We start from the raw sequence: 245,071 nt of genomic DNA, 5'->3' as shown, positions 1-245,071 counted from the left end.
CTCTAAGTTTCCTTATTTATAAATTGGACAGTGATAATATCAACCATTCAAGGTTGTTGTGAGGATTAAATAGGTTTGTAATGCACCCAACTCAGTTCCTAGCACACAGCAGAGCCGAGATAAGTGTTTCTTCTTCCTAACAATTTAAATTTGTTTATAATTAATGTGGTCATGATAATATTTCATAGTGGTCTTTGGCAAATAATTTGTCTGGATTCATCTCTTCTAGACCTGGAGAAGGGGCTTATAATTAATTGTCCTGTTGTGGGACAAATGTTCGAAGTAATATTAATCTGTACTTTTAAAAGTCTGTATTTATAAAACTCAAATATTTGTTTTCCTTTAAAATGTATCAATCTTTAAATGTTTTTCACCACATCGGTATTGCATGAATGCATTTGTGTTGTAAAAATGCAAACATTACAGATGAAGTCAGTCTCCCCTGACCTTTCTCCAGCAGTCACTGTCACTTCTTAGGAGTAAGCAGTGTTGTCAGTTTAATGTCTATCTTTTGACACGTTTATTTTCACTTACACACATATAATCGTTAACATTGTTTCCCAAAGTGAATTACTGTGCTTCCCCGAAAATAAGACCTAACCAGAAAATAAGCCCTAGCATGATTTTTCAGGATGACATCCCCTGAACATAAGCCCTAATGCGTCTTTTGGAGCAAACCTTATTATGAGACTTGATCTTATTTTCGGGGAAACACGGTATTTTCCAATGATTAGAGCTTTAAGCTACTTCAGGAAACTTACAAACTTGCCAAAAATATCAAGGAAAGGTTTTATTTTTATAATGTATGTGTTTTCAGTAAAACACTATAACGCAGTTTGTTTTACTCAGCTGTTAGTCTTAGATCTTTCCATGACAGTGCATGTAAATGTCTTATTCTTTAACTGCTGCATAGATATTCATATAGCACAGAATACATTCATTTTGAAAGACATTTATTGAGAGCTGCCTCGTGGCCCAGATATTGGTGCTGGGGCTGAAACTGCACATGACAGATACAGGCCAGATTCTCATATTGCTTAAATTCTGGTGGAGGGACCTAAAAGAAAATATGAGGTGCCCCCAAGAAGGCTGATAAAAACAAAGATTCACTTTATATTGACTGGTCATGGAAAGGCTCCCTGAGGAGAGGGCCTTTTAAGTAGAGAATAGAATTAAAAGTTGTTTTTGCAAAGTAGGGGTGAAGGTTCTTAATAGAGGGAGCAAGTTTACAGAGGCCCTTGAGGTGGGAACCAGCATAGTATGTCGGGAAGACCAGGAGGAAGTCAAGGGTGGCAGAAGGTTAGAAAGCCAGGGTAGGAGGAGGAATTGGAGTCATGAGCCAGGGCCAGACTCATTGTTCTTTATAGGATGGAGTGACACATTTGGATTGTTCTGAATGCCCTGGGAAGTGAATGAAGGGTGTTAAGCTGGAGAAGTATTATGGTTGTGACTGATGCAGCAGATGAACTAGCTGTTCTCCATTTTTGAAGTTGCAAACAGTGCTGCATTGGGCCTGTTTGAACATCATTGAACATCATTGGGCCTGCCTCTTTGTTCTTGTGAGAACGTTTCTCTAGAAGAGGAACAGAGTGATGGCATCACTAGCTTCCAGGATATGCACACTTAAAATTTTTAATAGAGACTGATAAATTGCTCTTCCAAGTGGCTGTACCTTTTTGCCCTAATACAGTGGCGTATGAAAATACCCCCTTTTCTGAACCTAGCGAACACATTTTAACCTTTGCCAATCTGGATGGAATGACATCTCACTTTTAATTTAGATTTTATATTGTATTTTTATGTTTATTCTTTTAAAGGTGCCTTATCTTGTTCATTCTTGTTTTCCCCGAAATGAAGTAGTTTTCAATGATCACAGCCATAGTTTAACCTGCACGTTTAGAGGACACTGGAACTTGCCTTAGATATCCTCAAGAGAAGACTTTACGTCTGTAGTACAAATCACTAAAATAAATAATGTGGGTCATTATTCTGCTTACTGTAGAAGTTTTGCAGGATATTCATGACGATGATGATGATGATAAAGTTTAGGCATAGTTCATCTAAAAATTTAGCTAACTGAGTCATACAGGATAAATTACAAAATCACTCTTTGCCTCCTTATTCATAAAATGGAGATAATGATGCAGATCTCTGTATCGTTCCAGGGATTAAATTTAAAGTACCCTGGATACAAAGTCTCAATGAAGGTGAATTCCCATTTTCCAGTAAGACCTGATTTAAAAATTTAAGCTTCTGCACACCTTCTTTCCTAGGCTTTTCCAGGCTTGTAGTGAAAGTGGGAAGAACATTGGTACTGAGTCTAAGAGCTGTAGGAAGGGTCAGCCCAGGGTATGGATGAGGGAAGGCCAGGTGATTGAAAGGGTCTATAATTCCTAGGTCCTCAAGTCTGAAGGGAATTATCGACAAAATAAAGCTACAAGGCTTTAAACATTGATGGGCTTGGTTTCTTGCTATACAAATTGAATTGTTTCCTTTGAATTACTAGAGTAGGTCCGAAAATTAGTTTTAGATTGCTTTGAAATGACTCACCCAATTCTAGAAATGCCATATATTGCAGCTCAACCTGCTTTGATGAGAAAGAGACACTAAATTTTTCTCCATAGCTTTAATATTGGAATCAACTTTACCTTTTAACTGTTGACCAAACTGCCTGTAATTTTCAGAGTGAAATGGAGAGAAATCATACATCATACATTCATTGTTCCTGTAGCTTAACAAGGTTTGTTTTTCAAAGTAGGACAGCGTCTTGTGAGCCCATTTGGGGAAAAAAAACCTATTCAGTGTTAGAAAAGAAGTAATCAGCAAATATTACTGAGTGCCCACTATGCACTAGGCCCCATGTTAAATGTTGTAGGAGCTACAAAGTAAGGCTTTTGATTCTTAAGGCATTTGATTCTTTTGATGGGATGAGACAGTAAGAGTTCCTTTTTAAAAATTTTTTTTAAGAGCGAGACATTATATAATGGAGTCTTTCCAAAGCATTCAACTTGTTTTTTATTGATACGGCAATGTGTTTTTACATTGATATATTTTGTATAACAACTTTTATTTAGATATTAATATACTATAAAATTTACCCCTTTTCAGTGTACAATTCATGGCGTTAGTATATGCACAGGTAGTTGCAACCCCTACCATTATCTAATTCCAGGACATTTTCATCACTTCTAAAAGAAACCCTGTATCCATTAGCAGTTATTCCCCATTTCCCGCACCCCAACCCCCAGCAACCACTTACCTACTTTCTGTCGCTATAGATTTGCCTATTTGTACTCCTTTCACTTACCATCAGATTTTCAAGGTTCACCATGTTGTTGCATGTATCAGCACTTTGTTCCTTTTTATTGCTAAATAATTATGTACCACATTTTGTTACCCACTCACCAGTTGACGGACACTTGAGTTTCTACTTTTTGGCTATTAGGTCCTTTTTTCTATATATTTATTTTGTAATTAATGTATTTTTCAGAACAGTTTTAGATTTACAGAAAAATTGAGGTGACAGTGTAAGTTTCCATGTCTCCCCCTCCACTACCACACACACACACACACACACACACAGTTAACATGTAATATTATGGTACATTTGTTACAATTAGTGAACCAATATTGATACATTATTAACTAAAGGCCATAGTGTATTCAGATAGCCTTAGTTTTTCCCTAATGTCCTTTTTCTTTTCCAGGATCCCATCCAGGTTTCCACATTACCTTTAGTAATCATGTCTCCTTAGACTTTTGTTGGCTGTGACAGTTTCTTAGGCTCTGCTTGTTTTGGTGACTTTGATAGTTTTGAGTAGTACTGGTCAGGTATATAGGAGGCTCTCTACTAGAATTTGTCTGTTTTTCTCATGATTAGATTGGGATTCCGGGGGAGAAAGATCACAGAGTGCCATTTTCATCACATCATATCAAGGGGATATACCATCAACATGATTTATATCTGTTGATGTTGACATTGATCACCTGATCATCTGGCTGAAGTTGTGTTTGTCAGGTTTCCCCAGTTATAGTTAAATTACCCCCGCCCCCATATGTACTTCCCGGAAGGAAGTCACTATGTGCTGCATACAATAAACAAGTGGGGAGTTATACTATACCTCAAGGGTGGAGTATCTACATAATGTATTTGGAATTCTTCTGCAAGGGAGATTTGCCTCTTGCCCCCCACCCCCATTTATTAATTTATTAATTTATCAGTATGGCTACATGGATATCTATTTTATACTTCGGGTTATAATCCAATATACCTTTATTTTGTTGCTCACATTGTCCCAGCTTTGGCCACTGGGAGCTTTCAGTTTCCTCTGTGTCCTTTGACATACCACCGTGTGTGTGTGTGTGTGTGTGTGTGTGTGTGTGTGTGTTTCTGAGTGTGTCCCTACTTTTTTCCTTTCATTTTTAAATAACCCAAATCCCCATAGAAGTTGACTCTAGGAAAATTAATAACACCCCCTTTCCCAGGTAATCGGATTCCTATGCTGATAGGGGAACTATGCCTTACCTGCAGGGAGTTGGGAAAGCATCTGGGACTCCAAGTTTGAATAAGACCCCTGTTCTGCCCTCCTGAGCTTAAGTTAGTGGATCACACAAGTGGTAATTGGTAAATTTGGGATTCAAACACAAATCTATTAGGCTCAAAACCTCCTGTTATTTGTCCTACTTCAAGCTACAAATAAATGGGAAGTCTCAGGGTAAACACCTCAGGAGTGGAGGATAAGACTTTAAAAGGCTTGCAGGAAAGCATTTTTCAAAATTTCATCCTGAAGGCATTAGCTATTTTAAGCTACTTTTTATTTTAAAGGTACTAACCTCGTTTTTAATTATATTTTGACCTTTTAGTTGGCTTCTGACGCTACTGAAAATTCATTATCATTTTACAAACAGTAATGGAAGATTTATTATGTGACAATGGCCTAATGCAATATTCTTTTATGCTGTATTTCTCTTAGATGTCACCCCAAATTCTTTTCACAAGTAGGTGGGTTTAAAATTATGAACATATATTATGACTTAGTGTTTTACCATAAAATTCCTATTTCTATAACACACATTGTAATATTCCAGCATACTGCTACTTTTAGTCTCTGAGATGGTTTAGATGAAGCCAATTTAAAAATCTTGTTATCTCAAGGATGTCAAGTGAGTGAGTTAGAGTTCCTGTGTCATATCACTCCTCTCCCATGTGAGTGATGAATGACAATCCAGTGACTTAAAGACACTGAAACTACAGCCTCTCCTTGCCTCACTTAAGTTTTGAGTTTTACTTATTATAATAAAAGTGCTAAATATTGTTTTTGCTGAAAGAAGGAAAGGGGATAGGGAGGGGGGAGATAGATAGAAATAGAGACAGAGAGCTAGACAGCCCTTACAGACTGGGTGCGTCCCTGGGAGTTGTGAGGCAATTTTGTGAAAACAAGTTTTCAAACTAGGTCCGTACTGGTTAGTATATGGCAAAATCAATGTAGTTGGTCGTGGCCATTTAAAAAAAGAAAAATATCAGTGATCACTCTAGTGTAAGTACATTGCTGCACAAAACCATTGTAGTTATGTAACTGTATATGCAAGATTGTGTTAAAAAATGTATTTCATACTGTAGTTAAATGTTCAAAGAAGTTGGAGAACCACTGCTGTAAGGAGACTCCTCTCTAGCTCTCCTGCTTTCTCCTACCCTGAACATTCACAACTTAATGTCAGGACATTCCAGCCTTTTCAGAAAACTGGAGTCAGGGGGCACTTTTGGAGAGATGGGTGGGGGGGGAGTAGGAGGGACAACGCAACAGTCCTTCACCCCCCCCCCCCCCCCCCCCCGAGCTTGGGGATATAGTTAGAACATTAAAAATATTTGAGATCATTCTGGATCAGGACAGAATCCACCAATGACAATGTGGGATTAACCAGCTTTGAAACACGAAAACATACTTTAACTGTTACACATTCTTTTACAAACACCGTGTACATGTCAGTGCCCCCTCCCCCCATTTCTATCTTCCAGGAGAGGCCTGAATATCGAGGTGGCCATAGATTTGGGGGTATCATTTTCCTACCCCCTTTTTATTTGCGCGGTTTTAAAAGCTTGTGAACACGGCCTGTGCAAATCCGAGCGCGATTGGGTGGCTAACCTGAGGAGTGGAGCATCTTTGGTGGCGGGTGGGTGTAAGGAGGAGGCGGCTGGAGGCTCTTACCCTGTCGGGTAATGCACAGCGGACCCTCATCATTGGACTGAGAGGAAGTAGGAGCGCTGTGAGGTAGGACAAGAAGGGATATAAAGGGTTGAGGGGAGTCCACCACACAGGGACTCGATGAGGCTTAATAAAGGGCAAAGCTCACCTTTGCTGGACGGTGTTGTAAAGCAAGAGAAACCAGAAGTCAAGAAGAACACCTAAAAGGGTCACCACGAGGGTTCCCACTTTTGGGAACACCCTGAACCCAGGCTTCCAGCCCAGCCCACCGCGAGCCAGGTGAGCGGCCTCCACCTCCCCTGCCGCTGCAGGCCCTGCTCTTCCATGAACTTGCCCAGAGCTGAACTCCTTCGCCCCACACCGCCGCGAAGCCTCCGGGGCTCCGACGGGGAAGACGGTGAGATCGATATCCTGGGAGAGGAGGAAGATGAAGACTACGAGCAGGAAGAGGAAGACGAGGAGGCCGGGGGGAGCCAGCAGTTCCTGGAGCAGCCGGAGCAGCAGGGGGCGCGGCGGGGCGCGAGCGCGCTTCCGGGCGAGCTCACCGTGAGCGGCGACCGCCGGAGCGACTCCCCTGAGTTTGGCACCAAGTTCAGGGCCCCGACGGGGTCTGCGGAGGCCTCCGGGGACGCCGCACCGCCGGCGAAGCCCCCCTACTCCTACATCGCACTCATCACCATGGCCATCCTGCAGAGTCCGCACAAGCGCCTCACTCTCAGCGGCATCTGCGCCTTCATCAGCGGCCGCTTCCCCTACTACCGCCGCAAGTTCCCCGCCTGGCAGAACAGCATCCGGCACAACCTCTCGCTCAACGACTGCTTCGTCAAGATCCCCCGCGAGCCCGGCCACCCGGGCAAGGGCAACTACTGGAGCCTGGACCCTGCCTCCCAGGACATGTTCGACAACGGCAGCTTCCTCCGGCGCAGGAAACGCTTCAAGCGCCACCACGCGCCCCCAGGAGCCCACCTGCACCACCCCTGCGCCCTGCCCGCGGCACCAGCCGCCCTGCACGGCCCCTTCCCAGGCCTGCTGCTCGGGCCGCCAGCCCCGTCGCAGCCTGTCCCGGGGGCCTACCCCACCGCCGTCCCCGGGAGTCGCCAGTTCGCGCTGCTGCACCCTCACCCCCTTCGCTACCTGCTCCTGTCGGCCCCGGCCTACGGTGAGGCGCCGAGTAAAGCGCAGGGCGCGGACCTGGGGACCCCCGGCGCCCTTCCGGCGTTTCAGTCCTCAAGGGGCTCCCAGCCGTGGGAGGAGGGCAAGGGGCCCGCGTCGCGGCCGGGAAGCGGATGCATTTCCTTCAGCATCGAGAGTATCATGCAAGGAGTCCGAGGAGGGAGTACAGGGGACGCGCAGAGTCAGCCCACGATTCCATGGGGCTACTGCCACCTCTTGCAGCGCCCGTCTGGCCTGTTGAGCCCCCAGGCCGCTGCCCCCTTGCTCCACGTGTCCGCCGCAAAGGCTGCCCGGACGATGTTGCAACAGCAACAGCAGCACCAGCAGCAGCAAGACTGTGCCAACAAAGGCTCGCTGCTAAGCAGGCACCTGTCGGCCGCCGCGGCGCTGCAGGGGTGTCAACCGGGAGCAGAGGACTCTAGGCTGAAGTCGGGCGGAGAGGGGACCTCGCCGGCCTTTTGAGGAGCACCCACACCCTGCCCTGGCACCAACTCCGCAGGGCGGACCTGGAGCCAAGCTGGAGAGCTGAGCGAGCGGGATCCCGCTCTCCCCGCCCCACCTCGCGCACGCTGGAGTGCGGCGGGCGTGTGCATCGCCATCCGGCAGCAGAGCAACAACCAATTTCGGTTCGCTGCGCAATGTTTACAAAGGAAAAGTTAGATTCTGCTCCCTTAAGACAACCTGAAAATAAACTACCGATGACGTCACGTCTCACCTTTTCCAGTCTCCAGTGTGGCTTCCAGGGCTTGCCCGATTTGTCCATTTCCACAGGAACTATGAACGTGAGTGGGGCATAATGGTAGTAAAATAAATAAATAAATAAAAGATACAGTGTCCGACGCACATGGTTCCCCTTCTTCACTCCCTAGGAACTGCAAGTATTATTCCCAAATCCAGTGCAAAATGCTCATGCTCTTTATGTCTTCCTGAAAGCGATGTGTAACATAAGAATTTTAATTTCAGAGCATTTATTTCTGGTCTGTGTGTCTGATGTGCCAACTTCCATGGAGAGGTGTTAAAATTAAATCTAACTATATAGACTAAATAAAGTGCTAAATCACCACACGATATCGTTTATTTTGTATTACGTCTCATTTATTCGCTTTCTAAATAAAACTTTTAAAACTTAGTTCTTTCCTCCCAATTTAACAATATTTATTACAGACACCAAACAACCCACTTTCGAAATGGCTTTTAAAACTTTCATATATTTCAAGTTGAAAAAGTCCTGTCTTTTGAAATATGGAATTTAGTATGTAGGAAACCTGTAGAATGAAAGAATTGGAGGACAAATAAATATATTCTCCATTTATTTTCTATCTTACTAAAGACGTTGATTTTTCTCCTGAATAAGTTTGGAAGACTATTTGAGATCAATTTGGAATGTAGTCGCCAGTGTTTATTGGTGGAGGGAAGGGGCAATTTAAAAAAAGCATTAGAACTTTCAAAACCCGGGCCTGAAGAAAAGGGGTATGTCAAAGAAAGCATTCATGTCCCGGACATTTGCAATTTTAAAAATTCTCTCTCCAGGCAGATGTCTTCTAGGGGTTGCTATTCTCTCTTGAGAACAGAAAGAAACTTGTTTGTTTCAAAAAGAATTAATTTCTAAAAGGATTTTACAGCCCGGAAGGTTTCAGGTGACTGGGTGGGAGGGAAACAAGAGCAAGATGCCCATCACCAAATACTCCAACCAGAAAAAGCAAATTTGTAGAGACTCTGCCGCTCTCCATGCCCTGAGCAGGCATATGTTTTAAAAGAATTGCTTTCCGAGCAGCTTTGTACGAAGTGACTACGGGTGTGAAAAGGTCGTTCCTCGTCAGCTACTCCCCAGCTCCAGCTCTGAATTCCTTATTACAAGACGGAGGGAAGACAGAGAGACACGTTTTTACAGCCATTCAATTCGTCCATTTTTACGCCAGCTTATCTCCACCCCATAATTCAGAACTTTCTGGGCACGGCCTGCCTGCAATCCCCGCTTCCTCCGGGTTTGAGGTAGTGCGGTTCCGGGACTGTTCTGGGAAGTTCCCAAGCCTAACCCTTGGTAGCCTCCAGGACGCAGAGCTTCCGTTTTTCCCCTCCGCTATGCACCTGCAGCCTCAGCCCGTGTGGTACTCACCACCAGTCCCCTACACAGGCCCTATTCTCGGGATGCGGACGACCCGCAAAACCCTCTACTTCCCCTTCGTCCGGCTCTCCCTTCTTGGGCTTTGCCCTTTCGTGAACTCTGTCTGACTCTCAGCACCTCAGCTTTAAGATCCTTTAGCAAATTCTGCAGGTCTGTGCCAACCGACGAGTTTGGAAACAAGCCGAGAATAAAGGTAGCCTAATTTCGTGTCGAGAACTCTCCGGTTCACATTCCAACCCCTCTTAGCCCTTTGTGCGGGAAACGTCTCCAGGCCTACATTCGTTCATTTATCCGGTCAACAAATGTCGGAGCGCGAGGTGCAGCCGGCCGCCGAACCCACAGCGGACCCTCGGGTCTCTCCAGGCGCGCCCTGCGCTCCGCAGGAGACTCGGAGTTTTCTTCCCTCCCTTTGCCCCAGGCCAGGTCAGCACGGCCCCCAACATGGGTGACTGCGGGTCAGAACCCGGCTCAAGCCGGCCCTCAAGCTCCCAATTTTTACCTAATGAAACTAAATCGAACGATGAATTTTCAAGAAAAACATCGATTCAGTGGAAGAGTAAGTGAAATGTTTTCCAACCGAAAGTGGCGCTTCGGGTCCAAGTGGCCCGAAGCGCTGCGACCGCGTGGAGCGGTCCGGCCTTAAGTGGGGCCCGCGCGAACCCACCGATAACTACCAGCACTTGCCAAGCCCCCACTGCTGGCCCGGCTGGCGCGTCCCTGGTGTTGAGGTGGCGCCGGAATGTGTAGAGGGCGCGTCGTGGTCGGTGCGGTGACCAGCCTGGCCGCCTTCCCGACCTCTCAAAGCGCGAGGCCGATGCTCTGGATCCCAGGCCGCGTCTGGGTGATTCCGCGCGGGGCGTCCGGGCGCCTTTCGAGTCTCGGGCTTCTCTTCACCCCGGTGCTGGCCTCCGGCCGCAGCCTTGAGCAATAACGCGGGGTCCATTTTAAACCCGAGTGCGTGCAGGGTACGTCCCTTCCCAGTTGAGCAACGCGATCAGGGTCGAAGTCGTCTTGGACCGTCGGGCTCGTCTTCTTGAGGCCGGACTGACTGGATGCATCTAGAGCTGCCGGGGGAGCGGAGCCGAAGGGATGCAGCTGAGTGCGAGTGCTTGGGGGGCTCAGAAAGGCTAGGGCGAAGGCAGGAAGGCAACCGGAGGATACTTTCTCTCTAATCCTGCCAGCTAATAATAACAATAATAATAGCGGCTAACGGTTAATTCCTGCTCTCTGTGCCAGGCACTGGCCTCCCCCTTTAACTCTCCCAGCACCCAATGTCGAAGACACTATAGAATCCTGTGCGGACAGAGTCCCAGAGAGCAGGTTCCAGGCTCTCTACCTCACCTGGAAAGGTGCTGGCTTGGGTGGTAGGTGGCCATCGGCTGTGACTAACTGGCCATCAGCTGCAACCATTTAGCTAATTAGCCACTAATATAACTGCCCTGGCTACGCTAGGGGGTGGGTTGATTGGCAGAGAAGCGGTTAGTGGATTGCACATGGTGTGGATGCCGGTTCCTGTGTCTCCAACCCAGCTGCCAGCAAGAATATAGTGGTATGACTCCCCTATCGATGGCTCCGTGGGTGTTCCTTTTTGGCCTCACCATGTCCTGCCTTCTTGTGCGGGGAGCAGGACCAGAGACGCTACATGACAAGTCCCCATTATTACAGGTAAGAAATTTGCGATTTAGAGAAATTAAGAAACTCGCCTGAGGACCTTTAGACCGACACACACCAGGCCCTGACTGGTTTTTGAACCTATAACCCCATGGGCGCCCGCAACCTTCTCTGGCCTTCAGGTCGCAGTGGCTGAGGCCTGAAGGGGGTTGGGGAACCTGGCACTACACCAGGAAGCACACTGGCTTCCTAAGATGTGGAGGTGGAAGGACGCACGCTCTCTCCGTCCTCTCCATCTCCCCACCACCCCCCAGACACATACTTCCCTAGAAAGTGCTTCTTGGCGCGGTGGGATCCCCGCAGGGACAAGACCCTGCCATGCCCCGGCCCACGACAAACTGGAGGACTCCACTTAACACAAGACGGTCAAAAGAGAGTCTGGAGAGTTGCGTTTTGCCTCTCCAGCAGGATATTCTTTCTTTCCCCTCATGATCCCTACGAAACCAAGCACCCCTGGATGTAGATATCCGAGGTACAGCAAACCCGGGTCTGCCAGTCAGCAGGAGCCGCAGCTTCCTCCCTGCGGCCCTCCCTTAGCGGTGGTGGTCGGCAGTGCCCTGCCTCGCCCTGTCCCGAAATTCCTCTTGGGAATCTTTTTTTTTTTTTTTTCATTAGTTTCAGGTGCACAAAAGAAAGTAATACTTAGATGTTTATCATTTATATCATTACATTTCCACTGTCTCTTACTAATGCTGTACTCCGCTTCTTGTAAATATATATATATATATATATATATATATATATATATATATATATATATATATATATATATACTTGCAGTCGACATTCATTACTGTTCAGCTTCAGCTTCAGGTGTACAATGCAGTGATCAGGCATCTACATCATCCCTGAGGTGGTCTCCCTAATGGGAATCGTGACCCTGCGCTCCACTTCGCGCCAAGCGCAGGGCACTGAATCCTGACAACGTGCAAGGGTCGTACTGTGCCCAGCTTGTTGGGTGGCACTGGCCTGGGGTAAGCAAGGGAGCCATGGAGGAGGCTGGGCCCGGGAAGGACCAGCCCTCAGTTCACCCTCAGGTCAGAATGTGGGATGGGAGTGGACGTGGGGGCCGCTACAAAGAAGGAGAGAGGGTGTTTGGGGATCTGACGAACTGGACGGAGCCTAACTGCAGGTGGGTGCCAGCGCGCCCTACGCAGGTGCGGTAATGTTCTAGGCGCCCTCTCGGATCCTACGTACTTGCAGTGTCCAAAACGTTTGGTACTTGCTTATTCATAGGAGTGTAGCTAGTGGTTCAGGAACATTTCTCTTTTCCCGTCTGCCTAAATCGGACGCCCTGCTCCTTTCGTTTGACTGGAATGAAATAACAGACGGTAGAAAATCCAGAGAAACAGCAGAAACTATGAGAAAAAGAATAGAATAAAAACGGCGATAAGAACTAACAAGGATGAGAGCCAGATAAAGCAAATTTCATCTTCTAAGATTTTGCACCCGTCCCTCACCACATTTAATTGGAAGTGTGGGGGACTCATAGCTTAATTCTCCCCAGTATTTAGGAAGAATGTTCAGAAATGTCTTCCCACATTAACATCTGATTCTGCTCCAAATTGTAATCTCACTCTAATGTCATCTTCCTGTAATTGCTACAAAAATAATTTAGTCTTAATGGCTGTTTTTTCATATCAGCACTGAAATTATTTTCATATGTTTTAAGCATTCATTGATTCCAGATATACCACTAGGTTCAAAGAACTTAAATAGGTGATAGCTAATACTATCAAAATTTGCTACCATCTCCCCCCCCCCCCCCGCAAAACCCCTAGAAAATTAGATACAGGAAAAGAAGATTTGAGAATCCAGTCTGAAATTCAGTTCAACACCAGTTCCCTGTTGCTCAACTACGTACCTTAACATAATCAAGGTGTATATGTTAAAATGAATGCTTATAAAAGAAATAATTGGATATAAACTTCATTCTCTTATTTGTTCTTAGAGTGCAGGAATATATTTACTGAAATCAGTAATAAAGAATATTTTGGGGTAGTTATGATTTATCCATCTTGTGAAGTAGTTTCTATTCCCAAATCCAGGCAAAGAGAACAATGCGATTAAATTAAATATAAGAGATTTCCTTTTTTTTTAGATATTATAATTTTGCCATCTATAGCTATATCTAAATTTAAAGCCATATGTATGATAAATAGTTCTTAAAATTAAGGTGACTATTATTGTGTTATCCAAGGATGTATCTGTTGTATAAGAGATTGTGGCATATTTCAAGCAGTGCTTTGCCCCCTTAAATTTGAATTCCTTTTTTTAATACAATGGAAACTTCCAAACAGATACAAAGGTAGAGAAATTAGTATAATTAACCTCTATGTACCTCTAGGCTAGATCAACCTTTTTTCAGCTTTACCCTCTGACAGCCCACTCCCCACTGGATTATTTTGAATTAAATCTCAGGTATTTTATCTGTTCATCCACAAATATTTTGGACATTTCTCTAAAAGATAAGAATTCCATTAATGTAACCACAGTACCACTGTCACACCTAAATAATTCAAAACTGTTTTTATTTAGTTGGTTGTTTTGAATTAGAATGCAAATAAGGTTCACACGTTATGTTTGGTTAATATGGCTAATACTGGATTTTTATGGTAAATTATTCCCAAGGTTAAGTTTATTTATTTAGACTTTTGAATATTAGCAAACAATAATACTGTTTGTAGAGGGGCAGGGAATAGTCAAGATACCTTGAAGCATCCATTGTTGAGAAAATAAATTTTTATTAGAGCAAAGGTGAGTCTGGAACTCTTCTGTGAAATTTTCCTGAATGTAAACATAATTTTCTTACAACTTTTAAGACTAGATTGCTGTTTTCCATGTATTTAAAGAAATATAGAATTACCAATAAAATATTTCATTTAAAGATTTGAATCTAGTCTTATGTTGGCAAGAATGAAACACTTTCTACTTTAAAAATAAAAAAAGTTTTTTTTGCTGAAGTTTCAAAGACATTTTATGTTTCAAAATTTTAGATTTTATATTGTTTTGTCTTTTAAAATGAAAACGCTGAAATGTAGTAACAGTCAGTGAGGGTCAGGGGTAGGGTAATAGCATAAATTCTGGGCTCACAAGAAGACAAATCATTTTAGGATAACCCCAAATAAAAAGGGACTCAGGATATGAAAGAAGTTAGACTGGGCAGAAAAAATTTCATTTGAATGTAAGAAATATAGTAAAAACTTAAAGTAGCCAACTTTTGGAGGCTCCTTATTATTTTAATATTAATAAGTAGGCTCACTAAGTAAAGTTTTAATTTCTATTTTTTTAATTGTACTCGTACATTGGGCTTTTATTTGTCTCATTCTGCAGTTATTTGCCGAGGTTTCTGGGTCCTCCACTCTCTGGAGTTCCTGTGAAGGTAGAGGCCACGTCTTATTTATCTTTATATCTTAAATAATTCCCAGCACATTGTCAAAAATACCTGGGAAATTGATTTGAATCTATTGTATCTGTAATACTGATAAGTGTGTAAAAGTGTGGTACACATATTGAGCTTTGATTTAAGGTTAGATGGATCTAAACTTATTCAAATTACCAAAATTGTTTAAAAAGTATTATTCACCTAGAATAGAAATTGTAGGTAAGGCTGGATTTGTATAATGTAATACCTTAATAGATCACATTCCTTAACCATTTAATGCCTGTTTGATAAGCAGATGATGTCTTATATAATGCTATTAGTTTTTTGTTTTTGTTTTTGTTTTTTTTGGCTTGAATTTCCTGATTCACTGCATTCAGCACTTAATCAATATGATATCATATAGTGTATCTGTATATAATATATACAAATATATCTATAATGTTTGACATGCAATAGCTTTGAAACTTTAATCCTGGAATAGATTTCCAGTGTTTACTAAAACTATTTAAATACCTACTGTAAGGAAACAGCTTTTGTTCCTTAAAATAAAACCAAGAGTCATGTTTTCTCAGAGACTAGCCCAGTTTCCAAGGATAGATAGCAGTGAGGAGTTGGGTTTCTGGATGAAATGTGTTTTGGTTTGCATTACAGTTCTGCCTCATACTAGTCTGCGATCTTTCACAAGCAACTTAACCTCTCAAAGCTTTAATTTCCCCATCTATACAGTGGTCATAAATATAGATTTCATTGTGGGGATGACCTGAAATAATGCATGTGACATGCTTAGCACAGTGCATGGCATGGGCTAAATGCTCTATAAATATCAGCTGTGATTTAGTGATGATAATAACAATGGTGTGTCTCAAAATGGAATCTTGCCTGACATCCACTTTCTTGTATCCTGGTCAGTATTCACATGGTGGGTATCCGTTATATCCTGCCACACACAGGTGCTGGACCGGGCATGCTGTATCTTTCTTGTCAGAGGGTTCCCAATGCTGGTCTTCTGCTGTTTTAGTGCAGCCTTCTGGTGTGAGGGGCAAGTGCATGCATATGTCCCAGGGACCGGCATAGTGAAGGACATACCCTTTGGGTGTGCTCTCCCTGTTTACATAGAGAACTGCTGTTGTTTACCACTGAAACCCGACAGATAACATGAAGTAACCACAACCCCTCTAACATCAGAATTAGCACATGTATTAGAAACAATAAATGAATACAGTCAAGTTGCTGTCTATAAGATCAACGTGCAAAAGTCCATTGCATTCCTATACACTAACAAAGAAATCTCAGAAAAAGAAATAAGAAGAACAATTTGTTTTGCAATTGTAACAAAAATAATAAAATACCTAGGAATAAACTTAACCAAAGGTGTGAAAGACCTATATACTGAAAACTATAAGACATTTTAAAAAGAAATTGAAGAAGACACAAAGAAATGGAAAGACATTCCATGTTCATGGATTGGAAGAATCAACATAGTTAAAATGGCCATATTACTCAAAGCAATATACAGATTCAATGCAATCCCCATCAAAATCGCAATGGCATTTTTAAAAGAAATAAAACAAAAAATCAGATTTGTATGGAACCACAAAAGACCCCGAATAGCCAAAGCAATCTTAAGAAAAAAGAGTAATACTGGAGGTATCACACTCCCTTACTGCAGCTTATACTACAGGGCTACAATAATCAAAACAGCATGGTATTGGCAGAAAAACAGACACACAGACCAATGGAATAGAATTGAGGACCCAGAAATAAATCCACATAAATATGGACAGATAATTTTTGACAAAGAAGCCAAAAACATACAATGGAGAAAAGACAGCCTCTTCAATAAATTATGCTGGGAGAATTGGAAAGCCACGTGCAAAAGAATGAAACTAGACTGCTATTTGTCACCATGTACCAAAATTAATTAGAAATGGATCAAAATAAAGAAGCAACAAATAAAATGGGAGAAGATTTTTGCAAACAACGCCTGTGATAAGGGGCTAATATCCAAACTATATAAGGAACTCATACAACTCAACAACAAAAAAAACAAACAATCGAATTAAAAAATGGGCAGAGGACCTGAAGGGACATTTCACCAAAGAGGACATACAAATGGCAAATAGACATGAAAAAATGCTCAACATCACTAATCGTCAGAGAAATGCAAAAATAAAAACCACAATGAGATATCACCTCACCCTAGTCAGAATGGCTATCACCAACAAGACAAATAGTAACAAGTGTTGGAGAGGCTGTGGAGCAAAGAGAACCCTCATGCACTGTTGGTGGGAATGCAGACTGGTGCAACCGCTATGGAAGGCAGTGTGGAGGTTCCTCAAAAAATTAAGAATGGAATTACCATATGAACCAGCAACCCTTCTCCTGGGTATATACCAAAAAAATCTGAAAACATTTATCCATAAAGACATATGTGCTCCAATGTTCATTGCAGCTTTATTTACAGTGGCCAAGACATGGAAACAAACAAAGTGTCCTTTGATAGATGAATGGATAAAGAAGATGTGATTATATATATATATATATATATATATATATATATATATATATATATATATATATATATATATATAATGGAATACTATTCGGCCATAGGAAAGGATGAAATAGTACCATTTGCTACAACATGGGTGGATCTTGAGATTATAATGCTAAGCGAAATAAGTCAGAACAGAAAAGTAGAGAACCCTATGATTTCACTGATATATGGTATATAAAACTGAAAACAACAAAAGAACAAGACAAACAAATGAAGAAACAAAAACTCATAGACATAGACAATAGTTTAGTGGTTACCAGAGGGTAAAGGGGGTTGGGAGTTCTAGAAGATGGTAAACGGGGTCAAATATATGGTGATGGAAGGAGAACTGACTCTGGATGGTGAACACATAATGTGAGATGTAGATGATGTAATACAGAATTGTACACCTGAAATCTATGTAACTTTACTAACAATGGTCATCCCAATAAACTTCAATTACAAAAAAAAAAGAATCAGCACATGTAGAATAACAGGAGCATCCTTCTCTGGAATGAATCACCTGCTTCATTTCTGCCCAGCTTAATTTTCACTTGATATATAGATGTATTCTGTACTCATTCATCCAGAAAATAGTGAGTAATTGCTCTGTGTTAAGTGCTGTGCTAGGAGCAAGGGATCCAATGACAAACAAGACAAATGCAGCCCTCATGGCCAGGGCTTGGAGTCCAGCCAAGGACACAGATAGGGAATCAGGTGCAGTGCGGGGTAAACCCATGGTGTGTGAGAGCAGGTAGAAGGGACGGAACATGTGGCAGAGAGCGCCAGCTTCTTCAGGTCATTTTCATCAATGAGACTGGAGATGGTGAGAGACAGACATAGCCTCTAGTTTGTTTTCATGGGTTCTAGTAGGTTCTGGGGGGTTTCAGTTTGTCCTTGCTTTTGCCCACTTCATGTGTACCTTTTCTTTCTGACTGATGGTCCTATCAACCTGCTGTGACTTCCAGCCACCACCAGACACAAAGGCATCAACCTGGTTTAGACTTCTTCACCAGCTCTCACATTTGCGTGGTCTAATCCCTATAATATATCCCTTATTGCATGTTACTCATAGTGGTTCTGCTTCTCTAATTGAATCCTAACAGATACATTCCCCATTAGGTTATAAATTCCTTGTGGGATTGGACCATGTGATTTCCCTTTTTCTCTGGAGTCTATACCAGGGGTCAGCAAAATCTTATTTTAGGCATTGTGGGCCGCATATAATCTGTCACTTCTGCCTTTCTCCTTCTTCTGATCCAACTTCTTGTTTTGTTCTTGATTTTTATGTTCTTGCTCTTCTCCTCCTCCTCTTCCTCTTTCTTTTCTCCTCTCCCTCTTCTCCCTCCTCTTTCCTCTCCTCCTCCTCTTCACAACCTTTTAAAAATGTAAACCCATTCTTAGCTCACAGGCCACATAAATGCAGCCCAGGGGCAGGCCACAGTTCCTGGTCGATTCTAAACCAATGGTTCTCAAAGTAGTGGCACCGCCCTCGAGGGACTGCCTTTGGGTTTTGGGCACGATGATTGGGAGGCATTACTGACATTTACTGGGTGACGTTTAGGGTTGATGAGCAACCGGAAATATACCAGCAATCCCACTCAAGAAGGAAAACCATATGCTACAGTATTCAGTTTCAATCACCAGTATAATACCATCTGCAATGGTTGGCATTTGTAGATGTCTCTTTCATGGTGATTTACATGTTTAAAATGTAAGCATCTAATTAGTTCACTGTCTTCTAGGTTAGTCTTACCTGAGCATTTGGAAACATTTCAAACTTTATTGCCTTAAGTATTTTTTCTGTCCCTTTTCCCCTCATGGACTCCAAATACACATATGTCGTGCTTTTAAAGTTGCCCCACAACTCACTGATGCTCTTTTTCTGTATTTTTGTGTTTCATTTTTATCATTTCTATTGCTGTTTTTAAATTTACTTATCTTTGTTCTGCAATATCTAATCTGCTATTAATCCCATCCAGTATATTTTTCATCTCTAGTTAAATGCCCAGTCTTTTCTATAGCACCTGGAACATATGGAATATAGTTACATAACTGTTCAAATAGCGGGTATACTAATTGTATCATTTGGGTCATTTCTGGATTGGTTTTGATTGATTTTTATTCTAATTATTTGTCACATTTTCTTGCCTTTTCACATCCCTGATAATTTCTGATTGGATGGCAGACATTGTGAATTTTACTTTGTTGGGTATTTGATAGTTTTGTATTCCTATAAATATTCTTGCGTTTTGTTCTGTCACAGCGTAGGCTACTTGGAAAGGGTTTGATCCTTTTAGACCTTGCTTTATTGGGTAAGAACAGTATTTGGTCTAGAGCTGTTTTGCCTCACTACTGGACAAAATCCATCTGACAACATCCATTCAATGCCTCATGCATTGAGGTGTCCCAATCCGGCTGACGGTAACAGGCGCTTTCCCTGGCTCCATGCCATCACCTGGTGCTGCTCCCTTCACTCCTTGGGCCTGGTTCTTTCTCTGGTCCCAGGTGACTTTCTCATACACATGCTCAGATCAGTGTTCTGCCAGTAACTGAGGGGGATGAGGACTCCAGCTTTGCATGGCGCTCTCCTCTCCACTTCTCTGCTCTATTCTGTTCTCTCCACCTTGGCCTTCACAGGCTCCTATAGCTCCTATAGCTCTGTCTTCTCAACTCAGGGAGACCACTGGGCTCTGTCTGCAGTCCCCTCCCTGTGCTGTGGCTTGGAAACCCTCACAAGGCAGGAAGCTGAGACACCTCCTTTGTTTCCCATTTCTGGAGGAATCACTGTTCTTTGTTGCTTAGTTCCAGTGTTTTGGAGACCACTGTTTCATATAGTTAATATAAAGACTGGTCTTTTAGTTGTTTCAGGTGGGAGGGTGCTTTTGGTCTCTGTTGCTCCATTTTGGCCAGAAGTATAAGTCATTTGCCCCAGCATTTATACATCAGAATACATCTAATTTTATTTTAGACTGCTTTCATTTTAAATCTCCTGTACCTACTCTCTAGAATTTGGAAATCCTATCCTATTCTATTCAAATTCTATTACAAGAATTTTATTTAAGGATAGTACATAGGGCATTCCAAAATAGTTGTTAAACAAAGGGGGCATTGAGTCTGATAGAACCACAGTCTACTACCTAGAGTGATTTTATAACGTATTATGACTATGGAGACACTTTTGAGAGTGAAAGGGTGTGCTGTTAATAATTATATCAGGACCATGGCATAAACCAGACTGTCCCAGGCAACGTGGGACATATTTGTACTCCACCTCTCCTCTATGTCCTTATACAACTCATGACTTAATTCCACAGTCTTTATTGAGCCTGCCTTGTGCCAGGTGCTGGCACTGACAAGATCAATGAGGCAAAGGCCTTGCCTGAAGGAATTGACAGAAAGACAGTTGTTATAAGCCAGTGTGATCTGTGCTCCAATAGAGGAGAGCACGAGTTACTGATGAAGCCCCAATGAAGAGCATGTGGAACTCCAGGAGGGGTGGTTAGGGCAGCTTCACGGAGGAGAGGAATCTTGAAGTATGTTCATTGGGTACTTGGGACAAGAGGTAGGAGGGAAAAGATATTCCAACGAGTGTGTTGAGGCCACGAGCCAGGGGAACACAGAGTGTGATTAGAGAGTGATTCTGATTGGCTGGAGAGCGATGTACTTGCGGAGCTGGGAGGGAAGGAGGGAAGTACTTACAGCAGTAGCAGTTAATGTTTAGTGCTCACCACATGCTAGATGCAGTTCTTGGCACTGTACACATAGGATCTCATTTAATCTTTACAATAACCCAAGGAGGTAGGTGCTATTATTATCCCCATTGTACAGATGAGGAATCTAATATGAGGCACAGAGAGGTTAGTATCTTGTCTAAGGCCACACAGCAAGTATGGGGTGGATCCTGGCATTGAATCCAGTGTCCCTTCATTCTAAACTCCTGAGAGCCAGATGCTAAGAAGCCTTATTGTTTAAAGCCAAGTTGTGCTACAGACATTATCCTGCAGGCAACCAGGAAGCTCTGAAGCATTTGAAACAGGGATGTGACTTATCTTAAGGTATAGAAAACTCTCCTCAATGCAACATTTAAGTGGAATTTGGGAAGGATTTCTATTGTTCACAAGAGGTGGTGACATTCTAAGAGCTAAAGCTACAGCAGCAGCAGGGGTGGAAAGGAGGGGTGGATTCCCCAAACCCTGATGGGGAGAGTCCTTTGGCCTTGGTGACCACAGTGAAGGGTACAGGAGGAGTCCAGGGTGATGCCAAGTGGCCGACTTGTGCCCCTGTGTGGACACGCAGGTTATAGGAGGAGAAGCAGGTTCGTTTGAGAAGGGGGGTTCTAGATGACTCCCATCTTAGCCAGGTAGTATTTAAGATGCTTGTACCAGCACCAGGTGGACATGTCTAGGAGGCAGCAGGAAATTCAAAACTAGAACTCGGGGTTTCGTAGGGCTTCCATAACGAAGTACATCAAGCTGGGTGGCTTAAAACAACAGAAATGTATTGTCTCCTTGTTCTGGAGGCTGGATGTCCAAAATCAAGATGTCGGAGGGCCATGCGCTCTCTGAAGGCTCTAGGAAAGGGTCTGTTCCATGCCTTTCTTTTAGCTTCTGGTGCTATCAGCAATCCTTGGCATTCCCCGGCTTATAGACACGTCACCCCAATCTGTGCCTCCATTGTCACTTGGTGTTTTCCCTGGGTGCTATCTGTGGTTTTTCTCTTCTTATGAGGACACTGGTCATTTTGGATCCTTCTCTTAACTAATTACACCTGCAACATTCTATTTCCAAATAAGATCACATTCTGAACTTCCTGGAAAGGACATGAATTTTGGGGGGTCACTGATCAACCCAGTACAGGGATAAATAAGTAGCAATGGAGATTATAGACTTTGCTTTACAAAGCTGGAGAGGGAAACAAGGATAAAGGGAGGATTCTTTTTTCCAGGATGGGAGAGGCTTAAACATGTTACTCTGTTGAATAAATGAAGGAGCCCTAGGGATGAGAAGGTTAAAGATTCCTATTGAGAGCAAGTAATTGATGGTGCAAGCGCCTAAGGGGCTAGGGCAGGAGCACAGGTGGATAGATCAACAGTGGGCTGAATGGGGGGCGGGGGTGGGGAACAGGTGTGTGCAGATGCAGACGTGTTTGAGGGTGGATGCGGCAACAAACTGAGCAGGATGAAGTGTGACAACTCAGTGCCGCACGTGTTGGAGATGTTCAGTAAGCGAATCAAGAGCAGATGTTGAAGTGAGCAGCTGAAGTGACAGCTTGTGAAACTAGCCCTACTTTGTGGGTAGAGGATTAGTTAAGGATCCTGGCCATGGGAACCGAGAAGAGGAGGGTAATCTGTCTGTGCCTATTACAGAGCTGTGGGGGAACAGTTTCAGTGTCCACTTGGAGAATGTCCGTGAGGGCCAGAGAGAGAAGCCCTGCAATCAAGGGCACCAGCCCCTGGCTTGCAGATTAAGTCTGCACCCAGCACTATGGTTGTCCTCTATGTAATGGTCCTAGACGGGCAATCTGGAGGAGTCATGATAGAAAAGGACTGAGGGGTAAGAATGTAGCTCCAGAGCTGAGACATAAAGAGGATTCTCCGAGATAACTCAGGCAGGGTGGTGGCGGTAGAGGTGGATGTAAGAAGCCCTCTGTTGCTTCAATGTCAGCGTGGAATTCAGTTCATGGAGAACAGAGCCAATTACCACTTAGACCCCTGTGTTGGCCTTAATTTATCTCTTAGGCTTGAGAAATACGTCTCAAGATGAACTCAAGAAGGGAAAACCATGAACACTTGTCAAATGACAGAATCACAAACCTGTTGGGTAGCCCCTCTCGTCTCCCTTTTCCTTCCACGTGGCTTTGCCCCTTACCCTTAGGGTCTGTGAGGAACCATGAGGTTTTCAGAATAATTATTCCAAATGAAATCCCTACTGTACACTATTTATCAAATGGAGGGAAAGCTTTATATAGTTTAAAATTTTTCACAGGCCTTATTTCTATCACATCAGTTTTGGGTCCACTGGGAGGAGCCTCTTCTGGATCAAACTGTTTAAATTCAGAATAGATAAAAAAAACATCTTAGGAGAGTTGAAATTCTAACCTTTAATGATATAAAACAGGACAGAGCCCTAGCCCTATGTTTTTATATATACATTTCAATGAGTTGTCACTATAGCTTGAATGGTGGTTTTCAACCAGGAGCAATTTGCCCCCCAGTGGATATTTGGCAATGTCTGGAGACATTTTTCCCCCCCTCCATTTAAAAAAAATTGTGGCAAAACACACAGAACATAAAATTTACCATGTTGACCATTGTTAAGTGTACTGTTCAGTGGCATTAAATACATTTACACTGTTGTGCTTCTGTCACCAGCATCCATTTACAGAACTGTTTTCATGTTGTAAAACTGAAACTCTGTACCCATTAAACAATAATTCCCCATTCCTCTCCCTCTAGCCCTTGGCAACCACCATTCTACTTTCTGTCTATGAATTTGACTACTCTAGGTACCTCACATATGTGGAATCATGCTGTCTGGAGGCATTTTTGGTTGTCACAATTGGGGAGGGGTGCTGCCAGCATCTAGTAGGTAGAGACCAGCGATGCTGCTCAACATCCCACAATGCACAGAATAACCCCACAGCACAGCATTATTCAATCATACTAAGGTTGAGAAACCCTAGAAGAGTTTTGTTCATTCATAATCTCAAGCCATAGCATATTAATCAGTAGACATTAGTTAATGCTGCAGTAATAACCTCCAAATCTCTGAGATTTAACACAAAAAGTTTAATTTTTGCTCTAACATGAGGCACCCTTAGTCAGTGGGCCAGCCATGCTGACGTGTGCGATAGCTATTAAAGCGTCCATGGGAAATGCCCACATCACTTTCATTCACATTTTATCGACAGATCAAATCACACTTACTTCTAAGAGAGTAAGGAAGTACATTTTTACTCTGTGCTTGTTAGAAAGACAACCACCACACATAGCAATTGAAAAGAAACTTCATGGGTTACCACCTGCTTGTTATGCTGGTATTCAGAGCAAGCCTCCCAGGAGGAGTGCTCAGCAAGGGAAGGTGTGGCTGTATGTGCTGTCCCCAGAGTCATTCGATGACTGCCTTACTCTGCAACTTCATGTCTTCCTGCCAAATTGGCCTCTGCTCCTTCCAGATTTTCTGTTGCCTTTGTTCTATCTCCTTTTTGGAGCCTTAGCTTACCTGCTTCTTCAACCACAGACGCATCTCTTTTTTTAGCTTGGAATTGTCTCTTCCTTCGGCCTCAGCATACTCAAGTAATCTGAGGCAACCATGCTCACTGTATTCTGATGCTTCATCTTCATGACTTTGACCTAAAGACTTTGATATTAGACTGTTGATTGCTTTTTTAAAAAATAGACTTTTATATAGCAGGATACAAAATTAATATTCAGAAATCAGTTGCATTTGTATACACCAATAATAAACTATCAGAAGGAGAAATCAAGAAAACAATCCCATTTACAATTGCTTGAAAAACAATAAAATACTTAGGAATAAATTTAACCAAAGAAGTAAAAGGCCTGTACTCAGAAAATTATAAAGCACTGAAGAGAGAAATCAAAGAAGATACAAATAAACGGAAACACATACCATGTTCATGGATAGCAAGAATTAATATAGTTAAAATGTCAATACTACCTAAGGCAATATATAGATTCAACACAATTCCTCAAACTACCAATGACATTTTTCTCAGAAATAGAACATATAATCCTAAAATGTATATGGAACCATAAGATATCCTGAATAGCCACAGCAATCCTGAGAAATAAGAGCAAAGTGGGAGGTATCGCACTACCCGACATCAAATCATACAAATTGGCTATAGTAATCCAAACAGCATAGTATTGGCATAAAAACAGAAAGATAGATCAATGGAACAGAATAGTGAGCCCAGAAATCCATTTTTATATGGTCATTTAATCTATAACAATGGAAGCAAGAATTTACATTGGGGTAAAGACAGTCTGTTTAATAAATAATGCTGGGAAAACTGGACTGACACATGCAAAAAAAAAAAAAAAATGAAATTGGACCACCTCCTTATGCCAAATATGAGAACAAATTCAAAATGGATTAAAGACTTGAATGTAAGACATGAAACCATAAAACTCCTAGAAGAAAATATAGGGAGCAAATTTGCAGAAGTTACCCTGAGAAATATTTTTATTGCTATATCCCCTCGGGCAGGAAAGTAAAAGAAAAAATAAACATATGGGATTACATCAAATTAAAAAGTTTTTCACAGCAAAGGAAACCACCAATAAAACAAAAAGGCAGCCTACTGAATGGGAGAAAATGTTTGTCAATAATACACCTGATAAGGGGTTAATATGCAAAATTTAGAAAACACTCATTCAACTTAACATAAAAAAAAAAAAACAACAAAAACAATCCAATTAAAAAATGAGCAGAGGACATGAAGAGACATTTCTCTGAAGAGGATATACAGGTGGCCAACAGACATATGAAAAAATGCTCAACCTCACTAACCATTAGAGAAATGCAAATATAAACCACAATGAGATACCACCTCACTCTGGTCAGAATGGCTATCATCAATAAATCAACAAACAAGTGCTGGTGAGGATGTGGAGAAAAGGGATCCTTCAGGAACTATCGGTGGGATTGCAGATTGGTGCAGCCACTGTGGAAATCAGTATGGAGGTATCTCAAAAAGCTGGAAATGGAACTACCTTATGACCTAGCAATTCCACTCCTAGGTATCTATACAGAGAAATCCAAAATGCTAATTTGAAAAAAATTATGCAATGTTTATTGCAGTGCTGTTCACAATAGCCAGGACATGGAAACAACCAAAATGCCCATCTGTAGATGACTGGATTAAGAAACTGTGGTACATTTGTACAATGGAATATTACTCAGTTATAAAGAAGAATGAAATCTTATCATTTGCAACGATGTGGATGGACATATGCTAAGTGAATATGTGCTGGAGAACATTATGCTAAGTGAAATGAGTCAGTCAGAGAAAGACAGATATGATCTCACTTATATGTGGAACCTAAATAACTGAATAAATGAGCAAAGTAATCAGAAATAGTCTCAGAGATATAGAGGAAAAAATGATGGTTGCTAGATGCAGAGGGTTGGGGATTAGGGAGAAGGGGAAGGGATTAGAAAGCACAGATTGGTAGCCACGATATTGCCATGGGGATACGAAAGACAGTTTGGGGAATACAATCAATAATGTAAAGATTTTGTAGGATGTCAGATGGGCTCATGTCTTATTAGGGAGACCACTTCATGGACGTACAGATGCCTGACCACTGCGCTGTACACCTGAAGCTGAAGCTGAATGATATTGTATGTCAACTATAATTTTATATATATATATATATATATATATATGGTCATGGGCTATAGAGTTCAGCATAGGGAATAGATCAATGGAATTGTAATAGATATGTACGATGTCGGGGCAGTAGATTGGGGGAGGGGGATTATCACTTTGTGAGGGGTGAAATGTCTAACTATTACACTGTTTTGTATACCTGAAACTAATTAAAAAAAGTTAAATGATAAACATTTTAAAAAATAGACTTTCATGGTCACAGTGAAATTGAGCAGGAGGTGCAGAGATTTCTCACAGGTTCCCCCCTCCGCCTCCCTTCATGCACAGCCTCCCACATTCTCAATCTCCCACCAGAGAGTACATTTGTTACAGTTGGCGAACCTACACTGACACATCATCACCCAAAAATCCATAGTTTACATTAGGGTTCACTCTTAGTGGTATACATTCTATGTGTTTGGATGAATGTATAATTACATGTATCCATCATTATGGTATCATGGTTTCACTGCCCGGAAAATCCTCTGTGCTCTGCTTGTTCATTGTCTTTCCCTGCAGCCTCTGGTAGCCACTCATCTTTTTTTCTGTCTCCATAGTTTTGCCTTTTCCAGAATGCTATGTAGTTAGAACCATACAGCACCGTGTTTCCTCCAAAATAAGACCTAGCCGGAAAATCAGCTCTAAAGCATCTTTTGGAGCAAAAATTAATATAAGAACTGGTATTATATTATATTATATTATATTATATTATATTATATTATATTATATTATATTATATCATATCATATTATGTTATGTTAGACCAGGTCTTATAATAAAATAAGACTGGGTCTTATATTAATTTTTGCTCCAAAAGATGCATTAGGGCTGATTGTCCGGCTAAGTCTTATTTTCAGGGAAACACGGTATGTAGCCTTTTCAGATTGGCTTCTTTCACTTAGTAATAGGCTTTCTAAGGTTCCTCCATGTCTTTTCATGGCTTCATGGCTCATTTGGTTTTAGTCCTGAGTAATATTCCAATATCAGGGTGTACCACAGTTTGTTTATCCGTCCACCTACTGAAGGACATCTTGGTTGCTTTCAGGTTATTAGGCACTTTTCAGAAAGTGATTTAGCAGCAAGTAGGCTGAGACCCGTGATTTGGAAGCAGTTTCAAATATTTACATTAATAAATCATACTCTATCTAATAGGTCATTTTTAAAAAAGCCTGTTTTTTTTTCATTCTGGCTGCACACTGGAGTCACTGGGGAGCTCTTAAAAATACTGATGCTGGGTCCCATTTCAAGCAATTCTAAATTAATTATCTGTATTGTTTATGTGCAGCCAGGATTGGAGCACATTTTTCATGGAACTCATCCTGGTTCCACTAAGCTTTGGGCCATAGGGTGATCTCTATTTGCCTGGTACCTGGCTCTGGGGTGATTAAGGCAAAGGATTATTGTTTCCTGGAGTGAAAGGGCCAGCTAGAGGAAAGATGGCTCTGGATTGGTTAGTTTGCACATCAAAGACATGGTTGGGCTGGGCCTTTTGCTATATTTAAGAATTGGCTGACCCCAGGGGTGCAGTCTCCCTTCAGTTAGAAAGGCTTTTGGAGATGTCACAACATCATAGTATACAAAAAATGAAAAGTACAGTAGTTCTCTCTTCTCTGCAGTTTCCCTTTAGGAGGGTTCAGGTACCTTTGATCAATTGCTGTCTGAAAATATTACATGGAAAATTCCAGAAGCAAACAATTCCTAAGTTTTAAATTGGGCACCATTTTGAGGAATGTGAAGAAATCTTGTGATGTCCCACTCTGCGCTGCCTAGGGTGAGAATCATGCTCTTGTCCAGAGTCTCCACGCTGCATATGCTCCCTGCCCACACATTAGTCACACAGCAGTTGTCGTCTTGGTTATTAGGTAGACTGTGGCAATAGCACAGTGCTTGTGTTCACAAAGAGAAGCCGTAAAAGTGCTTGTTACGTATAGTCAGAAGGTCAGTAATAGCCTAATGCTGTTTCAACGTGTATGACATTCAACTCACTTCATGTCATTGCGTCGCCGTATCATCTCACATCATCACAAGGAGAATGAGTACAGCACAACATTTTGGAAGAGAGGGAGCATATTCACAGAACTTTTATTATATTAATTGTATTATTTGTTATTGGTGTTAATCTTGTGTTGTGCCTTACTTATAAATTAAACTTTATTATAGATATGTATGTATAGGAAAAAACATAGTATATATACAGTTTGGTACTACCTGAGGTATCAGGCATCCGCTGGGGGTCTTGGACCATATCCCCATGCATAAGGGGAGAATATTATATGTATAATAAAAGCCCAAACTGTCTGGCTCCAGATCTGGAGACTAATCTGCTTTCACTTACCTTGCCCTGCCACCATGTAGACCATCACAAGTGCTATGATGGAGCTGTCAAGGGCAGTGACCCTGTTGAAGAGTTTTGAGTTCTGTTTGTGGAGAGGAACTAAGCAAGAATGGCAGACCTTGAAAGGGTGCTAGAGCTAGAGTTCATGCTCCTTATTTTATACAGGAGGAAACTGAGGCCCAGGTTCACAGGTTAATAAATGGGTGACATTGGGAAATATGTAGTAGGCAGAGTTTGCAGAATGGGCAGGTAGTTGGGATAACCACTAGTGGCAGGAGCTAAGGATCCGTGGGTGGAAGGATCCATAGGCTCCATTCTGGAGGCATGGGGTTGGGGTGGGCTCATGGGACACCAGTTAGAATTGAGGAAAGAGTCTGAGGTAGGAGCTGTGCTTTGCCTGGAGGTATCAGGGTAGCAAAGAAGAGGAATTGGCAGGAAAACATGAAGTAACAGAAGAGATTGAGAGCATCTAGTGCTAGAGAAATCAAGGTAGCAGAGGATTTAAAGGAGGAGTAAGAGCAGCCAAGGTTTCAAGGCTATTTCAAGTTTGAGTTGGTTATGGAACAAGGAAATGGCTGTTTGTGTCACTGCAGTGAGAGGCACCCAGACTGCAAGGAGTTGAGGAGAGAAGGGAAAGAACATGGAGGAGGGTCGGCACAGACAGAGAATTCCAGATGTTGGCTGAAGTCAGGAGAATGGGCTCTTGGTGGAGAAACAAAGAGTGTTTCTTGAGGAGAAGGGAAATAAAAGCATATTTGTTGGCGCGGGGAATGAGCTAATCTTGCATAATGGGATTAAAGTTTTCCTTTTATTTTATCTCTGAGTCTTAGGTCTCATCTTTTAAAAAAGATTTTTATTAAAATATAGCTAACATACAATATTATATTAGTTTCAGGTGTACATCATAGTTATTCAACATTTATATACCTAAAGAAATGATCACCACAATTAGTCCAGCAACCATCTGACACTATCACTCTATTACACTATTATTGACTATATGCCCCATGCTATATGTTACATCCCCAAGATTTATTTGTTTTCTACTTGGAAATTTGAACCTCTTATTCCCCTTAAACACCCTCCCCCACTTTTTTAAACTGTTATTTATTTTAAGTGTGTTTTTCCAGGACCCATCAGCTCCAAGTCAAGTAGTTGTTTCAATCTAGTTGTGGAGGGTGCAGCTCACAGGGGCCCATGCGGGGATCAAACCAGAAACCTTGGAGTTATTAGCACCACGCTTTAACCAACTGAGCTAACCGGCCACTCCCCCCTTTTTAATGTAACAATTATAGTTGACATTCAATATTATTTTATACTAATTTCAGGTGTACAGCATAGTGATTAGACATTTATATAATTTAAGAAGTGATCCCCCAACTAGTCTAGTACCCACCTGGCACTATACATAGCTATTACCATATTACTGACTATATTCTCTATGCTTCACTTTACATCCCCATGACTATTTTGTAACTACCCATTTTACTTCTTAATCCTTTCACCTTTATCACCCTGCCCCCCAACCCCTCCCATCTATCATTCCAATACATCTAGTACCCACCTGACACCATACATAGTTATTATAATATTGATGAGTATATTCCACATGCTATACCCTACATTCCCATGACCACTGTGTAACAACCAATGTGTGCTTCTTAATCCCTTCTTTTTTACCCATCCCCAAACCCCCTCCATCTAACAACCATTGGGCTGATTGGTTGTGAGGACTGGCTGTGACTACAGTGGAGGAACTGTGGTGCAGGGGCTGACCCTACAGAACAGGACTCACTTTAGCAGGGCTCAGGTGCCTGCCCAGTCTGCTCTTTAGGTGTGTCATCCTTGGAGGCAGACGGATGATGCGCTGTCTTGGTCTCAAGCTGGTCACTGGGTGCGCAAACATTTGAGCCTCTTGGGAGGGGCCTGGCCATAGGCCAAATTTAGCTGCAGCTTGTGCCCTGTGAGGGGACCCTTGGTTTGAGCCACAAAGCAATCCACAGATGCCTGCCATGCTGTGCTTGGAAGTACTTTGAGAGGCTGTGGGGACAGAGTCCCAGAGAGCAGTTTCCAGGCTCTCGGCCTCACATAGAAAGGTGCTGGCTCGGTTATTAGATGGCCATCGGTTGTAATCAGATGGCCAGCTGCTGTGGCTGGGTGGCCATCAGCTGTTACCAGTCAGACATTAGCCACTAATATAACTGCTGTGGCTACAGTAGGGGATCAGTTGGTTGGTTGGTTGTCAGAGAAGTGGACGACAGATTGTGGCTCCTGCTTTCTGTATCTCCAACCCAGCTGCCAGTGAGAGTATAGTGGTATGAACCCTCTATCCATGGCTCTGTTGGTGTTCCTTTTTGGCCTCACCATATCCTGCGTTCTTGTGTGGGGAGTGGGAGCTGAGTCCACACATGACAAAGGCCAAGCTGCAAACCACAGCTGGCTCTCAGTAATGTTGGGCTTAGGGTTGCTCAGCCGCAAGTATGGGAAATACCATAGCCAGATGCTGCTTGTTAGGGTTTTGTGAACCTTTGAGAGATTTTATGAAAATCTGCAGCATGAGCCAAGGCAAGCCGTTTGTATGGAAAAGCCACTGGAAGCAACTTGGGTGTTTTGAAAGTTGGATGGGGCAAGGTCTCAGGGAATCACCAGGGCAGGGTGAACAAACAGTGTTAGCCAGGTTGATGGAGACTCAAATATGGTGGCCTCCTGCATCTGCATGCCAGGATTGGGGAACGCTTAACAAAGAAACAATGGCTTCTGCCAGCTCCTCCATCCAGAGAAAGCTGCTACGTTAGCCCTTGCCCTGGAGCCAGACAACTTAGTTCCTCCCTTCGAGCTGCTGACCCAGCCCTGGAGTTCAGAGCGAGTGAGTCCATCAATGAGTAAGTATATGTGTGGGCCCTTTAAGAGGATCTCCTGGGTCTGCAGCTGCCCTTGTTTCACTCAGCAACAATCTGCACTGGTTTTCACAGCCAGAAGTTATGGGGACTTCTCTCCCCAGCACTGGAACCCTGGGCTAGGGAACCCGGTGTGGGGCTGGAACTCCTTGCTCCTCTGGAGGGGACCTCTGCAGCTGATATCTCTCTCCCTATTTTTAATGGTTACACGTGGGACCAGCCCATTCTGCATCTTTGCCTCTTCTACCAGTCTCAATGTGGCTTCTTCGGTATGTCCTTAGTTGTAGGGCTTTGGTTCAGTTAGACTTCAGGTGATTCTCAATGGTTGTTGTTCTGTAGTTTACTTGTAATTTTGATGTGGTCGTGAGAGGAAGTAAGCACATTGTTAACCTACTCCATCGTCTTGACCAGAATCCTAGGTCTTTCATCTTTGAAACACGGATTTAAAAAAAAAAAAAAAAAAAAAAAGTGTGTCTTAGGCTTATGAGGATTAAATGGAAAACCACAGAAATAATGCTTAGTATAGAGCCTGGCACATTATAAGCATGTAAAATTCAGTAATTATTTTAAATATTTTATTACTACAAATTTGTGAAGGGCTCATCCCAGAATCTTGAGACTTAGGAAAGTATTACATACATTTTAAATCTTAGTAACTTATGTTTATCACTTTATTGGGTACAGTTGATTAAGAAATATGGTTTCACATATTTTGAAAGATTGGACTGGAAACAGGCCCAAAGAAACATTCTTTTTATTGCTCATGTACATGTGGAAATTGTACATTTTAGTTAAGTGTTATTATATGAGCTAATTCCCTCCTCATGGGTGTTGATGGGAGTTCACCCCTAGGGAGAGAATTTGGTTTTGGGTTTATTACTTATATCTGTAAAAGGGGTAAGAAAGAGTAGGAACAGGACATACTCTGATAAGCAATTTGACTATTTTTTTTCACTTTGATCTGAAAAATGTAATCTAAGATTGAGATAACTTTTCTTATTAAAAAAAAAGCAACAACAAACTTTTGCCTACGCTGGAATGATCTTACTTAAGCAAGGATAAATTGTAGATAATAGAGAGACTTTTCTTTTGGAGGAGTCCATCTCTGTACTTTTTGGTGTGAACTTCATGAAAAAAAGCAAGAAAAAAATCATAAAAACAAAGATGAGGGACTTCTAGGAAAAAATCTTTCTTTGCAAGGGACAAAACTCTTTATTTTTTCTTTTTTTCTTTTAAAGGAGACACCTGTGATGCTAGCTAGTAAGTGCAGTCACATTGAATGGAAAGGAATTAGTTACAGTCCTAAAAGAGAGATAAATGCGCCTGGTGTCAGATTAACTCCAGCAAACAGCTTTGCTTAGTCTGAAATACTCTGACTTTTCAAAAGCATGCTGATTTCAGTGTGAGAAACAAATGTGTAAAGACGACTTCTCAATAAGCAGAATGTGGTGGGTGCATCGTAGGTGGACAAGAAGCAACATGGGTAGGTCTTAAAAACATAATGTTGAGGGCAACAGTAAGTAAAGGATTTATAATGTGCCATTGTGTAATTTAAAACCACAGATGCACCCAAAACAACCATGCCCATTTCTATAGAAATAGGACATATATATAACGTACTAGAGAGGTTGCCTAAGAGATAGAAGGGATGAGTGGGGGGATCAGAGATAAAAGGGGGAAAAATAAATTAAAGCAGGAGACCGGCTTTGCACAGACTCATGATGATGTGCTATGAGATGAGTATGATTTTAAAAAAGAGAGCAGTCTTTTAGTTGTTGGTCTTTTCTTTGTTGCCATATAATCAATCTGATGCAAAGGCAAAGAAGTTTCAGGCAAACATGCTGTCCTAGTGGTAACATGGGCCTCAGAGCAGGTTGGGGTAGCTTCCTAAAGGGAAAACAGAGGAACTGTAGTTTCAGCCAAATGTCAGAACCTGGGCTCCACCTGCACCGGAACACCAGGGGGCGCCCTTCACACAGTGTTGGCTATAACCTACCCATCTGGGCTGGAATCCTGAGCCTGACTCCCTCAGTACTTTTCCAGGGCTGTATCCCAGGATATTTTTACAACTTATGTTTAGATCTCGTTCTGGTGGAAAAGTTATTTTATGAGGATGAAAAACAAGCAATCTGGGAACTGTCTAATAACATTTTTACCCTGAGAGAAATATTACTATACGAGAGCACAGATGAAGTACCTTATTTATCTTTTTTTAAATTGGATTTAAAATGGCAGGGTAGGAAGAACTTGAATTCACCTCCTCCCATGGATTTAACAAATCTACAACTATATATGGGATAGTTCACTCTGGAAGGGACCTGAAAATTGGATGATCAGAACTTGCAAAACAAAAGATAAAAGGATAACATGGAGATGGGAAGGAGAGGCAGAGACACCATCTTGCCAGGAAAAAAATAAAACCAACAAAACACACCCCAGCAGCCTTGATCCACAAACAGGAGGGATCTCAAAGGTATGGAGGCATTTCCTGAGGAGAGAGGGATTCGAATACCGCACCAGGCACCCTAACTCTTAGATTCTATATGAGAAAGACAAGTCCACAAAACACCTGGCTTTATCTATCTTAATATTTTATCATTGAACTTTTTTTACCCTTAAGATGCTTGCTTCAACTACAGCTTGTATATTGGGCTAGAAAAGTCCTTGGAATGAGTTTGAGCATTGATCTTGTATGGTTCACCTAGCTAACAGGGGTTCTCAAAATATAGTCTGGAAGCAGCATCATGAAAGGTGGAACCTGTTAGAAATGCAAATTCTTGGGCTCCACCAGGACATTCTGAACCAGAAACTCCGGGGGTGAGGCCAGACCATCCGTGGTTTGATGGGCCCTCCAGGTGGTTCTGTGGCAGTTAACTGATCTAGATCTCTGTTTCTTAAACTTGGCTGTACAGACTTTCCTCTCTTGTAACCTGCCATCTTTTTACAAGCTGAGGAGTTTTTTAAAAAAATACCCAGGCCCAGGCTAAACCCCAGACGCTTTCATTGGAATCTCTAGCAGGTAGAGAGGAGGCATCAGTATTTCTTATGTCCTCCCAAATGATTCTCATGTGCTGCCATGTTAGAGAACCTTTGATCCAAACCAGGACGTCTCGAACTAATGTGTACCTATATCAGCTGGGATCTTGTTAAAATGCAGATTCTGAGTGAGTAGGTTTGGAGTGGGGCCTGAGCTTCCGCATTTTTTACAAGCCTCCAGGGCAGACTGATGCTTCTGGATTGCCAACCATTCTTGGAGAAACAAGGATCTGAAGAGCAGAGGAAAGATCATTAGCTGAAGGATCAATAGACCCGGCTTCCAGGTCCCCGTTGCCTTTATCTGGCTGCCACCTTCTCTTGCCTGGGCTGCCACCTCAATTCTTTGGGCCCAAGGTTTGTTCTTTTCAAGAACCTCACAGGGTTGTTGAAAAAACCGAATGAGTAATGCAGAGTTGTTTCCCACAGCGTGTACACATACCCCATGAATTTAGACAGTATGTGGATAAACATTTAAAAATTTTAATAGCTGTGAATTTATTGTTAGGAGTACTTTACTTGGACCAAATGTTGGCTGGTCTTCAATATATAATAGTGATAAATTCCTTTTAAGAGTGAGGTCGTTTAAATAACTACTGATAGAAGTAATTGACGGAAAAATTATGAAGATAGGATGAGAATGATTCAAGTTTGGGAAAGCTGAGAAGGCAGATGCAAAAAGGGCTACGAGAGCTGAATAAAAAAGAGGGAGCTCTTGATTTTGATTGGCTGGGTAAGACTATGTATTTGATGGTTTATGGGATAGGCATTCTGTAACACTCATGTACTGGGTTGTTGGAATCATTATTAAAAAATATTTATTGAGTGCTTGCTCTGCACAAGATACTCTTGGTCACTGGGCTGAGAGACAAAAACAAATCATTTATACCCATCAGAACATTACAGGAGGATAAGACGTCATGAAATAAGTAAGTCTGTACTTTTAATATTTCACTCTAAAATATGAAAAAAGAAAGTCGCTCTCACTCACAGCTAGGAAAGCTGTCTTACATGCACTAATCAAAATCAGGGGGGATCACAAGTCTCAGTTCTGACCACTTCTAAGGGGAAAGACCCTGCTTACTACACACGGGGAAAGGAGCTGGGCTCCTCTGCCTGGGTTCATTTCTTGAACTAGCTAAATGGCCTTTGTGGCATCTGGTATCAGGATATCTTGTGGCAGCCCATAAGGACAGAACTCAAGAAGCCTGAAAAAGAACTCACTGCCTGTGATTCAAAATAAGAGTTTTCTGAGATTCCTCAATGAGAAGGCAAAATTCAATGATACCTTGTGACCCTGGACCTCTGTCCTTGCATGTGAGTGGGAATTGACAACTGTTCCTTTTCCCTTTTATTTATTTAAGATATTGCAAACAAATGACAACCTTCGCAGGGCCTCATTGCTCTCACCATCAAATTATAGGATTGGGCAGTTGCTAGGACCTCCTTCGGCATAACATTTTGGTATCTGTGATTCTCAAGTTGAGAGGGGTGTCATGCAGAGTTCATGGGGAAGTGGAGAGGGCTTAGTCAAAGTGTAGTTAGACACTGACTTGTTAGAGTTGCATTTTCTAATAATACCTTTGCCAAATCAGGGTTTACGGAAGAATAGGGACATTAAAAATAAAATGAGATAAAATGAGACTTTTTTTGAACTTGTTAATAATACTGATTCTGCTCTTTGATTTGAAGAGGTTATGACTTGAAAATATGTCCAGCATGGGGGCTACCCAGGCAAAGTGAAAGTGGAGTCAATGTCTGATGAATTTAAACAACGTCGCCAATAAAAAGTGTAACTTAAACTCCCACTTTTTCACCAACACACGTGTATGAATGGACAAACAAAAATTTTCTATTCTTAATTGTGAGGTTTATGGAATTGAAATGCATAATTTCTTGCATGAAATCCCTAATTGCTGGCTTGCTTGAATACAGAGGCACACTTGGAAAGGAACTTTTGAGGCAAGTTTTCCTAGCCAAGCCCCCGTCACCTGTAACCCACCATCTGGAGACAGAGGTCTAAGATTTGTCTTACTTTAACCAAGAGGGAGCCAAAGAAAGATTGGGGGTCTGATGGCTTTCTTGCTCCATGTGGAAAAGAAACAGATGGAATGAATTTGTGTATAACCTCTAGAGAGAAAGTGTCTTTGACCCGGAGACCCCGAAAACAAGTTAGTTAGAAGTTGGAAGAGGCAGTTCCTGAAGTCTGGATTTGTTTGAGTTTTGGGGAGAGCCTTGATTACAAAGGAAGAAACACTTTATTTATATACACCAGATGCAATGCAGGATTTCCTGGTCTGTCTTTTCAGGCACCAGGAGCCTTGATGAAAATCAGTTGTCACAGCGGGGAGTCTGTCCTTATCATTTAGCAGAGCCTGATATTAACATTTCCTCCAGAGGACTTGCTGGAATCTGTGCGTTCCCTTCAAGTGATGACAAATTGATTGCCCTGGTTTCCTGTCACCCGCTCAGTCTTTCTGCAGAGACTGGGGGAGGTCAATCCTGATGAGCCAGGTCGTCCCCAGCTTGCTTTTCTTTGCTGGTACACTGGCTCCATTGCACTTAACAGCTCTTCCTGTAAGTGGTGCTGTTGGACCATTTTTCCTCATGTGCACTTCCAAACTACCATACGTGCTTTCAGAGGATGATTTAATATCAAAAGGATGGTTCCTTTTGACTAGTAGAATAAACTTTCTTCATATGATACTGTCTTCCTACTGAGATATGTGGAAGTAGTTTGCAATCCCGAGAGTTCTCTTAGATGAGATAAGAAAATTAAATAAAGCAGCGTGGATGATGTAGTGATGCCTACTGGACAATAGCTGTTTGTTCACACCTCAGAGAAACTGGGGAGTTTGAGGATGCCCGGCAGCTGTCGTAAAATGTAAATAGAGAGTACAGGAGAAATGGGGGGAAGGGACCACAAATTACAGAAAGTGAGTTGATCATTCACATATAAAAGAATTAAAAAAAAAAAAAGAAAACAAAAGATCCCAGAATGGTGCAAGCAAAGGAGAAAAGATTGCCTTGATGATTACCCAGGAGAGGCCATTATGGGCTAATTACATGTGTGAAAGTGTGAAAGCCATACTTGAAATATGTTATATGCATGTGTGTGTGTGTGTGTATATATATATATATATATATATATATATATATATATATATATATATATTATTTTTATAATCAGCAAATGGATTTATTTCCTTTTCTGTCACGGGCTCCTTCCCTAAGTCACTGTCCCCTAGCAGGCCTATTTACCTTCTCCCTAGTCCCGAATGCGGCTCTGGGAGGGTTGTGCAATATAAACACTGCATCTCTAAGGTTTACTGCTTAGAGAAAGTGTCACATTTTTAAACTGTGACTCCTTTGTATTTTGCAGTTTTTGTTTCATAAGGATAAGAGACATTAGGCTTGTTATTATTATTTTTATTGGAGGAGTGAACTTAGTGGCTGATGTAATTAATAAACTTGGTTTTCCTCCAGTGCCATCAGCCAAGTTTCTGTGGCACTAGTAGAAGGATGACACTGGACTGGTACCCCCTGCATAGAATACTGGTGCCAGTTTTTACAGATTGCAAATGCAAGAACTTTGGTCTGGGGAAATCTGGCAGGAGAGGGTAGTATACTTAGTGTCCTTCTGTCACACTTTTGGTGAAATGAATTAGACTTTTAAATCAGGAAATTCAGTGAGATGAGTAAGATCTTTGCACAAAAACAGTGGAAGATTTCCAGCTGGTTGGGGGTATGATATGGAAATGTCTTGCTAAATCAGGGTCTGGTGGAATGTTGTTCTCTTGGCAGGCTCCATTTTTCCTCTAGCAATCTGTGGATTGCATGTAGAATGGAGCAAGAAGGAAGCGTCAGCATCACTTGCTTGTGGGAAGACCTGGTGGTTCAGATGTTTTTCATTAGGAACTGGGTGTGGGCTTTTCTCAAGTTAAACTAAAGCAGCAGTTCTAGTAGGAAGAGTCTCCCCGATCTGTGTCTCCTGTTTCTGGATGCTCTCCCTTGGAGAACCAGATTTCAGCAGAAAAGGTTGTTAATGGTGGACTTTGTGCAACTGAAACCCTATGGGAGGAATGGGAAAGATGGAGAAACAGTGGTTATGTCACGGACTTCAACACTTTATTTAGAGGCCACTGATTTTAGAATAACAAGCCAAGATAAGCAAAGGCACTACTTGGGATGAAAACATTGCCTTCCCTTGCAATTATAGATAGCTGAATCCTAAGACTCACACAACACATTTACCTAACTGATGACTGATTTTTCTTGTTGTGCAAACAATATCCAAATTATCAGGCAAATATTTGGCTCAGGACCAAAACATTTTATACCATATTGGGCCAATCATCCATGCTTTCCAAGGTAAGGCCTGACCTCTCCTTTCTCTCCATCTTGTAACTTCCATTTTTGGGGAATGTTTCCCGTGGGTTCTGTTGATTGGGTCTATTGTAACCTGAATGAAGCTCTAAACATCCTTTTCAGACAGAAACACAATTTGGCTTATTGTTCCCGAGTTCACTTTTTTTTTTCTTTCTTTTTTGCCTCTGGATACCTGGGACTTTCCTGTGGGAGAGCTGGATGTTGCTGTGTTAAAGGCTTTGCTGTATCAAGAACTTGAGATGTGGGGAGAGAGGGAGTGCTGCTCAGGAGTAGGGATACAAACTGGCAGGGATTTAGGTGGGTAATCTTGGTTAACTCAGAACCTTCAGAATTCCTTGGGGGAGAATTGAACACCCGTACTCTGCCTGGCAATGTGTGTCCTTGGTTGAAATAAGAGCCAGATTGGAATGTTGGATGAAGAGACCAAATCAATATTCATCATCATTTTGAAAACAACTTAGATTGGTTGAGAAAAAGTCCATCATAGATCTGACGGCAGATCATTGGCTGAACCTAATGGAACAAAGTTAGGACAGGTTCAAGGGAAACCCAGGAGGTAGGTTTTCTTTGTCACGTCCTAGCTTACCTTTCAGTTAGTTGTTCCCACTCCTTAAGGATGCCCCCTGACCACCCGTCTGATCCCCTCCTTCAGTGCCTTGGGAAGGAGAGCCAACAAGTTTCCCAGTGTTGGCATATATTTAGCCTTCCAGAATTTCTATTTCTGTTTTAATTAGGGGGCTCTAGGATAAGAGCAGATCACTCTAAGCTCCTAAGAAAAAAATCTGAAATGGTGGAATTACATATGAAAAGGGGAGATATTTTTGAGCAGTGAACTTTCCAAATCAGCCTGGCATGTGAGTGCCTGCTTCTTTGATGCCCAAAATATGCCTCCAATTTAGTAAGTTAATTCTTCTTTCTCTTTAATTTGGACAATACATGTAATGGGAGATTTGAATCTGAATTTTGCTACTTACTAGCTATGTGACCTTGGACAAGTAACTTCATCTCTCCAAGCCTCAATTTCATCATGTAAAATGGAAGAAATAATGATAGCTTTTCAGAGTCTTTGTGAGCTTCAAATGAGGAAACACACACACACACACATACACAAACACACACACACACAATTTTCTTGTTTTTACAAACATTTAGTTGCATCTAGGGAGATAAACAGGGCCAGAGGTGGAATACTTTTTACTGTATATTCTTTTGTATTTTTTGAATTTCGAATCATATAAATGTATAACACACATAAAAATTAAAATTAAAATATCCCTAAAGAACTTACCAGGAATTTGTTAATATAAAGAAATGTCACCTTATGAGGGGATTAGAAAGCACAATTGGTAACCACAAGATTGCCACGGGGATACGAAAGTCAGTTTGGGGAATATAATCTATAATGTTGTAAAGATTTTGTAGATATCTTCTGATGGGCACTTGTCTCATTAGGGAGACCACCTCAGGGATGATGTAGATGCCTGATCACCGCACTGTACACCTGAAGCTGAATAATAATGAATGTCAACAAAAAGTGTATATATATATATATATATATATATATATATATATATATATACATACATACATACATATATACACACACTTACAAGAAGCGGAGTACAGCATTAGGAATAGAGACAGTGGAACTGTAACGGCTGTGTGTGACGTCAGAGGGGTAGTAGATTGGGGGAGAGGGGTTGTCACTTTGTGAGGGATATAAATGATAAATGTCTAACTGTTACATTGTTTTGTACACCTGAAACTAATAAAAAAAAGAAAAAGGAAAAAAAAAGGAAATGTCACCTTAATGGCTGACTTTTCAGTGCACGTCACTGGTGAGCGCTTCATAGAGCTGATCTCATATAATCCTCACAAGTGTCGTGTGAAGAAGGTGCTCTAGAGGGTTCGTGGTTAGCATATCAAAGTAAGGGCTTTACCAGCTGTATTCTGTATATGTAATAACTTTAAAAATATTTTAATTATAAAATATTTCAAATATAAGGAAAATATAAAGAAGTGTTTTTCTATAATTACTTAGAATGTTCTTAAAAGGTAGTCATAGAACTTATCCAAACTGGAATACTTTTGAGAGAGAAGGGGCTACTGTTGATAATTATTCTGTGATAACAAATGTAAGCTCAACAGCTCTGGGCAAACTCAGTGGTGTGATCACTTAGAAATCAAACATTACCATAATTGTTGAAGTCCCCCCCTTGTGCCTCTTCCTGGCCCATGTCCCCACCCGCCCCCAGCCTAGGGAACCATGACCTTGATATGGATGTGCACACTTCACAATTTATGTCCACACTACATCTATGTATCAATAACTGTACAGAGTATTCCTTTGTGTGTTTCTAAATGTTACATAGATGCTATCATATATTCCTACTTTTTTAAACCAGCAAGACATTTTTCCTTCTTTTCTTGAACAATTAAAGGAGATAGGGCCAGGGAATAATGATGCATTAATTAAGATTCTTTTGCTTGAAAACAGCAGAAACGAATTCTGTCTAGCTTAAACCATGGAGGGATTTAATGAAGAATATTGGGGCATCTTAAGTATTTCATGACTGAGAAAGAGGAGCTTCAGAGCAGTTGCTGGGATATGAGCAACAGGTAGCTATAGATTTAACCCTTCATGCACCCATCATCAACATGGCCAAACCACAATGGCCCTAGTCTCTGTATGTCTGAATTCCAGTGGTCAAATTCAAGAGACAGTGAAAGAATCCAATCAGGCCAGGCATTCTTTGCCTAGTCAACTTTTTGTATGTGGCCGGGAATGCAAGATTATGTAGTAAGAACAATCCCACAGGATAAATGCTATTCCCAGAGAAGGGGAAATTGTGAGTTGGGCATCTAAAGAGGTGACAACCATAAGTGAGCAGAGAAAATTTGGAGATGGGAAGGAAAGCTCCATGTTTATGGTTTCTTCTGAAAAGCAACAAAAGGAAAGTGTTTCCATTTGGGAATTTCTTCTTGGCATTTCTTGGGAAATTTACATGGACTCCTGAATTCTGAGAAAAATCAGTTGAGAAATCAGGAAAATTGGAAGAAGTATTATAATTCTGTGAGAGTAAAAGCTAATAGTCTATATAGAGATCTTGCTGGTTGGAAGAAATCCACTGACTTCAACTTGAAACCAAGAGTAGCAAACATTGATACATGGAGTTGAAGGTCAAGGTCGACATTTCTGGGAACGGGACAGTAGCAGTAGAAGAGAAGCATCAGTCAGTCTTTCTTGCATCTGTTGCGCTAAGGGGTATTCATGGCTCTGTCCGCTGCTGACAGCAAGTCATTTTTGTGACTAAATGTTAATCAGTTGACAGGCATAGACTACTTTTTATAAGTCCTGTGAATGGTGCTCTAATAAATACCAGGTTTTGGAAGCAAAATGTGTCTTAAAACTGGCTGTTCTGACACTTGCTTCTGTGTGGTGCTCTTAAGCTTGCCAGGAGACACCAGGTATTACATTTTTGAATTCTGTTGGCAAGAACAATTAATGTTTTGTGGGGTTAAATGTTTCATTTAAAGAATGATAACCTTTAAATATTTATTGGTATTATTTTCCAATTTTTATTTAGCATTTATTTTATGTTAATGTTCATTTATTTTAAAAAATTTTTCTATTATCCTGTTTCTGTGTCAGGTTGAGACCATTTTTACACGTTACTGGATTTTATAATCTCGTCACAATATGTTGATTCATAATAATAACAAACCATCTGTGGGGACAGAGTCCCAGAGAGCAGTTTCCAGGCTCTTGGCCTCATGTGGAAAGGTGCTGCCTCGGGTGGTAGATGGCCATCAACTGTGACTAGTTGGCCATCATCTGTAACCAGTTAGCCATTAGCCACTAATATAACTGCCGTGGCTAAGCTAGCAAGCGCGGATTGTGGCTAGCAAGTAGGATTGGTTGGTTGGTTGGCAGAGAAGCAGATGGCAGATTGCGGATCATGTGGACCGTACTTCCTGTGTCTCGCTTGGCCACCAGCGAGACTGGGGTGCAGGAGGACCCCTTGTTGGGGTACTGGCAGATGGTTGCTTTTGTGTCTCAACCAGCTACCATTGAGAATATAGTGGTGTGACTCCCCTATCTATGGCTCCATTGCTGTTCCTTTTTGGCCTCACCGTATCCTGTATTCTGTGCGGGGAGCGGGAACTAAGACCCTGCATTACACTATCCACTTATTATATCTTTTCTTTTTTTAAACAGAAGACCATGGAAACTTTTCACATAATCTTATTACAGAAAAATGATTCTGTCTTTATTATTATGATCTCTTATTATTTTTCAAAAACATGTAAGTAAAGTATTATAAAAATTGCAGAATAGCAGAAATTTGGGAATTCCCGAGAATTCTCGGGAATTCCATTACCTTGTTGAATTCCAATGATTAATATTGGTCAGAAGTTTGGACGTAGTGAAAGGTAATAACATCCTCTGTTGGATACCTGGTGAGGTTAATGATAAAATGTTATGGTTGAGCTCTGAGCTACTGTCACTAATGATGCCCCTGAGTAAGTCGTACTTGTTGGGGAATCTCAGATCCACAAAGAGAACTGCTGGTGGAGAAAAACCTCCTGGTTGTTTTCAGCTCCTGCTGAAAATTAGAAAAATCAGTTCCATGAGAAATGAAAAGTGACTACTTCCTGACATTCAAGGAAATATTAAAAATGGGAAGAAAAATGGCAAAACAATGATGGTACCCATGGTGTATCCTTTGAGGTTGATAGCCATATTTTAATCATGAAACCCAACCATTGACACCACTTTTGGGTTAAAATAGTATGTGTGGAAAACCCTAGGTTAAAATGCAGTTGTTATGTGCATTGTTTCTCTGTTTGCTTGAGTTAATTTTCACATTAGTGTGTCCTCTGTAGCTGTGTTCTGAGGGAATGAACAAAAGACTGGAAGAATCTCATGGAAAAAATTAGTCAGGCAGAGCACATGGAATTGTTGGGGACAGTGGTTCTTGATAGATGGGTGAGTACAACCTGAACCAGGCCTGGGCTGGGCTAGAGGGACTTGAGGATGGCATGTGCTCACAACCCCAAAACTGACTGGTCCTGATAATGCAGTATTTCACTACCAGTCATGAAAATTTACCCAGACTTCATGGCTGAAAAAAAATCCATTCATAAGGCAGGAGTGCTGGCTTGTACAGCATACTTGTTGTTTAGCTCCATGACATAGATGGATATACAATAGCTTTTAAGAAATGACTTTGCATAGGAATGTTAAAATATTTATTTAGAGATTAGCAATATATTGGGGGTCCCCCTCCTAAAACCCAAACATAAAAACCACCAAAGAAAAATTCCATGATTGCAAATGACTAATGGAATATAATTTAAATAAAACATGGAAAATACATTTCCTTTTTAATGAAGATCTAAACTGTGTTCCTCTAACAAAATTCAACTATTAAAGTGTAGAGATTCCTTTAGAAATGGAAACGTTTTGCCTTTTATCACATAAAGAACTTTGATAAGACTTTTTAAAGTTTTTAATCATCTGCTACTGTATATCATTTATGGTTCTAGATACTTTAGGGGACACCTGGAAATTGAATCTTCATTTTTGGCCGATCTGTTCTTATTTTCAGGTAATGCTGAATTAAAATGAAACCTTTTTCCTTCCCAAAACACAATTTAATCAATTAACATTAAATGTTTTTCAAAGATGGCACCAGTGCATGCAGAAGTCAGGAAAACACACCTGCATTAGTTTGCCCATCAATTTCTTGTGCTGGCCTTGAGTGCTGTGGCTCTTCCAAAAACAAACTCCAGAAGAGTTGGGATTTCCATGTGTTAGGCTGATGGCTCCTTTTGCATTGTTACTTATAAAGTATTTCAGGGTTAACAAAAATAATTTTTTCATCCTTAACACTAGTTCACTAACTTGCATATGATGTCATGCTAGATATTGTGCTGAAAATGTTAATCAGATACAGTCCGTTACTGCTGTCAAAGACAATACTATCTGATACAAAGATTAAGAATCATTACTATTATAGTAATAATAATTATATTAACGTTTATTATGGTAATACTATTTTAGTAATTATAACAGCAATAATAATTATTTGTAGTGATATTACTACTACTAATATATAATAATTGCAGCAAGCCCTTATTATGTTTCAGGCACTGTGCTAAGCAATTTTCACATATTAGCTCTTTGAGTATCATCATCAACCCTAGGACCTAGGTGGCATTATGTCCATTTTACAGGCGCAGAAACTGAGGTTTAGAGAGGGTAAGCAACTTATCCAAGGCCACACAAGTAGTCACTGATAAAGGTGGGAAACAAATATTTGAAGCCTGAGATGTAGGAACACAGGGACAAGTGCACAAACATTTACAAGACACACAAGTGACAAGCACACATGCGACAGTCACTTGAACATTCATTTAGTGGCCTTATACTGAAGGAAGTAGAGAAGCAGCAAGTTCTGTTGGAATTACTTTATATTATTTCATTTGCTAGGGAACAGAAGGCTTGATGGAAGATGGTATTTTGGGAGAAATATATAGTTGGCTTTTCCCACCACCAGAAGGTATTTGGGCAGATGAAAAAGGCAACTAGTGCTTCCTGTAGAGGACTGCCCCATAACGTTTTCCACCTGCTGCTTTCCTGACTCTTGTCCTGTACTTTTGGCATTTCTTCTGCTCTTAGGGTCAATGAGTCAACAGCATGTTTTTAGCTCTCCCTGTGTGCACTGAAGTAAACTCCAGCTCAATAGGAATACATAACTATCATGGACCAAATATGTGTGCCAGCCTCCCCTGCCAGCCGGGGGATCAGGGTTGGGGGGGAGGGTGGAAGAACAGAACATATAAATTAAAATTATATATAAATGCATGTAATTTATTTTAAGTCTCAAAATCACTCAAGGATTTTTTTTAATTGGGTGATTTTATCTGCTCCCCTTTGCAAATTCTGATGTTTCTTAATGGAAGCCTGATAGAAATTAATCTTTTAATGCCTCATAATTAAAAAAGGGAATCATAGAATGAAGTAGCTGGAAGGGACCCCAGAGATCTAAAGTGTTTCGCGGAATATTAATGTCCTTGATTTGTTAATAGGTATTTTGGTAAAGGGCCCTATGGTCAAATAAACTTTGGAAATGCAGGTTAAAGTTAAATAGGTTTCTTTCCTGAGGATCTTCAGAATCTTTAATATGCTAATGTGCTTTGTGACTCTATAAGAGGAGGGATAAAGTATGAAGTGTTTCAACACTTATTTTCCCCAAATTCTCTTTTTGGGAAATGCTGGTCTAGCTGAGCCAGCGAGTGTATTCTCTGCATGAAGACACTGGCTGACACCTTTTTGAGAGCCAGGAAGTCCCAAGGGGAAGGAGGGATGTATCAGTTGCTCCTGTTTCCTGCCAAGAATTCTCAGTGAGATGCCTTTCCCTGGAGGCTCAGAGAGGGCTGGAAGGCATCACTACACAAACAGAGCTGCCCTTCATCGTGACTCACGCTGCAGAGAAGCTCTGAACTCAGCACAAAGGGGTGACCAGCCCTTCCAATCAAGAAAGTGTACTTCTCCCTGACCTAGCCCACTGAGGGCATACAAAGGGGAAAGGGGGTGTCACCACTGTAGTCACAAAGCTAGTCTGAGTCTCTTTTCGTCAGTAAACTGGTTGGTCTGGTCCTGTGAATTTAGGTTGGAAAGCACCAGTTTTTAGAGAAAGTTAAACTGATGTCTTTTCTACAGGACCACTCAGAGTTTTAATGTGAAAATGTGCGTTGTGAAACTCCAAGAATGGGTAGCATGCACAGGATTTTAAAAAGTTACTTGAGCTGGAAACTCTTGCTTTGCATGTGTAGCATTTGGGAGGCACTCTGTGTTCTGGGGGAACCCTTTGAGAAACACTGATCGAATCTGACCTTCTCTCTTTACCAGTGAGTAACTATGGGTGAGGCATTTCTTATCTGTGGGGCCCTCCTGGGTTCCTTTTTCCATCACATTTATTGAAATTAACTTGATCAAATTTGGGGGCAGCTTTGAAGAGATTTCTTTAGTTCGTAAACCCTTTTTTGTATGTTTCAAGGACAAATTATATATCTTGAGTTTCTATAGTCAAAAAGCACAGATTAATTCAGTCAACCTTTATAGAAGATCACCTATGCCTAAAGACCCCTTTACATACAATGGCGGTCTATAAACTGCAGTTCTTGTTATAGCTTAATAATAATGATTACTACAATATTGATGGCAGTCGTATGAATATCTAACATTTATCAAATGCCTTTTTGTTTGTCAGGCACTGGACTAAGTACTTTAATTTATGAGGTAGGGATTATAATAATGCCCATTTCACAGTGAAGACACCGAGGTGAGGAGGGGTTAAGGAATGAATCCAAGGTCACATACAGCTGGAGAAGAAAAGGCATGTATAGGAAGGTGTAACAGCATATGAAACGTTCCTTATGAGGGATACAGCTACATCGTGCTATGTGAATTCAGAGAAAGAAATCATTTGCAAAGACTTGATCAGTAAAAGTGTGAAGTATGTGGTGGACCGTTGTGATTGGGTCACCATTTCTCATCCCTCTGGGGAACAGTACCTCCTTACATCGGAGGAACTGTTTCCCTTTCACTGTGAGATTCTGGTGATGTAGTCGGCCCATTGCCTGGTGCTGCACCATTCAGAGTCTTAGGGAATTTGGAGGTCAGAACCAAGGGAAGCGGCTTTCCTGTTGGCTGGTAACACTGTAAAATCTTGTCTGAGATGTGCATAGCTTGTCTTCAGTCCTGTGGAAGGATCTGGGCTGTGGTAGGAGAGGATGGTGGTGATGTCCAGAGAGTAGCAGGTGCTGGAAGTGGGGAGATGGAGTCCTGGAGGTCTTTTGGGGCATCGCTGAGGCTTGGGGACTGTGTTCTTACTGGGGTAAACGACTTCCCACCCTCTCTTCCTCTGGGAATGATACTGTCCTTCTTTGCAAAGTGAAATGTGACTAGAAATTGATTTAAAAAAACACCACACTATAGAAATATGCACACATTCTTAGAAGTGTTGAGGTTCTATTTGGAACTAAGCCAAGGCTCTCTCAACTACAAAATGGGGAACTTTACAGGGGGAATGGGCTTTTGGGGGCCCAAAAAGAGAGTAGGGAAAAAACACAAAACAACCTTTGTTGTGTAAGAGTCCCAACAGGTTTCCTTTGATGGCTTCAGTGATTTCCCCATTACACTTCAATGAATAAAAGGGGAGGGGCCATGCAAGAATTTGGCCTGATTGCACTTGCCATCTTGCCCACTTCCTTGACCTCATAGAAAGCCTCCTTTTTCTTATCTGTAAAATGGGAATGATATGAATGCTAATCCTACCTTTTCTAGTTGTTTTGAGCATCAAAAGAGAAAACAGATACAAAGCCTTTTATCAACTGCAAAACAGCATGTAAGTCTGAGGCTATTATTCACAGTCCTCTTACTATGATGAAACACTTTATAACCCTGCAACAAGTCAAGTTGAGTCACAGAAAACGGACAATATTTGGGGGAGGAGAAAAAGCAGGAGATTTCAGGATAGTAGCCTCACTAGGTGCAAAACTGCTTTGAGGGGTAAAGGAGATAGAAGCAAAAATAGAAATTGTTTCTTCCCTCTTTGGGTTTTGTCCTTTTAGTCTGTTCTCGCTTCACTCCTATTTTCTGTGGGGTAATTTCTTGGTTTTGGATTTTAGGTGGGCTTTATGGAGACAGAATACCGCTAGCCCCTGCAGAATGAGAGGGTGTGTGGAAAGGACCCCACACAGTTCCTGGTACTCTGTTCTTGTTTAATTTGAGTTTGTTTACTCACTCGTGGTAGGATTGTTCAAAAGGGCTTTTACCCTCCTATTGCAAGCGATTAATTCCTGTCAAAGGTCAGCAGCATAGGCACATACAGTATGGGACAAGACTGTTTCTCAGCATGAGCTGGGCTGGGGAGGGTGAGAAGGGCAAGAATAAGGAAATGTGTGTCTGTGTTGCTGCTGTCACAAGCCCCACAAGAAAATAAGTTTCCACACCAAAAAGTGGGCTGCTTTGCGAGTGCCTGTGGAAAAGTGTGGATGGCTGCGTGGGTCCTGCTGGATTGAAGGGCCTGACTCTATGTGATTCCCTGCAACAAATGGTAGTGGTGGGGGGTGTGTATACACACAGACACACGCAGCAGCCAGCCTCCAATTTCAGCTCTGGCAGAAGATAACAATTCTCAGCTCGCCTTTCCAGGGTTATTTTTGGCTGGGGCTGTTCGCTGATGGCAAAAGGTTCAGCCCCCTCCCAACTCCCTCCCTTGTCCTTGTTCAAAAGAGAAACTTGTGCGTGTAAACTGCTCACTCCCAAGGAGACCAGGAGACTAGGCTGCGGGTGAAAGGGGAGAGGGTCCGGGGTTGCGGGAGAGGATCCCAAATCCTGCTCCAGCTCTCATCCCCCCTCCTCCCCCCAGGCCATTTTCTAGCGGAGGGTGGTCCCCGGAGACAAACTATCGCTGGGGACAGCTTGGGCCAGGCACACAAGGAGGAGTCGCCAGGGGTCTGGGTAGCTGGCCCTGGGAACGGGCTTTTGGGACGACACCCCGAAAGTGAGTCCAACTGGGGAAAGAAATTGCGGGCCCCTGGGGCGATCTGGCTGTAGAGGTGGTGGGTCGGGAGAAAACTTTTCTTGGAAGGTAGAGGCCAGACTTTGCTGGGGCAGCGAGGGGCCGCGCTGAGAAGGAAGATCGACTGGTCGGTGCCGCGGGAGGGCGCAGGGCGCAGGCCGGCTGGGGAGGGGGCCGGGGCGCGAGGCGGAGTCGGGCCTGCCGTCAGGCTGGTGGGGGCCCCCCCACGGGCTGCAGATTCCCTCCGACTCCCAGGAGCCGCGGCACTACCGGCCAGGAGGCGCCATGGAGGGGAGTCCCATCCCGGTGCTGACGGTGCCCACGGCGCCCTACGAGGACCAGCGGCCAACCGGCGGCGGGGGGCTGAGGCGGCCCACGGGTCTCTTCGAGGGCCAGCGCAACTACCTGCCCAACTTCATCCAGAGCGTGCTGTCATCCATCGACCTGCGCGATCGCCAGGGCTGCACCATGGTGGTGGGCAGCGACGGCAGGTACTTCAGCAGGACGGCCACCGAGATCGTGGTGCAGATGGCCGCGGCCAACGGGGTGAGTTGCCTGGTAGTCCCGCGCTGCCCGCTGTGCCGCTACCATTCCGCCTTCTCTCTCCTGCCGCCTCCTACCTGCTGGCCCCGGTAGACCCGGGGCCCCACCCAGGCTCTGCTGCTCTCCCCTGTCCTCTCCTTCAATGTCCCACCACCGCGGCTCTCCACAACCTCCCTGATGCACCCCGGACATTGTTGCAACCGAATAGTTGCAATCATCTTCCACCCTAAATTTTGGCTCTGCCAGATTTAACAATAGTGTCTCAGAATACACACACACACACACACACACACACACACACACACACGTGGATCACTGACATATTTGGCAAGAGCAAACCTTGAAGGCTTTTAATATCGTTGGTTCATGAACCCAGTAGAATTATTTCGTGATTAATTTCATGTAGATAGGGATGGGGTGGGCATCAATTTGATGCTATACAGCCTGGGCTCTCAGTTCCCCAGAGACATCTCTAAATGGTCTGAAATGAGATTTGCAAGGCCTTTCTTCAAGCAATTCCCGGCTTCTCTCCAAGATGCCCTTTGGCATTTGACAACATTTCATGCCTCTTCTCCCTTTCAGTTTTCATCCTCATTTCCTCTCCATTCTCCCACGACCTCTGCAGCCTTCTTTTGCAATTGGAATTCTCAGACGTTGGGTTCTGCCCCCCCCCCCCCCCCCCCCCCCCCCCCCCGTTTTTCTTCTTTCTTCCTATCCTACAACTAGAAGCACCTTTGGCATATCCTCATACCTTGATTTCCTCCTTCCCAAATCTGGCAGCATCTCAAGGACTTCTACGTGAGGGATGCCTAACTTCAGCGGCCTCTGAATTCTATGTGGGAAACACTGTCTAAAAGAGTAATTTCAACCTGGTTAATGCAGTTAGACCCATAAACATAGACCTTTTCTTTAAGTGAAATCTCTGCAGATTATATAAATGAGAGTGAGCATTTTAAAAAGTGAAAGTAAACAATTAATTATCTGACATTTGGATTCCCTCCTTCTTCTTCCCAACACTGTTCTCTTTATTCCCTTCCTTCCTTCCTTCCTTCCTTCCTTCCTTCCTTCCTTCCTTCCTCCCTCCCTCCCTCCCTCCCTCCCTCCCTCCCTCCCTCCCTCCCTCCCTTTCTTTCTTTCTTTTTTTCTCTTTCTGCTATAATTCCCACTTCTCAGGATTTTTTTTTTTTTTTTTTTTTTTTTTTTTTTTTTTAATATCCAAAAGCAGTTGGGAGAAACAGGGCCAAAGGATAAGTTGGGTGGCGGAACTGTGATTTCCAGTGCCAGCAGATGATGCTGGAGATACAAGACTTGTGTTTGTCTCCATCTCTCACTTGGGGTTGGTGAAAGTTGGCTTGAATCGGGGATTTGGAGAGAGGCTGACAAATGGTCTTTTCTCTTGTCTGAGAAAGCTCTTTCCATGGACTGATGGAGAATAACGAGCCATCGGAGAGCTATAGCAGCTTTCAAATGCCTTCCTGGGCCAATTTTTCCAGGGAGTGAAAAAAACATAGCTTGTCCAATATTTATTGTGGGTCAGGTTATTTTTGAAGCTACAGTTGTTGATTTGAGTGGGGAAATGATTATTATGTTTTATTATTTCTTGGCATACTTTACCGTAAGGACTCTTCAACCTCTTACTTCAATGGGTCTCCTCTGATAAACACATTTTATTAACTTTGAGGAGAGTTTATTTTAGGAGATGGTTAGCATATGTTAATATATGCTTAAAATAGAGTCAATTTAACCTAGCAGTTGTTATGAAGGGCAGAATGACAAATTAAAATCCACATAGAAGCACCATCTCTAAAATAATCTGAAAGTACTACTTTTAAGATAGGTGCGCATGGGTGAAAAAATGCTGGGCACTTATCAAAATTTCAAACAGCCAATTTTAACCAATCTTTTCCTCAGTTTGTTCACCTTGGGGGCTTTTGCGAAAAGCAAAGTGAATAATCAGAAAGCTGTCTTTGGGAGAAAGGTGTTTGGATAACTGTAAGCAAAATTAGTGTTGAGTAATTGTAAATTGATGGGAATGCACTTGTGTCCTAACTTGGACTGTTGAGTTATATTCAGGAATGATGAACTTTAATTCCAAATGCTGTGGCCTTTTTAAATTTCCTATTGAATATTCATAAACAGGCTAGAAAAATAGTAGAAAAAGAATTTCTTTCTTTGAACTGATTGGACGTAATTTGACTAGGTGGGCTGCGTTCTCTCTACTTGACAAATCTTTTTTTTTTGGTTGAACAAGTTAATTTACAAAGCAAGTTTCTATTAAAAAACAAAACAAAACAAAAACCACCACCACCAACAACAAAAAAGTTGCTCTTTGGTTATGTAATTGCTGGAGGAGAACAGAAGTTTGAAATTTATAAAATGATAAACTACACTACCAATGTTTTAATATCTCATAAAGTTTGAAATAGATTCCCAGACATATACCTATACAATCTTGGATTTATAAATTTTTTGTTTTAAAATTATGAAACTTTCAAACGTTTGGAAAAGTGGAAAGAATAAATTAATGACATTTTATTTGCCCATACCCTACATTGTTAACATTTTTCCATACCTGTTTCATCTTATTTGAGACCTAAAGTATTTTAAAGTATATTAAAGAAAATGACATTTTACCTCTAAATTCTTCAGTGTGGATCTCTAAAAATTAAGAATATTTTTCTTTGACAATTACTCTGAAATGTTTTTTTTATAGCTGGTTTGTTGAAACTGGTTTCTTCTAATCAACGAACACACATTGCATTTGGTGCAACCTAGAAAGTACCTCCCTCTTTATTTTGTTAATGAAATATACTTGTTGAAGACACTAGGCCAGTCAATTGTCCTGTAGAACGTACCCCCACCCCACCTTTTGTAGAATTTTCTGATTATTTCTTGGTGTCATTTAACATTTTACTCTATTCATTTTTTGTTTGTTTTTGATGAACTGAAAATTAGTTGTAAATACTGAATTAGATTCAGGGTGAACATTTTTTTTTTACAAGAATATTTTATAGGCGATGATATACATTCATGTTGTATCACATTAGGAAACACGTCTCTGGTTGTCCCATCATTCGTGATGTTGAGACGATTACAGGGCTATGGTGGTGATTACCTGTGTCTTCCATTATCTTCTCTCTTAGGACTAGCAAGTAGCCTGTTGGGTAAACTTTGTACCATGTGAATATTCATTTCCATGTCAACCTTTACCCAGTTATTTTAGCATCCATTCATGATCTTGGCTTGAGCAGAATATATCATTAGGGGTTTCAAAACGATGATTTTCCAATTCTCTAAATCCATTTACATGTTTTAGCTGGCATTTTTCTATAAGCTGGGCATTTCCCTCACAACTGGGCTTTTGGGTTATTCTGTAATAGAATTTCCTCTGGAAAGCAGGGTATATGTTTATTTCTCTCCCTTTCTTAATTACCAATTTTCATAGTAAGGATTTAGTGAAACTGCCACTTTTGTTGGTGATGCCTGAATTTTGCTTTGCTGTAGCTTTTTTGAGTATCACTGTGGACTCTTGGATATATATATAATCAATTTGAATGGATTAGTGAATAATGAAAAGACGCTTTTTACCCATTTTTGTAGATTTTATGTGGCTATGTGAATTTGCCTAAAAAATCCCCAGAAGATTCTCCTTTAAAAATACAAACTGTCATGCTATATAGAGTGAAAGAAAAATAACTACTAAGTACAAAGAGTAAAATTGTGTCATTTAAATGAATTATGATTAAGCTTAGTTTGTAACTAATTGACTTTTTATCCTATTTCTCTTTCCATCTGCTTCAGATCCTCTTCAGGGATTTAGATCCTCTATATATCAATTTATTCTAATCTCTTAAAGAGTTCAAGAGCTAGATACAACATAATGGCTGCAAAAGAATGCTTTTGCTGGTCTTTGGGTGGATCCATCTGTGGCTAGGAGCATTCTCTCTCTCTCTCCTTTGTTCTAATCTTTTTTAGTCTTAAACTACCTTTAGTATTGAACGATGACAGCACTGTGTCTGCCTCAAGATGTTTCTGACTTCTTCTACAGTGTTTTCTCTCTGGAGATGACATTGTGTATCAATACTATCCAATAGAACTTCCTGTGATGATGGAAATAGTCTGTAATCTGCATTACCACTAGGCACGTCTGACTATTGAACACTTGAAATGCAGCTAATGCTAATGAAGAACTGAATTTTACATTTTATTTAATTTTAATGAATAATAGGCGCAAGTGGTTAGCAACTACCATGCTGAACAGCATAGCTCTATAACTTAGCATTTAAAGTGTGTGTGTGTGTATGTGTGTGTGTGTGTGTGTGTGTTTAACTGAACCAGACTGTTACAATCAAAAGCAACTGTGGGTTAAATAAAGGGAGGTCACCAAATACTACAAATACATATTTGGCAAACCCAACCCAGTCTTTAGCCTAGGAGACAATAAGATGAGGTAGAAAAAGCACCGTATCAACAGCTGGAAGGCTCACCTTCTTTTCCTAGCTCTGCCTTACACGTTGTAGGGCAAATGCTTTAACCTTTTGAAAAACCTAGAAACCACTTGTTCCGTCATCTATAAATTGGAAATGACAGCCTCACTGAATTATCCTGGGAATTAGATAAAGCACTTCATATAAATGCGTTCTGTTACATCCACAGCTCTAAGAAATAGAAGGGAGTATTATTATGATCCACGGAATACATCTCAGACAATAATCATTTGAATGCATGTATTGAATAAAACATGCAATGGGCTTCTTTACAAGTAACTTATGTCACTGTTGCACATTTTAGCCAAAAGAAAATCCATTTGTTGACTAGCTATGTACCGTGTCGGCCATGCGATGATCATCAACAGCAATTATGATTGAATTGCAGAATTCAAGAGCTTCTCCATGCCTTGTAAAACGTTTTGGAAGCCAAAGCTGAAGTGCAATGGCATGAGGAAGCTGGGTCAGCAAGGGACTGGGTGTGCCCTCCAGTTAAAATGCACAGGTTGTATTTGATTCCAACAGGCCATGAAAAGGTGGTTGCTCCAAAGAATGAGAACACACTTGCCTTGACATTTACTAGTCTATCTAGGGGACAATTTGGTGTGGCCCCAAATACAAGGAACACAGGTTTGGAAGGGAATCCGAGTGAGATGTGGTGGTGGGTGGGAGGAAGGGAGGGAACAACAAGGAAGCAAGAGAGAGAAACCTGTGGTTCAACACAGAAGGCTTCTTTCTGGGAATGGCTCTGGGAATCTGGGGTTGGCTGGCTACACGTCTTCTCTCTTGAAGGGAAGAAGAACTGGGTGGTGATTACTTCCTATTTGTTACTGGATTTCACTACAAAATAGGTGACTAGAATGAGCTACTATGGCCCAGACATTAGGAATGCTTGTAATACATTAGAAAACCCGAAAGAATCTTCCTAACTCTATCTTGCTTCCCTTCCCTGATCCCCAGCCCTGATTTGGGGAATTGGGGAATCTATTATATGAGCAGCAGCAAATTTTAGAGAGCCTTTGGTTCCATCTATCTCCTGTTTGGGCCAGGTCATTCTTGAATCTTTTAGTCTCAAATTTTCATTCACATTTTTTGTGGAGAAGTAAAAGGAGAGGGAGAGGTTTTGAGAACAGCTGGGCCCTTCCAGTTGCTGGGGTGGGTTATTTTAAGCTTTGTTTAATGTGTCCCGAGACCCAGATGGCATTTTTAACTAAGCTGCTTTATTAAACTTTCTGACAAAGCATAATGATGTTTATTGAAAAGACAGGCACACATCAGCAACGTTATGTGTGAAACTTGCCCTAAGAATGTTCTATGAAACATCTGTTCTCTTTGAGCCCTTTGTGGACTCTGGAAATTTGCTAGTTTCTGTACAGACTTGAGGAATAGAAGTTGGAACCGATTTTTGGGGAATCTCAGCATAGGTATTAGCTTCACCAACTTTAACCCTCCTCTTTTGGGCCTTGCCACTCTTGTTTTAGATAATAGTAATATGAACAAACACTGTAATAGATTTTGAACAGGATTGTTTGGGAATAATAGGCAGGAAAAAAAAGGTCTAAATTTCCTAGGGATTTTTAAATTGAAGGTGGAATGTTCTTTGTTAGCCTACAGCCTTCACAGTTAATTGCAAACACTCAAGATTTGGACAATATGCCCTTACTGTTTATTCTTGCATAGCCAAAGGGAAAGTTTTAGGTTCTTTCATCTGACTTGACTCTCATTAGTTATGAATAAGATGATATTTAGAATATACACAAGACTTGTTAAAAACCCACATTTTCTGCATCCTTAAATAGCTTTCATCTCTTACATTTTTAGTGACATCAAATTTTGGACTAAAGTCTGTATTTGTATGAAGAGAAAATTTTCAGGAACATTCAATCCCTAAAGAAATTCTTTTTCTTGGCATAAAATCACAGAAAGTTTTCTTTTCCTTTCCAAGTCTCTACTAATAGTTGCTTTGTACAAATATAATATTAAGTTCTTGCCTTTACATTGTTTTCCTCTAATACAAGTTCTATTTTATAGCTAGGGTTATCTCAGTTTGCATTTAGGAATTTCTAATGGAAAGAGAAAAGAATTTGAAATCATTCTGTTTGACAAAAGGTCCCACAAAATCTTAGTAGCGTTTTACAAAAATTGGTTAATATCTATATTATATGAAAAGCTTTTCCGAATCAATAAGAAAATTTGAACAATTCAAAAGAAATATTGTTAACCGCAAACACATGAAAAGGTGGTCAACCTCATAATTACCAAAGAAATATAAATAAAAGAATTCCATCAATTTGAAAAAAATAGAAAATGCCCACAGTTGATGTAGGTGTTGGAAAATTGTCATGTTTGTACACTGTTGGTGGAAGTTAAATTGATACAACTTTTTGCTCAGGTAATTTGGCAGTGTATATCTAAATGAATAGAGTTCTTGTCCAATAATCCAGGAATCCCTTAATATAAGACTCTATCCTGTAGATTTTTTTTTAACTTGTTAAAAAGATTTTTGTTAATACATAGCTAACATATAATATTACCCTGTTTCCCGGAAAATGAGACCTAGCTGGACAATCAGCTCTAATGCATCTTTTGGAACAAAAATTAATATAAGACTCAGATATAACATAATATAATATAATATAATATAATATAATATAATATAATATAATATAATATAATATAATATAATATAATATAATATAATATAATATAATATAATATAATATATAATATAATGTAATACCAAGTCTTATATTAATTTTTGCTCCAAAAGACACATTATAGCTGAATGGTCCAGCTAGGTCATATTTTCGGGGAAACACGGTATGTTAGTTTCAGGCATACAACATAGTTATTCAACATTTATACACCTAAAGAAGTGATCACCATGGTAAGTCTAGCAATCAACTGACACCGTACTATGCTATCACAATATTACTGACTATATTCCCTATGCTGTACATTACATCCCCATGACTTATTTGTTTTGTAGCTGGAAATTTGAACTTCTTGTTCCCCTTCACATCCCCTCCTTTTTAAATTTATCAATTACAGTTGATATTCAATATTATTTTATTATTAATTTCAGGTGTACAGCATAGTAATTAGACATTTATATAATTTAAGAAGTGATTCCCCTGACTAGTCTAGTACCCACCTGTCACTACCATGTTTCCCCGAAAATAAGACCTAGCTGGACCATCAGCTCTGATGTATCTTTTGGAGCAAAAATTAATATAAGACCCGGTATTATATTGTATTATATTATATTATATTATATTATATTATATTATATTATATTATATTATATTATAGAAGACCCGATCTTATATTATATTAAAATAAGACTGGGTCTTATATTAATTTTCGTTCCAAAAGACGCATTAGAGCTGATGATCTGGCTAGGTCTTATTTTGGGGGAAACACGGTATGCATAGCTATTACCATACTATTGACTATATTCCCTGTGCTTTACTTTATATCCCATGACTATTTTGTAGCTACTAATTTGTACTTCTTAATCCCATTACCTTTTTCACCCTGCCCCTCAACCCCCTCCCATCTCTCACCCTGATAAATCTTGTACCCATCTGACACCATGCGTAATTATTACAGTATTATTGACCATGTTTCCTATGCTATACCCTACATCCCATGACTACTTTGCAACAACCAATTTGTACTTCTTAATCCCTTCACCTTTTTCATCCCCCACCAACCTTTTTCCATCTGGCAGCCATCAAAATGTTCTCTATCTATGAGTTTATTTCTGTTTTGTTTGCTTGTGTATTTTGTTCTTTAGATTCCATCTATAAGTGAAATCACATTACATCTATCTTTCTCTGTCTTACATACTCCACTCAGCACAATACTCTCTAGGTCCATCCATATTGTTGCAGATGGCAAGATTTCATTCTTTTTTATGGCTGAGTAATATTCCATTGTGTAAATATACCACCTCTTCTTTAGCCAATCATCCATTCAGGGACACCCAATTACCTTCATTTCCTGGCTATTGTAAATAATGCTGCAATGAACAGATGGATGCACATGCCCCTTTCACGTAGTGTTTTGGATTTCTTTGCATAAATACCCAGAAGTGGGATTACTGGGTCCTTCTTTGTCTCTTTGTTATAGCCTTTGCTTTAAAGTCTATTTTGTCTGGTGTAAGTATTACTACCCCAGCTTCTTCTTCTTTTTTTTTTTTATCTCCATTTTCATGAAATATCTTTTTCCGTCCTTTTATTTTGAGCCTGTATGTGTCTTTCAATCTGAAGTGAGGCTTTTACAGGCAGCTTATATAAGGGTCTTGTTTTTTATCCATTTATCCACCCTATCTTTTGATTGTAGCATTTAATCCATTTACATTTAAAGTAATTGTTGATAGGTATGCAGTTATTGCCATTTTATTATTCATAATTTTTAATCTCCCTTTCCCCTCTCCTTAAAGAAGTCCCTTTAACATCCCTGTGATACTGGTTTGGTGATGATGAAGTCCTTTAGCTTTTTTTGTCTGGGAAGCTCTTTATCTGTTCTTTGATTCTAAATGATAGCTTTGCTGGATAAAGTAATCTTGGTTGTAGGTCCTTGCTTTTCATCACTTTGAATATTTCATTCCAATTCCTTCTGGTCTGCAAAGTTTCTGTTGAGAAACCAGCTGATCGTCTTATGGAAGCTCCCTTATAGGCAGCTAACTGCTTTTCTCTTGCTGCTTTTAAGAGTCTTTCTTTGTCTTTAGTTTTTGGCATTTTAATTATGACGTGTCTTGGTTTGGGCCTCTTTAGGTTCACCTTGTTTGGGACTCTGCACTTCCTGGGTTTGTATGTCTATTTCCTTTGTCAGACTAGGGAAGTTTTCCATCATCATTTTTTGAAATTGGTTTTCAATTCCTTGCTCTCTCTTTTCTCTTTCTGGTGCCCCTATGATGTGAATGCTTCTATGCTTGATGTTGTCCCAGAGGCCCCTTAAATTGTCTTCACCTTTTTGGATTCTCTTCTCTTCTTGCTGTTCTTATTGGGTGTTTTCTGCTACCTTATCTTCTAAATCACTGATTCGATCTTCTGCTTTATCTAATCTACTGTTGATTCCCTCTAATGTATTCTTCATTTCTGACTGGTTCTTTTTTATATTTTCTATCTCCATTTTTATGTTTCCTATGTCTTTTTCGAAGTTCTCCTTGATACCGTTGGGCATACTTATAACCAGTGTTTTGAACTCTGTATCTGGAGGACGGCTTGTCTCCATTTTTTTTTTTTTTTTTTTTTTTAGAGCTTTGTTTTGTTCTTTCATTTGGGACATGTTCATTCATCTCCCCATTTTTGCTGCCTCCTGTGTTTGTTTCTATGTATTATGTAGGGCTGCTATGCCTCCCAGTCTTAGTAAAATGGCCTTATGTAGTAGGTGTTCTGTGGGACCTAGTGGCATAGGCTCACCTGGGCTGGGTGCTCCAGGTGTGTCCCTGTGTGTGTTGTGTGTGCCCTCCTATTGTAGCTGAGCCTTGGTTGCTGTTGGCTTATCAGTGGGAGGGATTGACACTTGGGCTGATTGGTTATGAGGACTGGCTGTGACTACAGTGGAGGAACTGTAGTGCAGGGGCTGACTTTCCAGAGCAGGATTTGCGTTAGCAGAGCTCTAGTGCCTGTCCAGTCTGCCCTTTGGGTGTGTCATCCTTAGAGGTGGGTGGGTGATGCTCTGGCTCATTCTGAAGCAGGCCACTGGGTGTGCTGGTTCCCAGGGCCTCCTGGGAGGGGTCTCGCTGCAGGCCAAGTTCAGCTGCAGCCTGTGCCCTTCCCAAGGCCACCTGGCATGAACCCCAAAGCAATCCATAGATGGTTGTCTCCCACACTGGACTTGGAGGTGCCTTGAGAGGCCAAGCCATAAACCAAGGCTGGCTGTCACTAGTGCTGGCTTGGGGCTGCTCAGCAAGAGGTACAGGACATGCCAAAGCCAGATGCTGCTTATGTATTTGGAAGATTTTAGGAAACTGAGCCAAGGCAGGTTGTTTGTATGGAAAAGCTGCTGGAAGCATCTTGAGTGTGCCTGAAAGTTGGGTGGGGTGTTGTGTCAGGGACTCACCAGGGCTGGGCCAGTGAAGGTTGTTAGCCAAGTGGATGAAGACTAAGCTATAGCAGCTGCCTGCATCTGCATGCTGGAACATGGGGAGGGCTCAACAAAGAAACAGCGGCCTCTGCCAGCACTTCTGTCTGGGAGAAAGCTGCCTTTCTAGCCCTCACCGTGAAGCCAGACGATTCAGTTCCTTCCTGTGTGTCCCTAGCACCTTTTTGAGCTGTTGCCCCAGCACTGGAGCTCAGAGTGAGTAAAGCCGTTAGCGAGGAAGTCCATGTGTGGGCCTTTAAGGAGCACCCAGGACTCCAGCAGGCCCCCATCCACCCAGCCGCAATCTTTGCTAGTTTTTACAGCCAGATATTGTAGGGACTTCTCTACCTGGCACCGGAACCCTGGGCTGGGGTGCCTGGTGTGGGGCTGGGACGCCTCGCTCCTTTGGAGGGGACCTCTGTAGCCAAGATATCCCTCCCAATTTTTGATGATCACACATGGGTATGGGACCAGCCCGTTCTCCATCTCTGCCCCTCCTACCAATCTCAAGGTGGCGTCTTCTATATATCCAGTTGTAGTGCTTTAGTTCAGTTAGACTTCAGGTGATTCTCAATGATGGTTGTTCTGTAGTTTAGTTGTAATTTGATGTGGTGATGAGAGGAGGCAAGTACAGCATTTACCTACTTATCCATCTTGACCAGAAATCTATCCTGTAGATTTTCTAGTACAAATGTGCAAATATCTGTGTACAAGAATATTCACTGCAGCATTTTGCTAAAGAAAAACTTGGAAGCAATCTATATGTTCAGCAGTAGAGAATAGGCACATAATTTATGACACAACCACACTATGGCTATATTAAAATCCATAAACAAAGGAGGTGGATCCATACGTGACATGAGAAAGATGTGAATGATAGTTTGTTAAGTGAAATAAAGCAATTAGTGGAGTATCATGTGTAGTACTTTTGTGAATCTAATATAGGCATAGAAAATAGGGTTTGAAGAACACACTCCAAACAGTTAACAGTGAATATATCTGGGGTCTGTGTGTGTACATGGTGGAGGAGGTAGAATCCTTTCCATTCTACTTCATATGCTTTTCATTATCAAATAATCATACATGTATACACATTGCTTTTATAACTAAACACATCAGTAAAAAATAATGAAGAAAAAAAAAGAAGCTTTACATTTGAATCACCGTAATATCATTTGCAACTTGTATGATCACGGGGAAGTCATATAGCCTTTTTGGGTTTATTCCCTCATTTATAAAAATAGGGAAAGTAATAATACTTACCCCTGCCATCTTTCTGTGTTATCGGAAGGACTGCATGGGGTAATGGATTATTATCAATTATTTAATTTATTTATTTATATAACACAATTACTACCAAATTATTTCCTTCTGATAGAAACACAAGAAAGACATGTGCACATGTTCTTATTGGTCTTAGTAGATTTACTGATCAGAAGGTGCCTGTTGATCTGGTGATCACAGTTGCTTTGGTAAGGCTTCCTCTTGACTTTTGGCATTCCTCCCTGCTGCTGGCTAAGGCTTGGTGACGACTGCTGAAGTCATGAAGCCCTTCCCTTCCCAGTGTGCACACGTGCACACACACACACACACACGTACACACTCACTTACTCACTCATGCACACACACACACTCATGCATATGCAGCCTGCTATGATATTTGTGGCAGCAGCTGCTCTGGCATAAACTTTAACTCAGCGTAAAGGAGGTTGTTGTTTTTTTGCATGATCTGTGCATTATTTCCTGTTATGCATTAGCTGTGTCAATGCCATGCTTTTGCACCTTAAACCCTTCTGAGGCTCAGGCTGTATTAAGAGCAGAACAACCCCTCCCCGCCCCCACACACACCCCATTGCCCCCTCCTGAGACCACATCTTAATCTGCTCATTTTATGAGGATTTTCAAGTCTAACGGACTGGGCCATGTGAGAGATCACTGAGAGGAACAGACCAAGCAGCGGCTAAGAGACTCCACGCTAATCTGCTGAGTAGTCTGCAAATGCACAGCTGCAGGAGCGAGTGATTCTTTAAAGTACTTTGTCAGGCTGTTTGTCAGGGTGCCTGTTCCTACAGCCCTGCCGAATGTTTGGTTAGGAGGCATAATCTTTTTTTGGACAGGATCTCCCAAATGTAAAGTGACAGATGCTAATGTGGAATACAATACAGACAATCCAGCTTGCTGTCATAAATAACAGTAAATTGTTTAATCTTGCTGAGTTGTAAATCTATGATTGCCAGAGGTCTTTAGTTCCCTGGAACATACGATAGGGGGTGGAGGCATTTAGCAAATGGGCAGCTATTGTTTCCCAACCAGACAGAAAGTGACCTGGTGGAATTTATTTAAAGAGCCATATAAATATATTTTAATTGACATAACAACTAGTCACAGAAACACACATACCTATAAAGAGAGACTGATTTTTTTTGCTGTTTTGTAATATATATATATATGGTCTATCTACAGAGGTGTCAAAAATACTGAGCTTTTTGTTTTGGGAATATATATATATACACACACACACATACACACACACACATATATTTATATATATATATATATATATATATATATATATATATATATATATATACCTGCCGTATATATAATATTTTATCTACCTATAAAGGTGCCAACTGTAAATTATTCTTAAGCATTTAGGTAGTTTATCAAGTAGCATATGTGCGTGCACATGTGTACAGGACACATACCCCTCGCCCTCCAAAGAGATATCTCTTTCCCTGGATATATTCAAGAGGAAGACAGAACAGAGTCCCAGATGTAAGAAATGTTTGCAAACTGCATAAAATTGAGGGAGGTAACTAAATGCTCCCAAATGACCTACATTTCTATGATAATAAATAGAACTTGTGCTAGAGTTGGATGGACCAATACTAAGAAATATAAGCAGCATAAATCCTACTATTCTAGGCAGGAATCTGTGTTGCAAAGACAGATTTCTGCAGTGAGCTCCACACCATGGGCAAGTTAGCAGGCCAGCATAGTACATGCCAGTGGACAGTGCAAGTCAGAGGCATAAATGGGGGCAATGACAGAAGAAAATCCACGTCAAGATAATACAGACATGGTCCTGTCACTCCTTACCATGGACTTCAGCCATTTCTTAGTGAGCAGATTTGGTGATTAAAGAAGAAAGAAGACATAATAGTCATGCAGGCATGTTACAACTAATTTTTCTGTTTAATTATTGGCAAACTATATTCCATTTCATTTATTCCACAGTGTGGGTTTAGTCTTCAAACATTTTTTCATTTTACATATAAAAACTTTAGATGAAAGAACAGGGCACTCAACTCTGCCTTCTAGACCCAGGTAGATCCAGTGGTTTTTATTCTGGTACCCAGTTGGGTTGATCACCTCATAAAATGGCAGCAAAAGGCCCTTTCTTGTTTGAATGAGCCATGCCTGATACCTTAAGGTAAAGATTTCAGCATTTTCCAAGCACACTGAATTACCCAAGTTCCAATTCCACTCCCCTCATTTTGCACCAGGGGAAAGCGAGATTGCTGGATCCTTTCAGTGAGACCTTGAGAACTGGTAGGCTGATTGCGGACCAGTCAGCTTGGGCCAAACCTGGGCCAAACTTCTAAATGCCAGTGACTTTTCTGAGCTTGTTGAGATGATAGGAATCGAATGTGAAATCCATCTTGGTTGGGTTCTAATGGACTGTCATCTCTTCCTTCCAGCCCCGGAGTGTGTGTATAAAGGCTTCCTGATGGACAGGAAGCTGAGGATGAGCTCGGTTGCTCCCATCTGGTCTCCGTGTAACAAAGCATATAACTGCACAATTATCCATGAGCAACTGGAGAAATCCCTTGGTGTTTGGATAACCACATCTACATCTTGCGTTTGTTATATCTTGAAATTCCACTCCGCCATCTCTTGCTTACTCATGTGCAGCAGTGCTTGAGGCTTGGCACTCCTCTCTGACAGCTGGGACGAAAAGACTGAAGCCTGCCATCCATGGCAGCTTGCTTTGGGCTTCCCTTGTGCGTTCCGTATTTTGTTTAACTGAGAAGACAGGAAACAGGCATCTTTGTGTACATGGCTTACACGCACTTCATAGATGGACGGGGTTGTGTCTGTGTGGTCCTACACAACACTCTGTCTGCGTACCATGAAGGAAGTTTCTGTTTATTGCTCTCTTCACTCTCTCAGATTCACTTTGGGAATTGCAGGGATATGACACAGTAAACGGAAGATTTTGAGGAATGTCATGCTTACGTTTTCTCTTCTCTCTTTGGGACTCTTTTTAAAAAATGACTTATTTAAAGTTAAAAGGAAATCCTAAAGGGGAAGTCTTATTTAAGGGAGTTCACACAGGAAAACAATCCTGCTTTCGTTAGTGTTATATTACTGGGGAAATCTCATTTGGAATCAAAATTCTTCATCTACTCTGAGATTCTAGCCTGCAGGTTTAAATTGTACATCGCTGCTCTCTAGGACTTTAATTTGAGCTAATTAGAAACTAAACTTAATCTAATTTAGAAAAGTTGTTAGCATTCTGAAAAGAGGGAGCCATCAGAAATAAAATCATTAAAAAAATTAGTTATGTATGACACCGGGTGTAATGAAATGGAAGTGCTGGGAGAAAGTTTTATGTAATAAAAGGTTCTCTTTCTCAGAACACTGGGCTGTGGCATGTGGAGGGTCATATTGATTCCCTCGGCACCTGCTATGCCCTCTCATGGGCGGAACAAATAATGGTACAATCTAGGTGAGGTTTAAGGGTTGATGGAAGGCACTGGCAGCAAGTTGGAAGGAGAGCCACAGAGATCGTAAGTAACGGGATCATCGGAACGATGGCAAATGCACACTTCTCCCTGCTATGTCCTCCCTTCCCCAAGCATTTAGAAGTTGTGAATGAGTAGGAATCAATTCATGCTGTGTCTGTCTATGTATCTGTGTGTCTGGGAAAGTGGGCACTTCGTACGAGTATGTGTCTGTAGGCATCTGTGCAACAGTGTTCACATGGCCCCCTATGGATCCTGGGATCTGCATCTGTGTGGCTTCTATATGTGTGTGTCACAGTGGACCAGGGTCCACCTTGCCTCTCTCTCCTAGTGGGAGCTGAGGGACATGTTCCTCAGGGGCAGTAAAGCCCACTCAAGTTAGTGTACTTTCTGCAGGGCTGGGTGGGATTCCCCTTTCTCCAGCCAAAGACACACCGTGTGTTGGGGGAGTGGTGATTCCTCCAGTGCCCCTTTTGGGAGGGTCAGTGAGAGAGAGCAGCAGAAAGCCATGGCTTGGATTGGGCTGTGGTTTGGGCTTCACTCAGGAATAAAAGCCAGATGTTGCCTGCTCCAGGACTGTAAGCAAAACCAAAGCCAATTATGTCAGTAGACCATCTTTTCCTGCAAGATTGCAGTCGGCTACATGGGCGGAGGGTAGTATTTCTAAGACTTATTCAGAAAGTGAAGTGGCAGTTTGAGAGAGAATCTGCTGTTTAAAAACGAATTTTAAATGTTGGGGGAGGGTGATTGGATTTGGGAAAGGCAATAACATAATTTTTGTCATGTTTAACTTCACAGAGAGTTTCCCTTTATGTAATCTCATCTTAAGTGACTTTCCACAACCTGTACCCTCTTGGCTTTGAAGAAAACAACAAGCCTCAGAGAAGTGAAGTGATTTACTTTAGGTCAGAGGTGGAGCCAAAACTCTTACTCATATCTAGATCTTCTTACTTTCCTTATATAACAGGGCTTCCAAAGGTTATATTTCTTTAGTCAATTCCTAGGTCTTGAAAGCCATACCTTTTCTGATGGCATTTGTCTTGGGCTCATGTGGAGAGGGAGAGTTAACAGAAGAGAGAAAACAGACACACAGGAGAAGGTGATGTGAAGACAGAGGCAGAGATTGGAGTGACGCGGCCATAAGCCCAGGACAGCCACCATAGCCTAACAAAGGCGGGGACCAGATTCTTCCCTGGAGTCCTCAGAGGAGGAGCAGCCCTGTGTGGGATTTCAGACGCCTCACTTCTGGAACTGTGAGAAAATACATTTCTGTTGGTTTTAGCCACCAAGTTTATGACAATTTGCTACAATAGCCACTGGAAACTAATATAGGTTTTGTATTACTTTATAGATTTTGTTTTAGTTTCCTAAGGCTACTGTAACAAATTGCAATCAATTTGGTAGCTTAAAATAACAGAAATGTATTTTAAGTTCTGGAGGCCATAAGTTGTCAGCAGGGCCAGACTCCCTCCAGAGGCTCTAGGGAAGAATCATTCCATGGCTCCTTGAGCTTCTGGTGGCTGACATATTCCTTGGTGTTCCTTAGCTTGTGACGGCATAACTCCAATTTCTGCCTCTGTCTTCACACCATGTCCTTCCCTGTGTGTTTCTTCTCTTTTGTGTCTATTTCGGTAAGAACAGTATGCTATTGCTTCCGTGATGGAAGTGGTCAAAATGTAATCAACCTGCTACCAGGTAGCTGGCTTATTACCCTGGAAATAGTGCCGTATTAGGGACTCAGTGTTGGTCTCCGCAGCTGGCAGATCGGACGCTCAGTGGTGGCTATAGCAGGTCGGCCTTGGTGAGTGGAAGCCCATGTTGCTGAGCCCATGCATCACCTCCCTCTCCGCCACTATGGCCACTTTGTTCCTGAGTCCATGGGACAATGACAGGAGTGGCTGCAAAAAGAAGCTGACTGGTATTCACAGAGCAGATAATTCTATCCACTGGATTATTGAAATCCTCCTCTGCTGAGGTTACCTTTTGGTGAGCATTCATGTGGAACACACATATCTTCTTAACTTTCCATGTCTTTCCTTAGAAGCTCGATCACTCATTCTTTCGTATCTCCTCCAGCATGTATTGCCCCTCAGTGCCCCTCCATGTCCAGCACTACCACATTTTTCTGCTTTTCGTAGTGTAGTGAATAGGTCTATATGGGTAAAATTTCCAGATAACTAGAATTTAATCTTCTGTTAACCCTCCAATTACAACTAAACTGTTTCAGGTTGAAATTTTATTCAATTGTATTTTTCCACTTTAACCTTCTTAAACAGAGTATATATTACCCTTTCAAAAAAGAAATAATTACAGTTTAATAAAATAAACATTTATCTATAATCTTCTCTACTGAACTAATACACCCTACATACTTATTTCTGTATTTTCTACGTCCTAGCCCCACAGAGTACATAATTTTACAGTGCTATAATAGCATAAAAGTAATTTTTTATTCTGCATTTTAAAAAGATTTTTATTAAAAATATAGCTAACATATAATATTATGTGAGTTTCAGGGTTACACCATAGTTGTTCAGCACTTATATAGCTAAAGAAGTGATCACCATGATAAGTGCAGCAACCATCTGACACTGTACTATACTATCACAATATTATTGACTGTATTCCCAATGCTGTACATCCCCATTACTAATTTGTTTTATAGCTGGAAATTTGACCCTTTTATTGCCCTTCACCTTTCCCCCCTCCCTTTTTCATTTTTCAATTACAGTTGACATTCAGTATTATTTTATATTAATTTCAGTGGTATAGCTTAGTGGTTAGACATTTACATAATTTAAGAAGTGATTCCCCTGACTAGTCTAGTACCCACGTAGCACTATAAGAGGTCTGATGACAATTTAAGTTTGCAAACTTGTTGCAACGATGTTCCTAATCTTTTTTTATATCAGAGGGATTATGAATTTATACCAACTAGACAAACAGTTAACCATGTTTACTATTTGGAAGTGCTGAAAAGGCTGCATGAAAAAGACAAAAACAACCTGAACTTTTTGCCATCAATTCATGGCTCTTGCATCACGACAATGCACCAGCTCACATGGCACTGTCTGTGAGGGAGTTTTCAGCCAGTAAACAAATAACTGTGTTGGAACACCCTCTCTACTCACCTGATCTGGCCCCCAATGACTTCTTTCTTTACGTGAAGATAAAGGAAATATTGAAAGGAAGACATTTTGATGACATTCAAGACATTGAGGGTAATACGATGACAGTTCTGATAGCCATTCCAGAAAAAGAGTTCCAAAATTGCTTTGAAGGGTGGACTAGGTGCTGGCATCGGTGCATAGTTTCCCAAGGGGAATATTTCAAAGGTGACCATAGTGATATTCAGCAATGAGGTATGTAACACTCTTTCTAGGATGAGTTCACGAACTTAAGTGTCAGACCTCTTACATAGTTATTGCCTTATCATTGACTATATTCCCTATGCTTTACTTTACATCCCTGTGACTATTTTGCAACTATGAATTTGTACTTCTTAATCCCTTCACCTTTTTAATCCTACCTCCCCAACCCCTCCCATCTATCACCCCAACAAACTGTAGTACCGATCTGATACCATACGTAGTTATTACAATATTATTGACTATATTCCTTATGCTATAACCTACATCCCCATGACTGCTTTGTAACAACCAATTTGTACTTCTTAATCCCTTTCCCTTTTTTCACCCACTCTCCCAAACCCCCTCCCATCTGGCAACCATCAAAATGTTTTCTGTATCTGTGAATTTGTTTCTGTTTTGTTTGTTTATTCTGTTCTTTAGATTCCACATACAAGTGAAATCACATTGCATCTGTCTATCTCTGTCTGACATACACCACTTTAGCACAGTACCCTCCAGGTCCATCCATGCCGCTGCAGATGGCAAGAACCCATTCCCTTCTGTGGCCAAGCAATATTCTGTTGTATATATGTACCACCTCCTCTTTATCCATTCATCCATTGACAGACACCCAGGCTGCCTTCACATCATGGCCTTTGTAAACAGTGCTGCAATGAACCTATGGATGCACATGTCCCCTCGAAGTAGTGTTTTGAAACCCAAAACGTTTCTTTGGATGAATACGCAGAAGTGGGATTACAGGGTCCTTCTTTGTCTCTTGTTATAGCCTTTGTTTTAAAGTCGATTTTGTCTGGTATAAGTATTGCTACCCCAGCTTTCTGTTTGTTGTTTTCCATTCTCATGACATATCTTTTTCCATCTCTTTACATCTGTGTGTGTGTCTTTCAATATGAAGTAATTCTCTTGTAGGCAGCATATGTAACGTTTTTGTTTTCTTGTGCATCCAGCCCTCCTGTGTCTTTTGATTGGAGCATTTAATCCATTTCCATCGAAACTAATTGTTGATAGATATGTAGCTATTGCCATTTTATTATTCATAATTTTGATCTATTTTTTTTTTCCATCTTAAAGAAGTCCCTCTAACATTCCTTGTAATACTGGTTTGGCGGTGATGAACTCCTTTAGCCTTTTCTTGTTTGGGAAGCACTTTATCTGTTATTCAATTTTAAATGATAACCTTGCTGGGTAGAGTAATCTTGGTTGTAGCTCCTTGCCTTTCGTCACATTGAATATTTTCTGCCAGTCCCTTCTTGCCTGCAAAGTTTCTGCTGAGAAATCAGCTGACAATTTTATGGGAGCTCCCTTATAAATTACAAGTTGCCTTTCTCTTGCTGCTTTTAGGATTCTCTCTTTGTCCTTAACCTTTGCCATTTTAATAATAATGTGTCTCTGTGTGGGCTTGTTTGGGTTCATCTTGTTTGGGACCCTTTGTGCCCTCCTGTTATAGTTGAGCCTTGATTGCTATTGGCATGTCAGTTTTGGGATTAGCCCTCAGGCTGATTGGCTGTGGGGTTTGGCCACATCCACAGCTTACAGACTGCTGTGTGGGGAGCTTACCCCACTGAGTGGGATTCGCCCCAGTGGACTCTGGTACTTGAGACTGCCCTTTGTTTGTGCCACCTATGGGGCTAATTGGGCTGTGCTCTGCCGTGGTCTGAAGCCAACCCCTACGTATGTTGCTTCTGGAGCCTCTTGAGAGGGGCTCTGGTGCAGGTCCAGGTCACCCATTGCTTGTGACCATCCGGGGACTACCTGATTTTTTGCTGCCTATGCTAAACCTTGAGGCATGTGGGAGAGACCAAGCTGTGAACTGAGGATGTCTGCTACCAGTACCAGGCCTGGGATAGCTCCACAAAAAGCCAGGACACCCCGAGTCCAGCTGCCACCTGCCAGCTCCCACCTGCCAGCTCCCTTAAAGTTCAGCCTCTGATAAAGACTCGTGTGGCATGCAAATTCGATGAGGCAGGATTTCAGGGAGTCACTATAGTAGGAAGTACTGTGGTCAGAAGGTTAATGTGAACTCTGGTTTGGTTCCAGTGCTGAGCCTGGAGCTACTCAGCAAAAGTCTCAGAGCACACAGAGGCCAGTTGTCACCCTCCTGGGGCAATGGACTCTGATAGTTTTTCAAGAAAGAGTGCAGTGTGGGTGGGGCTGGCCGCTGGTGGAGAAAGTGCTTCAGGCATTGGGGGAGTTAGATGGGGTGGGGTCCCAGTGAGTCGGCAGGGTGGAGCCGCAGAGCTCACCAGACCATCAGATTCAGATTTGGCTGTAATCGTAGGGGGAGTGCTCAACATATTAAAGATGGTGGCTGCCTGCCAGCTGCACAGGAGAAGGACCTCCTACAGGGAAAATGGGACTGTCCTCCAGTCCTTGCCTCAAAGCCACACACCTCAGTCTGCTCCTCATATGTCTCTGATGCCTCCTGAGTCACCATCCCTCTGTCAGAGCCCAAGGTGGGTGCCTGTGAGCAAATGAGTCTGTGCATGGGCCCTTTAAAAGGACATCTGGGTTTCCGGCAACCCTTGGTCCCATCTGGATGGTTAGAATTCCCACTGGTTTTCACATTCTGATATTGTGAGGGCTCCTCTTCCCAGCACCGGTACTCTGGGCTGGGGAGCCTGGAGTGAGGCTGGGGTCCTTCTCCAGGGGGAACCTCCTCGTCCTGGCTATCCCTCCCAATTTTCATCTGCCACACAGAGGTTTGGGACAAGCCTGTTTTGCGTCTCTATCCTTCCTACCAGTTTCGACACGGCATCTTTCTTATGTCCTTAGTTGTAAAACTTCTGTTCAGCCAGACTTCAAATGGTTTTCCATGTTGATTGTTTTATAATTTAGCTGTAAGTTCAATGTGTTCACAGAAGGAAGTAGGCACAGTGTTCATCTACTCCTCCATCTTGGATCTCCTTCCCTATTCTGCATTTTTGATTTAGCATTAAAACATTGTCTGTTCCTTCTCTAACTCTTAAGAAAATGTGTTAGGTTGGTGCAAAAGTAAATGCGGTTTTTGCAATTATTTTTGAACTTTTAAACCGCAATTACTTTTGCACCAACCTAATAAGTGTTACCACAAATAAACCTGAAATGTAGGCAATTTTTATTGTCTTAAAAATAAGGGAGTTATTTCTCATTCACATAATAATCCACTGTGGATGTTTCTGGTGGGCAGACTCTTGTCTATTCAGTGAGACAGGGAATTCCATCTTGTGGCTCCAGGTTCCTTCCATCTTGTGACTCTGGCATTTCCTAAAGCCACACAGTCACCTGTATTGAGTTTGTGGAAGGGGAAATAAGCAGTGTTGAGAAGGCATATCTGCTTCTTAACATCCTTATCCCAGAAGAAACACACATTACTTCTGTTCTCATTCTCACCCTAGTTTATCACTCATTGTGAAAACTAGTCATGCGGTCACATGTAGACACCAACAACTGTTGCCCCGGCTGGGTGGCTGCTCCTCAGCAACAGCTCTGTACCGTGGAAGGGGATTATAACTTTTTGTGGACTACGAATCAAATCTGTCACAGCTGCATGAGCTTCATAATTACCGTTTAAATGGCTGAAGAATATTCTTTAAGTTGATACATCATACTTTATTTAACAGGTTCTTCATTTTAGACGTTTATAAAGATTGTTTAAAATTTTTCCTTTCTAATGAATACCACTATAGGAAATACTATACATACATACCTCTTCCTCCATTTAAAGATTATTTATTTAAGAATAATTCTAAAAAAAAAATGGGAGAGAAAATTATGAGCAAAATTTACAATAATTTTTCAGATTCCTGAAGTTACATACTTATTCCTCAGGATCAGTAACAACTGTATCTATCTGCAGGGTCTTCTGCACTGCCTGTTCCATGGTGATACTCAATGAGATGAGTTGAGTGACCAGATAAACTTTAGTAAGAGCAGTCTTTAACTTAAAAGGTTAATGCCGTTTAGCTTCTTAATGATTTTATAGTATTGATAAGGATCATTTTTCTCAAATGTTTTTTGAACATTATTCATAATTAGGTGGAACATAATTTATCATGGCTCTGGCTAATAATATGAGTGTAATTATGCTCTGAGTCTTTCCTATCTTGATAAATGGCAACAGCATTCACCAAGTTTTAAAGGTAGAAAGCTGTGCAAAAAATTACTGCAAAATTTGGTGGCCTAAAACAATAGCAAATATTTATTGTGTCTTACAGTTTCTGTGGGACAGGAGATGGGTTGTTCTGTCTTGAGGACTCCATGACATCACAGTCATATATTGGTGTGGGCTTTGTCATATGAAGGGTTGACTGAGGCTAGAGGACACATTGCAAGCTGGCTTACCTATGTGGCTAGCAAGTTGGTGGTGGCTGTTGGTGGGAGGCCTCAGTTCCTTTCCATAAAGGTGCCTGCATAGGGCTCCTCGAGTGTCTTCATGATATGGTAACTGGTGTCTTCCCAGGGTGAACAAGAGAGCAAGGCAGAAGTGGCAATGTCATTTATGGTCTCACCTCAGAAATCATACACTATCACTTCTGCATTATTCTGCTAATCACCTAGATCTACCTTATTCACAGTGGGAAGGCACTGCACAGAGGCATGAGGCCAGAAAGCACGGATCACTGGGAGCCATCTTGAAAGCTGGCGGCTGTGGCTCCTCTCTTCCATATTTCATTCCACCTCCATGTTCTGTTGATTCTCCTTCCAAAAATATATTTCAAATATAATCACTTCTCTTCATTTCTACTGCCTCTAGCCTAATCCAAGACACTATCCACACTTAGCTCTGCTGTAATAGCCTTCCATCTGACCTTCCTTCTGCTCTTGTCGCTCTCTAATGCATTTTTCACATAGCAATCACTCATTCACTTTTTTTCCAATTAATTAATGCAACGTATATTTATTGTTTACTTACTACATGCTAGGTTTGTTTTAGATTCTTGGGACATAGCAGTTAAAAAAAACAAACTCTTTAAAGCTTATATATAGTGGGGAAATAAATAATATGGAAAAATATTGTATTATGTGGAAACGTATAATACAGAAGATTAAAACAGGGTAAAGGAAAGAGAGGACAATAGGGAAATTAGGGACTTATGGGTACTGTATTATACAGGGCTGTCAAAGGTGCTATCTGTGATTAGTTGATATTGGAACAGAAACCCAAAGTGACAGGAGGGGGCAGGCATATGAATACCTGGGTAAGGGTGCTCTAATCAGAGGGAAAATCAAATGCAAAAGGCTTGATTATGTTTGATGTGTTTGAGGAACAGCAAACCAGCCAGTGTGGCTGAAGCAGAGGGAGGGCATGAAGTGGAGAATGGCATGTGGTGGGGGTCATTCAGATCACATAGGGTCTTGTCGTCTATGAGGAAGACTTTGGTTTTATCTTGGGTTGGTGTGGGACAAAAAATGTCATTGGAATGTTTTACTGACATAATATGACTTGCTTTTCAGTAAGAACATTTGGACTGCTCAGTCTGTGATCTTTTAAAATGTAAATGATACCAGATCATTTCCACTGCTCAAAACCCTTCAATGGATTCCCATTGTACTTAGAATAAAATCCAAGCTCACTTAGCTATCATTCCTATTATTGTTATTATTAAAATTGACACACCATTATTCTCCATCATAGAACTGTGGGGACAGAGCCAGGAGAGCAGTTTCCAGGCTCTCGGCCTCACGCGGAAAGGTGCTGGCCTGGGTAGTAGATGGCCATCAGCTGTTACTGGTTAGCCATTAGCCACTGATATAACTTCCATGGCTAAGCTAGCAAGTGCGGAGTGTGGATTGTGGTTGCAGAGAGGCGGATTGCAGTTAGCAAGTGAGGTGGGTTGGCAGAGAAGTGGATGGTGGGTTGCGGATCATGTGTCTCCTGCTCCCTGTATCTCCAACCCAGCCGCCAGCGAGAATATAGTGGTATGACTCCCCTATCTGTGGCTCCATGGCTGTTTTTTTTTGGCTTCACCAGGCCCTGTGTTCTTATGTGGGGAGCGGGACCAGAGACCCTGCATGACAGAACTCTGCTGATTTCCTTCCTAATATGTATCCAATTAATAATAATAATAATAATAATAATAATAATAAGACTTATTTGTTTATAATCTGCCTTATCCATTCGAAACTATGTACTCTGGGGATATTGTGGTCCATGGATCTTTCCACACTAAATTATCCCAAGACTGATTTCTTTTTGGAGATCTTTTGTTTGCTCTCTATACTATATTTTTTCTGTATTTCCCTCATTGTCACATTTGGTCAGTGGCCTACCTCTAGCAATGTTGTCATTGGTGCCAGTGTCACTTTGCTATTGAGCTGGATGCTAGAGCTTGCCTTGGTTTGTGGGCTACATCAGGATTTCTCAAACTTTAGTGAACAAATGTATTATCTGAAAGGAGGGGAGGGATCTTGTTAAGATACTGATCCTTATTCAGTAGGTCTTGGGTGAGCCTTGAGATTCTGCATTTTTCCCCAGCTCTCAGGTGATGGTTTTCCCCAAGCTCTCAGGCTGGTCCTTTGAGCGGCAAGGGGGTTTATCATCAAACTTGGCTAAACATTGGAATCACCTGTGGAGCCTTAAAAAGTACAAATGCCTGGATCCCTCTCCCAGAAATTCCAATATAATTAGCCTTGGATGCAGTCTGATTATTGGGAATTTTCTAGGCTTCATTAGTGACTCATATGAGGGATACAAAACTGAAAGGAACAAAGGAACAAGACAAACAGAGAAACAAAAACTTGTAGACACAGACAACAGTTTAGTGGTTACCAGAGGATGGGGGCTGTTGGTAGGAGAGGGTAAAGGGAGTCAAGTATATGGTGATGGAAGGAGAACTGACTCTGGGTGGTGAACACATAATGCAATATATAGATGATGTATTATAGAGGTGTATACTTGAAACCTGTATAATTTTCCTAACCAGTACCGCCCCAAAAAAGTTTTTAAAAGTTTGTAGCAACATTTGAGAACCACTAGATGGGATGACATTGGGCCTTGTTTTAAAACAAAGCATACCAAGTAGTTCTGTTTTCAAAACTCAGTTTTACAGCTATAGAAAGAGTCTGGTCACACCAGTGGATGGCTTCCAGATCTCTGCCTAGTATGAATAAGTAGTTTCTCCAATGTGTCCAGCATAAGCTGTCACTTAGTGGTAGAAATAGAATTCCTGCCTTCAGGAGAGTGGTCATTCCGAGTGCATTTAAAATATGCCCCCTGACAACGAGGCTGTAATAAGTCAGATCCCCTCCTGTGTGCTCTCATGCTGAGGCAGAGGAAGGGGTGAAGCATAGAATTACTCCATTTCTTTTTTCTTGTAATTTCTCGCACGTTTATGTGCAGTTTCTGAGCCAGTAACAAACTAAGAACTTCTTGTGTGGTTCAAGCTAACCCTTTGGTCATCCAAAGCAGATGTTTCAAACTACTGACAACCAATGAGGCAGTTCCAATTTGTAGGTTAATAATTGACTGCTAGATGTGGGTGTCCCAAATGGTCTTGGAGACATTGGGCAGAGGAGACAATGCCCAAACTCCCCCTGCCCTCCACCTCCTCTAACCTAAAGCCCACTCAGTTCTTTCTGCCAAGTGATTTACTATGTGTTGACAGAGTGTGGGGCACTTTTCCTTTGAAATGTACTTCAATCCCATGTAACTGGATCAATTTTTTCCCCCTGTCTGGTCTAGATTGGACGACTGATTATTGGACAGAATGGCATCTTGTCGACACCTGCTGTTTCCTGCATTATCAGAAAGATCAAGGCAGCTGGTGGCATCATCCTGACAGCCAGCCATTGTCCTGGAGGACCAGGGGGAGAGTTTGGAGTGAAGTTTAATGTTGCCAATGGAGGTATGTGGTTCAGAACATGCCTTACTTGTCATGATTTCTTTCCTCTTTTTAAAAAAATCTTACCATGTTGCTCCCCCTGCCCCACCTCCCCCGATGGTTGACAAGGGAGGTGGAGAGGAAATGGCTCAGAAAAATCTAGTGAGATGCCTGTATGAGGGTTCTCCAGAGAAACAGAACCAATAGGCTATAAAGGGAGTTGTTGTAAGGTATTGGCTCACATGATTATGGAGGCTGAGAAGTCCCGAGATCTGCGGTCAGCAAGCTGGAGACTCAGGAGGGCCCATGGAATAGTTCCAACCTGAGTCCAAAGGCCTGAGAAGCAGCAGAGCTGATGGTGTAAATTCCAGTGTGAGTCCGGGTCTGAAGGCAGGAGAGGACCGAAGTGTCCACTGAAAGGCAGTCAGGCAGAGAGAGGGAATTCTCCTTTACTCAGACTTTTTGCACTGTCCAGCCCTTCAGTGGGTTTTGGATGAGTCCCACCCACCTTGTGGAGGGCAGTCTGCTTTACTTGTCTACTGATTCACATGTTAGTCCCTTCCAGAAATACCCCAAATAATGTTTAATTAAATATCTGGTCTCTCTGTGGCCCAAATCGACACATCAATTACCCATCGCAGTGCCCAAGGTGACAGGACAAGGAAGTTACACAATGGGATCCTGAAACCATTTGTCCCTTGGTCCTCTGCACTCCTCAGCACAGTAAAAGACTTGACTATTGAGGCTTATCTGACATGGAAGAACTCTGGATTTTAAAGTTGGGACATACCCTCAAAGTCATTTAGACCATATTGTCATTCTATAGATGAACAAATCAAAGTCCTGAGAGGCTGTTATTTGCTCAAGGTCACATGGCTGCTCAGGGTCAGACAAATGACTTTTTAGCTTAAGTCCTGAACACTCTCTTTCCTATAATGTTGACTTTCTTTCATGGAAATGCTTAGACTTACTTAATTTTTTTCTTTTAGTTACAGAAATTTATAGTTTGGAGGTCCTAGTGAGGTGAGATATGTGCATAGGGGTGAATTAAAAATTTTTTTGAACGTATACAAAGGTAGAGAGAATAATAAATGGACACCATGTGTCCATTAGAACCCTCCCCCATATTGCCAATCTTTTTTACCCTTGAAGAATTTTAAGGTAAATTATAGCATGAAGGCATTTCACACTAAATATTTCTGAATGTATTTCTTAAAAAGAAAGACATACCCTTATATAAATAACTACATTATCACACCTAACCAAAATACCATGAATTCTCTAAATATCGTCAAAAAATTAATCTATATTCAGAACTTCCCAATTGTCCCCAAAATGTCACTTGCAGCTATTTTGTTCAAAACAGAATTTATCTCAGAACCATGCATTGCATTTGGTTGTCAAGTCTCTTAAATCTCTTCTAATCTGGAACACTGAGTCTGAGTGTTGACATGGGTGGGAGCTGAATTTTAAGCAACAACAGTTACCATTATGAATTATTCCTCGCCCCAGGCAAAACAGCACATCCTGAAGGGAAGGTGCACTATCTTCCCCTCCTGCAGCCATTTTGGACATTATCCAAACAAGGAACTTCATTCATGCCAGGTATTAAAAAAAGACGTCTTATGAAGTGCCTTGTCTTTGAAGGAATGTTTAGAGAAGCTCTGCTTCACTAAAAAGCACACGTAGGACCTATAGCCAGTCTTACAGCAGCTCCTGAATGTTTCAGGAAAAACTATACAATGTGCAGATGTTCTATACGCCAATAACACAGGAAATTGAATGGACTCAGAAAATGGCAACTTGTAGAGAAATGCAATACATAAGTTACCAAACTGAACAATGGATTTCAAGTAAGCATTTGAAATTAATATCTGACTTTATACCTTGCAAGAGCATCTTAGTCATTTCCATGATATCCTGTGAGCCATAACAGAAGAAGGTATTATTTAAATACCCATTTTATACACTAAATTACAGGAGATTATGAAACCCATTCCACCATACCTTGAATAGGGGGAGGGGGTTGAATTTATCTTTTAGCCTTTAACATGTTGAAATTCCTTCCTTTTGCATTTAATTCCTCATGTTTGCATGTCTTCGCATCGTTAATAAAATTCCTGATGGCATAGAGAGATTCAGCTGGTTTCTTCCTGTTCTAAGTATAATAAGTTTTACTATGACATCCTTTACCTGCAGTTGTAGGCATTCATCTCTCTTCTATTGTGTGTCACACAGATACATCTTATGACATGAGTTAAAAGGCTAAGCGTATAGAATTAGTAGGCACATCCAGGGAAATGGGACACATCTGGAGCTATGTTGCTTTTAAAATACACTTAGCGAACAGGACTATTCTGAGCATGTTTTTAAGTAAAGGGGAAGATGCTAGAGCACAAATGGAATCAATAATAAAAATACTGATTTTTTTTTTTTTTGGATATTTACAATATGCCAGGCTCCATACTCAAAACTTTACATATGTTATTTCATTTAATCCTCACAACTTCCTGATGAAATTACCAAGGAATAAAATGGTTAAAAAAAAAAAAGATCAGTGTCACAGAATTAGTAAGCTGTGGAGCTCATTCAGAACCTAGATTCTAAGATGGGGGCAGAACTTCTGAGTAAGAAGGCAAAGAGAGGGAAATAAGCCACTGTGAGGGGTGCAGAATGGAAGTTTTGGGAATTGTTGCCTATATCTGTTCAAAAGAAAGTAAGAAGAAAGGTCACCTGCTAAAATAACGAGGCAAGAATGGAGAAGGGACTTGGGATAAATTGAGATATTGTGTAAAAGGTATTCTGGGAAATTCATTGAGAATTCCTGAGAAGTTGTGAGGACCAGGGTGCAGTTAAACCCTCATTATTAGGGGAAGGCAGTTTGTATAATTTCATGACTACCTTCAGCAGTGCATGGAAGTCTGGGAATGGCGCAGTGGGAGCAGATGATGATGAAGTCCTGGGTTTGGGGAATGGCTGGGCGGGCATAGCAGAGCATCAGGAGGGCTGGTGGTTGTTAAAATTGTCTGAACTGACATCACACTGCTAGAATTCCAATTCAGCCTCTGCCAATGACCAGTGATGTGTCCTTAGTGAAGGTCACCTCTTCCAATTTCAGTTTCCCCATTTGGAAAAAGAGAGTAATAATAATGCTTACTTCATGCATTTTTTTTATGAGTGCCAAATTCCATATAAAGTGTGAGATGTGGTATATGTAAGTTTCAATAAATATTGGCTTGTTGTTATTATGCTAACAAAGGCATAGCTCAAATGATGGAGCGTAGGGTCCTGCCTGGGATGAGACCAGTGACACTAGAATGGACTGATAGCCTAGGAGTAACCAAGTACTGACAGGCTTTTTAGTACAGCAGTGAGAAGCAGATTCAGCTGATGTACAGAGTAGGGTAGATGGGTTAAGGGCACTGATATTTGATATTTTTGAAAGAAGGATTTCAAGAGACTGTAATACTGAGGGTATGACTGTACCAGGCATTGCCTAAAATGAAGAAGAAAGCCATTGGAGTGGAAGATGCCAGGGAAGATGTCAAGGAATGCAGAAGCAGTTGATGAGCTCTGAGGTTATCAACGTGGGCAGTTGAGTAGCATCCTAGAAAATTATCTAGTGTGTTGGAACTTGTTTTACTTTTGAAAATCAGTATGTGTTGTCATAAAACTTAGATAGAGACTTTAGAAAACTGATGGAGACAGCCCTGGCGCATAGTGTGGCGTTGGGGGGCAGGGAGACATATTTATGCATTCTCCAATCTGGTAAGCATTAGTTTTGCTAAAAATGCAAAAACTAAATAAGGCTATTTACTTTTTTTTGCTTGAAATCCTGTCTTGTTTATTAACTTATAATGTTTGATTTTTTTGAGTGATCAAGAATCAAACATACACATTACATTAGCCCAAAAAGGAATGCAGTGTCAAAAATGATAAACATAAATATACAACCAAACCAAAATTGAGTTTTACTGAATCTTAAATATTTACTAAATTGCTGAATAAGCCCTTTAAAAACCTGGACGAGAATCCCTTTTCTATTAGTAAGGACCTAGAAAGAAGAGAAAGTCTTATGTTTTGCAAAAGGGTCAAAAATGGTGAGTGAAGTTGAGAAGGGCTGTTTATTTCTTTGTGGTCCTCACTTTTCCTACAGGGCAAGAAAATGTCAGTACAATCTACTAGGCTCTTTTCCACCTACTGGAATGGTGCTATTGCTATTCCTTCCCCCCACCTCTCCCCAGCTTTACTAAGGCGTAATTGATACACAAAAACTTGCACATATATAATGTATGCAATTTAATGTGTTTGTGCACTATTCCTTTTTGTATGTTCAATGAGTATTTATTGGGAGGCAGTAACAGTGTTATGCTCTGAAGCAATACTGTCTAATAGAAATAAATTGTGAGTTACATACGTAATTTAAAACTTTCTGGTAGCAACATAAAAAATGTGAAAAGAAACAGGTAAAATGAATAACATATTTTATTTAACTTAATATATCCAAATTACTATTATTTTTTAAAATTATTTTTATTTCAACATTTTACTATAAAATTATTAATGCTATCTATCATATTTTTCTACTAACTCTTCAAAATTTGGTGTGTGTTTTACAATTACAGCACATCTCAGTTTGACTAGTCACATTTCAAGTGCTCAATAGCCACGTGTGACTAGTAGCTATTGTATTAGACAATGCAGCGCTAGGGATTGGGGTATAAAGGAAATCAAGAAATAATTTGTGTTCAGTAGAAAATTAAAATGTAGTTGGTGAGTGAAATTAATACCCAAAGCTATCTATCTATCTATCTATCTATCTATCTATCTATCTATCTATCTATCTATGTATGTATCTATCTACTATCTTTTTATATTTTAGATTTTTCTATCTACTGATTTATTTGATTCCCAAACTTGTCACAACAAATTTAAAGTGGCTCGCATTAAGATATAATATATAATTTTATTATTCAATGTTGCCCCAATGAATTTGATTTAAAAAAAATTTAAAATAATATGTAAAAGTTAAAAAGACAAGAAAAGTTAAAGGAGGACAACTATTGATTTTATGTTCAATTCATTTAAAGTCTGTTACAAGTTAATTGTCAACCTGAACTTGTGAGGAAATACATCATACATTTTTAGTTAAACCTCATTTTAAAAACTTGGGAGTTACTAGAGAGTGTGAGTTTGGGGAAAATAATTTACCCTGGTAAACTCACGCACCAAGGCCACCGACCTGGGAGTAGAAATCATATTTGCTTCCTCTAGGTGCACTTGGTAAGCTGCAGTTTAAATCTGGAATCCCTCACTTCTGTCAAATGCATATCCTGTTTGTGTCTCATATCCTGAATAAAGCTGATTACATAACCGGGCCTCCCTGGCAGGTGTGAAACTATTTTTAGGGGAGACATATCATTGCTTAGAAATGGATTCAAACAAACAAACATGTAGGTTATTAGCCTTCATAGAACAGGTGAGGCTGACCAAATTTCCCCTATAGTAGATATGTACAGCATAAGAAATATCAAGGATAATTGAACTGTGAACTGTTGCCCATTGGTTAGAGAACATACAAATCTTTCTTCTGTTCGGTGGAGAAGGAGGTAACATTTCTCTGATGGAACTTTTACAAAAAATTATTTTTGGTGGTACATTATTTTCAAATTTTAGGTCCTGCGCCAGATGTTGTCTCAGACAAAATCTATCAGATCAGCAAAACAATTGAGGAATATGCCATATGTCCTGATCTTCGAATTGACCTATCTCGACTAGGAAGACAAGAATTTGACCTGGAGAACAAATTCAAACCATTTAGAGGTAATCGAGAAATTGTATTTTGAAGAACTCCGATTAACTCTGTGGGTGGGGGTGACTGCTATCTGCAGGGGTGCACACACACGAAAGCAATAGAATTACCAGTCTTGGGGGTGACACTTGATAAATAAATGTAATCTGAATGTGGTACAGAGGGAAACGAGAGCCGCTAAGATAGTCAAAACTGGCAACTTTTAAAAACCACTTTTCAAACCCTTTATCATTTTTGACATAGGGAAGATTTCGCGGCTGACTCTTTTACAGTGTTCCAAGAATAGGCTGCGAATTGCCGGAACACGTCTTTGCGTTTCTAAGCAATGAAGGTGAAAATGCCAGGATAGTTTAGATAATTAAGAGGAGACGCAGCACAGTGGTGGGGTTGTTAAAATTTCCTATGGAAAGTGGGCATTTCTTTTCCAAGCCAAAACCATGCAGTTCATCTTGCTTCAATGCACAATTACTGATTGTCTGCTCTGTACCAAACGTTGTGTTAGGAAATTTTACCAAGGAATTCAGTAAGTACCAAATGGATTTAGGCAAATGGTTCAAGAATTAGAGAACTAGGATGAAATTGCCAAAAATAGTATCCTATATTGCAGAGGAAATAAAACTTCTGAAGTACTCAGATTATAATCTTTTGATTTATAGATTAATATTGAATCATGTAACAACATGAATTCCGTGTGTGTGCATATCATTTCCCCTCTATTTTATCCTATTGTTTTTTTTCCTAGAAGACATACAAGGAGCAATAAAATGAACATCTTTTTTTTTACTCCTTTGGTGCCCCTATAAGCTTAAATACAGTTTGTGTTAAGACGGTATTCAAGTAATTTAACTAAGCTAAAAGGATGAAATACCTGGCTCATGGCCACATGGTACTGTAAAGACAGAGAAGAGCTTGAAATGGACTGGTCAGGGGTCACAGTGTTGGGCAAACTATTTTTCTTGGAAGATTCTGAGTCAATTGCTTACTTAGCTAGCCAGCAGAAATTAATTCAAAGGCATGTGATACTTACAGGAAGCAATGTAAGCCTGCTTCTATTAATCTAGTTGAAAGTGTGCGTGTGTGCGTGCACGCACACACACACACACACTCACACACAATGATTTGATAGCTCAAAGCAAGGGATCTGTTATATTAAACAAAATGATTAAATGTACTTGCTTACATATGTTTGGAAGGACAGGACAATAAGGTGACTGAGAAAAATCAGGTGTTACCATCGGGAAGAAGTTATATTTATTTATTTTTGCTATCTTCACAATTTTATTTAGTTGCTCAAGAGACCCAGATCTTTGGTGAGCTCAGATCCAGGCCCATTGCTGCAGCCACTTCACTAGTTTGATGAATTTTTTAAAATGGTACGCATACCAGGAGGTGGGCAGGGAGAATCCCTGGCTCCCCAAAAGAATTTGCAGACAGTTGTTTGGGATAATTTTCGTGCTGTGTTCTTGAGGTTTTAAATGTTGAGTAGGGCTTGATTTCACTGGAGATAAATCAGTCCTCGGCATTTCACCTTAAAGAGTCAAGAGCATGAACTACGAGTATGTGATGTGAACTTTCAAATTTCAATGAATTTTATTTGCTTCCTTGCTTTTTACATTTCTGTTTGGTATTATGTGTTATCTGCTATAAATACCAAATCTATTTAGGCAAGTAGTTCAAGAATTTAACAACCAAAATGAAATTGCCAACAACATTATCTTATACTGTAGAATGAATAAAACTTTAAATGTATTCAAGATATAACCATGTATTTTATAGATTAATTTTTTTTCCTGTGGTTAAATATACATAACATAAAGTTTACCATTTTAACCATTTTTAGGTGGATAGTTCATATAGGTTAATTTTTAATTAATTTTATAGATTAATAGCCTCTTCACATCAAAAGATGATTAAAAACTATCTGTGTTCCTTAAAAAGTAATTGCATTATATTTGAATGGACACATATACTACATTGATTTAAGTGCAAGGAAAAATACTTTTAGATGTATATTTGACCAGGTGAAGAGATAATTTCATATTACATATTAAAATCTCATCCATTAAATATTATACCTGGATTTACTGGAAATTATTAAAAGTGGATTGGTAATATCTTCAGTATAGGTTTAAGTATTTCAGAATTCAAAAGTACTACGTATTTGAAACATTTGAAAAACAATACACATAAGTTTTACAATTTACAAATTAAAAAAGCCAGGCTCATGGACAAGTTTTAGTGTCTAAAAGTCAAGTAGAAACTTTTCTAGGAAAAGTACTTTCTGAGTGTTATTATGCACTGAATGCCAAGTTTGAAAAACATAATCTATTCTGGGTTTTATATATTTGTCAGATAAATGGAAAAGAAAGAATTGTTTTGGATTCCTGGTCGTTGGTTGGTACTGGACACTAGAGAACATTTGTATTTAATAAGGATTTTGAAATATCTGGCATCACCTTGAAATTGTTACTAAATTGGACACCCAACAGACTTCACACAAACTCAGGAATATATCCTTCATTGCTAGTTCAAAACCTGGATCTGGTTGGCAAAGTGGCATTAGGAAAATAGGAGTCACTGCTGAGGTCACTCCTTGATTTGTTTCATGCCAGCTGAGTCATTCTTTGGCCAATCCCCATAGAAGAGGTAACTGGCTGTGCCAGGATGCCTCTTAGCATTGAGGTGGGTGCATTTTTTGGCAGGGAGGTGGCAGAAAGAAGGTGTGAGTAGGGATACTGGCACAGTTTTATCTTAACAACTGTATTATTTTGGTTGATTTTTCACTTGCAAAGAAGAATTTATAACTTGATACTATTTACACCCATTGATAACCTGAAAAGTTTGTAGCATCTTGATTGTGCCTTAATTTGTGATTTTGTCTATAAATGGACACTTTGCTTCCCAATAATGTGTGGGGTTGTGATGGGATTGTGATCAGAATTCCATGTATTAGGGTAGTGATTCTTTGCTACACTTCCAAGTACTCTTCATGGGTATGGTCATTGATGTTCCCCTTTGCTTTCCTATCCTTAGTGGAGATAGTTGACCCAGTGGATATCTATCTCAATCTCCTTCGGACCATCTTTGACTTTAACGCCATAAAGAGTTTGCTGACTGGGCCTGGTCAACTGAAGATCCGAGTTGACGCAATGCATGGAGGTAAGTTCCTGATCTTCTGCTTTGGGGAGCAAGAAATGTTAAGGAGACCTCGACACATGTTGGGTTTCTGGCATTATGAGGAAGGTTAGATTCATAGATATTCACACAACACATGTATGTTCAGATATTTGCAATACTCTGGAAAACTTGAGGGCTCTAATTTCTCTCTTTTGATGCAAATTAAAACAAAGCTTGAACAAATAAGTTTGAGTTGTTAGAGTGTGGCGTGGATAGAGTACAACTGTAGTCATGCAAAAACCTTTTTTTTTGTTCGCAGTATATGCACATAGTTTAAATAGTCAAATAGTTTAAAGTTCATTATGAAAAAAATCTATCCCCAACTTCTTTCCCCAATTTCCTGCTTTCTAGAGGCAAATATTTAAAAAACTTAGTTGTTTTTAAAGTACTTATCTCACTATTACTAAATATTGTGAATACACTGCCTCTTGTTGATTTTTTAATTTTGGGCGTTACCGATTTCATGCTATGGAAAATGAGGTTGTAGCTCCTCACCCCCTCCACTCACTCAATCCAAGCACATTTCCCTAAACGAATTATGGAAAGATATGACTAATATCTTTGACTATATTAGTCATAGCTATATGACTAATTTGGAAAGATCAGTATCCAGTGTCTACATTATCATAACACTGCTGAACCCTGCAAAATACTGTAATTATATTTTCTTTACAGCAAAACTTTTAAAAAAATTTCCTAGGAATTAGTAATTGTCTTTTCTCATTGCTTCATTTTTGTTAAGTGTACTTATTGCTATTCACCCCCATACTTTCCCAGTATCTAAATCTTCTCTCACTTCATTGTCCTGGAGATGTCTGATCTACTTCAGACTGCACTGGTTGCTCTCTGAGCTGCTGTTGTCATGGACTCTTTCCTTGTCATCATTCTAATAATTCCCTTTACCTTTCTCTTATGTTAACTCTCCTACTTTTGGATCCTTTGTCATCCGTTTTCTTGCTTTACTCCTAAGTTTTGGAGGGACACATTCTCCAGGAACTCTGTGTGAGAAAGCTCATGGGAAGTAAATATTTTGAGTCATTGCATACCTGAAAACGCCTTTTTTCTATGCTCACTCTTAATTGATATTTGTCTGGATATAGTGGATATAAAAATCTTGGTTGGTTATTGTTTTTCTTCAGAAGTTTTGAGGGCATTGCTTCATTTTCTTACAGCCATTCATATTGAACTGGAGAAATCTGATGGTGTTCTGATTTTTAATTCATTGTATGAAATCTTTATTTTTTTCTTCTCTGGAGGCTTTTAGGGCCTTTGACTTGTCTTCAGTGTTTCTACCTTTCACAATGATGAGCCTTAGTGTGGGGTTATTTTCCTTTGTTATGCCACGAACTTGGAGGATTCTTTTAATCTGGAAACTTGTGCCCTTTAATTCTGGGAAATTTTCTTGAATTACTTCTTGGATGATTTCCTCCATTATTTTCTCTTTCCTTCTTTTCCAGAATGGCATTTGTTTAGATATTGGCCCTACTAGACTGATGCTTTAATTATCCTATTCTCCCCCACCACCCATTTTTTGTCTCTTTGTTTTGTGCTACTTTCTGGGAGATTCCCTCAACTTTATCTCTAATTCCTTCCATTAAGTTTTTCAGTTCCACTACATATTTGTAATTTCTTCCATTTTTTTTTCTAAATAGTCTCTTTTTAGAAATAGCTTCCAGTTCATGTTTCATGAATGCCATATTGTTTTTTAATAAGTCAGTTTTACTGAGGTATAATGTGTTTACTGAGGTATAACAGTGAAATTCATACCTTGTAGGTAAACAGTTTGATGAGGTTTGACAAACATATGTAGTTATGTAACTACTATGATAATCAAGATATAGACTATTTCCATCACTTGAAAAAGTTCCCTTGTGAAGCCCTATGTAGTTAAACCTGTCCTTCTATACTTGGCTCCTGGCAATCACTCATTAGCTCTCTGTCCCCATAGTTTTACCTTTTCCAGAAAGCCATATAAATGGAAACATATAATATGTAGCCTTTTTCTTCAGTCTTCTTTCACTCAGCATAATGTTTTAGAGATACATTCACGGTGTTGTATTTATCAGTACTTATTATTATTACTGAGTAGTAGTCCATTGCATAGATGTTCATTTATCCCTTTGCCAGTTGTTAAAATGAGGGCTATTTCAAGGTTTTGGCCACTACAAACAAAGCTGCTATAAACGTTTGTGAACAAATCTTTATGGGAATACATTATTTCATTTCTCTTGGATAAACACCTACAAGTGGGATTGCTGGGTAGTATGATAAGTATGTTTAACTTTATAAGAAACTGCCAAACTGTTTTCCAAAGTGGCTGTACCATTTATACTGCCAGGAATGTATGAGGGCTCCAGTTTCTCTGTGTCCTCACCAATATTTGGTATTGTCAATCTTTTCAATTTTAGCCATTCCACCATATCTTGTTGATCTCTATTAGGATATTACGGATTCATACTTTAAAAGTTTCTGTTTTCTCCAGGTTGCTCTTTACTCTGTTTGTTTTGGTCTCATGTTAAATGTATTCTTCAAAACTTTGGTGATCCTTGGCTGTCTGACATGTTTAAGAGTGAGGGCACTACCTCCATCCAACGTGAACTTCACTCTAAAGTTTTCTGTCTGGGCTGTTTTGTTCTTTATTTTCGGGCTGGTTATATTCCTTAGAAAAATATCTTTCGGGTTCTTTCCTTAGCATTATCTAGCCTAGTGGGAAGAAAGCTTCTCTTTCTAAATAGTTTGAACAATATTTCTGGGTTTGAGCCTCATTGTCTAGAGTGTACTATATGTTCAACTCTGAACCAATGACTCTGGCTGAGGAATGTAGACCAAGGTCACCTCCCGAGCCTTGAGAGAAGTGGGATTTAGTCATACCCAGATCACATGGAACTGAGATGGGAAGGGGTTGGTTCTCCCAAAGAAACCCCAAATGCTGCTACTAGATGAAGGGGAAATGAGTGCTGACCAGGCAAAAGGAAGAGATGCTCACTAGCTGCGGTTGGTGTTATATTAGTGGAAAATAAATATCAAGTAATCCTTTATATATATTTCAGCCAACAGGATTACATGCTGGTCCCCAAACGTGCTGTATATTCTATCTCAGGCTCTGTTCCCTTGCTCATCATGTTCTTTCCATTTGGGTAGCATCCCCACTCCCCACCCCTGTCAAATTTATATTTTTCCTTCAAGTCCTCCCAGAAATGCTACCTTGTTTTTGAAGCCTTGCCTGTGGTCATTCCTTCTCTTAAGCCATTGGACCTAACTATTTCATAAATATACATTGAGTAGCACGAGTCTTACCATTGCAGCCACTCATCTGTAGAGTTGACTCATTCCACTGCTAGATTAAGAGCCCAGAAATGTAAGAACTGTGTGCTTTGGATTCCTTGAATAAGATTCCCTCTGTTCCTAACATAGGAGTTCCATGTTAGGCACTCTATAAATGCGTGTTGAACTGGAGAACACTATTCCTTAGCATTTATTTTGCAAAATATGCTTAGTTTTATATGCTTCAGTGGTTTACAGTGTTTAATTATACACTTGGCAAAGTTACAACCATTACAGAGACAAAGAACATTGCTAGAGCCTTTTAGTGCTTTTGCATATATTTTGCTAATGCTTTTAATACATAAGAAAGCAACAGGCAATAAATCATCATTAAGTGGTTGATTTCTTTCTGGCAATTTAGAAGTTTGGGGGAAATTTTCATGTAACTGGATTATTGAATACATCTTTTATATGCCTAACACAGTAACAGGTACATAGTAGGTGCTCAATGAATAGTAGTTGAAATAAATATTATTCTGTGTTGTGTCTTGAAAAAGCCTGGAGAATTTATCTTTCTTTTCTGTTCTATTAAATAGCCTTTCTTGCTTTAACTGGAACAAAACACGCTGGGGGGGGGGGGGAGGTTCTACAAAGATTTCATGTTGCTGTGTATCTTTTTTTAGTTATGGGACCCTATGTGAGAAAGGTCCTGTGTGATGAGGTGGGAGCCCCAGCCAATTCTGCAATAAACTGTGTTCCCCTGGAAGATTTTGGAGGGCAGCATCCTGACCCAAACCTGACATATGCAACGACCCTTCTAGAAGCTATGAAAGGAGGGGAGTATGGATTTGGAGCTGCATTTGATGCTGACGGGGTAAGTAGGAATATTTTTTGCCTGCTGACCTTTTACCATATAATGAGCCAAGCACTGGAAACCAGAGAATTAATGAACACATCTGGGGCTGACATGTATGGGGCACATGGCCCCTAACTGGCACTGCATCTGCTCTTCTGTTTTATGGATAAGTATTGCAACTTAATAGCTGTTACTGTTCTTTTTTCCTGGTAAATGTTATGTTATAAGCAGTTTATTTCTTTTTAAAAAGTATTCATGCACTAAATCCTTATTTATGGCTGGTTTTGTTGAAAGCATATGTCAAGGAGCCAGCTGTTTTAGCAGTTACCCCTGTTCTCCATTATGTTTGGGGGACACAGTGAATTAAGACTATGGAGGCTGCTGAAGCCTGAGGTAGTCATCCACGTGTCAGTAGGTAGGACACAGCCTTAGATGCATCAAGATCCAGGGGCCTACCATATTCAGGGATTTAAAAGAAGGTTTCCCAGGCCCTGTTGGGTCCTGTTCAAGTTGTTTTAGGTTGTTTAAATGTGGGATGGCAGTAAAGTGGCTTGTGATGATTATGGGGATGGGCTGCTGGGAGTGTCTGATCACTGTCACACATTCTTTCCCGCAGGACCGTTATATGATCCTAGGCCAAAATGGCTTCTTTGTGAGCCCCTCCGACTCCCTGGCCATCATTGCCGCCAACCTCTCTTGCATTCCGTATTTCCGTCAGATGGGGGTCCGAGGGTTTGGGAGGAGTATGCCCACCAGCATGGCCCTGGACAGGTAAGCAAGGATGTCACCGAGAAGAATTTCATGGGAGGCCCTGATGTCAGCGTTCCCTTTGCAGGCAACTGTCACTCAGTCTCTCCTACTTCACGGAACTTGTTGAAAGCATGGGAACCTAGAGACGTGGATAATGTGCTGGGTAGGAGCACGGAGAATCAGGTGGCCTGAACTTGATTGTTGGTTCTGCCACTTCTCAGCTATGGGAACTTGAAGACTTCTTTGATCTCTGTGCCTCAGTTTGCTTATCTTTAAAATGAGGATAATAATAGTATCATCCTTACATGGATTATTAAGAGGTAGGAGTGAGGTGATTCATGTAAAACACTTAACAGAGTGCCTGGTGCATACCTAGTACATACTTCATAAATGTTTAATAATAGAACTGAAAGTGAGGTGGAAAGAATGTGGGTTTTGAGATCAGATTATATTATATAAAAATGCTAGCTTGTATCCTCACTAGCTCTGCAAAAATAGGGATGATTCTGTATGGATTTTTGTGAGAATGAAATGAGATATGCATGGCAAGTGCCCAACAGGATATTCCCTTGGTATATCAGTGTTAGGTTTCTTTCCCCTTGCCTTACACATTCCTGCCCTCTGTTACCATGTCTTATAAAACAGTGAATTACAGAATCGAATATTTTCAAGTAACATATATTACAGAAGCAGTACTTGTGCATGGTGGAAAGTTAGAAAACACAAAAAAATAAGTAAATGTAAACATCATACCTCTCTCCCTGAGTTACCTTTGTTAATAGATAAATGTATATTCCCTATGGATCTCTTTCTATACACATGTAATATACATATATAATTATAAATCGTGTAATATACATATAATATATAATATATAATATGTATAATACATAATTTCCTTTTTTAATACCAAAAGGAGGTGTGACAGTACAGACTGCTTTTAACTTGTTTTTTCTTTTCCATCCACAATCTCTAGCTTTGTATGAATGCATTTTTATGTCATCTAATCCAAGATTATATTCAAATTTTCCCAAGTGTTCCCAAAATGTCTTTAATTGACTGTTGGCCCAAAGCATCAGCCCCTCTAAGACCATACATTGCATCTGGATATGTCCCGTAAGTCTCCTATGACCTAGTGCAGTCCTTTTCTCTTGTACTTACTGACCATGCTTTCGGAGGAGACCTGACCAGTTGTCCTGCAGAGTCCCCCCTTCTGGATTTGTGTGGTTATTTCATCCTGGTATTATTCATGCATTCATGAGATAACATTTACATATAGTGAAGTGAGTAGTCTTAAGGGTACAATTTAATGAATTTTGGAAAATGTATCCATCTGTGTAACAACCACCCTGATTAAGATATAGAACATTCCCATCATCCCAAAAGCTCCCCTGTGCCTCCTTCCAATCCCCCATTGGGAACCATGGTCTAGTCTCTATTGCCGTATTTAGGTTTTGCCTGTTCTTGAATTTCACATAAATAGAATCATATCTTGTGTACTCGTTTGTTACTCGTTTTTTTATTTAATATACATTTTTTGATTCATCTATATACATTGTATGTATATAATAGTTCATTCCCTTTTGTTGCCGTGTAGTATACCAATGCACGAATATGTCATGATATATTTTTCCAATCTCATGTTGATGGACATTTGGGTTGTTTCCAGTTATTAGTTATTGTGAATCATGCTCCTATGAACATTTTTATACAAGTGTTTTTGTGTACATATCTTCATTTCTCCTGGGTAAATATCTAAGAGTAGAATGGTGATTATAGGGTTGATGTATGTTTAATTTTACAAGAAACTGCCAAACTGTTTTCCATTTTACACTCTTACTTGCAGTGTATGAGCATTCTAGTTGCTTCCTATCACCATCATCATTTGGTGTTGTCAGTCTTTTTTATTTTAGCCATTGTAGTGAGTGCAAAATATGTTTCATTTTGGTTTAGATTTGTATCGTCCGAATCAATAGTGATGTTGAGCTCATTTTTATATACTTATTGTCCATTTGTGTAACTTCTTTGTTATCTATTTGCTAAATTTAAAAAATTAAGTTGGCTTTTTGTTATTAATTTATAGAAGTTCTTTATATTTTATAGATAATAAGTCTTTTGTGAGGTATATCTATTACAAGTATTTTCTTCCTGCCTGGTGCTTGCCTTTTCATATAATTAATGGTGTCTCTTGATGTGCATAAGTTTTAAATTTTTATGCAGTCCAATTTATTATTTTTTCTTATATGGTTAGTATACAGCTTTTTTGTCTTCTACAAGAAATCTTTGCTTACCCCAAGGTCTGAAAGATAATTTCCCTATTTTTTTCTTCTAGAATAATGGTTTTAATTTTCACATTTAAATCTATGATCATTTTTTAATTAAATTTTGTGGTCTAAGGCAGGGGTCAAGTTTCGTTTAGCCCCATAACCAGTTGTTCTAACACTATTTATTGAAAGGAATTTTCTTTGCCCTTGGTGCCTTTGTTAAAAATCAATTGACCATATATACGTGGGTCTATTTGAGGATTGTCTTTTCTGTTCCATTGATCTATTTGTCTTTCCTTATGCCAATATTACATTGTCTTGGTTTCTGAAGCTTTAAAGGAAATACTGAAATCAGGTGACTCCTGATTTCCTGTTAGCCAAATTAGAAAAAAAAAAAAATGTATTCTAGGTCGTTTGCATTTCTATATACATTTTAGAATCAACTTGTCAATTTTTACCGAAGCGTATTGGGATTGTGTTGAATCCATAGAGCAATTTGGGAAGAATTGCATTTTTAATAATATTGACATTTACAGTTCAGGAATGTGGTATATCTCTCAGTTCATTTAGTTTTCTTTAATTTCTCATGCATACTTTGTAATTTAATATCTCATACTTATGTTTCACAGTTTATTGTAGAGGTCTTACCCAATTTTTGTTAAATTTGTTCCTGAGTATTTTTATATAGTTTGGTGTTATTGTAGATGGAATAGTTTTATAGATTTAATTTTACAGTTATTTGCTGCTGGTAATTAGAAATACAACTAATTTTTGTAAATTGATCTTGTATTCTTCTACCAAAGACGAGAAGAATCACATACATTTTGGATATCCCCCAACTTCTTTCCCTCAGGTGATACTGATATCAAGTTCATGCTGATGAATCAGCTCAGTTAAAATTTTTTGCCTAGCAGCACCAAAGGGTGGGGTGTGTGATTCCATGTTTCTTTTCCCCCCATTTGTCTTTACTTATATCTTTCCTTAAAAAAAAAAAAAAAAGATTCAGTAAAACTGTAGAGAGTAGGTAAAAAGGAGACCATCTTTAGACATTGAGAACTAAGAGTAATATAGGATCCTGAATGCTAGATATAGGTTATTTAATATTGTAGGAGTGATTTAATAATAACACCTTCTACTTATACAGAACCTTCTAAGTTAGAAAGAACTTTTGTATATTTGATCTCACTTGATCTTTGCAATAATAGTGCGTTATTGGGTAGACATTTCCTCTCAACATATTTAAGATGTTGAATCAAATATCAAACAGGTTACGTGACTTGCACAAGTTTATACAGCTAATGAGAAAATGACCCAGGATTTGAAACTAGGTCTTCTGATTTAGGTTGCTATTGCATCTGCCCAGTAACTGCAACTTGATTAGGATGGTCCCTGAGAAACCAGTTGAGAATATTGCCCAATTTTTCTGTTGGGTAGCCAGCAACTCTCCAAACCCTGGCCAGTAGAGGCTGGTTTCATTCTGATAACAAAAACCATTTGTCCTCTTTTCTCGTGGAAATTTCCCAGTGGTTCTTGATTTCACTTTATCCCCCCTTCCCAATAAATCTTTGTTTCAGTCAGAAACCAGAGGCTTTGCCTAGAGATTTCACAAAGGACCTGTTCTGATATGTAAGTGACCATTTAAAAGGATTATTCATGCTTGCTGGTTGGGATTCAGAATACTGTGGGGCTTTGACGTGGTGATTTGTTTTGGGTATTTGATCTGGTATGTAGCTCCCAGGTGGATTCTCATGATGGACACTTTATAATCTTCCTTCTTAGGTAAAATAAGTGCAGCTTCAAAATCTTACGTTAACAGTGGTTTCCCATGTAGGTTATTGTTTAAACATTAATAAAATCATCAGAATGTGCCCATAAATGCCAGGCCCTAGGAGAAAGACAGCTGATCAGTTGAGAAACATTAAATGATGCACTTGCCTGAACTCCTGGGATTCCAGAATAAGGGGGGCCTGCACCCTTGAAACTGATGAATTATTCAGACAAGCTTTTATTGTTCACAGATAATTGTTGCTCCCTGAGGGAAGACTTTCAGTGTCTTTCATTTCTACCCTTACAGTGTCACTACAACAAGGATTCCATTTATCCTGGAATAATACAGTTTCAGCCTTGAAAATGGCATTCTTTTGGGGCTTTGTCATTCTGAATGTGCCTGATTTGTGATTACAGATGAGTCTGTGTTGCTGTAATCATTTTGGTTCAAATGATTTGAGAAGTAAAGCACATTCAAAGTATATTTGTGGCCCAAGGTCTGTCTCTACCCCACAGGTATTTGTGGAGGTATTAAATAATCCTCTGTTACCCTTCAGTAATATTTATGAAGAGCCCATCTGTGCTTTGGGCTATGCGAATGCTGTGTGAAACAAGGCAAATGCATGCAGACTTGAGCCCTCCTCATTAGTGATATTTACAACTTCAAACAAGCTACCACCTTTGGATACACTGCAAGGGAGCCAGATCTAAACTGTAGGTTTTGACTACAAGGGAGGTCATATAAAGTCCATCACCCATAAATATGGTGGTGAAAGGAATCAATGCTGTTCTACCCTCCTTTTTGCTCTGTGTGCCATCCCTGTCCACCATTTTCTCACTCAAGAATTATTTGTGAAGGGCCTAGATATGGTCCCTTGCCCTGATGGAGCTTACAGTCTAATGGAGAAGACAGACAATAACAAGTTAAAAAGAATAAAAGAATATATATATATATATATATATATATATATATATATATATGTATATATACACACACACACGTATATATGTGTATAAATTGTGTGTGTATACATATACACACATATTTATACACATAAATAAATAAATAAATAAATATATATATATATATATATATATATATATATATATATAGTAACACATGCTCATGGGAAATGAACTTGGTGCAGTAATAATTGGTGGGTATGAAACATCCTGCTTAGATAGGGTAGCTAGGAGAGGACTCTCTCAGGAGGCTATGGGTAGGAATCAAAGATCAGAAAGATGCAGCTGGGCTTGGCTATTACTCTAGGATCAGAAATGGCCCATAAGGCATGTGTAAATACTTATTTTTCAGAATGTAGTCTACAGCTATTTGTTGCCATTCTGCAGTCTGAAATATATACTGTAGCTTTATCTTGAACATATTCAGCTGGTCTTTGGAATCCAGACAGTGTTAATCCTGCAAGTATGCAAGCATCTACTGATCTGTGATGACCTTGATCCTTACTGCATCCTTTAGATCTGTGCTGTTTTGTCTCTAAGATCAATCACGATAGACTACAGTAATGGGAGAGAGCTTGATACAAGCTAATACCTAATTACTTAGTCTTTCCATACATTGCTTTTGCTACAGAATGATGGGAATTATTGTGCCTCAGCAGATAAAAATGTTCAAGTGTATTTATATTAAAAGAAAAGAAAAAAAGAAAAGAAAGCCTTTCATTATACGAGTTACTGCTCTGAAATTATCCATAGCCGATTTAGTCAGAGTCAAAGCAGAAAAGAGATGGCACTCTTCCTACAGATAATTTAATAATAACTTAATAACCTGGTCCACAGAAGTGCGGGTAAAGTTAAAGACACCCCCCAAAATCAAGAATAGATGGAGAGGTACCACAGGACTCCCAATAACAGAAGCTGTTAATTCTCCTAGGACAGAAGGTTCACGGGGAAGTATCAGGGTAACCAGGGGCAAGGTAGCTTGAGCTCTGAAGTTGTGAAAGATGGGCTGTCAGAGAGGAACGGAACTTGTCAGGGAGGTGTAAATACCCTTCCTTCTCTGTTTCCCCACCCTTCAATCTTCTGCTAATGCTTCCTATTGGCCAAAGCAGCTGGAAGCTGGAGGGCAACCTGTGGAACTCAGCCTCCTAGGGAAGAGAGTAGAGCAGAGATGGGCATTGACTGAAATGGAACTTCCACTGGACAAATTATGAGAAGATTGTTCAATGATGACTATGATTAACTTAATTCTCTATGCCTGATATCCAAAACAAGGGAGGGAGAAGATGAGACTGGGAGATAAGGCAGGAAAGATTACCAAAAAGATTGGCTATTGTGCTGGTTGTGCTGGTTATTCTTTATTTGCCCCCTTTAACACTTTGGTCCAGTTTTCCACTGCTATTTTAATTTTTCATTTCTCGTATTACTAATGAATTTGAGATCTCTTCATATACTTGTTAAATTTGGGGGGTTTCCTTTTCTATTAATTGCTTGTTCCTGTCCTTTGTCCATTTTCCTATTTAGCATTTTTTAAATTGATTTGCAGGAATTCACTATATATTTTAGATATTAAACCCTTGTCATTTAGGCACCTCTAATATTCATCTTTTTTTTTTTTCAGATAAAAATTTACCCCTGAGTTCTATATCCACATTTCTGTCAATAGATAGCTCTGTTATAGATAATTCAAATTTAATATGTATAAATAGCAACTTTTCTGATTTTCCTGAAAAATTGCTCTTCTTTTTTGTGTTTGCTACCTGGGTGAATAATATGAGGTGTGATCAAACAATACGGTGAATATTTAAATAAAAAAACTATTACATTAAAAGACACATTGCCATTAATCCCCCTCATAATACTCCTCCTCACTCTGAACACATTCATACTATCATTCTTGCCCATTTCTGAAGCAGTTCTGGAAGTCCTCTTTCGTGAGTGTCTTTAGTTGTGCTGTTGTGGCTGCCTCAATGTCCTGAATCATTTTGACTTTGGGGAAGAGCCAGAAGTTGCATGGTGCCAGATCCAGTGAATAAGGTGGATGAAGACACACCATAATTGTTTTTATTTGACAGAAATTGCCATATACCAGAATTGATATGTGACATGGAGCATTATCGTGATAGAGGATGATTTATGGCACACTTTAAAACTCACCTTCTCTTAACCATAGCTCACACCCGACTGACTGCACCGAACTAGTTGAAACTTGTCACACACTGTTACTAAGGTTTGGTGCACCACTTCCTGTATTGAAGATCCCTGCCTTTCAGTTGGATGGCACTCAGCAGCACCATTCACTGTATTTTGTGATCACAATGGAAAGGAAAGACTCCATGTCACACATGGCTTCTGGTGTATGGCGATTTCTGTCAAATAAAAACAATGTGTCCTCATTGACCTTGTTCACTGGATCTGGCACTGTGCAACTTCTGGCTCTTCCCCAAAGTCAAAATGACTATGAAAGAAAAATATTTTGAATCACTTCGTGCCATAGAGGCAGCCATGACAGCGCGACTAAAGACACTCACAAAAGAGGAACTAGTTCAGGAAGTGGCAAGAATGATGGCATAAGTGTGTTCAAAGCAAGGGGGAGGGGGTATTTTGAGGGAAATTAATGGCAATGTATCTTTTACTGTAATACATTATTTTGTAATTTAAGCATTCACCGTATTGTCTTACCACATCTCGCATATACCTAAATCATAAGCCTTGGAATCATCCAAGACTTCTGCTTCTCCCTCATTCCCAATGTACCATAGTCATCGAGTCCTATTAGAAAACTTGCTTAAATGTTTCTGAATCATTTTTTTTCTTTATCCCTACTTTTACTTTTTTAGTTCAAGTTCTCATAATTTTTTGCTTGAACTATTACAATAGGCGATCTGGTCTCCCTGCCCTCAGACCTCCCCGTCAGTCCATATTCTGGACCACTCCCAAGGTCAATTGTTCTAAAGCAGAGAGGCACGCATCTTCCTTCCTTGCTAAAAATCTGTTGAGGGCCTCAAATGCCTGAAGAATGAGTCCCCATCTCTGGGTTCTAAAACATGCATAATCTCCTGGTTATGATTATGTCACTCCTGCCTACATTTCTTCCCTGCACTCTACATGTGTTGTGCTGCTTACACGTCACCAAATTTTGTGACTTTAAACACTGTTGTGTCTTTGCACACGTTGCTCTCTTTCCCTGAAATGTGTCCACTTTGCCCCACCCCATCCCATTTTATTCTTCCTTACCTTTTAAGGCTTGAGTCAAGTATCACCTTCTTGTAAGTCCTCCTTTGGTATTGTGTTTCCTCCACCCCAAAGCAGCATATGGAACTTGCTCTTCATAGATCACTTTATCACAGTTGTCACAGGCATTGAAAACATGGATCTGTTTTCTCATGTCCTGTGAGGCCCCTGAAGGCAAAGGTTTTACCCAGTGCCTGGCACAGAATTGATTCTCAATAAACATTTATTAAGTGAATTAGATTTCTTCCCTTTTTTTGATACCTTTTACTTGGGAGAAAAAGCAACTAGAACTCCACAGATCTAATCACATAATTCTAAAAGTTAACTATTATGAACTACCAATACACTTCTTTTGACTCTTGCACAAAATAAATTGTCAGTGTCATCACCTGGTTGTACATGAAAGTGTGCCTGAATGATAAGAAGAAAATGAATGATGCATAATTGCACAATCATCTATGGATATAATAAAACTGTGCCTGATTTATGGTTTTCATTTACATTTAGTTAAGTTTTATAGTGAGTCAGATTTAAAGTGTGGAGATATGTGTATTGATTACAACTTCATCAAGGTTAGATAAAAGGAAGCAACCACATAGCAGTTGTTTTCTAGTCAATAATTAAAAACTCACCACAGCCTGAACTTACGCTAAGGATTTTTTATTTCATGTGTTGGTGAGTAGGATGAAAAATGGATTTCTTACTAGAACATTTAGAGGATACCTTGTATTACCTTCCTCTATGACATTGGTGTTTACCTATTGGAAAGGATGCTGACACTGATTCAAGTCTGTTATTTGGTGTTTCTAAGAGTTGATGTCTGATAAGCAAGTGATTTCATACCTACATTTAGTAGAGGGCATTTATGAATTAATTGGCTAAAGTGAGAAGAACAAATTGTTAACATTTAAGACTAGAAGCTGCAGGAGCTCTGGAGATGTTGGATAAACCATCTTTTATTCAGTTGTTCTAAGCCATCTTGGGTTTCTGCTGAGTTAGTTAGAAAAACAATTTTAGATAAGCATTAAGTGACCTGAGTTCCAAAATATGTAGTCATCATCACCCTCCCATGTGAACTAAAAGACTAACCATTTTTAGAAGTCAGTTCTCTCTTGCCTGCTCCACTTGCAAGGACTCTTTACCACTTGTTGGTTCTGTTTCTAGAAAAGGATAGTCATTGTTAAAGCTGTTCAGTATCCTATTCTCAGCCATTCCACCAACCCAGCCCTCCTTGGCCTTTGTCAAATCACTTTGACCATGGGTAGAATCAGCTAGTACTGAAAGAAGCCCCTAATACCACCCTGGGCAATTGGGGATTAAAGACCATTTAAAGCAGGGATTCCAATGGCATCCAGTCATTGGACATAGAACATATAACTCAGTGCAAGCAGTTCCTCGCTCTCCAGTGGGAACATTGACTTTATGGCCCGCCTTTATTTATAATCTCAGCTTTGTTTTCTGGAGGGTCCATTTGGTTAAATAACCTTCTTCCTTTTTTTTTTTTTAACTTATGACAAAATATTTATACAATTTAAAAATCAATTTCATTCATTGCTGCAAAGAGGCATGAGGTAATTTTTTGGGCTGATAAAAATGTTCTATATCTTGATTGTGGTGCTAGTTACACAGCATAGTTATACAACTATATATATAGTTATATATGTAGTGTTGACATATACTCGTATGTATACATATGTGTGTGAGTACATATATGTGGATGTCAGGATTCATGGGCTATATACTTAAAATTGACAAATTTTATTTTATGGAAATTATACCTTGATAAAATTGATAAAAATAATCAAAACCTATTTGTTTAAAAACAAAACAAAGTACCACTTTTGGGCTTTCCTTTATGATTGGGGTCAGGTATCAACACCCGCTATGAATGACTTTAGCTCCCAGCGTGCAGGGTTGTATTTACTAGACTGTCAGTAGACATTGTCCAGGTGCAGGTAAGTTGAGTGGCCTTTGGAATTGCTGTCCACTCTCTATGGTGAGTTAGAATATTAACATACTACCTGCAATCTTGTCTTCTTTAGAAAAGACTTTATTTATGTTTAGAGTCAGAGGTTCTAAGATTTCCAGGTCATTAGTCAAATTTATTGGTGGCGTAAAAAATACAAGGAAGATAGGATAGTCTAGTGTAAGTCTGAAACATATGCGTTGTCAAGCCGCCAGAAAAGCTTGGCACTTGACAGTGCTTTTAAATGAAGGAGGATGATGATAAATCACCCTAGGCCTGAAGATCCTTCTGGAGTAAAAGAGCATATACTTTTCATGTGTGCTTTGTATTTTAAAATGAATTTTGTAACTCTAGCAAAAAAAGTTTTAAAACGCATTTTAAACCCCAACCTCACAGGGTAGTGTTAAGTTGGAACAGTGCTTAAGTGATCACTAAATATCATCGATTTCACTTTACCCGTCAGTGTGAAGGAAGAACAGTATGTAAGGGTGGATCAAGAAGCTGCCCCAAAGTTTTGCCTTCTCTGCAAAGAGTAAGAGGGTAAATGTATTTTTATTCACAGTGAAATCTATTACAATATTCTGTTAGATTTTCACACAAACCCTCAGAAGTATTTGAGTCCGGCACTATTATCGACATATTATTTATAGGAAAAATATGTTGAGAGGTGATGTAACTTATCCAAGGTCACACAGAAAGAAAGAAGCAGTCAAAACTGATGCTGAATTGTCTGATTCCAAGCCTCATAATTTCTTTACTGTTCCTTATTGTTAAGAGCAGGAAAATGTTCTAATTGTACCTTGAGTGAATCATTTATGTGTGTGTGTGTGTGTGTGTGTGTGTGTGTGTGTGTGTGTGTGTGAACCTATATTGCCCACAGGGTGGTGTATGACATTAAGACAAGCAAAATTAATTTCAATCCCAAGGTGTTGTGTTATTTTGATCTTGAACATCACTACTGTTCAGTAAAACTCTGGAAGAAGCAGTTTCCTGGCTTTAACTCAAAACTTCCAGGAAAATGTTGACTGGAGTTCAAGCTAAGGTTTGAATCTTACACCCTTGCCTCAGAATCGGCTTGAAGTACTAAGATCACCAGCATTGGCTGCACAAAAAAAACATTTATCAGGTTTCAGCAGCTTTTCTCTGTTACAGTCTATGTAAGTGGGTTAAGCAGATATGATTCCTTCTCTCTAAGAGTTTTCAATCTCAGACAGACTACACTGATGACCAGAAACATAAAAGATACTGATTAAGTATCTTGAACTCTTTTAGTAAATAATGTGTTAGCAGTTGGGTACAAGATGTCCATGCTTGGGGAAAAAAAAGAAAATAAATCTTGTCTGCCCCTGTCAACCTGCCTTGCACAGACCTGGGGATCAGACCTGGGGACCCATTTGTCTCGTCTCCGATCAGGTTTCTACCTGAGGTTTAAATTTATCGTTTGAAATTCCAAGTTCTTTTAGAGTGCCCGATTGCATCAGTGGTTTATCTTCTAGCATGGAGGGAAACTCTTTGGTGAGTTCGTGCCTGTATTTAAGAATGCAAGATCTTTATCCAAGACTCACAGAGAGATCAGTCAGAATCTTTGCGCTGGACTGAGAGAAAACCGGCTGAAATGGGCCTAAATAATAAAGGGAATGTGTTGCCCAGATAACTGAAGTAGAGTTGGCCTCAGGTAAACCTAGCTTCAGCAGCTCAAGTGATATTACTATTTGACCTGGAAATTCCCACTCTGTTCTGCCTTAGAAGACGTTACTGGAATCCTCAGGCTCCCTGCCTTTGGCTCGTCAGCTTCTCCTTTTGGGGGAAGCAAACATCTGTGGGATTTCCTGGCCTCACACTTTTGAATTACATTGTCTATGAGCATGAGAGACAAAGATTTTTTAGAAAGAAGCCACTGAAAACATCTCCTTAAGTCTTGAATTTGGTCACGGTTTGTACCATCTCTGACCCATAGACTCACTGAGACCGTAAGGGATGGGATAGATCGAAAATCTTAAGCCCCTTTCCCTTTTTGGGTAGAGCAGGGAGGAGGGTCATTCCTTCTCAAACCAGATAACTGAGTATGGATGCAGTTGTTCTACCCAGCAAGGTCTGTCTTTACTCCTTCCAGGAGTAACTGCAACAACTCGGGGCTCAACAGGGGGCACAGGGATGTGAGCTAGGGGAGGGCATTGGGGTGCAGTTCTGGAGGGAGAATTCGGGGCCATTGAAGAACTCAAGATGCCCTTCTCGTTACCTCCTCATCTCCCTGCACATCCACTGCTGCTTAGAATACCAACAACTGACCAGGGTGTTAGGCTTTGAATGGTGGTGCCAGCCTGTGAGCCCGGCATATGCTCATGGGGTCACCTGTCCTACTGTCCCATCCTCACCTCTCTACTCCTTCCTTTCTTCCTCCTTGTTTGCCTCCCTCCCTCTTTCCTTCCTTGCTTCCTTCCTTGTTTTTCCTTCCTGCATTCCCTCTCTCTCTCTTTACGGACCTTCTACTTTATGATTTTCCAAAAAAAACGTTTTTTAGCGCCTACTGTGTGCGAGGCACATTGCTGGTTCTGGACCTCGCTGCTGAGGTTCGTCTTCTTTTCCACATCCCTTCTTCCTCTATCAAACTTCACTGTCAACCAAGTTTGTTTTCTATCTATAAGGTGTTCTGCTAGCCTTATAGGGGCCCATGACTTCAACCTGTATGTCGAGTTATCAAATCATGATGCCTTTTTGTCCTACAGATGCCTTGTACAGATTCTCCTACCTATGTTTAGGAGGGGAGTTCACTAGTGAAGCCATCTGGTCCTGGACTTTTGCTCTTGGGGAGGTTTTCGATGATTGTTTCAATTTCCTTACTGTCGATAGGAGTGGGAGTGAGAGACTGTGTGTGTGTTTGAGAGAACATAGGTTAAGGAGTGCGAACATGTTTGCTGACCAATGTCCTCAGATTAGCTCATGCATGAAATGGGACTTCCATTGGCCTCTGCATCCAGACTACCTAGGTTTGAATTTTGACTCCTGCTCTTTGGCCTTGTGACCTTGGGCTGGTTCCCTAACAGGGGCTCTGCTGCTAGAGGAGGATAATGACAGCACCCCTGTCATTGGGGATTAAATGAGGTAATATGTAGGCAGTGCTTAGATCAGTGCCAGCCCACAATAAGAACTCAATGAAGGTTTGCTATTGTCATGATGACAGAGTTTTATAGATAACAAAACAAAGGACAGGCGGTGGATTCTAAGGAGTAGTCTCCAGTTTTTCCACCTTAAGGAACTGTGACTAAACTTTAAGCAGTGACTACGCTTAGATCCTGTATTCCCTATGTACAAAATAGTGATTGGATGGTATTCCTTGTTGTGGGTCCCCCACATTTCACCGTATAACAAAGTTTTTCGATGACTACTCTGTGACCCTCAAATATCTCATTTCACTAGTTTTTCAGATTATCTTGTAAATAATGATCGTTCATTTTCTTTAGCTCTTTAATGTGTATGTCAAACCTTTCAATTAGGGACTCCGGATTAGACCCATTGCCTTTTTATTAGTATCCTTTAAAGTTGTTACACATTAGAAGCTCTTTATTAACTAACTCTATCTAAAGTGCTTCCCTAGAAAACATATTGCACCCTGGAAGCCCTATCTCTTTAGAAAAAGTGTCTTTGTGGGAAAACAGAGGGTTTCTCTCCTTCTTCCTTTTTTTTTCTTTTTTTGAGCACACCTGTGTCTGTCTGTATGCTGGCTAACACCATGAAACCTCCGTATGGAGCTCAAGGTTTTCCCCTACCACTAATTCTGATGATAGGATTTTAACTTTGTGTTGTATACACATCCCATTAACACATGTAATATGATTTGTTTGCATAATGTAAGTTCTTGCCCATTTCATTGTAGTTCATAGTTCAGTAGTTTAGCCCAAAGCTAAAAAGGTAAAATAAGAAAAACATACTCTGTGATTTACCAGTATGTGGGGATGAGAGGGGAGATTCCTGAAAGTGGCTTTTTGTTATTAATGTAACACTAACTACTTCCTTTCTTAACATTAGCATCTTAGTCCCAATTTATTGCTGTAGTGGTTGTTTCCTGCTTTGATAATGACTTTTTAAAAATTCATGAGTTCCTCTTTAGTTCCTTTATCTATAGATCCATTAGCCAGTTCCTCTAGCGTACACTAGGGAGGTGGAAGGGTGGCCATTCCTGCCCAAATGGGGTTTATTTACTTGACTGTTAACAAAGCAGGTGGGTGCCAGGAGCGTGAGCAATTTGAGAATGAGAGCTAATTTGCACGAGGCCGTTTGGATTTGTAGAAGAAGCTTCCATTTGGAGGCCAACTTCCGCAGTAGGTCATAGACCAGAGGTTGGGTTGTGGCCCTGGGGGGGCGTGGCACTGAGCCCGGTGGGGCTGCTTAGAGGGCGATCTCATGTGTGATGTGAGTGTGTGACTGTTGGCACATCCGACTTCACTGCTGAGTACCATCCCTTCTCAAAGCCTGGCTCACACCTGCTGAAAGGGAAGGAGTCAGGGCTGGTGTAGTGGCTCTTCTCCGCAGAGCTCCCAGGGACCCACATTCCTTCTCCCTCATTGCTCTGCCTCCCTTGGGTGTAGCCTTTGCCATCCTGTTTCAAGACAGCAGGAGCTCCAATACCATGTCTGCCTTTTAGGCAGCTGCTGGAGCAAAGGATACTAAGAAGGGTAAAGAAAATAAATATACTATCTGTCTTTCAAAGGGGTTCACAGAAGTGGAGAGTTAACACTTTTGATTATATTCTATTGGCCAGAACCTACTGATTATGGCTACATCTGGCTACAAAGGAAGCTGGGAAATGGAGTCTTCATTCTGAATGGCTGTGTGCACAGCTCAAAATCAGGGGTTTTCCTATCAAGAAAGAAAGGGAGACAGGTTATAGAGGGACAGCTAGCGGTCTCTGCCATAGGTTTAAATGATGTCCTAAACCTTTGTGTAGAATATTGTAGTCTATGAAGATACAGAACATTGTTTTCTTTAATCTTTGACCTACTGAAATCTTCTTTGTTTCTTTAGACTAAAGAATTTAAGATGATAGCATAAACTATGACGATGATGATATTAATGATGATGAGGGGGAAGAGGAGGGTTATTTATATTTAAAAGACAGAAGACATAGCAACTCGCAACCTAATGAGAAAAGTATTATTTCCCCCATATTATAAATAATATGATGCTCAGAGTGGGAGAAACCCACTAAGGTGGCACCAGTCCTTACCTATGGAGTTATGATATGGCAACAGAGATTGGGACGCATAGTTTTGGGGAGGCAAGCAAGGTGGTTTTTAGTTGCAAGTAACAGAAAACTGAACTCCAAGTGACTTAAACAGTAAAGGAAAGGTGTTTCTCACATATAAAACATCTAGAAAGAGCTAGCTCCAGGGTGGTTAGGGTGGGGAGTTATTTCATGGCCTCAGCATTGTCATCAAGGAGCCAGATTCTGTCATCCTCAGGATGTGGTCTTTGTCTTTGGTGAGCTTTCCTCATGGCACGGTTCCAGCAATTCTAGCAATTTCCCCCACATATCACATGGTCTTATGGAAGAAAAAGGACTGCCTTTTATTTATGTGTCTTTTTAAAGTCAAGAAAACTTTCCCCAAAGCCATCATCTAGTCCACTATTTGTCCTGTTCTATAGTATGTTCACCTTTGCTGAGGATAAGTTAAAAAGTCATGGTTCTGTTCGTGAGGAAGTCAGCAAAAGTGGTTTTGGGTGGGCAACTGTCAGCACCTGCTCATTCATTTAAATTATTTGCCCACTATTAAAAGACATTCTAGAATGATGCATGTTTCCCTGAAAATGTCATTGCCCTTGACGTCACTTGGTTATTACAGTTTGTTCACTTACTCATCGATAAACATTTATTAAATGCCTTCTCTGGATTAGATAGTGTTATAAGAGAATACCATTCATGCTTTCCCTCAAAATAATTTATGATTTAGTGAGAGAGAGAGAGAGAGAGAGAGAGAGAGAGAGAGAGAGAGAGAGACAGCTCTCCTGAGCAACACTTACCGTACCATGTGAAGAATGCCATAAACAGGGGCCATGAGAACACATGCAGAGGGGAAACTCCACTTTCGTTGGCCTGGATCAGAATCAGGACTTGTGGCTATAATGGAACTTTTTTCTCTCAGGTTATGACTGTGTCTCATGGGAAGCCCTTGAACGAGCTCGTTGGGAACAGGGGCCACACTTCATGTTTTACCTTTGTTTTTAATCACAGTATAGTGCTTTGACCTCTGTAGCTGCTCAGTGCAGTAAGCAGGGGTGAGTCAGGTCAAGAAAAAACATTCTGGAGAAAACTATTCACTGTGAGTGAAAAAGAGCTACAGGGTGATAAAGGGTATGAACTTTAAAAGCATAATGGCCAGAGTTCAAGTGTGATCTCTACCATTACTTAGCTGTATAAATGTAGGGAAGTTACCTAACCTCTCTGTGCCTATTTTCTTTTCTGTCAAATGAAATTAGAGCACATAACCTTATTAGGTTGTCATGCAACTTGAATGGAATAATCTATGTAAAGTGATCAGCACAGAATAAGCATTTAATGAATATTAGCTGTTATTACGGCTTAATAACATTCTGCCTTATTGTTTCCTCCCTCATAGAAGTGAGCGTCCTGGGATTAACAGACATTTATAATCTGATTCAGATAATATCACATGCTAATATTTCCTACATTCTGTCTGCTCAGTGTTCTCTAATTCCTAAAATAGGAAAGAGTGCATTGTTGAAGAGTTGCCAATTTTTTTTCCACAGCAGGCTGGGTCTTCCTTAATTGACGAAATCACCCTTTGTTGATGGGACCCATTTCCACAGGAATTTTTAGATCTTCTCAGGGCTCCTGCTCTGGATGCCACCCTCCCAAGCCCAGAGGTATTAGGTATTTTTAAGCCAAGAGTGTCAACTGGTCATAGCAGCCACATGTCAGAGACTGTGTTTCCTCTAATTGGCTTCAGAGGCCATTTACTGAATAGTGCCTTCCTTTTATAAAACTATGTGTCATGTTCCATTTATGAGAAGGGTACAGTATTAAGTTATTTAGGGCTAACAGACCTACCAACTGGAGCAATTCTGTGAAGAAGAAATCAGTTTCATGGAGGCCCTTGGTCTTGTGTGTGGCTTGAGGAGATTGAGGACGCTGATGTGCTCTTTGGGGAGCGATTCACAGTTTGACAGGAAACATCTGTTTTAATCTGCTCTAGTATCAAAACAATCGATATGGTGGGAAACCTGTCATTACTGTGTGGGTTCCATTTCTCAAGCCAGGACTTGGCCTGAGTTCGGGGCTGTTTGGACAGGCAGTACTATGTGATCCCATTTGTCAAAATACGGACATAGTAAGCAACATTATTTTGAGAGTGTCCTGGGGCTATTTCTTTTAAAGGAAACTTTCCTTCTAAACCTGTGTGACTTTCTCTTCATTTCTCTCTCTTTTCATTTATATTTTCTCTCAGCACAGTTTCGTCTGGGTTTTAATTATGAGTGAACCCTTCTCAACTTTAATTCTATCACCGCATCCTCTCTCATGAGTAAGAATCGCTCCCTGTGGAGGAGGGTATCAAAATATCTGGGAAACAAGTGTGCAAACACTCAATCTCACATATACTCACACTCGCAAAATTTTAGAGATTATCATCTACCCCTTAATGTATATCTGCCTCCTCTCCCCATCTTCAGAATCACTGCCTAGAATTAATTAAAGATGCTGTTTCTTTAGCATTATGGAATTGGTGTGCAGGGAAAACTGTCTCATTTTTCATTATTTGAAAGAGTAAAACTGGTATCTGATACTTAAAATTGGCCTCTGGAGAATTCAAGGCATTCAAAGGAATCTTATTATATCAGTGCATTTATGATACTAATCAGTTAAAAGTTATTACACTGCTAATAAAATGTGAAGTGTAGATTCATAGTACTGAGTTCCCATTAGCTCCACAGTCAGGTTTTAAATTCTAGTGCCCATAATATCCTAGGAATTGTGAACAACTAATGATGGGTCACAGGAGCTGATGTTCTTGACAGAAAAACACAGTCACATCCAGATAAAATCAAGGCCTCTTTTCACCCATTCTGGTATAGGGTAGACTGATTAATCAAATGACATTGGAATGGCCATGAATTGTATCATGGGCGTCCCCTCACACCACCACTTGAGATAAATCAAGGCGCTTCCAAGTTCTTTTTTGTTGACTTTGGCAATAGGTCCAAATGAAAGACAACAGAAAGATCTTTAACTGATTACTTTCTCCTTTCTTCCTACCTAATGGCTTGAATGCATATGTATTCCAGATGTTAGTCTCATCCCATGCAGACAAATTCATTTCTTTTCTCTTTACCAACATCCTCTACCCTGGTCAGGCTGGTGTCTGCACTGCTCTGGGCCAGGTTCTGTGCACAGTTTGGAGGGCAGGCCTGCAAGGAAATGATAAGACACACTCTCTGCCAAAGATAACCTCAAAGCCCTGAAGGAGGTACAGATGAGTAAACCAATAGTTACATAAATAATGGTTACAAGGTACATCGGTGACATGAATGAGTGAGAAATCAACTTTGCTTAAGATTGGAGGGGTGCAGGGCAGAGAAGACTTAAAAGAGGAGGGGGTATTGGGAGAGTGTATTGAATAGAAGGTTTGGAGAATAGGAGTTTGTCTGCTGGACGGGAAAGAGAATTAGAAGAACATGACAGGCAGTAGACAGCAATCAATAAAAGGGCGTGAGGCATAATTTATTAAGGCTCATGAGGAGACTGACAGGCATGATTTTGCTGGAGCCTTTGTTGCAGGACTCATGGAGGCACACACCTAATAAAACAATGGGAAGGAATGATGCTAGAAGAGTAGCCAAGGGAAGGCCACAATGGTATCTGCTGAGACCTGATCCTTCGTGTAATGGGGAAGCCAATTCTCTGGACCTTCCCACATTCCCAGCAAAGTCTGTCTGGCTTCCTGTCCCCTTATTCACTGGTCATTCAAGACCTAGCGCTGTCTAGTGTCCAGTTTCTCCTCACATGCAGATGGAAAACCTGGGCCAGACTGAAGTCTGAAGACCTAGAGAACCCAGCTGAGCTCTGAGCAATGTGGGATGTGCCTATAGCCCTGAGGGAGAGGAACTGAAGTGCATGTTCTGGGAAGCAGGGTTCAGGGAGACCCCGAAGCTAAAGACTGGCAGGTGGGCGTCCTACAGGGCAAAGACCTGCAAGGGAATTCAGGTGAGAGCTTCAGGATGGGAAGTGGGGACACCTGACCGCAGTTTAAGGTATTCAGAGCAAGCCTGGAACCTAGAGGAATTCCCTGAGATACAGGAATGTGGACAGCTGAAGATATATGGCCTTGACCATGGGGAGAGAGGTTGCTCTTAGGGGCAGGCACAGATTTGGCTTACACACAACTCGGATTCATTTCACCATAATACTTCTTTCATTTTCACCCAGTTGGAATTTATTGAACCCCCTTGGTACTATGGAGTATACTGTTTATGCTTTTAGTAATTATAGTTTACCTTGTTTCATAGTATTTTTCTATATATCTGCTTCAACTCTTGATTATAAATTTGTTAAGGCGGGGAATGTGGTTTATTTCAGACATCTACCTAACTATCATGCTTTAAATAGTATTTTAGACAAAGCATATATAAATATACAGATACATTTTTGTTAATTGAATGAATTCCATCCTCTTTCAGAATAGAAATTGTGTTTTCCAGGACTTGGAAATTATTCCAGGAGAAGTCAGTATTTTTGAGATTTTGAAATGACTGGCTATCTTAGTCTGCTCTGGCTGCTATAACATATCACAGATAGGGTGGCTTATAAACAACAGAAATTGACTTCTCACAATCCTGGAGGCTGGAAGTCTGAGGTCAGTGTACCAGCCTGGTCAGGTAAGGGTCCTCTTCCAGGTTGCAGACTTCTCATGGTGTCCCCACATGGTGAAAGGGGCTAGGAAGCATCCTGGGGTCATCTTCTTATAAAAAGAACACTAATTCCATTTATGAGAGCTCTACCCTCATGACCTAAGCACCTCCTAAAGATCTCTCTCCCCCGTCCTAATACCATCACACTGGGCATTGGGATTTCAGCATATGAATTTGATGGTGGGGAGAGAGAAACATTGAGACCTTATTGTGCATACTTATGGAGAGATGTAGGATCTGAGAATTCCTTTCACAAATGCTCAGCCTGTCTGATTATTGGTTAGCCAATGACTTCCTGCAATCCACATATAAAAGAGAAAATTCAGTATTAGGTGTAATGCTTTGAGTGCAATGGAGTCCACACAAGGAGTTATGGATTGCTCTTCTGGGATTCCTACATGAGTGCCTCATGAGAGTTGGTGTGTAAATACCCTAGCTCCCGTACCCCTCCGTGCAATCCTGAGGCATGTTTTCACAGGCTCCCAGGGTGTCTGGGCAGGAGTAGGTTTTAATCATCTGCTGCCATAACTGGCTTGAGAACCCGACATTTATTAACTTTCTTCCTTTCCCCCTCTTGCTTACCTTCTCCCCTACCTGTGTTCTTTCCATTCCCCTCCACTCCCCACTTGAATCCTTGTTTAAAAATTCAGGTCTGCTCCCAGGCAACCCAAACTAAGACATCAGGTGTATTGATTCTTTTTCTCCTCATTTGGTGTCCATATATTTTAAAGCCCCAACAATTTCCCCTAAATATTCAGATCCAATTATTTGTACGTGGCATAGGAAAAGTAGGTGAGAAAATTAAGGCATGCAGAGAAATTTTGCACAGTTGCAGTGGGATAACTCAGACATGTACCCAGCTCTAGGGGGTTATCTCAGGTCCCTCTAAGCAGGAAATCTCAAAGGGAGTGTTTCTAGTTTTCATGATTATGTGTGATTTTGTTATTTTGTGAAATACACTGCTATGCGACTCTGTTGAGGAAAGACACTTGATAAAGCTAAGCATACATCTGCTGCAAAGGGAATTTTATCTCAAAAATGCTACTTCCTTCTCAGCTCTGAATGTTGACAGATTTTCTTTCCTCATGGTGTTCAACAGGTTGGCTGGAAAGCCAGGATCAAATACCAGTGGGAGGTGTGAAGGCTGGGCAAGCTCAGGTCCAATGAGTACACCCTTCTTTTGCTCAGTTTTCCACCCCGATAAAATAACCACCCTCTTAGGGGATACAGGCCTGCTGAGTGTCTTTATACTGTCTGCAGCAAAGCTGGATGAAGTAGATACAGCTTTTAAATTATGTTTAGCAAAAGGTCCCATGCAATAGGGTTTCCTTGGCAATAAAATAAAATAAAATAATGGTGAGACATAACAATAGAACTGTATTTGGAGGTCCCTTCGTTGAGAGTGGCTAATACTTTTAGCTTTCAGGCTAATCCTGCTGAGAAGCACATGTGCTAAGTCCCCATGAAGCTTTTTACGCATTATATACCAGGGGGACCTTTGGGTAGGATCCGTGAGAGTCAGAGAACAAAGGAGTGTGCTTGCTGTCTTGGGCCCTGGGGAAGAGTGAAATGCTTGTGCCGTATCTCCATTCGTGGAAAAATCTTACCAAGTACATTGAAGGACCTATTTCATGGGACACTGAGTTGTACATCCATTCATTGCTATCATTCACAACAATACCCAAAATATGGGATTGGCATTTTTGAACACAAAGTTGCGTTAAGAAGTGACATTGATGCTAGAAAGGGTACATTACATACCTATTCAGGCAGGAAGAGGCTGTAGAGTATAGAAACATTGCTAAATTCTGGGACAACACCTGTCTTCAAAGCCTATTGACTTCAACCTGTTTCCTTGAGGCCTTACTCCTTTTCCTGGCTGTCATGAAAGATTTGTCTTCAGTGTTGTTTCTGGGGTTTGATGGCACGTGCCAGAACTTGGAAGAAGCTGGGAAAAGCCTCTCAGCTCTGCCTCAGTTGGACCATGTCTTTCTTCTGCTGCTGGCTTCTTGGGTTACTTTCACTTCACTTTCTGTGTTATGGAAACCTCTGGCAGGAACTGTTCCCCGCCTGGCTTATACTTCTCTTGAGACACACAGTTGCCAAAACCCTCTCTGATACCACAAGGGAGCAGGGAACTTAATTCTCCTACCTTTGATCTCTCCTTTTTGCTCTGTTTTTGTCTCGACAAGAGCCAGAGCCTTTCTTCTTGGGGTCACGGAGGGCCTTTCTCCCTATCACATCCCTGGATCACAGGCTTTTTATTCTCACTTGTTTGCGGGAGCCCATGTTTTGTTTGCTGGCCCTGACCAAAGGTACCACAAGTGTATTGGAACTACAGAGGTCACGTCTGCCTGCCAAAATCAAGTGCCCCATTTCACTGGGCAAATCAGCTGGAATCCTTTCTTGTTTACCTCTGTGAACTCAGAGGAAGGAGTCCCCTGAGAATTTGCCCCATGGGGTTTCTGCCACCTCCCACTCTGTTTTGGCTTAGACAAAGGCATCCTGGGCTCTGAATCTGACCCTGCCTCTTTGCTCAGCTTTACAAAGAAGTGGTATTATTTTTAGCTCAGGGACCTTTTAGTTAACATCCTGTAGTGTGGAGGGTGTGAGAGAAAAGTGCTTTGGAAATCAGACACTGTCACTGATAGCTTGTCCTAAACTGAAAGGGTGATAGGAAAAAAGATGCTTTGTATTTGGGAAAGAAGAAAACTCAGCCCAGCAGTTGCCACGGCGGGCTGCTTCTGTTTTTCTCACCTTGCCTCTGCTCTTTGTCAAGAGGATGTGCTACTCTTAACAGCCTCCTCTGTGAGGTGCTGTGCCTTTAGTGGCACCTCACTTAATCCCGTCTGAGCCCAGGGGAGTGGTTTTATCAGCTGGCTGCAGCGGGGGTGGGGGCACGACCGGCACCTTTGTCAGGTTCCTCTCCCCCTTCCCTTCAGGACCCCTCCCGCCAGGGTGCCTGCCTGAACCCCCGCTTGTCAGCCCATAGCCTGTTGGTTTGGGCGTCAGAGTCAGAGGGAGGAAGGAGGTGTTGAGAGACAAAGTTCAGAGGAAAAATGATACTGTGTGAGGAACCAGGCTTATGTGAGCTTTAGCGTCGATTGGAAAAAGAGAATGTGGTAAGGATCAGGTGGCCTGCTTTACAATGGTTATAACTTTTACTTACTACTTTACCAGATGCCCTGTTCCCCAATGTATATGTAAAAATAAACTGCTTTGGAATTTTGACAGAAAAATCAGATTAAAGAAATCTTAATGAAATCAGTTTGATTTAATATAACACAATTGCTCTCAATTCCATAGATTATTATTTTTTTAAATTTGGTGGGACATGTAGGCACTGTATTGTGTCTGAGAGAGATAAACAGAAGGTAATACATCTTCAGGTTCGGGTTTTTTTTTTTTTTCTGTTTTTTTTTTCTTTTCAGTTTTAAAGCTCCTTGGCTGCTGGCAATTTTCAGGAAGTATATGGAGTATACATCACTGGACATCTTATGGGTAAAACAGCAAAACACAAATAGATTTAATGATTAGCTCCCAGACCTAAATTAGCGTTTCCTCCATTTGCACCACCTGCCAGGCCATTGGAAGGAGAGGGACACCCTGGTTGGGAAGAGTTGGTTGTGGGCGGGCAGACATACTCCTGGGGAGATTGGGCCTCAGCCTGTTTCCTTGAGGCCTTACTCCTTTTCTTGGCTGTCATGAAAGATTTGTCTTCTGTGTTGTTTCTGCGGTTTGATAGCATGTGCCAGAACTTTGAAGAAGCCGGGAGAAGCCTCTTAGCTCTTCCTCAGTTGGACCATGTCTTTCCTCTGCTGCTGGCTTCTTGGGTTACTTTCATTTCACTTTCTGTGTTATGGAAACTTCTGACCGTTCCAAGCTGGCATTTGGAAGCTGAGGTGGAAGAAGCCATATTGAGGGGTGCTGGGAGAGGAAGTAGGACCCATGGGGGTGGAGTGGAGTCTCCCACAGATCTTCTGCAAATCACCTCCTCTCTCCTACACTGAGCTTTGCTTAGAAGCATTTTGTAGAAAACAGTATCTATTGCTCTTTTTACGTAGCAATTACATGCTCCCAGGCTGGACATACCAGTTGCCATATGAAACCTTACCCTCTGTGTATTCTCAGAGCCAAAACGGAATATTTTCATGGTGGAAATGAGAGCATTTTCAGTGTCACAAATAGGGCAAGCTTTCTGTCTTTTGAGACGGCCCTTTCCCCTCCCATGAGAATTCTGACAGGGCCTAACATTGTTGAGAAATCCTCCCTGTTTTGCTGAGTGCTGGTGCTTCTGGAAGACTGTTATAGTCAGATTCCAGTCAGGCTGTGACGCTCCATACTGAGTGGTGTAGCTGCCTCTGATCTGTAGTTCCCCTTAAGGACACAGGCCAAATGCATGGAAAGGGCCTTGACCCCAGTGTTTGGAGCTGTCACTACACACAGACTAAATCAAGTTGCCATCAAGCACTTTATGCAAATGTACACCAAGAGGAATCCTAGCTATTTAATGGGATCAACCATTCCTGCTGTACATTCCTGAGTCTGGGGCTCTAAAGCACCTGGAGTTGTGGTACTTCCAGTGGCAAACCTCTGAGGGTTGGTGTGTTCCAAATACAGTCACAGCTGCCTTGTTGTTTGTGACTTTGTGGGTCAAGGAAATAGTCAGAAATAAGTCACAGCTAAAGAAAACTCTAATTGTTGTCTTGAGTACAAATGAAGGAAACGGATCCCTTTGAATTCATGCAGTGGGCCACAAGATTCATATTATCTACGAGGAGTTAAAAAATGGCCAAATTTAAAAAAATGGCCATTGAGCTTATTCGTTCACAATGCATGCAAGTTAGATAAGAGGTAGTTATCATGATGTATTTCAAGAATATTATTAGAATAAGTGGGGATACAGGGAGGCACTTTGTAAGCTGTCATGCACTATACAAATTATTACTGTGAATTTTTCTTAAAATGAGTAACTTGAAGCATCAAGTTGATTAAGAGAGGTTGACTATCGCCTGTGAATAATTTAGTATAGCCTCGTTTATTAGTCCAGATGTGGTGACTTGGGGCCTAGAGACTTAGTCTGCACACCGTGACCTTCAGACATTCATCACAACATTCAAGAGTCTGGCCTTGGTGCTTGAATAATCCAGGACTTCGGACCTGACTCTGTGATACATTAGATACTTAATCTCTGATTTGTTTTGTTTGTAAAATGAGGATAGTATTTCGTAAATTGCCTCTTGTTGGTTGTGAAAACTAAAATAAAAATGTGTGTCAATTATACCTCCATAAAAAAATGCATGGATGGTTTTGAAAATGCTTTGAACTAGTGAAGTGCTATAGAAGTATAAGGTATGAAGATGACCATAGGAGCTTTGAACGAAGTAATACTAACTCGAGATTCATGCTTTGCCTATGGATGATTTCTCCTCTGGAAGGCAAGGCTAAAGAAAGATAGATAAATGACTGATGTGATGTGATGAGTGCACATGTGGGTGCCTGTGTGCAGGCTGGGGTACATAGTGTGACAAGTACGAGAGTAGATGTGTTCTGGCCATTTTCATTTTTGCCTCAGATCCATTTCCTACCCTTCCCCTGCTGTACCCTATATCTCGGGGAGCTACATTCCCGAGGCGCTTCCTACTGCCAGCTTCCTCTCCCATCCCAGCAGGGGAGCTAATTCCTCTCGGATGGCTGCCCCATCTGGGCTCCCCTTGTTGTCCCTGCAGCCCTGGAGGTTGAGGCCGCTTCCTGAGGTTGCTAACCTCTGGGTGGTCTCACTTTCTTCTGTTTGGCTGCTTACTCCTCCATCTCCTGGGTAATTGATTCTCCATATTAAATTCCTTCTGTTTGAAATGCTTAGAGTTGATTTTGCTTTCCTAACCGTACCCGGTCAGATACAAGATGTGTATTTCATAGATAGGTATTAGATTAAGACATGGGTACCAGCAATTTGTAGAGAAGAAAGAGGATGTAAAATTTTAAATGAATGTTTAGCAAACTTATAGGTCTGTAAATTTAGTCACCCTATTTTATTTTATTGTTTTAATTTTTCAATTACAGTTGACATTCAGTATTATTTTATATTAGTTTCAGTTGAATGTCATAGTGGTTAGACATTTATATAATTAACATGGTTACACAATTTTAAAACAGGATAACTATATTTTGAGTGTACCCTGAATTTGCTTGAAGACTTAATTAAAATAAACAGGTTAGCAGTTTCTGAAGCAGATTTTTTTACAAGTTTAGTTAACAAAAGTTTTTCTCCCTGAAACCTTTTTTTCAAGATTTGGAGCAACTAAGCGCATGTTTTATAGGGCCTGAGTTTGCCAGCTCCCTGCTTGGGTAAATGGGGTAAGATCATTAACATCATGCAATAAATATGAATGAAATAGAAACTCAAGCTTGCTTTTACAGAAACAATACTGAGACTGTAGTCTAAATCTGAGTTCATTAAGACTGCATTTACATGTGATTAATTCTGAGTTTTACTTATGTGTTACCTTACGTGAGTCATTGTTTGTCTTTATAAAATTAAGGCTAGGACGAACTTTCCCAATTTCTTAATCATGGGAGGATCAGGGATTTTACATGACTGTGTCATGCTAGGTGGTTGATGGGCTTTCCAATTCCAAAAGGCAGCTGACATACCATGTTAAAAATTCTTTGGATCTTAAGATCAACAGTTCTACATTTGCCTTTTTGTCCCTTAGATCTTAACCTTTCAGTTACATCTGTGGAAAGGCTTAAAAACATCTGTGTTGAGGTTTAGAACAAATATAAGAGTCAAGTGATGAATTATAACTTAGTTGACGTTATCCATATTAAGAATGGAAATGAGAAATAGAAGGCTGTTGATGAAATGATTAAAACCCCAACCTTTAAAAGTATCAATGTGTAAGTAAATTTAACTCCAAATCTTATTTTAAAACATTGCACTCTGATTACAACTTTTTTTGACGTGTAAAGCAGATTTGTCTAGTACCTGTATATTTAAGTAATCAACAAATACATGCTGAGTGAATAAACTACAAATAGAATTAAGAATGGGATGTACTCCTGCCAAATCACTAAAGAAAATAAAAGCAATAAAATTGAGTTCTTATAGTTGTAGAAATAATTTGTGAGGAAGTATAAAGTATAAAAAGTACAGAGCAAGATGATAGACGGAAATCCCTGATTTGTGTCCATGTTTAGATTACATATGTAAATGAATTAAAATATTATGGAAAAGATAAAGCCTCTCAGAATGGAGTTTAATGGTTAAAATTAAAAAGTTAGTAAAGATATATTAAAAATTATGAGCAAAAAAAGAAAGCAAAAATCAAGGTCAGAAAATGTGAAATAAAGCAATGAGGATAATTTGTACTGATTTTTTATAATCATTAATATGTATCAACAGCATCAAAATATATAAAGAAATGGACTTTAACGTGCAATAATTTTGTTTTTAGAACCTCTATAGTAGTAGTGAGAACTTACTTCAATTCTCCTAACTTTTGACAGAGCAAGGAGGAAAGCTTATCAAGAACAACAAAATAATGATTTGATGTCTTGACAAGATATTTAATAATATTAGTTGACTCTAAAATGTCTGTATGGGGATTTGAGGCACCATAATCTTTTCAGAAGGGGTCCAGAAGAATTGTCTTAAAATTCTATTTGACTAGCAAGGACTTAGCTTTTGTTTGTATTTACTTAAGTTATTGGGAGGGATGGAAGGAGTTTTGGGGATAGGGCTGAAGTTCCCCCCACCTCCTGCCTGTACTCAGCACAACTGATCGGCAAGGTTTTCTCCATGCTTGGTGCTCCCTGTTACCATTTAGGAGAGGAAAAAAGGGAAACATATAGATGAAATAAGTAAATGAAAGAAAATTAGCACACTAATAGGAAAATAAGTAATAGGATAAAAGTGTTCTGCGAAGGCAAAAATATGAATGAACACACAATAATCTAAATTTAAAAGGGTAAGTGTCCTACAGTAATGAATTTTTTCAGGGATGATATGGGGAATGATAACAGTTTTAGGCAGGCCATTACTCTCTCTCTCTCTCTCTCTCTCTCTCTCTCTCTCTCTCTCTCTCTCTCTCCATATATATATGGCACAAAAAACAAAAACAAAACAAAAACGAGGGGTGCCAAAAAATGTATACAAGTGGACACTTTGGTCAACGTTGCTCAAGCAGTAGTTCGCCGTAATCAGAAGTGTCTGGATGCTGATGGTAACCACTTTGAGCACCTCCTGAAATTGCAGAAGTCAAATGTGACTTGTATTCATCTTTTGTTACTGGTATATATTGAGTATTACAATTTTACTACAGTTTTCCTTCCTTAAAATGTATATACATTTTTTGGCACCCTCTCTGTGTGTGTGTGTGTGTGTGTGTGTGTGTGTGTGTGTGTGTGTGTGTATATATATATATATATATATATATATATATATATATATATATATATTTATATATATATATATATCTCCTCTTTGAAGGCTGAGCTCCTTAACCCCTTAGCATTCCATGAATAGTAACAGACAGCCCTCAAATGCTACACCACAATTTGAGTGGAAAAAGTGTGGAGTGCTGTCATGTGGGAGACCCTGCTTGCTGCACCATTTGTCCTGCAATATGGCCTGTGGGGTCTCAGCTCCTGCTCCCCACATAAGAACACAGGATATGGCTAGGCCAAAAAGGAACACCCACAGAGCCATAAGTAGGGGAGTCATACCACTATATTCTCGCTGGTGGATGGGTTGGAGACACAGGAGGCATGAGCCACACCATCCGCAACCTGCCATCTACTTCTCTCTGCCAACCAACCTCACTTGCTAGCTGCAACCCGCCGTGCTAACTGCAATCCGCTCTTGCTAGCTCAGTCACCATCTTCTTGCTAGCCCCCATTTTCTGCTAGCATAGTCACGGCAGTTATATTAGTGGCCAATGACTCACTGGTTACAGCTGACGTCCAACTAGCCACAGCTGATGGCTAGCCAATCACAGTTGATGGCCATTTACTACCCGAGTGAAGGCCTTTCCATGTGAGGCCGAGAGCCTGGAAACTGCACTCCTGGCTCTGTCCCCACAAGTGCACACATACAACTCTCCCTTCTTCTCTTTCTTCTCTCCTTGCCTTGGAGGAGCATGGAGTAGATAGGGAATCAGGCCACCATTAAAGAGACAGAATTAACCTAGATGGGGAAGACTAGGCTGAATTTGAGGAGGATGAATTTTACTTTCAAACCCAGCCAGATGTCACTGTCACCATGTCCCTTGACAAAATAAGTGGATGCAGTTTGTGGCCATTTCTCTTTTAACTTCATTTCAGAACTCCTTTTCTCACTCCTCCCTTCCCACAGGGGCACCCTTGACCTCACGATGAACGAAGATGGTGAAATGTCTGAAAATCTTTTCTGTGTGGAGCTGTTGACAAAACCCGAGATGTTTATAGCATAGAAAAGACTCAGCTGTGCATTTCCAGGAAAGTGTTTCTCAGAACAAACATTTCTCATGAGAAATGTTAAGGGGTATTCTAATATAAGGCAAGGGGTTCCACAGATAATATAAGTTTGAGAAAGGATGATATAAAGGTAGAATAGTTTCTAGAAAACTTTTCACAACCCGTAACAGGTTGCTGTGATTCTCCAGTAGAGGACTACAGAATGCAGTCTTTCTCAAACTTATTTGAGCAAAAAACCCCCTCCCCAGGTGCATCTCTTTGAGCACCAGAGTTCCTTGGGAACCACTTGAGGGAAATGGCTTAACCTAAGCCATCAAGTGGAAAAGCAACGGGTTTATTGTCTATTTAATCAGAAGGCAGTTGCTGGTAGAAGTTTTAGGAAGAAACAAAATTTAACTCAATATAAGAGAAACTATAACTATTATTTTTTTTAAATTAAATTTATTGGGGTGACAATTGTTAGTAAAATTACATAGATTTCAGGTGTACAATTCTGTATTACATCATCTATAAATCCCATTGTGTGTTCACCACCCAGAGTCAGTTCTCCTTCCATCACCATATATTCGATCCCCCTTACCCTCATCTCCCACCCCCCACCCCCACCCCCCTTACCATGTGATTTCACTGATATGTGGTATATAAACCAAGAAACTATAACTATTAATGCTGCTCTGCAGTGGAATTAAGTGGCTTTCATTGAAAAGGGAGCTCTGAAACCTGCAGAAGCTAGTTAGGTCCATTGTCACAGATTTTACAGGAGTCATTTTATATCAGGAGGGAGGTTAAACTATTTGAGTTCAAAGGTCTCTTCCAAAATCTGACACTATGATTTCAAGTAGTCCTCCCCACTCAGACTTGTCTCCTGATGTCCAAAATGACCTTCTTCCCTCTTTATCTGAAATTAATGTATTTATGTAATTAGATACATTTCTAATGAGGTGAACTCAATATCTCTAGCTATTCATTTGCTGCTCATTCAAAAAATGAAATTTCTTATTCCAAATAAATCCAAGAATTATAATGGGAGATCTTTTTTGAGGATTTTTCTATATGTTCTTCCTAAGTCTAGGTCACCTCATCCTTGTTTTCTGCTCTTTGGCAGTCAAAAGGACAAGTTCAGAAACAAGCCAGAGTTATCAAAACTTCCACAGCAGTGAGATAAAAAGAGAGCAAGAGGAAAGCAAGAGAGGCCACTCCCTTGATAACATGGTAGAAACATCCAAATAGCTGAATTGTTTTCAAAAGATGGCAGGCAAGGCTCAATGTGAAAATGTCCCATCTTGTCGGTGATGTCATAATAATCCATTCCATCATGAGCGGGGGAGAAAGAGATGAGGGCTAGAGTAATGAAGATTCTAAGGTGCTATTGCTGATAACAGGAAATTGTGGAGGCTTTCAATTGTTTATGTATCTTGGAGGAAGTGGACTTTAATTTTGCAAATATATGTTTGATAAAGAATTCCTTATTATATATAGTGGAGTGAAAAAATCAAGATTGTATTCTCAGAGGATGTTGGGGTTGGATCAAATCATATCCCAAGCATTGTCCTTTTCTGGAATTAAGATACCTAAATTCCAGAAATATCTTTAATCCAGAACAACTCAGTGCTAGACATTTGGATTCAATGATATTCTGCTTGGCATGTGGGAGGGAAACCATCTTGAAACAATTATTAGTCAAGCAGTATGATAGAACTTATCAATTTTATTGATTGATAAATTAAAAAAAGGTTTAACTTTTACTGTCAGTAAACCCTAGACCTAAAAGGTGACCAGGGATGTCCAAAGTGGCTTTCTACAGCTGGGATAAAAATGAATTTGAATTGAAAACAGACGAGGATTCACATTTTCCTGATGTTCAGTTTTAGATTAAAAAGAACACCTTCTGATTCTCAGCAAAGTTAATTGTTGTTTTTATTTGGTGTGTGAAACCCCTCTATGCTACTTTAGCTATAGTTTTTCAATTAAACTTACTACTGAAAGTATTTAAAATTATTTAAAGAAGTATATCTGTGATTAAAAACTATTAAAAGTTTCACCTATACTAGCCCAGTAATTGTTTTGACTTTCCAGAAACAGAGTAGTATAATAGAAAGAAAGAATTTGAGATCAGATGTCTTTCTTGTGTTTGAGTGTTCTGTTCAGAGATTGGACAAGTCACTTATCCTTCTGAATCTCCATTCCTCTTGTAGTACTATTATACTACTTATTTCCCAGGGTTGTTCTGAGTATCCAGTAAGAGGATATATAAAAGAAACTTAACCTCAGCTTCCTTACACAAAATATATACAAATATTTTTACCACTTTTCAGATATTTGTTCATATATATATATATATATATATATATATATATATATATATGGTTCCAATCGTGTTTTACTTTTTACCATCTAACATTATGGTTATGCTGTAATTTACTAGCTTTCCCCCATTGATGGATATTTAAATGGTTTACAGTTGTTCCTTATTATAATAATACAGTGAAAACATTTTTGTACATTTAGGCTTTTTTTTTTTGACCAATTTCTCTGGGACTAGTTCCAGAAGAGAGATTATGGAGTCAAATTGAATGAGCATTTTTTTAATCTGTCCTGTCTTTTGAGCTTTTTGCCTCATCCAAAAACCCCTCTCTTTGGTAACTTTCCTAGAATGTCACAGAATACTTAAATGCCCTCTTGAAAGCAGCCAGCAAGATTCAGAATTTACATTTGGAGGCCATATTTCCATCTTCGGGCTCTATCAAAACCACTTAACCATGAGGCCTCCCCTTAGACTGCCGGGTACTCCAGGACAGAACTGTGCCTGAATCATCTTTGCATCCTGGTGTGGCCTGGCCTGTCGTAAGATCTCAGTGAGTGATTGTTTCATGGAAATAAACTGAGCAGATGGCTAATACCGGATAGGCTCCTTACAGTCACCTGACTTGCCAAAACATTCATTCATCAAAGAGTTATTAAAAATGTCAGGCACTGGTGCTGGAAACCGGAGATAGAGAGGCAAATGCAGCACAGGTGGCCTCATCTCACTAAGAGCAGAGTCCCCAGAGGGAGTAGGAGACTTTGGTCTTCAATCTGTGAATTCCTTGAGATGAGGTTAAAGGGTGGAGCTGGCCTGACCCATGTAATGTGATTTCAGGGAAGGCCCTTGCTCTGGTCAAATATTTTAATCATCTACTCTCTGCTACCTGTAATTCTGTAACCAAGATCTTGTTACCGAGGTTGAGATGACAGAAGAAGCCTCTGCTGTGTTGTTTGATAACCATATCCTGTGTCAAAGAACTCCAGACTGACTGTTGTAAGAGCCAGGATGTGAAAACAGAGTTCCATGACACATCAGGGTTAGGGAGGGTTTCCAAATCCCCTCCGGAGCAGAAAATCCCTGTTTGATCCTATCAGAGAATCATAAGGCCACCTGCTGTGGGCTTGGATGCTGGTGGCCTCTGGCCAATTCAGGAAGATGAGAGTTCTGAGGTTTAGACTTGTGTATGAATAAATCCATGTCCAAACATTCTTTGTAGCCCACTTGCTAATTGCTGGAAAACCTTGATAAGGGGAGAAGTTGAGCAAATAGCTCTGAAAAGTTTGTTTTGGCCTTCCTTTCTGGGTTGATTTGCAACCAGTTCCTTGGGAGTCTATGTAATTTATTGAAGGCTGGTTGAAAGCCAATCTTGGGTGTTACTATGAAACCTGTTGTAGTGTTGGCTTAGCTTGAACTCTGAGGGCAGAGATAGGCAAAGAGGACAGCTCTGCTCCAGAATTCTAATTCCTGTTGTTTTCTGCGGAAACCCTGAGAGAACTTGGACAAGTTTTTCAGAACCTAGATTATTTTGCTTTGGGCATTGCACTATTAAGCAATGACTTGGAATTCTCTTTATGAGTTAGAACATTGTGGCTTTCCTTTTACAATGCTCTGTTAACGAGCTCCTAAATTTGGCTAAAAAATTATACACTTTTTTGTATGCATTGCGGTACAATCATCTATACAGTTTAGTAAAAGTGAATGCACTTGAACATACAAACAGATGCAACTCAATTTTGTAATATCTGTTAATTGTTCTAATTTGACCAGAAAGATAATTATCTGCCCAAGATTGCCACTTAACCAATGATCATCTCTGGGACTAAGAAGTTTTTCAGACAGAGTATTAACCATCTGCAAGTTTTAAATGTCAAACGAGAGATGGATCTAGCACAGTTGTATTCCATGGGATATTGGTTTTAATTTCATATGTGCACATATAGTTAGAGGTCTGGTAGGTGTTTAATTTACTTTTGGCCAGCCAAAGATGGTTTCATTAGCCTAAATTTATATTGATGAGCAAATTCTTACAAACTTTTTCATTTTAGCTCCTATTTCAAAAGCGTCTATGTGTGTTTTTTCCTTTGTCTCTGTTGACTGGCTTTCAGGCAAGCATGCTAATTCCTGTTTCTGCTGAGCCAAGAGCACATCTTGTGTTTCAGCTGCAAGCTAATAACCTGTCAGGAGTATGGAAATATATATCTTGAGTTTGTGATTCTGCATGGAATCAGGATTTCCAGGAGTGCCTGTTAGAGGAAACTCTGCTCTGTGCTTCTCATTTCTTAATGTTGACTCTTAATGTTAATTCAAAGCAGCTGCAGGAAACCCAGTTTCCCCTGGAAATTGCCACCTCTATCTTTCCCATTCTGCAATCTCATATGCACATACATCTGATGAAACTTAGGGAATTTCTAGGAGTATCTGTTTTTTGGAGAATGCTTTCCATAACTCAGATTTCCTGCATGAAATCTTTGCCACATAACTGGGGAGGTGGGATCAGTGGTGCAGTTCTGGGTTCAAATGCCAACTCTCACTTACTAGTTAGGTGACCTTGGACAAATCTTCTAACCTTTCTGTCCTTTGCTTTCCTCATCTGCAAAACAAAGATGAAAGTTGTCCTGGTTTAGATTTCTTCCAGTGGTCCAAGGTATATGGATGCAATACTTTAGTGTCTGCTCTAATAATTGTATCATTATAAGGATTATACCAGTCTTGCTATGAGTATTGTATAAAGTAATACTCTAAAGCATGTAGAACAATTCCTAGCACATAGTAAAGCTTTCAGTACATATTAGTTACCATTATTATCTTAATAATCTCAAGAAAATAGCAATTCTCTGCCTCTGGTATGGGACAAAGCTCTAACTAAATAAATGCCTGTCTACTGTAGAAAGTTTACTTTTTTCTTCATTTCTAGACCAGTAAATACAATCACAGGTTAAAAATAATCGACTAACCAGCCAACCAACCAATAACCAATCAACCAACAAAAAAAATCAATCCAGATACTAAAGCAGTCGAATGACATTTAACTGTACTTACCACTAACACAAAGTTCATAAAACACAAACTTATATTGGAGAGTTAATACAAACTCTCCCTTCAAGAAGTGTTTGTTGCTCTTATATCCCACAAAAGACAAAACTCAGTGCCTGACAATGGTTTCTGTCAACGTTTTTTGGAAGTTAAATGAAATAAGTATATTTTGGAATGAAATAGTAGACTATGTCGTGAAAAATTTCCCCCATGTACAAATTTGATTGCTTCTTACTGGTTACACTGTTGGGTAAAGAACATTCATTCTATTTGCCCTCACATCTGGAGAAGAACAGGCCATACTTTTTCTCAGGCCTTCACCACAGAGTTGATCAGCTGTCACTGTTCTGAAATCTTGTTTAGAGATGATCTATGTTGTTGCAATTTAACAGTTTCTTTTGACCCCATCTTCCACATTCATCCTTTGAATAATAGCCAGGTGTGGACTTGAGTCTCACAATCCTGTTACATAGGGAAGAATACCAGTGATCTAGAATATAACGGTGTTTGTGTTGCTGGGAGGAGGAACAGTACCTGGGTATCTGAGGTTGATTATTATTTGATTTATTCTCTTGACATCTTTGGGCTTTATTTGCAAGGCAAGGCCAACTGAAAAACTTCTGTTGATATCTTGGATATATTATATGAAATGTAGGAACACCCTGAAAAATAAGCATCCAGTATTGAAATTGCTCTCAAAAATTAATGCTTTTGGAAACACAGTTTCCTTTTGTCTGCTCTACAGTTTGAAAATTTAACCTTGAGATATTTGTCATCCTTCTGGCCTAAGTGACCGAGTCTCAGGGTAGTGTGACATTCAAAGAAATCACCAAAAGCAAATGAAAAGTGGTTCTAAATTGTGCTTGCAGTTCTCAGAATACATTTAAGGGAATACAAGTACAGATCCTAACCATCTTGTCTAAGATTCTCATTATCCTCACTCCTGAATCCTCATTGATGGAGCCCTTCTTCTCCACTTTCTTTTTTTCTACTACTTCCTAATGCTCTCTACTCTTTTTTCTCCTGTTGGATTCTGTCTTTCTATTCCAACCTCTTTCTTCCCCCTCTCCCAATTCTGTATCACAGGAACCCAACAATTAAGTTGACAAGATAAAACATCTCTTTAGAGGGTGAGCAAAGAGGAGACACTAAACAGGCAACATTATCTTTGTTGGGAACCAGATGCCTTAGCGTGTGGCTAGGAATACTCAATAAATTTTGTCTTTGTCTCAAAAGCATTTTATAAAAAGAACACAAGGATTTAATGTAGCTATTAAAGCTCTTGCTTTACTTAACTTAGGTTAAGCTTTCCAAAAGAGGCAACCTGTGCACAGTTCTCAAGCCCATGGCAATGCAATGTGTGCTTGGAGAAACTTCAGATAACATTTGCAATATTTTTCTAGAATTATAATAGATATAGAGGAAAATGCACTATTAAGAGTCTGAGTCTATTAGTTTTAATCCATGAGGAGGGTGGATTTTCCAGGACTCTACTTTAGTTTTTCAGTATTTCCTTCTAGGAATAGCTAAAGGAGGCAGCTGGTTGGAAGGGGAGTGTTGGGGAGAATGAAACTTGGGTTTGAATAGCACTTTATGTAAGATGGAGAGAACATCATCTTCCACATCAAAGAATGGGGTGAGGGTGATGGCTGCTGGAGATCTGTATAGTGCCAAAGCCTCCCCTCTCCAGTCCATCCCTGGGAGCTCCCACTGCTCACATGTGAGCTGTTTGCAGCCCAAGAGCCTTTCTTGCATGCAATATACCTCTGGTTATTGACATACTGTCACATGGGTTATTTTATTATTCTTGTGCAGGTCTTTTTGTCGTGTTTCTTTTTGTTTGAAAAGAATCCCACTTTCTCACATTACACACACACACACACACAGTTTTAATTTGTTTTTGACAAAAAAATGAGGTCACACTTGCTTTTTGATCTGGAAATTGCTTTTTTCACTTTATAGTTTGTCATAAACATCCAAGTCAGAACATTAAAGTATATTGTATTGTTTTTGACAGTTGTTTTATTCTATTGCACAATGATGGATTCTTGTACTCGATAATTCCCCTATTGTTGGACATGTAGGTTGCTTCCAGTTTTTCACTCTACAAACAATGGTACAATGAACATCCTAATATATATTATTTTTGCTCACTTGTACTAGTATTTCTATACTATTGCTTCCTAAAAATGTAATTTCTAGGTCAAAAAGAGTGTGCTTTCAAAATTGTAATTGCTGCTGCAGAATTAACACCCTTCCCCAAGGAAAAAGCTTTTGCCCCAAAGGTGTGGGTTCTAATATCAATCTTCCTGCTTCCTAGTTGTACATCTTGGGTAAGTTGCTTCTTCCCTTCTCTGTATTGGCTTCCTCTCTGTGAAATGAGGAGAGTGGAATAGACAAGGATCTCTGAGTTCCACTGACCAACAAATCTTTACATAACAAGTTGATATTGCCCAAATTCAGAAAAGTATTTAGGACTGTTCCAATCCCATATGAAGATCTGCTCTTTAAAAGACTGGTCAGGGCAAAGCTAATTTAAGTTCCTTCTGATTTAGCTTTGATTAACAAACAAATCCATTAACTCCCTGCAAGATTCTTTTGAGACATTCAAGCTATGAATTTCTCTTTCAGGCCTTTTTGTAAGCTGAGAAACACTACTGAACAAACTTCCATTTAGGCTAGATTTTGTTTACTTTGTCCAGTTCAAATCAGTCTGATGGCTGTGTGTTTATGTGTGCTCTTAAATGTTCTCTAGTACTTGGACAGGTCACATTTGACCTGTTGGTCAATGAACAGATTTGGTTTTCATCAAGTTCCAAGTAAGATATAGCACTCATGTGATAGCAATCTTTCATTTAAGAGCCACGGTTTGATCACTGAATCTTGTAAAAATAAAAAACATAAATAAAATGAAGAGGTTGGGAAGGATGTTGGTTTGGTTTCTTTCAACCTTCTGCTTATTGAGGGCTCAGAGCCAAAAGAAGCAGAAAGGTAGAGTGATGGGGATTTTACTCTTTACATACTCAACTGAGCAAGGCTGCAGATGTCTGAAACCATCCTCTGTAACATAGTAGAATATTCACCAGTTCCTACGAGTCCCTCAAGAAACAATACTGGTTTAACACAGCAAATATCAAAGTGCAGATTTAAAATCTATTCAAACCAATACAGGTATGGTTTAGAATTTGCCATGGTATGATACTTTTAGGGCTACTGTGGAAAATATTATTTGTAAATAATTTGTGTGCTAGATAAAGGTATGAAACTTGGTGTTAGAATTTTGATCCCTCTGTGATGTTGGACCCTAACCAGGGTGAGTGTGCATCCCAAATAAATTATTACTACTTATATGTCAAAGGGTGGTATTGATTTGTTAAATGAATGTGAGTCATCGCAGATTAGGTCAAGGACAGGCTACCAGCTAAAATATGGCCTAATCACAGACCTCCTTTCAAAGGTCAGCATCCTTTGAAATGGAGAAAAAGCTCTTCACAAACAGGGAATTACTAACACTATCAGATTATTTTTAATAAATCTTGAACTTAGTAATTTGAATGTGTAAGAACCAAGTAGAATTCTCCTGAAGCAGGAGCAGAATCTTGTAGATAGAAGGAATCTGGTGCAGTCATGACCACGAGTGAGTGGAAATTATAAATAGGTAAGCCAGAGTAATGAGAAAATAGAACCTAGAAGATAAAGTGAAAAATACAGATAGAATTGAAGATGAGGAAGCCAGTGAGAAGGAGTAGCTGTGTGTGTGGTGACAAGCCATATGATAAGCCATATGCCCTCCTTGGATTCTGAACAACTATGTTCCTAAAGCCTGGTTGTTCAGTGTTTCCTGGATTTCTTTTAAGACCTGGCTTCATGGTCAAAATATCTGTGTTCCCATTCGCAAGTGTATTCTTACAATCGACTTCATCCCACAAAATCCTACCCTATTGTTTGAGGTAACGAGTTGAGACTTTGTTCCTTGCAACCAGAAAAGCTGAGTTAAAAACTTTCATTATTAACTACATTTTGCAGATGAAGAAATCAAGGCTCAAGGTCAAATTCTAGTAATTTAAGGGACTGAAATGCAGATCTAGGTTTATCTGACTCCAAGGCTTTTTACTCCAGGTTGTGCACTCAGATATATATTTCCTGACACACTCAGATGTTTAACATTTTTGTGTTTTGATAGCAACATGCTATGGCCAGTTAAGTGAACCAGCTTGGAACTAAATATAAATTCATCTGTATTAATTTCTTCACTAAAATTAAGTGTCATGTTTATACATAACTAACTCATGATTTTTATTATTGGCAGTAATTAAGAACTGGTTTGTATATGAAAATGTTTGTAGCATACATGTCACTTGATTATCTCTATCAGGTCACATCACTTGAAATTAAAATCCAATGAGACATGTCACATACCCTTTAGGAACTTGCAAATTAAGATTCTTGTAACATAAATTAATTACAATTTTTGTGAGTTTTCTCTCTCTCACTAATTTTTCCCCTTGTTTCATTTCCTCCGGATTCTTGTTGAAAGAAGAGACTTTGATAAAGGATATTATTAGTGGGAAAAAAGAAGCTTGGCAAGTTCCATGAAATAATATGCCTTAAAGAGAAGGGAGTCCATAGTAATACCCCAGGGAACCCAGTTCATGGGCAATAGTCTATAAGCTGGTGAATATCTCTTTCCAGATGGTGTTATATTTTACACATATTGCTACACCACAACATTTTCAAATAGTGAATAGTTTTGCTACATGTAGAGCATCTCCAGATATCTCAAGGGCAGAGATTAATTTTTTTAAAGGGACACACACACACACACACAGGATCATATACTATATATGTACAACCAAATTAATACCAGTTTCTCTAGACCAAAATGCTACCAGTTTCTCTAGACCAAAAATAGCAAACTGATAGCCTGAAGTTTTATTTTTCAGTTATTTTGCTAACATTTAACAATTGAGAGATTTTATGTAAAAATCCAGATTGTCATTGCTTTATTGAAAAACTGCAGTTCTGACACTACTGGGCCTGCATTTCCCCACAGGAATAGTTGTCTGGAGCTTAGTGGAGACTGTCCCTAACAGATATGGACTCTAGTTCACCATCGTCACCATCATTCCCTGATGTCATAGGTCCAACTGGCTGCTTAACCTCCACATTACTATGTGGCATGTGGAGGCATTTGAGTTCTCAATCTCTGATTAAAGACCCAGAATTTTTAAACGTTAGCTCTTATCAGAGTGATCTGAAGTAGAATTTGAGCAGCGGTCGGTAATCTGCAGCTGCTTGACCATATTCTAAGAAATGTCTCTGAACTGCAGATATGCTTCAACATCTGTGGTGCTTTCTAAAACTCTATACTTTGTCTCCCACTTTCCAACTCCCCTTTAAGATCTAGTAGGTCTGGTGTGGAGCCTTGGATCTGAATGTTTAAGAAGCTTTCCTTTTGGTTCCGATTTTGAGTAAGATGGGGTAAGCATACTCTATCCACCCTGTCTTCCACTAAATGCAGCTAGAAAATCTGGACAAGATGCATGGAGCAGCTATTTGAGGAATCTGAAAAAGTAAATAGTAGCAGACAGATTGGAAAAGAAGACCAGAACTTAAAGTACAACCGACGTGGTGATGCGTTTACCTTTTTTAGTGTTTGGTATCCTCTAGCTGGTGCTCAATGCAGCCTGAAACCTGGAAATAGATATCAGCCCAGAGAGAACTCCAGGAGAAGTCTTCTATTTTTGGTTTGATTGGCCTAACAGAGAGAGGGTGTGAGGAAATTCCTCATTTTTCTTTTTTTTCTTTCTTTTCTCCATTCTCTTGTGCCTTAGCACCCAAGCAATCCTGAGGTAGCAGTGGCAGTAATAGTCAGGTGGCCAGGGGGAGCCCAAAACTTGGGGAGAGAGAAACATTCTTCTCACTTGGGGAAGTGGTTCTAAGAGAGTAAGGAAAAATATTGCTTTTTTTTCCTTCTCTGTCTTCCCACAGCTTGACTTTCCCCCCAGAAGCAAGGACAGACATGGGAAGTATGTGGCAGAACAGAGTAAATAAAGCCCCAACGTTCTGGTCAGAATACCAAAAAGAGTCCCAGGGAAGCTGGAAAATATCAGGGAGATAAGAGAGGGTGAAGTCAGAGAAAATGACCCTCAAAGTTATTTATGAACTGGGCCCATCCCTGAGCTGAAGCTTTGATCCTAAGCAGCATACATAGATTTTGAGAACTCAACTGTACTTCAGAGTCTTTGAAAATTGAAATTATGTTGGGTCAGTTTACTAAAAAGATATAGCAATTATAAATGTATACGTTCCTAATAATAGAACTTCAAGGTACTTGAAGCAAATATGGACAGAACAGGAAGGAGAAATAGAGAAATACAGAATTATAGTTGGAGACATTAACAATATTGCCTCAGAAACTGATAGAACAGACAGAAACAGATAGATTAGACAGAAAATCTGGAAGGGTATGGGCCAACACTATTCATCAACAGGCTCTAACTGATGTTTATAGACCATCTAACCATCAGCAGAATATGTATTCTTTTCAAATGCATGGAACATTCACCAAGGTAGACCATATCCTAGGTCATTAAAACAAACAAAAATAACAAAATGTAAAAAAAATTGAAACCATGCAAAGTATGTTACCTGAGCATAAAGGAATTAGACTAAAAAATGAGAACAGAAAGATAAGAAGAAAATCTCTAAACACTTGGAAATTAAATATCTGTGGGTCAAAGAGAAAGTTTCAAGAAGAATTAGAAAATATTTTGTACTAAATGAAAAAGAAAATACAACACATAAAAATTTGTGGGATACAGATAAAGCAGTGTCGGGGGGGGCGGAATTATAGCATCAAATGTTTATATTAAAAAGAAGACAGTTTTCTAATCAATAATCTATGCTCCCATTTTAAGAAACTAGAAAAAAAGAAACAAAAAGAACACAGCAAGAAGGAAGGAAGAAAATAATAAAGATAAGAGAAGAAATCGATATTGAAAATGGTAAAAACAGTTTTAAAAAATCAATAAACCAAAAGCTTTGTTCTTTGAAATGTTAAATAAAATTGATAATCTTGGAAGACTAACAAAGAGAAAAAGAGAAGACACAAATTATAAATAATAAGGGAGCACTGCAAACAACTCTTTGTGAATAAATTCAACAACTTAGAAGATGAAATGGCCAATTCCTCATAAAACACAAATTATCAGTACTTACCCAAGATAAAATAGATAATTCGAACATTTCTATGGCTATTAAATAAATTGAATCCAGTTTAAAACCTTTCAAAAAATAAACTTGCAAGTGCAAATAGCTGCATTGTTGAAGTATTCCAAATATTTTTAAACAATTATATACAGTCTCTTCCAGAAAATAGAAGAGGACTAAACACTTCCCAACTCACTTAAGACGCCAGTATTACTCTGACACTAAAACTAGACAAAGGGGTAAAAAAAGGAAAATACAGACCAATATCCTTTGTAAAGGCTGATGTAAACTTTTTAAACAAAATATTATCATAATAAATCCAACAACATATAAAAAGAAAAATCTGAGGTTTATCCTAAAAATATGAGGTTGGTTTAATATTCAAAAAAAGCAATTGATGTAATACACTTTATTAATAGTTTAAAGAAGGAAAACCACACATGATCATATCAACTGAGACAGAAAATCATTTGACAGAAAGTCAACAACCACTTAAACTAGTACTAAAGAGAACTTCAATCTAATAAAAGCCATCTACGAAAAAGCCTAGAGCTCAAATTATATTTGATGGTGAAAAACTGAATGCTTTCCCCTTAAGATCAGGAACAAGACAAGGTTGTGCACTCTCACCACTATTATTTAACAAGGCACTAGAAATACTAGCTAATGTGAGAAGGCATGAAAAGGAATTTGAAGACATAGTGAGTGGAAAGGAAGAAATAAAGTGGTTCCTATTCACAGATGACATGATTGTTTATATATATAGAAAATCCCAAGGAATCCACAAAAAAGTCCTAGAACTAATAAAGGAAGATAAGTGGATACAAAGTCAACACTCAAAAGTCAATTGTATTTCTATGTACTATCAATGTTCAGCTAGAAACTGAAAAAAACACACAAAACCCCCACCCAATACTATTTACATTTTCTTGTAAAAATTAGATACAGTATTTGGCTATAAATTTAATAAAAAACGAATAGGATTTATATACTGAAAATTACAAAATATTGGTTAAAAAAAACACACAAAAAACGTAAATGGAAGGACATATCATGTCCATGAATTGGAAGACTCAACATAGTAAAGGTGTCATTTATCTTAAAAATTGATCTACAGATTAATGTAATTCCAATAAACATTACCATAGGGCTTTGGTAGATATAGACAGATCAATTTTAAAATTCATATTGAAAGGCAAAGGAATTAGAATAGGTAAAACAATTTTGAAAACGAAGAATAAAACTGGAGGAATCACATTTTCTGATCAGCAGAAAGCAGTGTGCTATTGGCAAAGGGATAGACATATAGATCAAGAAACAGAATAGAGTCCAGAAATAGACTTAAATAACTATGGCCAATTGACTTGACCAAGGTGCTAAAGGAATTCGTAGGAAAAAGTATAATCTTTGCAACATATTGAAAGAGTTGGAACCATCTATCCAATTAAAAATGGGCAAAAGATTTGATTCAAAGAGGATGTATGGATGCCAAATAAGCACATGAAAAGATATTCAACATCATTAGCCTTTAGTAGATGTAAATTAAAACCACAATGAGATACCACTATGCAACAATTAGAATGGCTGAAATAAAAAATACTGCTAATACCAAGTGCTGACAATGATGGACATCACCTGGAGCTCTCATATACTGTTAGTGGGGATGCAAAATGGGACATGCAGCCACTCTGGGAAATAGTTTGTTGATTGCTTATAAAAAACAGATTATTACCACATGACTCTGTCATCCTTCCCCTACATATTAACCCTAGAGAATCAAAACCTTATGTTCACAAAAAACCTAGACACAAATATTTATAGCAGCTTTATTCATAATATCCCCCAAACTGGAGACAACCCCAAAGTCCTTAAACAGGTAAATGGATGAACAAACTATATATAGCCATACAATGGAATACTATTTGACAATACTGTATTTCCCCCAAAATAAGACCTAGCCAGACAATCAGCTCTAATGTGTCTTTTGGAGCAAAAATTAATATAAAACCTGGTCTTATTTTACTATAAGACCCCATCTTATATAATATAATGTAACGTAATGTAATGTAATATAATATAATATAATATTGGGTCTCATATTTTTGCACCAAGACACGCATTAGAGCTGACTGTCCAGCTACGTCATATTTTCAGGGAAACAGGGTAAGATGGAACTACTGATACACACAGTAAGTTGGATGACTCTCAAGTGATTATGCTGAATGAAAGAAGTCTGACTTAAAATGTTGTCTATTGCGTGATTCCATTTTTATGGTACTCAAAAAGGCAAAACTATAGAGATGAAATCAGAGCAGTGCTTACCACGGCCTAGAGTAGGGGACAGGTGTGACTGTATGAAGGTGTTTGTTGGGGATAATGGAAATATTTTGTCTCCTGATTGTGGTGCTAGTTGCATGAATCTGTACATATGCATATATGTCAAAATTCATAGAACAGAACACAGCAAAAGTCCATTTTTACTGTAGGTTCATCTTAAAGTATAAATTCACTATTAAAGTTTCCGTCTGAATGCTATGCTTCTACCCGGAGTGTACAACGCCTCTGGAGCAACTACCTGATGATGAGCAACTTACACAGAGTTTTGGAACTCCCTTTCGAAAAGTTAGAACTTATTTTGGAGAATCACAGTAAACAGGAAATAACCTGCAGCAGGAGACAGGCAGTCATTTCAAAGCAAGAGCAGTAAAGAGTCTAAAATTTTGCCTCGCTGCCAAGTCAAACAGAAAACACAAATATTTGTATAGCTTTGTAACAAAAGAGCCATGTGGGTTTTGGCAGAAAGACCTCTTAATGGCACTTGTGGCTTTACAATAACTGAGCCTTGCTCCTATTATGTGGAAATTGCATGCAGATGTACTACATGTCAGGGACCAGAGTGCTGCCCTGGGGAGAAGACATTAAAGATAAAACCCAGACTGACAAGGACGAGCGTCTGTCTACTTGTGCAGATGTGGTAAGCCCAATAACTTCTTGGCACTGGATCTTGAGATTGTGTGCTCTACTGAGAAGAGTCATTTGGATCACTTTGCAGTTGTGGGTTCATGACTATTTCTATTTTCAGCTGCACAGATAGGATCATAAGCCTTTTAGTTTGGGGATGGGGTGTTTGGCGATCAAAGGCAAAAGACTGGGCTTTTTGGATTGAGTGGAGTGGTGAGTATTGATGAAGACTGGGGTTTCCAGTCCTGCACCCCCTACCCATCCAACAGGAAAATCTCACCTCTCTGTTTCCAAAAAGGAGATGCTTAACCCCAATTTTCTTTCCCATAGGATTGAATCAAATGCTTGCGCATTTATGGTTTGGGGTTAAGAAAGCAGGGGTCAGGGAGGGTTCCTGGCATACGGTTTTGGGGTACTTAAAAGGAATGCAATGGAAGGATAAGGGGTAACTCTCAGAATCAAAGGAAAGGCTGGTCTCAGAAATAACAGGAACCTCGGTGGCCAGAATTATGTATGGGCAATCTCTGCAGAGAATTGCCTTTCAGATCAAGGAAGATACTTTATACCCTTCCCCCATTTTCACTTCCGTCAAAATTCAGTGTACACTCAGTCTAGGTTGGGTAACATGCTTGCCCTTTGGGCAGAGAAGAGGGGATCACTTTGAGTGACATGCAGTGGAGAAGAGAGTAGTTCTACAAAAGTAAACCAAAGTCCTATTTCCTTGATAAGGGGTTGGATATTGTACAGGCAGAAACAACAGTTTTCTGATCACCATGGCGGGTTATTCTACATTTTAAACAAAATGACCCTGGAGAGCATGTAGATGGATGTGGATGCAATGGAGGGAGGGGTGGGGAAGGTGTTGGGTGTTACGGCAAAACAAGCAATAGTCTAGGAACTGGACCTGGCCCAGAACATTCAAAGGACTCTGCCATAAACTGGCAAGTCAGTTACTCTGCCCACACCTCTGCTTTCCTTATTTAAAGGATGAAGGGGTTGGATTAGCTGTACCATAAGATTCCTTTTTGCTACAAATCTTAAGAGAAGTATACTTTGGGTCATGATTGTATTCCTTAGCTCGGTTAAGACTGTTCAATTCAATAGGATTGTTTGATTGCTTATAGTAATGGTGCTTAAATGGTAGCGTGCATAAGAATATTATGAGGGTTGGGTGGGAGGAGATGTCCTTGTTACAATGCAGATTCCAAGGCCCTATCTCCAGCGATTTGGATTTAATCATGCTGAGGGAGGTCCAAGAATCTGCATTTTAAACAAACTGGCCAGGTAATTCTGATGCAGGTGGTCGAGCCTGCAGATTTACATACCTGCTGTTCAGTTCTCAGTCCCTGGAAAGGAACCTCCTCGGATGGAGCTGAAGATATTTTAAAATGTTTAAAGTGCGCAACTGGCACGCCCCTAAAAGCTCCCTTCTAAGCCCGTTAGATCGTGTGAAGGTGCTGGGAAGAGGTGGACACAGGGTAGCCAGGTTCTCCATCGCCTGTGTATTAGCACATGGCAGGCAGCCCAGGGCCTCTGGCTCTCTCCTCGCACCTGCTCACTCTCGCTGCCTCATATGCAGCCATGCAATAAAGCTGCAGGGTGGAGAGTGTGCATGAGTGCCTTGTGGACTTTCCTTATTGTGAGAATTATTTGAGGCTCTTACATAGAATCGTTTCAGGTGAAGACATGTTTGGGATCAGTACAGTCTGATTTCTGGATTTAAGAAGTTGAACCTCCAGGCCACACTTTCACATTAAACACATCTCATTTTGAGAATTACATTGAAGGAAGCGTGGCAAGTTGTTTGCTTGAATGTTGTTATTTGTACTGTGGCCTCTATCTAGGAAATCTCTCAATGCTTTTTAAAGTATTCAGTTTCACATCAAGGGGCTCCTTGCATGTGTGTCATTTGTAAGTGGTGAAGGAATATGTTTTATGTGTATAAAATACCTGACTCTTGGTCTACTAGCTTGTACAATGTGTCATGCAAACCTCGAGTGGTTATCCAATGGTTCCTTGGCTCTTTGAGACAAAGTAGAGGAGTTTGGTCATTTGAACCAGCATGTACTCCAAATAGATTCAGAGTCCTGCCTGAATGAAAGAAAATGATAACAAGGGTGAAAATAGTTTGAATAGTGACATAACTTACACTGGCTATATCCAAGAAACCTACTTGTATAATAAATAAAAAATAATTTAAAAGTAACAATTCTAGGAGAACTTGACCACAGTCTTTGAGTTACCTGTGAATGTCATATGATTTATTATGTACACAGCACTTTCCCATACTTTCTCACTTGATACACCCTCTTATCTTTATTGCTTTCAACCCTAGGACAGAGATTGGATGGGAAAACTTGGTGTATAGCTTCCAACCGCGTGGTTAAAACCCTGTATAGAGCACGACTCTTTGGAGCCGATTGGTCCTCTCTCCTGTTTCTGTGTTATGTTTCAAAATAAATTGTCCTTTCTTTTTAGATGGTTGATTGGTTGTGTATATGCTGTGTGTGTGTGTGTGTGTGTGTGTGTATGTATGTATGTATGTGTGTGTGTGAGCGTGTGTGCTTCATGGGGAAACAGGCTGGAGTGGGAGAGGGTAAATGTATGAAGGATAATTTCTATAAGATTTCATTCTTGCTTTATTTTTCTCTTTCTCTGATACCTGGGGGTTTGGGGGGGGGAGAGCTTTGCCCAGTCTTTGGCTTTAAGAAATGTTGATAGAGAGGAAAAAACGTGTTTATTCTTCAGAGTTAAAAAACAAAAACAAAAACAAAAAACGCTCAGCAAGCATGCATTCTGTTCACTTGGTCTTCTAAGTCCTTTGCCAGAGAGATGAGCTTTCTGTCTTCTCTCTGGTGAAACCTCCCCATATCTCCTGATCAGCATTCCCCCACTCGTGTTCTTCATAAATTAGGAGGGTGCCATTGTAATACTTGCCCATAAAAGGGGAAGAGAAGGCCTGCAGTTATTTGGTTCAGCCTTCATGTCAGAACTGTATATAAACTCGCGGCCTTTTAAGGGAACATGGTGGTGCGTGCAGGGCAAACATCCCCCGGCAGTCCATCCATTTTCTGTGCTACTGCAGCGTCGGTGCCTGCAAGCTCTGTGTCATTTGGAAGCATAAATCACAGAGAGTTGCTGGTGCCAAGCTCCAGGGAGGAAAACCTCAGAGGGCCATGCTGGCTGCCTAGCGCTGTCGGCATCTTAGTTTTCATTAAAAGCCCATCTCACAACTTGGCCCCTGACTCGTAGCGAGAACATCACAACTTACACATCCTGACATTCACTTGGAACCCCCCACCCCTATTATGAATAATTGTGATGGCTGCAGCGAGGTGACCATGGCCTTTTTATGATTTTAGATTAATCTTGTCTGGACTATATAGCATTTGACTTTGTGCCGTGTGAGGTTTCAAGTTCAGAGGGAGCTGGCTTTGAACCACAGAGCTTTCTCTTCGGAGCTCTGAGGGCCGGGACAAGTTACATAACCTCTCTGAGGCCCAAAGTCCTCATCTAAAAGTGGGGAAGATAAATGTGATAAAATTAATTTACAGTGTTTAGCACAGTACTTCACACATAGCAAATGCTTCATAAATAGTAGCTGTTGTTATTATCGCTGCTGCTGCCAGAAGACTGCTGTAGTGTTGCTCTTTGTAGCGAGTATTTCCTGCAATTCCCACTACTCAGATCCAGCACACTTTTCACAGATTTTCTGTATAAGCAAAACACATTCAGAAATACTTGTAGAGGCCCTAAAACATGTCTTGGTACAATTCGGTGTAGAGAATGGGTTCTGGAATCAGGCGGGTCAGGGCCTGAATCCCCGCCCAGCCACTTATCAGTTTACAGCCTTGGACACACCACTGAATCTCTTGGTACCTGGGTTTTGAAGTCTGTAGTCTAGTGATAATGATTGTGAAATCCCGACACTTTGGTTGCCAGGGGCAGAAATGAATCAAGTGAAAGCAAAGGCAAAGAAAGGGTTTATTGTTAACCTATAGAGATTTCATGGAAATACACCGTGCTTCTGAGGTCCCCCCAGTGCCACTAGTAAGTGAGACGGGGACCCTGCTACTCTCTCGGGGCCTGTGTGGCTCCATCTACCCAGTGGACACCGTCGTCCAACTCAGTTCCCAAAGCACAGACCTCCCCACTCTGGGCTGGGGCGCTTTCTCTGCATGGACCACAAGCACCAGAGCAGGAGGAGGGCTGTAATGACACCTAGGTCACATGAGGGCTTGCACACTCCATACCAGGGGGACTTGGTGCATGGTGTGTGCAAGCACCCAGCACAGAGCCTGGAACTAGGAGATGCTCACTAAATGTTAGCTCCATCTGCCTGCATCCCGACTCCCTCCCCCAAGAGCACACAGGCCACTCCTAAAGCTGTCACATCAAAGAGCAGGAGAGGAAAGAGAGCACTGACGCCAACTCTGGGTTACAATGCAAAGGGGAAGAGACAGCTAAGTTGGGGAAGAGGGAAAAGAAAGAGGGCTCTCAAGGGAAGAAGGAGCTTCTACTTGTAGATACATAAATTCTCTCCTCTGTTGAAGCTAATCCTACACTCTCTTCCTTTGAATTCCACCCTCTTGACCTACATTTGCAGGATGGGTCAAAAGAAGAGAAACATAACAGTGTGTGTCCTTTGAATGCCAGCCCCTCTGTTTGGGGCAAGTCCAGCTGCAGCCACACTGCCCCTGAGGCAACCAGGTGGCCGAATAATCCAGGCCAACGGAGTGTTGGGGGGAGACACTTAGGGAAGTCTGCGTGTGCCCTCCCTCCAGACCCCTGGACCCTTATTGCAGAACCCTGGTCCCACCCTGAAGTTTCCATCTAGCACTGCATGCTAATTTCATTAACAAACCTGTGCTGGTTGGGGCCTTTCTTCTCTTCTTGGTTAGATCAGCGGTTCTCAAATTGTTTTTCTGTTTACAGGCATGTACCACTCCCATCTGGAGCACCTGTCTCTGCTCACACTTTCTCTCAAAGCAGGTGGGACTCTGCACATTTGCATCCACCCACTTCTGAGTTTCTGATCACCTGTCCTACCCCCATTAGAATATAGCCCAGAGGTCATTGTTCCATCTATAATAAACATCCCTCAAGTGCCTGTGCAGTACCTGGCCTTATGCTAGGAGTGGATGTTCAGAGAAAGACACAGCCCTTGTCCTGGGGAGCTGCTGGAGGAGGTGGGCAAGGACAGTGATGTGAGAGGGCCACAACGCAGTGCAGCAGGGGAGCTGGGGGGGCACCTGAGGTGGGGTAATCATGTCACCCTCAAGGAGGCTCAGAAGGACCCTTAGCGCCTCCTGGGGCTCTGGAGGTGCTCCCCACACACTGAGACTTGCAGGAGAATTGGGAGTCAGCTAGCTGAAGTGAGGGAAGCAGTGTCACTAAGTCCTGAAGGACAGAACATGGCTTGTCTGGGAACTGCAAGTGATGGAGTCCCTGGAAGGTACAACGAGGGAGTATTTCTTCAAGGGAAGACAGACCCTCCCTTGACACCAAGCTTAGCTATGAGTGCCCTCAGCCGGGGCCCCCAAGATCATAGCCCCCTCAGCTCACAGGTAGCCCCTTGCCAGGAAACAGTCTGTCGTAGTCCATGTAGCTGGTGAGGTATGGAGTGACGGCAAGTCCTGATCCCACACAACCACCTCTCAGCTGAAAATCCCCCATTTCCTTGCAGTCTATCACCAGTGGGTGAGCCACTTTTCTTTGAAGGCCTTCAAAAACCCATTTTCCCCAACCAGGGCAAGGATTTCCACCTGTTAAATTGTGGCTGCCTTTCTGGAACGTTTACTGTGTGTCATGACCACCCCCTATTTCTACCAGCCTGAGGACACAGGCTCATAGAAATGTAGCTACTTACCCGAGGCCACAAAGTTAGTGAAAGGTGGATTCTGGATTCGATCCCAGCTTTGCCAACCCAACAAGCCCACGTTGGTTTCACTCTGCTGTGCAGCCTCCCTAAAGCATTACACGAAGAGTTAGCAAGCAAGAAAACCCAACTCATCTCAGTCACAGGTATTATTATTATTCTAGTTCCATGCATGCAGAAATCAAGTCTGTGGGACGATAAGTGACTGCCCTACGAGGGTCATAGAATTAGAAGTGTAAGGGCTACACTGTGAACCTAAGCTTATCTGATTTCAAAGCCAGTGCGATCCTGACAGGTATGGTGGCGGGCGGGCGGGCATTCGTCCTGCTCATATCTGTGAGAAATGCCATGCTGAGGCAAAGCTGGACCTCAGCCTTCCAGGCTTGGAATGCCATCGTCCTTGTTCTGACACAATCGACTCACATGTATGCTAACCCTGATGTTCAATGTCAGTGGGAGTCTGGACCCCCCATCAGATATCCTTTGGGGACTTTTTAAACATTGTACAATACGTGCATCAAAATTCTGTAATTAATATTTTGAATCTGTATATATGCATACTATATATGTGTAAATATACATACATATATCGCACCATTGCCTAGGTTAACTGATCACTGCCATTTACAGATAGTTTGTCTTAACTCAGTGTTTTTTTATAAACCTCCTTGAAATAAGAATGTCCTAGAAACAAGAAACACCACAAGTTACAAATAGTGTTGTAACACTGTAGGCGCTAATCAAGACCTACTAATATTCTATTGGAGGGGCTAGGAATTTGCATGTTTAGTAAGTACCCCAGGTAATGGATGATATCAAGAAAGTGTGGGAAACATTAGCCTCTTCTGAGAAGCTGAATAATTAAGCACCACCAGCTAGACGAAAGAAGAGGGAAACCTTGCCCAAGCTTATGTGCTAGGTTAGACCTTGAAGGACCCTCTCTGGGGACTCCACAGATGTCATCTTACTGTGAGTTTCTAAAAGTTATTTTATATGAAGTCATTCTGCTCCTTTTATTTGGATTGAATATGCACGTTTGATTTCATGAGAGGGGGGAAAACCCAACTGTCATATTTCATCCAGCTAGAAAATCTGTTATAAATGAATGATCATTTCTTTTTGTGAAACTTGGAACACTGATTTGAGATTTTCGGAGAAAATTAGTCAATAGCCTAGTGCCAGGTTAGTGAGCTGGGATTGCATGTACTCGTATCCGCGCCTGGTATTCCAGATGGGCATAATTAACTGCGTTGGCTCTTGGCAGACAAAATGTGAGCCAGCTGAGAGAATTCTGGGATGGAATGTTCAGAGCTAAAGTCGTAGGATCTTCTGAAAATAAGTATAGTATGTGCAGAATGTTGTGGGGATAGAGTGGAGGAGAAGATGAAACCTTCTCCCTGAAACTTTCTTGTGCAAGATACTACCTAAGGTTCTGAGACGAGTTACACCACCCGCCCTGACCCCCAACCCCCTCCCCCAAATACACACACACTCACGCACACCAGGGTCATTTTATCCCTCATTGGCACTCTCAGCCACTGGCCTAAGGCCTTTGATATTCAAGAACTTAAAATTAGAGACCTGAAAACAATGATTTGCTCTAAAATGAAGAAAACTGTGACATCAATGTGAGTAGCTGCCTAGTTTAATATGTATAAAATGCAGCCTATCGTTACTCTATTACTAAATTTAGTATCCAAGATGTCGTTAGAGCACTGGAAAATAATGTATGGAATATGTTTTTCTCGTTTTGGAAGGATTCCTGAGTACATGATCGATAAGACATCCTTGCTAATAGTTCATTAACTGAGTGATTTGTAATCTCATCATTTCAAAAGCAAAATTATAAAAACACTTTGGAGATTCTTCTGGAGCAAAAATTCTTCTGAGCAAAGATTCTTATGGGAGGTTTGGGTGTATATTAATATGTTTGGTATGATATAGGGTGAGGGTCTCACACACACGCACACTCACAGAGTTACTACTGAATGCTAGAGGGCAGGGCATTTGGTTGGAGAAAAATCAAATGTGCCGCTCAGCGCTGTGTCTTCAACAGTTCAAAGACTGTGGAAGCTTTTGGGTCCCACTCAGTCATCTGACCATTGGAGAGGTTGTGGTGCAACCCCTGCTACACCAGGAATGTGCTTCAGGGACCTGACAGTGGCAGCTTCCACTCTGCCTGGATTCGGGTGAGGCGAGGCTGGTGGAGAGTCTGTGCCTGCCGCTGCACAAAACGTGCGTTGTGTACAGGGACACATTCCAAGGGGGCCGTGTTCAGCTGGACGACACCTACATTTGAATATTTATTAGGACGCTTGTTCAGCAGATGACATGAAAGTGTTCCTTGCAAAGAAAAGTAGTGTGCCACAGCACATTCCAGCGGCTGTACTGGGTCCTGAAGAGGGCATGCCGTGAGCACAAAGGCAGTGCATGGGCTGCAGCCCTGGGCTGACAGAGTGGTGCTCCTACGGCTCCGGTCACCCCTTCACTGAGGGTGTGGGATCGGGTGTGGGACCAGAGAATTGTTCCTCTGACCCAAGGCTGTGCCCTTGCGGTGATTATCAGAGGCCAGCGGCCATCGTGTTTTTTCTGTGGTGCAATTTCTCCTGAGCTCCCACTTAGGCCTAATTGCAGCCTCCATGTGGAATGAATCCACACAGGTAATATTCCCGTGCTTTGCAGTATCTAAGAAGGGGAACAGGGCAGTTGAGTGGACTTGCTTCCCTGGAGGGTTTCTGCTTCTCCAATTAATTACAGGAACTGTATGTTCTCACCAACCTATTTTGGTCCCCATCCCCCAGAGATGACGAGGTCCGCTGACAGTCTGTTTCAGCTAGAGCTGGTGCTGCACGGGTCACACTGAATGCAAACAGCTGCTTTTTCTACTTCCTTTCTCTTCCCCCACTGGCTCCCTGAGGACTGAACCCCAGGACTAGACTCCTCAGAGGAAGAAAGCCTGACTTACTCGAGACCAAAGAGCCCTGCTGTCAATCACTGCACTGGCCATGCCCCTGGGTGTCCCCACTAGGCCAGGCCGGAAGTGGACCTGAGGCAGGGCTGCCGCCCTTTGCTGAGCTCAGAGCTTCATGCAACCCAGGACTTAGAGGAGGGATATCTCTGCTTACCTGGGATGCCCTTCCAACTTCGCATCTCTCAGGCCTCTGTGGGAAAAGCATCTTACTGAGAATCCTGATGTGACTGAAGAGTATTGGACCCATTCCTTCTCCCTTGCTCTTCAAAGGTGTCCACAGGAGTAAATTCCTCTGACTCACACCCCTGCCATAGTCATATAGAGACAATATTTCTCGATTCATCTGAACCAGTGTTTCCAACATGTGCTAATGAAACATAAGCCCCGTAAGGTGCTCCTTCTAAATGTGAGCAATGTTTCTCTACCCTCTCCTTAAAATTTTACAGTGAAACGAGCATTTAGTTCTGAGAAATCCTACCAACATAAAGAGAGATCAGTTTTAACATAATCTGCTACTTTTTCACAATAAACACATAGCACTGGACTTGGTAAACTAACATACCCTTGGGTAGAAGTAAGGTTATCAATCTTTTCAGCGAATCCTCTGTATAGTTTGATTTGGAAATCTGTCCACCATAACTTAATCTTATTTGGAACTTTCAATGGTCCATACTTGGTCTCACTCATATTTGAAGGACCTAGTTCTGGAGTCGAAATTACGTTTTATACCCATGTAAAAGGAGTCTGTATTCTGATGGGCCCTGTAAGGCTTGCATGAAATTAACCAATACATTTAAGCGCGTGCTCTGTGTCGGGCAGAGCCCTCGTCCTCCAGAGGCTCACAGCTTAGAGAGTCAGATATCCCCACATTTAATGCAATACCCTGAGCTGAGTGTGTCACTAGTGGGATTTGCAGTGGTGGCACAAAGAAGGGACTGAGCAGATTAACCTGGCAAGTCAGGAAGTGGCTTGCATCTGCTAGATGGAAAGTGTGCTGAGTATCTTCTCTTTGCTCCCAAACCCTCTTTCCATCCTCTTCCTGCTCTCTGTCCTGCAGGCTGACCTCTATGGACTGTATTGCTCAGCTTCCTTTAGATTTCAGTTGGGTTTGAGTAACTGGGAGCACTGCAGATATCAGATGGAGGGGAATGTGCTCGGGAATTTATTTCTCTCCGTCTAGGGTTTCCATGAGCTGACATCATGCCTCTTTTGAAGGTCATGGCTCCTGCCAGGCAGCCCTGTCCACCCAGCTCTGTTTTTGGATTCCAGGAATGAATCTGGAGGGGTGGGGGTTGTGCTAGCCCCGATGCTATGCGCCCGGCTGTACTGTATGGACCATTGTGCTGTCCCCCTCTACTGCCCACACCTGTGTAAATAGTTCCTGTGTTAAACTCTCCTCAAATTACTCAGTTTGAATGTGTCATCATCTATTCCTGTTGGGACTGATGCAAAGAGTATCCCCACCTAAGTGAACTAACTATGTGTGCAAGGATCCGAAGCTGCTTGGTGCGTTAAGGAGGCTTTATCTGAATAGTAGTTTGCTATGGCAGGAGGATGGGGGGCGGGGGGCGGGAGGCAGCAGTGGGCCCTAGCAGTGCTACCAGCTGTTGCTGATGTCCTATGCACGGCTCTGGGTGTTTGAAGAGTCTCGAGTGTCATCCCATTTAGTCCTCCCTGAATAAGGAGAATCATTGTTATTCCATTTTGCAAGTGAGAGAGCTGGGCTTAGTGACTTTAAGTAACTTGGCCAAGGTCACACACCAGGAAGAGGTGGAGCTGACTGGGGACTCAGGAAGTCAGAGCCCATCCTCCCATCCACGGGAAGGCATTTGGGCTTCATCCCAATGCACCTCTACCTGCCCTTTCTGTACACTGAGCTTTACCTTCTGCCTAAAACCCATTTCCCACAAAAGGACACCAACTTTTTCAATAGTTTCTTTCCTTATAACTATAATATGTCTCATTAAGCTGAAGTGTTTTTAAAAGATAATGTTAGAGCAGAATTAATGTGGCATGACCTTACCTTATATCTACTGGGAAAATTAAACCTCATCCTGAGTAATGGATAGAAATCCTGGAAGGTAAGTGCAGTCTTGAATTTGGCACCTTTCAAGTGGGGTGGCTGCCTCTGTGTCCCTTGAGGAACACTTCTTTTCTCAGAACCCATTTAGAGAGCTCATTTAGCTCCCTGATGCCTTGATCTGGCTTCCCAGGAAACAACAACCTCGGTCACCCACTGTTGGCCCTGGGTCAACCTGGGCCACAGCTCAGAGTTTCCTGAAGGGATGAAACATCGGGCAGAATGACTCCATGGTCTTCCAACCAGCACGGGCAGCTGCCACTTGCATGCCCGGGGGGATCCCCCAACAATCTGAAGGTCTGTGTGTGTCTCTGCTCAGGCACGTCTACCTGGAATCTCAAGTGCTGTGGCCCTACGTGTTCTTCGTCTTCCTATTGTGAAAGAACCAGGAACTCCCTAAGGGAGCTGAAAATGACAGTCTCAGTTAAGAGCTACATGCAGAACTAGTAAATTCATCTCGGTGACATTGGTGGACAGTTTAGCAGAAGAAAGGAAGGGGGGAATGCTGAGAGTACACAGAACACAAGCATGATCTCTTCATTTAAAAAAAGGTTTTGAGTTCTATCCATGCAAGCAGGAAGCACTGACTAAGAACCTTGGGAATTGCCAGGCTAATTGCTTATAGCTGGCTACAGCTCCTGTACATGGACTTGACTTCCATCTTCAGAGGCACAGCTGTGGGAGACGGCCGATCTCCGACGTTCCGCTGTGGTTCTGGTGGCATCAGCAGGTCTCTGAACCAGAAGGTGTTGCGTTTTTTTCATTTAGTCCTTTAGTCCTAGTCTTCAGAGTTGCAAATTCTGAAACTTTTTATTAGAGAATAAGAATGATATCCCACTAGATTTTCAAGCTGGACTAACAAGGGAGAAACCAATAATTGGAGTAGTGGGAATCTAAGATAATATTGCAAGACAGAAGTACGTGCTTAATTTCTTATTTGTGGCTCTTTTGCATTCTATACTTTGGAGCCCTGAACCACGGTTGCTTATTTGCCACTGTATAAATAAACCACAGCTTGTCTGTTTCCCTATGAAAAAATGTTAGGTTGCTGCCTATTTTACTCTTTTTCTTTCTAGTGCTGTAATAGACGTCTTTGAACCACGTGTCCACATGGACATGTGCACCAGTTTCTCTAGGGCAGATACGGCAAAGGGGGCTTTCTGGGTCACAGGGCATGCCCAAGTCTACTAGGAATTCTCAAATTACCCTGTAAAGTGAGTGTACTCATTTATAATGCTGCCATTGATGTTTGGGTTTCTGATTTCCCACCAACACTTGGCATTATTAGACTTTTTTTTTTCCTTTTTTCTGTGATGAGTGTGATGTTATATATTCCCTGATTACTATATATTTTTATATTAGCCAATTACTCTTCCTCCTCTGTGAATTTCTTGGGTCATTTGAATTTTTCATTTTGTTTTACAGGACTTCTTTATTTTGGTCGGCTACTAATCCTGCAGTTTAATGCATTGCAAATATATCTCAACCTATGGCCTACCTCCTTTTTTTGGTGTCTTTGACAAATTGAAATTTTTACAAATTTTAATGTGATTAAATTTATCAATATGTTTCTTATATTTAGATCCAACATGTAGAATATTCTGCTCATTCTTCTCTCTCTCTCTCTCTCTCTCTCTCTCTCTCTCTCTCTCTCTCTCTCTCTCTGTCTCAAAGTCTTACTTTAGTTCACCCTTGGGAATAAAGTTGCCAATTCTCTGCTGTCAAATTTTAGACTAAAAGGTTTAAATTAGTCCGTTTAGGGACATAATTAGACTCATGGAACACTGGGGATGAACACTGAGGTTCCTTTGGCACTGTTGAAACTGAATCCAATATGAAACACCAGAGCAAGGAACAGATGTTTGCTTTGGGAAAACTGATAATGCCAGGACATTTCAATATTTATCTCTGCTCAAGGTATTACCCATAGAATGGTGATGCGGCATGATACAAATTCTAGTTTTCTCTGGGCTTTGTTCTTCCTTTAGAATGTGTATCCTTTTACAGTTGTTGTATATTTATTTAATGTCTAATGCCCAGATGTCTCTTCTTTCCTGTTTTATGACAGACGATCAATAAGATTTTGATATTACCATCCAGAAAAAGACGCTAATTGAATCCAGAAAAGAGGACAAAGAAAAGGTTTTAAGAAAGAGAAGAAGCATTGTTTAGTGAGTTTAGAGCTCTTGCATCAATGCTCACTACTTTTTGTCTATAGGAGTAAATGAATTGATTCTAAATCTTCCAAGAGTATTAGATAAGCTTTTTTTTTTCCTTAAGCTTCAATAAAGTGTCTACAAATCAAAAATTCAAAGCAAAACAAAAGGCAAGAGATGATTTAGTTTTTGCTATTCTGGGAGCGATCTCATGGGAATCTGAAGGACAGCTGACAGTCTCTTTATCTCTCAGTTTAGCTGGAAGACATGGGGATTAACATTCTCCAGTCCTAGCCCCCAACAATTTTTCTTCTTGGAAAATAATTAGAGCCAGAAGCAGTTTACATCAAAGTGCTCAAGCATCAATATTATAAACACAAACACTTGTTAATTCCCAGACATAGGTTCCAGATTATTTACTAGTTTAAGAGAGGGAACCTGTGATTGTTTCAGTTTTACATATTTTTCTCTTGGGTATTTAGTCAATTTCCCACAGCCAAAATTTTATTTCATGTAAAGTCAAGATCCTTAGAAATATGTCTGCCTTATGTTTCCTAACAAAGTTTAAAATCTATAACTGGGAAGGATCCTAAATATCCCCCATGACACCTACTTAGATAAAAGTACAGAAGCTTCTGGATAAAGCCTCTTGCTTTGGGGTCCACCTAGTTGTTTTACAAATAGTAAAAATCTCAAAGTTTAGAGAGAGCATGTGACATGCACTTATTTTTCACTTTTTCTTGTAAATATTCTTTAAATTATATGTTCTTGTCCCTTTATGTTAAATGAAATATCCAACGCCAAGAACAGTGATAATATTGTAAGCTCTGTAGGCATTTTGCAGTTGTTTTTTCATTCTATACCATCTCATTTAATCCTTACAAACCTCCCTGATAAGGCAGGCAAGGAAGATGTTATTAGTATGTGAATTTTGAGGTTTAGACCAGTCTGCGATGCAATGGGCCCCAGGCACAGCAGCTCTCTGCTCAAGTTTATATATAACGTTGAAAAACTTTTGTGGTCATCTTATTATGGCAGCCTCATGTTTTATATTATTTTGCCTGAACGTGTGAGTTTTTCCATGCAAAAGATGAGTTTAAGAGTAGACTTGCTGTTAGAAAACAAGGCCTGGCTGAACTGGGCCTACTTCATGTTTGTGAGTAGGCTGCTTTCGAAATGCTTTTCAAATGCAAACCCACACATGCCGGTTTCCCTCAGAGCACCGCCAGCCAGCAGTGTCAGACATCAAAGAAGGGGCCTGGGGGTGAACTCATGGATATGAAAATACTAAAGGATGAATTTAAGGGTAGTGTTGTTAAATGTCTGCTAGACATTAACCAGCATATCCAAATGCTACTAAACCTTCATTTTCAGTAATTTATCTCTTCAGATTATATAAACACGACTAATTCAAACATGCACTTAGTCATAAATACTACAGTGCTTTTTCTTTTATATAAATGTTTAATTGAAGTATAATATATATAAAGAAAAGGCACCCCTCATGCATTGCTCAAGGACTCTTTACAAAGTGAGCACATCCATGTAGTGACCGTCTACATCAAGAAACAGAACAGCCGTCCTGAGGCTCCCTTGCTCCCCGTTCCAATCACTACTTCCTCCCTCCATCCCAGAGAGAACCACTATCCTGACCTCTGTCTCCAATGATTGGCTTTCCCCCCACCTTTATTGATGTGTAATTGACAAATAAAATTGTAAAATAAAGTGTACAACGTGATTGGATATTTATATACATTATGAAATGATTACCACAATCAAATTAATTTACACATTCATCACCTCACACAGTTACTATTTCTTTGTGTGAGAATGCTACTCCCAGCAAATTTCAAGTATATAATACATATTATTAACTGTAGTCACCATGCGATACATTAGATCCTCAGAAGTTATTCATCTTATCACTGGAAGTTTGTATCCTTTGACCAACAGCTCCCCATTGCCCTGACCCCCAGCCACCAGCAACCAACAACTTACTTTCTATGAGTTTGACTTTATTATTTTTTTTAGACTCCGCATATAAGTGATACCATACAGTATTTTGTCTTTCTCTGTCTGGTTTATTTCACTTAGCAGAATGCCCTCCAGTTTCATCCATGTTGTCACGAGTGGCAGGATTTATTTTTTGTGGCTGAATAGTATTCCATTGTATATACATAATACTACATCTTCATTATCTATTTATGTGTCAACCGACATGTAGGTTGTTTCCCTATCTTGGCGATTGTGAATAATGATGCAATGAACATGGGAGTGTGGATATCTTTTGAGATCCTGTTTTCATGTCCTGTGGCTGCATACCCAGAAGTGGGATTGCTGGATTGTTTGATAGTTCTTTTTCTAATTTTTTTGAGAAACCTCCATTCTGTTTTCCACAGTGATTGTACCACTTTACATTCTCACCAACAGTGCACAAGGGTTCCTTTTTCTCCATATCCTCACCAGCTCTTATCTTTTGTCTTTTTGATAATAGCCATTCTAAGAGGTGTGAGGTGATTTCTCAATGTGCTTTTGATTTGCTTTTCCCTGATGATTAGTACTGTGGAACAATTTTTCATATATCTGTTGTCCTTTTTCTGTTTTCTTTGGAAAAATGTGTATTCAGATCCTTTGCCTATGTTTCAATTGGATTATTTGTTTTCTTGTTACTGAGTTGTAAGAGTTCCTTATATATTTTGGATATTAACCTCTTATTGGATATAGGCTTTGCAAATAGGTTTCATAGGTTACCTTTTCATTTTGTTGGTTGTTTCTTTTGCTGTGCAGTAACTTTTAGTTTATGTAGTCCCACTTATTTAATTTTGCTTTTGTTGCCTGTGCTTTTGGTGTCAGAGCTAAAAAATAATTGCATAGACTAATGTTTATGATTAGTTTTGTCTATTTTTGAACTATGTATAAATGGAATCATACAGTATATAGTCCCCTGTGTCTGACTTTTTTCACTCACTGTTGTGTGCGTGATAATCATTCATATTTTTCTATATAGTGGCAGTTTGTCCAGAGTTTGTCTCTGTTCTATGCTATTCTTCTCGGTGAATATATCACGTAATAACAGAGTTGGTACTGAGTAGCATTCCCTTAGCAATACACGAGAGTTCCAAATCTTCACCTGCACTTGGCAATATCACTCTTTTCAGCTAATCTGTGGGTGTGGTTTTTACTTTGCAGTTCCCCAATCTCTAATGATGCTGAGCACCTTTTCATATGCCAATTGGTCACTTTAATATTCACTTTTGTTAAGTGCCTGTTCAAGACTTTCGTCCTCTTTTAAAAGGTTAGCTACCTTTTTTAAAAAATTGATTTATACGAGTTTTTAAAATGTAAACTGCATATTAAACCTTTTGTTGCATATATGTGATACAAATATCTTCTAGTCTATGCAGTTGGGGGCTTTTAAAAAAAGGACTGAGAGTTCAGCGTGTAGAAAATCGAACCATGAATTCTGCCTGGATCTCAAAATAGTGGACATTTGACAATAAATCAAAAGGAAGAAGCACCTGGATCTTGTTCTCTTTGAATGTATTACAACTTTCTTGAAGCAGGATTTCAAGAGCAGCTGGGTATGGCTCATGCACTTGACATAATCAGGCATTGTTTATTGGGCTATTCTTTTGCAAGCTGAAGAAACCTTTATTCTTCAAATCTTTGATTCTCATTGGTCACTGTCTTAATTCTGTAAGATCCTTATTCCAAGAAATGCCTTTGTCTCATCTTGATAGGCCCACTAATTAATGCCTGGAGAAATTCTCTTTGCTTAAAATGACTAATTTAAATAAAACGTGCAGAGATGCCTTAGTTACATTTTTAGGAAACTATAAGGAGAAAAGACCATAAAATAGATACTTTTCCTTCTGCTATTGAAAACACACCTTAAATAATAGATATTAGTCAGCTGGAATTGTACAGAATTTATTGAGTGCAAGTCTGACAAGGTCCTATATTACCCTAGACATTGAAGAACTATGAAGGTATATGAAATGCAGTCCTTACCTCAAAGAACTTCTAACTCATTGTCAGTGGAGGTAATGTCTCTATGTTGAGGCAAAGTGTGAAGGAGGTAGCAACACATACAATGACAAAGTGAACATAAAGGCCCATACCAAGAGGAAGCACGGCTGCAGGAAGGGTTACTTCAGACTGATTGTGGCTGTGAGAAGGATAGTATTTGTTAAGATAATGGAGCTTTTACTACAAAACTAATTCCAAAATCTATGACGAATGAAACACAGCAAAGGTTGTTTCTCAGTCATCAAAAGTTAAAAACCGGAGTTCCTGATTGGTGGTTCATTCTGCTCCAAATGGTGATTCAGTGATCCAGATCCTTCCATGTTGTGGGTCCACCACCTTCAACATGTAGCTTCTAGGATTGCTGGGCTTGTCCACATTCAACTGGGAAAAGGAGATAGAACATGGAGGATAGAAAGTTTTAATAGCCAGATCTGAAAAGGGTGTATGTCATTCTACTCGATTTCCATTGGCTAGAACTCTACCATGTGGCCACCAGTGACTGTGAGGGAGGCCGGGAAATGTAGTCCAGCTGTGTGTCTAAGAGAAGAGATGGGTTTGTTGACCACCTAGCAGCCTTTGCCACAGGTTTCATGATGGCAGGGCATGAAAGATAGGCCATGTAGCAACGTGAAGTATTTTGACAGAGATTGGAAAGGAAGATTAATGCAGGTAAAATAAAAAGCACAAAGAAGGACTCACAAGTAAACAGAAAAAAAAAAAATGCAAGGGCATATTTTAAAAATAAGTAATGGTCCAGTTTTAGAAACAGAGTCATAGATACAGTGAACAAACTGATGGTTGCCAGGTGAGAGAAGGCTTGGGGGAATGGGTGAAAAAGGTGAGGGATTAAGAAGTACAAATCGGCAGTTATAAAATAGTCACGGGGATGTAAAGTACAGTATAGAGAATATAGCCAATAATATTACAATAGTGTTAAATGGGTACTAGACTTATTGAGGGATCACTTCGTAAACTATATAAATGTCTAACCACTATGCTGTACACCTGAAACTAATATAAAACAATATTGAATGTCAACTGTAATCGAAAAAAAAAAAAAAAGAGATGGCCCAGTTTTTTAGGATCACGTATGGAGTATCATGGAAGAAACTTAGACAGATAGGTTGAAGCTATTTCTAACCTGAAGCCACATTTTCAGACGTTTTAAAATCCACACTGAGGAACTTATATCTACCATGTTTTTTTGGCTACTAGGGCTCCCTCCCACTTGTAGGAAAATTGTGGGCCAGATTCATTTTCTTTCTTTTCCTTGAGCTCTGGTCTTTCCTAGACAGTGAGTTTTTATGTTTATCTTCAAAACATGGTGGCAGCAGTCAAGGAGAAGGGTGCAGACCCTCAGCATGAGCAGCTTTATTTTACGCTTTTGTCCCACAGAGTTTCACAGTCTCCAGTCTCCCTAGGGGCCTCCTGCCAAAAACCAGTCCAGAGAATGGTATCTGCTGAATGCTGTTTGGGATGGATCCCAAGTGCAGGAGAGAGAGGAGGGAGAGAAATTCCTTTCTGACTCTAGGACACAATCAACTTGTGCTCAAGATCCTAAAATTTAATTATCCACATTGTTATCTTAGCTTGCATAGCTCCCACTGTGGCTCATAGCTGTAAAAGTATCCGGTCCTTTAAAATCCAGCCTCAGCCTTCAGCTTAATGACCTCGTGAGAGTGATTAACTGGGAAGGGTGGGAGCTGGGGAAATCCTTTCCCCTCCCTTCAGATCTGCCAACTTGGCTTTGAATCGACAAGAATGTTTTGGCCAGAGAATATACATCTCCACACCCTCTACCCTCACCTCTGCCCCATGTTGCATGTTCCATTTGGGATCATATGCATTCAGCTTTGCTAAATTAATTTTGACCCAGACTTTACTATGTGCTGCCTCTGGAAAGCTTCTGTGTGATTCTGTGTGAATTATTTCTCTTTCCTTGAGCTTCTGACCATGAAATTAATGACTCTGAATATTTGCCTTTGCTCTATAATTTGGGATGGATTTGTTTCATTGTTCCTACCAGGATGTAAGCATGATTGTACATCTTTCTTAGACACTGTTGAAATAAAGAGAAGACAGAACTTTTGATGTAACACCCGCACATCTTAAAAGGTGCCTTTTTTTTTCCCCAATGCAAACTTGAAAGAGACTTGGCCCGTAATTTTTCAAGATCCTGAGCACATTGATTATATTTAGATTTTATGGGAAGGGAGGCGTTTACTTCTAGATTTTTTTCCCCTTTAACTGTGGCCATAAACCACACTTAAAGAAATCATTGTTACATTGTATCCTTTGTCCTATGTGCATCTTTCTTCCTCTTCACCAAAACACCCTCACTGGTTCCTTTCCAGGGCCACCTTCCATACTTACAGCCTTCAGAGAGCTAAACCTTGCTGGTAGCAGGCATTTGGTGGTTTTTTTCTCTCTTTTTTTGTTGCTTGCATATGGGAAAGATAAAACTCTTCAGGCCAATGTCTGTGGTATCAGCTCATTCCCCACTGTGCTTGGAGATCTGCATACCCCTTTTAAGCACTAAAATATTTGGGGAGACAGCGTGATGTAGGGGAATGGAGCATGAGCAGAAACTAAGCAGACGTGGGTCCAAATTCTAGCTTTGCCTTTTACCTCTGTGGGATCTGAATAAAACACTTGATCCCTTTGATCCTCCGAGCCTGAATTTTGGTAGCATTGATTGGTTTGAGCTGTTTTTGAATTTTATCTAGACAAAACAACACAGTGTATAGTCCTTTGTATTGGTTTCTTTTACTCAGTATTATGTTTGTGAGATTCATTCAAGTTGTTGCATGTAGCAATAGTTCATTCAGTGGCATTTATGGTATTGTGTTATAAATTGCAAATCATTTGTCCATTCCACTTTGATGGACATTTGGATTGTTTCAGTTGTTGTGAATTGAGATTCTATGATAATTTTTGTAAAATCTTATGTATACATTCGGTTGAATAATGTCACACACTGGGTTTCCCCAGAAGCAGCTCTGAGAGAGATTTGCTTAAGGAAGTTTATTTCTTTCTGCCATCAAGATCAAAGCTGCCTACACCTGAAACGACTATAAAATAATACTGAATGTCAACTGCAACTGAAAAAAATAAATAATTAAAAAATGTCTTTTCCCCGTCCCACCAAGAAAGATCAGAGTTGCCTTCAAGATCAACACCAGTGGGGGGCGGGGTGAGAAAGAGGGATTGGACACAGAGAGAAGCTAGACTGTGATGCAGTTACAACAAAGGCCTCAGACAACCTATGGGGAGCTCTGGAGCTGAAATGGCCACTTACGATGGCCAATTAGAAGCAAGGAGGCTAGACATTTGTATGTCCTTCATTCACCAGTCACTGGATGTGGATTGACCCAGGGAAGGGAGAGTGTTTTCCCGTGAGACATTTCTCTTCCACAAAGAGTGGAGGCCACATTTGTGAGCTGTCATCCATCAACATTCCTAGCAGGTGGTAAAATGAGTGTTCCAGCCCTAAAAATCCTAAAGTGTGTGTGTGTGTGTGTGTGTGTGTGTGTGTGTGTGTGTGTGTTGGGGTCGAAGTTGAGCAGTGTCCATTACGTGTCATTAGTAATTTCTTGGAGTTCAATTGCTGGTGCATAGGATATGTGCATATTCATCTTTAATAGATACTGTGAAACAATATTCCAAAGTGTTTGTACCCAAATACCATTTTAATTTAGATTTTGAGATCCCCATGTAGGATTTTATCACATAGATAAAGAAACATTTATAGAATGGCAACGTAAATGTGAGAATATTCTCTGCATTAATGTTTTTTGTATTGTGGAGAAAACAAAATTGAGAACCATTGGAGTAGACTATTTATCATTCTCTACCTTATGGCTTGACTTCCTGAAAACTGTCAGCTTTGTTCAGGATGTCCTGAAATCTAGTTGTGGAATTAATATAGCCTAAAGACTTCCTTTTGTGCTGAGAAAATAAAGGAAAGGAGACATAAGAATTCACCATTGCCTCGCATTTCATTTTTCAGAGTGGCCAAATCAATGAAGGTCCCTGTATACGAGACCCCAGCTGGATGGCGATTCTTCTCAAACCTGATGGACTCGGGACGGTGTTCTCTGTGTGGAGAAGAGAGCTTTGGCACTGGTAGGCGCTGGGGGGGTTGATGTTACTGAAAAGGGGGCCTGCAGTTTGTGACCCCAGTTTGGAGACTGGAGGAAGAGTTAATGAGAGGTAAATAAATAAATAAGAAAGAAAGAAACCCAGTAAGATATGTGCTATGATACACTTATCTCTTCTGGCCATTTCTTCTTTTTTATAAAAAATTTTCATTTCTTTAAAAAATTTGCTGTTATGGAAATTTAAGATTAGAGAGGATAGTACACTGAATTCTCATATGTTCATCACTTAGTTTCAACCATCATAAACTCATGGTCAATCTTGCTTGATCTCTACCCTCATCCACAAGGGGAGTCCTCCTCCATGATTATTGTGAAGCAAGCCTTACCGTGAATCTTAAACAGCTACTGAGAAAAAGAATATGTACCATCTTCATACCTCAAACGTTAAAAAAATAACTTCTTTCAGTATTTTAAAGATGTCACTTCATTGTTTTCTAGCTTTCATAGTTTCTAAGAAGTGGCCTCTAATTCTTATCTCTGTTTCTCTCCATTGAAATTCTCCCCAGCCCCGGCCTCTGACTGCATTCAATATTTCCTTTTTCTCTTTTGTTTTCAACAGTTTAACTATAATATGTCTGAGTGTGTGTACTTTTTTAAAACCCTGCTTGGGGATCTCTGGGATTCTTCGATCTGTTGTTGTCTTGCATTAATTTTAGAAAATTCTCTGCTATACCTTTTCAGATGTTTCTCCTTTCCCATTCTCGCTCTCTTCTCCTCTGGGACTCGAATTACACATACGATAGATGAATTTTGACCATACTCATATGTTGTCTCAGAGCTCTTACATCCACTGTTTGGTTTTGTTTACTTTTTTTCCTTTTGTGTTTCAGTTTAGGTAATCACTATTGGCATATCTTTAAGTCACTGATTCTTTCCTTAGTTGTATCCAATCTACTGATGAGCCTGCTGAAGAAATTCTTCATCTCTGATACTGTGTTTTTATTGCTAGCATTTCTCTTTGACTTTTTAAACATAATTTCACCTCTCTGAAGAAATTATTTTTATACCTATTGTTTATATGTGTTTATCTATGTTTTATACTACATGTTGTTTATCTTTTTCATTAGCTCACTGAACAGTTATTTTAAACTCCGTCTGATAATTCTAATATTTGGTTCATTCTTTATTCTGATTCTCTTGATTGCTTTATCTCTTGATTAAAACAGAGGTTTGTTCTTTCTTGCTTTTTTGTGTATCTCATATTTCACTGAATGCTGGACAGTATGTATATAAGAATAGTAGAAACTCAAGTACATAATATTTATACACAGAAATGGGCACACCTCTTCTATCCAGCCATTAGTATGCAAGATTAAGTTAATTTAGTCAGGAGTTGAGCTGGATTTGGGTTTTGTTGTTTCTACTACAATGTTTAGTGTACTACAGGCTTCAAATTCTTCCAGAAGTGGGATATTTTTACTACGTGCTGAATGAAGTGCTGGAGGAGATTTTTCCGTGTTTCTGTTTCATTCACAGCTTCCAGCAGTTACAGCATGCCTGTAATACAAAATAGACTTCTAACACAAGGTGCTTGTCCTTTCTCCAGTGGCAACAGACCTCCGCTTAGTATTGGTGTGGAGTTCTGGACCCAAGAAGGTTTCCTCCCCTTTCTCCAGGGGTAGAGGATTTTACTCCAACCCCTATTCCGGTAGTAGTGGACCTTTGCCTGGGCCCTTGAGAGGGGGCGGTTTGCTGCTCGTACATCCAGCAGCTTAAGGCTTTTGTGTCCTTGAAAGAAAGGTTTGGGGAACTGGAAGGCCCTCATGCTTGCCTCTCAGCAGCCGGTCGGTCATCTCCTGCCCCACCAGCACCACCAAGTTGCCCTGTTTGTTTCTTGTGAGTGCCCTGCAGAGGCCTGTGGGAGATAACTTGGAAGTTGTCCCTTGTATTTGACACTCCAAGCAATTTTAAACAACATTATATGCTATTCTTGGCCTTTAAGACTTTCTAAAACTATTATTATTAACGTATATAGAAGCATCCTCTTTCTCCTGTTCTCTGCTAAAAGTGCGACAGTTTTATGTCCTTTCTCTCCTTGGAGGGGCTTGTCACTACATAATTTACTTTATTGCCTTGTGATTTCAGATCGCTAATGAGTTCAAGAAAATTATGATTTTTTTTTTTTTTTAGGTTTCTTGGCCTTTTATTATTACTGGGATTGAAGTAAAAGTCTCTTGTAGATTTCCATATCTTATACAGAAATGCAGAAGTGGAACTGCAAAAGTAATTTCTTAATTTCTCCTATTCTTCCCCCCCACAACTTAATTGTTCATCTTTTCCAATTAGAATCCAAATGGTCTTACATTATAACTGGTTTATATCTCTTAAGTCTCTTTCAATCTGCATTTCTCTCCTCCACATTTTCTCTTTCTAACTTACTCATTAAAGAGACCGGGGTCATATGTGCTGTAGAGCTTGTAACAGCTTTGATTTTAATGTTGATGCCCTCATTTCCTTTTCTAATTCATTTAGTGCTTATATGAAGAGAAGTTATTTATTAAAATGCCTTTTATCTGGTTCACATCCACCTCAGCACATTCTATTATTAATTATAGCATTTTCTTTTCTAAAAACTCTACATTCTCTTAGGATTTTTTTTTAGGTGTACAGTCACATAATCTATGACTAAAAGATTTTTTTTGTTTGCTTTTCTAACATTTATATCATTTATTTCATATTCTTATTGTATTAGTCTTCAAAGTGATATTAAATAATTGTAGTAGTTCATGATTTTAATGGAAATGGATTTAATATTTTACCATCTATTTTGATGATTGCTTTTAAATATTGCTAAAATCTATCCTTTTTTGTAGATTTTTTCCCCCTATTCTCCCTTTACTTAGAACCTTATTAGAAATGGCTGTTAGATTTATCAAGTGCCCTTTTAGAATCTAGTGATATGTTAGTATGTATTTTTCTCCTTTATTATGTGAATGTAATGAAATATCATGATCAATTTACTGATATCAAACCGTTCTTGAATTTCTGTTTGGAATAAGTACTGTTTGGTTATGCTTAAATAGATTGCAGTAAAACCACTCTAGCTGGTCATAATGACAGAATTTCAGGTTATGTTGGGGTTCCTGAAGCACATTCCTCCTGGGGAATTTTCTCCTTTTACCAAAGTCCTTTAGATTCTAGTAGCATTACCATCAATGGTGAAAGAAGGATGGTATGCATCTTTGTTTCCTTGGAAAAAGAGCAACCGTGCCAAGCACTCTCAAGTACTACTGTGTAAATTCAGAATGTATAGATGGCAGCTCTACTCAGGACAGTTAAAACTCTTATAGCTTTTCTCTGCTAAGGCCCTAACAAATGGAACAGTTTCCTTCTCCTTTTGTGTTCTTGGGGTCTAAACCAGTGACTGACTCAAACACTCATTGGTTCTATGTTGTATATAATAATTCTACCTTCTGGTTACTCAAATAACACAAATTTAACAACTGGGATGGAACTGGTCAGTCCAGGTTCTCTCTCTCTCTCTGTCTTTATAAGCATTTATTGAGTGCTTCTAATCTACCCCATAATTATAGTCTTTAAAATCAAAGGATCAATCCAGGTATTACATTTATACCCTTAGTAATAAATATTTGCTTACTTCAATTTAATAAACATGTATGAAGTACTTATATTATACAAGGCACTGTATTATATGGTATATAGAATGCAAAATGCTTAAGACCATACTCTTAAGAAACTCAAGACCTTTAGGGTACATAATTAGAAAGGTACACAGGTGACTCCTCCACAGAGCAGAAACTTTAAAGTTCTACAATAGAGAAATAGACAAAATACGATGGGAAATGGGAAAAGGAGAAAATGCTTTGGGACTGGAAGTTCAAAGCAGACTTCATGAAAGAGGTAGAAGTTGGGCTAGTTCTTAAAGAATGGAAATCATTTGTGCACATAGAGATGAAAGGACAGGGCCTTGTCAGATGGAGGGAGAAATGTCAAGAAAGGCACAGTGGTGGGAGAAGCAGGGGCCGTGTGTTGTGAGTAGCCAGTTGTTCAGTTTGTCTAGAGCAGTGTTTTCCAAATATAAATTAAGACTCATGTGAGATCATGAGATTAGTGTAGTGTCATGAACAGCTCTTAAGAAAATGTAATAGACTAAAACCGATCAGAATGCAGTGTGTTTAGTAAAGGTAAATGTTATAGATACCCATGTGCAAATTTACATGTACATAGTTCTCATGGCAAAATGTATGTGTTTTGGGTCATGGCCAGAAATGTCTGAAAAAGACTGATCTATAGCAGTGGTTGGCAAACTTTTTCTGTAAAGTGCCAAATAGTAAATATTTTGTGCTTTGCAGACTAAGAGGCTACATACTGTCTCTTTCGCAATTACTCAATTCTACCACTGTAGCACAAAAGCAGCCATAAACAATACATAAACAAATGAGAATGCTGTGTTCCAACGAAAATTTACTTACATAAATAGGCCTCAGTCCAAATTTGGCCCATGGGCCGAAGTTTACTCACCTCTGATGCATAGGGTAGGGTAGAGAAGGGAGTATCATGCAACAGAACTGGAAATATGAGTGAGGAGGGGCCAATTTTTGAAGCCCTTTGCCTGCCCGGCTTAGACATTGGGACTTGACTCAACTGGAAATAGGAAACCATGGTCTGTATAGTAGGGAGGTCCCCTTGCAGACACTTTTCAGTAAGCTTTGCTTTCATACAGTTATGCTGATTGAAACATGTAAGCTAGACTAGAAGGGAATTTGAAAAATCTCTCACTGTTATATTTGTCTATCATTTTCCTTTCAAGGAGCACAAAAGATTTTTCAGTATATAGTGTCTTAAAGGTATTGCGTCCTCCATCATTCTTCAGTTTCAGGTGACGCTAGCCTGATTTGACAGATGAAGCTCCTGAACCCAAGAAGTAGTTATGTGACTCACCCACGGCTCCAGAGCCCAGAAAAGGCCTCCATTTGAATTAGATTACAGTGGAACTAAAAGACAGGTCTCCTGCCTGAGATACCACACCAGGTGTGGTCCCGGAAGTCTAGAGGCCCAGGAATGTGAGGCTAAAATTACATTCAAGGCCCTTGCCTTCCACTTATGGACAAGCCATGTGGGCCCTCTGACCTTCACTTCCAACCTGTAAAAGTCAACTGGTCACCCGAGCTTCCTTTTTACCTTGGGATGTGGTTTTCAGAATCAAGTAATTTACCTAATTAATGGAGGAGAAAGTGGAGAGACGGAAAGGTTTTAGACCTGAGACTGGGGAAATGCTTCTCAAATTTAACCAGGCCTTTTCAAGTAGAGGCCTTGTTCAGTATCCCTGAGGCATGGAGCTGTGTACCAACTAGGAATGCATAGTTTAGTGCCAGGAAAGCTTGAAATTACAGATCTGCCTCAGGTTCAAGAATGCCAGGCTTTTTGTCTGAGATGAGCAGGATAGATCCTGGGTGGAAAGTCCCCTTGCTGGCCTCTTGAGCACCCAGGGCATTCCAAGGTAACAAGCTGGTGACAGGATCAAAGTTCAGGCTTCCCTCCTATGGAAAAGCCCAGGCCCTAGACAATAGGAAATCTGCATTTATTGCTCTGCCAGAGAACCAAGGTCATTTGAGAAGCGAAATAATCTTTTGTGCTGGGACCAGGTATGCACCCACTTCCTAGGAAGGGCCCTGGAAAACTGCTTTACAGAAAGAGAAGAGAACACTTTATAAATCCTCAGATTTCAATGGAAGAAAACGGTTCACCTCAATGGCATTGTGGCTACTTTTCTAAAGTTCTAAGTTTGAAGAAATCTATACCTATTCCTGTACACAAAAGGGGATATACTGAAATACTAAAACTAAGATCTAAACCAAAAACTTTGAAGTTTTTTTGGCATTTGTTGATGATGTGCTACTAGTTCCCATCATTGTCATCAGTTTTCTAAGAAGTCATACCACTTGGGAAGTGTATAAATTGTCACAGCTCAGAGCTTGTCCTGTTATAGGTAACACCAAAGAATTACTCTCTTTGTGAATACCTGGAAGAGCTACAAGCTTGACCACCATTTTGAGTATTACTATTACTTTTATTATGTATTTTTAGAAAGCTAATGTCAATAGCCATACAAATTTGTTAAATAGAATCAGGCAATATAACAATTTTTATTGTTTCTGAGAATGTGTTCTCTGTTGAGTTTTTCACAATAATAATAGTTATCTTTTTTAAATGGGCACTTAGTATATGCCAGGGCATTGCTAAAGCCTTTTGTATACATCCATCTCTTTCTGGACATTTGGAATTGAATCCAGGTCTCCTAGTACCAACATGACTTGTCCATCATTGTCACACCAACTTTTCCACTGTGAACTCCGGAGCACAGCCTGGTGCTCTTGAAGTTAGCTATTCTTACATCAGTTTCTAGCACAAAAAGAAGAGGCCCAGGGCATGAGTATTCCATGTCACAGGAAATCTCGAGTATCTTTCTAGTCTCTTGAGATTTGCCAGATCCCTCTGCTTGCCATGCAGAAACTGTAAATGCCCTGAGAACAGGGCCATGGCTATCTCATTCAGCTCTATTTCTCTGATATATGGTAGGCCTTGAGTAAGTGTTTGTAGGATGGATGGAAGGATAGAAAGATGGACAAAAGGATAGAAGGATGGATGGATGGATGGATGGATGAAAAGAAAGAAGGAAGGAAGGAAGAAACAAAGACTTCTTATTTTGGTATTTCTTCTTTGCATTATTAGTAGTTATGTTTTTATCATTCTTGAGTGAATATATTTCTGGAGATCCAGGCATTAGGGTATCCCAAGATTTGGGAGGATTCATGAAAACAAAACCACACAAATATACACCAGTTGGAAGGGGTGAGGAGTGATATTATGAAATATAGTAAAATCAGAATTATATAAAATTTTAAAATAAAGCTTAGCTAGTTTTAATTGTCATATAATTATCAACACAAATTAATCTCTAACAAAGCATTTCTAGAAAGACTTTTTCCCCAAACCTGCATGAATGAACAGATTATAAATTTCAAATACTGTCAAGTATTTGTAATTTATTTTATTAACTTGTTTATTTCTTGTGTGGGATTGCTAACAATTACCTATAAATAGCCACATTCAACAGTGGGCTAGGGATCTTTTATATGTGCTAAATTCTGACGGCCTTTGTCCTAGACATTCTCTGCTCTATTGTCTTATGGTTTGTGTTACTGACTTATTCCCTGGTTATTTTATGAATGGACATTTTACATCCCCTAATGGTTATACAGTTAATAATACTTTCAGGGCCATGCCTCTTCCTTCATTTATATTTCACACATGAACTATGTACAGCCTAGCTCAAGATTGGGTTCACAGTCGTGCTGTTGAATAAATATTGAATAGATTTAGCTCCCTCTTATTTATACAATTGTTTTATTTAATAACGTATACTTTTAAAAAGGTGAAAAAAAGGAAAGCCTTAGTTCCCTATCTAGGAGCTCATTAATTCTACATTTGGCTATTTCCATATCTGTCCAAGTCTCTAGAGAAAAAGGCCTATAGATCTGTGAATTTCAGATTATTGAGGTTCTCCCACATTTATTTGTGGCCAGTTTGTGTAAATTTGGCTGGGTAGCAGATGTGATGTGAGGGGGCTGTGATGACAGCATTAGCAGTGCAAGGAGAGCAGTTTCACTGCTGGGCTAGTTGCAACAGGCTGTGTGCACATGTGCAATTCAATCTAGTCTGGGCCAGAGCACAGAGGTGCTGTGATTGACATCCCCAAATGCCGCCTTGTAAAGTCCGAAAGCTGAAACTCCCTTCTGGACCCTTTACAAACTATCAAACCTGGTGCTGGGAAACAGAGTTCCCTCCTGGAGTGGGAAGAATGTCTTCATCCCATAGGATCCTTTTCTTGCGGTCTCCGCGGTTCCAGTTCCATTGATCCTTCAATTCATCCTCTAAGCTGATGAGAAGTAGCAAGAGGGAGTGTAGTGTGATACCTAAGTGTGGAGCAGAAACAAAGGAATTGGGCCTCTGAGGCGGTGTCCACACTTAGCAGTGCACTCTAGGACTGGGATTCCTGGGAAATCACGGCCCTTAGCCACAGACTGAAGGATCCCAAGCAGATTAAGCGTTTCTTTTCACAGCGCCTGCTAAGAGACTTTCAATAAGGATGCCATCCCTTGGTATTTAAGATTCATCCCGAAAATTGTGCTTCGAGGCATCTCTACCTGCTCTCTGATAGTTGCTAGGTGGCCTCACTGAGAATAAAGTATAATGACTACAGAGTGACAGATCCCCAACCTTGTAATGCAGGCGTGTAATGCAGGCCACTGGAGAGATTTCTGATACAGCTTATGTCCTGTCAAGGAAGAATTCTTAAAGAGTTGTGTTGCTCCCATCAGTAGAGGTGACAAAGAAATGGGATGGGATATATGAGTTAGAAAGTCCCACTGTCCCTTACCTTCTTGTGCTCGAGTGCTCTTGTGAGAGAAGTATGTCAGCTGGCTGGCTGTATTCCCCTCCTCTGGGGTGGATAGCTTGACTGCCTTAGGGCATGCAGATACAATGCTTAGGGCCTCCTGTGCATTGTTTCAATGAACTGAAGTAGGGACCATACTGACCCCCGTTTTACAGATAAGGTAACTGAGGCTTAGTAAGGAACGTCAAGCCACAGGCCAACGTCACAGTGCCAGAGCCAGGATTCAAGCCAACTCTCACTGGTGCCACAGTACTCAGTTGCCCCTATTTAAGAAAATGCCAAGAGGTCATTTTCTCCCGTCTGGTTATTCTTTTAGGTGGAGAATGAATGCCAGGGGACTTGGGGGAATGGTATATAAACAGCACAGCACCAGGAGTGGACAGACTTGGCCCCAATCTTGACTCCCCATCTTTGTGGCTCAACTACCTTGCACAGATCGCTTATCTTCTCTGGGCCTCAGTTTCCTCGTTTATAAGATGAATCTGTTCAGTGGGATGATCTGTAAAGTGTCTTCCAATGTAATGTCCCAGGTTGCTGCTAGCTGGCTACTTTTAGTGAGGAATGACTCTGATGAATTCTATCAAATTCTATACTAGAGTTTCGCTCAGTAATTTATTTATTCATTCAGTGAATATTTACTGCACACCTCTTGTGAGCCAGGGCCAGGAAGAGTGACGAGTAATTTCAGAGAGAGACCCTTCCCTCAGGGAGTTTACAGGGTGTTTCTATGGTCAGGCTATTGGCCAAAAGCCACAGCATATTTGTGTCAATCATCATCGTCGTCATCATCATCATCATCATCATCATCATCATCATCATGGTTGTCATCAAATTTATTGTTACATAGTATTATTATTGGTAGCCATGTTGCCCACAGCACAGGGTGAGCCACATCTGTCAGTTACTGCCTTTCTGAGCAGCCAACAAACCTTTCTGAGCTGACAGCGGGCTGTGACCTGCTTATGTGCACCAGAGTTTGTTCTCCAATAGGTGAAAATTTTAGTGCATTTTTAAAAAAGTGTTTATTTTTAACCATGGAAAAGTGACAATTTTTCCATGAGTCTTGCTGGTTGGCTAGATTTAAAAAGCTGAATTATGCAGTTTGAGACATGGAAAAAAAGAAAAAAAAACCTGTCACAATTCTGTAGCATGTTCTCTAATCTTGGATTCATCTGCAAGGCATGTCCCCCAATTTCCCCTAATAACTCTACTATTTTTTAAAAGACAAATCCTTGTCTTGAGTGGATAAAAAGAGGATGGGAAGATTTTCACTGAAAATTAACGAAAACTTCATTTGCAAATTAAAAGGGTAAATTGATACGAGAGGAGAAGTAAAGGGAAATTTGGCAACTTTTCCTGCATGTCTAATGTGAGAAGGAAGAAGCGCAAATTCATTACCCAAATCCTCAGAAGGGCTGCCTCCGCCCTAACCACGTTAGGCATTGTATCTGCTTTATTGCAATTCCCAAGACCCACTGTCATTATCGGGCGATTCTAGTAGTAAAGTCCATGGTGTCTGAGCCAAACTGCCCAGGTTGAATCTTCTTTTTACTACGTAATCACTGTGTGACCTCTTATGAATGACTTCACCTCAATCTCTTATCGGTAAAAAGGAGCTATCAAATTATGAAAATTAGGTAATAGATGTTTAAAATGAGTTTAGTGACTGGTGCTTTACTGTTATTCTTCCAAGAATGGAATTTATCTCGCTTTGCAGTTCTGCTTCAAGAGCAAATACACACACACGCGCGCGCGTGCGCGCACACACATACACACACACACACACACACACACATCCCCTGTCATTTCTGGCTCCAGGAAATGTGTGTGCTAAGGTTACGTGCCAAATGTGCACATATCCAAAAAACCATCAGGAACCTCTTTGAGTGAGTGGCCTTTCTTATTAGATGACCTACCATCCTGGTTTGCCTGGGACTGAGGTTTTCCAGGATATGGGACATTTCATGCTAAAACTGTGAAAGTTCCAAGTAGATCAAGGTGAGTTGGTTGCCCCAAAGTTGACAAAACCTTCACAAGACAAGTTTTCCAGACAACAGTGAAGGGAGAAATGGTAATACTCAACCTGACTTCAGCGAGAGCCACCCACCTGAGCAAGGCCAGTGGCATCCACTGAACTAGAGACCCATGGCTAATTTGTTCAACTCCAAATTTAAACCAAAAGAGAAAGAGGCCTATCTCACTACGTCTAAGTGATCTGCCCCCAACATAGGACTAGTTTGAATACCCTTCACCTTAAGCATTGGCTCTCAACCCTGGCTGTCCATGAGAATCACCCAAGGAGCTTAAAAAAAAGAAAAATTACTGATGCTTGTGTCCTATTATCAAAAATTCTGAGCATCGGTATCTATAAGTTCTTAGGTGATTCTAATGTGCAGCCTGAGCTGAGAATCACTAACCTGTGTTTCATCTTGGAGTCAGCAGCAGGTCCAAACTGATTTATATTTTCCTAATGGACAGATTCAGGCTTTCCTGAGCTGTCTGCTGAGAAGACTTGATCTGTTAGTAGTAACATATGTGATGTTTTGTTGAGTTGATTTGCCCATGCTGAGATTTTCATTGGAAGAAAATTCCTTTGAAAAGTTTGAGTACTGTCTTTATTTTCCCCTTTTCTTTTGTGAGGTCACTATACTGATTAGTGTAATGCCTCGGTCAAATAATATGATTTAAAAGCTTGAGAAAATTCAAAGTCTAATTTGGGTAGAGGGAGAATAGGGATGTTTCTGATGAGAGAACAATAGTCCCTCTTTTTTGTACCAATTTTTGCTGGAATCATGGCAGGGACGAGCTGAGTGCCCTCTTCCTAGCATCTGGGTAGGGGACAGCTGCTTCAGGCTGGGCTGGCCTGGATGGAGGAAGGCAAAGTGAATGGTACTTCCACGCTTTGGGAATACGGGTAAAAGCTCCTTGCAGTGTCATCAGCCAGGTGGCAAGCTCTGGCTGCACCACCAGCCAGGAACCCAGAGGAAGAGAGCTTCAAAAGTTGTGCTGGCATTATTCATTGCTAAAATGAAATGAGCTATGAAGCCATGAAAATTCATGGAAGAACTTTAAATGCATATGACTAAGTGAAAGATGTGAAACTGAAGAGGCTCCATGCTGTATGAGTTCAACTAAATGATAATCTGGAAAAGGCAAAACCATGAAGAATGGTGAGAAGATTAGTGGTTGCCAGGGGCTAGGAGGGAGGGAGGATGAATAGGCCAGACACAGGGTTTTTAAGGCAGTAAAACTCTTCTGTATGACACTATAATGATGCCATTATACATTTGTCGAAACCCACAGAATGTGCACTACCAAGAGTGAACCCTAACATAGACTATGGACTCTGAGTGATAATGATGTGTCAATCAGTGTAGGTTCCTCAGTTGTAACAAATGTCCCACTCTGGTGGGGGACGTTGAATATGGGGGAGGGTAGTATTTATGTGGGGACAGGGAATACAGGCTACCTGCTGGTACTTTTTGTTCAGTTTTGCTATGGAGCTAACGCTGCTCTAAAAAAATAGTCTTAAAAAAATTGTACTGGCAATAATGTGTATAAATGTTCCAGTATAAGAATTTTTTTGTTTCTGGGATCTCATGTTTTAAAGACAGAGCAGATGTGAACATGTGAAGTGAGGAAGTAAAGAAATATCTCATTTGCTTTTTTTCCCAAACAACTCTTTAACTGTTCACAGAATGTTGGGATTTTGCCTGGGAAAAAAAGGGGGTGAAACGCAGGCCGGGTGAGCCCCTCTCCACATGTGGTCAGCAACAGTAGAAATGGGCACCGGGGCTTCGGACGTGCATCTGAAGCTTTGTCCTTCCTAGTGGGGTCTCTCTGTGAGGCAGGCAAACCCCGTCCCCCAAGCCAGGCTTGCCCCACGCCCAATGTTGACAGCGCAGCAGTGGACCTCCTTCCTTCTCCTTCCTCACTTTCTGTCAGGTCCTGAAGGACATCCCGGATCCTCATCCTGAGACCACCGGGTGGGGGTCACAGTCACTCTCCATGCTCCTAAACACTATCACTCAGCCTGAGAAATGGGATGATCAATGGGTTCGAAGTTCCTCACCTGTTCGTAAGTGGTATTGATCCCGTTAGTATCCCGACTAGCTCTGGCTAAATGGAATTTAATGTTTGCAAATGGGAATTTCTACACACCATTGATACCTTAAAAATGTATTTTTTTTTTCTTATTATGAAAATAATACACATTTATTGTGCAAATACCGCAAAAGAAGAAGCAAACCAGCTGCGATTCTCCCACTTCATGGAGAATAAGTGTTAATGGTTTGGTGGAGCTGCCCCCAAAGCACACTGTGAGCATCCAGTGGGAACATCTGTATAAGGGCAGCAGCATCAATGTCTCTGTCCCCACCTCAGCGATCTGTGAAGAACACAATTTTACTTCATCCTTGGCCCCTTATGAATCTTGACAGATGTATAACTTGTAGGCATGTATATCCAAGCCAACTCACAGTCTGCTATGCAGTTGGCTACGAATGGCTGAGGGGTGTGTGTGTGTGTGTGTGTGTGTGTGTGTGTGTGTGTGTTAATCTTGCTAAAAGAACTTTATGTCTCTCTACTGCTAAATTATGACATCTTATTTCACAGAGTTAATAGTATCTAATGGCTCTATCTCCATGTAATGTAATCCAGCTGGAGATGCAAGGTATGCAAAGCCCATGTTTTAGAACAACAGGGTATTTTTCTTTAGCCAGTAAATAAAAGTGATTTTTATTTTTTTTTAGCTATAAAAGGACAAAATGTTTTAAAATTATTCCACTGGGCAAGGTTTCCTAGATTTTTTTTTTTCTTTTGCACTTGGCTATGGAGCTAACCCAGCATCTTCCAAACTCCTTCCATTTTTGTCGCAGTGTGAAGAGTTCACTGGGATGAGACTAGAGTCACTCCATGGTGTGATGATTAAAATCCAGGGTCTTCTTAACCTAACGGCAGCTGCAACCAGCCATCTAAAGTGTGGTCAGCAGATCACGGACCGGTGTGTAGGCAAAACTAAAGACTGATCCTTTTTCCTTTCAAATATTTCTGCTGCCCTCTCAAGGTTGTATGGTTTTGTTTTGTTTGGTTTTTGAGAAAAACATTTAACACTATAAATGTAACAAGAAGGGTCAATAGTTCCTAGCTTCACTGAGAAGTTATTAAAGATGTTTAACTTAATTAAGAGATTGTTTCAGCGTTTTCAAGGTTTAAGCAGCCCTGTGACTGTGAGGTTTCCCTTTTTGATTTTCTACCAATGTTTCAGAGCCCTGAAACCCAAGAGCACTGTTGTCCATTCTCATTGCTCTATTGCAAGAAGAAATGGTCCATCCCCTGGTCCCAGTCCCCTTCTTAAGACATTGCTATTGCAAGAGACAGAGGATTAAATTACATGAATAACAGAACAGTTTGCCTCAGTGTATGTACTGAGGAGTCAGCATCATGTTGGTTCTTTATGTGAATTACCAACAACACGGTCATCAGCAACTGCTGTTGTAACATCCCAGTCACTGCTCTAAATATCGAGGCATGTTTGGTCTCTCCATCCTGACAGTCACCCCATGGAGTAGGACCCATTATTGTCCCTATGTTGCAAGCAAGGACAGCAAGTCACACAAAGGTAGGTGGCTGAGCCAAAATTGGAACATGAAAAATTTGACTTGAGAGCCTGCCCTCTGAACTTGATTAAATTGATACAACCCCACAAGATTGGTGATGGTATCGCCATTTTACAGATCAGAAGTTGGGGCTCAGAAATATTAACATCTTGGCTGTAACTTCTCACACCTGGGAAGTAGCAGCATTTGGTTTAAAATCTTAGTCCCAAAGCCTTCCCGGCACCTTCGCCACTGTACCACGTTTCTTACACTACAACATGTTCCTTTGTACCCAGGGCTTTGTTCACGTCAGAGTAATCTTACAATTGGCCAACAGACGGATGCTTAAATGCATCTATAAAACATTCTTCTGGGTTCTTCTTTGTACAGGAAGCTACCTGTTTAGATTTTATTCTTTATTCTTGTGAATGCCACAATATGAACTGCATCTCTTTCTATAGAAATAGCTATAGGATTAAACTTCCAAGGTTATTCCTGCCTCAAGGACTTTGTGCTTGCTATCTTTCCACTTGAAATGTTTTGCCCCAAGATCTTGGCATGGCTGACTCCTTCTTCTCAGATGTAAACTCAGATGTCTTCACCTCAATGGGGCTGTCCCTGACTACCTGTATTAGTTTTCTAAGGCTGCCATAACAAATGACCACAAATTGGGTGGCTTAAAACAACAGAAATGTATTCTCTCGTAGTTTTGGAGGCCAGAAGTCCAAAATCAAGGTGTGATCGGGGCCATGTTCCCTCTGAAGGCTCTAGGGGAGAATCCTTCCCTGCCTCTTTCAATTTCTGGTGGCTCCATGCATGCCGTGGCTTGTGGCAGCTTAATTTCAATCTCTACCTCTGTCTTCACATAACCTGCTCCTTTGTATTTCTTCTCTCTGTGTCCCCTCTTCTTCTAAGAACACTTGTCATTGGATTTATGGCCCACCTGGCAGTCCAGGATGATCTCATCTCAAGATCCTTAACTTAAGTATATTTGCAATTTGGCTCTTTCACAGTCACAGGTTATGGGTAGATATATCTTTTGGGGAGCCACCATTCAACCCTACTCTAGGTAAAATACACTACTCTAGGTATAGCAATCTTTGCTGCTGTCACACTCTGTGACATCATCACCCAGTTAATTTTTTATATAGCCCTTGTGCTTACTTGATGCATCGTGTTCTTTAATTTGTCTACTCTTCAGTTGTTGATGTTTTCCACCTACTTGAATTTAAGCTTCATGAGAAAAGAGTTATCTTTTTCACTGATGTATCCCTGGTACCTAGAGCAATGTTTGGTATATTATAAGGATCACCAAATATCTACTGAATGAATGATACCATTGGGTAAATATGATATCAATTTGGCTCTTTAGTCGCTTCAAGGGTTTATAGGATTTTATTTTATTTTTTGATATTGTTTTGTACTATCAGAATTTTGGTTACTTGTTTTTGGAAATGTAAGTATATTATGGGACATATATTTAACACAATGAATAAATATATCCAACCATTTCAATATAACACTCAATTGCTAACTGGTCGTCATAGTTCATTTAGCTTTTACTTTTCCCCCAGGAACAAATCCTCAGCAGAACATTTCTTTCTCCTTTAGGCTCCGATCACCTCCGGGAGAAAGATGGCCTTTGGGCTGTCTTGGTCTGGCTCTCCATTATTGCTGCCCGGAAGCAGAGTGTGGAGGAAATTGTCCGAGATCACTGGGCCAAATTTGGCCGCCACTACTATTGCAGGTGAGAAGGGTAAAGGTCTCTCTATGGATCCTGGGAAACTACTCTTAGGGAAGATTCTAAAACAGGTGGGCTAGAACACAGACGCTGGAGCCAGATAACCACGATAGGTGATTGGGGGGGGGGGGGGTGTCAAGGACTACCAAACTGGAAGGCACAGATTTCCCCTCTGCAAGTGACATCCTTTTGTAATCTCCCCATCAGTGCCTATAAGGTGGGCAGTCATCTCAAGAGGGAATCTGAATTGCAGAACCTTGAAAGGTTCTTTGCCACCCATGAGTTGTGGAGTCAAACCAGAGACTTTCTTTGTTGGTTCATAATTATCAAGGAAGGGGACAGAGACAGAGGCTACAACAGATTGGGGTGCTTTTGTAATCATCTCCCCTAACTTTGTCTTACCTCCCCACTAATGGTTCAAACAATGTCCAAAATGCCTGAGCTGGCACCCTCTGAAGGGGCCACACGATTCGTGAGCCCCAGATTTTGCCAAAGTTTTGTCCCCATGAAAGGAGGTACAGAAAAGGGAAATATTACCCTGGAAAGGAGAAAGGGGAAAAGTCAGTGGTTAAGAGCTTAGGGTTGGGGGTCTCTATCACTTTTCTGTTCTTTAAATAAGTGAGTGGGCAGAGACTTCTGGCTGCATGGTGCCTGCTAGATGTGTGTCCCTAGGACCAAGCTGTGGTTTAAGGAGAACAGTGGTAGGAAAGGATGTTAGGAAAGAATATGGGATGAGGCAGGCAAGGGAATCCTTGGGTAGTCTTAGAGGCTCTCTTTGTGTTAAAAACAGAGATTGCATTTCATTTGCTTTGCTTATGAATAGCCAACTATTTTGGATCTTTGGTTGTGTTTCAAGAGCTTGAGGAACAGAAATAAAGCTTTAGATTTCCCTTATAAGGTGATTGTTTCTTGTCTTAAGAGGTCATTATTTAGATAAATATCAGAGAATAAGGAAGCCTGTGGTTTTACTCATTAAAATAAAAGACTGCAATTCTCTGGGAAATATAGACGACATAATATTCTTAGTTGCTGTTTAGTCATGAAAGCTAAAGATACGAGAGCCTACAAACTATGTCAAATTATTCACTGTATCATAAAATAAGGACTCTCAAGGCAGGTGGGAACTTGTTTTATTCACTAGTATTTCTAACAAGTGCCAAAAAATCCTGCTTCTTGTGAGCTGTCTTGGCATACCAAGGGGCTAATTGGAACAGCAAATCCTCCTATTGCATAAAACTGTTTTTAAAAGTTCACCCTGATAAAATATATTATGATTGCCAACTTCTGGCTTAGTGAGATCGCTTTGAATCAGGGATGTCTTTCTCATAATTTGTGGAATGATTATGTAGCTTTCTGCCAGTGTTTTGAAGTGTTATGATAAGTGTATTTATAATATAGTTCAGGTTTTGTGGCCAGGAGCTTACATGATAATTGCATTTTTCATAACAAATACCATATTAGAGAATATAATGCAATGGAGATTAGAATTCTTGTTGGACATTGAATTATGTTTCAGGTTTCTATCCAAAAAGATCACAAAGATAAAGAAAAATGGAGGAGGAGAGGGCCAAATCTGAGAACGCATTTTTTCTGGTAAAATCTGCTCATGCCCCACCTTGGTGACTCTCTGGGACCCCGCCCTGCCTAGCTAGTGTGGCATTGCCCAAGGCACTCTTAGTTCTTGAGTGGCCAGCCCCACCCTGCAAACTGCAAGAGCTTCTATAGCAGCCGGCGCCCTGTGGTGGCTTGTGAAACTTTCGGTGGCAGGTAGGCAGCCCCAGCTCGTGCTGCAGCCTTTCCTGGGGTGGGAGGAGGGACTCTCGGGAAACTGCGGGCACAAGGTGAGCGGTGGCTGGCTGTGGTGTTTTCTGAGTGTTTTGCAGTGTGACTAGAAGGTCAGCACTGTCGCAAGAACTGAACCTGCATTAATTTTGTGAAAACCACTGGCCCCACCAAGGTGACTCCCTGGGAACCTGCCTTGCCCAACTCGGGTGGCATCGTAGGGGGCACTGTCACCACCAGGTCAACGAGTCAAGCCCACGCACCTAAGGAGGCTCTTTCAGTGGCTGAGCCTTACTGGCAGCCGGCAGGTGGCAACAGACCTAGGGGGATCTGGGCATTTTGCTAAGCTGCTTCAGGCCCGATACTGGTGGCAGCCAGCCTTTGTTCACACGAGTGCCACCCCTACATGCTTCCTGGTCCAGCACAGGCAGCATCCAACTGCATGTAGCTTTGTAGCTTCTACTAGTTAGCCCTGGGCAAGTCACAGGCAAGGCTGAAATTGGCCTGCATGGGAGCACCTCCCAGGAAGCACCCAAAATAACACACTCAGAGGCCAGCCTCAGACCACACCAGAGTACTACCTGATTAACCCCAAAAGTGGAACACCCAAAGGGTAGTATCAAAGGCACTAGAGCCATGGGGGAATTCCACCTCTAAGGGGCCATTCCTCACACAGCAGCTCATACATTGTAGGCATAGCCAATCATCACAGCCAGTGAAGCTGAGAGTCAATCCCACCTACTGAGGCACCAAAAGCAATCAGTGCTCAACTGCCATAGGAAAATACATGCAACACACACAAGGGACACTTCTGGAACACACATATGGGTAATCAGGGAAACTGTGCCATTGGACCACACAGGACACATATTACATAAGGCCACCCAGGAAAGACTGAGAGACATAGGAGATCTACCTAATACATAGAAGCAAACACAGAGAGGCAGCCAGAATGAGGAAACAAAGAAACATGACCCAAATAAAAGAACAGGAGAAAATTCCAGGAAAAAAACTAAATGAAAATGGAAACAACTGACCTGCCAGAGACAGAGTTTAAAACAATGGTTGTAAGAATGCTTAAGGAACTTAGTGAGAACTTCAACAAAGAGCTAGTAAACATAAAGGAGGACATAGAAACCATTACAAAGAACCAGTCAGAAGTGAAGAATACACTAGAAGGAATCAACAGCAGATTAGATGAAGCAGAAGTTCTAATGAGCAATTTAGAAGACAAGGTAGCAAAAAACACCCAATTGGAACAACAAAAAGAAAAAAAGGATAAAAAGAAAACCAAAGGTAGTTTAAGGGACCTCTGGGACAGCATCAAGTTTAACAGCATTCGCATCACAGGAGTAACAGACGGAGAAGAGAGGGAGCAAGGGATCAAGAATCTATTTGAAGAAATGATGACTGAAAACGTCCATAACTTGGAAAAGGAAATAGACTTACAAGGTCAAGAAGTGCAGAGAGTCCCAAACAAGATGAACACAAACAGGCCCACACAAAGACATACCATAGTTAAAATGGCAAAGGTTAAAGACAAAGAGAGAATCCTAAAAGCACCTAAAGAAAGACAACTAGTTACTTACAAAGGAGTCAGCTGATTTCTGAACAGAAACTTTGCAGGTCAGAAGGGAGTGGTAGAAAATATTCAAAGTGATGAAAAGCAAGGGCCTACAACCAAGACTACTCTACCCAGGAAGGCTATCATTTAAAATGGGAGAAGAAATAAAGAGCTTCCCAGACAAGAAAAAGCTAAAGGAATTCATTACCACCAAGCCAGTATTACAAGAAATGTTAAAGGGATTTTCTTAAGAAGAAGAAGGGAGAAAACAAACAAAAGAAGATAAAAAATGAATAATAAAATGACAGCATCTATATACCTGTCAGTAATCACTTTAAATGTAAATGGATTAAATGCTCCAATCAAAAGACATAAGGTCATTGAATGGATAAGAAAACAAGACCTATGTGTATGCTGTCTACAAGAGACCCACATCAGATCAAAAGACACACACAAACTGAAAGTAAAAAGATGGAAAAAGATATTTCACGCAAATGGAAATGAGTAAAAAGCTGATATAGCAATACTTATATCGAGCAAAATAGATTTTTAAAACAAAGACTACACTAAGAGATGAAGAAGTACTTTACATAATAATAAAGGGATCAGTCCAACATTACATATCCAACATAGTAAACATTTATGCACCCAACAGAGGGGCACATAAATATATGAAGCAAATACTGACTGACACAAAGGCAGAGATAAACAGTAATACCATCATAGTAGGGCACACTTTAACATGCCACTGATAACAATGGACAGATCTTCCAGACAGAAAATCAATATGGAGACAGCAGCCTTAAGTGACATACTAGACTAAATGGATTTGATATTTTTAGAGCATTTCACTCAGAACCAGCTGAATATACTTCCTTTTCAGCTGAATATACTTCCTTTTCAAGTGCACACGGAACATTTTCCATGATAGACCACATGTTAGACCACCAATTTAATAAATTAAGAAGATCAAAATCATATCAAGCATCTTCTCTGACCACAGTCGTGTGAAACTAGAAATCAATTACAAGAAAAAAACTGAAAAACACACTAGCACATGGAGGCTAAATAACATGCTACTAAATAATGAATAGGTCAACAATAAGATCAAGGAAGAAATCAAAAGATACCTTGAGACAAATGAAAACGAAAACACAACGACCCAAAATCTATGGGACACAACAAAAGCAGTCCTAAGAGGGAAATTCATAGCAATGCAGGCCTATCTAAAGAAACAAGAAAAATTTCAAATCAACAGTCTGACTTTGCACCTAAAGAAACTGGAAAAAGAACAGCAAACAAAGCCCAAAGTGAGTAGAAAGAAGGAAATAATAAAGATCAGAGTGAAGATAAACAAAATAGAGGCTTAAAAAAAATACAAAAGATCAATGAAACCAAGAGGTGGTTCTTTGGAAAGATAAACAAAATTGATAAATCCTTAACCAGACTCATCAAGAAAAAAAGAGAGAGGACCCCCAAAAATAAAACCAGAAATTAAAGAAGAGAAGTGACAACAGATGCCACAGAGATACAAAAAGTTTTAAGAAAATGCTACAAGTAGTTATATGGCCAACAAATTGGACAATCTGGAAGAAACTGATAAATTCGTAGAAGCATACAATCTACCAAGACAGAATAAAAAAGAAACAGAAGATCTGAACTGACTGATTACTACTTAGGAAATCAAATCAGTAATCAACAAGCTCCCAACAAACAAAACTGCTGGACCAGATGGCTTCACAGGTGAATTTTACCAAACATTCAAAGAAGAATTAACACCTATTCTTCTCAAACTATTCCAAAAAATTCAAGATGAGGGAAGGCTCCCTAGCTCAATCTATGAGGCTAACATTACACTGATTCCAAAACCAGACAAAGATATTACAAAAAAATAAAACTATAGGCAAATATCCCTGATGGACATAGATGCAAAAATCCTCACCAAAATATTAGCAAACCAAATTCAGCAATACATTAAAATGATCATACACCGTGATCAAGTGGGATTTATTCTAGGGATGCAAGGTTAGTTCGATATATGCAAATAAATTAGTGTGATGCACCACATAAAAAAATTAAAGATAAAAATCATATGATCATATCAATAGATGCAGAAAAAGCGTTTGACAAAATCCAGCATCTGCTTATGATACAAACTCTCAGCAAAGTGGGAATAGAGGAAATATAGCTCAACATAATAAAGACCATGTATGACAAACCCACAGAAAACATCACACTCAATGGGGAAAAGCTAAAAGCATTCCCCTTAAATCAGGAACAAGACAAGGATATCCACTTTTATCCCTTTTATTCAACGTAGTACTGGAAGTCCTAGCCACAGCAATCAGACAAGAAAGAGAAATAAAGACATTCAAAACAGAAAGGAAGAAGTAAAACTGTTATTTGCAGATAACATGATACTGTAGACAGAACCCCAAAGAGTCCACCAAAAACTATTAGATCTGATAAATGAATTTAGTAAAGTAGCAGGACACAAAATTAATATTCAGAAATCAGTTGCATTGTTATACGCCAATAATGAACTACCAGAAAGAAAAATTAAGAAAACAATTCCATTTACAATTGCATAAAAAATATACCTAGGAATAAATTTAACCAAGGAAGTAAGAGACCTGTGCTCAGAAAATTATGACATTGAAGAAAGATATTAAAGAAGATACAAGTAAATGGAACCATATACCATGCTCATTCATAGGAAGAATTCATATAGTTAAAATGTCCATACTACCCAAAGCAATATACAGATTCAATGCAATCCCTATGAAAATACCAATGGAAGTTTTCACAGAACTAGAACAAACAATCCTAAAATTTATATGGAACCTTAAAAGACACTGAATAGCCACAGCAATCCGGAGAAAGGAGAGCAAAGCTGGAGGTATCACATACTTGATACCAAATTATACTACAAGGCTATAGTAATCAAAGCAGTGTGGTATTGACATTAAAAACAAACACAGATCAGTGGAACAGAATAGAGAGCCCAGAAATAAATCCAAGCCTATATGGACATTTAATCTGTGACAAAGGAGGTGAGAATATACTTGTACATTGCGATAAAGACAGGCTATTCAATAAATGGTGCTGGGAAAACTGGAAAGATACATGCAAAAAACTGAAAATGGACCACCTTTTTTTGCCATATAGAATAAACTCAAAATGGATTAAAGACTTAAATATCAGACCTGAAACTATAGAACTCCTAGAGGAAAATATAGAAAGTAAATTCTCAGACATTACCCTTAGTAATATTTTTACTGATATATCTCCTGGGGCAAGGGAAACAAAGGAAAAAATAAACAAATGGGACTACAACAAACTAAAAAGTTTTTGTACAGCAAAGGAAACCATCAACAAAACCAAAAGGCATCCTATCAAATGAAAGGAGATATTACCAATGATGCATCTGATAAGGGGTTAATATTCAAAATTTATAAAATCTCATACAATTCAACACCAAAAAGCCCAAACAATCTAATTAACAGTTGGGCAGAGGACCTGAATAGACATTTCTTTGAAGAGGACATAGAGATGGCCAATAGACATATAAAAAGATGCTCAATGTCACTAACCATCAGAGAAATGCAAATAAAAACCACAATGAGATATCACCTCACACCTGTCAGAATGGCCACCATCAATAAATCAGTAAACAACAAGTGCTGGCAAGGACGTCAGAAAAGGGAACCCTTATGCACTGTGGGTAGGATTGCAAATTGGTGCAGCCACTATGGAAAACAGTACGGATGTTCCTCAAAAATTAAAAATAGAACTACCTGATGACCTAGCAATTCCACTACTGGGTATTTATCCAAAACACTAATTTGAAAAGATATATGCACCTCTATGTTCACTGCAGCATGATTTACAGTAGCTGAGATATGGAATCAACCAAGATGCCCATTAATAGACGATCAGGTAAAGAAATTGTGGTACATATATACAGTGGAATATTACCCTGTCATAAAAGAGAATGAAATCTTACCATTTGCAACAACATAGATGGACCTAGAGGGTATTATGCTAAGTGAAATAAGTCAGACAGAGAAAGACAAGTACCATATAATCTCACTTACATGTGGAATCTGAAGAATAAAACAAACAAACAAACAAAAAACAGAAACAGACTCATAGATACAGAGAAGAAATTGATGGTTACTAGCTGGGAGGAGGGTTAGAAGGCTGGGTGAGAAAGGTGAGGGGATTAAGAAGTACAAATTGGTAGTTACAAAATAGTCACACGGATGTAAAGTACAGTATGGGGAACACAGTCAATAATAGGGTAATAACTATGTGTGGTGTCAGATGGGTACTAGACTCATCGGGGGGATCACTTTATAAATTGTGTAAATGTCTAACCACTATGTGTACACCTGAAACTATTAAAATAATATTGAATGTGAACTGTAATTGAAAAATATAATCATGGGGATGTAAAGTACAGCATAGGGAATATAGTCAACAATATTGTAGTAACTGTGTACAGTGTCAGATGGGCACTAGACTTACTGGGGTTATCACTTTGTGAGGTATGTAAGTGTCTGATCACCATGTTGTTTTGTAATAATAATAGTAATAAAAAAGAAATGATAGTAATAAATAATGATAGTAATAAAAAAAAAAGAAAAGAAAAAGGGAGGAAGCCAAGGTAGAATGAAAGGTAAACATTTCCCTCAGCCTCCAGCAAATCAGGTTGAAATAAAGCGATTTCTAGCCTGTTTTCTTGGTGGAGAGGAAATAATAAAATAATTTTGGTTTAACTAATACTGAGACTCAAGACGTATCTGAGAACCCAGGGACGTTCCTTGTAAGAGTTTTAAGCACTGGTGTCTGGTACTGTGCCAACTACTTGGCATGCCTTATCATATTTAAACCCCACAACAATAAATAAGATAGGTGTTATTTTCAGTCATTTTTTTTTCCTAATCACCTCTTAGCTCCATTGTTAAACTTGATGATCTTGGCTAGGAGGACTTTTTTTTTTAAATGGAACAATTGTGAAACTTCCAAGTTTCCAAGAGAGTTTTATGGTATGTTGTACTCCTTTCCTCCTCTCTTCACCTCCCTCAATTCCTCTCTCCTCCCTTCCTTCCCTTCCTCCCATCTTTCATTCCACTACCTACAAAATATTTGCTACTTACCAGAAGCAGCAGAGAACAAAACAGGTTAAGGACTCTGGCCTCCTGGAGCTTACAGTTCTTGTGGGCAAAGACAGACAAGAAATAAGTAAACAAATACAGAAACAAGGTAACTACAGGTTGGAGTAACTACCAAAGGGAACTATAAAGGGTAATGAGAGAGGAGGAGAAAGAGAAAGACGTTATCTTAGATGGATTATCAGTCAGAGAACATCACTTTCTGGAGGTGAAGCTAAGCTTGACAACCGAAGGAAGAAACTATACCAGCTATTTGAGTAGCTGGGGAAAGAATATATCAGGCAAAGGGAACAGACAGCAAGAGCAAAGTCCCAGAGGCAGGGGAGGGTGGGGCGTCTGTAGGGACCGGAGAGAGGCCAGTGTGGCTGGAGTATAGTGAGCAAGGGTGTAAGTGGGGCAAAGTCAAGTCAGGAGGTGGGTAGGTCAGATCCCACCTTACAGGGTGAGGGTTTTGAGTCATTCGCAGTGTGATGGGCGCTTTTGGAGTCATTTAAAGAAAAGGAGGGACATGACTTGATTTTTACAAGCTCACTCTGGCTGCTACATGAGGAATGGATTATAAGAGCTAGGTGGAAGAGGAAGACCAGTTGGGGGGTACTTTTCTGTGCATTTCTTCCATGAAAACAAAACCAATGATTCAGATGACCTTGAGAGGTCCACCCAAATTGCTGGCTCTCTAACTAGGTTTGTGTTCATCCTGTGTCCTCCCCTGCCCTACCAGGTTTGACTATGAGGGCCTAGAGCCTAAGACGACATATTACATCATGAGAGACCTAGAGGCCCTGGTCACAGACAAGTCCTTCATCGGCCAGCAGTTTGCCGTGGGAAGCCATGTCTACAGTGTGGTGAAGACAGACAGCTTCGAATACGTGGACCCTGTGGACGGCACTGTGACCAAGAAACAGGTATGTGCTAGGAAATCACCAAAACAGGTTATTAGGTAGAGCCGGGTACCAAAGTGTCCTAGAGCTGGAAAGTCTTTAGAGATGATACGAGTATACTCTGAGCTCTTCATTTTATAGATGAGAACGCTGTAGCCAGGAGAGAGGAAAGCCCTTGGTGACAGTTACCTACCTAGTGAGTGGCAGAAGGTAGATTAGAACGCAGTACCCTGAGTTCCTGTCCAGTATCCTTTCCACTTGGTAACTAACGGGCCAGTATCTCAAACAGATATAGACCCAACATTTCTTTCTGCAGAGTTTGCAGCCTGCAGCCTCTCTGTGTGGTGGCCGTTACTGGTGACAGATTCAGATCAGTTTCTGAGAGCAAAAGATCCCTTTCGTTGGGACCCACAGGTACAGGGATGTTTCACCATTTATTACCTTATGTCATTGAGGAATGATAAGTTTAGCCAGATGACTTTGTTACTCCTGGTAGGGAAAAAACAGTGGGAAGATTTGCCCCACAAAACCCCAAAGGAAGATTTATGGTTGAGAATTATTTATGGTTCAGAATTATTATCACCATAGATAACTGGTAAAATCAACCACAATTTCTATTATGGTCTCATCTTTGTGAATTGTGTAAGAGAAGTTGAAAGCTATTATAATATTTTTCTTCTTGGTTTTGTTTGTTTATTGGCGGTGGCAAATAGTGACCAATCTCAGAATATATTTTAATATTTGCAGTGTAAATAAAACACCAAGCGTAATGTTAAGAGGAGTTTCATTCTAAAATCCCTAAGTTCTTATTTTCTTATACATTTTTCATCAAGTACAGACAGCAAAATAAATTAGAAGCTATAAGTTTTGGGGGACTAAATATAATAGTATTTTATTAAAATAGTAATGCTATTTTTATTTTGGTCAGTATTTCATACATACTCCTTGTCCTATGGTTCCTGGACTTGCAAATCTTCCAAAGCCCAATGGTATCTTGTTACTCTCTTAGTATTCTCTCTCTGGTCTGCTTAGTTTCATGGTGATTTTTTGTCTCTATCAAAATGTCAGTCTTTCATTCTAGAAGGCCTCCTATAGCCAGACAATTTGATTACAGTCTTACTGGAAAGGTCTAGGGTAGTGGAGAACATAGTAGTTAGAAAGCTTAAAGACCCAGAATTGAATCCTATTTCTGCCACTTACGAGTCTGTGACTTTGGGAAAGTTGCTTGATTTCTTTGAGCCACAGTTTCTTGCTCATCTGTAAAATATGTGAGTTATTTTATAAATGGAATGAAATGAAACACACAAAAGCCCTCACCTATCCTTTACACTGGGAGCGTACACTACATTTTTGTAGTTATGTTTTGTTTCACTTCGGAATGCTTCCTTGTAGACTGGATTGAATTCTCTCCCAAATAACACCAGTAATTCCCTGGAGATGTGAAGTCAGGAGCTCAGCCCATGGGGTCTTTGAGCCTCTGTGCCTTGGATAAGTTTTTTCCAGTTTTGTACCACATTCTCACTTCCGTTTTATACAGGGACTTCAGAACAAATTTTTCCCAAAGCCAGGGCTCATTTTGTTGTTGTTACTATAAAATCCAAGAGTAAAATACGTGCTTTCTAAAGTATCCTTGGGAGGTTTCTGTTCCCCCTTGAGGAAGGCTGGAAACCCTTCTCTGAAGGGATTGTCTGTCAGTGCTAGGTTCTGGACTATATCTACTCAAGTAAAGCGTGTCTGTTGAGCTCATTTGTTTTGCTGTTAAATCCACTAATTCTCTACCATTTTCTTCTTCAGTGCACTCAGCATTTGGATACTTTTTCTCTTGGCTTTTCTTTAATCATTCACATCAGGTTAATTACTCAGTTAGATCTCAAGTGTGGACATTTATTTATTCCATGTCCTCTCGCCTTCAATCCTGAATACTGCTTTCCACTTTTCCTCTGGAATTTATTGATATTTTCTTCTCTCCACACTTTTTCACCTGAGCTCAAACGTGGCCATAAATAGAAAAGTGCTACCAGAGCCTACACTTGGGAGTTTCCGTAGTGTAGAAGGAGGGTGGTTGTTTATCTTCCCAGATACGAGGACCCAAGTGACATCTTCAGTAACTGGTGGCCCTGAATCACACTGGAGCTTCTCCACAGATCTGGGTTTGGCTCACTGAGGGTTATGAGAGACCATCAATACTCAGTGGCATTGTCAACAAGTCACAATTGATTCTTTTACCACAGTTGGCCCTGTTGGCGTAGAGGGGGAATTCCTGAATCGTGGGGCTGTTGCTAAACTTCCCTCACTGAGGCCCACGTCTCAGCACTCTTGGGATGTCAGTAGTTATCCATTCACTTCTACGGACAGTTGAGTCTAGGGCACATTTCATGCAACATTATTGCAGCATATACTATCTACTCCTAAAAGACATATTTGAATTTAAATGAACTAATATTATTTTTTAAATAGTCATAAAATACTTTGGTACATTCATTCAATAGCTATTTCTTGAGAGACTACCAAATGCATATTAGTTTTCTTCATGGTGCAATTTTTTAATATAAATATATTACAGCTTTATTGAGATATAATTCACATACCATATAATTCATCCATTTAAAATGTACAAATCAATGGTTTGTAGTATATTTAGAGTTGTTCAGTCATCACCACAGTCAATTTTAGAACATTTTTATCACACCAAAAAGAAACATTATACTCCTTAGCTGTCAGCTCTGTTCCAAGCCCGGGCAACTATTGGTCTACTTTCTGTGTTTATGGATTTTCCTGTTCTGGACATTTTACATAAATGGAATCATACAATACGTGGTCCTTTGTGACCGGCTGCTTTCACTAAGCATAATGTTTTCAGGGTATATAGATATTGCACTATATTTAGTACTTCATTCCTTCATTCCTATTATATTATTCCAAATAATATCACTGTGTAGATATACCACATTTTGTTTATTCACTCATCAGTTAATAGAATTTAGATCATTTCTACTTCGAGGCTATTATGAATAATGCTGTGTAAATGGTCATGTAAAGTTTTTGTGCAGACATAGGTTTTTCAATTCCATTGAGTATATACCTACAAGTGGAATTACTGAGTCAAATGGTAACTCCATGTTTAATCTGCAAAGAAACTGCCATGTGGTGTTCAAAGCAATTGCACCATTTTACATTCCCACCAGCAATATATGAGGTTCTGATTTCTGCACATTTTCACCAGTCCTTGTTATTATCTGTCTTTTTGCTTAGCGAATACTCTATTTTTAAAACAACTTCCTATATTATGGATTATTTAAAATTAAGATAGAAGGGGATTTAATCTTTATAAGGAGAAACAGAATTGTGCCTCACCTAGCAAAACTGAAGGGAAATAGAGTGCCGCATCTCCGTTTGCTGTGGGAGGCAGAAGGCTATGGTCTCTCCAGCAATTCTGTTGTGTTAGAATCAGACAGACACAGGTTTAAAGCCTAGCTTTGTTACTACCTAGATTTGTGACTTTGGGCATGTTACTTAACTTTTCTGAACCTCAACTTGGGGGTGAGGGGCAGGTGACAGTAGTAATAACTAGCATACAGGATTATGGAGAAGGTTTGAGGAAAAAGTCCCCAGGCACAATGGCTGGTACCCATTCAATGCTCAAGAAATATTATTTCCTTTCCCCTTACAAGAATCCTCAAATGACTGAATATCTATTTGCAGAAAGGGTATGAGTAGTGTTTAAGTATACAGGCTTGAAGTCAAAAATCTTGAGTTTGAATTTTGGCTCTACCACCTCTTTGCTGGGTGATCTTAGGCCAGTTATTCAACCTCTCTGTGCCTTTCTCGCCTTGTCTGTGAAAATAGGAATAGTAATTGTGGTTACCTCGTGCAACCATCGAGAGAATTGTGAGATGATACATATAAAGTCCTGGCACATAATAAACACTAATAAATGGTTAACTAAAATGAGTTATGTTAACAAGAGCATCCTTGGGAGAGAAAGATTTTGGCATTTAAGGAAACATATGATAAGAAAAGAAGGGGGAAAATACCATACAACTTTGCAGGGGGTCATGTGAAGATAAGGGAAGGCCTCTTCAATTTATGAGTTATCTATGAATTGATTCAAAGTCACATTTGTTAGCCTTCCCTAAGTCCCCCTCCCACCTCTAACACCCCCCCCCCCCGTTTGCTTCAGAAGGAAAAGGTTTTTTTAAGGCAGCTCAGTCTCCTTTTTGTCCTTAATTTGAGGCTAGAGTCAGGAAACAGACTGTGGGGGGAAAAAAAGCTGTTTCACATATATCTCTAGAGATAAAGAAGAAATGCTTCTCCATCCAAAATGAAATTAAAATCCTGTTCTGGTGATAAGCACCCCCCTCTTCCACCCCACGGCTGTGGAAACGTTCAGCAAAATCTATCCTGCCTGTGAGACCCTGTGGGGGTCATTCGAGGAGCAAGAAGGAAACCCCTGAAGTGCTCAACCCCTGACATGAATTCCCAGGGACCTCCCTAGCCTCGCTATAGCCTGTCGGGTCTCACGGAATTTTCGATGGCTGCCTCCAAATGTCTGAATGTTTGTGGCCCTGGGTGCCAAGAGGAAAGTTGATGTGTACGTTCCATTAAGCAGGCCCCGCAAGAGACTCTGATTTAGAAATACCAATTTCATGAGGAATGATTCAACAACTGCAGTTCCTCCTCCTATCATTTCCATGAGGATATGTCACGGTTTATTTTCAGGTAACATCTAGTCACGTGAATGAATAATGATGGTTTCTTCACACATGAGTAAGAAAAATAAGCCAATAGCTACTATGAGAGAAGGGGAGCCATTTGACCAAATTGCTGACTGATTTAAGAGGTTTCCAGTGTTTGCCTTTTAAAGTGATAGGAAGATGAGGGAAAGTTAGGGGACTCGGTACGGGCGTCCACTCCTGAAGGGTGGCCGCTCTTTCCTCAAGGATGAATTCTTTGTGCAAACATCGAGACTTTCCGTGGTGCCAGGCATTCTCTCCTGCCCCCACCATCAATATCCCAAGGAACATTACCAACAACCAGATTATCTCTTACCATAATCACCACTCCTGGCTCCATGCTTATGAGACTCGCCCAGTTCTGATAGAAGGAATATTCCAATCCTGGTCTTGTGAAGGGCAATATGGTGATGGTGCAAGCACTGATTGATGGCATATTGCCACGACAGTGGCATCCAACAGAACTGTGACCTATATTTTGAAAATTGTCTCTGAAGTGAGAAAACTTGACCTTTCAGGAACAAAATGTATGCAACCAAGTCTCTCTTTATGACTTGTCCAACTCCTGAATTTCTATTTAACAAGATCAAAAATCATTAAATTCTACCAGTGCTGAAATCATTTGCAAGTAACAGTTCAGCTGATATTTAAAAACCTGATGTAAATAAATGCATACCAGTTAGCTGATGGGGAAAACCAAATCCAATTTGATTATGTCAGGCTAACTCTCAGCTTATTAATACCTCTTTGAATTATGCAGGGTGGGTAGACAGATTTTGATATTGTCACAACCTGGAAAAAAAAACCATCTGAAACAAGTTCAGAGAAAAATCACACTTTGAAGACTGATTCTTAAGTCAATTGGCTTTTAGAGTTGTTGTTTTATTATGCAGGAAGGTGTCTGCCCTTTTTAATTTCAGTATTTAGAAATAATAAAGTGAACTGGCAATCTTGAAATCACCTTTCCGTCTGGCATGTGGTGTTTTAACATATACCAGGATGTTGCCATCCCCAGGTCAACAAATAGAGAGAAGTTTATCGAGGCCTTGTCTCTGGAAGCGTCAGATGAAGGCAACTGAATGGTATCAGCTGGAGAGTGTGGGGCCCAGGAGGGGTGCTCTATCAGAGCTAACTGGTGAACCTTCAACTTCAACCTCCAACTTTTATCACACTCTAATCAAGGAACCAACTGAGAGTTTAACAATTTATCATTGTCCTATAATGTGCCACTTCTTGGAGTGTGGTTTGAGCATGTAGAAGTAGAATGTAAAAAGCATTTCAGTCATGCTAATTATCCCACCCATAGAATTTAGTTAAGTCTGAAACGTAGTACCTACAAAGAGCCATCCTGTGTTGAGTAATAAATGTTTTAGGAGGTGTTCTCATTACATGTGTATTATGATCAAATCTGGGTTAAAAATTCCCTTTTCTCTTGCAAGTTGTGATGTTGAAAAAAATCTCCACAATAAATATTCATTCCTTTCCTACCTTAACACAATATGGTGAAGGTAGTTGAAGTTTGATTTATTCATGTCTTCATTCCTTCAATGAGTATTTACCAAACACTGCAATATGCCAGTCAGCTTGCTGGGCCTTAAGGATACAACAGCACGTAGGACAGTCTAGCCAGGAAGACAAACTGACCTTGAACTTGTAATTGCTATAGACTTTATTGAATGGTTTTACAGAGAAAGAACTTATTTGAAAGTGCATATCATCGGGAACTAACCTAGCCTAGGGCTCTGGAAAGTTCTGTGGGAAGGTGTTATTTAAACTGGGCCCCGAAGATTGCGTGGAAGCTGGCTCAGGTAAAACCATCTTACCAGATTATGTGCTTTTCTTCAATCAAAGATAGTTATACCATTGTTCAGCTTTCCGGATAAAGAACTGGGATTTCTTACCATCAACAACATTTTCAACAGGATGTCACAATACCCGTGATTATGATTCTCAACTTCAGCACGTTGTACAACACAGTAGTTGTGGTAAATAAAGATAATTGGGCCTTGAAAACCATGGGTTAATTTTTTTTTTTTCTAATAGCTATTTTTCCTGTGATATTATCTATTTGTCTTCCAAGAACCAAACACATATTCAGTGCTTTATAATGACTGGTTGGCTGATTTGAAAATAGAGAGAGGGAGACACTGTTTTTGATTAGTTTGTAAGTTCTTAACTCTCCTGCATCTGATTCATTGGAGTTTTGTTATAATAAATTACCTTTTCCTCACATACGTTGATTGTTTTAGGACTGTGTTCTAAAATGGTGGTAGATGTGTGATCTGCTAAGATGTGTGATAAGAATCTAAGCATTCTGGAATGGCATCACCGTTACTTCCTACTGAAATACTAATGTTTGTGTGTAGTTAGGTGGGTGACTGTCACCAGGAAACAGAAATATAAAAGGAAAAAGCTGCAAAGGATTTCAGGAACTAAAGGCGGAAGCTACCCCTGTTGTCTGGGTAAAGTGTGTCTGAATCCAGAATATTCCATAACTTGGGCTGGTGCTGAGTGAACAGGGGTCAGCAGTCAATTTGGGCCAAAGCATGCGGAAATGGAACGTGTGTGACCTAGTTCCGTTGTTCCAAATTTGCTAGCTGGAATCTGAATGAGAAATACCATTAAGTTTTCACTCTCTACGTAGCCCTATCATCACCTAATATGGGTATGTTAAAAGGGCACTTAGAAGCCATTTGACCTTGATTTCCCTTAGATAATTATTTGCAATAGTTGGCCTCCAAGAGTGCTGGTTGATTATAAAAAAGGTTGGCTGAGAAAAGCTCTCCAAGACTGCTGGGTATGGCTGTGTAGTCAGTAAACTGCACAAAGACACTGGCCCGAGGCGGAGGGTAGGCTGACGTCGCGGCCAGCCAAGAGGAAGGATGCTTTTCTGTAATTTGTCCACCTGTTTGTAATTTATATAAGGGCATGGTATGGACTAGCTGCTGTCCTTCTCAACCACTTTTGAACTCATGCTCGCAGCTAACTATGACTTAAACAAAGAAATATGGGTAATTCTAGATAATTTTTTTCATGGAGATATGGCGGTCCAGTCCAAATCTTCTGCTATGTAAACTGCATATTTTCGTTTACAAAATATGGTACAGATGTTACACTGCAATATTTTCACCTTGAAGCTTTCCAGATAAGTCGTTGGGATTTCCTGTGGGAGATAACATCTGACTTAGGCTCATAGAATCTTTCTCTTCCAAACCTGTCCTGTCTCCGGGTTTACATGCCTGGTATGGCCAATTGACTGTATAATGCGACATTTTACCAGATTTCAGGGCCATGTGCTATTTTCCTCTGTAATTCATCCTAAGTCAGTATTTGACTAGGTCAGATGCTGCCAAATAACTGCTGGTAATATACAGGCCCTCCTTCCCCACCTGGCTGCAACATGTCCCAAGCTGACATCTGGCAGCTCTGCATGTATTTAGCAACTTGCAGATTTCCCTGCGTTGATTTACGCAAGGGCTTTAGAAAAGAATCAACATTTATTTATCAAACATTTATCAGATACCTACTCTACATAAAGCTTTCTGCCAGTTTGGGGGACCATACAAAATCTCTGAGATAGTGTTCACATATTTCACATGAAAGCAATGTGTGATATCAGCAGTTTCATATGGCCAAACCTACAATTATAAGGCTGGAGTCAGAGGACCTAGACTGAAGTCCCGACTCCTCCATTTACTAGATGTGTTACTTGGAGCGAGGTTTTAACTTGCCCGTTCTTTTCAGTGAAAGGAGGAAGTGGACTGGGTCACTATAAGGTCCTTCTTTCAGGACTTGAAGGGTCTACATTGACTAACCCGGAAAAAGTATTTTATTGCCAAAAAAGCCAGTTCAGTGAGAGATGTGGAGAAGATAAATGGTAACAGACCCGTGAAGTCAGCAGTGATTTCAGAGGGCATGCAAAGTACTTACAATTGATCTTATTTCTGCCTAATTTAAAAGTAAGTATGTAGCATAGCATCACAGACCATCCCCATTTAAGTTTTATTTAGCAACTTTTGCAAAATCTAGAAGATTGAACAACTTTGAGCATAGCACCATTCTCATGAAGAGCTTTAACTTAATAGTACTATTTATATGGTGATTTATAATTTTCAAAGCATTTTTCGCATGCATTTTCTGATTTGATGCTCACAACAATCTGATAAGCCAGGTTATATTATTTTTCATCCACTTTTCAGGAAACTAAGGCTTAGAGAGCTTAAGTGACTTACTCAAGGCCACCATCTAATAAGTGGCCAAGCCAGAATTTAAGCCTGGCTTTTCCAGTTTTTATTCTTGTATCATTTCCAAACTGACTCTCCAGGAACAGCAAAACAAAGAAGGGGCAAATCTGAGGAGGGGGTGGGGAATAAATGCTATGGAGATAACTGGAAGCAGATTGGAGGATTTTTGTGTGGAGATAGCTGCACGGGGACACATAGTCCTCACTGGGACAAAGGTAAGGTGGGTAAAATCTTCACTGGGACAAAGGTAAGGTGGGTAAAATCCTCATCACTGAGGCATAAAAGTATGGGCACTTGAAAGGAAGAAAAATGCTAGCCTGGACTGAAGTGCCCTTTGGATACCCACCCCATAATTAACATTATCTTCTAATGGATAAGGGTATCTTTTACACATTCTTGAGCTTGTGGCTGTTGTATCAACCTGGATAGTCCAGTTCCTATACCCGCTGTGGCATCAGAGGTGTCACAGATTTTAACTGTTGCTTCTGGAATTCCTTAGGAGGTTGTGTTAAAAACAATTAGTGTCAGATGGCTTAAGATGAGATACTTGTAATGGTTCTCCTGCTGACAAGGCCCTAGGAGGAGGCTTTCAGAACTCGGCAGCATGATGATGTTTTATTATCCCCTTGTGTTATGGACCTCCTAACATCCCAGTGCAATGGTAGCATATGCATGAAACCTTGGGTTTTAAAGTGATCTTCCTTAAGACTGACTTGGAGTATAGTCCAGTCACTTGATATATGTTGTATGAGGTGTGATCAAACAATACAGTAAATGTTTAAATAAAAAAAAATTTATTACAGTAAAAGACACATTGCTATTAATTCCCCTCAGTATACTCCCCCTCACTTCAAACACACTTACCCCATCATTCTTACCACTTTCTAAAGCAGTTCTGGAAGCCCGATTTTGTAAGTGTCTTTAGTTGCACTGCTGTGGCTGCCTCCATGGCCTGAAATTTATTCAAAACGTTGACTTTTCATGGTCAATTTGACTTTGAGGAAGAGCCAAAAAATCACACATGCCATATCCAGTGAATAAGGTGGATGAGGACACACTGTAATGTTTTTATTTGACAGAAATTGCCATCCCAGAAGCATTGTGTGACACAGAGCCTTTCCATTGTGATAAAATATATATATAGTGAATGCTGCCGCTGAGTGCCATCCTACTGAAAGGCATGTATCTTAAATACGGGAAGCGGTGCATCGAACCTTAGTAACAGTGTGTGACAAGTTTCAACTTGTTGGGAGCAGTCAGTCAGGTGTGAGCTACAATTGAGAGAAGGTGTGTTTTAAAGTGTAAATCATCCTCCATTATGACAACGCTCCATGCCACACATCACTTCTGGTATATAGCAATTTCTTTAAAATAAAAACATTACAGTGTGTCCTCATCCATCTTGTTCACTGGATCTGGCACCGTGCAACTTCTGGCTCTTCCTCAAAGTCAAAATGATTCAGGACATCAAGGCAACCATGACAGCACAACTAAAGACACTCACAAAAGAGGACTTCCAGAACTGCTCCAGAAAGTGGTAAGATGACGGGATAAGTGTGTTTGAAGTGAGGGGTGTGTGTTTTGAGGGGGATTAATGGCAAGGTGTCTTTTACTGTAATAATTTTTTTAAAAATTTAAACATTCACTGTATTGTTTGATCACACCTCACAGGTGACCCAGACAAAAGAGGCCACTAAAGTGGTGTCCACATTTGGCTACACATTAGAATCACTGGAGAGCTTTTACAGTTCCAATGCTCAAGTCACACCCCATACAAATAAATCATAATATCTGGGGTAAGAGCCATGTATCAATATTTTTAAATACCCCCAGATGATTCCAATGTGCAGAAAATTCGGCAGTTAATGGGCTTATAATTTGTCTAAGTTCACACAACTGGTGACAGGAACCCACCACAGTTCAACTCAATTGTTTTTAGCAAAACTGACCCTTGGCCTAAAAATGCAGGATGAGTAGATACAGTAGAGTGGATGCCATAATGGTGACATACCAGATGATTTCTATTTATCTCTCACAACTGCCCATCAAGGTGAATACATTAGCCTGAGTTCACCAATGGAGAATATGAGTTTGTTTTCATTTGACCTGTGAGTCCTTAAATGGTGCTCACGCCAGTTGAAATGCAATGACATTCATTCAACAAGTGTTTAAGGAAAGCCTACTGTGTGCCAGGTATTGTCCTAAACTATATGGATAAATGGTGAACAAGGAACCTAAGGCTTTGCCCTCCCAGAGCTTATCAACTAATGAAGAACCCAAAGACGTTATTCAGCAATTCCAACACTTTAGGGTTAAGGCTGTGATGGGGACTTATTTTATTCATTTGCACTGGGCCTTGGTTTTTCAAGAGGATTTGTGGCAGCAAAAAAACACATAATGAAGTTGTTAGAATATAAATAAGAAACAGAAATCAAGACTATGGAAAATATAAATAAGTACAGAGTCAAGAACAGAAGAAGAAAAATTTATAGTTATGTAAGTCATAAGGATCCACTTGGGCTAAACCTCAATTTTGGCATTAAGTGTCCTGGCAGCCATATTGAAAAGGGAACTATGGTTAGTTATAAAGTTCTTATTGTCAGAAAGACAAAAAATTACCAGTTTCTCAGGGAAGGAAAGCCTTTCCTAACACTTGGCTCTTGATGAAATGTCTCATGTGGAGTTTCATAGTCTCCAACAATATTCCTATAGTGACTGCAAAACTGGATTTTATAACAGAGTGCATTGCAGACCCTGCAATAAAAGTGAGGATGTAAAATTAAAATGCAACTCAGTAAATCCACTTCTGTCATTAGTGGGTGGTCAGAAGTAGGTTGATTTGTGCCAAATAAATGTCCAGTTGACTCTATGGCTAGAAGCTGGACTATCTGGGGGAATGAATGGATTGGACAACCTCAAAACAGTCTTCATAATTTCTTTCTGCTAGGCTTTTGATAAGGTAGATGGTTATTTTTTCTATTTTATGCAGTAGGGATGAAGGATAAGTATTCCATCCCGTAGATAAAGTAATGGGTTATAGCAGGGGTCAGCAAGCATTTTCTTAAAGGGCCAGAAAATAAACTATTTTAGCCCTTGTGGGCCAGACAGTCTCTGTCATAACTACTCAGCTCTGCAGTTGTAACACAAAAGAAGCCCCAGACCATCCATAAGTGAATGGGCTTGGCTGTATTCCAATAAAACTTGATTTATAAAAACAGGTGCCAGGTCAAATTTGGCCAACAAACTATGCTGCCAACCCCTGGTGTAAAATAAAATAAAAAAAAGGCAAAGTACATTGTTGCTATTCTTTTGTTAGAATTACAGCACATTTAGAAACTTGGCAAGTCTTGGTCAATGGTGGTTTTAGCCTCATAATTTAACTGATAGTAGGTAATGATACATGCTGGAGAGAACATGCTCATGCTTAGGTTGCAAATTCATTACCTTCATCGGAGGAAAGTGCAGACCCCAAAGCAATCCAATCCAACTATTCACACATGAAAGTGACACTCAACAAGGGTTCTTGCAGCACAGTACTGGGCTGGGTCTAAAGTTTTTGTTTCATGCGCAGGCAGAGAATTGTGAGGTTCCCACGTGGAGGTCTCACCAAGTAACATGGATTCTCTAGTAAGATCGCCTGGTTGGTCCCTTAGGAAAGAGAGATGTTGGATTATTTCCAGTAGGCTGATGTATGCTACTTATTCCTTTATCATCTTTTCAAATGCAAAATCTATTCCAGGCTACTAGATGTAAATTCTAACCATCTTCTGTGAGTACAGCCAAAGACACGGCTACGCTTTGGAAAAAAATAATATGATTTCACTGTAAAAAGGCTTAGTCAAAAGCTGATAATACATGTTGATGGTTTGTTATTACCTGGATTTTTAAATACGTCCCACTGGCCATAAACTAATCTGGGGTGTTAATTGTGTAATGGGAGCTACCTTAAGGGTTAAGTCTGGGAGGTCATCACAAGAGGAGGTGGCCTCAAGTGATTTGGAATCTGCAACAACAGGTGACCTAGGGCTTCAGCCTTAGATATTTAACCAATTTATGGATAATCCATGGTCCTGAGCAATAAATTATGAACTCACGTATGTCATATGTAGTGACAATGGGAAAATAGGCTTCAACAGAAATGACAGCTTCAAAAGTTTGTAAAAACGTGGCTGTGAATACAATTGTGGAAACTTTGTGGCTTCATTGTCAGTTTGAACATATTTTGGTATGTCATTCTTTTTGGATAGTAGGGCATTGTTTCTTTTCTCCATTTGTAATTCCCTAACTATTCACTTCTCCAACAGCATATGGTGGTTAAGAAAATGGTTTCTGTTAATTGTAATTGATTACTCCAGACTTGTGGAGAACAGGTTCTGTGTCTTTATATACTCAGGGCTTTGTCCAGTACCTGATGCCTAAGGGTAACTCTAAATGTCTGTCCCATATATGAATCCTGGATAATATCATCCTGTTTGCAAAACTAGTATCATAAGTGTTGGGTTGCCAGGAAGGGAGATGACTCCTTTTTGTTACATAAATTGTGGCAGACCTGGAACCACTCCAACAAGACTAAGGCTTTTTGTTTTAGGATTGGACCAAATATGCCTACAAAACTTAAAAATTAGAAAACCACTCAGATGGAATCATAGTGCACCTCCCCCACCGCCCCAGCAGATATAACCAGAGGAAGGTCGGGGTAAGAGATGGGCAGTCAGATTTATATGGCAGGTATAATATATTTTTTAAGAACGGCTTATTCTTAACAAACAAGATTTGAGAACGGAGAAGTTGCAAGGGTAAATTTCCTTGGGAAATTGTCAGCTATCAAAGTCTCCTGAGACTTTTAGAACTAACAAGTGACCAGACATTATTTTCTTCCCCCTGGACCCTGCCAATATGCTTACTTATAACAATGATTTTATCAGTTGTCTTAAGAAAATTTTTTTCCAACGGCAGTCACGGTATGACCTTATAGTTTTATTTGTTTTTAAATATCCTTGCCACTAATAAGAAATGCATAGAGAATGGGGCCATTATGAGCCCCAAACAAATTAATACTGGGCAGCACTGAGGTGCAGCCACAGCTCTGCCCCCACCCCACCCTGCTGGCCAGTTCTTATGAGCAACAAGGAAGGAGAGAGCCAAGAAGATGAAGATGTACGCAGGAGCCCTTAGAACCCAGCTGAGGCTCCAGCCCTGAGCACTTCATCATAGGGTTGCCTTGCTACCAGAGGAATATGGGAATGAGGAAAGAAACAAAGAGAAGATAAACTTAAAGCAAAGCCGAACATCATGTGGGGGAAATCTTAACACGGGTAATTTGTCTTACTGTAATAGATAAATGCCTCCATTGCATCCAGGCTTATAAAAGACTAACTTTGGCCTCAGGGATATTAAATATCTTTGCTTCACCTCTTTCTGATTCCCACATCACAAGACCAAAGAAACTTGAGCATCTGTTCATAGTTTTGCTCCTAACCCTCCCCCAGCATTAACCACAAGGCAACAGAAATAGAATAAAGAGACAAATGGATAACCTTAAGTAGCCTCAGTTCATCTCACTGTCCCGCTTGGATGACTGTCCAGAGCCAATTATAAGTTTTCATGACCCTGAGTATCTTTAGATCATAGAAATATGCTGATTTCCAGAATAGGTCTTCATTATTTTTACCTGTGTATTCATTTGTTCACTGATCCATTCTGAATATTCTTGGTCCCAGGGTCTGAGGATCATTTTCTCAGATGCATCACGGCTCATCTTCCGTCTCAGTTCCTCCAGTGGCATGCGGGCCACCATCAGGCTGTACGCAGAGAGCTACGAGAGGGATCCCAGCGGTCATGACCAGGAGCCACAGGTACCAGAGCAGAGCTGTGCTCCCAGCACTGTGTGTCTCATCGCTGCTGTGTTCTGTCAGTGTGGGTGATTTGACTTTCTGGAAAGTAAATTCCATTTTGATCCTTCCAGCTGAAGGACAAACTTAGAGTGACTCCAAGCAAATGTAATTCATACATTTCAGTGTTTGAAACAGAACAAGTGCTCTCTAGCATGTAGGAGGAGTTGAGACTAGCATTTCTTCAAATGACCTGCTGTGTCTTGACTGCTCTGCAGTTTGTTAATTGGGGTGACTCAAGAAGAGGCACTTATATAAGGAAATTCCGAGTTACAGACAAACTGGGCAAAGGACTCAGAGCCTGGACTATGTCATGTAAATGATGAGTCTTCAGGTATTTGGCAAACTCTGGGTTGGACCATGACCTTGAGGTACCAATATAGATGCTACTCTGGGCTTCCTCTCTGAGATTGCTGCAGAGCTGGGCGTAGAAGAGGAGCTATGGCTGGCCTGCATTTAAAGGTTAAGGGAAGACATCACATCAGCAAGGCGAGGCCAGCCAGTGTTTGGCAAAGCCCCCTCATGTTGTCAACAATAGAACTAATTGAGAACTCACTTAGAAAAATAATAAATAGCACAAGTATAGCTTCCCCACTCCCATATTTGTTAAAGCTCCAGGCAACATTAATTAATACCAGAAAGAACACACTATAATGTTGGGTATTTTAGCTACACTGCTGGCTGCCCCTGCCTCCTTGGTCTTTACTTCAACCTGGATTTTGAAGCAGGGTCTTTGGTGAGATGATTCCTTGACATGAAAACATTGGTTCCATCTGCAATTCTTCTTTTGTGGAGAAGTAGAGGCAAAGAAAAACTCACTGCTTCTTATTTTAAAATTGCTCAGAATTTCCAGTTCTAATTTGGCATAGCTGTTCCCTGAATGGAAAAAGATACCAGGGAGGGTTTTCTTTCTTTGTCGGTAGTTTAGTGTTTTGTTTTATTTTGTCATGGTATTTTTCTTTGGAGAGTCTTAAAGAACTTGGGGAAAATGGTGCCATAGATTCTTACACCTGACCCTGTAACTAGGAGGTCAGCCTGGAGTAAAATAATCCCAGGTGGGGACGTAGAGGCCTGAGAGGCCAAGAGCCGTTTTTGGGGTCCCCGAGAGCATGGAGGGGCAGAGCAAGAGGCCAGCATCAAGTCCCTGGCCCTTCCCTCTCGGCATCACAGGTAACCCGTGCAGAGATGGGCCTCACTCTGCCAACACAATTTGTCAGTGCATACGTTTCACCCAAGATAGTACCAAATCATGCAGGAATTGGAGGCTTACCCAATCTTTCTGTATCGAACTCTCTTCTCCACCTCATGTTGGCAAGCAAAATTAAAGCAAGAACCCGAGAGTCCAGAGCTGCATACAGGGTAAGGAATGATATTCCTGGCCTCACCAACTCTGACTCACTCTGACTCGAAGCTATTTTTTTCTCAACATTCTTTTCCCTATTTGCACATGAACCGTGGTTGTGATACTTGCTTATTTTTATTTACCTTCCTCACTGACTGCAGGAGTATATATATAATGTGCAGGCCATTAGACATGTGTGAAAACAATAAAACAATCCTATACACATGTTTTCCTTTACCCATCTATGTTCCTCTGGCTGGTCTGATAATGCAATTGACATGAGACAGATTAGCAGAAGAAAAAAAGTTAAAGTTTAATAACATGTGTAGCTCCTATGTACGTGGGAGAGACCTAGGAAAACTGAGTAACTCTCTGAAATGGAGGACGTCAGCACCTTAAACAATGTTGCCAGCTAAAGACAAAAGAAGATATTGGGTGTGGTAGGTCAATTAAAGGACATTACGGGGGGAAAAGCCTTGTAAAAAGGGTTAGGTTGTTACACAGATTTAAGTCATTGTTTTCTCCACTGATAAGAGTTTCTGGAGTTAAGGTCATCCCCACTTCCTGGTAAAGTGGGGAGATACCCTTACTAATGGAGATTTCCCTTATACATGTAAATATCTCTTACCAAAGGGTAACTCCTACACAGTTTTTAGAGCTTTTCCTATGTCTACAGTTTCTTATAAATAATCAACCTAAAATAATCCTTATGCCAAAGAGACACATTTTTGACGTGGCGAATTTGCTGTCCTACGTCACTCCTGAGATGGTCCACAAAAGCCAAGTGGTACCACTTTTTTTATTTTTATTTTTTTTAAGTCTTTCTTTGAAGCTGAAAACCTCCATAAGCCTGCTGCTGGAGGATTGTGTTAAGCATTGTCCGGGCCCAGGGAAACCTGCTCCAAAGATTCCACAATGACATATCAATTATTTTGAATTAAAGTTGCGTGACGCGCAGCCAGTGCAAAAAGGGCATCTTGACCTTTTCTCTCCTTGAATACAGGAAATAAATCTACCCTGTGAAAGGTGCCCTCCTTGCTCCAGGGGGGTGGAGAGAGAAATCCTTATTTGCTAGAGTTAAGGAATCCAGAGGTCAAAAGCCTGTATAAACAAACCTTATTATTATTTTTTTTACTGTTACTCAGGCCCTCTTTTAGTTTAGATTCCATACAAATATGCATCCAAACCTAAGTTTCTTTGTCCTGGCAAATCTTCATGAATATATTGTTTCTTTATCTAAAAAAATATAAAAAGTTGGTCTGGTTCATTATTTCTCTGAACATCATTTATGATCTCCTGTGTGCATATATTAAATTGGTTTTTCTCCTGTTAATCTGGTTTTCAACTTTCTTAGAAGTCCAGCCATAACAACTCGTGAAAGGTAGAAGGGAGCATTTCCCCATCTCCTGCAGTATATATACTTAAATCCATGGCTAAGTTCGTCATTACTGCATTTTTTCCATCCTATTGGTTTAAAGAGTTTGTCATTTTGAATGGTTGGGGACTCCTTTCACTGATATTGTTCTTCTGATTGCTGATATTTCCTCCTTTTCTAATCCTAAGCAAGGGTTTTCCCAGACCTGGCTAGGTGGGCCTCACAGTATTTAGCACATGACCTAGCTAAAAGTTTTATATTAAAATAGAACTCCTTATCAAAATTCTGTACATCACTGACTCACCAACTTAAGCCCTATTGCGTAGCACATTTAAGTTAAGACAAAATTTAGAGTAAGATTTTTAAAATCTTACATCTAAACGCCTAAGGAAAGGGAGAAGATTCCCTCAGCAGGCCCACCTGCCTCAGTTACTGAGGAACTATACCTAGGCATTTAAGTTGGACCGTTTGGGGCCTCCTTGCAGCACTGCTTTCCAGGACCACCTGCTTCCACATTAGAGGAGCTCTGGACGGAAAAGCCTTCGGTTAACTGACAACATGTCCAAGACGAGGCATTTTCCTCGAGGTGTTAGTGCTGTTACTGATCCAGGGCCGGGCTGGGAAGCATCCGCTTGTGCTGTTTCTCAGCCACGGAGAAAACCTCTTCTGCCTTTTTGGCTTGTTCTTTTTTTAAAATTGTAGTTGACATTCAATATTATTTTATATTAGTTTCAGGTGTACAGCGTAGTGGCTAGACATTTATCTAGGCAGTGATCCCCCCGATTAGTCTAGTACCCACCTGACACTGTACGTAGTATTACAATATTATTGACTATATTCGCTTATACTGCAGTTTACATCCCTGTAACTATTTTGTAACGACCAACCTGTACTTCTTAATCCCTTCCCCTTTTTCACCCTGCCCCTCAAACTTCCCCCAATCTGGCATCCATCAGTTTGTTCTCTGTACCTATGTGTCAGGTTCTGTTTGTTTTTTTTGCTCTGTTGTTCTGATTGGCAGCCCAGAAACCAGAGAACAAATATCTGCCCCTCTCCCCCCACCCCCACACTCCATTAAAGTACCTCTTTAATCTGCAGACATTCCATTGATAATCTCATTCTAATTCAACAGGTATTTTTTAACGCTTTACCGACCCTAATTCAATACCCGTACACATGGTAGTTACCTAGCAAGAGGACTACAGAGTTCCCTTCGACTGGTTTTATCAGCATCTGGCTATTTTACTTTGCACCTGGTAGTTTCTTTTCCAGACATTTTAAACACATGTGAATGGAACTTGTTTTAAACATTTATACTGTGGTTTCCTGGTGGAAGTATTCATAACCATCCTACTGATGCAACTGTGAAAAGTTGATACAATCCATAGCACTAAGTGTCTATTCCCACTTATAGATTTTCCATTTGGGTTCATTTGTATACTAGTGGTTATAATATTTGTTTTAAATTAATATGAAATAGTTTCTTATCTACATTCAAAAACATTTTTTTTGAAATTCCATACACACTTAGGAATTGGTGGTGAAGGGAGGAAGGAGGTGGGGAGGGCCCTGATAACATGAGAAGGTGCTTGCTTTGCCCTCTCTGTGTCCTTGGTAAATCAGAAAGGAAAGCTTCCAAGTCCTGTTTCTGGAAGATTGTGTAGTTTTAAAGATACAAGATTACTTTAATTTTATTGGCAATCAGTAGGCCTTCAACCAGCCCTCAAACCAGCTGGTAACAATTTGGAAAACAGGATGAGCCAGAAGGATTTAAATTCACAGGTAACCAGAAACACTCCAAATGTTTCCATTTTCTTTCCCACCAAGTGTATTAGCAGGGAGGCTAAAATAACATTTTAGTCACCTTCTTTCCTTGTCCCTTTAAGCTTGTGGGTGGAGTAGCTAATGAACAATACAGGATCCTAAAGGAAAAGGAAGGAGAAGTTTTGTTGAGGCCTGGGAAAATCACAGACTGACAGTCAGCTCCTGGCTTTCGTATGTAACCTGCAGACTATAACCACACCTAACCCACCCCAACCCCTGGAAGGAGCCTGATTTTCCCCAACCTTCCTTCCAATAGAGGGAATTTACGTATTTCAGATAAGATCTATAATACCTAAGCACCAGGAGTCCCTCTATATTGGATTTGTCTGTCAAAATAAGGGCCATCTGTCATTTTGCTCTACCTGTTCTTATTGTGACTTCATCATCCAGAAATATAAAGTATAGAGCCATTTTTTGTTATGTTGGAAGAACATATAATTTATCATCTAAACCAGTATACCTTTGAAAGTAAAAGGTAGCACTAATAATTATATTGAGACCATCCCCAATAAACTAGGACATACGGTTACTCTGGTTACACACTTTTATGCTATTGTAGCTCTGCACATCTTTTTAGAGATGGGTTTCCAGGAGCACTAGCATTATAAACCTGCTCTTACAGAGGGAATGTGCTCGCAGTGAAGAGTTAGATCCATGGATCTAACCCAGACGGCACATAAGGACGACTTGGAGGGCTTGATAAAAATATGCAGGTGGGGGGCCCATTCCCAGAGATTCTACTTTTATGGTTCTGGAGCGGGGCCTGTAGTTTTAGAGCTTCCCAGGTGATTTTACTTAGACAAGTGCCTGTAAACTTTAATGTGTATATTAATCCCCTGAGGATCTTGTTAAACTGAAGATTCTGACTCAGGTCTGAGGAAGACCAGAGAGTCTGCATGTCTCACAAGTTCCCCGCTGATATCATGCTGCTGGTCCAGGAGCCATACTATGAATAGCCAAGAGTTAGATGAACTGTGAAACCCTAGTAGCAGGACCTTGAATTCTTTAAAATTGTGGAAAGGGCAACACCTGTTTATAGCGTCCTTATATGCATGGGCTGCTGTCCTCCAGACTCACACCTCCAGCTGCCCAGTGGACTCCACTTGAATGTCTCCTAGGCATCTCCAACTTGACATAAGCAACGTGGAACTCCTGCCAGCCTCCCACTATTCTCTTCACCCACCCACCCCTCAAAACTCTGCTTCTTTCAGTTCTTCATCTCAGTAAATGGTGGTTCCATCCTTCCAGATGGCTTGACCAAAAACCTAGGATTTGTCTTTTTTTTTCTTCCTCTCATACCTCATATCCAACAGCAAATTCTATCAACATGACATGTCCTTCAAAACAAGCAGAGTCTGACGCCGTCTCACCACTGTTCTCTCCTCTAGATTACTGCAGAGAGAACCTGTCGTCTCCTAACTGGTCTCCTTCCTTCCACTCTCGCCCACTCCCTGCCCATACCTATTCTCAGCACAGCGACACGAATGCGTTTGAAAAGACATGTGAGATAACCTCATTGCTCTGTTACAATCATCCGGTGGCTCCTCATCTCACTCACGAAAGAGCCAGAACCCTTAGCATGGTCTCAAATGTCCTAGCGGAAATCTGGAAATGACCTCCTTTCTACCTCCGACCTCTGGTTCCTACCTCTTGTTCTATTTCGCTCTCCACTCCAGCCATTGTTCTGTGAACATGCCAAGAACACTCTGCCTCAGGACCCTTACGATGGCTGTTCCCTCTGTCTAAATGTTGTTTCCTCCAATACATCCATGGCTCGCCCCCTGATTTCTCAATATAAAATAGCCCTCACACCCAAGTACTGCTTACCTCCCTTGCCTTCCTTTACTTTTCTGCATAGCGTGTATCCCCATCTCATGTATATATTTACTTGTTGACTTATTAGTTTCATTGTCCATCTTTGCCCAGTAGAATGAAAGCACCAGGAGGCTAGGAGTTAGGTTTTTTCCACTGTATCCCCAGTACACAGAATACCATTGGGAATATTGTAAATGCCCAATACAACTTTCCCAAATGAATGAAATATTCAGGGTTAATTACTTCGGACTATCTCAGACTGATTCTGTCACCCAGAAAACTGAAATAGTCTGTACTCAGTATGAACCTTGGTGCTACCATCAGACTTCCTCCTATTATTGAGGATTTGAATAAAATTAGTTGCCGTTTTTAAGGTCCCTACAGTGCACCAGACACCTCTCTAGAGACTTTAGATATAGCCATTGTCTTATTAATCATTCCAATAGCCTCCAGAATAATCATCCTGCCTTTGCAGGTGAGGAAACTGAGTGAGGGAGCCATTCAGACTCATGGAGCAGGTAATTTCTGGACTGGAGATTTGAACTCAGTCTTAGAACAACACTCGTATCATCCATGCTAACGCTTGAGGTCCAGAGGAGAGAGAATTTCTTCTTGCCTGTGCTTGAATCCAAGGCTGCTGGAGTTTCAGTTCAGTGTTCTCACTGAGAGGTGTTGTCCTCACACCACCTAAGTCTCTGGTTCTTGGACACTGATTAGGTGCCCAACAATTCAATTGAATTCTGATTCTAACTACCCTGAGTTAGGCAAGACTCCACAGATGAAAAAGGCTCAGCCCCACACAACTGCCCCCAGTCCAGACACCAGCCGCAAATGGTGTGATCAGGTTACCCACATTTCTGCCCAGCCAACTGAAAATTCAGGGGTTCCTATGATCCCCCCAAGGCTTGATCATTTGCTAAAAAAAACTCACAGTACCCAGGAAAGCTCTTTGTTATTATTAGTGGTTTGTTATCCAGGATACAATTCAGGAATAGCCAAATGGAAGAGATGCATAGGGCAAGGTTTGGGGAAAGGCTGTTTAGAGCTTCCATTCCCTTTCCTGTCCCAGCACCTGAGGTGTTCATCCACTCAGCTCTCTGAACCCTGTTGCTTAGCAGTTTTTATGGAGATTTAATTATGTAGGCATGATTTATTTTATCATTGGCCATTAGAGATTAAACTCTATCTCCAGCCCCTCTCCCTGCCTGGGAGGTGGGAGGGGGGCAGAAAATTCCAACCCTTTAATCACCTGGTTGGTTCCTCTGGCTACAGCCCTCATCTTGAAGATATGGGGGGGGGGGCACCAAGAGTCACCTCATTAGCATAAACTCAGGTATAGTTGAAAGGGTCTTATTATGAATAACAAAAACACAACTATCACTCAGGAAGTTCAAAGAATTTGGGGAGCTGTAGACCAGGAACCAGGGATAAAGATCAAATATATTTTTTTATTATGCCAAACTTTTGAATGTGGGTAAATGTGTTTTGAAAACAACCAGTTTTCTCTCGCTTAATTTAAGTTAGCAGTGAATAGCTCTTTAAAAATTATTCAAAGAATAATGTTCTAAATACATACTGGTTATGTTTTATAGTTAATAGGGGTTATCAAGTAAGTGGTTAAAAACTTGGAGAATAAAATTAGAAATTGAAATAAATAAGTGATGTGGAAGAGTTGGAAATAGAATGGAATTCAAAAGTGACATAAATGGACATCTACTTAGACATTCAATTTGTATGACAAGATGAAAATTTATATATATGTATATATATGTGTGTATATATATTACATATGTGTTTATGTACACACACATACACATATGCATATGTATACACATATGTATATATATGCATTATATTATGCATTTGATATATATATATATGCATTATATATTATTATGCATTATATATATGCATTATATATATATGCATACATGGTTTTGGAATCATACTAGATAAATATATATCAAAAATATTACATTGTTAGTTTTTAAAAAACCTTCACAGGGATGTAGTAAAAGCCATAAATACAAGGAAAAAACATGAGGAAACACTTCGTTTTATTTTTATCCTCAGAGTTTGATCTGTATTGCTGTAGTTTAGAAATATCAGAGAGGGTGGAGTAATATAAAGACAGTTTAGAAAAGAAACACGTGGTTAAAGAGTTGGGATATAAATACTATGATCAAGTTAAGAATTGGTCATTTTGCACGGAAGACAGGGGTGGCCTCAAGGTCTTCAGGAATTTAAGGAATAATTTGATGCAGAGATAGATGACTAGATGTTCTACATAACTAATGAATATGTAATTTGAATAAACAAACTCAAACTGAACTGGAAGGGATTCAGACTGACTATTAGAACAGTTTCTCAACTGTGAGGGCTCCTGCCCAGTTAACATGGCTGGTTTGTGCTTTTCTAGAAGTCTCTATGACTACCTAGAGTAAAATAACTTAAATATGGGCAAGGGTGGAAAGGATGGAGCAAGATAACATCTCAGGATATTCTTCAGCCTTAAAGTTTTGGTTCTGTGATTATTATTATTTTTTAAAAAGAAACAAGTTTTGGTCAGTGGGTTAGATTTCCCTCTAGTGGCATAAACAGGAATTGAGTACAGCTGTGTTTTCACAAATCAGTCACTTGGAGCTGAACTAAATTTGAGAAAGAAGCAAAGATATACATATAGGTTTTCTATACTCATTTAGGTGAATTACCTCCTGAAAAAATAAAACAGGGCAAACAGTCCTTTTTTTCCTCACTTCGAGATTGAAATCTGGACTCACACTCTATTGCTATGGAGTGTCTATCACACTGAGAACCGTTCCTGGGATAGTTCGTCTGATGGTGGGAAACTCGTTTGGACTGGGAATTTGGCAAGTGTTTCCCAGGGGCTAGTGACTGTCACAGTCAAGGGCCGTTTCAGGTTTTGATGACTAAACCTTGGCCTCTGCTGGAATCAGAACTCCCTTCAAGGTGCTGAGTGTATGCTGACTGGGGACAGGGATTCACCCTGTTCACCCACATGGACATTCTAGGACAAGTGGGGAAGTGTGTGCCTTAATGACAGCTGACTGCCACCGTAAACCATTCATGTCGGTCCCTCAGACACAGCCTATCTCTAATTCCTCTCTCTAGCAGTCTATACAGGAGAGAACCTTATTCCAAATCTTGTAAGAATATCTTGGCAGTGCCACTGTCTCTCAAAAACCAGTGGCCTTAAGAAGAAGAGCTAGAAGTCGTGCCTTGATCCTGACTTTAGGTCAATTTGGGGTTAAGGTTTAGAGACCTGAAACTCTGAAAAAATTGTATTTCCCCTCCCCACTTCCCCACATGTAATTCAGAATCAAAACAAAGCTAGCTTTAAAAATAAATGTAAGAAAACCTAAGGAAATTGCATTTTTTCCCCTTTTGCTGATATTATTTTGGTGCCTCTGCTTTGCTGTACCCAAAGCACTCACTTAACTGAGTTGCTGGTTAACCTGGCACTGTTTCTGTTCACAAATCAGAGCCTTGCTGGATCTTGTTTACTCAGCCTGAAAAGAGAGCATGAATGAATTGGCCTTGGTCACACAAGTACAGAGGGTCATGGGCCATAACTTCTCTCACCAGATGAATGGGTTTGACAAGCTATGGCCAGCACAATCTCCCTTTCCCAGCATCCTCTTTGTTCCAGTCCAGGTGCACAACACAACCAAGTTTCAATGCCTTTCAGCCGGAAGGTAGACCAGGTCATCAGCTGGTGGCAACTCAGGTTTCTTTGAAGCAGTGCCCTTCTTTGGAAGAGAGTAAATCATTTGCTTTGCTCATAAATAAGAGTGTATCTTGGCAAATAACACTGATGGTGAATCTGGAGATTGCCTGTGACCTTCAGAAGAATGCTCTGCATGAGCCACGTACTCAGACAGCATCAGGAGGACGATGCATGGCCTGGGCCCCCTACCAGTCACGCTGCTTTCCCATGAGAACGTGGGATCTGGGCAGGGGAGAGGAGGGGGCCTGTTTTAGCTCCACGTCTGCTCTTGGCTGATTTTAAGTTTAATGCCCTAACCCCGGAATAAGAAACCCTATTCAGAATGCAGGTGAGGGAGTTCCCCATTAGTTTTTTACTCCAGGAAAGCTAGGAGGTGTGACAAACTTCAGAACAGCAGCATTTCAGCACCGGAATGCTTAGGCCTTGGGCAGGAGGGAAAGCAATACAAATTTATGAAATTTTTGTTTTATGGGAGTTTGTTTGATTTGTGAACACTTTTGGTGGTAGAAATCATCGGTGGAGGCATTGTTTGCTGGTTATGTAGCCTGTGTACTCCAAACTTAATGATATGGGGATGAGAGGTAAATAGGGCTATGAGAGTGCTTTAAAATGTAGGTTTTATTGTTATTCAAGTATGGTGAGGTCAATAGATTAAGAGAGGATTGCCACTGGAAAGATAGCTTATTACTCACTGTTCCCAGGAGGTGGGGCCGCACCACAGCACGCCATGCAGGCCACATAGCGAAGCGCCAAGGTCAGTTATGTATGAGTCAGGAAAAGGGGAAATGTGGGCAAAAGCCTTTATTGTGGTTTCTGTGGGAAGGAATGGGTGAGGCAGGGTAACAAGTCTAAAGATTGACTCTTTGGAATAATTTCAATAGCTCTGGAACATAGGGTCTGTCCCTATTTGTCTGATACCCCGCTCTGGGTTGAGTAGGGCTGGTGGACAGTGGCCTGGGTATGGGAACCCAATAAAGGAGGTGGTTGGAGTTTGAGCTTTAGATTGGATAGTCTGCTTATGGAAAGCTCTGCTCCCAGGGGAGAAGCTATTTGCTGTCTCCAGAAATTAGCTAACCTTGAAAGGGACAGTCTCTTCCAGTGTCAGCAAGATTCCAAGATGTCAATGTATCAGAATAAAAGACATGCTTAATATGGAGAAGAAAAGTCAAAACCACGGCCACTTTTTCAGGTGGATAAAATTGTTGGGGGCACCAAATTTTGTTCTGTCATATACATTCGAAACCAACTGTCCCACTCTTCAAAGATTGGCCTTTGGAGTCATACATCCTTGATGTTGAACCCCAGTTCTGCGTTTTTCAATTCTGCAAACTTGAACTACTTAATTTCTGTAAGCTTCGTTACTTTATCAGTCAAATGGGGATAAAAACACTCTTTATTTCATAGGATTGTAATGATTAAATGAGATAGTTCATATAAAGTGTTTTGGACAATGCCTGGCACATAGAAAATGCTCAATGAGTATTAGTTGTCACTAATATTATTGTTCTTGTCATTATTTTTATTAATAGCAATGTAGATCAGTTTTCTGATCACATGAGGATCAAATAGTCTCAGACTAATTAGCAATTTGTTTTATAATGGAATTAACCTGTCTTATCTTCTCCCATTAAATTTTCTGAGGACCCACTGGAACTATGGGAGATGTCCCAAGAGAACTGGCAGCTCTCACAACCTTGGTCTCATAAGAGGCTGCCAGGGCCCTTATGACATGGTGTTTTAGATATACCACACTGTATTGAAAGGTTCAAAAATGAAGTTGAAAATCTCTGTGTCTCCATTCTCCTCTTCTTTTCTCACTCCTCCCATCTTTTAGAACCCGTAATCCATGGAGCCTGTGGAATGAATTTGCTGCCCTCTAGCTTAAAGGAAGAGGAACTAAGGTGGGGTAGTTCAATAATCTTATTTTATTGAAGAGGATGTACAATTGGTTGGTAGTTCCCAGCTCATTTGCCGGCAAGGAAGGATTTGAAGACTGAAGTGGGTGTAAGACAAAGGGTAGGCTCATTGAAGATTTCTGGAGTCTCTGTTGCTGGTTATGAGGCCTGTGCTTGCTGGCTTCAAAATGTTAAATGCAAACAATTAGTCACATGGAGCAGGTGTTAGCAAGCTTTTTGTCTGTAAAGAGCCAAACAGTAAATACTTTAAGTTTTGCTTATGGGTTTTGTTTACTTTTGTTTGCTAGAGCTGATGTAACAAAGTACCATAGACTGGGTGGCACAAACAACAGAAATTTATTGTCTCATAATTCTGGAGCCTGAAAGTCCAAGATCACGGTGTTGGCAGGGTGGGTTCCTTCTAAGGGCTGTGAGGCAATGATGTGATCCAGGCCTCTCTCTTTGATTTATAGATCGCTATCTTCTCCTTATATCTCTTTACATCATCTTTCTTCTGTGTGTACTCGTGTCCAAATTTCCTCTTCTTATAAGGATACCAGTTATATTGGATTAGGGCCCACCCTAATTACCTCATTTCAACTTGATTATCTCTGTAAAGATCTTATCTCCAGAGGTCACATTCTGAGGTACTGGGGGTTAGAACTTTAACATATGAACTTGGCATGGGACACAGTTCAACCCAGAACACTAGTCATAAAATCTGTGTTGCAACTTCTCAATGCCATTGTAGCCCAAAAGCAGCCACAGACGGTACATAGATGAATTAGTGAATTTATTTATGGGCACTAAAATTTGAATTTCATATAACTTTCACATGTCACAAACTATTCTTGTTTGATTTTTTTTTTTTTTTTTTTTTACAATCATTTAAGACCATAAACATTATTCCTACTTCACAGGCTATACAAACACCAGTGGTGAGCTAGATCTGGCCCAAAGATTATAGTTTACTGATCCTCGCCTTACAGGTTTTTGAGAATTATGCACAATTTCTGATTATATTTAGTGAAGCATGCATCACAATGAGTTTGGCTAAATGATACATTTTTTTTTTATGAAAGGAAAAGTTACATTTGTACTTGTATGTATTTACTTATAGAGATGAATTTTGAAGTTTTAGAAAAATGTCAAATATCTCTGGAAATCGCTGAAATTGGCCTTCTGAGATTGAATTCCCTGGCTTTTGAGTACAATGAAACATGAAAGGAAAATGTCTCAGAACATGTCCGTATTCATGAAACGAAATTCCTTTTTCAGGTTTTAGTTTTCCTTTTTTGTAGGAAGGCTCTTCATTTTTCTACTTAAAGAAATTGCTTTCACATGGTTTTCAGATGAGCAGTACTGTAACTATGTCAGAAGAGAAGGGGAAAATGTTAAGGAAAAACTCATGGATAAATGAGATAAAAAAAAACATACAAGTATGCGAGAGAGCCCTGGTGAATACTTAGAATGTAAGGGAAGCAGATGTGTGCCACTTCTGCAGTGGCACAAAACCAGGGGGCCTTGACCTTGCATTCTGGTGTGAATGGGGCTTCCAGGAGTCGGTCACAAGACCTTATTGTGTTTCAGATGCTTTACCAGTGATCCTCAAACCCACTCCCTGAGGAAGGCCACATCCCTTAGGAAGCAACAAGTCTAGTGTTACTTTTTGTTCTTTGTTTGCCTTTAGTTACAGCCTCAGGAATTAGTTATGATGGTCAGTGTGCTCTTCAACTGAAGCTAAGATGCTTTGATGATTTACTGAGATTTCCCAGCTGTCATTTAATACTGTCTTGACCACGTGGGCATTTCTATACTGGGGAATCAAACTGCTGCCCCTAACTCATATTAGCATAGTATATTTCATTCTAATATTGCTTAGAATTCGCAATCATTATGAATTCACTGTCTTTTTAATGGAGAAGATTCAATACAAGGCATAGAAGCAGATACTGTTTCTATCAGCATTTTAAACTCTTGCTATGCAAAGCGTTTCCTTGGACCAGCAACCTCAGCATCATGTGGTTGTTTCTTAGAAACGCAGACTCTCAGTCCCCACCCCAGGCCAGCTGAACCAGATCTTGCATTTTAACAAGATCTCCAGGTGACCTATGTGCACATTCAAATTTGAGAATTCCTGCTATGACAGTATTTGGGATCCTCATTTCTATCTGAGCTTAGCGGGATTGACTTTCCCTCCAGACCAGAGAAATCCCTCTAATGCCCAAGTGTTGGGAAGTATTTACAGAGGTAACTGGCCTCTGCTGTCCCCCCCCCCCCCCCTTCTGGAAAATTACAAGAAGCACAGAAAATAACCCACACAAATGTCCCCAGACCTTTAAAGACCTGTTTCTGTTTCTCAGAACAATTAACAAAAAGAGAAACAAGCAGACCAGTTTCACTTTGCATCTCCATAGAAACCCTACCTTGGCAAGAACTCTGCAGTGTTAGACTGTTTTCTTCACACAACCATACTCGTCAAACCGAGAGATTCAAAATAACCCAGGGATGAAGTAGAGAAAGTTCTAATTTGATTTTCCCAAGGTAGGAAGCTTTGCTAAAATTGTGGGTAGGCAGCCTAGCACTACTTCAATTACTAGGTAAAGGTTAATAATATACTTAAAATACTTAAGGGTTATATGGCAGTTGTGTCTTAAAGGCAAAGTCCACAAAAGAACCTGTTCTTGTGTCAAAAGTAGAAGGAACTCTCAGTCCCTGCACTCATAAAATGTATATTAACCAGCCATAAATTCCATAAGAATCTTTATATTGCGGGGAAGAATCTCTCTTTGAGTAAAGGGCCCGTTTCTATCTGTGTAGTAGCCGGTGTTAACGATTCTCCTGCTGCACGGCCTCCACCAAATGACTCAGGCAGCCCTCTTCCCACTTGGCTCCTGCCACTGGCTCCCAGTGTGGCAGTTTTTGTGAGCTACTTTAGAAACTGAGACGCCCTTGAGGAATGTGTTGCAAGTGCAGCGACATCTGTTCCTTCTGTTTTCAGCATTGTCTTATCCAACTGCAGTCTGATTGTATTGTCTCTGGCTGGACAGATGAGCCCCATGGCACATAAACAAAAAGGAAAGCCGGCTTTCCTGAGGCTGAGAGAGAGATCGTACTTCTGACTGGAGTGGCTCTAGGTGTCTTTCATTCAAAAAACTGAAAGCACTTCTGATAGTCTTAATCTTGTTTTCATCTGATCTTCCATCAGAAAAGATAATATAAACTTCATTTTACGGGCAAGGAAGCAGAAGCCAGAAGGGTTGTTTTCTATGTACAAAAGGTCAGCCTGTTGGGGCTAGAATATCGGTCCACTCTCTTCCACCCTACTCTTCTAGCATGGCAGGCTGCCTGCTTCAATAATACTAATGATAATAGTAATAATATTCATTAGCATGTCTCACATGCCTACACGTCTATGGGCCAGGCAGAATGCTACATGTTTTGTATGTATTATATCTAGTTCTCACCACAACCCAATGTGATAGGTACTCATCCATCCATGTTTTATAAATGAGGAACCTTTGGCCCTGTGAATTGGAATAACCTACTGTCTCTAAGTAGTATAGCTGGTATGTGAACCTAGACTGTAGCCCCAGAGCCCATGGTCTTATCTAGGGTGTTATATGGTGTAATATCAAAAAATGTGGGGACAAGCGCCCACCTATGAAAAAGACTAGTCAGGGTGCCCACCTCAGTCTGGCATACCATTAAAGCACCCCAGCCCATCCTCTACGACTGTTCGTAGATGCAATTCTTAAGCCCCACAATTCCAGAGTAGCGGGAAGTCTGGTCTGTCTGTCAGACTTCCTACCCCGTTTATGGTCTCAAATCCTTTCCAAAGGGCTGCTGCTCTTCCCCTGGAGCTGGAGAATGCCTCAGTGCCACATGTAACCAGTTACATCATTTGGGCTGTGGGGTGGCAGTTTGGGGAAGTGTGGAGACACTGTTAACTTCTCCCCTGGAAAAGCAGTGTGAGCACCTGGGGCTGGGCCTCCACCACCTGGCACTGAAGACCCCTGCCTAGGCTTGACAGTTCCTCAAGGTGACAGGAAAGAACCCATCCCCTCAGGGCTTCACTCAGCCAGGAGTTCTCCCGGCCAGAATGGGTCAGGGTCTCAGCCTCTCTGTTCTGTGGCTTCCTTCCCACCGCTGCTTCGCCAGGCTGCAGTGTATCCCTAGGAGGGCTGCATTGAGAGGTGATAGTTCCTGGATTATAGTTTGTGTCATAGCCGTGGTCACCTCAGTCCATGCTGAGAATTAGAATCTCAGGAAATAGGGGTTTTGAAGGATCTCAGTTCCTTCCCTCCCTCAAAGTGTTCTGGGCACTTCTTGCAAACCTGACCGGCCTCCCTCACAGCCATCAAGCTCCTCATAGGGAGAATCTATTTCAGAAAAAGAGAAAATTTAAATTAGAAAGTCCTAGATTGCTGGATATACAATTATCCTGGTGTAATGTATACTCATTAATATTGAGATCATTTCTCTTCTTCTACTACATAATTGCTAGTTCAGTCGTAGAAAATTCAGATGTTCGCCATCTAGGCAGCAAATCCTAGACCGGGGCTAGTTTAAGACTAGAGAGCATGGTGGGGACACTGGTGACACTCAGCTCTCTCCAGTTAATTGCCTTATTAATGGGAACCTGAGGTTGCCAGTTTTTCTGGATTTTCATATGAAATTCGATTTTCATATAAAATTTGATTTTTAAGTATTGGCAGGAAAATGGATACGAAAAAGAAAAACCCAACCCTGTGTGTAGGTGCCAGGCGTCAGGTCTAGGTAGAGAACCTGGCCTATTACCACCTGCCTCTGCCACCCAAAGCACAAACCAAAGGAGGCAGCTAAGAGGCAGAGCTGTGTGGCAGATTCACGTGACTGGAGGAAAAATGATTAGAGTGAAGAATTCACCAAAGACAGAGATCCGAGCACAACAGCCCCTGTTCTAGGTTGTAAACTCGATGGGAACCATTCCAAAGGTTGTGTATAGACTGTAATCCAGAGGGGTAGAAACCTATGCCTCTGAACTACCTGCTCCATCAGGGGTCTCACAGAAGGAGATGAAGGAAGCTAATAATATCCTAGGTCTCTAGTTATTCTGTGTGACTTTGAGCAAGTTATGTGACACCTCAGAGTCCTCATCTGTAAAATGGGAGTAATACCACCTACCGCACAGACTATTATAAAGATGAGCTCAATACGTGGTCTTGGAATAGTACTTGGCACATAGTGGGTACTCAGTGTCAGCTAATAAAAATTGCTAAAGAAGATTCAGAACTTCAGAACCTGAGGCACAAACTGTAGCTGAGGGCAAGAGCGGGCATTTCCTCTTCCCAAGCCGGTAAATCATTTCTGTCCTGCTGTGGAGCCAATTCTATTGCCTGTGGCCTAAACCCAGCCAGGAAGCATACCATTTTCTGGCTTCTGAGACTGCTTAGGCAGGAGTGGGAATTAATTTGATGTTCATCTGTGTGAGCTGCGCTTTTAACAGGCTGAGGCTTCCCAGCAGCCTCCCGTGGCAGAATCACAAATGCAGGGCTGGGGACGCCGCTGAGGGCCATGCTGTATCTCATTTCATGTTTACAACAACCCTGTGAAGCAGGAACTACTATTAGCATTCCAATTTCAAAGATTTGGCACAGAAAGATTAAGAACCTTGTTTAGTAAGTGCTGGAAGATGGAATTAAACCCAAGCCTCACAGATTCATGCATTCGACCAACCTACTAGTATACGGTCTCCCGTTTCACTTAAACCTTAAATTAACTTCTTTCCCAACCCAATGAGTGGTCAATCAATGTGTCAGCCAAAAGCACTGTTTAGACTGTACCTTTTGCTCTGGTCAACTATTGTTGCTCAACAAATCACCTCAAAACTTAGTGTCACAGTACAACAGTGACGTCAGCGAGCTCATGTCCCATGCAGGTCAGGAGTTTGGACATGGCCTAGGGGGGTGGCTTGTCCCTGCTCCATGATGTGTGGGGTCTCCGATTGGAAAACCAGAAGGGCTGGGAGTAGCTCAATAGCCAGGAACTGGAATCTTCTGGAGGCCTCTTCACCTCTTGATCTGGGAATAACTGGACTTCTTACACAGAGGGTTGCTCAGGGCAGCATGGGGAAACTTCGAGGCCTTCGGTGACGCAGGCTCAGAAATCCTAGCACTTTTGCCAAACTCTGTGGGTTGAACAAGCCTCCAGGTTTCAAGGGAAGAGAGACTAGATCCTACCTCTTAACAGGAGGAATGCCAAAGAATTTACAGCCATGCTTTAAAAGTGCTACATCATTCTTATCTTTTTAATTGGCTTCAGAATATCCAATATGGTAAAGATGGCTTCATGCCTAAGAGCAAAATATGGTTCAGCAGCATAGAGTTTCCAAGACATTTTCTGATTCAGAAAATGTTTTTTTGATACGACATTTCCCACTTCCTCGTAGTGAATGGTGTTTTCATCAGTCAGGAGGGCTAGATAATGCCATGGTAACCAACAACCTAAACTCTCAGCAGCTTAAAACCACCACTGAAAATAAGGTTTATTTCTAATTTATATTATATATTCACCACACCTTGACCGGGGAGTCTCTTCCATGTTGTTCAAACCCTAAGGTCTGGGTGTATGGAACAGGCAATGGAATATTGCTGGCTACTGTAAGGAGGAGAAGAGCTTTGACTGAAGGTGGTCACGTGTCTTCTCCTACAGCCAGAGGGCCCACCTGCCAACAGGGGGCCTGGAAGCTCAGCCTTCGTGTCAGAGGAGCGTTGGTATAGAGGTATCCGTATGTGACACTGATGACTACCGCAGTGATGGAGTAACGCCATGAAAGAGAGGGAGCTTCCATTTATTATTTTGATTAGTCTTCCTGAGCCCAACCCTGTGAGAGCTTTGCAACCAAATATTTGCAACTAATCTTTTGGAAGTGTCTGAAAGTCAGCTAGTTTGGAGGAATGGGAGCCAGTGAATTTCTTCAGATTCTATTGCACAAACCAAATTCAAAACTCCAGTGGACACCACCCATTGGAGGAGCTACAGGAAGGCTGACTAGGGTTCCAAGCTTGGTTTCATGATCCTGACATGTGCCTTGAGGAGAAACCCAGGACTGCCTATGTCTAAGAATCAGCGGTCTTCAGGGATCCCTCCCTAGTCCTGGTAGATGTTCCATATTGGTCCCCGGCTTGTGTGGCCGTAAAAGCCAGGTGCTCTTCTACGGTAGAGAGGGTGTAAGGGGACAGCTCGACTCTCAGTCAGTGTTCTGTGCTACATCCATACGTCTCTTCCTCCCAATGTGAAGCCACACTCAGTGGATGTCCCAGTGGATGTCCATTACCCTCCCACCACATCACACAGTGGCCAGCTTCCCGTGACAAGGCATGGGCTCAAGAATTCAAATGACAGGCAGAGAACTCACCAGTGTGGATAGGGTAGCAGAGCATGGAAAAAATAGGAAGTTGTTGGTTAGAACTGGTGTGCCATCTAAAAGCATTTGATTCATATTTTTAAAAATGTATATTAGTTTTGTGCCAACAAAAGTAAGAGATCATGGAGTGGATCTGGTGGTCGTGGATCTCCAATTTGCATGCCCCGTTCTAGCCTTGTGGGTTGCACAGAAGGTGCTTCAGTGCTAGTTCAGTTTCATCACTGGTTTGGATGACAGTGATGCTTAGGCACCCCCACCCCTGCGTGTCTGGCCCTGTTCCGAACGTTTCCTGTTCATTAGCTCATTTAATCCTCACAACAGCTTCCTATTTCCTGTAAGGAGAACTAAGGCCTAGGGAGATTAAGTGGCTTACCCAAGTTTACACAGCTCACAGGGTCGAGCAGGGAGTTTCGCTTCGGAGTCCAGGCTCGTAACCACTCTCCGATACAGCCACCTCTAGAGTAAGGAACACAGTACTTTGTAAGAGTGCTTCCCAGACTGGGGTCTGCATCAGAATCACTCTGGGAATTTGTCAGGGCTACACTTTCCCAGCCTGGTCCCTAGATTCCCTAAAACAGCATCTCCATGAAGGGAGCCCACAGCGTGTACCCTGGTGATTCTTACCTGGTCCGTCCTCAAGTAGCAGTCTGCTGGGCAATCATTGGAAGACTCCTGTTGATACTTTTAACTCATGTCTAAGGACAAGCCTTCCTGGGATCCCTATGCAGAAAACCAAGCTGAATCACATTATTATTTCAACCATAGAACCCAATTTTTTAAAAAACGACAGGACTGATAACCTAGACCGTGGCTTCAGATATAGTTAGGGAATAGAGGGAAAAAGAGGTGCAGATGGTTCCAAGGAGAGTCCTTTGAAGAGACAGTGGTCATTTTGTTTTCTTAACCTCTGTGTTCAACCTTACAGTTACGTTTCTGCTAACAATTTTGTAATTGGCAGTAGGAGGGTGGGCAACTCTAGTTTCCCTCTGAACTGGCAAGTGTATTATACATGAAGGAAACTTTTGAAGTCTGTTGGGGATATTTCCGAAAGAGAAACGTGAAGACGTCATAGGGACATCTGAGGCAGGTAGGTGTGAATTGTGATGATCTGAACCAATGAGTCATTTCCTATCCTTTCGCAATGTTTTTGGTGGCAGGTGTGGAGATAGGAACAGTATTGAGAGGTAAGAGGAAAAGGGAGAGTGATCAGGGCAACAGTCTCTGAAATTTGAGCTGTAAATGCTTCTCTTGCAGGTCAGCTTGTGTTTGAGCAAAGGGACAATGAAAAGGCACCCAGATTCTGCCTCTTGCCTTACAACTGTGCCCGCAGACGCTGGCCAGCATGGGGGTGTCTCCCCTTCGCCCCTCCCCACACGATACTGCCATATTTCCAAGTGTGGAGCCAAATGGAGCTCACGTTTGGATCTATAGGAAAATTGGCTTCATGAGTCTTCCATGTTATTTTGGATTTGCAACCTGAGTGCTGTCTTTTGCCCCCTAAAGTCTTAAATCAATTGCAAGGGTAGGGAGTGGGGGTAGGGAAGGAGGCAAGCCGGCACGGTCAGTGTGGTTTCTGTTCGGCTTGCCACTGGTTCCCAAAACGCTGGTTTAGTTCTTGCTTTGATTGAACTTTTGGGAGAGTATTTCAACATTTATCCCTTGGAATGGCTTCCTCCCCCTCCCCAGAGAGCTTTTGTGGAACTCTTTTTATTTTTCAGATATTGACAAGATAAATGGGTTCCCTCGGTGTTGAGCTCAGCATTTAGATTTATTTATAGTCAGTATTCATATTCTGTATTTTGATAAATTTTAGGTCCATTTCAGATCAAGGTAAACAGGTAGATTTATTACATGAAAAGGGGGTTAAAATTACGGCCACGGTTTTGTGTATTGTGCTCAAGAGCACAATGTTTGCCATGCTTAACAGTCTCGCTTAATTTTTGTTAGAAATATGTGTTGGATTTGCTTTTGTTTTCAGGAATAATTTTGCTTCCGTATGCTTTCCAAATATATGCAAAATAGCTAGTCATCTTTGTTACCTAAACTCCGGGCTACTGTAAACAGGGCATCTAGCCTATGGGGCACCTTTGTACGATTTAGGAAAGGTGCCCTCAGTGGGAGTGTGAGGCCGGTGGATGGCCTCTGTGTGAGAAGACAAAGGCACCCCTTCCTCTGGGAAGATGCAGCCCCAAGCCAGGACTCCTGGCCTGCTGAGAGCTGGCGATAGATTTCTACCCCCACTTGCCCCCTGCGGGCAGTGCCTCTTATAAAGTGGCCCTGAGGGTTACAGATCACTGTGTTTGGCTTTCTGTGTTACATTGTGGGAGTGTTTGGGGATTTGAAGGGCAGTGTAATCAGAAACTTTCTCCAACACGGAGATGTGTTTGAAACAAAGCCAGATGATGACTTCATTTATAATTGTAACAGGTATGAATTGCTCCATGACTCCTGGGACATAGAATGTCCCATTTCTGTACTGTATGGATCGAACTATCTTTCACTCAGCCACCCCCTCTCCCTTTTCCAGATTATCTAAGGCAGCTCAGAGGGGATGGAGTTGGGAAAGGGTGCGTGCTGTCCTGGGGCAAAGTGCAGGTCTCTGTGGTTGTCTTCCCCCTGGCACGTTGTCCCCACCATCTGTCTGGAGTACTTACCAGTTTAAAGCAAGACTCTGACCAACTGGTTCAAGTTCTACCATAAGCTATCTCTCAGTCCCTGGCCAGCCTATGGATTGGCTGCCTGTAGATCAGGGACCCACTCCTTGGCCAATCAGCTATGGCTGGAGGGTGAGATCCTGTGATACAAACAAGGCAAGCAAATGTTTCACTGGAGCAAAGAACTTGACAGGCACAGGCATGGGGCATACCTTAGAGCAGTGCTTCTCGAAGTGTGGCCGTTGGACCAGCAGCATCACCTGGAACTTGTTAGAAATGCCGATTCTTGGGCCGCACCCCAGACCTCCTGAATGAGGGGCCCCAAGGGAGGGGACCAGCAGTCTGCATGTCACCGGACCCTCCAGGTGATTCCCATGCACACTCAAGTTTGAGAACCACTGCCTTAGACTAAGCAAACCACACATGGACTAAAAACAATTGTTTGAATGAAATCATGAGAGAAAGTCTGGTAGTTCAGCTTTAACCAAAGGAGGAGTATTGATGCAAGTTACCCCTAAGAGCAACTTAATGTGTAATCTGTAATACAGGGGTACTCTGTATTCTCTGGATTATTGTACCTGCCCCAAACCAGGAACTAGGATAAGTACTGTCACCCCCACCCTCCTTCTCACAGGAGACTTCTCTGCACCTTCTAATGCGCTCTCCTCATTGAGACCAGCCCAAGCTGGCTCCCTCCTCAAAGTCTGACAGATCTTGCTTAATAAGTGATTGTGTCTCTGGTTAGGGTTTTACTTTTCCTCAAAAAACCAGTTAACTATTTACTTTGAGTCTTGTGACATTCAGCTCCTTTACACCTCACTTGTCTATTGCTGGTCAGAATAAGAAGTTCAGTTTGTTAGGGGTTTGTTTATATGGCTCTAATTTCCATGAACATGGGTCAAAACAACAACCCCATAAAGCAAGAGAGATGATGGGAAAGAAAGTGAAAGCAGAAAACTTCTCTGTCCTTTCAGGAGGTATGAACAGGTTAAAATCTAATACAGGGCTGGCATTAGGGTGAGGTTAGCAGGGTGCAAAATTTAAGGAGGTGCCAAAAAACTCATTAACCGAGACAAATATTGTAATACAATATTTCCAAAAATCCAAATCAGTGGAAAAAATCCATGATAAAGAAAGTGTCAAAATTGTAAATAGAGGCAGGCTGCAGTTCCCTCTTCAGCCTGCTCATTAGCTTCCAATGACAGCAGAATCTCCTGAACCCACCGAGATGGAGGAGGGGCACTGGAGCTGCAGTGTGAGTCCTGTCGAATGGACATGTGGCCGACTTGGTTTGCTGAAGGGTGACCACTCACGGTTTCCTGCAGTTGAGTGTAGAAAAGCTGTGTCAAGCCCTCTGACAAGTAATGAAATTAGAAAAAAAAGATGCTATATTCCTAATTGGTTAATGTCTCTATTTACTTATTTCCTTTATTTGCAAAGAATCATCTTGGAACATCTCCTACATTCACATAACCAGGAATGCTCTTCTCCCTACCGTCCACCTGTTGTTGGTCAGTGGGGAGGGCTGGTCAGTCCTATCCGACCCCTCGTCTGATGGGACGTTTCTGGTACAGTGGGATGATGACCGTAGCATTTCTCCTTCCCCGCCCCCTGCCCCTTAGGCTCATGTGTCTGCTGCTTTTCTTTATCACTCGTAGTCTCATAATCAGAACTGTGGGATAGAAAGAACAGTAGAGGGGGTGCTTATGTTATCCCAGCTAAACCACCAGACGTGTGGTGCTGGACCAATGATGTCTCCTCTCTGAGCCGGGTTTCCTCATCTGTGACATGAAAGAATCCCACTGGACCATCCCATGTTCCTCTCTGCTTCTCAAGCTCTGTTCTTCCAGTTCTACCTCAAAAATGTTGTGGCCACAGGCTTCTCATTTTTAACCCCTCTTCTCCCCACTCCCCATTCTGAGGGCCTTTCCGATGCCTGAGGAGGGAGACCCTCTCTTTTCCATGATACATGGTTGACAATATGGGAGAAGTGTCTGAGATTCACATGTATCAAACCTGTGATTTCTGAAGAAAAACATGACTGAATCTGACGCTACTGTCTTTTCCACTCACCCAGAGTGCCCTTGATCAATGGCCACAGAAGAATCTGTCTGCCTCATCATTTTCTTTTCATCAAACTGATATAGCATTCATTTATTCCACCAATATTTATCAAATATCTTCTAAGTAGCAGGTACTTTTCTAAGCCCTAATTTAGACAAAGTTCCTGCCCTCATTCTAGCAAGTGTGTGTGTGTGTGTGTGTGTGTGTGTGTGTGTATTCCTGACTATATTTGTATACATATATACTAGAGGTGAATTTATTTATTTAATATCTAACCAACTTATTTAGCGATATGCGATAGCAAAAGACAATGGCAATGAACAGAACGCGCTAATGACAGACAGTAAGGGGGTTAAGACTAAACTATATATATTGATAACAATATCATGTCAAAGGAGTACACATATATATATAAGTTTAAGAGATCCCAGCATATGTTTACTATTGATCAAAAATTACTTGGCTAAATACACAAATAACATCAGTAAGGAGTATCCAACAGCAGTAATAGCTTTATAGGATAGTAACTATTACAGTAGATGCCAAAAGCTCACCAAACCGGGGAACGGCACTGGAAACGTCATAAATCAAAACCTTGCCAGGTGTGTAGCTGAGAGAAAGTCAGGCGTCTCCCACACTGCTGCTTGCTAGTTCCCAGAATGCTGCTACCGTTGTTGTTGTTGGAAGTTAGGACGTCTTCTGATACTACAAGCTGCATGCTGCATACAAGTTCCCAAAGATGCTAGAATTATGACAATTCACCAACAAAAGAAGTCTCTACTGTCCATTGAGGAAAGTTCCAATCTCTTACTCTGAAACAATCCAATCCTGAAAAGCAGTCCTGACACAGCAAATCTTTTGAACAGCAATCTCTTGAAATGGCCATCAATCAATATCCAATCCACCTGAAGTCTGTCTTATATATCTCTTTAGATGCACCGCAGAGTCAAGTTTCTTTTTTTTTTTTTTTTTTTCTCCTGCCTCCCCTCTCAAGGAATAGCCAGTTCTGGGAGGGTCTGGCAGTCAATGACATAAATGCTGCCCATCTGGCTGACCGGCTAGTTCATCCGGATAAGCAACAAGGCCTGTGATGTGCCTGTTACATCATCCTGATACAATTTAGCTACTTCTTCACTTCATCTGCTGATGCGGGTGAAACAGGTAGAAAGCAACCTCATCTCATGTCTCCTCTGCCCGGGAGAATGAGACCAAAGGGGGAATTTACTCAACCCCTGATCACAGCACAGAAGTCACCTTATATTCAGGAACAGACAAAAGCTAGTAGACAGAGGTTAACACCAGCCGATGAAGGCAACTTTTCCTCAACATCTACCCTACAGGTGCCAAAAATGTATACAAGTGGATACTTTGGTCAGCGTTGCTCAAGCAGTAGTTTGCCTTCACCAGTCATCAGAAGTGTCTGGATGCTGATGTAACCACTCTGAGCACGTCTTGTAATTGCATAAGTCAAATATGACTTGTATTCATCTTTTGTTATTGGTATATATTGAGTATTACAAATTTTAATAGTTTTCCTTTCTGAAAACGCGTATACATGTATTTGGCAAGGAAAAAATACTTTATGAACCTTACATTAATGATGTCTTGCAGCTTTCATTCCATAAGGCTGACAAAAAATTCAATCATGGGCATTTTTAAGGACCTCTCCCAGAACTCCTTAGGGTCCCACAAATATCTGAAGACTTTCTGGGTCCCTGACAAATGGGTGAATGGACCTCACTAGTGTTCAGTCCAGAGGATAATCACCAGTGTCTTTCTTCCCAAACCCTCATAGTCCCTTGAGGGCAGATGGCTCCACAGTTTCTGTGCCAGGTTGGCCTGAGGCTCTTTGCTCTGGGCGGGAGTCTCCACGTTCAAGGTCTTCTTCCTATGGAGTTTCCAGAACTGTGTTTCCTTCCCTGCCGTTTGCATATTACCATTGAAGCCTTCTTCTCTGACAAAATCAGGACAAAGGACAAGTACTTGGTTTATTAATCCAGAAAGAGAGTTAGATGAGGTCATTAAGTGCATACCTATGTTGACCATTAATTTTTAGCATGAAACATTAAACGTATGCTCATTTGTCAATCTTGAATTTTGGTCCAAAACCTTTTCTTTGAATATGAGCATACTGTTTGGCGCTGTGATTATCTTTCTTCAAAAGATTCCCACTCATGATTCATCATATATAATGTTCATCTTTAATTTCTTTATAGTCAATGGGAACTTAGAGACTTGTGACACAATCTGAGGAAAGAATTTTCATTACTTTTAAAAATCCCTCCCCAATATTTTATAGTATCTCACATCTAATTTGACAAGATTAGCTAATCACCATTCCCTAATTCTTTCCAAAACATTCAACTTAATTTTCATAGAAAGAATTCCTCCTATTTATACTTGCATGTCACTGGTTTACCTATAATTTAATGATTGCATAGTCTCAATAACAAGTACAACAGGCATGAACATATTTAGGAACAAACTTAACTGACTCCTGGTAAGCACGTAACTCAGCTGCTGGAGGCAGAAGTGGTGAGCATGGCAGAGAGTGATGTATTGGTCACTAGCATCCAATGTGCTGTGGACATCAATTGGGATGTTTTACAGGAGAAAGGGAAAGCGTAGCTGCACCTGCAGAGTTCAGTGGAGATCAGGAAAGAGAGCGTCTGCAGTATGTACAGTGTCACTTATAACCCCCCCGACCCTCTTGTCAATAGGTACCAGCACTTAAAGATGTGGGCTGGAAAATCCTTCATCTTGGGACTGGCAATGACATGAGACAAATATCTTTTAATTTTTCATTGCTTGAAGTTTCAAATTCATTTTCACTGCATTTTCTTCAATTGATAGGATATTTTAAATGTATCTTTACTTGCTCTCTAGGCCCTCAGTTAAAGTGATTGATTTTAACTTCACTCCTTTTCTCTGTCCTTGTTGAACCTTTTTTATAGGTATTGATGAACAGTTATAGAGCCCAAAAAAGGGGGGAAAGGGAGGAGAAGGAAACAGGCAGGAGGAGACAGCAGAAGACTAATGAAAGTGAATAATCTGATTTCTATACAAAATGGGTGCTTGGCTCCTAAAGAATCTAGATGCCCCTATGTGGGCATCACATAGACTATGTTGTGGGAAAATGTGCCGGTCAGAGATTTTTCTGGGCACCAGTTGGGTTATTAAAAGGAAAAGAACCACTCTGTTTCTGTATGTCAAGATTATGGACGTGGAAGCAGAGGAAAGCGCTGCTTGCTAGTATAGTTAGGAAATGGCTCTAGGTTTTCATCTCTCTCCTAGTGTCCAAGATCCTACGTGAGCTTTTCCCATCTACACAGCTTCAGAGAGTAAGATAATTTAATACATTTAGCCGTAAATGCGTTTACTGGATTTGTTGCTAGAGCAAGCTTTCCAAAGCATAGCTCTAACAGTCACCTTTCTCTCCTTGCCTAAGGAATTAAGTCCTTACGCTTCACTCTGGCGTTTAGGTCCCTCCAAACAAGGCTTGCTCAGTTTTCGTTCAGGACTGGCCTGTGTCTACGCTCCACTCAGGACACACTGGGCTGCTTGTACCCTGGGCACTTGCTTGTGCTTTTGTCTGATGAGAATGCATGTACTCCCTTCATACCCGTATGTGCTAGGAATAGGTGAGGGTTGCAAGCGACAGAATCCCCTTCTGCCCTCCAACATTACAGGTTTTACTTTCCTCAATATGATATCCTTTTTCTCCTTTTATGCTGGTATTTCCCAATCTTCTTTTCTATCAATATCGCTACATTAGTATTTGTCTCTAAGTGGACTCACTTTGTTTTCACTGAAGTCTATTTATTTCCTATAGAAAGTTTACATCAGTGCACCACATGGAATAGCACAGTATCTTTTGATAAATAAAAAAACTCACTATAAAAATGAATTTAAAAAAACCCATACAATGACATCATCTTCTACCCAGGTAAGTCTTACCTGACGCACGCTCTGTCTTGCTTAAAGTGTTAAAGATTGGCAGCACAGTTTCTCCTTGATGAAATTAGGAGGCTTGAAGAAGAATGGAAAATAGAGTGACCTTGTCACTGTTTGTAATGTCATGTCCATGTACCACCTAAAACCATCTTGAGCGCTATGTGCTCCACGCTTTGGAAAACAGTGCCTTACGCCTATGAAACAGGAAGTAGCTAAAGGGCAAGAAATGACTCTTATTCCTCATCATGTCCTTTGCTTTTCCAAGAATCTATTCCTTAGGCCTCTAAGCCACCCCACCTCCTTCTCGGGGACACTGAGTGGCCACATGAGCTGCCGTATTATTTGATGGGAAGAAATGAGCAGTTATTTCTGCAGCACTATCCAGTGGATCGGTCTGTCTGCTCTGACACCTCAAGATAGTAGATTCTTGAGGCTCACAGTCTTACGATAGAGAATGACTTTTTCCTCAAGTTCATGTGTGTGTATGGGGCTGTGTACATGTGGGGGAGGTAGGATAGCAGAGGAAGTCTCTGGTGCTTTCTGAACTTCCCCTAATTCACAAAGCTCTGTGCATGAAGTGCTCCAATGGTCTGGAAGTTGGGTTGTGCGGTTTCCTATCTTAGATCAATGCTTTGTGGGAGCTGGATAAGACTTCAAGATCATCTCCTCCCCCTGCCCCCCTCACCCTGCCCACTCCCATCTCCCGTTATGGAAGAGGAAACCAAGGTCCAGAGGACAGGTATCCTGCCCATGAAGATGCCACTGGAAGTCACAAATGGGATTCGAATCCAGATGTTTGTGCTAGAAACCCATCACAATAGCCCTCCTGTGGTTGACTCGAGTTGTTCACAGACTTTCTTCCTCCTTTCCAGGCAGTGCTGAGCCCTCTCATAGCCATTGCGCTGAAAATATCCCAGATTCATGAGAGAACCGGCCGGAGGGGCCCCACTGTCATCACCTGAAGGAAGGAAAGATCGCTCACCAGGCCTAAAAGAAAGTGCTCGGCGGGAGACACTTCACCCACGCCTTCTTGCTACCTGTTTGTGCCTCTTATGACTTTGGGGGGGGAAAACAAAAAGATAATTTGCTGGTGGGGGTGGGGGGTAGCTGGGGAAAGGAAAAAAAAACTGTTTTGTTTGGGTTTTGGTCAGTTCCTCCAAATGCAATAGGGTCTTCAGTTGTCTGTTAAAGCTGCACTATCATTTGATATGTATATTTTATCACACAAAGGAAACTTCCCTTTTGAGAAAGAATAAATAGGCTAGGAAACTGTTGTTTATGACCTGTGGGCATCATTGTTGCCAGGTGAGGGAAGGTCCCGAAATAATGGAGGAGAAACCAGTGCCAGAATTGAGCTGACCCTAAGCCATGGTTGCCCCTAGGCGGCCCTGAGAAGGCTCCTCCTCGGCATGGAGGAGAATTTAGCTTTTCATCCTAGGTCTGCTCTCCCACTAGGAAAGTTGTAGAACTCTTAATAGCCCACCTCATGCCTGCCAACCAGCTGGTGGCCTGCTTTCCCACCCTGCCATCTCCAAAGTCCCTGTGCCACCTTCTCTCACATCTTCTAAAGCTTTCTACAAATCACAATGGCACACTTTCCACAAAACACATCACAGGGTGTTTTTCTCTCTTATTTTGTAGATACTATTATTTTAGCTATGAAGCTGGCTGTATGCCTTCAGATTCAGCCACTCATTATGCAGGGGGGAAGGAGGTTCTTGGCAGGACTCTGCAAAGGAATGCTTACATTTTCCGGGCCTTCCCTTATGGCATCATCTAGGTTGTTACATGGGTTTATACTCATTCCTCCCGGGAAGACACAATATCACCATGTCTGCTATCTCTCTGACTGTCTTCCTGCTATCTTATCTCCTAATAAGGGCCTATTTTAATGCACTTGTTTGGACACAGTTCAGATCTTACTTATAATGGCTGTAAAAGGAGACAGTGAAATGCTATGAAAGTAGGAAATAAAGGGGATGCTGGAAGCAAATCTTACTAGTGGTACAGTTATGGGTCTGATGAGATGGAAGGCAGAGTGGGTGTCCTCTGCTGGAAAGCAGAGGGTCACAGCTGGCTTTCTTTGCTCAAGAAAAGGATATTGCAGCTCTAACAGCCTCCGTCAGTACTCAGCCAGGACACTAGGTGCATGGGACCTGTTTGCATATGTTTTGCTTCCTTGGGAACGGCACTCTCACTTATCGTGTCATTTGCACAGATGACGTGGTGTGCTTTGACTGTTAAGCAATGTGTTATTGCTGTAGTCAAAATTAGTACAAGCAGGGAAACATTCCCAAGAAGGTGTTTGTTTCCATTTTCTATCTATGCTTCTGTCAGAAACTTGCTAGGACATTTAGTATCCAATAAAAAAGAAATTACATATTTCAACCTGATGAAAAGAATGTGGAGTTTTGCTTATTTGTTTGTTTTGCCATTTGAGAAACTCCAGTGGTGGTCACTATTCTGTTAAGTCTTCCTTTCAGAGCACTAGCCCGGGCTGATTTTCAGTATTGTGACCTTGGGAATTCACCAATTGCTCAAAACTGCCTTTGGGAGTCAGCAGAAACTGAAACGGCATCTAGTCTTGCGTTATTTCAAAATAATAGGAGGGTCCCTTTGAGCTGAGATTCTAAAGAACTAGCTATGAAATAGATCATTCCATTATCAACAATGGAATACAGTTTGCCTATAGCGTTGATTCTCCTCATCTTTAAAGGGGAGGTCCATGGCGGCCATTCCGGTCACTTCTTGGCTCTGTGTTTGGTCAGCACGGTTTAGACGCACTCTTAGGCTTGGCTCTAGGTAAGAAAATATTACTTGTTTTTCTCTTGTTGCTAAACTTTTAATCATCTCTAACTTTCACTGTTCAAATGTAAACTAATCCTCATTTAAAAATTCTGTTTCTTTATTTCAGTACGGAGTCATGTGTCCCCGGCAGCCCAAATGTACCGATGGTGCCTCCCAAAAATGTATACACATTTTAAGAAAGGAACAAACTGTATTAAACTTGTAATACTCAATATATACCAATAACAAAAGATGAATACAAGTCATGTGTATACTTTTTTTGGCACCCCCGGTATATTATTTATTCAGCAAACACCAGTTGAACAACTCTATGCAGAGTCCTGTTTGGGTGCAGCAGGGAGATGTATAAAACATTGCTGCTCCTATGAGTTTGTAATCTGGGACGGGGCGGCTATGACAAACATACACAAAGAACCAGGTGGACACAAATGTTACAGTAGCAACCCAGCAGCATACGTACTATGGGAACATATAGACTGACTCAGGGATGGCAGATCACTAGGCACTTGAGGGATTTCCCGGAGTAGAGTTTCCTGCGACTTGTAACCATTTCTATAATTTCACCTGGGGTGAACGTAGCAAGAACAAAGAGTAGGAATGGAGAGGTAAGATGGCTGGAGAGGAGGCTTGCTTTGGGTCTATCTAGTGAGAAGTTGGCTTGGATGAGTGGGGTTGAAGCAGACACAGTGTTATAAATATCAGGCAGAGCAAATGCTTGAGCCCACTATGGAAAGAAGCAGCTGCATAGCCACCTATTTTTACAGAGCTTTCTCTCAGCTAGGTTGCCAAAGGGAAGGTCCCACGGTGGCTCTAAGAGATAGCCTCTCTCTGGAACCTGCTCAGATGCACATTGCCAGGGTGTCATTTCTACTTTACATAAAATCTGAGCTTCTCTTGCTCGGCTATACATACATATACTCTTATCCTCAGGGAGGTGAAAGACAGGAAATCACTCTTCTGTACATAATATTCTTTATGTTATTAAATATGGAGCTCTAGCCACCAGTTTGTCTTTCTGGAGAAGCCCAAGAAATTTGTGGGGAGCATGGGAGACAATCATAAAAGAGACTATGCATAGTGTGTGGCACCTGTCAGGACTATTCTCGTGATTGGCTACCAGTGAGGGGTTCACTCACCACACCATGTGCCTCTAGAACAATGACAAGCAACAGTATACATGACAGGACACAGTGGTTCCCAACCAGGGCAGTGCCGCTACCACCAGGGGGATGTTTGGAAATGTGTGTGTTTATGTGTCAGGGGGGCATTTAGTGGGAGGGTACCAAGGATGCTAAATATCCTGCCAGGTGTCAGCCAGTCCCCTAGCACAAAAAAATTGTTTTGCCTCGTCCCTAATTCTTGAGTTTATTAGCTAACCTAAAAATGGGTAGGCAGCCATTATTAAAATGAGACCATTTATCAAATCTCATTGATCCAAAGTGCAGCCTACATCCAAATAGTGTTGCATGACATTGCAGGCGGAAGGGCTTGGACATGACATGAATGCTTTCTGCACAGGAAGCCTCAGATGACCAGTCCCATGGTAGCACATTGGGCTGACAGCTGGCTGCACTGAGCCAGTATTCTCTGCAGATAATACGGGCAATGACAGGAGTAATGGTGTGGGGACTTCTCGTTGGCCAGCTGTGCGTCAGTATATGGCATGGGATTTACTTTGGCAGTAATATCCGTCAGCCATGGCAGGTGTGGGGAATTTGCAAAGCACCTGGGAGAACTGGTAGAGGACTCCAATGTACTGCTTGATCCTTTAGTGGGTCCTCTCGAAACACGTGGACACTGATATCCCAAACATCTGCATTGAGGAGATGTCCATTCCTGAGTGGACCAGGGTCTGAGAAATCGCATGCCTTGGGAAATGCTGTAACTGCCAGTAAAGCAGTCTTTGGCCCTTCAACAATTGCAAACAGCAAGAGATTATCCGAGGTGTCAGAGCTTAGCAGGATGCCTGCTCCACTCCAACCAGCTGGAGTCCTTATCAGTGGAAATGGCTCATACAGTTGACAGCCCGCTTGGTATGTGAATCAACCCAAGTTGCCATGGAACATTATAGAAAATGGTGAAGATATGCATTATAAACCCATACCTTTACTATGTTTCCATGTCTTTTAGCACCTATATTTGCCCTGCAATATAAGTGAGCTGTGGAGATACCTCACAAGAGACTATGTATTTAACTAGAATATTGAAAGATGGATAGGATTGTCAGTAAAACTACTTGTAAGTTTTTGAGTGGAGGGATTAAAAATACACACACTACATCTCAGACATGCAAAAGATGCAGCATAAACTATTCCATAACTGACTTTGTGCTGCTCATCTTCTGGGGGGTGAGGGTGAGTTCTTGAACTTGCTGTTTAGAGGGACATTATAAGATTAAAATACTGAAGAGCCATCACCTCTGAGCATTTGCCTTCCCTGTTGACATGTGAGCGTACTGTTCACATTGAGAATTGGGAACAAACAGACATTCTGTCTGGAGATTTACCTCTTGTCCACTTTATCACAGTCTGCATGCCCTCTCTACCATTCACAGAATCATGGTTCTCAATCCATCACCATTAATTTTATCCTTAATGTACAGGGGAAGAGGGGATACAATGTCTGCTTCCCCTCAGTGACTCCTCCAGGGGTGGCCAATGACTTCTTAACCACAGAACACACTTTTGTCTGAGTTGCCCAGTGGGTTTTAATTGCTGGGCCTTTCAAAGGTAGGATTTGTTTTGGGTAATACCCATGTTCTCGGTGCTTGCTTCGGAATATATATGTTTTTTTAAAGGCAATAAATGCCTATTATTCATATTTCTTTTCTAAAAGCACCTGGTTTATTTTCTACATCAATAGTTTTTGTTCAGTAATGTTGGGGTTTGCAAAAAGATTAACTCATTGGATGCTGTGTTAATTCCACATAGAGAATGAAACATTGATTTATGTTCCTCTATTGATTTTTTTTCTGATACAAAACAGTGGCCAACAAGGAAAAGTTTAAGTACAAAATTTATTGCAGTAAAGAGATTAAAACCTTTTTCTTATGTAAACCAAAATTAACATTCGTTTCAGATGACTACCAGTAGTTGGAAAAACCATCCATTACAATGCAAACTCTGGATGAAAGTCCAGTGATAGAGCTCGTTCAGGTCAGTGAATGTGCTCAGACCCCAGGGAAAATTTCAGGATAAAATCTCAATAGAGGGATAGAAAGAGATGAATCATACATTGCATTGCTAGTAAATGATCACCTTCATTGGACAACAACGAGTGACCTGTAATATCCAGTTATGCCCTTGGTGTCAAGGATTCAAATCACAGATGCCCTAATTCATGCTCCGTGTGAAGGGACCAGGATTTCCCTGTATGTGGCTTCCTGTCTACTTGTCAGGACATGCTTCATCTATGCACTCAGCAGTAACAGGGAACAGGCAGCTGCGGGGCCCCATCCCATTTTGACAACCCTCTTCCTCCTTGAAACCTCCTCATCCTTTCCCACAACTGTTCAACGGCCCTCCTGTGCCCATTCATCAAGGGCCGTCTGTTACCTTTAAGGACCATCTCTCATCATCAGTATGAAAGGAAACTATGCTAGGAGGTGAGGGCCAAGGTCCTGGGCAGAACACACCAACGGCTTATATGCAGTTTAAGAGAGAAGCTAGGCCATGAAAGGAGTCTCTGCTGCCTCTCCAAGGGCTTTAAGTATTGCAGCAACCCTGGGGCTCCACTTCTGTGAGAGCCCACTTTCTGAAGGGAGAGAGAAGTCCAAACTGCTCCCTAGGAGGAGGGAAGTAAGACAGGATTAACCTAGGACAGAAGTTGGCAGTACATATGTCCTCCCGTGCCCCTCTCTGGACCTTCCTTCACCATCCTGGAAAATAACTGTATGTCATTGGAAACATTTCTTAACTTCTCAGTCTCAGTTTATGCATCTGTAAAATGGGAATAATCATTGCACCCATCTCTGAAGGTTATCATAAGGGCTAACAAGAAAGCATAGAAAGTTCATAGCACAGAACCTGCCATATAAAAAGCATCCTGTAATTGTTAGATTTTAATCCCAGCATAAAGTCCCACTTGATAGAGGAGGAAACTGAGGCCCAGCAAGACAAAGTTTCTTAGCTCTGAAGCATCAGGTTGCATCTCTTTCCACCACCCCGCCTTTCGACTTGTCCTCTTGTGTGAAAACACATAATAAAATATAATAAAGCTGAAAAAATTTCTTAGAGACTCAAGCATTCCCCTAGGGAGCCCTTGCTCAGAGTCACTGACATGGCTTTTCCTCCCACAGTCCCTTGTCTGCGTTTATTATTAGCAGCTGTATCCCCGGAGGGCGTGACATATGCTGGAGAGCTGCCCCTGCTCCAGCACTCTCAGCTCTGTCTCTTGGCATCCTGTGATGACGCTGCTGCCACCGCCGTCTGCTACGGACTCATCGTAGGATGGTGGGGCCTCTCGGTGAGCATCTCTGTCATCCTCAAGTTCAAGGTCCATCTCTGTGTACAGAGGTGGAGGCACATCCATGGCCTCTCCCTCTGCAGGACAGGTTTGCTTTTCAGGATCACGACTCTCTTCATAAGCAGGAGGGTAAAAATATGGCCTAGGGGACAAATGCCACCAACATACATGTGTTATTTCAGTTGTCAATGCCAAAGAGGTATACGTGTGAAGTTAAACTGTTAAGAAACATTGATTTGGAAACAGATGTACTTCTTCCTGGCATCACCAGTTTTTTAAAAATGTGCAGCTCTTCCAGCAGAACTCTATCGGCCGTGGGATGTGAGCCTCTGTAGTCGTACTTTTCCCCGTGTGTTATTCTAAGCTATTCCTCTTCTCTTCCTCATTGGAACCAGGGGCTTCCAGTGTGAGATCCTTAACAGGGGGAGGGGACATGGGGGCCTTGACCGTGGGACTTCTCGGTACCCAGTTATTTAGATATCCTCGTCCCCATTCACACACATCATCTGCTCAATTGCATTCACTGTTTCAGATCCTCACAACCAACAAAAGAATGAATGAAAACCAGCTCCATGCAGGTTCCTGAACTGTAGCAGATGCTTCTCTCTTTCCTATAACTCTTGCAAGTCTCAGCAGCTAGTTTAAAAAACAAAAACAAAAAAACTTAAGTGTTCTCATTTCCCAAACTATTTCAACTGACAACTTTATGGAGATTTTAGTTGCTGCTCTTGCCATGCCATCAGGCGATGGCTAAAGGAACCATTCACGCCAGAGCTGATGTCCTCATTGGTCAACTTGCCCAGGGTTGCTAATTGCTAAATGCTTCTGGCTTCTCCATTATGAATGGGCTTGCGGGTGGCATGGAGGTGAGGAAGAGAGAGGGGAAGCTTGATTAAGTTGTGTATTTATAGAGTGAATTCTTCCAGTGCCTACAGGGAGTGTTTGTGGTGTGTAACCACAACAGAACTGGGACTGCCATTTGTAGCCACAACTCCATTCCAAATGTGAGCAGGCCCAAAGCCAAATGGCTGAAGGAACTGCCTACTGTACAGCAGACCTCTCAGCCTCCACTCAGAATAGCCAAGGCTCTGTCATGGGCTCATGTGTAAAGACATCGAAGATGGAAAGGTGAGCTGTTTCCTGGAGTGATTTGAGAGGCTCCAGGACGACTGCTGCTGGCTTCCCAAATCCCATCCACTTCTCCCAATCCCCATCCCCCAGAGCAATTCACATTCCCAGTGACCTGAAATCTACCACTGCAGACCCATTGGCTTTAATACCTCAGCCTGGGTACCCATTTTGAATGCCAGTGCTTCTGAGAAATGTTAACTTTCCATTGACGGACTTACAAGCCACTCTGAGTGGGCGAGGCATCTATTAGATGCAGCAGAAAGAGAGAGTGACCTGGGGATGTCACGATGTCCATAATTTACTTTGACACATTTCCACGCAGTGTAATGTTAGGCATGTGTTAGCAAATTTAAGCTACACCCTAATGGTAACTCATTACTCTGATCAGAAATTCACACTCTGGAGGCCATCGTCTAACATTTATACAGAAAGACAATCATCACTCTGGAAACAGTTTCTATAATCACTTCACTTATCTTAGTTTTTTTTTTTTTTTATGATCAAATCCAGAGACTTTGCTAGTAATATAATAAACATTGGAAATGGGTTTTGGTTATTACAACTAGTAGCTTATTAGCATAATAATGTCAAAAAGCAAGTCATGAGTAAAATTACGTACATTCAAGATACATGGAGTAGCTAAAATATTTTAGATGAAGAGAACAAAAGAATTTATGGAGTCTTGCCGTCTGTACCACAAGGATGATACCTGATGTTTTATCACTCAATGGTCTTGTGTTCAGGCAAGGATTCGGAGGTTTTGGGTTGTCTGATACAAACTACAAAGTTAACTGAAATTTTTTTAATGTGGTAAAATATAACAAAAACTTTACCACTTTAGCCATTTTAAGTGTACTGTTCAGTGGCATTAAGTACATTCACTGTGTTGTGCAATCATCACCACTATTTCGCTTCAGAATTTTTCCATCATCTCGAACTGATACTCTGTATCCATTAAACCATAACTCCCCATTCCCCTTCCCCCAGCCCCTGGGAACGACTGTTCTACTTTCTGTCTATAAATTTGACTACCCTAAGTACCTCATATAAGTGGAATCATATATATTTATCTTTTTGTGTCTGGGTTATTTCACTTAGCATAATGTCTTCGAGGTTCATCCATGTTGTTGCATGCATGACAATTCCCTTACGTTTTAAGGCTGACAAATATTCTATTGTATGTATAATATACATTTTTATCCACTGATGGACATAGGGGTTGCTGCTTTTTGGCTCTTTTGAAGAATGCTGCTATGCATATTGTGTACAAATATCTGTTCAAGTTCCTGCTTTCAATTCTTTTGTCTATACACTCAGAAGTGGAATTGCTGGATCAAATAGTATTTCTATGTTTAATGCTTTGAAGAACCTCCATACCAGTTTCCACAGTGGCTGCACCATTTTACACTCCCACCAAAAGTACGCAAGTGTTCCAATTTCTCCACATACTAACTAACACTTGTTGTTTCCTGTTTTTTTTGAAAATAGCCATCCTAATGGGTACGAGATGGTAAGGTTAACTGAATCTTACCTCTGGAATATTATTGCCTTGCCTCAAATTAATCTTTCATGCAAAGTATGATCAAATAACCTAAAAGGATACTAAGGTGCGACTTCACTGAGTTCACGAAGAGGCTGCAGGACTGATTTTATGCCTCCTTGCTCATTTGTTGTATAGCAGAATTTGGTCTGGGATTTGCTTTCTCAGACCACCCCCACCAGCCTCAAAGGACAGCTCCCATAATACAATGAAAGAAACTAAAATTTGGGCATCTTAAATTGACTTAGGTGGCTTTTTAATGGGGGTGGGGGAGGGTAGCGGTTGTTTCTCTGAGAGAAATTCTCTTTTCTTCATGATTTTCCCCAGAGGCAGCCACCATTTTTCCTATTTACTAACCCCAGAGTAATTCCCTGATGAAAAAGCTCCAGTTCTAGACATACAGCCCTGGGAGACATGTAAGTCGCTCATTCAGCTTTTCCAGAACTCAGCCCTATCTCGCCCTCATGTCTTTCAGCTTCTCAGCACATACCTGTCCACTGTGGCCAGGGCTGGGGTCCCACGAGCAAGGTGTTGTCTGAACACATGGCTGAACATCCCTTTGCTTTCACTGGCCTGGCGGTAGGTGGTCCAGAAAATTCCACTCAGAAGTATCACAAACCCCAGAGGCAGAAGCAAATAGGCCAGGATCAGATTCCCTCGGCAGTTGAATATGGAGCCAGAGGAAATGTAGAAGGCCCCCAGGCAGATTATCAAGAAGCCTGTCAGGAGGGCAAGGACACAGAAAACGAGACCAGTGCTGTTACGCATCCCTGCTCCGTTGGAACCCAGAGCCCTGACCCTGCCACTTCCCTGCTTCCCTTGCTCAGAGAGAATGCTCATTAGCCAGCACGTGGCTTTATACGCTCTGGGACCAACTGGCCTTTGGACAATTAAATGAAGCAGGCACTTAGAAGCTATTCATTAACCATTGAAAGTAGCTATAATATTATTGGAGGATTAGCCTGAAAACAGCGTTGTGTACTGCAGAAGGGTGTGGCTTCTTATAACTGTCTTGCTCTTCTGAACCAGACAGAGCCCTCAGCTGAGCCCAGTTACTTGAGGGAAGGTCTCTCATCCTTTGGGCACTGCCCTGTTAATCCCCACAGTGGGCAATTCCCCACCAATGCTAAAGAAATTACCATTCCTTGATGAACTGTCTTCTGTGTGGTTTGGCAGGAGAGTCCTTTCCTGATTTCTTCTTTCTTTCTCTGTACTAAAAAGACATTTCTGAAAGGCTCTTACCATGTTTGTCTTGCCTCTCTCAATTAATCTCCCTTTATTGCCCTCACACTATAATACTAAAAAATGTCCAAGAGAAAAGCCCATGAGGTGAACTCCCTGATTCCTTCTTTGTTGACAAGAAAGATGAGCAGTAGAAGGAAGGGGAATGTGAGTGCTGGAGAGAAGGATTATAATAGACAGAGCTTTGTGAATTTGGAGGTATTTCTGGAAGTGGTTATAAGAGGTAATGATCTGGTGACTTCTGTGCTGATTCTAGTTCTGTATCTTTCCCATTGTTGGAGCCCAAATGTTGAAATCCCAGGGTCGTTTCTGGTTAACACATAGGTGTTTGATAAAAATATTTTGCGTATTACTCAACCACTGGCTACCATTCTTGGCTCACTAGAAATAACTGAACCAGATTCCCCCCTTTCTGCTCTCCAAAAAGGCCACAGGCATTTGATAAAAAAGCATTCCCTAAAGTGTATAACATGTTACTATCTCCATGCAAAACAAATACTTGTGAGAAGCACTGTCTATTCAATCCCCACCCTCCCTCACACACCTCTTAGGGTTTCACAGAGCATACTAACATATGAAAGGCTCTGAAAAGTCCTACAATCTTTTTCCTCTCATAAAATATATATTACATGAAATTTGTTGTGGTGGATGCTGCTAAAAAATGTTTCTTGTCCTCTCTCCCGCATCATTGCTCTATGTAGTGTTTCCTCAAAGAACCTTTCTAGAACTAGCCTTCTCTTTCCTGTTGGAATTTATTTCTTCTTGACTGTCTTTAGTGGCAGACATCCTATTCCAGACCTGGTTCATGCCTTGATTCCTTCTTTTTTTTATTTGATGCGTGTCCCTGTTGGAAAGCCTGCTGCCCATCGGAACTCTGGGTCTCTTCTATCCAGAGATTATCTTCAGTTCCTCTTTGCTACTCCCCTATCCCACTACTCCATTACTATTATTTTCCATTTCCTTTTCCAGTGGAAAGAAACAGTTCTTTGGTGCAGTAAATCCATGTGTACTGTTTAGCCTCATATGCACAATCTCCTTAGTTTTACTTTCATGTTATGAGCGAGGGGAGAGAGAGAGAGAGAGAGAGAGAGAGAGAGAGAGAGAGAGAGAGAGAGAGACTGGATCAAAAATGTTATAAGGTAGTTCCCCAATCTATCTCCTAATTTCTACCTTTATTAGCTTTAGTTCTTACCCTGAACTACTTTCATCTTCTGGTCTTGATATTATCCTTGAAATCTTAAAACAACCCTTTCCTCCATTGGTAGTGAGGTTGGCAGATTTCTAAGATGACCCCAGTGATCCACGTCCATTTGAGTGTGCGCTGGACACATTGAGTGTTGGCTGGACATAGTGACTCGATCTAACAATAGACTATGGCAAAGGGAATGGATGTCACTTCCATCATTAGATAACAAAAGGTTGTGACTTCCATCTTGCTAACACTCTCTCTATTGCCCTCGTAGCTTGCACCCTTTGAAGAAGGAAGCTGCCATATTGGCAAGGCTCATATGACAAGGAACGGAGGGCAGCTTCTGGCCAACAGTCAGTGAAGAACTGAAGCTCTTAGTCCAGGAGCCAGTGAGAAACTGAATCCTACCAATGACTGTGTGACCTGGAATCAAATCCTTGCCCATTTGAGCCTTGAGGTGACTCTACCCTAAACAACACCTTGACTGAGAGACCTTGAAGCCAAGGATTCAGCTAAGTCACGCCCAGATTCCTGACCCACAGAAACTCTGAGAAGATCAGTGTGTATTGTCTTAAGCCACTATGTTTTGTGGCGATTTGTTAGGCAGCATTAGATAACTAACACAATCCTTTAGGACTTGGAAACCAGAGCTGACAACCAGTGTTAAATGTTTACACAGAAACATAGAAAATGCCCTATCAAAGTTAGCTATAACCATATTCACCATTATTGTTATTATTATTACTGTTGTAATTCCAAAAACCTGGGAAAGTCCCAGGATTCCCAACTGAAAGGTCTGCGCTAGAAGTTAGGTCCCAATAACTGGTAATGGTAGGGCCCTGGAGATTACTGTTAAGTATTAAAGTAAGAAAGGATAGCACTCTCGATGAGCACTGCCTACACATAGGGTTGAGCTTCTTTGGTTTAGACCCAAACTGGTCGATGAATCAGACTGGGCATTATGACAGGTCAGGCCAACTTCCTGTGATCATATGAATATTTGAGCGAGTAAGAGTCTTTATGTTTTCCCTCCTCCAGTTCTAATAAAGGATGAGTCGTGCCGTGTACTGTGTTGGACAGGTGCTTCTCCTCCAAATCCTTTAAGGAGGGTGTTGTGATTCTAGAGCCGTGTGTTTTTGTTGTTGCCGTTGGTTTTTTGTTCGTTTGTTTTGGTGAAAAATTGGGTCAGAGAGAGCAAGATTCAGGTGGCAGGAGGATGAAAGGGCTTCGTGAGTTTACATAAAGTCCCTGGGCTCAGAGTTGTTGAGGAGTTTATCTTGGGTAGGTGGGGCATTGAGGACAAAGTATAGGAGAATCTGTAGTATATGAAGAGAGTAGGAGAGAAAGGGGGAAAATCAATATAGAAATATGAAGCTGGGAACCATGTGTGTTTTTCATGATGACTGAAATAGTAGTGAAGGATTTACGTTGAAGTTATTTTGGCATCTTTCTGTTTATTATTATTAAATACATAAATTATTACATCCTTGTAACTTTTTTTTTTTACTGTGACTCAGTTTCAGGGGTGAACCACAAGCTTCGTTGCTCTCTGAGCATTATTCCCCTTTGATCCCTCAAAAATGATCAAAGATAACTAAAACCAGTTGACTTGCAGTTTAAAAAAAAAAATTATTTCTTGTGGTTACCCTGTTATTTGTGTTGTGGTATGCCCTCTTTTCCTACAATCACTAGTGAAAAACATTTTTGAAAAGTGGAAAATGAAAGTTAAATGTGTGCCTGTTTCAGTGATCATAAAACAGCACAAACACTGAGAGAAAAATACCTGGGTTTTATCAGTCTTGAGGGGGCGAAAACCCAAGCCGAAGAGCTGGCCAGATCCTTAGGGCTGAGGGAGAAGAAAAAGAATCCAATAAACAGTCAGTGAAACACCAAAAAAAAAAAAAAAAAAAAAAAAAAAAAAAAAAAAAAGAAAAGAAAGAAAGAAAGATAAAAGAAAAGAAAAAAGAAAAAAAAAAATCACCCTAAAATGTCAGGAGACCTTTGGGCCTTTGCCTGCGCTTCCTTGTGCTCTGGCCCAGGTTTGGGGTCTGCCTTTACTCTCAGGCCTACTTTCCTGTTCTCATCCACCCAGCTCTGAGCGTGAGAGTAAGGGGCCAAGAATACTGACTCTATTTAAAGGTGGAGAAACCGCCAGAGAGAGAGATTGATGAGTCACGTAAGTTCATTCATATAGACAGCGTGGGAGTGAAGGTAAATGGACACTCTTCGAGGCGTCTGGCCAGATGCCCACCTTCTGTAGAGGAACATTCTGGGACTCACTGGAAACCAAGCTCAAGTCCTCCTATCCCCATTCCCATCCCTTCCATCAGAGACCCACCTAGGAAATGAAATTTTGTTTTTAAACCAGTTTATTTATTTATTATTATCATTCTTAAAGAATTCACCAGTCGGCAAAAGTACCTGGCTCAGCAGTACACAGTAACATGTTGTTTGGTTGACAGCCAAACTAACTAAAAACATAATCACTCTCAACACGCGGTGACTTTGAGCATGACCGCCCCACCAGTACTGTTCTGAACAGAGAAAGCAGCCGTGTTCCAAGCACCTTTCTGCCTTCCACGTCAGAGCTGCTGAAACCTCAGCCTCCTTTCAAACTTCCCGTGCTAGATGGAAATGCCTCGGAACTTCTAACAGCCCTCTGCACTCCAGTCTTTGTGGACTGGTCACTTGGCCCCATACCCTTCTCTTGCAAACAGGAAAAGAGTGGATAAGAACTAGATGGGGACTTTGGAAGGAAGCTAATGGTGTGTAGAAGCTGTTGCATAGGAGAGGCATGGGGCCAAGAGCTGAGGCAGAGTGGCCAGATTTCAGAAGGTCACTTTGGCGCAGGAAGTGAGGCTTTGTGGGAGGTGCGGAAGGTGAGCATACGCGTAGCAAGCCATGTCACCAGGGTCTGGTTTCATGGTGGTGATTACTGAGTGATTTCTGGATTAGCCTTTCACACGTGTGGGTTCATTGAGCACGGGCCACTTCCTCCTCCTCTCCTTGTTTTCTTTGCTTTTGAAACTTTCCCCCCATCTCTCCTTTTCCTGTCCCTCAAGGAGAAGATCGAAATAAAGACTTTTTTTTCAGTTGACAGCACAAACAGCTTCTCAGAAAACATGTAGCATTGTGAGATAAGATGGTCCTACATCGTCACATGAGACTCACACTCACCCTGGAATGAACCTGGTGACTCTCAAATAAGAAGACAAATTCTGTTCTAGAAAGAGCTCAGCTTCCAACGTAATCCACAAGTAAGCCAGAAGAGATATCATTTCTTTGTGGATCCTTGGAAAATGGAAAGGAAATCGTACTTCTGTGGCCACGTTGGAAGAGAACAGAAGCCTCAAGGCAGGGCAGCGTTTGACTGCCTGAGTTTACACCAGTTGGCATGATGGCTGGTGACTTATAAATATGAAGTGGGTTCTGTGTCCCACCTTCTGAAATTCTCTTTAATGTTGATCTCCTACTTCCCACTTACAAATACATCCTAATATGTATTCAGTAGTCTCATTGTTAGTTAGAATATAGAGTATTATTTTCAATTTTTTATATGTATGTTGTAGGATAAACCAAAGAGGTTAATGTCAGTTCTGGACCAAAATTTTCAGCATAAGATAAAATAAAAATATCAAAGAAGTTAAGGAATATCTGCATAATCTTAAATTTTAGCTTACAAAAGCTTTATGAATTCATGATTTATTTTGCTCTTTCTGAAAATTGCATATAATCTAGCATTGAAAAAGCTTTTAGAAGAAATGACAACCCAGCAGTAATGAGCATTCAGGTTGTGGTCTCTATTACCATTTCCCATCCCCAAATCAAGCATCTTTGTAGAAATGGCTGATTCTGGGTCTCAAGCAGAAGACCTAGGAGACATAATTTTGAACCAGAAAGCAAGGAAGCTAACAAAAACTCCAGGAGTTATGTAAAGAGGTATAGGAGCTAACCTGAAGGGGCCGCCATTAGCCCAAGGTTTCTCATTCTCAGAACTATTGACATTTTGAGTGAAATAATCCTTTGCAGTGGGGACTTTCCTATGCGTTGTACCCTGGTTAGCAGCATTCCTGACCTCTACCCACTAGGTACCCAGCCATGGCTATCATAAGTGTCTCCAGACATTGTTAAACGTTTCCTGGAGATCAAAACTGCCCTTGGTTGAGAACCACTGCACTAGCCCAAGATGGGACAATCTGAGCACAAATGTTTCTAAAACTGACTCGAAATAAATACATAAAAATTCACAAGTTCATAATATTTCTTCAGCACTGAAAAAAGTTCTCTCTGATTTTGAATGCCTTTCCATCTATTCCCTTCATTCCCTCCATTACAAACTCTTTAGGCTGACATAGGAGCTTCTGGAAATCTCTTCATCTCTGCACTGTGTTCTGGAAGAGTCCCCTGGCCCAAGGTTCCAGTTCACTGCTTTAATATTCATCTGTGCCCGTTTGGATAGTCAGCCAAATTTTTAAGTAACAGTGACTGTATTGTCAATAATCCAAAAGTCTGATTATTTCTTTCAGATAGCTGCCTTTCTATTTTATGGCTGCAATAATCATCCCAGTGACGGAGGTTCTGATTATGGGTGCCAGCCCCAGGGTGTGTAGAGTAGAATCTCGCAGATGTACAGGTAGATTTCCTTGGTGTGGGAGATTCCTCTCCCCAGTAGACAAGGTCTGGGAACCTCTCGTATCAGAAACATCTCATGGTTTTCTTTTGCTGTCTTCCCACTCCAAGTCTTATTGTGGTATGTATAGAGTTATTAAGTTCTGCTCCACTTTTCTGTCCAGAGTCAGCCCTTCTGATAGGAGACCACCCAGGGTCCCTTTTTATAGCTGTTATTGAGCCTGGAACATGGGAGTAAACACCTCTGTTGCCAGAACTTCAGCATATGAAGAACACAGGTGGATCATTATGGGCCCAGCGGTTCATAATGCAATCTTTAATTTATTGACTGGCCCCTCCCACTGTCCTGGTTAACCCTGAGACTGAAGTTCCTCTAGAACGTTTGTGTACAAAACAGCTCTTACCTTTCCGGTATCCTTCTTTAGGCCCTTTTTTTCTGCTTTTATTGCTCTATCAATCTAATTCTATCTTTGTTCTGTTTTCCAGGAAATCTTCAAATTTTCTGATCTTTGAAAAAAGTAGGCAAGCGTGCTCAGCCCGCTTATTTGATCCCCAATCTTTTTTCTGAGTGTACGAGGACATAACTGGGTATTATTTACAAAATCGGGATCACGCTGTATATGTCATTTTGTATTTTGCTTTTTTTATTAGAACACCATGTGCTTTTGAAAATGTTTTTAATGATTGTATATTTTGAATGAGCTCATCATAGTTCATCAAACTGGAGTATAATTATTAATTTTCTTATTTCTTTAGCACCAAATAATAAGGTCCTTGAGGGGAGAGGAAAATGTCAGCTTTGTAGGCCCTGAGACTAATTGAAATGTCTGGTGTGTAGTAGCTCTGTAAGTGCTCCTGATTCCACCTGATGTTTTGTTTTGTTTTGTTTTGTTTTGTTTTTCAGTTGAACAGGTGAGGACTAAGGCAGAAACTAGGAGAGCAGGTAGAAGGGGAAAGCAGGAAGGTCGATTTGGGAATGAGCAACACTAAATGTGTGCATTCCTGTCTTTTTTAAAAATTAAAGTTAATTGGGGTGACAACTGTTAGCAAAGTTACATAGATTTCAGGTGTACAATTCTGTAATACATCATCTATAGATCATATTGTGTGTTCACCACCCAGTCAGTTCTCTTTTCATCGCCATATACTTGATTTAATTTCCCCTCTTACATTTTTGTTGCTATTACAGAAGTTGATCCTTAGTTGAACTGGGAAATAATGGATGTTGAGATTTTCCTCCCTCTTATTAAAGTCCTAGAAACAAGAATCTATCTATGGACCACAATGTTTCTTGCAACACATATCACACTATGTATAAAATATTTCAGAAGAGATGTGCTTTGACGTTACAGGTATAGTAAGAAGCATAAAGATGGTGCTGAAGTACGCAAGTTGCTATTTACTGCCTCAGAAGGATGAGTCACTCTCCATTTATGTTGAGGGACTTAAGTTGTGTCTCCTCACAGCCAAGAGTGTAATCAAGTCCTGAGTGTGCAGTAACTAGACACTCTCATGGGACTGTGACATTCAGATGGTTTGAAACCTTTGTTTAAACATATTGAGATGAATAGTTCACTGCACTTGAACAAGTGCTGGAAATCAAAATAAGAAGGCAGAGAGGGCAAGATCATACTCACTGAGAAGCTTTATCATCAAACCCAGAATTATTTTTCCAAATTTTATAAATATAATTGAGAGCATAAAAAGCAGATGATTCCCATCTTCTATTCACATAAGCTGAAAAACAAATCTCTTTTCTCTTTCCCTTTCTTAATGCATTTATTTATTTAATATGAATCACCAGTGTCTAGCACAGAGGGAAATTGAATAATTCATTAAAAATATTCCTCTCTCTGAATGAGAAACTGAGACTTAGACATAAATTATTATCTCTTCGCATATAATCATCTCACATTTTTAAAAAAAAATCAACAGGGGCCCAAATTTATTTATTTTTTGAGAGATGAGTGAAGGAGTAGTAGAAAGAGTAGCAGTGAGTACCTTGGTTTAAATTGAAATACATATCGTTTCTCACCTATCACATGGTCCAACATGAAAAATACATCTAAAGCAATCATAATAATAATTTTTAAGTACCACCAGGTACCATTCATTCACTATCTTTAATTCTGACAACAACAGTGCAGGGTAAATATAAGCTCCAACTGAGATTGGAGGGTGCTGAGTTCTGAGAAGGTCAGTGACCAAGGTCATTTAGAGCCAGTCTGCAAGCCCATACCTAACTGGCTCTATGTCCACTCTTCATCTTACATCACAATGCCTCTCTTGACAACTGGGTTTAAGGCTGGCGATTTTCCTTGATTAATTTACAATTGATAAAATGATTAATTCCTGCTTCCAATGGATTTTTTAAAAATTATACTCATATTTACGAAGCATCTACTATTTACAAGCGTGTCCAGCGGGATGGGCTAGGTTTTGCTTTGTAGCAAACAATTCCAGATCTTAGTGGCTTGAAACAACAGCTTCTTTCTTGTTCAGTCCCCAGGTTCACATAGGTCAGCTAGGGCTCTGCTTGCTGTAAGTTCACATTATTCCAGCTGAGGGATGAGCTATTCTCCAGAATATTAACAGTCACAACAGCCAAGAGGAAAGATGACACGGGGTCTTGTATTGGTGATTAATATTTTGGCTCAGAGGTGTCACAGACAAACTCGTTGGTGATAATCGTGCCCGATGAACCAGAGAGACCCAGAAGCGCAAACCTACTGGAGGCCCAGAAGGTTAATACAAATGTTCGGTGAGTGCCAGTAACTCTATTCCGCTGGCATGCAGCTAGGTGCTGGGGGGAATCCAAAGAATAAGACATGGTCTTTCTCCTCAGGAAGCTTATCGGGAGACATGCAAACAAACAGCATAACACAAAGGAAAGTAAGTGCCAAACGGTGGTATAAGCTCATGTTAGAGGCACACAGAGGAAAGAATGATTGATTTTAAATGGT

The 245,071-nt window shown here is 40.7% G+C and overlaps 3 protein-coding genes and 1 long non-coding RNA gene across 4 annotated transcripts; 2 read left to right on the top strand and 2 right to left on the bottom strand.

Moving 5' to 3' along the window:
* Window positions 1-5,831: 5,831 nt before the first annotated feature.
* On the top strand, window positions 5,832-8,433 carry LOC109446671 (forkhead box protein D4-like 1). Its single transcript, XM_019730319.3, has one exon. The coding sequence runs from the start codon at window positions 6,528-6,530 to the stop codon at window positions 7,836-7,838; it is 1,311 nt and encodes a 436-aa protein (XP_019585878.3). The 5' UTR covers window positions 5,832-6,527; the 3' UTR covers window positions 7,839-8,433.
* A 41,014-nt stretch (window positions 8,434-49,447) lies between these two features.
* Window positions 49,448-227,507, top strand: PGM5 (phosphoglucomutase 5). Its single transcript, XM_019730342.3, has 11 exons — window positions 49,448-50,287; window positions 76,647-76,809; window positions 82,462-82,608; window positions 85,631-85,756; window positions 89,722-89,912; window positions 90,511-90,665; window positions 156,847-156,962; window positions 172,625-172,760; window positions 181,999-182,182; window positions 196,856-196,990; window positions 225,978-227,507. The coding sequence occupies exons 1-11, from the start codon at window positions 50,027-50,029 to the stop codon at window positions 226,065-226,067; spliced, it is 1,704 nt and encodes a 567-aa protein (XP_019585901.1). The 5' UTR covers window positions 49,448-50,026; the 3' UTR covers window positions 226,068-227,507.
* LOC141571344 (uncharacterized) lies at window positions 215,989-221,218 on the bottom strand. The gene is made up of 3 exons (XR_012496106.2): window positions 219,300-221,218; window positions 217,058-217,153; window positions 215,989-216,889 (listed from the first exon to the last, which is right to left on the bottom strand). It is a non-coding gene; the product is annotated as an uncharacterized LOC141571344 (long non-coding RNA).
* Window positions 227,508-232,081: 4,574 nt separating the features above from the next.
* TMEM252 (transmembrane protein 252) lies at window positions 232,082-235,885 on the bottom strand. The gene is made up of 2 exons (XM_019730357.3): window positions 235,539-235,885; window positions 232,082-232,519 (listed from the first exon to the last, which is right to left on the bottom strand). The coding sequence occupies exons 1-2, from the start codon at window positions 235,814-235,816 to the stop codon at window positions 232,231-232,233; spliced, it is 567 nt and encodes a 188-aa protein (XP_019585916.3). The 5' UTR covers window positions 235,817-235,885; the 3' UTR covers window positions 232,082-232,230.
* Window positions 235,886-245,071: the final 9,186 nt, after the last annotated feature.

Source organism: Rhinolophus sinicus, chromosome 16 (genome assembly GCF_057876585.1).
Source record: "Rhinolophus sinicus isolate RSI-liver-muscle chromosome 16, RSI-T2T, whole genome shotgun sequence".
NCBI lineage: Eukaryota > Metazoa > Chordata > Mammalia > Chiroptera > Rhinolophidae > Rhinolophus > Rhinolophus sinicus.
The sequence above is the reverse complement of the archived record's forward strand: the minus strand, read 5'-3'. Positions and strand labels throughout refer to the sequence as shown.

Bases quoted from the DNA above. Each gene is read 5' to 3' on its own strand.
- LOC109446671 (XM_019730319.3), top strand. From the start codon at position 6,528: ATGAACTTGCCCAGAGCTGAACTCCTTCGCCCCACACCGCCGCGAAGC.
- PGM5 (XM_019730342.3), top strand. From the start codon at position 50,027: ATGGAGGGGAGTCCCATCCCGGTGCTGACGGTGCCCACGGCGCCCTAC. The intron at 50,288-76,646 runs GTGAGTTGCCTG...TGTCTGGTCTAG, and splicing joins AGATGGCCGCGGCCAACGGG to ATTGGACGACTGATTATTGG. The intron at 172,761-181,998 runs GTGAGAAGGGTA...CTGCCCTACCAG, and splicing joins GGCCGCCACTACTATTGCAG to GTTTGACTATGAGGGCCTAG.
- TMEM252 (XM_019730357.3), bottom strand. From the start codon at position 235,816: ATGCGTAACAGCACTGGTCTCGTTTTCTGTGTCCTTGCCCTCCTGACA. The intron at 232,520-235,538 runs GTATGTGCTGAG...TTTGTCCCCTAG, and splicing joins GCCCTGGCCACAGTGGACAG to GCCATATTTTTACCCTCCTG.